General features: G+C 48.9%; 6 protein-coding genes across 12 annotated transcripts in view; 2 read left to right on the top strand and 4 right to left on the bottom strand.

The window, feature by feature from the left end:
* Positions 1–31,374: 31,374 nt before the first annotated feature.
* On the bottom strand, positions 31,375–40,786 carry SRRT (serrate, RNA effector molecule). The gene is made up of 20 exons (XM_072150035.1): positions 40,654–40,786; positions 38,126–38,247; positions 37,880–38,008; positions 37,658–37,804; positions 37,392–37,580; positions 35,120–35,289; positions 34,855–35,021; positions 34,673–34,777; positions 34,478–34,595; positions 34,250–34,398; positions 34,099–34,160; positions 33,939–34,017; positions 33,685–33,861; positions 33,430–33,603; positions 33,046–33,199; positions 32,777–32,970; positions 32,536–32,692; positions 31,928–32,017; positions 31,755–31,851; positions 31,375–31,679 (listed from the first exon to the last, which is right to left on the bottom strand). The coding sequence occupies exons 2-20, from the start codon at positions 38,242–38,244 to the stop codon at positions 31,604–31,606; spliced, it is 2,553 nt and encodes an 850-aa protein (XP_072006136.1). The 5' UTR covers positions 38,245–38,247; positions 40,654–40,786; the 3' UTR covers positions 31,375–31,603.
* NYAP1 (neuronal tyrosine phosphorylated phosphoinositide-3-kinase adaptor 1) lies at positions 40,603–180,495 on the top strand. 4 transcript variants are annotated; one of them, XM_072150042.1, is made up of 9 exons: positions 40,603–40,789; positions 117,201–117,254; positions 157,226–157,939; positions 167,697–167,858; positions 174,759–175,039; positions 175,219–176,301; positions 176,382–176,570; positions 177,065–177,144; positions 177,862–178,632. In XM_072150042.1, exons 4-9 carry the CDS (start codon positions 167,737–167,739, stop codon positions 178,102–178,104), a joined length of 1,998 nt encoding a protein of 665 aa, XP_072006143.1. In that variant the 5' UTR covers positions 40,603–40,789; positions 117,201–117,254; positions 157,226–157,939; positions 167,697–167,736; the 3' UTR covers positions 178,105–178,632. The 4 variants fall into 4 exon arrangements, 3 of the variants coding, with proteins under 3 accessions (XP_072006143.1, XP_072006141.1, XP_072006144.1); XR_011855137.1 differs by lacking the exons at positions 40,603–40,789; positions 117,201–117,254 and adding exons at positions 150,822–150,951; positions 180,009–180,495 and having other exon boundaries at positions 177,862–178,216; XM_072150040.1 differs by lacking the exons at positions 40,603–40,789; positions 117,201–117,254 and adding an exon at positions 150,822–150,951.
* Positions 45,618–101,101, bottom strand: LOC140128377 (TSC22 domain family protein 4-like). Its single transcript, XM_072150044.1, has 5 exons — positions 100,915–101,101; positions 79,495–79,923; positions 79,260–79,405; positions 78,991–79,039; positions 45,618–46,337 (listed from the first exon to the last, which is right to left on the bottom strand). The coding sequence occupies exons 2-5, from the start codon at positions 79,909–79,911 to the stop codon at positions 46,149–46,151; spliced, it is 801 nt and encodes a 266-aa protein (XP_072006145.1). The 5' UTR covers positions 79,912–79,923; positions 100,915–101,101; the 3' UTR covers positions 45,618–46,148.
* A 16,772-nt stretch (positions 180,496–197,267) lies between the features above and the next one.
* LOC140128374 (insulin receptor substrate 1-like) lies at positions 197,268–238,014 on the top strand. 4 transcript variants are annotated; one of them, XM_072150038.1, is made up of 5 exons: positions 197,268–197,285; positions 201,430–201,911; positions 225,272–225,564; positions 230,512–232,321; positions 236,465–238,014. In XM_072150038.1, exons 2-5 carry the CDS (start codon positions 201,587–201,589, stop codon positions 236,470–236,472), a joined length of 2,436 nt encoding a protein of 811 aa, XP_072006139.1. In that variant the 5' UTR covers positions 197,268–197,285; positions 201,430–201,586; the 3' UTR covers positions 236,473–238,014. The 4 variants fall into 4 exon arrangements, with proteins under 4 accessions (XP_072006139.1, XP_072006138.1, XP_072006140.1 ...); XM_072150037.1 differs by lacking the exon at positions 197,268–197,285 and adding an exon at positions 198,753–198,896; XM_072150039.1 differs by lacking the exon at positions 197,268–197,285 and having other exon boundaries at positions 201,255–201,911; positions 230,512–232,309.
* A 12,621-nt stretch (positions 238,015–250,635) lies between these two features.
* Positions 250,636–257,195, bottom strand: SAP25 (Sin3A associated protein 25). The gene is made up of 6 exons (XM_072144693.1): positions 257,076–257,195; positions 256,751–256,836; positions 256,605–256,669; positions 253,461–253,592; positions 252,309–252,403; positions 250,636–251,997 (listed from the first exon to the last, which is right to left on the bottom strand). The coding sequence occupies exons 1-6, from the start codon at positions 257,100–257,102 to the stop codon at positions 251,734–251,736; spliced, it is 669 nt and encodes a 222-aa protein (XP_072000794.1). The 5' UTR covers positions 257,103–257,195; the 3' UTR covers positions 250,636–251,733.
* A 2,404-nt stretch (positions 257,196–259,599) lies between these two features.
* LOC140128821 (leucine-rich repeat and calponin homology domain-containing protein 4-like) overlaps positions 259,600–263,157 on the bottom strand; it is a gene marked incomplete at its 5' end in the record, with an annotated part of 28,240 nt that continues 24,682 nt past the window's right edge. The window contains 1 exon segment of the mRNA XM_072150523.1: positions 259,600–259,707. Within this exon segment, the coding sequence (XP_072006624.1) occupies positions 259,600–259,707 (108 nt within the window).

The raw sequence follows: 263,157 nt of genomic DNA, 5'->3' as shown, positions 1-263,157 counted from the left end.
CTAGAGTCGCGGGAGAAGAGGAGTGTCGAAGGTGAGAGTACATTTTTTGTGGACCACTGCTCTAGTGTATCCTCCTTCTCCCATGTTCTCCTCTCCTCTAGTGTTTCCTCCTTCTCCCATGTTCTCCTCTTCTCTAGTGTATCCTCCTTCTCCCATGTTCTCCTCTCCTCTAGTGTATCCTCCTTCTCCCATGTTCTCCTCTCCTCTAGTGTATCCTCCTTCTCCTGTGTTCTCCTCTTCTCTAGTGTATCCTCCTTCTCCCATGTTCTCCTCTTCTCTAGTGTATCCTCCTTCTCCCATGTTCTCCTCTCATCTAGTGTATCCTCCTTCTCCCGTGTTCTCCTCTTTTCTAGTGTATCCTCCCTCTCCCATGTTATCCTCTCCTCTAGTGTATCCTCCTTCTCCCATGTTCTCCTCTCCTCTAGTTTATCCTCCTTCTCCCATGTTCTCCGCTCCTCTAGTGTATCCTCCTTCTCCCGTGTTCTCCTCTTTTCTAGTGTATCCTCCCTCTCCCATGTTCTCCTCTCCTCTAGTGTATCCTCCTTCTCCCATGTTCTCCTCTTCTCTAGTGTATCCTCCTTCTCCTGTGTTCTCCTCTAGTGTATCCTCCTTCTCCCATGTTCTCCTCTCCTCTAGTTTATCCTCCTTCTCCCATGTTCTCCTCTTCTCTAGTGTATCCTCCTTCTCCTGTGTTCTCCTCTCCTCTAGTGTATCCTCCTTCTCCCATGGTCTCCTCTCCTCTAGTGTATCCTCCTTCTCCCATGTTCTCCTCTTCTCTAGTGTATCCTCCTTCTCCCATGTTCTCCTCTCCTCTAGTGCATCCTCCTTCTCCCGTGTTCTCCTCTTCTCTAGTGTATCCTCCTTCTCCCATGTTCTACTCTCCTCTTGTGTATCCTCCTTCTCCTGTGTTCTCCTCTCCTCTAGTGTATCCTCCTTCTCCCGTGTTCTCCTCTCCTCTAGTGTATCCTCCTTCTCCCGTGTTCTCCTCTCCTCTAGTGTATCCTCCTTCTCCCGTGTTCTGCTCTTCTCTAGTGTATCCTCCTTCTCCCGTGTTCTCCTTTTCTCTAGTGTATCCTCCTTCTCCCGTGTTCTCCTCTTCTCTAGTGTATCCTCCTTCTCGCATGTTCTCCTCTCCTCTAGTGTATCCTCCTTCTCCCGTGTTCTCCTCTCCTCTAGTGTATCCTCCTTCTCCCGTGTTCTCCTCTCCTCTAGTGTATCCTCCTTCTCCCGTGTTCTCCTCTTCTCTAGTGTATCCTCCTTCTCCTGTGTTCTCCTCTTCTCTAGTGTATCCTCCTTCTCGCATGTTCTCCTCTCCTCTAGTGTATCCTCCTTCTCCCGTGTTCTCCTCTCCTCTAGTGTATCCTCCTTCTCCCGTGTTCTCCTCTTCTCTAGTGTATCCTCCTTCTCCTGTGTTCTCCTCTTCTCTAGTGTATCCTCCTCCTCCCATGTTCTCCTCTAGTGTATCCTCCTTCTTGCATGTTCTCCTCTCCTCTAGTGTATCCTCCTTCTCCCATGTTCTCCTCTTCTCTAGTGTATCCTCCTTCTCCCATGTTCTCCTCTCCTCTAGTGTATCCTCCTTCTCCTATGTTCTCCTCTCCTCTAGTGTATCCTCCTTCTCCCGTGTTCTCCTCTTTTCTAGTGTATCCTCCCTCTCCCATGTTCTCCTCTCCTCTAGTGTATCCTCCTTCTCCCGTGTTCTCCTCTCCTCTTGTTTATCCTCCTTCTCCCAGGTTCTCCTCTTCTCTAGTGTATCCTCCTTCTCCTGTGTTCTCCTCTTCTCTAATGTATCCTCCTTCTCCCGTGTTCTCCTCTCCTCTAGTTTATCCTCCTCCTCCCGTGTTCTCCTCTTCTCTAGTGTATCCTCCTTCTCGCATGTTCTCCTCTCCTCTATTGTATCCTCCTTCTCCCGTGTTCTCCTCTAGTGTATCCTCCTTCTCCCATGTTCTCCTCTTCTCTAGTGTATCCTCCTTCTCCCGTGTTCTCCTCTTCTCTAGTGTATCCTCCTTCTCCTGTGTTCTCCTCTTCTCTAGTATATCCTCCTCCTCCCATGTTCTCCTCTAGTGTATCCTCCTTCTCGCATGTTCTCCTCTCCTCTAGTGTATCCTCCTTCTCCCATGTTCTCCTCTTCTCTAGTGTATCCTCCTTCTCGCATGTTCTCCTCTCCTCTATTGTATCTTCCTTCTCCCGTGTTCTCCTTTTCTCTAGTGTATCCTCCTTCTCCCGTGTTCTTCTCTAGTGTATCCTCCTTCTCTCCTCTCCTCTAGTGTATCCTCCTTCTCCCATGTTCACCTCTTCTCTAGTGTATCCTCCTTCTCCAGTGTTCTCCTCTTCTCTAGTGTATCCTCTTCTCTAGTGTATCCTCCTTCTCCCGTGTTCTCCTCTTCTCTAGTGTATCCTCCTTCTCCCGTGTTCTCCTCTTCTCTAGTGTATCCTCCTTCTCCTGTGTTCTCCTCTTCTCTAGTATATCCTCCTCCTCCCATGTTCTCCTCTAGTGTATCCTCCCTCTCCCATGTTCTCCTCTCCTCTAGTGTATCCTCCTTCTCCCATGTTCTCCTCTCCTCTAGTTTATCCTCCTTCTCCCATGTTCTCCTCTCCTTTAGTGTATCCTCCTTCTCCCGTGTTCTCCTCTTTTCTAGTGTATCCTCCCTCTCCCATGTTCTCCTCTCCTCTAGTGTATCCTCCTTCTCCCATGTTCTCCTCTCCTCTTGTTAATCCTCCTTCTCCCATGTTCTCCTCTTCTCTACTGTATCCTCCTTCTCCTGTGTTCTCCTCTCCTCTAGTGTATCCTCCTTCTCCTGTGTTCTCCTCTTCTCTAGTGTATCCTCCTTCTCCCATGTTCTCCTCTCCTCTAGTGTATCCTTCTTCTACCATGTTCTCCTCTCCTCTAGTTTATCCTTCTTCTACCATGTTCTCCTCTCCTCTAGTTTATCCTCCTTCTCCCATGTTCTCCTCTTCTCTAGTGTATCCTCCTTCTCCTGTGTTCTCCTCTTCTCTAGTGTATCCTCCTTCTCCCATGTTCTCCTCTCCTCTAGTGTATTCTCCTTCTCCCGTGTTCTCCTCTTCTCTAGTGCATCCTCCTGCTCCCGTGTTCTCCTCTCCTCTAGTGTATCCTCCTTCTCCCGTGTTCTCCTCTCCTCTAGTGTATCCTCCTTCTCCCGTGTTCTCCTCTCCTCTAGTGTATACTCCTCCTCCCGTGTTCTCCTCTCCTCTAGTGTATCCTCCTTCTCCCGTGTTCTCCTCTTCTCTAGTGTATCCTCCTTCTCCCGTGTTCTCCTCTTCTCTAGTGTATCCTCCTTCTCCTCTAGTGTATCCTCCTTCTCCAAGTTCTCCTCTTCTCTAGTGTATCCTCCTTCTCCCGTGTTCTCCTCTTCTCTAGTGTATCCTCCTTCTCCCGTGTTCTCCTCTTCTCTAGTGTATCCTCCTTCTCGCATGTTCTCCTCTCCTCTAGTGTATCCTCCTTCTCCCGTGTTCTCCTCTCCTCTAGTGTATCCTCCTTCTCCCATGTTCTCCTCTCCTCTAGTGTATTCTCCTTCTCCCGTGTTCTCCTCTCCTCTAGTGTATCCTCCTTCTCCTGTGTTCTCCTCTTCTCTAGTGTATCCTCCTCCTCCCGTGTTCTCCTCTAGTGTATCCTCCTTCTCGCATGTTCTCCTCTCCTCTAGTGTATCTTCCTTCTCCCGTGCTCTCCTCTTCTCTAGTGTTTCCTCCTTCTCCCATGTTCTAGTCTTCTCTTGTGTATCCTCCTTCTCGCATGTTCTCCTCTCCTCTAGTGTTTCCTCCTTCTCCCATGTTCTCCTCTTCTCTAGTGTATCCTCCTTCTCGCATGTTCTCCTCTCCTCTAGTGTATCCTCCTTCTCCCGTGTTCTCCTCTTCTCTAGTGTATCCTCCTTCTCCCGTGTTCTCCTCTAGTGTATCCTCCTTCTCCCATGTTCTCCTCTTCTCTAGTGTATCCTCCTTCTCCCGTGTTCTCCTCTTCTCTAGTGTATCCTCCTTCTCCCGTGTTACCCTCTTTTCTAGTGTATCCTCCTTCTCCCATGTTCTCCTCTCCTCTAGTGTATTCTCCTTTTCCATAGCGTCCCCCATGACGGCCCCAACTGGAGGATGACCCTTGACCTCTGTAGGGACAGGAAGCAGAGAGGTTAAATACCCCACCCCGGCATCCGTACACCAGTGGCTTCCTGTCCCTACACAGGGCAGGTAGTAGAGAGAAGTCTCTCCTCATCCCCAGTAGTTGGGACGGTGAGGGGGGACCAAAGTGGCGCAGGGAATCGTCCCTTACCCTAAGGCGGTCTCGGCCTCGATCGGACTTCGGTCCTTTCCTCTGCCACAAGCAGAGACGCCATTTTCTCCGGCTCTGCCCGCAGCTCTGCGCAGCTAAGGACACCCGGAGCGTGTCCATCGCGGAAGTCACGTGGACCGGCCGCCGTCCGACTCTGGTGACGACTTCCGCCGGAAATGACGGGACCGGATGTGACGTCACGATGGCGCGACCCGGAAGCAGGAGCGTGGAGCGGTAAGATTCAAAAGCGAGATAGTCATGTTGATCTGAGGTCTAACAGTTGCTCGTATAGCCCTACTCAAGCATCGCTGAGATCGGACGCTATTCTAGGCATTTCCAGCCATTAAGGTCGGTTACATGCTGTATGGTTGCCTCATACGTGTCTAGTCAAAATCCAGGTCTATATACATGTGTGTATTTTTCTTAGGGACCTGTGCAGTATATCCCTCATTTGAAGATACCTCAGGTACTCCTTCATTTTGTATTCCACTTGGTTAAAAGCAGAATTTATCTCACCTTCTGTTAAAATGTTTAGGCTTATTCATACCAGTGGTCCCACAATTGGGAATATGGAGACGCATGGCATGGAGGCTTCGAGTCTGGATCTCTTATCCTTGAACCCTGTAAGTAGGGTTAATTAGGGATAGGGTGGTGGGTCACCCACATATCCCTGTATTTTCACATAGGGTCCGGTTAGGACTAATTACTTCTCCTTCTCCTTGGTAGGAACCCAGGGAAAAGGAGAAGGATAAAGGGAGAGCTAAGGATCAGTCGAGCGCCAAGAGAGTCGCTTCAAGGAAGTGCAATATGTGCTCAGAAAAGCTCCCTGCAGACTACAAAAAACCAGTCTGTAAAACTTGCGTGGATAACCTACTCAGGGAAGAGAGGTCTTCTTTCGTGGATGAGATGCGTAGTTTTATCAGGGATGAAGTTAAAACATCTATAGCTTCATCTATGACAGCCCTTATACCTCAAGAGCCTCCGCATAAAAGACAACGAGTTATAGAATCCATGTCAGACTCCGCATCGGACTCGGAAGGGACCAAGGAATCTATTGACATGGAGCCAGGACCATCCAATTCAGCATGTAAAATGGAATCTAGATATCTACTAGCTTCAGAAGATCTGGAACCACTTCTAAAGGCTATGAGGGATACCCTCAAGATTGAGGAGATAGAGGAAACTAAATCCATTCAAGATGAGTTATTTGGACTCCTTAAAGTTAAGAAGAGGCGAGTGTTTCCTATAAATAACACTCTTAAGGAGCTGATTCTTGAAGAATGGAGAGAACCGGAAAGTAGAATCTCCATTTCTAGAGAGTTTAAGAACCGTCTCTCCTTTGATGAGACAGAAGCAAAAATTTGGAACTCTACCCCCAAAGTTGATATTCAAGTCACCAAAATGACTAAAAAGACGGATCTTCCATTCGAGGATGCAATTCAGCTAAGGGATCCTCTGGATAGGAAGGCGGACAGCCTTCTAAAAAAGACATGGGAGTGTGCCATGTTGAATCTAAAATCTAATATTACTACGACATCTATGGCGCGCACTCTGTTTCATTGGATTACAGAATTGGAAGGTCACGTTAGAGACGGCACTCCAAGAGAAATGTTATTGGGCACATTCTCCACCTTAAAAGCAGCTACAGCCTTCATTGCAGATGCCTCAGCGGAAGGAGTAAGAATAAGTGCCAAGGAAGGGGCACTGTATAATTCAGTTAGAAGATCACTATGGCTTCGCCAATGGTCTGGTGATTTCAGGTCAAAATCAAAGTTATGTGGAATTCCATTCGAGGGGGAATATCTTTTTGGTTCAGAACTCGACACGCTTTTGGAGAAGGCGGCGGACAGAAAGAAGGGGTTCCCGGAGTCCAGAAGTAACCCCAGGAAACAGCCCTTTCGGGACTCTAAGGACAGGAAACAGCCCTTTAGAGGGAAAGGCAAGCAAGGAAGATGGAGCTACCCTAAAGGAGGGAAAGGAAGAGGCTTCCTACTCAGTGCCAGCAACTCTACCCCGGCTTATAGAAAGCAATGACGCCAGGGTGGGGGGAAGACTATTAAAATTCCACTCTCAATGGACTCAGATAACATCAAACCCCTGGATACTGAGTATTCTTCGGGAAGGTTACCATTTGGAATTAACCTCTCTTCCTCCCAGAAAATTTGTTCTGACCGAGCAGCCCTCGGAAAATCTCTCAAACTCATTATGGTTGGAGATACAAAAACTAATTCGACTGGACGTCATCATCCCTGTAGCTCAAAAACAGTTAAAAGAGGGACACTACTCTCCCCTCTTCTTAATAAAAAAACCGAACGGTGCCTTCAGAATGATTTGCAATCTGAAAAAATTAAACAGCTATATACTCTATCGAAAATTCAAGATGGAGACCGTGAGCTCGGCAGTCGTTCTGATACAACAAGGAGCGTTTATGTGTACAATAGACCTGAGAGATGCATATTACCATGTGCCGATACATCCAAAATCTCAGAAGTTCCTCAGATTTGCAGTTCGATCGCCTTGGGGAGAAGAAGTCCACTACCAGTACAAGGCACTGCCCTTTGGGATTTCTTCAGCCCCCAGGACATTCACAAAGATCATGGTCGAGGTAATAGCTTACCTGAGGCAGAAAGGGATACTAGTCATCCCCTACCTGGACGATCTGCTAGTGGTGGCCAGTTCAGAAAAGGAGCTAATACACCACCGAGATGTTACAAGGACAATCCTACAACAGTTAGGATGGATGATAAATTGGGAGAAATCCAGACTAGTCCCAAATACAAAAGTCGTGTTTCTAGGAACTTTGTTGGATTCGATCCAGCAGATGTCCTTTTTGCCACCAGAAAAAGTAGCAAGACTGAAACAACAGATTATGACGTTTCAAAAAAGAAATCATTGTACAATAAGGGAGGCCATGAGGATACTAGGACTTATGACATCCTCCATTCAAAGCGTACAGTGGAGTCAGAGTCACACCAGAGCCCTTCAAAACTGGGTTTTGACCTCCTGGGACAAAAATCCCCAACACTTGAATCAGAAAGTTCGGATATCGAGTGCAGTCAAGCAATCCCTGGAGTGGTGGACAAATACTTCAAACCTGGGAAGAGGAGTGTCATGGCATCCCTGGCCAGTGATAAACATCCAGACGGACGCAAGTCAGTCAGGTTGGGGAGCAGACATAGCAGGGCGACCCATTCAGGGGCTATGGCCATCGACAGTCAGATCCCGTTCCTCGAACTTTCGAGAATTAAGAGCTGTCCTGGAGACCTTGAGAGCCAGCGCTCAGAGCCTGAAGGACAGACATATAAGAATTTACTCAGACAACACCACCACAGTGGCGTATCTCCGTCATCAAGGGGGTACCAGGAATCCAGATCTCCTCAGTCTCTCAGACAGAATATTTGCTTGGGCAGAAGCCAACATCTGCTCTCTCTCGGCCACCCATCTAAAGGGAGAAAAGAACTTAATAGCAGACTATCTAAGTCGTCAGACTATAGACCACAACGAGTGGTGCTTGAACGAAAACATCTTTCTACATCTCACACAAAAATGGGGACAACCAGTGACAGATCTCTTTGCCTCCAGCAAGAATACAAAGGTTCCCCATTTCTTCTCTCTGGAACCAAATACTCCGTCTTGCCAGAGGGATGCCTTCAGTCAGACTTGGAGCGGTCCTCTAATGTACGCTTTTCCTCCTATACCTCTCATAGCGAGAGTGGTTCAAAAGATCAGAGAAGACCAAGCGAAGGTTATTCTCGTGGTTCCCTGGTGGCCAAAGAGGAACTGGTTTCCGTGGCTAGGGAAGATGGCATTAGAAGAACCTGTCATGCTGGAACCAGTAAACAATCTGTTATTCCAGGGTCCAGTTTACCATCCAAACCCACAGGCTCTCCAGCTCTCGGCGTGGATCCTGAAAGGAAGTTACTGATTGCCAAAGGACTGTCAAACAAGGTAATTTCTACACTTAAAGCAAGCCGCAAACCAGTCACCCACAAAATCTATGCAAGGATATGGGGAAAATTTGTATCCTTTTGTGGCAGGACTCCTCCTAACCAACTATCCCCTAATATTTCACAGGTGCTAGACTTCCTGCAGGCAGGATTCGACAAGGGCCTTAAGACGAGTTCCTTAAAGGTCCAGATTTCAGCCCTCAGCGCCTTTTTTGACACCTCATTAGCAGAAAACAGATGGATCCAAAGGTTTGTCAAAGCTACTGCTAGGCTAAGACCACATATTAAGCAAAATATCCCAAATTGGGATCTTTCATTAGTGCTAGACTACCTCACAAAAAGGCCGTTTGAACCTCTCGAGACGGTTAAACTCAGAGAATTGACGCTGAAAATTTCCTTTCTCATAGCCATAACAACAGCTAGGCGTGTAGGGGAAATCCAGAACTTATCAATTAAAGAACCATATCTTAGACTATGTGAGGATAAAATTGTGCTAATGTTAGATAAAACCTTCACACCTAAAGTAGCATCTTCTTTTCATCGTAATCAAGAGATTGTTCTACCTTCCTTCTGCCAGAACCCAAAGCATGCCAAAGAGCAGGAGTGGCATACACTGGATGTCAGAAGATACCTGCTACATTATCTCGAAGAGACCAAATCCTGGAGAAAGGACGACAACATTCTCCTACAATTTAGAGGAAAAAACAAAGGCAGAAAAGCTTCAAAAGCATCCATCGCCAGATGGATCAGAACGGTCATCAAAGAAGCTTATGACGCCAACAACCTGGACATCTCAGGGACTATTAGGGCCCACTCGACCAGAGGGGTGGCAGCCTCCTGGGCGGAGAAACGTGGGGCCTCACTAGAGGACATATGTAGAGCAGCTACCTGGTCTACTCACCTGACTTTTGCTAAACACTATAGGCTAGATGTCCAAAGTGCTAGAGACCAAACCTTCGGAAGGATGGTCTTACAAGCTGTTGTCCCCCCCTAATTATTTAATCTGGTACATCTCCAGTTGGGGCCGTCATGGGGGACGCTATGGAAAAAGAGAATTATTCTCACCGTTAATTCGGTTTCCATTAGTCCACCATGACGGCCCATATATATTTCCCACCCTGTATTTTGATTAAGTTAAATTGCCTATTGGTTATGTGTGAATTGATAACATACAATAAATGGGTTGCATCCAAGGCCGGTGTAGTTATTTGGTAGCCACTGGTGTACGGATGCCGGGGTGGGGTATTTAACCTCTCTGCTTCCTGTCCCTACAGAGGTCAAGGGTCATCCTCCAGTTGGGGCCGTCATGGTGGACTAATGGAAACCGAATTAACGGTGAGAATAATTCTCTTTTTCCCATGTTCTCCTCTCCTCTAGTTTATCCTCCTACTCCCATGTTCTCCTCTCCTTTAGTGTATCCTCCTTCTCCCGTGTTCTCCTCTTTTCTAGTTTATCCTCCCTCTCCCATGTTCTCCTTTCCTCTAGTGTATCCTCCTTCTCCCATGTTCTCCTCTCCTCTAGTTTATCCTCCTTCTCCCATGTTCTCCTTTTCTCTAGTGTATCCTCCTTCTCCTGTGTTCTCCTCTCCTCTAGTGTATCCTCCTTCTCCTGTGTTCTCCTCTTCTCTAGTGTATCCTCCACCTCCCATGTTCTCCTCTCCTCTAGTGTATCCTCCTTCTCCCATGTTCTCCTCTCCTCTAGTTTATCCTCCTTCTCCCATGTTCTCCTCTTCTCTAGTGTATCCTCCTTCTCCTGTGTTCTCCTCTTCTCTAGTGTATCCTCCTTCTCCCATGTTCTCCTCTCCTCTAGTGTATCCTCCTTCTCCCGTGTTCTCCTCTCCTCTAGTGTATCCTCCTTCTCCCGTGTTTTCCTCTCCTCTAGTGTATCCTCCTCCTCCCGTGTTCTCCTCTCCTCTAGTGTATCCTCCTTCTCCCGTGTTCTCCTCTTCTCTAGTGTATCCTCCTTCTCCCGTGTTCTCCTCTTCTCTGGTGTATCCTCCATCTCCCGTGTTCTCCTCTTCTCTAGTGTATCCTCCTTCTCGCATGTTCTCCTCTCCTTTAGTGTATCCTCCTTCTCCCGTGTTCTCCTCTCCTCTAGTGTATCCTCCTTCTCCCGTGTTCTCCTCTCCTCTAGTGTATCCTCCTTCTTCCGTGTTCTCCTCTTCTCTAGTGTATCCTCCTTCTCCTGTGTTCTCCTCTTCTCTAGTGTATCCTCCTCCTCCCATGTTCTCCTCTAGTGTATCCTCCTTCTCGCATGTTCTCCTCTCCTCTAGTGTATCCTCCTTCTCCCATGTTCTCCTCTCCTCTAGTGTATCCTCCTTATCCCATGTTCTCCTCTCCTCTAGTGTATCCTCCTTCTCCCGTGTTCTCCTCTTTTCTAGTGTATCCTCCCTCTCCCATGTTCTCCTCTCCTCTAGTATTTCCTCCTTCTCCCATGTTCTCCTCTCCTCTAGTTTATCCTCCTTCTCCCATGTTCTCCTCTTCTCTAGTGTATCCTCCTTCTCCTATGTTCTCCTCTCCTCTAGTGTATCCTCCTTCTCCTGTGTTCTCCTCTTCTCTAGTGTATCCTCCTTCTCCCATGTTCTCCTCTCCTCTAGTGCATCCTCCTTCTCCCGTGTTCTCCTCTCCTCTAGTGTATCCTCCTTCTCCCGGGTTCTCCTCTAATGTATCCTCCTTCTCGCATGTTCTCCTCTCCTCTAGTGTATCCTCCTTCTCTCATTTTCTCCTCTCCTCTAGTGTATCCTCCTTCTCCCATGTTCTCCTCTCCTCTAGTGTATCCTCCTTCTCCCGTGTTCTCCTCTTTTCTAGTGTATCCTCCCTCTCCCATGTTCTCCTCTCCTCTAGTGTTTCCTCCTTCTCCCATGTTCTCCTCTCCTCTAGTTTATCCTCCTTCTCCCATGTTCTCCTCTTCTCTAGTGTATCCTCCTTCTCCTATGTTTTCCTCTCCTCTAGTGTATCCTCCTTCTCCTGTGTTCTCCTCTTCTCTAGTGTATCCTCCTTCTCCCATGTTCTCCTCTCCTCTAGTGTATCCTCCTTCTCCTATGTTCTCCTCTCCTCTAGTGTATCCTCCTTCTCCTGTGTTCTCCTCTTCTCTAGTGTATCCTCCTTCTCCCATGTTCTCCTCTCCTCTAGTGCATCCTCCTTCTCCCGTGTTCTCCTCTCCTCTAGTGTATCCTCCTTCTTCCGTGTTCTCCTCTTCTCTAGTGTATCCTCCTTCTCCTGTGTTCTCCTCTTCTCTAGTGTATCCTCCTCCTCCCATGTTCTCCTCTAGTGTATCCTCCTTCTCGCATGTTCTCCTCTCCTCAAGTGTATCCTCCTTCTCCCATGTTCTCCTCTCCTCTAGTGTATCCTCCTTCTCCCATGTTCTCCTCTCCTCTAGTGTATCCTCCTTCTCCCGTGTTCTCCTCTTTTCTAGTGTATCCTCCCTCTCCCATGTTCTCCTCTCCTCTAGTGTTTCCTCCTTCTCCCATGTTCTCCTCTCCTCTAGTGTATCCTCCTTCTCCCATGTTCTCCTCTTCTCTAGTGTATCCTCCTTCTCCTATGTTCTCCTCTCCTCTAGTGTATCCTCCTTCTCCTGTGTTCTCCTCTTCTCTAGTGTATCCTCCTTCTCCCATGTTCTCCTCTCCTCTAGTGCATCCTCCTTCTCCCGTGTTCTCCTCTCCTCTAGTGTATCCTCCTTCTCCCGTGTTCTCCTCTCCTCTAGTGTATCCTCCTTCTCCCGTGTTCTCCTCTTCTCTAGTGTATCCTCCTTCTCCCGTGTTCTCCTCTTCTCTAGTGTATCCTCCTTCTCCCGTGTTCTCCTCTTCTCTAGTGTATCCTCCTTCTCGCATGTTCTCCTCTCCTCTAGTGTATCCTCCTTCTCCCGTGTTCTCCTCTTCTCTAGTGTATCCTCCTTCTCGCATGTTCTCCTCTCCTCTAGTGTATCCTCCTTCTCCCGTGTTCTCCTCTCCTCTAGTGTATCCTCCTTCTCCCGTGTTCTCCTTTTCTCTAGTGTATCCTCCTTCTCCCGTGTTCTCCTCTTCTCTAGTGTATCCTCCTCCTCCCATGTTCTCCTCTAGTGTATCCTCCTTCTCGCATGTTCTCCTCTCCTCTAGTGTATCCTCCTTCTCCCGTGTTCTCCTCTTCTCTATTGTATCCCCCTTCTCCCGTGTTCTCCTCTCCTCTACTGTATCCTCCTCCTCCTGCGTTCTCCTCTCCTCTAGTTTATCCTCCTTCTCCCGTGTTCTCCTCTTCTCTAGTGTATCCTCCTTCTCCCGTGTTCTCCTCTTCTCTAGTGTATCTTCCTTCTCGCATGTTCTCCTCTTCTCTAGTGTATCCTCCTTCTCGCATGTTCTCCTCTCCTCTAGTGTATCCTCCTTCTCCCGTGTTCTCCTCTCCTCTAGTGTTTGCTCCTTCTCCCATGTTCTCCTCTCCTCTAGTGTATCCTCCTTCTCCTGTGTTCTCCTCTTCTCTAGTGTATCCTCCTCCTCCCATGTTCTCCTCTAGTGTATCCTCCTTCTTTCCTGTTCTCCTTTCCTCTAGTGTATCCTCCTTCTCCCATGTTCTCCTCTTCTCTAGTGTATCCTCCTTCTCCCATGTTCTCCTCTCCTCTAGTGTATCCTCCTTCTCCCATGTTCTCCTTTCCTCTAGTGTATCCTCCTTCTCCCATGTTCTCCTCTCCTCTAGTTTATCCTCCTTCTCCCAGGTTCTCCTTTTCTCTAGTGTATCCTCCTTCTCCTGTGTTCTCCTCTCCTCTAGTGTATCCTCCTTCCCCTGTGTTCTCCTCTTCTCTAGTGTATCCTCCTTCTCCTCTCCTCTAGTGCATCCTCCTTCTCCCGTGTTCTCCTCTCCTCTAGTGTATCCTCCTTCTCCCATGTTCTCCTCTCCACTAGTGTATGCTCCTTCTCCCGTGTTCTCCTCTTCTCTAGTGTATTCTCCTCCTCCCGTGTTCTCTTCTCCTCTAGTGTATCCTCCTTCTCTCCTGTTCTCTTCTTTAGTGTATCCTCCTTCTCCCATGTTCTCCTCCTCTCTTGTGTATCCTCCTTCTCCCATGTTCTCCTCTTCTCTAGTGTATCCTCCTTCTCCTGTGTTCTCCTCTCCTCTAGTGTATCCTCCTCCTCCCATGTTCTCCTCTAGTGTATCCTCCTTCTCTCCTGTTCTCCTCTCCTCTAGTGTATCCTCCTTCTCCCATGTTCTCCTCTTCTCTAGTGTATCCTCCTTCTCCCATGTTCTCCTCTCCTCTAGTGTATCCTCCTTCTCCCATGTTCTCCTCTCCTCTAGTGTATCCTCCTTCTCCCGTGTTCTCCTCTCCTCTAGTGTATCCTCCTTCTCCCATGTTCTCCTCTCCTCTAGTGTATCCTCCTTCTCCCATGTTCTCCTCTCCTCTAGTTTATCCTCCTTCTCCCAGGTTCTCCTCTTCTCTAGTGTATCCTCCTTCTCCTGTGTTCTCCTCTCCTCTAGTGTATCCTCCTTCTCCTGTGTTCTCCTCTTCTCTAGTGTATCCTTCTTCTCCCATGTTCTCCTCTCCTCTAGTGCATCCTCCTTCTCCCGTGTTCTCCTCTCCTCTAGTGTATCCTCCTCCTCCCGTGTTCTCCTCTCCTCTAGTGTATCCTCCTCCTCCCTTGTTCTCCTCTTCTCTAGTGTATTCTCCTCCTCCCATGTTCTCCTCTCCTTTAGTGTATCCTCCTTCTCTCCTGTTCTCTTCTCTATTGTATCCTCCTTCTCCCATGTTCTCCTCTTCTCTAGTGTATCCTCCTTCTATCCTGTTCTCCTCTTCTCTAGTGTATCATTCTCTCCTGTTCTCCTCTTCTCTAGCGTATTCCCCTCTCTCCAGTTATGAGCCGTCCTCTACACCTAGAGGAGAGATGTTTCTACCATCACCATATACAGGGGGCATACCTACCCCTGAGGAGAGATGTTTCTACCATCACCATAGACAGGGGACATCCTCTACACCTAGAGGAGAGGAGGTTCTGCCATCACCATAGACAGGGGGCATGCTCTACACCTAGAGCAGAGGTGGATCTACCATCACCATAGACAGAGGCATCCTCTACACCTAGAGGAGAGGAGGTTCTACCATCACCATAGACAAGGGCATCCTCTACACCTAGAGAAGAGGTGGATTTACCATCACCATAGACAGAGGCATCCTGTACACTTAGAGGAGAGGAGGTTCTACCATCACCATAGACAGGGGGCATCCTCTACACCTAGAGGAGAGGAGGTTCTACCATCACCATAGACAGGGGACATCCTCTACACCTAGAGGAGAGGAGGTTCTACCATCACCATAGAAAGGGAGCATCCTCTACACCTAGAGGAGAGGAGGTTCTACCATCACCATAGACAGGGGGCATCCTCTACACCTAGAAGAGAGGAGGATCTACCATCACCATAGACAAGGGCATACTCTACACCTAGAGGAGAGGAGGTTCTATCATCACTATAGACAGGGGGCATCCTCTACACCTAGAGGAGAGGAGGTTCTATCATCACCATAGACAGGGGACATCCTCTACACCTAGAGGAGAGGAGGTTCTACCATCACCATAGACAGGGGGCATCCTCTACACCTAGAAGAGAGGAGGATCTACCATCACCATAGACAAGGGCATACTCTACACCTAGAGGAGAGGAGGTTCTACCATCACCATAGACAGGGGGCATCCTCTACACCTAGAGGAGAGGAGGTTCTACCATCACCATAGACAGGGAGCATCTTCTACACCTAGAGGAGAGGAGGTTCTACCATCACCATAGACAGGGGGCATCCTCTACACCTAGAGGAGAGGAGGTTCTACTATCACCATAGACAGGGGACATCCTCTACACATAGAGGAGAGGAGATTCTACCATCACCATAGACAGGGGGTATCCTCTACACCTAGAGGAGAGGAGGTTCTACTATCACCATAGACAGGGGACATCCTCTACACATAGAGGAGAGGAGGTTCTACCATTACCATAGACAGGGGACATCCTTTACACCTAGAAGAGAGGAGGTACTACCATCACCATAGACAGGGGGCATCCTCTACACCTAGAAGAGAGGAGGTTCTACCATCACCATAGACAGGGGACATCCTCTACACCTAGAGGAGAGGAGGTTCTACCATCACCATAGACAGGGAGCATCCTCTACACCTAGAGGAGAGGAGGTTCTACCATCACCATAGACAGGGGGCATCCTCAAACCAAGAGGAGAGGAGGTTCTACCATCACCATAGACAGGGGACATCCTCTACACCTAGAGGAGAGGAGGTTCTACCATCACCATAGACAGGGGGCATCCTCAAACCTAGAGGAGAGGAGGTTCTACCATCACCATAGACAGGGGACATCCTCTACACCTAGAAGAGAGGAGGTTCTACCATCACCATAGACAGGGGCATCCTCTACACCTAGAAGAGAGGAGGTTCTACCATCACCATAGACAGGGGACATCCTCTACACCTAGAGGAGAGGAGGTTCTACCATCACCATAGACAGGGGGCATCCTCTACACCTAGAGGAGAGGAGGTTCAAACATCACCATAGACAGGGGGCATCCTCTACACCTAGAGGAGAGGAGGTTCTACCATCACCATAGAAAGGAGGCATCCTCTACACCTAGAGGAGAGGAGGTTCTACCATCACCATAGACAGGAAGCATCCTCTACACCTAGAGGAGAGGAGGTTCTACCATCACCAGAGGCAGGGAGCATCCTGTACACCTAGAGGAGAGGAGGTTCTACATCACCATAGACAGGGGACATCCTCTACACATAGAGGAGAGGAGGTTCTACCATCACCATAGACAGGGGGCATCCTCTACACCTAGAGGAGAGGAGGTTCTGCCATCACCATAGACAGGGGGGATCCTCTACACCTAGAGGAGAGGATGTTCTACTATCACCATAGACAGGGGGTATCCTCTACACCTAGAGGAGTGGAGGTTCTACCATCACCATAGACAGGGGACATCCTCTACACCTAGAGGAGAGGAGGTTCTACCATCACCATAGACAGGGGACATCCTGTACACCTAGAGGATAGGAGGTTCTATCATCACCATAGACAGGGGGCATCCTCTACACCTAGAGGAGAGGAGGTTCTATCATCACCATAGACAGGGGACATCCTCTACACCTAGAGGAGAGGAGGTTCTTTCATCACCATAGACAAGGGGCATCCTCTACACCTAGAGGAGAGGAGGTTCTATCATCACCATAGACAAGGGGCATCCTCTACACTTAGAGGAGAGGAGGTTCTACCATCACCATAGACATGGGGCATCCTCTACACTTAGAGGAGAGGAGGTTCTACCATCACCATAGACAGGGGACATCCTCTACACCTAGAGGAGAGGGGGTTCTACCATCACCATAGACAGGGGACATCCTCTACACCTAGAGGAGAGGAGGTTCTATCATCACCATAGACAAGGGGCATCCTCTACACTTAGAGGAGAGGAGGTTCTACCATCACCATAGACAGGGGACATTCTCTACACCTAGAGGAGAGGAGGTTCTACCATCACCATAGACAGGGGGCATCCTCTACACCTAGAGGAGAGGAGGTTCTACCATCACCATAGACAGGGGACATCCTCTACACCTAGAGGAGAGGGGGTTCTACCATCACCATAGACAGGGGACATCCTCTACACCTAGAGGAGAGGAGGTTCTATCATCACCATAGACAAGGGGCATCCTCTACACTTAGAGGAGAGGAGGTTCTACCATCACCATAGACAGGGGACATTCTCTACACCTAGAGGAGAGGAGGTTCTATCATCACCATAGACAAGGGGCATCCTCTACACCTAGAGGAGAGGAGGTGCTACCATCACCATAGACAGGGGGCATCCTCTACACCTAGAGGAGTGGAGGTTCTATCATCACCACAGACAGGAGTCATCCTCTACACCTAGAGGAGAGGAGGTTTTACCATCACCATAGACAGAGGGGCATCCTGTACACCTAGAGGAGAGGAGGTTCTACCATCACCATAGACAGACGCATCCTCTACACCTAGAGGAGAGGAGGTTCTACCATCACCATAGACAGGGGGCATCCTCTACACCTAGAGGAGAGGAGGATCTACCATCACCATAGACAGGGGACATCCTCTACACCTAGAGGAGAGAAGGTTCTACCATCACCATAGACAGGGGGCATCCTCTACACCTAGAGGAGAGGAGGTTCTACCATCAGCATAGACAGGGGGCATCCTCTACACCTAGAGGAGAGGAGGTTCTACCATCACCATAGACAGGAGTCATCCTCTACACCTAGAGGAGAGGAGGTTCTACAATCACCATAGACAGGAGTCATCCTCTACACCTAGAGGAGAGGAGGTTTTACCATCACCATAGACAGGGGGGCATCCTGTACACCTAGAGGAGAGGAGGTTCTACCATCACCATAGACAGGGGCATCCTCTACACCTAGAGGAGAGGAGGTTCTACCATCACCATAGACAGGGGGCATCCTCTACACCTAGAGGAGATGAGGTTCTACCATCACCATAGACAGGGGCATCCTCTACACCTAGAGGAGATGAGGTTCTACCATCACCATAGACAGGGGCATCCTCTACACCTAGAGGAGAGGAGGTTCTACCATCACCATAGACAGGGGGCATCCTCTACACTTAGAGGAGAGGAGGATCTACCATCACCATAGACAGGGGACATCCTCTACACCTAGAGGAGAGGAGGTTCTACCATCACCATAGACAGGGGCATCCTCTACACCTAGAGGAGAGGAGGTTCTACCATCACCATAGACAGGGGGCATCCTCTACACTTAGAGGAGAGGAGGATCTACCATCACCATAGACAGGGGACATCCTCTACACCTAGAGGAGAGGAGGTTCTACCATCACCATAGACAGGGGGCATCCTCTACACCTAGAGGAGAGGAGGTTCTACCATGACCATAGACAGGGGCATCCTCTAGAGGAGAGGCGGTTCTACCATCCCCATAGACAGGGGGCATCCTCTACACCTAGAGGAGAGGAGGTTCTACCATCCCCATAGACAGGGGCATCCTCTACACCTAGAGGAGAGGTGGTTCTATCATCACCATAGACAGGGGACATCCTCTACACCTAGAGGAGAGGAGGTTCTACCATCACCATAGACAGGGGACATCCTCTTCAGCTAGAGGAGAGGCGGTTCTACCATCACCATAGACAGGGGGCATTCTCTACACCTAGAGGAGAGGAGGTTCTACCATCACCACAGACAGGGGGCATCCTCTACACCTAGAGGGGAGGCGGTTCTACCATCCCCATAGACAGGGGGCATCCTCTACACCTAGAGGAGAGGGGGTTCTACCATCACCATAGACAGGGGACATCCTCTACTCCTAGAGGAGAGGAGGCTCTACCATCACCATAGACAGGGGGCATCCTCTACACCTAGAGGAGAGGGGGTTCTACCAATGCCATAGACAGGGGACATCCTCTACACCTAGAGGAGAGGAGGTTCTACCATCACCATAGACAGGGGGCATCCTCTACACCTAGAGGAGAGGAGGTTCTACCATCAGCATAGACAGGGGGCATTCTCTACACCTAGAGGAGAGGAGATTCTACCATCACCATAGACAGGGGGCATCCTCTACACCTAGAGGAGAGGAGGTTCTACCATCACCATAGACAGGGGGCATCCTCTACACCTAGAGGAGAGGAGGTTCTATCATCACCATAGACCGGGGGCATCCTCTACACCTAGAGGAGAGGAGGTTCTACCATCACCATAGACAGGGGGCATCCTCTACACCTAGAGGAGAGGGGGTTCTACCATCACTTTAGACAGGGGGCATCCTCTACACCTAGAGGAGAGGAGGTTCTACCATCACCATAGACAGGGGGCATCCTCTACACCTAGAGGAGAGGGGGTTCAACCATCACCATAGACAGGGGGCATCCCCTACACCTAGAGGAGAGGAGGTTCTACCATCACCATAGACAGGGGCCTCCTCTACATCTAGAGAAGAGGGGGTTCTACCATCACCATAGACAGGGACATCCTCTACACCTAGAGGAGAGGAGGTTCTACCATCACCATAGACAGGGGGCATCCTCTACACCTAGAGGAGAGGAGGTTCTACCATCACCATAGACAGGGGGCATCCTCTACACCTAGAGGAGAGGAGGTTCTGCCATCACCATAGACAGGGGGCATCCTCTACACCTAGAGGAGAGGAGGTTCTACCATCACCATAGACAGGGGGCATCCTCTACACCTAGAGGAGAGGGGGTTCTACCATCACCATAGACAGGGGGCATCCTCTACACCTAGAGGAGAGGAGGTTCTGCCATCACCATAGACAGGGGGCATCCTCTACACCTAGAGGAGAGGAGGTTCTACCATCACCATAGACAGGGGGCATCCTCTACACCTAGAGGAGAGGAGGTTCTACCATCACCATAGACAGGGGCATCCTCTACACCTAGAGGAGAGGAGGTTCTATCATCACCATAGACAGGGGGCATCCTCTACACCTAGAGGAGAGGAGGTTCTGCCATCACCATAGACAGGGGGCATCCTCTACACCTAGAGGAGAGGAGGTTCAACCATCACCATAGACAGGGGCATCCTCTACACCTAGAGGAGAGGAGGTTCTACCATCACCATAGACAGGGGGCATCCTCTACACCTAGAGGAGAGGAGGTTCTACCATCACCATAGACAGGGGCATCCTCTACACCTAGAGGAGAGGAGGTTCTACCATCACCATAGACAGGGGCATCCTCTACACCTAGAGGAGAGGAGGTTCTACCATCACCATAGACAGGGGGCATCCTCTACACCTAGAGGAGAGGAGGTTCTACCATCACCATAGACAGGGGGCATCCTCTACACCTAGAGGAGAGGAGGTTCTACCATCACCATAGACAGGGGCATCCTCTACACCTAGAGGAGAGGAGGCTCTACCATCACCATAGACAGGGGACATCCTCTACACCTAGAGGAGAGGAGGCTCTACCATCACCATAGACAGGGGCATCCTCTACACCTAGAGGAGAGGGGGTTCTACCAATGGCATTTTCATGGATTCTTTACTGTAAAAGAAGTGAGATTATGGAACTCACTGCCGCAGGAGGTTGTGATGGCGTACATGTTCAATAGAGGCCTGGATGCCTTTCTGGAGAGCCAAAATATCAAATGTTATAGGAAAAACACATTTCTTAAGATGGATTTACGTCTTTTTCCAACCTTTTATACTATGATACTATGGGGAAAACATCTCGGCCAACTCCTGCACCCCCTTGACTACGTAGTACTGGTCATCCTCAAGGCAATACAAACCTGGCACAAGCAATGGCCTCAGACTCTGCCCAGTGCTGAAAGTGCAAGTAGATCTTAGGATTGTAATCTGTTAAGTTATGACACTTATTTGGGAAGCCAAGAACCGTTCTCCAGGAAAATAGTCTTGTTGTGCTGTTAAGATTTCGTGAGCTACAGTCACCTGGATAATGTGTATCTAGGAGTGGACAATAGGAACATAAAGGATTGCCATGACTGGAGTGATCGTCACCACCTCTTCCCTGTACGACCAGATCAATAAGCGGACAAGTGTGAGTCCTAGATCTAGAAAGTGACTATTCCTAGGAGTCAGAGTTACTAATGAGAACAAGATCCGTCTCCATCTTAAACCTGGAGAACATCATTACTCAATTACAGGAAGCTCCCAGAAAACATGAATTGCCAGCAAAGTGGATTCCCTGAACCACAACAGCAGCACCAGGGATCCATCCCCCAGGAGCAAATATAAAGGCCTCCTCCCCCACAGCCCCAGTGGTAACAGAGACTTGAAGAACATGTTTCGCTACTTTTTACATAAACCAACTTTTTTTGTCTGTTACAACCATCAACAGAAAACAAGAGCACCAGAGCGTGAACTACCAACATATCCCCGAACCCCCCCTTTACTTACCCACAATAATACTCAGACACAAGATGACTCTATGGTATGACACCAGGGGTCAGCCACAGCTCTAATGAATATATTTCCAACTATAACTTCTACTCATGGAGCAGTAACTGAAGAATGGAAGATACAACCTTGGCACCGGTATGGCAGCCTCGATAAAGGGCGTGTAGGACACAAGCCCAATAAAAAGACCGCAACGAAGGATGACATGTATTCCGAATTACATGGCACTCCAACCCCAGCCAAAAGTGACAAAACACCCTCATTTCCGTCCTGTAACCCGGACAAGAAGATGTAAACTATAGGGCTTATTTACCAAGGGTCCGAACGCCACACTTTCATCAGGTTTCCTGAATATTTCCGTTTTGTGCCAAATCGCCTTGGGATTTTGGCGCACGCGATCAGATAGTGAGGCATCGGCGTCAGCTTGCATGCGACAGAAATCGGGGGGCGTGGCCGTAGGACAACCCGACGCATTCAGATAAACCACGGAATTTAAAAAAAGAATTGTGTCGCAAGATCAGCACTCACATGCCCCAGGAAGAAGAAAGTGAACTCCGGCCGACCTCGGCACAGCAGAGACACATGCTGGAACTTGGGCGCACCATATTAGTGAATCGCGCCGGACCTGAATCAACTTCTGACAAAGCACCACGGGATCGCGACAGGACTGGGTAAGTAAATGTGCCCCATTGTCTGTGAGATAGACCCCCATCTAGAAGCAAAAAGCCCCTATTGTCACCCTCTAACTCCCTATGCCAGATAACCTTTTGTGCGCCCGATATCCTGCATGTGTCGCTTCCCCGCTCAGGTCCCCGGAGTTCACCTTCTTCCTGGTGCATGTAAGTGCATTGTCCGTGTATAATGCACTGTGCGGGGAGTCACTAAGATCCTGCACCTGATATCCTGCATGTGTCACTTCCCCGCTCAGGTCCCTGGAGTTCACCTTCTTCTTCCTGGTGCATGTAAGTGCATTGTCCGTGTATAATGCGCTGTGCAGGGAGTCACTAAGATCCTGCGCCCGATATCCTGTATGTGTCTCTTCCCCACTCAGGTCCCTGGAGTCCACCTTCTTCTTCCTGGTGCATGTAAGTGCATTGTCCGTGTATAATGCGCTGTGCGGGGAGTCACTAAGATCCTGCGCCCGATATCCTGCATGTGTTGCTTCCCCGCTCAGGTCCCCGGAGTTCACCTTCTTCTTCCTGGTGCATGTAAGTGCATTGTCCGTGTATAATGCGCTGTGCTGGGAGTCACTAAGATCATGCTCCCGATATCCTGCATGTGTCACTTCCCCGCTCAGGTCCCTGGAGTTCACCCTCTTCTTCCTGGTGCATGTAAGTGCATTGTCCGTGTATAATGCGCTGTGCGGGGAGTCACTAAGATCCTGCGCCCGATATCCTGCATGTGTTGCTTCCCCGCTCAGGTCCCCGGAGTTCACCTTCTTCTTCCTGGTGCATGTAAGTGCATTGTCCGTGTATAATGCGCTGTGCGGGGAGTCACTAAGATCCTGCACCCGATATCCTGCATGTGTCGCTTCCCCGCTCAGGTCCCCGGAGTTCACCTTCTTCTTCCTGGTGCATGTAAGTGCATTGTCCGTGTATAATGCGCTGTGCAGGGAGTCACTAAGATCCTGCACCCGATATCCTGCATGTGTCACTTCCCCGCTCAGGTCCCCGGAGTTCACCTTCTTCTTCCCGGTGCATGTAAGTGCATTGTCCGCGTATAATGCGCTGTGCGGGGAGTCACTAAGATCCTGCACCCGATATCCTGCATGTGTCGCTTCCCCGCTCAGGTCCCCGGAGTTCACCTTCTTCTTCCCGGTGCATGTAAGTGCATTGTCCGTGTATAATGCGCTGTGCGGGGAGTCACTAAGATCCTGCCTCCGATATATCCTGCATGTGTCTCTTCCCTGCTCAGGTCCCCGGAGTTCACCTTCTTCTTCCTGGTGCATGTAAGTGCATTGTCCGTGTATAATGTGCTGTGCGTGGAGTCACTAAGATCCTGTGCCCGATATCCTGCATGTGTCGCTTCCCCGCTCAGGTCCCTGGAGTTCATCTTCTTCTTCCTAGTGCATGTACGTGCCTTGTCTTGCGACACAATTTGTAAGTTAAATCCCGGGCTCAGTCCGAATCAGTCGTATCATCTGACGGCAGCTCCTGATTTGTGCCGCATGGAAGCCGGTGCAGCTGAGCCACAATCTGATCATGTGCGACACAATCCCAGTGCAGACGCCTGTTATACCTGTCACAGCCGTGCGATCGGCGACCCTTAGTAAATGAGCCCCATTATTTATCCACTTAATACACAACACGGAGCTTGGTTTGGTTTCTGTCTTCATGTATTTGTGTGTATATGTACATATCTATTGTTAAGCAGATCACACTGGTCGCGGACGTCATGTTGTGTACTTTCAGCCATTTTAAGGACTCAGCACTCATTTCACATAACTTTGTTTACTGAAAACTAAAATTTGGTCTGAAAAACAAAGTAAGGTAGAAGACTCAGCGCTCGCTAGCACCACCTAGGGGAAGGTATTCAGGGGGCACCGGGGCATTTTGTTTGTGTAAAGACAATGGTTCTACATTCCTTTGTGTGCTTACATCCAATAGTGTTGCATTTCTGGGGTCAATCCACCCAATAGTATCGCCCGCTTGTGTACTTGCACGCTCTATGCAGAGGGTCTCAGTGCCAAAAATGAAGCAGTCTGGAGCCAATCTTTAGTAAGGACAGCGCGTCTTTCTGTGTTACTCAATCCATTGCAGCGCTGAGAACAAAGACTCGAAAATTGGAAAATCACCTTGCAATGCTGATGGGGACGGCTAAAGCCTCGCGTATCCAAAGACCCTTATGGTCATCTTTAACACTATAAATATAATATACACACACACACGTTTCATTTACATATATTTTTTACCAGTGAAGTGGAGAGGCTGTAAAGACAAGAAAGCAGTTGTACTTGCCCGCTGTGGTGCTCCACTCCGGCGCTGTGCCCCCAGTCCCTGTATGTATACTGAGATGCAGCAGTGATGTCACAGCCACATTGTGCTGCCGCTGCACATGACCAGCGTAATCGCAGCCGCGTCCTGCGGCCTCTGCACGTGACCTGCTACAGATGCAGAGGGTGCATGTACTTCTGGAAAGTGAAAGTCCTTCCTGCAGCTGCTCCTATATTCTGCTGGATGAAGGGCCTAAGCTCCTGAACCCTGGCACCTAGACACACAATTCATGTTAATCAGGAGAGTTTAAGGAGTGTCTATAGATGCTTAACAGAACCAGAGATCCACAACAGGAAAATAAAAAAAAAAGAGATTTCTCACCGTTAATTCGGTTTCCATTAGTCCACCATGACGGCCCCAACTGGAGGATGACCCTTGACCTCTGTAGGGACAGGAAGCAGAGAGGTTAAAAATACCCCACCCCAGCATCTGTACTCCAGTGGCTACCAAATAACTACACCGACCTTGGATGCAACCCATTTATTGTATGTTACTATTACACACAGAAGAAATAGGCAAAACTTTCCTAAGATCAAATTGGTCAAAAATTAGGGTGGGAAATATATGGGCCGTCATGGTGGACTAATGGAAACCGAATTAACGGTGATAATAATTCTCTTTTTCCATAGCGTCCCCCATGACGGCCCGAACTGGAGATGTACCAGATAATATATTAGGGAGGGACAACAGCCTGTAAGACCTTCCTTCCGAAGGACTGGTCTCTAGCACTCTGAACATCTAGCCTATAGTGTTTGGCAAAAGTTAGCTGACTAGACCAGGTGGCTGCTCTACATATATCCTCTAGTGAGGCACCACGTTTCTCAGCCCAAGAGGCTGCCACTCCTCTGGTTGAATGGGCCCTAATAGTCCCTGGAATGTCCAAGTTGTTGGCATCATAAGCTTCTTTGATGACAGTCCAGATCCATCTGGCAATGGACGCCATTGAAGCTTTTTTGCCTTTGTTTCTTCCTTTGAACTGTAGGAGAATGTTGTCATCTTTTCTCCAGGACTTGGTAAATTCCATATAATGTAGAAGGTATCTTCTGACGTCCAACGTATGCCCCTCCGATTCTTTGGTGTTTCTCAGGTTCTGGCAAAAGGTAGGTAGAATAATTTCTTGGTTACGGTGAATGGATGAGGCCACTTTTGGTGTAAAGGTTTTATCTAATGTTAGCACGACCCTGTCCTCATACATCTTGAGATAGGGCTCTTTGATTGACAAGGCTTGAATTTCTCCCAGACGCCTCGCTGTTGTTATGGCTATAAGGAAGGAGAGTTTTAACGTCAGCTCTCTAATTTTGACCATCTCTAGGGGCTCAAATGGTACTTTCGTAAGGTGGTTCAGTACTAATGAGAGATCCCAATTGGGGATATTTTGTTTTACATGTGGCCTTAGTCTAGCGGTAGCTTTGACAAACCTTTGAATCCACCTGTTTTCTGCTAGTCAAGTGTCAAAGAATGCGCTGAGGGCTGAAACCTGGACTTTTAGAGAACTTGTCTTTAGGCCCTTGTCGAATCCTGCCTGCAGGAAGTCCAGCACCTGGGAAATGTTAGGGGACAATTGGTTATCTTCCCCCATATCCTAGAATAGATTTTGTGAGTAACTGGCTTACGGCTTGCTTTCAGCGTGGAAATTACCTCATTTGATAATCCCTTAGATGTCAACAACATCCTTTCAGGATCCATGCCGAGAGCCTGTGGCTTCGGATGGTATACTGGACCCTGGAACAGAAGGTCGTCTAGAGGTTCCAGTAGGATAGGTTCTTCCAACGCCATCTTAACCACGGAAACCAGTTTCTCTTTGGCCACCAAGGCGCGATGAGAATAATCTTTGCTTTGTCCTCTCTGATCTTCTTAATGACCCGTGCTATGAGAGGTATGGGAGGAAATGCATACATCAGAGGCCCGCTCCAGGATTGATTGAAGGCATCTCTTTGACCAACTGGAGTTTTTGGTTCTAGAGAGAAGAAATTAGGTACTTTCGCATTTTTGCTGGAGGCGAACAGATCTACTGAATGTCCCCATCTTTGCATGAGACCTGAAAAGATGTTCTCTTTCAGACACCATTCATTTTGGTCTATGACCTGACGACTGTCCGCTATCAGATTCTCCTCCCCCTTTAGATGGGTGGCTGAGAGAGAGCAGATGTTGAGATGTTGATTTTCGCCCACGTAAATATCTTCTTTGAAAGACTGAGGAGATCGGAGTTCTTGGTTCCCCCTTGATGACGAAGGTAAGCCACCATGGTGGTATTGTCTGAGTACACTCACTGGCCACTTTATTAGGTACACCTGTCCAACTGCTCGTTAACACTTAATTTCTAATCAGCCAATCACACGGCGGCAACTCAGTGCATTTAGGCATGTAGACATGGTCAAGACAATCTCCTGCAGTTCAAACCGAGTATCAGTATGGGGAAGAAAGGTGATTTGAGGCCTTTGAACGTGGCATGGTTGTTGGTGCCAGAAGGGCTGGTCTGAGTATTTCAGAAACTGCTGATCTACTGGGATTTTCACGCACAACCATCTCTAGGGTTTACAGAGAATGGTCCGAAAAAGAAAAAACATCCAGTGAGCGGCAGTTCTGTGGGCGGAAATGCCTTGTTGATGCCAGAGGAGAATGGGGCAGACTGGTTCGAGCTGATAGAAAGGCAACAGTGACTCAAATCACCACCCGTTACAACCAAGGTAGGCAGAAGAGCATCTCTGAACGCACAGTACATCCAACTTTGAGGCAGATGGGCTACAGCAGCAGAAGACCACACCGGGTGCCACTCCTTTCAGCTAAGAACAGGAAACTGAGGCTACAAGCTCATCGAAATTGGACAGTAGAAGATTGGAAAAACGTTGCCTGGTCTGACGAGTCTCGATTTCTGCTGCGACATTTGGATGGTAGGGTCAGAATTTGGCGTCAACAACATGAAAGCATGGATCCATCCTGCCTTGTATCAGCGGCTCAGGCTGGTGGTGGTGGTGTCATGGATCCATCCTGCCTTGTATCAGCGGCTCAGGCTGGTGGTGGTGTCATGGATCCATCCTGCCTTGTATCAGCGGGTCAGGCTGGTGGTGGTGGTGGTGTCATGGTGTCTTTGGGCCCCTTGGTAACGCCACAGCCTACCTGAGTATTGTTGCTGCCCATGTCCATCCCTTTATGAGCACAATGTACCCTGTAACATCTGATGGCTACTTTCAGCAGGATAATGCGCCATGTCATAAAGCTGGAATCATCTCAGACTGGTTTCTTGAACATGACAATGAGGTCACTGGACACAAATGGCTCCACAGTCACCAGATCTCAATCCAATAGAGCATCTTTGGGATGTGGTGGAACGGGAGATTCGCATCATGGATGTGCAGCCGACAAATCTGCGGCAACTGTGTGATGCCATCATGTCACTATGGAGCAAAATCTCTGAGGAGCTTCCAGCACCTTGTTGTATCTATGCCACGAAGAATTGAGGCAGTTCTGAAGGCAAAAGGGGGTCCAACCCGTTACTAGCATGGTGGACCTAATAAAGTGGCCGGTGAGTGTATATTCTGACATGCTTTCCTTTTAACTATAGAGTGCTGGCTCTTAAAGTCTCTAATACCGCTCTCAATTCTCGGTAATTCGAGGATCGGGATCTGATCGACCTTGGCCATTGTCCCTGTGTGGGGTGACCTGCTACGTCTGCTCCCCATCCTGATTGACTTACATCCGTCTGAATATTTATTACTGGCCAGGGATGCCATGATATTCCTCTTTCTAGGTTTGAAATGTTTTTCCACCAATCCATGGATCGCTTGACTACTTCCGGTATCACTATTTTTTGATTCAGGTGTCGGGGGTTTTTGTCCCAGGAGGCCAATAGCCAACTTTGAAGAGTTCTTGTGTGACTCTGACTCCACTGTACACACTGTATGCATGATGTCATAACCCCAAGGACTCTCATGGCTTCTCTTATAGAGCACTGACTTCTCTTCTGAAACGTTATTATCTGCTGTATCAGATTTGTTTTCTTCTCTGGTGGTAAGAAGGACATTTGCCGAACTGAATCCAACAGGGTTCCCAAAAAGATTACCTTCGTACTTGGAGTTAGTTTGGATTTCTCCAAATTGACTATCCATCCTAATTGTTGTAAGGTTATTATCGTGATATTCCTGTGATGAATTAGTTCCCGTCTTGAACTGGCCACCACTAATAAATCATCCAGATAAGGAATAACTAATATCCCTTCTCTCAGAAATGCTATCACTTCGACCATAAGTTTTGTGAACGTTCTTTGGGCTGAAGATATTCCAAAAGGCAGCGCCTTGTACTGAAAATGGACTTCTCCTCTGGGTGATATCGCGAACCTGAGGAATTTTTGTGAAGCAGGATATAATGGCACATGGTAGTACGCATCTCTTAGATCTATCGTACACATAAATCTCCCTGGTTGAATCAGGACAGCTGCCGAGTTTAGAGTTTCCATCTTGAATTTTTGGTAGCGTACATAAATTGTTCAGGTCTTTTAGGTTGCAAATCCTCCTGAATGTGCCACTTGGTTTTTTTTTTTATCAAGAAAGGGGGGGGGGGGGTGGTAGTGTCCTTGCCTTTGATATTCTTGAGCCACAAGAATGATCACGTCTAAGTGGATTAACTTTTGAACCTCTGACCATAGTAGGACTGAGAGACTTTGAGGGTTGTTCTGTCAAGACAAATGTTTTGGGAGGAAGAGCGGTTAGCTCTATTCGGTAACCTTCTTGGAGAATGTTTAATACCCAGGGATTCGATGTGACCTGATCCCACTGTGGATGGAATTTTAACAATCTTCCCCCCCCCCCCCCCCCCCCACTCTGGCGTCCTTGTTTCCTGTACACTGGGGCAGAGTTACTGGCGCTGAGGAGGAACCCTCTATCATTCCCACATTTAGGGTAGCTCCACCTGCCCTGTTTGCCTTTCCCTCTTTAAAACTGCTTCTTATCCTTAGGGTCCCGAAAGGGCTGTTTCTTTAGACTGCTTTAAGATTCTGGAAAGCCTTTCTTCCTATCCGCTGCTTTTTCTAGAAGCGTGTCTAATTCAGATCCGAATAAATATTCCCCTTGAAGGGGATACCACATAGTTCTGACTTAGATCTGAAGTCTCCAGTCCATTGGCGAAGCCAGAGTGACCTCCTGACTGAATTAGATAATGCACCTTCTTTAGCGCTAATTCTTACTCCTGCTGATGCGTCTGTGATGAAAGCTGTAGCCGCTCTTAGTGTGGGGAAGGTACTTTACAGCATTTCCCTAGGAGTGCCATCTCTGACATGATTCTCTAGTTCGGTTATCCAGTGAAAGAGGGTGCGAGCCATGGATGTTGTGGCGATATTAGACTTCAGATTTACCATGGCACACTCCCACGTCTTCTTTAGATAGAAAAGTGGACCGTCTTCTAAGGGATCCTTAAGTTGGATTGCATCTTCGAATGGTAGATCCGTTTTTTTGGTCATTTTTGCGGCCTGAACGTCTACTTTAGGTGTAGAATTCCAAAACTTTGGCTTCAGATTCATCAAATGAAAGTCGTTTTCTAAATTCTTTAGAAATGGAGATCCTGTTTTCTGGCTCCCTCCATTCTTCCACCCTCTTTTAGGGGGTTATTAATTGGGAACACACATCTCTTGACTTTAAGAAGTCCGAATAGCTCATCCTGAATGGTCTTGGTTTCTTCTACTTCCTCTATCCTGAGGGTATCTCTCATAGCTTTCAAAAGTGTTTCTAGATCTTCGGTTGCCAGTAGATATCTGGATTCCATCTTACTCGCTGAACTTGAAGGACCCGGATCCATATCTACAGATTCCCTAGTTCGTTCCCTCTGAATCTGATGCTGAATCCGACATGGATTCTATAATCCTTTGTCTCTTATGTGGAGGTTCTTGAGGGATTAATGCCGCTATAGATGATGTAACCTTCCTTTATGCAATTCACCTACAAATGAGGCTCTTTCCTCTCTGAGTAAGTTATCCACACAATTCTTGCAAACTGTTTTTTTGTAATCATTTGGGAGTTTTTCCAGACACATATTGCACTTTTTTGATGTATCTTTCTTTGTACTGCGCTGTTCTTTGTCCTTAGCTCTCCCTTTATCCTTCTCCTTTTCCCTGGGTTCCTACCAAAGAGAAGGAGGAGTAATTAGTACTTAATCACCCAAGTGATGTGATAATGTGTGGGATATGTGGGTGACCTACCAGCCTATCCCTGGATGATCCCACTTACAGGGTTTAAGGATATGAGGACCAGGCCCGAAGCCTCCATACCACAAGGCTCCAAGATCCCTATCGAGGAACTACAGGTATCAGCAATCCTAAACATTAATAGAAATGCACGATAGCTTCTGATAATAACTCAGTATGGTAGAAAAGTGGGAAAGTACCTCAGATCAACATGAACACCTCGCTTTTTAAATCTTGCCGCTCCGCGCTCCTGCTTCCGGGTTTTGACGTCACATCCGGCTCCGTTATTTCCGTCAGATGTCATCACGAGAGTCGGACGGCGGCCAGCTCACGTGACTTCCGCGTTCCGGGTGTCCTTAGCTTCACGGAGCTGCGGGCAGAGCCGGAGAAGCGCAGTCTCCTCTTGGCAGAGGAAAGGACCGGAGTCCGATCGAGGTAGAGACTGCTTGGGGTAAGGGGACAAGTCCCTGCGCCTGACTGCGATTCCCCCCTCACCGTCTTCCCTCTACTCCCTGCCCTGTGTAGGGACAGGAAGTACGGATGCCGGGGTGGGGTATTTAACCTCTCTGCTTCCTGTCCCTACAGAGGTCAAGGGTCATCCTCCAGCAGGGGCCGTCGTGGGGGACGCCATAGAAAAGCAGAATATAAAAACCTAAAATTTTTAGTACAACTTTAAGAATGATTTCTCTGGATTGTGTTTCTAGGTGCCAGGGTTCAGCAGATATAAATGTCCTTTCTGCATTAGGGTGTATTAAAATAATCTTTATACAGCACCAAATTCCGTAGCGCTTTACAAATTAAATTTTTTTTTAAAGATTAAAGTGAAATCAAACCTTAAAAAAAGCGCATTACCCCTTTTCCTTTCATCTGTGTACACGGGGCGCAGTACAATCTTCTCTCATACATGGAATACCCCCAGGATCCTCTCACCTCTTGTGTAGTATATAGTTCTTACATCACATGGTCAGAGGCATCTCCGCCTGTGCTGCCCCCTGCTGGCTCAGTGTGTAACCTCTACATCTCCCACAATGCACAGCGGCTGCACGTTGATAAATGATGAATCTCAGACAATTGGGTGGATACATTTACAGGTTTATTATAAAACAGGGAATGGCGATATTCCTGACCCTCCCCCCAACCACACAAGTCGTCAGCCGCTGTCAGGGAAGAGTTTTATTGGGCAGGCTGCACACAACGTTCAGGGCCACAAAAAAAAAATTAATTTAGGGGTAAATGACATTAGGAGGGCAGTGGAGCGGTGACTAGAGGTGATGGTGGGCGGGTCAGATATTATACGTGAAAGGGTTAAAAGAAATCCACGTCTTCCGGTGCGTCCAGGTCTCTGTACTCGATAATAGAGCGAGGGTCTCCTCTCATCATCCTGTGGAGGGGGGTAGGGGTTGTCAGCATAGGGTCAGTGCAGGGGAAGAGGAATAGATGGGCGACTACTACTCACCGATTGCGGGGCTTGCCCGGGTACATGCCCCCCTGGCCCCGGAACGCATCATATCCTCGCCCAGCGCCATAAGGATTGGGGGGGAACTGCGGTGCACCTAGAGGATGGAGACCATCAGCAAGACTGATACAACAGAAAGCCTCACAGACACCCAAACGCAGAACCAAACCTACCTCCATAACCCAGGACCGGGGGGCGGGGCTGACCATACGGCAGGAGAGCCTGGGGGCCCTGGTGAGGGTACAACAGCCCGGGGGCCAAGCCTGGAAAAGAAAGCCACCCAGTCAGACAGGAGGAGGAGCCATGAGCCAGCCCCTCCCATTGCACGGTGATAGAAGGAGCTATGGGTGTGCCCAAACCTCTGCAGGAATATACAGGAGGGGGGCCATGAGCCAGCCCCTCCCATTGCACGGTGATAGGAGGCGCTATGGGTGTGCCCATCCCTCTGCAGGGAGATACAGGAGGAGCCAAGAGCCAGCCCCTCCCATTGCAGGGTGATAGGAGTTATGGGTGTGCCCATCCCTCTGCAGGAATATACAGGAGGGGCCAAGAGCCAGCCCCTCCTCCTGCATGGTAATTGGAGGAGCTATTGGTGTGCCCATCCCTCTGCAGGAATATACAGGAGGAGGGGCCAAGAGCCAGCCCCTCCTCCTGCATGGTAATTGGAGGAGCTATTGGTGTGCCCATCCCTCTGTAGGGAGATACAGGAGGAGGAGCTATGAGCCAGCCCCTCCTCCTGCAGGGCGATACAGACCAGGGGCTATAAGAGGCGTGGACTTACCTTGTCCGGCCACAGGTGCCTGAATGGGCTTCACCTCGGGCAGTGCGGGGCGCTTACTGTCCATCAGGAAGTTATTGAAGAACGACACCTCCTTCTTGACCTCTTCGATCTTCTCGGCGTGTTTATTGAAGATGTGTTTCCGCACAAACTCCGGACCCTGAAGGTGAGAGGATGGGGGTGAGAGGGGTGGCCAGAGGTAAGTGCCCAGGCTGGGACCACCCCACACACAGTCCTTTTGTACCTTGAACTTCTTGCCGCTCAGCGGGCACAGCCACTTCTCCTTGCCCAGCTCCTGGGTGTTGGCGGTGACAAACTTCTCCACTTCCTGTTCCGGATCCTTCTTCCCAACCTTCAGCGCTTCCTCCTCGGAGAGCGTCTCCCGGACGGCAAAGAGCGGCGCCAGCTTCTCCTCAAACGTCTTCTGCCAGTCCGCCACTGAGGGGAGAGGGCAGAGTAAGGGCACGGCCAGGGGCACCAGAGACCTCTAGGAGGCGCTGCTGAGGACCTCACCTTCTCTGTGGGACACCCGGTTGGGTGGTACCGGCCCACGCACGTGCATGATCCCGCAGCGGGTCGGCATCTCGTCCTCGCTCGGGTAGTCGCAGTTGATGTAATAGTCGACAGAGTGAACGATGCGCAGATACAGGAGGAGCTTGTCCAGAACCTGCAGAGCAAAACGGACCCAATGAGACCGCACCCTGTACCCGACACCGAGCTGTAACCAGGGTGCACGATCGGCTAGTAATGCCTGATCCAACGGAGGCTCGAGTATACAACATCCACAGAACACGACCAATACCAGATCTAGGAGGATCCGGACCAGGACCACAGGTGGAGAATCCCTTGTGCCACTCAGTGCCCCCCACCAGTGCAGCCATATAGGGGGCCACTTACCTTCACCAGCTTCTCATCTCTCTCCACGCTGATCTCCGTGGGGTTCCCTTCTTTGGGGGGTTCTGTTCCAGCCGTCCTCCCGGCCCCCCACAGCAGATCCTCCTCTTCGGCGCTGACCTCATCGATGAGATAATCTGTGATATTCTTCAGGATGGGATTCTGAGCCGCGACCTCCTGCGGAGACAAGTCCTGTGAGTGGGGGGAACACGCTGGAGCAGCGGCGGCAGCGCTCCCGGGGGGACACGGGACCCTCACCTCTCCGTCCTGCGCCTCCCTCCACAGCTGCCCCCTCTCGTCCAGGGCGTGGATGAGCCGGGCCGCCAGCTTGATGTCGTTACGCAGGATGGGCCGGTGCTGTGTGATGCCGCTCACGTGCCGGATCCTCCAGGACAGCTCACGGTTCACCACCGGACTCAGCTCACACTCCCGGAGCTACAAATCACAGGAGAGGAATGAGGAAAAGCCGCACAGAACCCGTAATAAGGAGGACGTGGAGCCGGGAGCCTCACCCGAATATTCTGCAGGTTCCAGCAAATCTCCTTAATGTTAACCCCTCGCTCAAATGTCACATAACCCTTCCGCAGGAACCTGCAAGAGACAAGAAATCAGAAATATGGAGAGACCCCGAGCACCCGCACCCCAAGCCCAGGGGCAGCGAGCCAGACTTACCTTCTTTCAGGCTGGGGATCAGACAGCGCCACCCGCAGGAAACCAGGATATCTCTTACAGAGCTGAAAGGATGGGACAGACATTACAGGGGAAAGTCATGTATGTACAGTGACTGCAGAATAGTGAGTGCAGCTCTGGGGTACATCCTCACCGCTGTGATCTCGGCCTTGGAGATATTGGGGGCGACGTTGCGTATGAAGAGGGAGCAGGTCTTGTGCAGGGGTCGCGGCTTCACCACTTCCTCCTTGGGCTTCTCTTTGGGTTTTTCCTCTTCCTCCTCTTCTTTCTTGGGAGACTCTTCTGTCAGAGGACATAGACGTTACGATTGGCTGATAGGCCCCTCCGCATCACATGACCCAAGCTCCGCCCCGGGACTCACCTTGGCCGTTTTGCCCTGGATTCTCAGGTTTTGGGCTTCCGGGCTCGGAGACGGATCCAGACTCGGAGTCGCTGCCGTCGTCGCTGTCTCCGCTCCTCTTCCTTTTTCGTTTACTTGACTGGAGGAGAGAAAGGAAATATGAAACCCGGGAGCCGGGGGACGTGGGGGGCTGCAGGGCATGTGGAGACCCCTCACCTTCCTGCTCTCCCGCTCCGGCTCCTCCTTCTCCACCTTCCGCTCTTCTTCCTCCTCTGGTTTGGGAGGTTTCTCCTCCTCTTCCGGCTCCTTCTCTGGATCAGTCTGGAGAGGAGCACATGCATCACTTAGCGGAGCCCCACAGACCCCCCCATCCAGCAGTATACCGTCCCCCCACTCACCTTCACCACCGCTTCCTTCTCCTCCGGGGGCTTACTCTGCCCCTCGGGGGTCTTGGCCTCCTCCTTCTTGGCGGCTTCCTTCTTGGCGGCCTCACGTTTGGCCTGTTCCTCCTCCTCGTCCAGTATCTTCAGGTCGATCTCCGTCCCTCCTTCCATCTTTATGACGGCTGCAGAAGGTTCACACAAGGTCCGGTCACCTCACAGGGGCCCCATACCAGGGAACCGGGGCGGAGGTGCCCGGGCCATGCCCATGGGGGTCACTTACCTGCGTCCAGGATCTTAATGATGGCCGGCGCCTTCTCCATGTCCAGCTGGATCTCGTTTAACCATCCGCTCTCCATGAGGTAGAGGAAGGCGTTGAGCCGGTTGCGCAGCGCAGCCTGTGACTCCTGCCGGTGCCGACCCACTTCATCCGGGTGATACTTCGATCGGAACCTGAAGAGAGACCGCGACGACAAATGGCGGGAGAGAGAGATGGCGATGGGGAGAGAAGAGGAGACGTGAGACTCAGGAGGGGTCAGTCACAAAGTGCAGCTTTAACCCCTCACCTGCCAGCTGCCCCATGACTACGCCTCCAACTCCACCCACCTGTAGCAGGGGGCAGCACAGCATACATGTGTACCCCCCACTCACTATTCACCTACCACCTCCACAGAACCAAACCCAGGAAGAACTCATCTTACTCCAGTCACATCCAGAGCTGCACCCACAGATCTGCTGGAGCACAAAGCACCGCCCCCCCCCCCCTTCTAGGCGGCAGCTCTATGTGTGACTACTGTACTATTACCTTGTACTCTAGTTACGTCATGCAGTATTGTGGGTGCAGCTTTGATGGTGACTGGAGCACAGTACAGAAGCTCCTCCCACATCATAAGCCCCTCCCCACAAACAATACAGATATGATTGGATAACAGACAGTCCCCAGGCTCCACCCCCAGCGTTACCTGATCCGCACCGGGCAGAAGTTTCGGAATAAATTATTTACACTTTTCATGAAAATCCTGGAGATTTGTGATTATTTTAACCCCGCGCGGCCCTGGCTGACTAACCCTAAGACATTCAGAAGCTAAAGAAAACAAAAAAGCCTGACTGACTACAACCGGAAAAAGCGCGACCGGCGCCAGGAGGAGGGCGGCTGCACCTTCAGCGTCTTCAGAGAAGGAGAGAAGCGAGAAAACACCGAACATCAAATCACACATCATCATGTCATAACACAGCGGAGGAGCAGGGGGCAATGCGAGAGAGAAGGAGGAGGAGGAGGAGGAAGCAGGGGGCAATGCGAGAGAGAAGGAGGAGGAGGGGGCAATGCGAGAGAGAAGGAGGAGGAAGGAGGAAGCAGGGCGCAATGCGAGAGAGAAGGAGGAGGAAGGAGGAAGCAGGGCGCAATGCGAGAGAGAAGGAGGAGGAAGGAGGAAGCAGGGCGCAATGCGAGAGAGAAGGAGGAGGAAGGAGGAAGCAGGGCGCAATGCGAGAGAGAAGGAGGAGGAAGGAGGAAGCAGGGCGCAATGCGAGAGAGAAGGAGGAGGAAGGAGGAAGCAGGGCGCAATGCGAGAGAGAAGGAGGAGGAAGGAGGAAGCAGGGCGCAATGCGAGAGAGAAGGAGGAGGAAGGAGGAAGCAGGGCGCAATGCGAGAGAGAAGGAGGAGGAAGGAGGAAGCAGGGCGCAATGCGAGAGAGAAGGAGGAGGAAGGAGGAAGCAGGGGGCAATGCGAGAGAGAAGGAGGAGGAGGAAGCAGGGGGCAATGCGAGAGAGAAGGAGGAGGGAGGAAGCAGGGGGCAATGCGAGAGAGAAGGAGGAGGAGGAAGCAGGGGGCAATGCGAGAGAGAAGGAGGAGGAGGAAGCAGGGAGCAATGCGAGAGAGAAGGAGGAGGGAGGAAGCAGGGGGCAATGCGAGAGAGAAGGAGGAGGAGGAAGCAGGGAGCAGGGGGCAATGCGAGAGAGAAGGAGGAGGAGGAAGCAGGGGGCAATGCGAGAGAGAAGGAGGAGGGAGGAAGCAGGGGGCAATGCGAGAGAGAAGGAGGAGGAGGAAGCAGGGGGCAATGCGAGAGAGAAGGAGGAGGAGGAAGCAGGGAGCAATGCGAGAGAGAAGGAGGAGGGAGGAAGCAGGGGGCAATGCGAGAGAGAAGGAGGAGGGAGGAAGCAGGGGGCAATGCGAGAGAGAAGGAGGAGGGAGGAAGCAGGGGGCAATGCGAGAGAGAAGGAGGAAGCAGGGGGCAATGCGAGAGAGAAGGAGGAAGCAGGGGGCAATGCGAGAGAGAAGGAGGAGGAGGAGGGAGCAGGGGGCAATGCAAGAGAGAAGGAGGAGGAGGAAGCAGGGAGCAGGGGGCAATGCAAGAGAGGATGAGGAAGCAGGGGGCGCTGGCAGGAGGAAGCAGAGAGAAAGGAGGGATGAGAGTGTGGGGTCGGGATGGTAGGAGGCCGGGGATGATGATGGAGAAGGGTTGGGACACAAGGGAAGGGGGAGGATAATGCAGAGGCACACATGGACAGCAGGGGGAGCCACTGGAGAGCGGTGACAGGACACAGGGGTCACTTACCACTCCTCATCCTTATGTGCCAGGAAGAAGTCCTGCATCTGCTGACGCCTGAACTCCATCTTGTACTCATTGTAGCGGCGCACGGCCTCCGTCTCATCCACCGAGTCCTCCAGGGAAAGCAGGAACTCCTTGAACGTCTTCATGATGGGGGTTGGAGTCCCCAGGTCCACGTCCGCCAGGTTACCCAGCCTAGGGGAGACACAGAGATGTGATATGGGGCAGTGACCCGTCTGTACCCCACACATGGGCGGAGCCTCTGCTCGTACCTGGCCTGGATGGGGAGTCCATGATGCTGCATGACGTGCATGTCCGGGTGAGCCCAGGGCTGCGGGGGACCATAAGACGGGGCGCCGGACGAGCCCGAGTACTGCATGTCATAGCCGCTGTGATACGGGTCTGAGCTGTGATCATCCCTGAGAGAGAATGAAGTCATACATGAGGAGTCACCCTGCAGGGGGAGGGGCAGGATCCTGGCTCCTCCTTCTTACCAGTCTCTCCTCATGCGTTTCTGCGGCGGGCTCATCTCATGTCGCGGCGGGGAGAACCTCTCTCTGCGGCTGCGGTCGTAGTCCCTGTACTCTCCGCGGCTCCTCCTCTCTCGCCCCCGGTCCCATTCCCTAATGAAGCAGAGCAGAGGCCACATGAGGCCTGATGGTGGCGCTGTGCTATGGGAGCAGTGTGGGGCAGGAGACCCCTGGCTGCCCCCCCCCCCCCCCCGGGGGTCCGGAACTCACCTGTCACTCCAGTCGTCTCTGCGCCGCTCTTCTCTCTCCCGGGAGCGGTCATAGTCACTTCTCTCCCTCCGGAACTTGTCCCTCCGCCTGCGGTCATACTCATCATCACTGTCCCCCATGATCTGAGACATCGGGAAAGAAACGGCAAATCATACAGGACGCAAAGACGGCCAAGCCTCGGCTCCCCCCATTCATATTACATGGCATCTTCTATATCCCGCTGCTCTCCCCCCTGTACATGTCATTACATGGTATCTCCTATACCCCCTGCACTCCCCCCTGTACATGTTATTACATGGTATCTTCTATACCCGCTGCTCTCCCCCCTGTACTTATTACATGGTATCTTCTATATCCGCTGCTCTCCCCCCTGTACATGTCATTACATGGTATCTCCTATACCCCCTGCACTCCCCCCTGTACATGTTATTACATGGTATCTTCTATAGCCGCTGCACTCCCCCCTGTACATGTTATTACATGGTATCTTCTATACCCGCTGCTCTCCCCCTGTACATGTTATTACATGGTATCTTCTATAGCCGCTGCACTCCCCCCTGTACATGTTATTACATGGTATCTTCTATAGCCGCTGCACTCCCCCCTGTACATGTTACTACATGGTATCTTCTATATCCCGCTGCTCTCCCCCCTGTACATGTTACTACATGGTATCTTCTATATCCCGCTGCTCTCCCCCTGTACATGTTATTACATGGTATCTTCTATAGCCGCTGCTCTCCCCCCTGTACATGTTACTACATGGTATCTTCTATAGCCGCTGCTCTCCCCCCTGTACATGTTACTACATGGTATCTTCTATAGCCGCTGCACTCCCCCCTGTACATGTTACTACATGGTATCTTCTATATCCCGCTGCTCTCCCCCCTGTACATGTTACTACATGGTATCTTCTATATCCCGCTGCTCTCCCCCTGTACATGTTATTACATGGTATCTTCTATAGCCGCTGCACTCCCCCCTGTACATGTTACTACATGGTATCTTCTATATCCCGCTGCTCTCCCCCTGTACATGTTATTACATGGTATCTTCTATAGCCGCTGCTCTCCCCCTGTACATGTTATTACATGGTATCTTCTATAGCCGCTGCACTCCCCCCTGTACATGTTATTACATGGTATCTTCTATAGCCGCTGCTCTCCCCCTGTACATGTTATTACATGGTATCTTCTATACCCGCTGCTCTCCCCCTGTACATGTTATTACATGGTATCTTCTATACCCGGTGCACTCCCCCCTGTACATGTTACTACATGGTATCTTCTATAGCCGCTGCTCTCCCCCCTGTACATGTTATTACATGGTATCTTCTATAGCCGCTGCTCTCCCCCCTGTACATGTTATTACATGGTATCTTCTATAGCCGCTGCTCTCCCCCCTGTACATGTTATTACATGGTATCTTCTATAGCCGCTGCTCTCCCCCCTGTACATGTTATTACATGGTATCTTCTATAGCCGCTGCTCTCCCCCTGGACATGTTATTACATGGTATCTTCTATAGCCGCTGCTCTCCCCCTGTACATGTTATTACATGGTATCTTCTATAGCCGCTGCTCTCCCCCCTGTACATGTTATTACATGGTATCTTCTATAGCCGCTGCTCTCCCCCTGGACATGTTATTACATGGTATCTTCTATAGCCGCTGCACTCCCCCCTGTACATGTTATTACATGGTATCTTCTATAGCCGCTGCTCTCCCCCCTGTACATGTTATTACATGGTATCTTCTATAGCCGCTGCTCTCCCCCCTGTACATGTTATTACATGGTATCTTCTATAGCCGCTGCTCTCCCCCTGGACATGTTATTACATGGTATCTTCTATAGCCGCTGCACTCCCCCCCCTGTACATGTTATTACATGGTATCTTCTATAGCCGCTGCACTCCCCCCCCTGTACATGTTATTACATGGTATCTTCTATAGCCGCTGCTCTCCCCCCTGTACATGTTATTACATGGTATCTTCTATAGCCACTGCTCTCCCCCCTGTACATGTTATTACATGGTATCTTCTATAGCCGCTGCTCTCCCCCCTGTACATGTTATTACATGGTATCTTCTATAGCCGCTGCTCTCCCCCCTGTACATGTTATTACATGGTATCTTCTATAGCCGCTGCTCTCCCCCTGGACATGTTATTACATGGTATCTTCTATAGCCGCTGCACTCCCCCCCCTGTACATGTTATTACATGGTATCTTCTATAGCCGCTGCTCTCCCCCTGGACATGTTATTACATGGTATCTTCTATAGCCGCTGCTCTCCCCCTGGACATGTTATTACATGGTATCTTCTATATCCGCTGCTCTCCCCCCTGTACATGTTATTACATGGTATCTTCTATAGCCGCTGCTCTCCCCCTGGACATGTTATTACATGGTATCTTCTATAGCCGCTGCTCCCCCCTGTACATGTTATCTCTCCAAGTACCCGCGGTTCCCCCTTCCACTAGTCACACGGGGTCTCCAGAGCCCCTGCTCGCACGGATAACACCTTCTTACCGTTCGACTTGCTCCGACCGTGACTTTCGCAAAAGAAACAAAGATGGAGGCGGGAAGGTGAAATTTACGTCAGTTGCTGTCCTTACCGGAAGTACGTCACAGTGGGAGGAGCAACGGCAAAAGGCGGGAAGCAGAGGTATGGTCGCCATTTTATTTTAGGGCAAAACCACACTGGTTAAGAAAGTGTGACGTGTCGGATACAGGTCCCGGGGCCGGAGCAGCGGGAGCCCCGGGTATAAGATACGAGGAGGGTGTGCTGCCCCGGGAACGTAGGACGGGCTGAGAGTACTGGAGTAACGTGTGCCCTCAAGAAAGATGGCGGAGGAGGCGTCACCTGAGGAGAGGCGGAACAGGATATAGGACATAGGTGCGGGCCCTGAGGAGCATCAGTATATAATACACAATTACATTCATATATATATATATAGCAGGAGACTCACACCCGCTCTATAGCGTATATCCCCCATCAGTCATGCCGTATACACGATATATACACACACCCCCCATGTACACCCCCCATGTACACCCCCCATGTACACCCCCCATGTACACGATATATACACACCCCCCATGTACACGATATATACACACCCCCCATGTACACGATATATACACACACCCCATGTACACTATATATACACACACCCCATGTACACTATATATACACACACCCCATGTACACTATATATACACACACCCCATGTACACTATATATACACACACCCCATGTACACTATATATACACACACCCCATGTACACACCCCATGCACACCCCCCATGTACACACCCCATGTACACTATATACACACACACACATAGCAGAAACCTGGTCATGGACAGGCAAGAGTCAGGGATGTAGCGGGAGGTCACACACAGGCAGAAAGGAAATAAATAATAATTCTTTATATAGCGCACAGATTACGCATACATAAAGCTTGTCATATGGGTCTTAGAGGCCTAAAGCACATGGATCCTGCAGGGGACACAGGAGGGCGGTCGCCAGCGCCAATTAGGGTGATGCCACACGTGGCGTTTTGGTCCGTTTTTAAGCACCCTGTCAAAAACGGATGCGTTTTTTAACGGATTGCTTAAAAACGGACCAAAAACGGTTTCAAAACGCCACGTGTGGCATCACCCTAGTCGGTGCGCTGGTCCTTTAAATATTTAAAAGATGGCACGCACGTTCCCGAGTGTGGAGACTTCCGCTGGAGTGCAGAGCAGTAAGACGCGGGGCACAGGAGGGTACACCGGGGCGCCTGAGGTCCAGGGGGCACAGGAGGGTACGCGGGGGCGCCTGAGGTCCAGGGGGCACAGGAGGGTACACGGGGGCGCCTGAGGTCCAGGGGGCACAGGAGGGTACGCGGGGGCGCCTGTGGTCCAGGGGGCACAGGAGGGTACACGGGGGCGCCTGCGGTCCAGGGGGCACAGGAGGGTACACGGGGGCACAGAAGGGTACACGGGGGCGCCTGAGGTCCAGGGGGCACAGGAGGGTACACGGGGGCGCCTGCGGTCCAGGGGGCACAGAAGGGTACACGGGGGCGCCTGCGGTCCAGGGGGCACAGGAGGGTACACGGGGGCGCCTGCGGTCCAGGGGGCACAGGAGGGTACACGGGTGCGCCTGCGGTCCAGGGGGCACAGAAGGGTACACGGGTGCGCCTGCGGTCCAGGGGGCACAGGAGGGTACACGGGGGCGCCTGAGGTCCAGGGGGCACAGGAGGGTACACGGGACGCCTGAGGTCCAGGGGGCACAGGAGGGTACGCGGGTGCGCCTGAGGTCCAGGGGGCACAGGAGGGTACATGGGGCGCCTGCGGTCCAGGGGGCACAGGAGGGTACACGGGGCGCCTGAGGTCCAGGGGGCACAGGAGGGTACACGGGTGCGCCTGAGGTCCAGGGGGCACAGGAGGGTACACGGGTGCGCCTGCGGTCCAGGGGGCACAGGAGGGTACACGGTGCGCCTGTGGTCCAGGGGGCACAGGAGGGTACACGGGTGCGCCTGAGGTCCAGGGGGCACAGGAGGGTACACGGGTGCGCCTGCGGTCCAGGGGGCACAGGAGGGTACACGGTGCGCCTGTGGTCCAGGGGGCACAGGAGGGTACACGGGGGCGCCTGAGGTCCAGGGGGCACAGGAGGGTACACGGGTGCGCCTGAGGTCCAGGGGGCACAGGAGGGTACACGGGTGCGCCTGCGGTCCAGGGGGCACAGGAGGGTACACGTCATGTAGAGAAACCAAAGTGGTCATCTGAAAAGCCATTCCAAAGACTGAGCATAGTCTGGTCTCAGGCTCTTTCAAAGATTCGCAATGACATCGCAATTTCTCTTTCCTTGATTTGCACGTCTTTGATTCCGTTTACTTCCTGAGCGGTGTGATGCCTGGAGATTCACTTCTTGTTTGTACTTGTGTATAATTGTTTGTCTGATTTATAAAGACTTTCTCATGGTCTACACAAAGAGGCAGTGGGACACATTTACTTACCCGGCCGATGGAGTTACCAAAATACGGAGTGTCCGACGAGGATGCACTCCAGCACGTTGCACTAAGATTGTGCACCTGATATCCTGCATGTGTCACTTCCCCGCTCAGGTCCCCGGAGTTCACCTTCTTCTTCCTGGTGCATGTAAGTGCATTGTCCGTGTATAATGTGCTGTGCGGGGAGTCACTAAGATCCTGCCCCCGATATCCTGCATGTGTCACTTCCCCCTCAGGTCCCCGGAGTTCACCTTCTTCTTCCTGGTGCATTGTCCGTGTATAATGCGCTGTGCGGGGAATCACTTAGATCCTGCACCCGATATCCTGCATGTGTCGCTTCCCCGCTCAGGTCCCTGGAGTTCACCTTCTTCTTCCTGGTGCATGTAAGTGCATAGTCCGTGTATAATGCGCTGTGCGGGGAGTCACTAAGATCATGTACCCGATATCCTGCATGTGTCGCTTCCCCGCTCAGGTCCCCGGAGTTCACCTTCTTCTTCCTGGTGCATGTAAGTGCATTGTCCGTGTATAATGCGCTGTGCGGGGAGTCACTAAGATCCTGCACCCGATATCCTGCATGTGCTGCTTCCCCGCTCAGGTCCCCGGAGTTCACCTTCTTCTTCCTGGTGCATGTAAGTGCATTGTCCGTGTATAATGCGCTGTGCGGGGAGTCACTAAGATCCTGCGCCCGATATCCTGCATGTGTCGCTTCCCCGCTCAGGTCCCCGGAGTTTACCTTCTTCTTCCTGGTGCATGTAAGTGCATTGTCCGTGTATAATGTGCTGTGCGGGGAGTCACTAAGATCCTGCACCCGATATCCTGCATGTGTCGCTTCCCTGCTCAGGTCCCTGGAGTTCACCTTCTTCCTGGTGCATGTAAGTGCATTGTCTGTGTATAATGTGCTGTGCGGGGAGTCACTAAGATCCTGCACCCGATATCCTGCATGTGTCACTTCCCCGCTCAGGTCCCCGGAGTTCACCTTCTTCTTCCTGGTGCATGTAAGTGCATTGTCCGTGTATAATGCGCTGTGCGGGGAGTCACTAAGATACTGCACCCGATATCCTGCATGTGTCGCTTCCCCGCTCAGGTCCCCGGAGTTCACCTTCTTATTCCTGGTGCATGTAAGTGCATTGTCTGTGTATAATGCGCTGTGCAGGGAGTCACTAAGATCCTGCACCCGATATCCTGCATGTGTCGCTTCCCCGCTCAGGTCCCTGGAGTTCACCTTCTTCTTCCTGGTGCATGTGAGTGCATTGTCCGTGTATAATGCGCTGTGCTGGGAGTCACTAAGATCCTGCGCCCGATATCCTGCATGTGTCTCTTCCCCGCTCAGGTCCCTGGAGTTCACCTTCTTCTTCCTGGTGCATGTAATTGCATTGTCCGTGTATAATGCGCTGTGCAGGGAGTCACTAAGATCCTGCACCCGATATCCTGCATGTGTCGCTTCCCCGCTCAGGTCCCTGGAGTTCACCTTCTTCTTCCTGGTGCATGTGAGTGCATTGTCCGTGTATAATGCGCTGTGCGGGGAGTCACTAAGATCCTGCGACCGATATCCTGCATGTGTCGCTTCCCCGCTCAGGTCCCTGGAGTTCACCTTCTTCTTCCTGGTGCATGTAAGTGCATTGTCCGTGTATAATGCCCTGTGCTGGGAGTCACTAAGATCCTGCACCTGATATCATGCATGTGTCACTTCCCCGCTCAGGTCCCTGGAGTTCACCTTCTTCTTCCTGGTGCATGTAAGTGCATTGTCTGTGTATAATGCGCTGTGCGGGGAGTCACTAAGATCCTGCGACCGATATCCTGCATGTGTCGCTTCCCCGCTCAGGTCCCCGGAGTTCACCTTCTTCTTCCTGGTGCATGTAAGTGCATTGTCCGTGTATAATGCGCTGTGCGGGGAGTCACTAAGATCCTGCGCCCGATATCCTGCATGTGTCGCTTCCCCGCTCAGGTCCCTGGAGTTCACCTTCTTCTTCCTGGTGCATGTAAGTGCATTGTCCGTGTATAATGCGCTGTGCGGGGAGTCACTAAGATCCTGCACCCGATATCCTGCATGTGTCGCTTCCCCGCTCAGGTCCCCGGAGTTCACCTTCTTCTTCCTGGTGCATGTAACAACACAATTTAAAAGTTAAATCCCGCGCTCAGTTCGAATCAGTCGGATGGTCCAACAGCAGGCCCCCAGATTTCTGTCGCATGAAAGCCAGTGTATGAAAATCCGATCGCAAATCGCAAAATCCCCTTCTAAAAACCTGTTCCAGCCTTGCCCGTCATATGAGCTGCCCCCAATAGTTTGAAGGCAAAGTAATCTCAGTGTATGGAAACTTTTGACTTTGCAGAAAGTAATAAAAAGGCCTTAAAATTCTCTCTCATTATTCTGGCATAAGGTCTATGCTGATTTCAATTAATACATGTTTTCCTGTACAGGGGATGGGAACTTTTTGTCATAAATGAGGAACAGTAATCAGACAGTGAAGCGCAGACCTCTGAGACATCAGCCCCGATCAGTTTGACCCAATGGTCTCTGGTACAAAAATAGTTTTATTTATCAGTATAATTACATGACGTCACACATTGCGAGCGGCCGTGTAACCGGAGCAGTGTAAGCCAGCCCTCGCCATTAGTAAGTGTATTGTACCGTTACGTTTCCCTTTGTTCACCTGGATGCTGGTGACGCCACGCCCCACTGGCTTAGTCTGGAAACATGGTTAGTTCGTTAATCACATTCGTTAGGCGGTTAATGTGGTCCCTCCCCCTTTGCCCTGCAGGAAGACGTAGCACGCTGTCAGGCGCAGTGCGAGGGGGCACGTATATGGCAGCATTTATTCGGCAGTGTCTGCTGTTTTGCACAATTCATGGAGCAGCTATTTCCTCCGAGTGTAGAGACCGCAGAGTCGCAGCACGGAGATGGCGCTCCTCAGCCTCCGCCTCCTTATTCCCTTTCTTGCAGTCTCCTCCACTGACTCCTACTTCTTATCTTCACCCCTTAGGTTCCATAGCTCATGGCGCTGTCACAACGTGAGCCACACCGAGGTTCACAGCGGCTTCCTTGAAGTCTGGATCCGGACACTCAGTTCTGACAGCTGTTGCGGAGTGGCGAGTGTGCGCAGGAGGCTGTTCTCATGCTCCAGGGCGCTGTTACGCTCCGTCAGGTCCTTAATCTGTTCACGTAACGCCTCCACCTCCTCACGGACAGCAAAGAGAAGATGAGTCTTCACCAGGTCCTGAGAGCAAAGAGACACAAGAGTCACAAGACTAGGAATAGTATATACAGGACGGGGTGTAGTGTATATATAATGTACAGGAATAGTATATACAGGACGGGGTGTAGGGTATATATAATGTACAGGAATAGTATATACAGGACGGGGTGTAGTGTATATATAATGTACAGGAATAGTATATACAGGACCGGGTGTAGCGTATATATAATGTACAGGAATAGTATATACAGGACGGGGTGTAGTGTATATATAATGTACAGGAATAGTATATACAGGACGGGGTGTAGTGTATATATAATGTACAGGGATAGTATATACAGGACGGGGTGTAGTGTATATATAATGTACAGGAATAGTATATACAGGACGGGGTGTAGTGTATATATAATGTACAGGAATAGTATATACAGGACGGGGTGTAGTGTATATATAATGTACAGGAATAGTATATACAGGGCGGGGTGTAGCGTATATATAATGTACAGGAATAGTATATACAGGACGGGGTGTAGCGTATATATAGTGTACAGGAATAGTATATACAGGACGGGGTGTAGTGTATATATAATGTACAGGAATAGTATATACAGGGCGGGGTGTAGCGTATATATAATGTACAGGAATAGTATATACAGGACGGGGTGTAGTGTATATATAATGTACAGGAATAGTATATACAGGACGGGGTGTAGTGTATATATAATGTACAGGAATAGTATATACAGGACGGGGGTGTAGTGTATATATAATGTACAGGGATAGTATATACAGGACGGGGTGTAGCGTATATATAATGTACAGGAATAGTATATACAGGAGGGGGTGTAGTGTATATATAATGTACAGGAATAGTATATACAGGACAGGGGTGTAGCGTATATATAATGTACAGGAATAGTATATACAGGACGGGGTGTAGTGTATATATAATGTACAGGAATAGTATATACAGGACGGGGTGTAGCGTATATATAGTGTACAGGAATAGTATATACAGGACGGGGTGTAGTGTATATATAATGTACAGGAATAGTATATACAGGACGGGGTGTAGTGTATATATAATGTACAGGAATAGTATATACAGGACGGGGTGTAGTGTATATATAGTGTACAGGAATAGTATATACAGGACGGGGTGTAGTGTATATATAATGTACAGGTATAGTATATACAGGACGGGGTGTAGTGTATATAATGTACAGGAATAGTATATACAGGACGGGGTGTAGTGTATATATAGTGTACAGGAATAGTATATACAGGACGGGGTGTAGCGTATATATAATGTACAGGAATAGTATATACAGGACGGGGTGTAGGGTATATATAATGTACAGGAATAGTATATACAGGACGGGGTGTAGTGTATATATAATGTACAGGAATAGTATATATAGGACGGGGTGTAGTGTATATATAATGTACAGGAATAGTATATACAGGACGGGGTGTAGTGTATATATAGTGTACAGGAATAGTATATACAGGACGGGGTGTAGCGTATATATAATGTACAGGAATAGTATATACAGGACGCGGTGTAGTGTATATATAGTGTACAGGAATAGTATATACAGGACGGGGTGTAGTGTATATATAGTGTACAGGAATAGTATATACAGGACGGGGTGTAGTGTATATATAATGTACAGGAATAGTATATACAGGACGGGGTGTAGGGTATATATAATGTACAGGAATAGTATATACAGGACGCGGTGTAGGGTATATATAATGTACAGGAATAGTATATACAGGACGGGGTGTAGGGTATATATAATGTACAGGAATAGTATATATACAGGACGGGGTGTAGTGTATATATAATGTACAGGAATAGTATATACAGGACGGGGTGTAGCGTATATATAATGTACAGGAATAGTATATACAGGACGGGGTGTAGCGTATATATAGTGTACAGGAATAGTATATACAGGACGGGGTGTAGCGTATATATAATGTACAGGAATAGTATATACAGGACGGGGTGTAGCGTATATATAATGTACAGGAATAGTATATACAGGACGGGGTGTAGTGTATATATAATGTACAGGAATAGTATATATAGGACGGGGTGTAGTGTATATATAATGTACAGGAATAGTATATACAGGACGGGGTGTAGTGTATATATAATGTACAGGAATAGTATATATAGGACGGGGTGTAGTGTATATATAATGTACAGGAATAGTATATACAGGACGGGGTGCAGTGTATCTATAATGTACAGGAATAGTATATACAGGACGGGGTGTAGTGTATATATAATGTACAGGAATAGTATATACAGGACAGGGGTGTAGCGTATATATAATGTACAGGAATAGTATATACAGGACGGGGGGTAGTGTATATATAATGTACAGGAATAGTATATACAGGACGGGGTGTAGTGTATATATAATGTACAGGAATAGTATATACAGGAGGGGGTGTAGCGTATATATAATGTACAGGAATAGTATATACAGGACGGGGGTGTAGCGTATATATAATGTACAGGAATAGTATATACAGGACGGGGTGTAGTATATATATAATGTACAGGAATAGTATATACAGGACGGGGTGTAGCGTATATATAATGTACAGGAATAGTATATACAGGACGGGGTGTAGCGTATATATAATGTACAGGAATAGTATATACAGGACGGGGTGTAGTGTGTATATAATGTACAGGAATAGTATATACAGGACGGGGTGTAGCGTATATATAATGTACAGGAATAGTATATACAGGACGGGGTGTAGTGTATATATAATGTACAGGAATAGTATATATAGGACGGGGTGTAGTGTATATATAATGTACAGGAATAGTATATACAGGACGGGGTGTAGCGTATATATAATGTACAGGAATAGTATATACAGGACGGGGTGTAGTGTATATATAATGTACAGGAATAGTATATACAGGACGGGGTGTAGCGTATATATAATGTACAGGAATAGTATATACAGGACGGGGGGTAGTGTATATATAATGTACAGGAATAGTATATACAGGACGGGGGGTAGTGTATATATAGTGTACAGGAATAGTATATACAGGACGGGGTGTAGCGTATATATAATGTACAGGAATAGTATATACAGGACGGGTGTAGTGTATATATAATGTACAGGAATAGTATATACAGGACGGGGTGTAGCGTATATATAATGTACAGGAATAGTATATACAGGACGGGGTGTAGTGTATATATAATGTACAGGAATAGTATATACAGGACGGGGTGTAGTGTATATATAATGTACAGGAATAGTATATACAGGACGGGGTGTAGTGTATATATAATGTACAGGAATAGTATATACAGGACGGGGTGTAGTGTATATATAATGTACAGGGATAGTATATACAGGAGGGGGTGTAGTGTATCTATAATGTACAGGAATAGTATATACAGGACGGGGTGTAGCGTATATATAATGTACAGGAATAGTATATACAGGACGGGTGTAGTGTATATATAATGTACAGGAATAGTATATACAGGACGCGGTGTAGTGTATATAATGTACAGGAATAGTATATACAGGACGGGGTGTAGTGTATATATAATGTACAGGAATAGTATATACAGGACGGGGTGCAGTGTATATATAATGTACAGGAATAGTATATACAGGACGGGGTGTAGTGTATATATAGTGTACAGGAATAGTATATACAGGACGGGGTGTAGTATATATAGTGTACAGGAATAGTATATACAGGACGGGGTGTAGTATATATAATGTACAGGAATAGTATATACAGGACGGGGTGTAGCGTATATATAATGTACAGGAATAGTATATACAGGACGGGGTGTAGTGTATATATAGTGTACAGGAATAGTATATACAGGACGGGGTGTAGTGTATATATAATGTACAGGTATAGTATATACAGGACGGGGTGTAGTGTATATATAATGTACAGGAATAGTACATACAGGACGGGGTGTAGCGTATATATAATGTACAGGAATAGTATATACAGGACGGGGTGTAGTGTATATATAGTGTACAGGAATAGTATATACAGGACGGGGTGTAGTGTATATAATGTACAGGTATAGTATATACAGGACGGGGGTGTAGCGTATATATAATGTACAGGAATAGTATATACAGGACGGGGTGTAGCGTATATATAATGTACTGGAATAGTATATACAGGACGGGGTGTAGCGTATATATAATGTACAGGAATAGTATATACAGGACGGGGTGTAGCGTATATATAATGTACAGGAATAGTATATACAGGACGGGGTGTAGCGTATATACAATGTACAGGTATAGTATATACAGGACGGGGGTGTAGCGTATATAATGTACAGGTATAGTATATACAGGAGGGGGTGTAGTGTATATATAATGTACAGGAATAGTATATACAGGAGGGGGTGTAGTGTATATATAATGTACAGGAATAGTATATACAGGAGGGGGTGTAGTGTATATATAATGTACAGGAATAGTATATACAGGACGGGGTGTAGCGTATATACAATGTACAGGAATAGTATATACAGGACGGGTGTAGTATATATAATGTATAGGAATAGTATATACAGGACGGGGTGTAGTGTATATATAATGTACAGGAATAGTATATACAGGACGGGGTGTAGTGTATATATAATGTACAGGAATAGTATATACAGGACGGGGTGTAGTGTATATATAATGTACAGGAATAGTATATACAGGACGGGGTGTAGTGTATATATAATGTACAGGAATAGTATATACAGGACGGGGTGTAGCGTATATATAATGTACAGGTATAGTATATACAGGACGGGGTGTAGTGTATATATAATGTACAGGAATAGTACATACAGGACGGGGTGTAGCGTATATATAATGTACAGGAATAGTATATACAGGACGGGGTGTAGCGTATATATAATGTACAGGAATAGTATATATAGGACGGGGTGTAGTGTATATATAGTGTACAGGAATAGTATATACAGGACGGGGTGTAGTGTATATATAGTGTACAGGAATAGTATATACAGGACGGGGTATAGTGTATATAATGTACAGGTATAGTATATACAGGACGGGGGTGTAGCGTATATATAATGTACAGGAATAGTATATACAGGACGGGGTGTAGCGTATATATAATGTACTGGAATAGTATATACAGGACGGGGTGTAGCGTATATATAATGTACAGGAATAGTATATACAGGACGGGGTGTAGCGTATATATAATGTACAGGAATAGTATATACAGGACGGGGTGTAGCGTATATACAATGTACAGGTATAGTATATACAGGACGGGGGTGTAGCGTATATATAATGTACAGGAATAGTATATACAGGACGGGGTGTAGCGTATATATAATGTACAGGAATAGTATATACAGGACGGGGTGTAGCGTATATATAATGTACAGGAATAGTATATACAGGACGGGGTGTAGTGTATATATAATGTACAGGAATAGTATATACAGGACGGGGTGTAGTGTATATATAATGTACAGGAATAGTATATACAGGACGGGGTGTAGTGTATATATAATGTACAGGAATAGTATATACAGGACGGGGTGTAGTGTATATATAATGTACAGGAATAGTGTATACAGGACGGGGTGTAGTGTATATATAATGTACAGGAATAGTATATACAGGACGGGGTGTAGTGTATATATAATGTACAGGAATAGTATATACAGGACGGGGTGTAGTGTATATATAATGTACAGGAATAGTATATACAGGACGGGGTGTAGTGTATATATAATGTACAGGAATAGTATATACAGGACGGGGTGTAGTGTATATATATATAATGTACAGGAATAGTATATACAGGAGGGGGTGTAGTGTATATAATGTACAGGTATAGTATATACAGGACGGGGTGTAGTGTATATATAATGTACAGGAATAGTATATACAGGACGGGGTGTAGTGTATATATAATGTACAGGAATAGTATATACAGGACGGGGTGTAGTGTATATATAATGTACAGGAATAGTATATACAGGACGGGGTGTAGTGTATATATATATAATGTACAGGAATAGTATATACAGGAGGGGGTGTAGTGTATATAATGTACAGGTATAGTATATACAGGACGGGGTGTAGTGTATATAATGTACAGGAATAGTATATACAGGACGGGGTGTAGTGTATATATAATGTACAGGAATAGTATATACAGGACGGGGTGTAGCGTATATATAATGTACAGGAATAGTATATACAGGACGGGGTGTAGCGTATATAATGTACAGGAATAGTATATACAGGGCGGGGTGTAGCGTATATATAATGTACAGGAATAGTATATACAGGACGGGGTGTAGTGTATATATAATGTACAGGAATAGTATATACAGGACGGGGTGTAGTGTATATATAATGTACAGGAATAGTATATACAGGACGGGGTGTAGTGTATATATAATGTACAGGAATAGTATATACAGGACGGGGTGTAGCGTATATATAATGTACAGGAATAGTATATACAGGAGGGGGTGTAGTGTATATATAATGTACAGGTATAGTATATACAGGGCGGGGTGTAGTGTATATATAATGTACAGGAATAGTATATACAGGACGGGGTGTAGTGTATATATAGTGTACAGGAATAGTATATACAGGACGGGGTGTAGCGTATATATAGTGTACAGGAATAGTATATACAGGACGGGGTGTAGCGTATATATAATGTACAGGAATAGTATATACAGGACGGGGTGTAGTGTATATATATATATAATGTACAGGAATAGTATATACAGGACGGGGTGTAGTGTATATATAATGTACAGGGATAGTATATACAGGACGGGGTGTAGTGTATATATAATGTACAGGAATAGTATATACAGGACAGGGGTAGTGTATATATAATGTACAGGGATAGTATATACAGGAGGGGGTGTAGCGTATATATAATGTACAGGAATAGTATATACAGGACGGGGTGTAGCGTATATATAATGTACAGGGATAGTATATACAGGACGGGGTGTAGTGTATATATAATGTACTGGAATAGTATATACAGGACGGGGTGTAGTGTATATATAATGTACAGGAATAGTATATACAGGACGAGGTGTAGCGTATATATAATGTACAGGGATAGTATATACAGGACGGGGTGTAGCGTATATATAATGTACTGGAATAGTATATACAGGACGGGGTGTAGTGTATATATAATGTACTGGAATAGTATATACAGGACGGGGTGTAGCGTATATATAATGTACAGGAATAGTATATACAGGACGGGGTGTAGTGTATATATAATGTACAGGAATAGTATATACAGGACGGGGTGTAGTGTATATATAATGTACAGGAATAGTATATACAGGACGGGGTGTAGTGTATATATAATGTACAGGAATAGTATATACAGGACGGGGTGTAGCGTATATATAGTGTACAAGAATAGTGTATACAGGACGGGGGTGTAGCGTATATATAATGTACAGTAATAGTATATACAGGACGGGGTGTAGTGTATATATAATGTACAGGAATAGTATATACAGGACGGGGTGTAGTGTATATATAATGTACAGGAATAGTATATACAGGACGGGGTGTAGCGTATATATAATGTACAGGAATAGTATATACAGGACGGGGTGTAGTGTATATATAATGTACAGGAATAGTATATACAGGACGGGGTGTAGTGTATATATAATGTACAGGAATAGTATATACAGGACGGGGTGTAGCGTATATATAATGTACAGGAATAGTATATACAGGACGGGGTGTAGTGTATATATAATGTACAGGAATAGTATATACAGGAGGGGGTGTAGTGTATATAATGTACAGGAATAGTATATACAGGACGGGGTGTAGTGTATATATATATAATGTACAGGAATAGTATATACAGGACGGGGTGTAGCGTATATATAATGTACAGGAATAGTATATACAGGACGGGGTGTAGTGTATATATAATGTACAGGAATAGTATATACAGGACGGGGTGTAGTGTATATATAATGTACAGGTATAGTATATACAGGGCGGGGTGTAGTGTATATATAATGTACAGGAATAGTATATACAGGACGGGGTGTAGCGTATATATAATGTACAGGAATAGTATATACAGGACGGGGTGTAGCGTATATATAATGTACAGGAATAGTATATACAGGACGGGGTGTAGTGTATATATATAATGTACAGGAATAGTATATACAGGACGGGGTGTAGCGTATATATAATGTACAGGAATAGTATATACAGGACGGGGTGTAGCGTATATATAATGTACAGGAATAGTATATACAGGACGGGGTGTAGTGTATATATAATGTACAGGAATAGTATATACAGGACGGGGTGTAGTGTATATATAATGTACAGGAATAGTATATACAGGACGGGGTGTAGCGTATATATAATGTACAGGAATAGTATATACAGGACGGGGTGTAGTGTATATATAATGTACAGGGATAGTATATACAGGACGGGGTGTAGCGTATATATAATGTACAGGAATAGTATATACAGGACGGGGTGTAGTGTATATATAATGTACAGGAATAGTATATACAGGACGGGGTGTAGCGTATATATAATGTACAGGAATAGTATATACAGGACGGGGTGTAGTGTATATATAATGTACAGGGATAGTATATACAGGAGGGGGTGTAGCGTATATATAATGTACAGGAATAGTATATACAGGACGGGGTGTAGTGTATATATAATGTACAGGAATAGTATATACAGGACGGGGTGTAGTGTATATATAATGTACAGGAATAGTATATACAGGACGGGGTGTAGCGTATATATAATGTACAGGAATAGTATATACAGGACGGGGTGTAGTGTATATACAATGTACAGGAATAGTATATACAGGACGGGGTGTAGTGTATATATAATGTACAGGAATAGTATATACAGGACGGGGTGTAGCGTACATATAATGTACAGGAATAGTATATACAGGACGGGGTGTAGCGTATATATAATGTACAGGAATAGTATATACAGGACGGGGTGTAGTGTATATATAATGTACAGGAATAGTATATACAGGACGGGGTGTAGTGTATATATAATGTACAGGGATAGTATATACAGGACGGGGGGTAGTGTATATATAATGTACAGGAATAGTATATACAGGACGGGGTGTAGTGTATATATAATGTACAGGAATAGTATATACAGGACGGGGTGTAGCGTATATATAATGTACAGGAATAGTATATACAGGACGGGGTGTAGCGTATATATAATGTACAGGAATAGTATATACAGGACGGGGTGTAGCGTATATATAATGTACAGGAATAGTATATATAGGACGGGGTGTAGTGTATATATAATGTACAGGAATAGTATATACAGGACGGGGTGTAGTGTATATATAATGTACAGGAATAGTATATACAGGACGGGGTGTAGTGTATATATAATGTACAGGAATAGTATATACAGGACGGGGTGTAGTGTATATATAATGTACAGGAATAGTATATACAGGACGGGGTGTAGTGTATATATAATGTACAGGAATAGTATATACAGGACGGGGTGTAGCGTATATATAATGTACAGGAATAGTATATACAGGACGGGGTGTAGCGTATATATAATGTACAGGAATAGTATATACAGGACGGGGTGTAGCGTATATATAATGTACAGGAATAGTATATACAGGACGGGGTGTAGTGTATATATAATGTACAGGAATAGTATATACAGGACGGGGTGTAGTGTATATATAATGTACAGGAATAGTATATACAGGACGGGGTATAGTGTATATATAATGTACAGGAATAGTATATACAGGACGGGGTGTAGTGTATATATAATGTACAGGTATAGTATATACAGGACGGGGTGTAGTGTATATATAATGTACAGGAATAGTATATACAGGACGGGGTGTAGCGTATATATAATGTACTGGAATAGTATATACAGGACGGGGTGTAGCGTATATATAATGTACAGGAATAGTATATACAGGACGGGGTGTAGCGTATATATAATGTACAGGAATAGTATATACAGGACGGGGTGTAGCGTATATATAATGTACAGGAATAGTATATACAGGACGGGGTGTAGCGTATATATAATGTACAGGAATAGTATATACAGGACGGGGTTTAGTGTATATATAATGTACAGGAATAGTATATACAGGACGGGGTGTAGTGTATATATAATGTACAGGAATAGTATATACAGGACGGGGTGTAGTGTATATATAATGTACAGGAATAGTATATACAGGACGGGGTGTAGTGTATATATAATGTACAGGAATAGTATATACAGGACGGGGTGTAGTGTATATATAATGTACAGGAATAGTATATACAGGACGGGGGGTAGTGTATATATAATGTACAGGAATAGTATATACAGGACGGGGTGTAGCGTATATATAGTGTACAGGAATAGTATATACAGGACGGGGTGTAGTGTATATATAATGTACAGGAATAGTATATACAGGAGGGGGTGTAGCGTATCTATAATGTACAGGAATAGTATATACAGGACGGGGTGTAGCGTATATATAATGTACAGGAATAGTATATACAGGACGGGGTGTAGCGTATATATAATGTACAGGAATAGTATATACAGGACGGGGTGTAGTGTATATATAATGTACAGGAATAGTATATACAGGACGGGGTGTAGTGTATATATAATGTACAGGGATAGTATATACAGGACGGGGTATAGTGTATATATAATGTACAGGAATAGTATATACAGGACCGGGTGTAGTGTATATATAATGTACAGGAATAGTATATACAGGACGGGGTGTAGTGTATATATAATGTACAGGAATAGTATATACAGGACGGGGTGTAGTGTATATATAATGTACAGGAATAGTATATACAGGACGGGGTGTAGTGTATATATAATGTACAGGGATAGTATATACAGGACGGGGTATAGTGTATATATAATGTACAGGAATAGTATATACAGGACGGGGTATAGTGTATATATAATGTACAGGAATAGTATATACAGGACGGGGTGTAGCGTATATATAATGTACAGGAATAGTATATACAGGACGGGGGTGTAGCGTATATATAATGTACAGGAATAGTATATACAGGACGGGGGTGTAGCGTATATATAATGTACAGGAATAGTATATACAGGACGGGGGTGTAGTGTATATATAATGTACAGGAATAGTATATACAGGACGGGGTGTAGTGTATATATAATGTACAGGTATAGTATATACAGGACGGGGTGTAGTGTATATATAATGTACAGGAATAGTATATACAGGACGGGGTGTAGTGTATATATAGTGTACAGGAATAGTATATACAGGAGGGGGTGTAGTGTATATATAATGTACAGGAATAGTATATACAGGAGGGGGTGTAGTGTATATATAATGTACAGGAATAGTATATACAGGACCGGGTGTAGCGTATATATAATGTACAGGAATAGTATATACAGGACGGGGTGTAGTGTATATATAGTGTACAGGAATAGTATATACAGGACGGGGTGTAGTGTATATATAATGTACAGGAATAGTATATACAGGACGGGGTGTAGCGTATATATAATGTACAGGAATAGTATATACAGGACGGGGTGTAGTGTATATATAATGTACAGGAATAGTATATACAGGACGGGGTGTAGTGTATATATAATGTACAGGAATAGTATATACAGGACGGGGTGTAGCGTATATATAGTGTACAGGAATAGTATATACAGGACGGGGTGTAGTGTATATATAATGTACAGGAATAGTATATACAGGAGGGGGTGTAGTGTATATATAATGTACAGGAATAGTATATACAGGACGGGGGTGTAGCGTATATACAATGTACAGGAATAGTATATACAGGACGGGGTGTAGCGTATATATAATGTACAGGAATAGTATATATACAGGACGGGGTGTAGTGTATATATAGTGTACAGGAATAGTATATACAGGACGGGGTGTAGTGTATATATAATGTACAGGAATAGTATATACAGGAGGGGGTGTAGTGTATATATAATGTACAGGAATAGTATATACAGGACGGGGGTGTAGCGTATATACAATGTACAGGAATAGTATATACAGGACGGGGTGTAGCGTATATATAATGTACAGGAATAGTATATACAGGAGGGGTGTAGCGTATATATAATGTACAGGAATAGTATATACAGGAGGGGGTGTAGTGTATATATAATGTACAGGAATAGTATATACAGGAGGGGGTGTAGTGTATATATAATGTACAGGAATAGTATATACAGGACCGGGTGTAGTGTATATATAGTGTACAGGAATAGTATATACAGGACGGGGTGTAGCGTATATATAATGTACAGGAATAGTATATACAGGACGGGGTGTAGTGTATATATAATGTACAGGAATAGTATATACAGGACGGGGTGTAGTGTATATATAATGTACAGGAATAGTATATACAGGACGGGGTGTAGCGTATATATAATGTACAGGAATAGTATATACAGGACGGGGTGTAGTGTATATATATAATGTACAGGAATAGTATATACAGGACGGGGTGCAGTGTATATATAATGTACAGGAATAGTATATACAGGAGGGGGTGTAGTGTATATATAATGTACAGGAATAGTATATACAGGACGGGGTATAGTGTATATATAATGTACAGGAATAGTATATACAGGACGGGGTGTAGTGTATATATAATGTACAGGAATAGTATATACAGGACGGGGTGTAGTGTATATAATGTACAGGTATAGTATATACAGGAGGGGGTGTAGTGTATATATAATGTACAGGAATAGTATATACAGGACGGGGTGTAGCGTATATATAATGTACAGGAATAGTATATATAGGACGGGGTGTAGTGTATATATAATGTACAGGAATAGTATATATAGGACGGGGTGTAGTGTATATATAATGTACAGGAATAGTATATACAGGACGGGGTGTAGCGTATATATAATGTACAGGAATAGTATATACAGGACGGGGTGTAGCGTATATATAATGTACAGGAATAGTATATACAGGACGGGGTGTAGTGTATATATAATGTACAGGAATAGTATATACAGGACGGGGTGTAGCGTATATATAATGTACAGGAATAGTATATACAGGACGGGGTGTAGCGTATATATAATGTACAGGAATAGTATATACAGGACGGGGGTGTAGCGTATATATAATGTACAGGAATAGTATATACAGGACGGGGTGCAGCGTATATATAATGTACAGGAATAGTATATACAGGACGGGGTGTAGCGTATATATAATGTACAGGAATAGTATATACAGGACGGGGTGTAGCGTATATATAATGTACAGGAATAGTATATACAGGAGGGGGTGTAGCGTATATATAATGTACAGGAATAGTATATACAGGACGGGGTGTAGTGTATATATATATAATGTACAGGAATAGTATATACAGGAGGGGGTGTAGTGTATATAATGTACAGGTATAGTATATACAGGACGGGGGTGTAGCGTATATATAATGTACAGGAATAGTATATACAGGAGGGGGTGTAGTGTATATAATGTACAGGTATAGTATATACAGGACGGGGGTGTAGCGTATATATAATGTACAGGAATAGTATATACAGGACGGGGTGTAGCGTATATATAATGTACAGGAATAGTATATACAGGACGGGGTGCAGTGTATATATAATGTACAGGAATAGTATATACAGGACGGGGTGTAGTGTATATATAATGTACAGGAATAGTATATACAGGACGGGGTGTAGTATATATAATGTACAGGAATAGTATATACAGGACGGGGTGTAGCGTATATATAATGTACAGGAATAGTATATACAGGACGGGGTGCAGTGTATATATAATGTACAGGAATAGTATATACAGGACGGGGTGTAGTGTATATATAATGTACAGGAATAGTATATACAGGACGGGGTGTAGTATATATAATGTACAGGAATAGTATATACAGGACGGGGTGTAGCGTATATATAATGTACAGGAATAGTATATACAGGACGGGGTGTAGTGTATATATAATGTACAGGAATAGTATATACAGGACGGGGTGTAGTGTATATATAATGTACAGGAATAGTATATACAGGACGGGGTGTAGTGTATATATAATGTACAGGAATAGTATATACAGGACGGGGTGTAGCGTATATATAATGTACAGGAATAGTATATACAGGACGGGGTGTAGCGTATATATAATGTACAGGAATAGTATATACAGGACGGGGTGTAGTGTATATATAATGTACAGGAATAGTATATACAGGACGGGGTGTAGGGTATATATAATGTACAGGAATAGTATATACAGGACGGGGTGTAGTGTATATATAATGTACAGGGATAGTATATACAGGACCGGGTGTAGTGTATATATAATGTACAGGAATAGTATATACAGGACGGGGTGTAGCGTATATATAATGTACAGGAATAGTATATACAGGACCGGGTGTAGTGTATATATAATGTACAGGAATAGTATATACAGGACGGGGTGTAGCGTATATATAATGTACAGGAATAGTATATACAGGACGGGGTGTAGTGTATATATAATGTACTGGAATAGTATATACCGGACGGGGTGTAGTGTATATACAATGTACAGGAATAGTATATACAGGAGGGGGTGTAGTGTATATATAATGTACAGGAATAGTATATACAGGACGGGGTGTAGTGTATATATAATGTACAGGAATAGTATATACAGGACGGGGTGTAGTGTATATATAATGTACAGGAATAGTATATACAGGACGGGGTGTAGCGTATATATAGTGTACAGGAATAGTATATACAGGACGGGGTGTAGCGTATATATAATGTACAGGAATAGTATATACAGGACGGGGTGTAGTGTATATATAATGTACAGGGATAGTATATACAGGACGGGGTGTAGTGTATATATAATGTACAGGAATAGTATATACAGGAGGGGGTGTAGCGTATATATAATGTACAGGAATAGTATATACAGGACGGGGTGTAGTGTATATATAATGTACAGGAATAGTATATACAGGACGGGGTGTAGTGTATATATAATGTACAGGAATAGTATATACAGGACGGGGTGTAGTGTATATATAGTGTACAGGAATAGTATATACAGGACGGGGTGTAGTGTATATATAGTGTACAGGAATAGTATATACAGGACGGGGTGTAGTGTATATATAATGTACAGGAATAGTATATACAGGACGGGGTGTAGTGTATATATAATGTACAGGAATAGTATATACAGGACGGGGTGTAGTGTATATATAATGTACAGGAATAGTATATACAGGAGGGGGTGTAGCGTATATATAATGTACAGGAATAGTATATACAGGACGGGGTGTAGTGTATATATAATGTACAGGAATAGTATATACAGGACGGGGGTGTAGCGTATATATAATGTACAGGAATAGTATATACAGGACGGGGTGTAGTGTATATATAATGTACAGGAATAGTATATACAGGACCGGGTGTAGTGTATATAATGTACAGGAATAGTATATACAGGACGGGGTGTAGCGTATATATAGTGTACAGGAATAGTATATACAGGACGGGGTGTAGCGTATATATAATGTACAGGAATAGTATATACAGGACGGGGTGTAGTGTATATATATATAATGTACAGGAATAGTATATACAGGACGGGGTGTAGCGTATATATAATGTACAGGAATAGTATATACAGGACGGGGTGTAGTGTATATATAATGTACAGGAATAGTATATACAGGACGGGGTGTAGTGTATATATAATGTACAGGAATAGTATATACAGGACGGGGTGTAGTGTATATATAATGTACAGGAATAGTATATACAGGACGGGGTGTAGTGTATATATAATGTACAGGAATAGTATATACAGGACGGGGTGTAGCGTATATATAATGTACAGGAATAGTATATACAGGACGGGGTGTAGCGTATATACAATGTACAGGAATAGTATATACAGGACGGGGTGTAGTGTATATATAATGTACAGGAATAGTATATACAGGACGGGGTGTAGTGTATATATAATGTACAGGAATAGTATATACAGGAGGGGGTGTAGCGTATATATAATGTACAGGAATAGTATATACAGGACGGGGTGTAGCGTATATATAATGTACAGGAATAGTATATACAGGACGGGGTGTAGTGTATATATAATGTACAGGAATAGTATATACAGGACGGGGTGTAGCGTATATATAATGTACAGGAATAGTATATACAGGACGGGGTGTAGTGTATATATAATGTACAGGAATAGTATATACAGGACGGGGTGTAGTGTATATATAATGTACAGGAATAGTATATACAGGACGGGGTGTAGTGTATATATATATAATGTACAGGAATAGTATATACAGGACGGGGTGTAGTGTATATATATAATGTACAGGAATAGTATATACAGGACGGGGTGTAGTGTATATATATATAATGTACAGGAATAGTATATACAGGACGGGGTGTAGTGTATATATAATGTACAGGAATAGTATATACAGGACGGGGTGTAGCGTATATATAATGTACAGGAATAGTATATACAGGACGGGGTGTAGTGTATATATAATGTACAGGAATAGTATATACAGGACGGGGTGTAGCGTATATATAATGTACAGGAATAGTATATACAGGACGGGGTGTAGCGTATATATAATGTACAGGAATAGTATATACAGGACGGGGTGTAGTGTATATATATATAATGTACAGGAATAGTATATACAGGACGGGGTGTAGTGTATATATATAATGTACAGGAATAGTATATACAGGACGGGGTGTAGTGTATATATATATAATGTACAGGAATAGTATATACAGGACGGGGTGTAGTGTATATATAATGTACAGGAATAGTATATACAGGAGGGGGTGTAGCGTATATATAATGTACAGGAATAGTATATACAGGACGGGGTGTAGTGTATATATATATAATGTACAGGAATAGTATATACAGGACGGGGTGTAGTGTATATAATGTACAGGAATAGTATATACAGGAGGGGGTGTAGTGTATATAATGTACAGGAATAGTATATACAGGACGGGGTGTAGTGTATATATAATGTACAGGAATAGTATATACAGGACGGGGTGTAGCGTATATATAATGTACAGGAATAGTATATACAGGACGGGGTGTAGCGTATATATAATGTACAGGAATAGTATATACAGGACGGGGTGTAGTGTATATATAATGTACAGGAATAGTATATACAGGACGGGGTGTAGCGTATATATAATGTACAGGAATAGTATATACAGGACGGGGTGTAGCGTATATATAATGTACAGGAATAGTATATACAGGACGGGGTGTAGTGTATATATATATAATGTACAGGAATAGTATATACAGGACGGGGTGTAGTGTATATATATAATGTACAGGAATAGTATATACAGGACGGGGTGTAGTGTATATATATATAATGTACAGGAATAGTATATACAGGACGGGGTGTAGTGTATATATAATGTACAGGAATAGTATATACAGGAGGGGGTGTAGCGTATATATAATGTACAGGAATAGTATATACAGGACGGGGTGTAGTGTATATATATATAATGTACAGGAATAGTATATACAGGACGGGGTGTAGTGTATATAATGTACAGGAATAGTATATACAGGAGGGGGTGTAGTGTATATAATGTACAGGAATAGTATATACAGGACGGGGTGTAGTGTATATATAATGTACAGGAATAGTATATACAGGACGGGGTGTAGCGTATATATAATGTACAGGAATAGTATATACAGGACGGGGTGTAGCGTATATATAATGTACAGGAATAGTATATACAGGAGGGGGTGTAGTGTATATATAATGTACAGGAATAGTATATACAGGACGGGGTGTAGTGTATATATAATGTACAGGAATAGTATATACAGGAGGGGGTGTAGTGTATATAATGTACAGGAATAGTATATACAGGACGGGGTGTAGTGTATATATATATAATGTACAGGAATAGTATATACAGGACGGGGTGTAGCGTATATATAATGTACAGGAATAGTATATACAGGACGGGGTGTAGTGTATATATAATGTACAGGAATAGTATATACAGGACGGGGTGTAGTGTATATATAATGTACAGGAATAGTATATACAGGACGGGGTGTAGCGTATATATAATGTACAGGAATAGTATATACAGGACGGGCTGTAGCGTATATATAATGTACAAGAATAGTATATACAGGACGGGGTGTAGCGTATATATAATGTACAGGAATAGTATATACAGGACGGGGTGTAGTGTATATATAATGTACAGGAATAGTATATACAGGACGGGGTGTAGTGTATATATAATGTATAGGAATAGTATATACAGGACGGGGTGTAGCGTATATATAATGTACAGGTATAGTATATACAGGACGGGGTGTAGTGTATATATAATGTACAGGAATAGTATATACAGGACGGGGTGTAGCGTATATATAATGTACAGGGATAGTATATACAGGACGGGGTGTAGTGTATATATAATGTACAGGAATAGTATATACAGGACGGGGTGTAGTGTATATATAATGTACAGGAATAGTATATACAGGACGGGGTGTAGTGTATATATAATGTACAGGAATAGTATATACAGGACGGGGTGTAGTGTATATAATGTACAGGTATAGTATATACAGGACGGGGTGTAGTGTATATATAATGTACAGGAATAGTATATACAGGACGGGGTGCAGCGTATATATAATGTACAGGAATAGTATATACAGGACGGGGTGTAGTGTATATATAATGTACAGGAATAGTATATACAGGACGGGGTGTAGTGTATATATAATGTACAGGAATAGTATATACAGGACGGGGGTAGTGTATATATAATGTACAGGAATAGTATATACAGGACGGGGGGTAGTGTATATATAGTGTACAGGAATAGTATATACAGGACGGGGTGTAGCGTATATATAATGTACAGGAATAGTATATACAGGACGGGGTGTAGCGTATATATAATGTACAGGAATAGTATATACAGGACGGGGTGTAGTGTATATATAATGTACAGGAATAGTATATACAGGACGGGGTGCAGCGTATATATAATGTACAGGAATAGTATATACAGGACGGGGTGTAGTGTATATATAATGTACAGGAATAGTATATACAGGACGGGGTGTAGTGTATATATAATGTACAGGAATAGTATATACAGGACGGGGTGTAGTGTATATATAGTGTACAGGAATAGTATATACAGGAGGGGGTGTAGCGTATATATAATGTACAGGAGTAGTATATACAGGACGGGGTGTAGTGTATATATAATGTACAGGAATAGTATATACAGGACGGGGTGTAGCGTATATATAATGTACAGGAATAGTATATACAGGACGAGGTGTAGTGTATATATAATGTACAGGAATAGTATATACAGGACGGGGTGTAGCGTATATATAATGTACAGGAATAGTATATACAGGACGGGGGTGTAGCATATATATAATGTACAGGAATAGTATATACAGGACGGGGTGTAGTGTATATATAATGTACAGGGATAGTATATACAGGACGGGGTGTAGTGTATATATAATGTACAGGAATAGTATATACAGGACGGGGTGTAGTGTATATATAATGTACAGGAATAGTATATATAGGACGGGGTGTAGTGTATATATAATGTACAGGAATAGTATATACAGGAGGGGGTGTAGTGTATATATAATGTACAGGAATAGTATATACAGGACGGGGTGTAGTGTATATATAATGTACAGGAATAGTATATACAGGAGGGGGTGTAGTGTATATAATGTACAGGAATAGTATATACAGGACGGGGTGTAGCGTATATATAGTGTACAGGAATAGTATATACAGGACGGGGTGTAGCGTATATATAATGTACAGGAATAGTATATACAGGACGGGGTGTAGCGTATATATAATGTACAGGAATAGTATATACAGGACGGGGTGTAGTGTATATATAATGTACAGGAATAGTATATACAGGACGGGGTGTAGCGTATATATAGTGTACAGGAATAGTATATACAGGACGGGGTGTAGCGTATATATAATGTACAGGAATAGTATATACAGGACGGGGTGTAGTGTATATATAATGTACAGGAATAGTATATACAGGACGGGGTGTAGTGTATATATAATGTACAGGAATAGTATATACAGGACGGGGTGTAGTGTATATATAATGTACAGGAATAGTATATACAGGACGGGGTGTAGTGTATATATAATGTACAGGAATAGTATATACAGGACGGGGTGTAGCGTATATATAATGTACAGGAATAGTATATACAGGAGGGGGTGTAGCGTATATATAATGTACAGGAATAGTATATACAGGACGGGGTGTAGTGAATATATAATGTACAGGAATAGTATATACAGGACGGGGTGTAGCGTATATATAATGTACAGGAATAGTATATACAGGACGGGGTGTAGTGTATATATAATGTACAGGTATAGTATATACAGGACGGGGTGTAGTGTATATATAATGTACAGGAATAGTATATACAGGGCGGGGTGTAGCGTATATATAATGTACAGGAATAGTATATACAGGACGGGGGGTAGTGTATATATAATGTACAGGAATAGTATATACAGGACGGGGTGTAGCGTATATATAATGTACAGGAATAGTATATACAGGACGGGGTGTAGCGTATATATAATGTACAGGAATAGTATATACAGGACGGGGTGTAGTGTATATATAATGTACAGGAATAGTATATACAGGACGGGGTGTAGTGTATATATAATGTACAGGGATAGTATATACAGGACGGGGTGTAGTGTATATATAATGTACAGGAATAGTATATACAGGACGGGGTGTAGTGTATATATAATGTACAGGAATAGTATATACAGGAGGGGGTGTAGTGTATATATAATGTACAGGAATAGTATATACAGGGCGGGGTGTAGCGTATATATAATGTATAGGAATAGTATATACAGGACGGGGTGTAGCGTATATATAATGTACAGGGATAGTATATACAGGACGGGGTGTAGTGTATATATAATGTACAGGAATAGTATATACAGGACGGGGTGTAGTGTATATATAATGTACAGGAATAGTATATACAGGACGGGGTGTAGCGTATATATAATGTACAGGAATAGTATATACAGGACGGGGTGTAGTGTATATATAATGTACAGGAATAGTATATACAGGACGGGGTGTAGCGTATATATAATGTATAGGAATAGTATATACAGGACGGGGTGTAGTGTATATATAATGTACAGGAATAGTATATACAGGACGGGGTGTAGTGTATATATAATGTACAGGAATAGTATATACAGGACGGGGTGTAGTGTATATATAATGTACAGGAATAGTATATACAGGACGGGGTGTCGCGTATATATAATGTACAGGAATAGTATATACAGGACGGGGTGTAGCGTATATATAATGTACAGGAATAGTATATACAGGACGGGGTGTAGCGTATATATAATGTACAGGAATAGTATATACAGGACGGGGTGTAGTGTATATATAGTGTACAGGAATAGTATATACAGGACGGGGTGTAGCGTATATATAATGTACAGGAATAGTATATACAGGACGGGTGTAGTGTATATATAATGTACAGGAATAGTATATACAGGACGGGGTGTAGTGTATATATAATGTACAGGTATAGTATATACAGGACGGGGTGTAGTGTATATATAATGTACAGGAATAGTATATACAGGACGGGGTGTAGTGTATATATAATGTACAGGAATAGTATATACAGGACGGGGTGTAGTGTATATATATATATAATGTACAGGAATAGTATATACAGGACGGGGTGTAGTGTATCTATAATGTACAGGAATAGTATATACAGGACGGGGTGTAGTGTATATATAATGTACAGGGATAGTATATACAGGACGGGGTGTAGTGTATATATAATGTACAGGAATAGTATATACAGGACAGGGGTGTAGCGTATATATAATGTACAGGAATAGTATATACAGGACGGGGGGTAGTGTATATATAATGTACAGGTATAGTATATACAGGAGGGGGTGTAGTGTATCTATAATGTACAGGAATAGTATATACAGGACGGGGTGTAGTGTATATATAATGTACAGGGATAGTATATACAGGACGGGGTGTAGTGTATATATAATGTACAGGAATAGTATATACAGGACAGGGGTGTAGCGTATATATAATGTACAGGAATAGTATATACAGGACGGGGGTGTAGCGTATATATAATGTACAGGAATAGTATATACAGGACGGGGTGTAGTGTATATATATATTGTACAGGAATAGTATATACAGGACGGGGTGTAGCGTATATATAATGTACAGGAATAGTATATACAGGACGGGGTGTAGCGTATATATAATGTACAGGAATAGTATATACAGGACGGGGTGTAGTGTATATATAATGTACAGGAATAGTATATACAGGACGGGGTGTAGTGTATATATAATGTACAGGAATAGTATATACAGGACGGGGTGTAGCGTATATATAATGTACAGGAATAGTATATACAGGACGGGGTGTAGCGTATATATAATGTACAGGAATAGTATATACAGGACGGGGTGTAGTGTATATATATATAATGTACAGGAATAGTATATACAGGACGGGGTGTAGCGTATATATAATGTACAGGAATAGTATATACAGGACGGGGTGTAGCGTATATATAATGTACAGGAATAGTATATACAGGACGGGGTGTAGCGTATATATAATGTACAGGAATAGTATATACAGGACGGGGTGTAGCGTATATATAATGTACAGGAATAGTATATACAGGACGGGGTGTAGCGTATATATAATGTACAGGAATAGTATATACAGGACGGGGTGTAGCGTATATATAATGTACAGGAATAGTATATACAGGACGGGGTGTAGCGTATATATAATGTACAGGAATAGTATATACAGGACGGGGTGTAGCGTATATATAATGTACAGGAATAGTATATACAGGACGGGGTGTAGCGTATATATAATGTACAGGAATAGTATATATAGGACGGGGTGTAGTGTATATATAATGTACAGGAATAGTATATACAGGACGGGGTGTAGTGTATATATAATGTACAGGGATAGTATATACAGGACGGGGTGTAGTGTATATATAATGTACAGGAATAGTATATACAGGACGGGGTGTAGCGTATATATAATGTACAGGAATAGTATATACAGGACGGGGTGTAGCGTATATATAGTGTACAGGAATAGTATATACAGGACGGGGTGTAGTGTGTATATAATGTACAGGAATAGTGTATACAAGACGGGGTGTAGCGTATATATAATGTACAGGAATAGTATATACAGGACGGGGTGTAGCGTATATACAATGTACAGGAATAGTATATACAGGAGGGGGTGTAGTGTATATATAATGTATAGGAATAGTATATACAGGACGGGGTGTAGTGTATATATAATGTATAGGAATAGTATATACAGGACGGGGTGTAGCGTATATATAATGTACAGGGATAGTATATACAGGACGGGGTGTAGTGTATATATAATGTACAAGAATAGTATATACAGGACGGGGTGTAGTGTATATATAATGTACAGGAATAGTATATACAGGACGGGGTGTAGTGTATATATAATGTACAGGAATAGTATATACAGGACGGGGTGTAGTGTATATATAATGTACAGGGATGGTATATACAGGACGGGGTGTAGTGTATATATAATGTACAGGAATAGTATATACAGGACGGGGTGTAGTGTATATATAATGTACAGGAATAGTATATACAGGATAGGACGAGGTGTAGTGTATATATAATGTACAGGAATAGTATATACAGGAGGGGGTGTAGCGTATATATAATGTACAGGAATAGTATATACAGGACAGGGTGTAGCGTATATATAATGTACAGGAATAGTATATACAGGGCGGGGTGTAGCGTATATATAATGTATAGGAATAGTATATACAGGACGGGGTGTAGCGTATATATAATGTACAGGGATAGTATATACAGGACGGGGTGTAGCGTATATATAATGTACAGGAATAGTATATACAGGACGGGGTATAGTGTATATATAATGTACAGGAATAGTATATACAGGGCGGGGTGTAGCGTATATATAATGTATAGGAATAGTATATACAGGACGGGGTGTAGCGTATATATAATGTACAGGGATAGTATATACAGGACGGGGTGTAGTGTATATATAATGTACAGGAATAGTATATACAGGACGGGGTGTAGTGTATATATAATGTACAGGAATAGTATATACAGGACGGGGTGTAGTGTATATATAATGTACAGGAATAGTATATACAGGACGGGGTATAGTGTATATATAATGTACAGGAATAGTATATACAGGGCGGGGTGTAGCGTATATATAATGTACAGGGATGGTATATACAGGACGGGGTGTAGTATATATAATGTACAGGAATAGTATATACAGGACGGGGTGTAGCGTATATATAATGTACAGGAATAGTATATACAGGACGGGGTGTAGCGTATATATAATGTACAGGAATAGTATATACAGGACGGGGTGTAGTGTATATATAATGTACAGGAATAGTACATACAGGACGGGGTGTAGTGTATATATAATGTACAGGAATAGTATATACAGGACGGGGTGTAGTGTATATATAATGTACAGGAATAGTATATACAGGACGGGGTGTAGCGTATATATAATGTACAGGAATAGTATATACAGGACGGGGTGTAGTGTATATATAATGTACAGGAATAGTATATACAGGACGGGGGTGTAGCGTATATATAATGTACAGGAATAGTATATACAGGACGGGGTGTAGTGTATATATAATGTACAGGAATAGTATATACAGGACGGGGTGTAGCGTATATATAGTGTACAGGAATAGTATATACAGGACGGGGTGTAGTGTATATATAATGTACAGGAATAGTATATACAGGACGGGGTGTAGCGTATATATAATGTACAGGAATAGTATATACAGGACGGGGTGTAGTGTATATATAATGTACAGGAATAGTATATACAGGACGGGGTGTAGTGTATATATAATGTACAGGAATAGTATATACAGGACGGGGTGTAGTGTATATATAATGTACAGGAATAGTATATACAGGACGGGGTGTAGCGTATATATAATGTACAGGAATAGTATATACAGGACGGGGTGTAGTGTATATATAATGTACAGGAATAGTATATACAGGACGGGGTGTAGTGTATATATAGTGTACAGGAATAGTATATACAGGACGGGGTGTAGTGTATATATAGTGTACAGGAATAGTATATACAGGACGGGGTGTAGTGTATATATAATGTACAGGAATAGTATATACAGGACGGGGTATAGTGTATATATAATGTACAGGAATAGTATATACAGGACGGGGTGCAGTGTAGAGCTGTGTATAACGTATAGGAATAGTATATACAGGACGGGGGTGCAGTGTAGAGCTGTGTATAACGTATAGGAATAGTATATACAGGACGGGGGTGCAGTGTAGAGCTGTGTATAACGTATAGGAATAGTATATACAGGACGGAGGTGCAGTGTAGAGCTGTGTATAACGTGTAGGAATAGTATATACAGGACGGGGGTGCAGTGTAGAGCTGTGTATAACGTATAGGAATAGTATATACAGGACGGGGGTGCAGTGTAGAGCTGTGTATAACGTATAGGAATAGTATATACAGGACGGGGGTGCAGTGTAGAGCTGTGTATAACGTATAGGAATAGTATATACAGGACGGGGGTGCAGTGTAGAGCTGTGTATAACGTATAGGAATAGTATATACAGGACGGGGGTGCAGTGTAGAGCTGTGTATAACGTATAGGAATAGTATATACAGGACGGGGGTGCAGTGTAGAGCTGTGTATAACGTATAGGAATAGTATATACAGGACGGAGGTGCAGTGTAGAGCTGTGTATAACGTATAGGAATAGTATATACAGGACGGGGGTGCAGTGTAGAGCTGTGTATAACGTATAGGAATAGTATATACAGGACGGGGGTGCAGTGTAGAGCTGTGTATAATGTATAGGAATAGTATATACAGGACGGAGGTGCACTGTAGAGCTGTGTATAATGTATAGGAATAGTATATACAGGACGAGGTGTAGTGTATATATAATGTAAAGGAATAGTATATACAGGACGGGGGTGCAGTGTAGAGCTGTGTATAACGTATAGGAATAGTATATACAGGACGGGGGTGCAGTGTAGAGCTGTGTATAACGTATAGGAATAGTATATACAGGACGGGGGTGCAGTGTAGAGCTGTGTATAACGTATAGGAATAGTATATACAGGACGGGGGTGCAGTGTAGAGCTGTGTATAACGTATAGGAATAGTATATACAGGACGGGGGTGCAGTGTAGAGCTGTGTATAATGTATAGGAATAGTATACACAGGACGGGGGTGCAGTGTAGAGCTGTGTATAACGTATAGGAATAGTATATACAGGACGGGGGTGCAGTGTAGAGCTGTGTATAACGTATAGGAATAGTATATACAGGACGGGGGTGCAGTGTAGAGCTGTGTATAACGTATAGGAATAGTATATACAGGACGGGGGTGCAGTGTAGAGCTGTGTATAACGTATAGGAATAGTATATACAGGACGGGGGTGCAGTGTAGAGCTGTGTATAACGTATAGGAATAGTATATACAGGACGGGGGTGCAGTGTAGAGCTGTGTATAACGTATAGGAATAGTATATACAGGACGGAGGTGCAGTGTAGAGCTGTGTATAACGTATAGGAATAGTATATACAGGACGGGGGTGCAGTGTAGAGCTGTGTATAACGTATAGGAATAGTATATACAGGACGGGGGTGCAGTGTAGAGCTGTGTATAACGTATAGGAATAGTATATACAGGACGGGGGTGCAGTGTAGAGCCGTGTATAACGTATAGGAATAGTATATACAGGACGGAGGTGCAGTGTAGAGCTGTGTATAACGTATAGGAATAGTATATACAGGACGGGGGTGCAGTGTAGAGCTGTGTATAACGTATAGGAATAGTATATACAGGACGGGGGTGCAGTGTAGAGCTGTGTATAACGTATAGGAATAGTATATACAGGACGGGGGTGCAGTGTAGAGCTGTGTATAACGTATAGGAATAGTATATACAGGACGGGGGTGCAGTGTAGAGCTGTGTATAACGTATAGGAATAGTATATACAGGACGGGGGTGCAGTGTAGAGCTGTGTATAACGTATAGGAATAGTATATACAGGACGGGGGTGCAGTGTAGAGCTGTGTATAACGTATAGGAATAGTATATACAGGACGGGGGTGCAGTGTAGAGCTGTGTATAACGTATAGGAATAGTATATACAGGACGGGGGTGCAGTGTAGAGCTGTGTATAACGTATAGGAATAGTATATACAGGATGGAGGTGCAGTGTAGAGCTGTGTATAACGTATAGGAATAGTATATACAGGACGGGGGTGCAGTGTAGAGCTGTGTATAATGTATAGGAATAGTATATACAGGACGGAGGTGCAGTGTAGAGCTGTGTATAACGTATAGGAATAGTATATACAGGACGGGGGTGCAGTGTAGAGCTGTGTATAACGTATAGGAATAGTATATACAGGACGGGGGTGCAGTGTAGAGCTGTGTATAATGTATAGGAATAGTATATACAGGACGGGGGTGCAGTGTAGAGCTGTGTATAATGTATAGGAATAGTATATACAGGACGGGGGTGCAGTGTAGAGCTGTGTATAACATATAGGAATAGTATATACAGGACGGAGGTGCAGTGTAGAGCTGTGTATAACGTATAGGAATAGTATATACAGGACGGGGGTGCAGTGTAGAGCTGTGTATAACGTATAGGAATAGTATATACAGGACGGGGGTGCAGTGTAGAGCTGTGTATAACGTATAGGAATAGTATATACAGGACGGGGGTGCAGTGTAGAGCTGTGTATAACGTATAGGAATAGTATATACAGGACGGGGGTGCAGTGTAGAGCTGTGTATAATGTATAGGAATAGTATATACAGGACGGAGGTGCAGTGTAGAGCTGTGTATAACGTATAGGAATAGTATATACAGGACGGGGGTGCAGTGTAGAGCTGTGTATAATGTATAGGAATAGTATATACAGGACGGGGGTGCAGTGTAGAGCTGTGTATAACGTATAGGAATGGTATATACAGGACGGGGGTGCAGTGTAGAGCTGTGTATAACGTATAGGAATGGTATATACAGGACGGAGGTGCAGTGTAGAGCTGTGTATAACGTATAGGAATAGTATATACAGGACGGGGGTGCAGTGTAGAGCTGTGTATAACGTATAGGAATAGTATATACAGGACGGGGGTGCAGTGTAGAGCTGTGTATAACGTATAGGAATAGTATATACAGGACGGGGGTGCAGTGTAGAGCTGTGTATAACGTATAGGAATAGTATATACAGGACGGGGGTGCAGTGTAGAGCTGTGTATAATGTATAGGAATAGTATATACAGGACGGAGGTGCAGTGTAGAGCTGTGTATAACGTATAGGAATAGTATATACAGGACGGGGGTGCAGTGTAGAGCTGTGTATAATGTATAGGAATAGTATATACAGGACGGGGGTGCAGTGTAGAGCTGTGTATAACGTATAGGAATAGTATATACAGGACGGGGGTGCAGTGTAGAGCTGTGTATAACGTATAGGAATAGTATATACAGGACGGGAGTGCAGTGTAGAGCTGTGTATAACGTATAGGAATAGTATATACAGGACGGGGGTGCAGTGTATATATAATGTACAGGAATAGTATATACAGGACGGGGGTGCAGTGTAGAGCTGTGTATAACGTATAGGAATAGTATATAAAGGACGGGGGTGCAGTGTAGAGCTGTGTATAACGTATAGGAATAGTATATACAGGACGGGGGTGCAGTGTAGAGCTGTGTATAATGTATAGGAATAGTATATACAGGACGGAGGTGCAGTGTAGAGCTGTGTATAACGTATAGGAATAGTATATACAGGACGGGGGTGCAGTGTAGAGCTGTGTATAACGTATAGGAATAGTATATACAGGACGGGGGTGCAGTGTAGAGCTGTGTATAACGTATAGGAATAGTATATACAGGACGGAGGTGCAGTGTAGAGCTGTGTATAACGTATAGGAATAGTATATACAGGACGGGGGTGCAGTGTAGAGCTGTGTATAACGTATAGGAATAGTATATACAGGACGGGGGTGCAGTGTAGAGCTGTGTATAACATATAGGAATAGTATATACAGGATGGGGGTGCAGTGTAGAGCTGTGTATAACGTATAGGAATAGTATATACAGGACGGGGGTGCAGTGTAGAGCTGTGTATAATGTATAGGAATAGTATATACAGGACGGGGGTGCAGTGTATATATAATGTACAGGAATAGTATATACAGGACGGGGGTGCAGTGTAGAGCTGTGTATAACGTATAGGAATAGTATATACAGGACGGGGGTGCAGTGTAGAGCTGTGTATAACGTATAGGAATAGTATATACAGGACGGGGGTGCAGTGTAGAGCTGTGTATAACATATAGGAATAGTATATACAGGATGGGGGTGCAGTGTACAGCTGTGTATAACGTATAGGAATAGTATATACAGGACGGGGGTGCAGTGTAGAGCTGTGTATAATGTATAGGAATAGTATATACAGGACGGAGGTGCAGTGTAGAGCTGTGTATAACGTGTAGGAATAGTATATACAGGACGGGGGTGCAGTGTAGAGCTGTGTATAACGTATAGGAATAGTATATACAGGACGGGGGTGCAGTGTAGAGCCGTGTATAACGTATAGGAATAGTATATACAGGACGGGGGTGCAGTGTAGAGCGGTGTATAACGTATAGGAATAGTATATACAGGACGGGGGTGCAGTGTAGAGCGGTGTATAACGTATAGGAATAGTATATACAGGACGGGGGTGCAGTGTAGAGCTGTGTATAACGTATAGGAATAGTATATACAGGACGGGGGTGCAGTGTAGAGCTGTGTATAACGTATAGGAATAGTATATACAGGACGGAGGTGCAGTGTAGAGCTGTGTATAACGTATAGGAATAGTATATACAGGACGGGGGTGCAGTGTAGAGCTGTGTATAACGTATAGGAATAGTATATACAGGACGGGAGTGCAGTGTAGAGCTGTGTATAACGTATAGGAATAGTATATACAGGACGGGGGTGCAGTGTAGAGCTGTGTATAACGTATAGGAATAGTATATACAGGACGGGGGTGCAGTGTAGAGCTGTGTATAACGTATAGGAATAGTATATACAGGACGGAGGTGCAGTGTAGAGCTGTGTATAACGTATAGGAATAGTATATACAGGACGGGGGTGCAGTGTAGAGCTGTGTATAATGTATAGGAATAGTATATACAGGACGGAGGTGCAGTGTAGAGCTGTGTATAATGTATAGGAATAGTATATACAGGACGGGGGTGCAGTGTAGAGCTGTGTATAATGTATAGGAATAGTATATACAGGACGGGGGTGCAGTGTAGAGTTGTGTATAACGTATAGGAATAGTATATACAGGACGGGGGTGCAGTGTAGAGCTGTGTATAACGTATAGGAATAGTATATACAGGACGGGGGTGCAGTGTAGAGCTGTGTATAATGTATAGGAATAGTATATACAGGACGGAGGTGCAGTGTAGAGCTGTGTATAACGTATAGGAATAGTATATACAGGACGGGGGTGCAGTGTAGAGCTGTGTATAATGTATAGGAATAGTATATACAGGACGGGGGTGCAGTGTAGAGCTGTGTATAACGTATAGGAATAGTATATACAGGACGGGGGTGCAGTGTAGAGCTGTGTATAACGTATAGGAATAGTATACACAGGACGGGGGTGCAGTGTAGAGCTGTGTATAACGTATAGGAATAGTATATACAGGACGGGGGTGCAGTGTAGAGCTGTGTATAACGTATAGGAATAGTATATACAGGACGGAGGTGCAGTGTAGAGCTGTGTATAACGTATAGGAATAGTATACACAGGACGGGGGTGCAGTGTAGAGCTGTGTATAACGTATAGGAATAGTATATACAGGACGGAGGTGCAGTGTAGAGCTGTGTATAACGTATAGGAATAGTATATACAGGACGGGGGTGCAGTGTGGAGCTGTGTATAACGTATAGGAATAGTATATACAGGACGGGGGTGCAGTGTAGAGCTGTGTATAACGTATAGGAATAGTATATACAGGACGGGGGTGCAGTGTAGAGCTGTGTATAACGTATAGGAATAGTATATACAGGACGGGGGTGCAGTGTAGAGCTGTGTATAACGTATAGGAATAGTATATACAGGACGGGGGTGCAGTGTAGAGCTGTGTATAATGTATAGGAATAGTATATACAGGACGGGGGTGCAGTGTAGAGCTGTGTATAACGTATAGGAATAGTATATACAGGACGGGGGTGCAGTGTAGAGCTGTGTATAATGTATAGGAATAGTATATACAGGACGGGGGTGCAGTGTAGAGCTGTGTATAACGTATAGGAATAGTATATACAGGACGGGGGTGCAGTGTAGAGCTGTGTATAACGTATAGGAATAGTATATACAGGACGGGGGTGCAGTGTAGAGCTGTGTATAACGTATAGGAATAGTATATACAGGACGGGGGTGCAGTGTAGAGCTGTGTATAATGTATAGGAATAGTATATACAGGACAGGGGTGCAGTGTAGAGCTGTGTATAACGTATAGGAATAGTATATACAGGACGGGGGTGCAGTGTAGAGCTGTGTATAATGTATAGGAATAGTATATACAGGACGGGGGTGCAGTGTAGAGCTGTGTATAATGTATAGGAATAGTATATACAGGACAGGGGTGCAGTGTAGAGCTGTGTATAACGTATAGGAATAGTATATACAGGACGGGGGTGCAGTGTAGAGCTGTGTATAATGTATAGGAATAGTATATACAGGACGGGGGTGCAGTGTAGAGCTGTGTATAACGTATAGGAATAGTATATACAGGACGGGGGTGCAGTGTAGAGCTGTGTATAACGTATAGGAATAGTATATACAGGACGGGGGTGCAGTGTAGAGCTGTGTATAACGTATAGGAATAGTATATACAGGACGGAGGTGCAGTGTAGAGCTGTGTATAACGTATAGGAATAGTATATACAGGACGGGGGTGCAGTGTAGAGCTGTGTATAACGTATAGGAATAGTATATACAGGACGGGGGTGCAGTGTAGAGCTGTGTATAACGTATAGGAATAGTATATACAGGACGGGGGTGCAGTGTAGAGCTGTGTATAACGTATAGGAATAGTATATACAGGACGGGGGTGCAGTGTAGAGCTGTGTATAACGTATAGGAATAGTATATACAGGACGGGGGTGCAGTGTAAGGCTTAGGTACTCACCATGGCTTGTTCTATCTTGTTGTCTATGGCCCCCATGCTGTTGGAGGTGCTAGATGGGAGACATAGAGAGGGCTCAGTATGAGGCGCTAGGGTCACATTCCTCATGCTCTCCTTACTTCTTGGTTGCTTTCTCTATGGACCCTTTTCCTCTCTGATATCTCCCTGCCTCCTGTATCTCCTGTGTACACATGGCTGTAGGGGCGTTTGATGCATTTCCTTGCTCTGGGGCCTCTCATCACTTATAAGTAGGTTGAGTTGTGGCCACTTACCTGTCATTGTCATTCTCATCTCCTATACTGAACACAGATCGAGCTAGAAGCAGACGCTCATTGAAGACGTCAGAGACCGGTCGGCTTGGGCGTGCCTCATTCTGTACTGTGATTGGTGGTGACACTGGATGCAGGGGAGGAGCCGGCTGTGCAGGGGTGGGAGGAGTGAGAATATGATATAGTGAAACCGTTCAATGTATACAAATAGGTCACATGATATCATTGTACATCTCACCTTTGCAGGTGGCTCTTTGTCTGTCACCAGGGTAAATATGGGGGCTCCTTGTGACCGGGGAGCCTGCTGTCCCTTGGCTCCTGCCCCTGGAGAGAGCAGTAAGGGGCTCAGTGGGGTGGACCTGGGAAGGCCAGAGTCCAGCGAGTGACCGGCACCAGCTCTGTGCTGGGCACCCACCTCCAGGTTGTAGAAGTCCACACAGTTCCAGCGCCCCTTCTGATACTTGCGCCCACCACCCAGCGGACCCTGGTCTAACCGCACCAACCGAAAGCGGGAGGTGGGCGGAGACCGAGGACCATTGGGCGGTGATGGAGATGGAGAGCGCTCTATAGGTAGCGGGGAGACGGGAGAAGAGGGCTGGTAGTCACTGGTCACACTGGTAATCTGGAAACCGCTCCTCTTCTTCCCACCACTCATGGCTGACGGATCCTGCAGGAGAGAAATATCTAGTCACTACTGAGCAAGATATGACTGCACTACACAAGCCTACTACACTGCTACATCTGCACCCCACACTACTATAGCTATAAACCACCCTACTACATCCTTATCCTACACTACTATAGCTATAAACCACCCTACTACATCCTTATCCTATACTACTATAGCTATAAACCACCCTACTACATCCTTATCCCATACTACTATGTCACTACACCACCCTACTACATCCTTATCCTATACTACTATAGCTATAAACCACCCTACTACATCCTTATCCTATACTACTATAGCTATAAACCACCCTACTACATCCTTATCCTATACTACTATAGCTATAAACCACCCTACTACATCCTTATCCCATACTACTATGTCACTACACCACCCTACTACATCCTTATCCTATACTACTATAGCTATAAACCACCCTACTACATCCTTATCCTATACTACTATAGCTATAAACCACCCTACTACATCCTTATCCTACACTACTATAGCTATAAACCACCCTACTACATCCTTATCCTACACTACTATAGCTATAAACCACCCTACTACATCCTTATCCTACACTACTATAGCTATAAACCACCCTACTACATCCTTATCCTACACTACTATGTCACTACACCACCCTACTACATCCTTATCCCATACTACTATGTCACTACACCACCCTACTACATCCTTATCCTACACTACTATGTCACTACACCACCCTACTACATCCTTATCCTACACTACTATGTCACTACACCACCCTACTACATCCTTATACTATACTACTATGTCACTACACCACCCTACTACATCCTTATCCTATACTACTATGTCACTACACCACCCTACTACATCCTTATCCTATACTACTATGTCACTACACCACCCTACTACATCCTTATCCTATACTACTATGTCACTACACCACCCTACTACATCCTTATCCCATACTACTATGTCACTACACCACCCTACTACATCCTTATCCTATACTACTATGTCACTACACCACCCTACTACATCCTTATCCTATACTACTATGTCACTACACCACCCTACTACATCCTTATCCTATACTACTATGTCACTACACCACCCTACTACATCCTTATCCTATACTACTATGTCACTACACCACCTTACTACATCCTTATCCTATACTACTATGTCACTACACCACCCTACTACATCCTTATCCTACACTACTATGTCACTACACCACCCTACTACATCCTTATCCTATACTACTATGTCACTACACCACCCTACTACATCCTTATCCTGCACTACTATGTCACTACACCACCCTACTACATCCTTATCCTGCACTGCTATAGCTATAAACCACCCTACTACATCCTTATCCTATACTACTATGTCACTACACCACCTTACTACATCCTTATCCTATACTACTATGTCACTACACCACCCTACTACATCCTTATCCTACACTACTATGTCACTACACCACCCTACTACATCCTTATCCTATACTACTATGTCACTACACCACCCTACTACATCCTTATCCTATACTACTATGTCACTACACCACCCTACTACATCCTTATCCTATACTACTATGTCACTACACCACCCTGCTACATCCTTATCCTACACTACTATAGCTATAAACCACCCTACTACATCCTTATCCTATACTACTATGTCACTACACCACCCTACTACATCCTTATCCTATACTACTATGTCACTACACCACCCTACTACATCCTTATCCTACACTACTATGTCACTACACCACCCTACTACATCCTTATCCTATACTACTATGTCACTACACCACCTTACTACATCCTTATCCTATACTACTATGTCACTACACCACCCTACTACATCCTTATCCTACACTACTATGTCACTACACCACCCTACTACATCCTTATCCTATACTACTATGTCACTACACCACCTTACTACATCCTTATCCTGCACTACTATGTCACTACACCACCCTACTACATCCTTATCCTGCACTGCTATAGCTATAAACCACCCTACTACATCCTTATCCTATACTACTATAGCTATAAACCACCCTACTACATCCTTATCCTATACTACTATAGCTATAAACCACCCTACTACATCCTTATCCTATACTACTATGTCACTACACCATCCTACTACATCCTTATCCTACACTACTATGTCACTACACCACCCTACTACATCCTTATCCTATACTACTATGTCACTACACCACCCTACTACATCCTTATCCTATACTACTATGTCACTACACCACCCTACTACATCCTTATCCTACACTACTATAGCTATAAACCACCCTACTACATCCTTATCCTACACTACTATGTCACTACACCACCCTACTACATCCTTATCCTGCACTGCTATAGCTATAAACCACCCTACTACATCCTTATCCTACACTACTATAGCTATAAACCACCCTACTACATCCTTATCCTATACTACTATGTCACTACACCACCCTACTACATCCTTATCCTGCACTACTATGTCACTACACCACCCTACTACATCCTTATCCTACACTACTATGTCACTACACCACCCTACTACATCCTTATCCTATACTACTATGTCACTACACCATCCTACTACATCCTTATCCTACACTACTATGTCACTACACCACCCTACTACATCCTTATCCTATACTACTATGTCACTACACCACCTTACTACATCCTTATCCTATACTACTATGTCACTACACCACCCTACTACATCCTTATCCTATACTACTATGTCACTGCACCACCCTACTACATCCTTATCCTATACTACTATGTCACTACACCACCCTACTACATCCTTATCCTGCACTACTATAGCTATAAACCACCCTACTACATCCTTATCCTGCACTACTATGTCACTACACCACCCTACTACATCCTTATCCTGCACTACTATAGCTATAAACCACCCTACTACATCCTTATCCTATACTACTATAGCTATAAACCACCCTACTACATCCTTATCCTACACTACTATAGCTATAAACCACCCTACTACATCCTTATCCTACACTACTATGTCACTACACCACCCTACTACATCCTTATCCTACACTACTATGTCACTACACCACCCTACTACATCCTTATCCTACACTACTATGTCACTACACCACCCTACTACATCCTTATCCTATACTACTATGTCACTACACCACCCTAATACATCCTTATCCTATACTACTATGTCACTACACCACCCTACTACATCCTTATCCTATACTACTATGTCACTACACCACCCTACTACATCCTTATCCTACACTACTGTGTCACTACACCACCCTACTACATCCTTATCCTATACTACTATGTCACTACACCACCCTACTACATCCTTATCCTATACTACTATGTCACTACACCACCCTACTACATCCTTATCCTATACTACTATGTCACTACACCACCCTACTACATCCTTATCCTACACTACTATGTCACTACACCACCCTACTACATCCTTATCCTATACTACTATGTCACTACACCACCCTACTACATCCTTATCCTATACTACTATGTCACTACACCACCCTACTACATCCTTATCCTATACTACTATGTCACTACACCACCTTACTACATCCTTATACTATACTACTATGTCACTACACCACCCTACTACATCCTTATCCTATACTACTATGTCACTACACCACCCTACTACATCCTTATCCTATACTACTATGTCACTACACCACCCTACTACATCCTTATCCTATACTACTATGTCACTACACCACCCTACTACATCCTTATCCCATACTACTATGTCACTACACCACCCTACTACATCCTTATCCTACACTACTATGTCACTACACCACCCTACTACATCCTTATCCTATACTACTATGTCACTACACCACCCTACTACATCCTTATCCTACACTACTATGTCACTACACCACCCTACTACATCCTTATCCTATACTACTATGTCACTACACCACCCTACTACATCCTTATCCTGCACTACTATGTCACTACACCACCCTACTACATCCTTATCCTATACTACTATGTCACTACACCACCCTACTACATCCTTATCCTATACTACTATGTCACTACACCACCCTACTACATCCTTATCCCATACTACTATGTCACTACACCACCCTACTACATCCTTATCCTGCACTGCTATAGCTATAAACCACCCTACTACATCCTTATCCTGCACTACTATAGCTATAAACCACCCTACTACATCCTTATCCTACACTACTATGTCACTACACCACCCTACTACATCCTTATCCTATACTACTATGTCACTACACCACCTTACTACATCCTTATCCTATACTACTATGTCACTACACCACCCTACTACATCCTTATCCTACACTACTATGTCACTACACCACCCTACTACATCCTTATCCTATACTACTATGTCACTACACCACCCTACTACATCCTTATCCTACACTACTATGTCACTACACCACCCTACTACATCCTTATCCTATACTACTATGTCACTACACCACCCTACTACATCCTTATACTATACTACTATGTCACTACACCACCCTACTACATCCTTATACTATACTACTATGTCACTACACCACCCTACTACATCCTTATCCTATACTACTATGTCACTACACCACCCTACTACATCCTTATCCTACACTACTATAGCTATAAACCACCCTACTACATCCTTATCCTACACTACTATGTCACTACACCATCCTACTACATCCTTATCCTACACTACTATAGCTATAAACCACCCTACTACATCCTTATCCTGTACTACTATGTCACTACACCACCCTACTACATCCTTATCCTACACTACTATGTCACTACACCACCCTACTACATCCTTATCCTATACTACTATGTCACTACACCACCCTACTACATCCTTATCCTATACTACTATGTCACTACACCACCCTACTACATCCTTATACTATACTACTATGTCACTACACCACCCTACTACATCCTTATCCTACACTACTATGTCACTACACCACCCTACTACATCCTTATCCTATACTACTATGTCACTACACCACCCTACTACATCCTTATCCTACACTACTATGTCACTACACCACCCTACTACATCCTTATCCTATACTACTATGTCACTACACCACCCTACTACATCCTTATCCTATACTACTATGTCACTACACCACCCTACTACATCCTTATACTATACTACTATGTCACTACACCACCCTACTACATCCTTATCCTATACTACTATGTCACTACACCACCCTACTACATCCTTATCCTATACTACTATGTCACTACACCACCCTACTACATCCTTATCCCATACTACTATGTCACTACACCACCTTACTACATCCTTATCCTATACTACTATGTCACTACACCACCCTACTACATCCTTATCCTACACTACTATGTCACTACACCACCCTACTACATCCTTATCCTATACTACTATGTCACTACACCACCCTACTACATCCTTATCCTATACTACTATGTCACTACACCACCCTACTACATCCTTATCCTATACTACTATGTCACTACACCACCCTACTACATCCTTATCCTACACTACTATAGCTATAAACCACCCTACTACATCCTTATCCTGCACTACTATGTCACTACACCACCCTACTACATCCTTATCCTACACTACTATGTCACTACACCACCCTACTACATCCTTATCCCATACTACTATGTCACTACACCACCCTACTACATCCTTATCCTATACTACTATGTCACTACACCACCCTACTACATCCTTATCCTACACTACTATGTCACTACACCACCCTACTACATCCTTATCCTATACTACTATGTCACTACACCACCCTACTACATCCTTATCCTACACTACTATGTCACTACACCACCCTACTACATCCTTATCCTATACTACTATGTCACTACACCACCCTACTACATCCTTATCCTGCACTACTATGTCACTACACCACCCTACTACATCCTTATCCTACACTACTATGTCACTACACCACCCTACTACATCCTTATACTATACTACTATGTCACTACACCACCCTACTACATCCTTATCCTATACTACTATGTCACTACACCACCCTACTACATCCTTATCCTACACTACTATGTCACTACACCACACTACTACATCCTTATCCTATACTACTATGTCACTACACCACACTACTACATCCTTATCCTATACTACTATGTCACTACACCACACTACTACATCCTTATCCTATACTACTATGTCACTACACCACCCTACTACATCCTTATCCTACACTACTATGTCACTACACCACCCTACTACATCCTTATCCTACACTACTATGTCACTACACCACCCTACTACATCCTTATCCTATACTACTATGTCACTACACCACCCTACTACATCCTTACCCTATACTACTATGTCACTACACCACCCTACTACATCCTTATCCTGCACTACTATGTCACTGCACCACCCTACTACATCCTTATCCTATACTACTATGTCACTACACCACCCTACTACATCCTTATCCTATACTACTATGTCACTACACCACCCTACTACATCCTTATCCTACACTACTATGTCACTACACCACCCTACTACATCCTTATCCTACACTACTATGTCACTACACCACCCTACTACATCCTTATACTATACTACTATGTCACTACACCACCCTACTACATCCTTATCCTACACTACTATAGCTATAAACCACCCTACTACATCCTTATCCTATACTACTATGTCACTACACCCCCCTACTACATCCTTATCCTATACTACTATAGCTATAAACCACCCTACTACATCCTTATCCTACACTACTATAGCTATAAACCACCCTACTACATCCTTACCCTACACTACTATAGCTATAAACCACCCTACTACATCCTTATCCTATACTACTATGTCACTACACCACCCTACTACATCCTTATCCTATACTACTATGTCACTACACCACCCTACTACATCCTTACCCTATACTACTATGTCACTACACCACCCTACTACATCCTTATCCTACACTACTATGTCACTACACCACCCTACTACATCCTTATCCTATACTACTATGTCACTACACCACCCTACTACATCCTTATCCTACACTACTATGTCACTACACCACCCTACTACATCCTTATCCTATACTACTATGTCACTACACCACCCTACTACATCCTTATCCTATACTACTATGTCACTACACCACCCTACTACATCCTTATACTATACTACTATGTCACTACACCACCCTACTACATCCTTATCCTACACTACTATAGCTATAAACCACCCTACTACATCCTTATCCTATACTACTATGTCACTACACCCCCCTACTACATCCTTATCCTATACTACTATAGCTATAAACCACCCTACTACATCCTTATCCTACACTACTATAGCTATAAACCACCCTACTACATCCTTACCCTATACTACTATGTCACTACACCACCCTACTACATCCTTATCCTACACTACTATAGCTATAAACCACCCTACTACATCCTTATCCTACACTACTATAGCTATAAACCACCCTACTACATCCTTATCCTACACTACTATAGCTATAAACCACCCTACTACATCCTTACCCTATACTACTATAGCTATAAACCACCCTACTACATCCTTATCCCATACTACTATGTCACTACACCACCCTACTACATCCTTATCCTATACTACTATGTCACTACACCACCCTACTACATCCTTACCCTATACTACTATGTCACTACACCACCCTACTACATCCTTATCCTATACTACTATGTCACTACACCACCCTACTACATCCTTATCCTATACTACTGTGTCACTACACCACCCTACTACATCCTTATCCTACACTACTATGTCACTACACCACCCTACTACATCCTTATCCTATACTACTATGTCACTACACCACCCTACTACATCCTTATCCTATACTACTATGTCACTACACCACCCTACTACATCCTTATCCTATACTACTATGTCACTACACCACCCTACTACATCCTTATCCTACACTACTATGTCACTACACCACCCTACTACATCCTTATCCTATACTACTATGTCACTACACCACCCTACTACATCCTTATCCTATACTACTATGTCACTACACCACCCTACTACATCCTTATCCTACACTACTATAGCTATAAACCACCCTACTACATCCTTATCCTACACTACTATGTCACTACACCACCCTACTACATCCTTATCCTATACTACTATGTCACTACACCACCCTACTACATCCTTATCCTACACTACTATAGCTATAAACCACCCTACTACATCCTTATCCTATACTACTATGTCACTACACCACCCTACTACATCCTTATCCTATACTACTATGTCACTACACCACCCTACTATATCCTTATCCTACACTACTATAGCTATAAACCACCCTACTACATCCTTATCCTATACTACTATGTCACTACACCACCCTACTACATCCTTATCCTATACTACTATGTCACTACACCACCTTACTACATCCTTATCCTATACTACTATGTCACTACACCACCTTACTACATCCTTATCCTACACTACTGTGTCACTGCACCACCCTACTACATCCTTACCCTATACTACTATGTCACTACACCACCTTACTACATCCTTATCCTACACTACTATGTCACTACACCACCCTACTACATCCTTATCCTACATTACTATGTCACTACACCACCCTACTACATCCTTATCCTATACTACTATGTCACTGCACCACCCTACTACATCCTTACCCTATACTACTATGTCACTACACCACCCTACTACATCCTTATACTATACTACTATGTCACTACACCACCCTACTACATCCTTATCCTGCACTGCTATAGCTATAAACCACCCTACTACATCCTTATCCTACACTACTATGTCACTACACCACCCTAATACATCCTTATCCTACACTACTATGTCACTACACCACCCTACTACATCCTTATCCTACACTACTATGTCACTACACCACCCTACTACATCCTTACCCTATACTACTATGTCACTACACCACCCTACTACATCCTTATCCTATACTACTATGTCACTACACCACCCTACTACATCCTTATCCTATACTACTATGTCACTACACCACCCTACTACATCCTTATCCTATACTACTATGTCACTACACCACCCTACTACATCCTTATCCTATACTACTATGTCACTGCACCACCCTACTACATCCTTATCCTATACTACTATGTCACTACACCACCCTACTACATCCTTATCCTATACTACTATGTCACTACACCACCCTACTACATCCTTATCCTATACTACTATGTCACTACACCACCCTACTACATCCTTATCCTATACTACTATGTCACTACACCACCCTACTACATCCTTATCCTATACTACTATGTCACTACACCACCCTACTACATCCTTATCCTATACTACTATGTCACTACACCACCCTACTACATCCTTATCCTACACTACTATGTCACTACACCACCCTACTACATCCTTATCCCATACTACTATGTCACTACACCACCCTACTACATCCTTATCCTATACTACTATGTCACTACACCACCCTGCTACATCCTTATCCTATACTACTATGTCACTACACCACACTACTACATCCTTATCCTACACTACTATGTCACTACACCACCCTACTACATCCTTACCCTATACTACTATAGCTATAAACCACCCTACTACATCCTTATCCTATACTACTATGTCACTACACCACCCTACTACATCCTTAACCTATACTACTATGTCACTACACCACCCTACTACATCCTTATCCTACACTACTATGTCACTACACCACCCTACTACATCCTTATCCTATACTACTATGTCACTACACCACCCTACTACATCCTTATCCTATACTACTGTGTCACTGCACCACCCTACTACATCATTCGGCTATGTGTCGAATGTAGTGTTTGTTAATGTACTGTAAACGTAATGCATTCCATTTTACAATGTGTTAACAATGTGTTTACAGCATGTAAACATAGAGCAGAGCATCAGTATCAGGAAGGTATAGGACCAACACAAACTGACCAGGAGACGAGGAGAAACATACCATGAAGAATGAAGCTCCTGTCACCCAAATCCTAACTTCTGGGCAATCTCATGATGCAGCTGCTCCCCTACCATCATAGTAGAGGCCTAGTAGGCTTAGTTGGCGGTTTTCGTTGGAGCCCTGCTTAACCTTTGTGAGGGATCCAGGGAACATGGATAAGAGCTCCACTTCTGGACAACATGGAGTAGTAGTTGGATTTATGATTTTACAAACTAAAAATCTGCAACCTGAATATCATGAATCACATGCGCAACATCTGATACCCCAGCGACAATGCGTCTCTTGTAGCTGGCAACATATGAAAGACTTAGGAGTTAGGATTGGAGCCTTCTCCCACTCTAGAGAAGAAGACTTTGCCCAATTGCTCCTCCTCCTCCATCTCTAAGCAGATCTATCACACTCGCCAACTGCATGAAATTACAACTCTCTTTACTTACCCAATCTGTGTCCTCCCCCGGTCTGTTATCCAGCAAACACCAGATACCAAGCCCCGGGCGTCTCTGCAGTCCCACTGACTTTGGAATTTGTATATAAGATGCGGCTGATGACTGGTTCAAGCAGCGGCCTTATTATTTATTACATTATTTTATACTGTTCACTTATAAACAATGGCTGGACCATTATACAAGCTCCTTTACCTTTTGTGTCCCCCTCATAGACTGTAAGCTCTTGTGTCCCCCCTCATCCTCATAGACTGTAAGCTCTTGTGTCACCCCCTCATCCTCATAGACTGTAAGCTCTTGTGTCCTCCCCTCATCCTCATAGACTGTAAGCTCTTGTGTCACCCCTCATCCTCATAGACTGTAAGCTCTTGTGTCCCCCCCTCATCCTCATAGACTGTAAGCTCTTGTGTCCTCCCTCATCCTCATATACTGTAAGCTCTTGTGTCCCCCCCCTCATCCTCATAGACTGTAAGCTCTTGTGTCACCCTCTCATCCTCATAGACTGTAAGCTCTTGTATCACCCCCTCATCCTCATAGACTGTAGGTTTTTGTGTCCCCCCTCATCCTCATATACTGTAAGCTCTTGTGTCACCACCTCATCCTCATAGACTGTAAGCTCTTGTGTCACCCCCTCATCCTCATAGACTGTAAGCTCTTGTGTCCCCCATCCTCCTCATAGACTGTAAGCTCTTGTGTCACTCCCTCATCCTCATAGACTGTAAGCTCTTGTGTCACCCCCTCATCCTCATAGACTGTAAGCTCTTGTGTCCTCCCCTCATCCTCATAGACTGTAAGCTCTTGTGTCCCCCCTCATCCTCATAGACTGTAAGCTCTTGTGTCCCCCCCTCATCCTCATAGACTGTAAGCTCTTGTGTCCCCCCTCATCCTCATATACTGTAAGCTCTTGTGTCCCCCCCCTCATCCTCATAGACTGTAAGCTCTTGTGTCCCCCCTCATCCTCATAGACTGTAAGCACTTGTGTCCCCCCCTCATCCTCATAGACTGTAAGCTCTTGTGTCACCCCCTCATCCTCATAGACTGTAAGCTCTTGTGTCCCCCCCTCATCCTCATAGACTGTAAGCTCTTGTGTCCTCCCCTCACCCTCATAGACTGTAAGCTCTTGTGTCCCCCCCTCATCCTCATAGACTGTAAGCTCTTGTGTCCCCCCCCTCATCCTCATAGACTGTAAGCTCTTGTGTCCCCCCCTCATCCTCATAGACTGTAAGCTCTTGTGCCCCCCCCTCATCCTCATAGACTGTAAGCTCTTGTGTCCTCCCCTCATCCTCATAGACTGTAAGCTCTTGTGTCACCCCCTCATCCTCATAGACTGTAAGCTCTTGTGTCACCCCCTCATCCTCATAGATTGTAAGCTCTTGTGTCCCCCCCTCATCCTCATAGATTGTAAGCTCTTGTGTCCCCCCCTCATCCTCATAGACTGTAAGCTCTTGTGTCCCCCCCTCATCCTCATAGACTGTAAGGATCACGGGTAGTGGACTCACTGTGGAGTGTAATCTAAGTGGCACCTGGTTTTCACCAGAGGATACCACCAGGTCCATCCACAGGTGGGACTTGCTTGTGGTGGTGGCCAAGACGAAGTACAGAATCGTAGAGCAGTATCGCAGTCGGGGACAGGCAGCACAGGATTGTAGTCAGGGCTGGCAGCACAGGATTGTAGTCAGGGCTGGCAGCACAGGATTGTAGTCAGGGCTGGCAGCACAGGATTGTAGTCAGGGCTGGCAGCACAGCATTGTAGTCAGGGCTGGCAGCACAGCATTGTAGTCAGGGCTGGCAGCACAGCATTGTAGTCAGGGCTGGCAGCACAGGATCGTAGTCAGGGCTGGCAGCACAGGATCGTAGTCTCGGCTGGCAGCACAGGATCGTAGTCTCGGCTGGCAGCACAGGATCGTAGTCTCGGCTGGCAGCACAGGATTGTAGTCAGGGCTGGCAGCACAGGATCGTAGTCTGGGCTGGCAGCACAGGATCGTAGTCTCGGCTGGCAGCACAGGATTGTAGTCAGGGCTGGCAGCACAGGATCGTAGTCTGGGCTGGCAGCACAGGATTGTAGTCAGGGCTGGCAGCACAGGATCGTAGTCTGGGCTGGCAGCACAGGATCGTAGTCAGGGCTGGCAGCACAGGATCGTAGTCAGGGCTGGCAGCACAGGATCGTAGTCAGGGCTGGCAGCACAGGATCGTAGTCAGGGCTGGCAGCACAGGATTGTAGTCAGGGCTGGCAGCACAGGATCGTAGTCAGGGCTGGCAGCACAGGATCGTAGTCAGGGCTGGCAGCACAGGATTGTAGTCAGGGCTGGCAGCACAGCATTGTAGTCAGGGCTGGCAGCACAGGATTGTAGTCAGGGCTGGCAGCACAGGATTGTAGTCAGGGCTGGCAGCACAGGATTGTAGTCAGGGCTGGCAGCACAGCATTGTAGTCAGGGCTGGCAGCACAGGATTGTAGTCAGGGCTGGCAGCAGAGGAGTGGAGTCAGGAACGGAATCGGGGTCATAACGGAAATTCAGAATAAATGCACAGGGAACCAAAGAGAGCTTGTCACTAAGGCACGAGGCACAAAGATCCGGCATCGGTCACAGGAAGAGGCCGGCTATTTAATAGGTCAGCGCCAATGAGCAGCGCACTGGCCCTTTAAATTTTACAGAGCTGACGCATGCGCGCCCTAGGAGGTGGTTATGCACGCGGAGAGCTGCCAGAGACACCACTGGAGCGTGGAGGTAAGTGAGGCTGCAGCTGGCACAGAGGGGCACAAGGGTCACAGGGTCACCCGTAACAGTACCCCCCACTCTGTTCTCTCCCTCTCCTTGGCCTGAAGGAAACTCTGAAGACCACCACGGTCCAGAATGTTTTCTTTTGGCTCCCAATAAACTTCGGTGGAATCCGTCTCAGGAGCAGGAGCTGGCCCTTGCCAGGAGAAGCGGTTCAGGATGAAAGGTTTCAGAAGAGAGACATGGAAGGAGTTCAGGATGTGCATGGTGGGAGGAAGACGGAGCTTATAGGCCATGGGGTTGCTGCGCTTCAACACCTCAAATGGGCCCAGGAACCGAGGAGCAAGTTTGTAGCTGGGAATCTTCAGCCGGACGTATCTAGAAGACAACCATACTCTATCACCCGGAGAGAAGACTGGAAGAGGCGTTTCTTGTCAGCCTGGGTCTTGGTGCGGGTGGATGACAAACTCCTTCCAGAAGATAACGCCACTCCTTTAAAGCAAGCTTTATGGCCAGAAGCTCCGAACACCAATGGAGTAATTCCTCTCTGCGGCAGAAAAGGTGAGAACGGCTCCAGCACCAACTGAGGAGGCGTCAACCTCTAACGAGACTGGTTTCTGAGCATCAGATCGGGTGAGAATGGGAGCGGAGGCCAAGGCAGACTTCAGCTTGGAGAAAGCTTCTTCAGCCGTCGGAGACCAGAGTTTAGGATTAGTGTTCTTCTTGGTCAGCGCCACAATGGGAGATACGAGGGAGGAGAAGCGCAGTATGAACTGGCAGTGGTAATTAGTGAAGCCCAGGAATCTCTGGATAGCACCTACTGGGCGAGGCCACTGAAGTACCACAGACAATTTGGCAGAATCCATCTGTAGTCCCTTGTAGATGATGTATCCGAGGAAGGGAAGAGTCTTTTGGTGAAATTGGCAAATCTTTAGCTTAGCATATAGGCAATTGGCCCTTAGGCGCCTGAGAACTTGCCGTACACGTGTCCGATGGGACTCAAGGTCCATGGAGAACACCAGAATATCGATAGACCACAGCACAGGTATAAAGTAAATCTCTGAAAATGTCATTGACAAACTCCAGGAACACTGCCGGTGCATTACAGAGTCCAAACGGCATAACAAAGTACTTGAAGTGCCCATCTCCAGTATTGAAGGCGGTCTTCCATTCATCGCCTGCACGGATGGGGATGAGATTATATGCCCTCTGCAGATCTTGCTTGGTCAAAACCACATAGTCAATCAAAAAGTTCAGAGGTAGCGGTTATTCACCGTAACTTTATTAAGGGCGCGGTAGTCTATGCATGGACGGAGAGAGCCAACCTTCTTGGCCACGAAGAACAATTCGACAACCGCAGGAGAGGAGGACTTGCGTATTAACCCCTTCTGTGGATTCTATATCACATAGGCCGACATAGCCGCGCTTTCAGGTACAGATAGTGGATACACCCGACCAAGTGACAGAGACGTGGCCGGCATCAAGTCTATAGGGCAGTCATAGGGCCGGTGTGGTGGCAGAGTGTCCGCTTGCTGCTCGAAGAAGACATCTGCAAAGCCCATGTATGAAGCGGGGAGACCCACCAGTGGCTTGGTGGACACTGGAGAAGCCGTGGTGGATACAGGATGAGGTGCCACCAAACATTATTATCTATAGTGGCCATAGACCGATATCCAGGCAGAGAAGCCGCACTCCATAAGTTCAATTCTTTATTCACATGCGGACAAAAAGCAACGTTTCAGCTAACAATGTAGCCATTATCAAGCACGCCGACTTTCATACGACACAAATCGGGGGCAAGCCATGCCATGCACTCACATACACCGGGAAGAAGAAGGTGAACTCCGGGGAAGGGAAGCGACACGTGCAGGATATCGGGCGCACGATCTTAGTGACTCCCCGCACAGCGCATTATACATGGACAATGCACTCACATACACCGGGAAGAAGAAGGTGAACTCCGGGGAAGGGAAGCGACACATGCAGGATATCGGGCGCACGATCTTAGTGAATCGCGTCGGACAAGGCACCTCGGGAATCGCGACAGGAGCAGGTAAGTAAATGAGCCCCAATGTGCTGCTGACATGTTCAGCTACTGACATGCTGAGTTCAGTTGTGGCTGCTCAGTGTCTCGGCCGGAGTTCCTTGGTGAGACGGCAACAACGGCTGCAATCATAGAATAGAAGAAACACAAGATGATGTCCGTCTGTGGCTCCAAGATCTCACCTCATGGAGAAAGGTCAGGAATCAGAACTACACAGGAGGACCTGTCACTGACCTGAACAGAGCTGGCACCAAGCTAGTAACACGTCATGGATTATAAACCTGCAGGACCCACAAGGTCCCCTGCTCACACCACAACACGTGCAGACCCAATGACCCTCAGGGGGGTCCAGAGGAGGCCGGGGAGGAGGTCATGTGGTCACGTAGGACCAAAATAAAAGATTTTGGTATCAACTTCATTCACCATCATACAACCACAAGAAGATGTCCCAACCGTGAAGCCTGGGGGGGGAGGGGGGGGTGGACATCAGACTTTGGGGTCTTTCCTGCAAAGGGGAGAGGACAACTGCATTTTCCAATGGGAAATGATTAGAGGAGCCGAAAAGTAATGCTGAGACCTGGAGAGGATGTGCCTGGAGGAGCGGAGCAGGAGACTTCCTGGAACAGAGGGGAACGGACCAAATATTCGGTTCTGATACTTATCTGATGGGATCTCACAGGGGAGGAGACCTCGGATAATAATTCCAGACCCCTCCATTCCCGTGTCTCCCCGGCGCGTCGTGTTAGGGGATCCGCATGCCGCACGCTGCACCATATTCCTGCCTCAGTCGTTATTCATAGAAGAAGCTGTGGTGCTGCATGCAGCCACTAGGGGCAGTGCTGTGACAGCTGCCGAAGATGTAGGAGAGCAGCTACATGTCCTGTACTCAGTGCTGTGCGGGGCTGTCACACTGTATGTACTCGGTGCTGTGCAGGGCTGTCACACTGTATGTACTCGGTGCTGTGCAGGGCTGTCACACTGTATGTACTCGGTGCTGTGCAGGGCTGTCACACTGTATGTACTCGGTGCTGTGCAGGGCTGTCACACTGTATGTACTCGGTGCTGTGCGGGGCTGTCACACTGTATGTACTCTGTGCTGTGCGGGGCTGTTACACTGTATGTACTCGGTGCTGTGCAGGGCTGTCACACTGTATGTACTCTGTGCTGTGCAGGGCTGTCACACTGTATGTACTTGGCACTGTGCGGGGCTGTCACACTGTATGTACTCTGTGCTGTGCAGGGCTGTCACACTGTATGTACTCTGTGCTGTGCAGGGCTGTCACACTGTATGTACTCGGTGCTGTGCAGGGCTGTCACACTGTATGTACTCGGTGCTGTGCAGGGCTGTCACACTGTATGTACTCGGCACTGTGCAGGGCTGTCACACTGTATGTACTCGGTGCTGTGCAGGGCTGTCACACTGTATGTACTCAGTGCTGTGCAGGGCTGTCACACTGTATGTACTCGGTGCTGTGCGGGGCTGTCACACTGTATGTACTCTGTGCTGTGCAGGGCTGTCACACTGTATGTACTCGGTGCAGTGCAGGGCTGTCACACTGTATGTACTCGGTGCTGTGCAGGGCTGTCACACTGTATGTACTTGGCACTGTGCGGGGCTGTCACACTGTATGTAGTCGGTGCTGTGCAGGGCTGTCACACTGTATGTACTCGGTGCTGTGCAGGGCTGTCACACTGTATGTACTCGGTGCTGTGCAGGGCTGTCACACTGTATGTACTCTGTGCTGTGCAGGGCTGTCACACTGTATGTACTCGGTGCTGTGCGGGGCTGTCACACTGTATGTACTTGGCACTGTGCGGGGCTGTCACACTGTATGTACTCTGTGCTGTGCAGGGCTGTCACACTGTATGTACTCGGTGCTGTGCAGGGCTGTCACACTGTATGTACTCGGTGCTGTGCGGGGCTGTCACACTGTATGTACTCGGTGCTGTGCGGGGCTGTCACACTGTATGTACTCGGTGCTGTGCAGGGCTGTCACACTGTATGTACTCGGTGCTGTGCAGGGCTGTCACACTGTATGTACTCGGTGCTGTGCAGGGCTGTCACACTGTATGTATTCGGTGCTGTGCGGGGCTGTCACACTGTATGTACTCGGTGCTGTGCAGGGCTGTCACACTGTATGTACTCTGTGCTGTGCAGGGCTGTCACACTGTATGTACTCGGTGCTGTGCAGGGCTGTCACACTGTATGTACTCGGTGCTGTGCGGGGCTGTCACACTGTATGTAGTCGGTGCTGTGCAGGGCTGTCACACTGTATGTACTCGGTGCTGTGCAGGGCTGTCACACTGTATGTACTCTGTGCTGTGCAGGGCTGTCACACTGTATGTACTCTGTGCTGTGCAGGGCTGTCACACTGTATGTACTCAGTGCTGTGCAGGGCTGTCACACTGTATGTACTCGGTGCTGTGCAGGGCTGTCACACTGTATGTACTCTGTGCTGTGCAGGGCTGTCACACTGTATGTACTCTGTGCTGTGCAGGGCTGTCACACTGTATGTACTCTGTGCTGTGCGGGGCTGTCACACTGTATGTACTCGGTGCTGTGCGGGGCTGTCACACTGTATGTACCCTGTGCTGTGCAGAGCTGTCACACTGTATGTACTTGGCACTGTGCGGGGCTGTCACACTGTATGTAGTCGGTGCTGTGCGGGGCTGTTTCACTGTATGTACTCGGCACTGTGCAGGGCTGTCACACTGTATGTACTCGGCACTGTGCAGGGCTGTCACACTGTATGTACTCGGTGCTGTGCAGGGCTGTCACACTGTATGTACTCGGCGCTGTGCAGAGCTGTCACACTGTATGTACTCGGTGCTGTGCAGGGCTGTCACACTGTATGTACTCAGTGCTGTGCAGGGCTGTCACACTGTATGTACTCGGTGCTGTGCGGGGCTGTCACACTGTATGTACTCGGCACTGTGCAGGGCTGTCACACTGTATGTACTCGGTGCTGTGCAGGGCTGTCACACTGTATGTACTCGGTGCTGTGCAGGGCTGTCACACTGTATGTACTCGGCACTGTGCAGGGCTGTCACACTGTATGTACTCGGCACTGTGCGGGGCTGTCACACTGTATGTAGTCGGTGCTGTGCGGGGCTGTTACACTGTATGTACTCGGCACTGTGCAGGGCTGTCACACTGTATGTACTCGGCGCTGTGCAGAGCTGTCACACTGTATGTACTCGGCACTGTGCAGGGCTGTCACACTGTATGTACTCGGTGCTGTGCAGGGCTGTCACACTGTATGTACTCGGTGCTGTGCGGGGCTGTCACACTGTATGTACTCGGCACTGTGCAGGGCTGTCACACTGTATGTACTCGGTGCTGTGCGGGGCTGTCACACTGTATGTACTCGGTGCTGTGCAGGGCTGTCACACTGTATGTACTCGGCACTGTGCGGGGCTGTTACACTGTATGTACTCGGTGCTGTGCGGGGCTGTCACACTGTATATACTCAGTGCTGTGCAGGGCTGTTACACTGTATGTACTCGGTGCTGTGCGGGGCTGTCACACTGTATGTACTCGGTGCTCTGCAGGGCTGTCACACTGTATGTACTCGGTGCTGTGCGGGGCTGTTACACTGTATGTACTCGGTGCTGTGCGGGGCTGTCACACTGTATATACTCAGTGCTGTGCAGGGCTGTTACACTGTATGTACTCGGTGCTGTGCGGGGCTGTCACACTGTATGTACTCGGTGCTGTGCGGGGCTGTCACACTGTATATACTCAGTGCTGTGCAGGGCTGTCACACTGTATGTACTCGGTGCTGTGCGGGGCTGTCACACTGTATGTACTTGGCACTGTGCGGGGCTGTCACACTGTATGTACTCTGTGCTGTGCAGGGCTGTCACACTGTATGTACTCGGTGCTGTGCGGGGCTGTCACACTGTATGTACTCGGTGCTGTGCAGGGCTGTCACACTGTATGTACTCGGCACTGTGCAGGGCTGTCACACTGTATGTACTCGGTGCTGTGCGGGGCTGTCACACTGTATGTACTCGGTGCTGTGCAGGGCTGTCACACTGTATGTACTCGGTGCTGTGCAGGGCTGTCACACTGTATGTACTCGGTGCTGTGCGGGGCTGTCACACTGTATGTACTCGGTGCTGTGCAGGGCTGTCACACTGTATGTACTCGGTGCTGTGCGGGGCTGTCACACTGTATGTACTCGGCACTGTGCAGGGCTGTCACACTGTATGTACTCGGCGCTGTGCAGGGCTGTCACACTGTATGTACTCGGTGCTGTGCGGGGCTGTCACACTGTATGTACTCGGTGCTGTGCGGGGCTGTCACACTGTATGTACTCGGTGCTGTGCAGGGCTGTCACACTGTATGTACTCGGCACTGTGCAGGGCTGTCACACTGTATGTACTCGGTGCTGTGCGGGGCTGTCACACTGTATGTACTCGGCACTGTGCAGGGCTGTCACACTGTATGTACTCGGTGCTGTGCAGGGCTGTCACACTGTATGTACTCGGTGCTGTGCAGGGCTGTCACACTGTATGTACTCAGTGCTGTGCAGGGCTGTCACACTGTATGTACTCGGTGCTGTGCAGGGCTGTCACACTGTATGTACTCGGTGCTGTGCGGGGCTGTCACACTGTATGTACTCGGTGCTGTGCGGGGCTGTCACACTGTATGTACTCGGCACTGTGCGGGGCTGTCACACTGTATGTACTCGGTGCTGTGCGGGGCTGTCACACTGTATGTACTCGGTGCTGTGCGGGGCTGTCACACTGTATGTACTCTGTGCTGTGCGGGGCTGTTACACTGTATGTACTCGGTGCTGTGCGGGGCTGTCACACTGTATGTACTCGGCACTGTGCGGGGCTGTCACACTGTATGTACTCGGTGCTGTGCGGGGCTGTCACACTGTATGTACTCGGTGCTGTGCGGGGCTGTCACACTGTATGTACTCTGTGCTGTGCGGGGCTGTTACACTGTATGTACTCGGTGCTGTGCGGGGCTGTCACACTGTATGTACTCTGTGCTGTGCAGGGCTGTCACACTGTATGTACTCGGTGCTGTGCAGGGCTGTCACACTGTATGTACTCGGCACTGTGCAGGGCTGTCACACTGTATGTACTCGGTGCAGTGCGGGGCTGTCACACTGTATGTACTCGGCACTGTGCGGGGCTGTCACACTGTATGTACTCGGTGCTGTGCGGGGCTGTCACACTGTATGTACTCGGTGCTGTGCGGGGCTGTCACACTGTATGTACTCTGTGCTGTGCAGGGCTGTCACACTGTATGTACTCTGTGCTGTGCAGGGCTGTCACACTGTATGTACTCGGTGCTGTGCGGGGCTGTCACACTGTATGTACTCGGTGCTGTGCGGGGCTGTCACACTGTATGTACTCGGTGCTGTGCAGGGCTGTCACACTGTATGTACTCGGTGCTGTGCAGGGCTGTCACACTGTATGTACTCGGTGCTGTGCAGGGCTGTCACACTGTATGTACTCGGCGCTGTGCGGGGCTGTCACACTGTATGTACTCGGTGCTGTGCAGGGCTGTGAGTGATTACACAGTAGGTTATAGGCAGGTATGTGAGTACAGATATGAGGAGCACTTACCTGGAGATGAGTGACAGCTACTTCCGTATGGCAGGGAGTTCCCTCGGTAAAGTTTTGTGGGGTACCTCTCCTGCCCCCCTCATCCTCCGGGTCGCTCCCTTCTCACCCTGTTGACATCTCAGCTGTCAGGAAGTCCTGCCTCTCGTCTGTCCCCCAAGTGCTTCCTTCTCTCCTTCTCCTCCCTCACCCCCTCCTCCAGGGTGTCTCTTACACTCGCTCTCTGTCTACTTCCAGTCCTTACTTGTCTCTGTAATCTCAGCCCGTGATATCACCAGTTCCTGCTGTCCCGTCTCTCACCCCTCCATGTCTCCCAGGCGCTCTCTTACTGCACTCTCACTCCAACATTACTCTCCACCGTACTCCATATACCGTATCCTGCGCTCTCTCATCCTCTCATTTCTATCCTGCGCTCTCTCATCCTCTCATTTCTATCCTGCGCTCTCTTATCCTCTTATTTCTATCCTGCACTCTCTTATCCTCTTATTTCTATCTTGCGCTCTCTTATCCTCTTATTTCTATCTTGCGCTCTCTTATCCTCTTATTTCTATCTTGCGCTCTCTCATCCTCTTATTTCTATCTTGCGCTCTCTCATCCTCTTATTTCTATCTTGCGCTCTCTTATCCTCTTATTTCTATCTTGCGCTCTCTCATCCTCTTATTTCTATCTTGCGCTCTCTTACCCTCTCATTTCTATCTTGCGCTCTCTTATCCTCTTATTTCTATCCTGCACTCTCTTATCCTCTTATTTCTATCTTGCGCTCTCTTATCCTTTTATTTCTATTGCGCTCTCTTATCCTCTTATTTCTATCTTGCGCTCTCTTATCCTCTTATTTCTATCTTGCGCTCTCTTATCCTCTTATTTCTATTGCGCTCTCTTATCCTCTTATTTCTATCTTGCGCTCTCTTATCCTCTTATTTCTATTGCGCTCTCTTATTTCTATCCTGCGCTCTCTTATCCTCTTATTTCTATCTTGCGCTCTCTTATCCTCTTATTTCTATTGCGCTCTCTTGTCCTCTTATTTCTATCTTGCGCTCTCTCATCCTCTTATTTCTATCTTGCGCTCTCTTATTTCTATCCTGCGCTCTCTTATCCTCTTATTTCTATCCTGCACTCTCTTATCCTCTTATTTCTATCTTGCGCCCTCTTAGCCTCTTATTTCTATCTTGCGCTCTCTCATCCTCTTATTTCTATCTTGCGCTCTCTTACCCTCTCATTTCTATCTTGCGCTCTCTCATCCTCTTATTTCTATCCTGCACTCTCTTATCCTCTTATTTCTATCTTGCGCTCTCTTATCCTCTTATTTCTATTGCGCTCTCTTATCCTCTTATTTCTATCCTGCGCTCTCTTATCCTCTTATTTCTATCTTGCGCTCTCTTATCCTCTTATTTCTATCTTGCGCTCTCTTATCCTCTTATTTCTATTGCGCTCTCTTATCCTCTTATTTCTATCTTGCGCTCTCTTATCCTCTTATTTCTATTGCGCTCTCTTATTTCTATCCTGCGCTCTCTTATCCTCTTATTTCTATCTTGCGCTCTCTTATCCTCTTATTTCTATCTTGCGCTCTCTTATCCTCTTATTTCTATCTTGCGCTATCTTATCCTCTTATTTCTATCTTGCGCTCTCTCATCCTCTTATTTCTATCTTGCGCCCTCTTATCCTCTTATTTCTATCTTGCGCCCTCTTAGCCTCTTATTTCTATTGCGCTCTCTTATCCTCTTATTTCTATCTTGCGCTCTCTTACCCTCTTATTTCTATCTTGCGCTCTCTTATCCTCTTATTTCTATCTTGCGCTCTCTTAGCTTCTTATTTCTATCTTGCGCTCTCTTAGCTTCTTATTTCTATCTTGCGCTATCTTATCCTCTTATTTCTATCTTGCGCTCTCTTATCCTCTTATTTCTATCCTGCACTCTCTTATCCTCTTATTTCTATCTTGCGCTCTCTTATCCTCTTATTTCTATTGCGCTCTCTTATTTCTATCCTGCGCTCTCTTATCCTCTTATTTCTATCTTGCGCTCTCTTATCCTCTTATTTCTATCCTGCACTCTCTTATCCTCTTATTTCTATCTTGCGCTCTCTTATCCTCTTATTTCTATTGCGCTCTCTCGTCCTCTTATTTCTATCTTGCGATCTCTCATCCTCTTATTTCTATCTTGCGCTCTCTTATTTCTATCCTGCGCTCTCTTATCCTCTTATTTCTATCCTGCGCTCTCTTATCCTCTTATTTCTATCTTGCGCCCTCCTAGCCTCTTATTTCTATCTTGCGCTCTCTCATCCTCTTATTTCTATCTTGCGCTCTCTTACCCTCTCATTTCTATCTTGCGCTCTCTCATCCTCTTATTTCTATCCTGCACTCTCTTATCCTCTTATTTCTATCTTGCGCTCTCTTATCCTCTTATTTCTATTGCGCTCTCTTATCCTCTTATTTCTATCCTGCGCTCTCTTATCCTCTTATTTCTATCTTGCGCTCTCTTATCCTCTTATTTCTATCTTGCGCTCTCTTATCCTCTTATTTCTATTGCGCTCTCTTATCCTCTTATTTCTATCTTGCGCTCTCTTATCCTCTTATTTCTATCTTGCGCTCTCTTATCCTCTTATTTCTATCCTGCGCTCTCTTATCCTCTTATTTCTATCCTGCACTCTCTTATCCTCTTATTTCTATCTTGCGCTCTCTTATCCTCTTATTTCTATTGCGCTCTCTTATTTCTATCCTGCGCTCTCTTATCCTCTTATTTCTATCTTGCGCTCTCTTATCCTCTTATTTCTATCTTGCGCTCTCTTATCCTCTTATTTCTATCTTGCGCTATCTTATCCTCTTATTTCTATCTTGCGCTCTCTCATCCTCTTATTTCTATCTTGCGCCCTCTTATCCTCTTATTTCTATCTTGCGCCCTCTTAGCCTCTTATTTCTATTGCGCTCTCTTATCCTCTTATTTCTATCTTGCGCTCTCTTACCCTCTTATTTCTATCTTGCGCTCTCTTATCCTCTTATTTCTATCTTGCGCTCTCTTAGCTTCTTATTTTTATCTTGCGCTATCTTATCCTCTTATTTCTATCTTGCGCTCTCTTATCCTCTTATTTCTATCTTGCGCTCTCTTATCCTCTTATTTCTATTGCGCTCTCTTATTTCTATCCTGCGCTCTCTTATCCTCTTATTTCTATCTTGCGCTCTCTTATCCTCTTATTTCTATCTTGCGCTCTCTTATCCTCTTATTTCTATCTTGCGCTCTCTTATCCTCTTATTTCTATCTTGCGCCCTCTTAGCCTCTTATTTCTATTGCGCTCTCTTATCCTCTTATTTCTTTCTTGCGCTCTCTTATCCTCTTATTTCTATCTTGCACTCTCTTATCCTCTTATTTCTATCTTGCGCTCTCTTATCCTCTTATTTCTATCTTGCGCTCTCTTATCCTCTTATTTCTATCTTGCGCTCTCTTATCCTCTTATTTCTATCTTGCGCCCTCTTAGCCTCTTATTTCTATTGCGCTCTCTTATCCTCTTATTTCTATCTTGCGCTCTCTTATCCTCTTATTTCTATCTTGCGCTCTCTTATCCTCTTATTTCTATCTTGCGCTCTCTTATCCTCTTATTTCTATCTTGCGCTCTCTTATCCTCTTATTTCTATCTTGCGCTCTCTTATCCTCTTATTTCTATCTTGCGCTCTCTTATCCTCTTATTTCTATCTTGCGCTCTCTTAGCCTCTCATTTCTATCTTGCGCTCTCTTATCCTCTTATTTCTATCTTGCACTCTCTTATCCTCTTATTTCTATCTTGCGCTCTCTTAGCCTCTCATTTCTATCTTGCGCTCTCTTATCCTCTTATTTCTATCTTGCGCTCTCTTATCCTCTTATTTCTATCTTGCGCTCTCTTATTTCTATCCTGCGCTCTCTTATCCTCTTATTTCTATCTTGCGCTCTCTTATCCTCTTATTTCTATCTTGCGCTCTCTCATCCTCTTATTTCTATCTTGCGCTCTCTTATCCTCTTATTTCTATCCTGCGCTCTCTTATCCTCTTATTTCTATCTTGCGCTCTCTTATCCTCTTATTTCTATCTTGCGCTCTCTTATCCTCTTATTTCTATCTTGCGCTCTCTTAACCTCTCATTTCTATCTTGCGCTCTCTTAGCCTCTCATTTCTATCTTGCGCTCTCTCATCCTCTCATTTCTATCCTGCGCTCTCTTACCCTCTTATTTCTATCTTGCGCTCTCTTATGCTCTCCTTTCTATTGTGTGCTCTCTTATACTCTCTTTTCTATCTGGCGCTATAGTGTGACCCTCTAATAGTCACACCTTGTGTAGGCGCTGATTATCTCTTCTAATTATGACACAAGAGACTGTCTAACGTGTCTCTCCGCGTCTCCTTGTGATCCTCTGGGCTGGGGGATGTCTCTACAAGGTGTCACATTCCTGTCTGACATTGTGTGAGTGACTACTGTCTCTGGATGTCTCTCATTCCTCTCAGCTAGGAGCCGCTGTTTCTGGCAGTCCTGCTGTCTTTCTTCTCTTCCTCTCTGTCACGATGTCTCTCTGTATCGTGAGGAATTAAAGTATTTGCCCCCTTCCCGATTTCTTCATCTTCTGGACGTTTGTTGCATCTCAAATACAAATGTAACAGGTAATGCAGATTATGCATGAAGGGAAAAAGTCATAAAAACCTACAAGAGGAGGCCTCCCTGACGACTGCCAGACCTGCCCTCAGGTAGGGTGGCACTCACATTGGACCTACCTGTGAAGTGAAGTAGACCTCAGAAGCTTCACAACATGGCGAGGCCCAGAGACTTCAGGAACAAGTCCTGGAGATCTATCAGTATGGAGAAGGATCTCTGAAGTGTCAGGACTCTACAGAACCACAGTGAGATCCATGGTCCACAAATGGAGAAAACTGGGATGCAACGCAGACATAGAATATCATCCCAACAGTTGCACGTGGTGGTGGTGTGATGGTCTGGACCTGGACATGACATGTCTACTCGTGACCCAAAGCTCAAGGACTGGGGTTATACAGCTGGACAATCATCCTGGACGCGGCAGGAGGTCACCTCTGCATGGAGAGAAGAAAAGCAAAAAGTGAAGACTTTGGAGAGGCCTAGTGAAGGTCCTGACCTCAGAAACCTTCAATGTGGGTGAATTACAACAATTGTCTGATGATAAGTGTCCACAATCTCTGCAGACATTGTAACAGACTCATCGGGACATGTATCATACCCTGGCGCTCATTATAAAGGCCCAAACCCCCAAATTATGCAGAATAGCGCTAGAACGTTCAAAACTTCAGGCCTGAATTTTCTCAGGATGTAACAAGTCTGGGTTCCTGATTGTTCCTGATCAATTGTTCCTGATTGACAGGTCTCACTGCTAGGACATACTGCTATATGGAACATTGAGAGAGAGCTCTGTTACATCACTGGGCGTCATGTGACCAGGGTGATGTCATCTAAGGTCCTGTTACATCTGCAATGTTTACCCCATGCATGTATCTGATCACATGAAATCACAGCAGCCTCCATGGTCTCCTACTTCTCCTTATTCCTGCGTGGAGGCTGCTGTGATTTCATGTGATCAGATACATGCATGGGGTAAACATTGCAGATGTAACAGGACCTTAGATGACATCACCCTGGTCACATGACGCCCAGTGATGTAACAGAGCTCTCTCTCAATGTTCCATATAGCAGTATGTCCTAGCAGTGAGACCTGTCAATCAGGAACAATTGGAAGGGTAGTGCAGTAACGCATGAATATTCAGGACCTCAATGGACTCATATCAGGTGGAAAGGAACTATTTAAGGTGCAATCACACGTATCGCTAGCACTGCGGTTACAAAAGCAGCACCGGTGTACGGGGGCGGGCCTTGACCCGATTGCATATTTGTTTCTATACATGTGATCGGTAACCAGAACCTGGTGTCTTGCATTAAAACATTTACAAGACATGGGGTTCTGATTACTGATCGCATATGTGTTTCTATAGAAATGCATATGCGATCGGGTTGTAGCCCCTCCCCATGCACATTTGTAAACATAATGAAGTTTTTATTTTGGGTGGGTTAATTTCAATGGCAGGTTCTCTTTAACCTCTAAAGGACATCAAAAGGTTTAGGCTTTACAAAGATGGCTCACAGGCTGCGCCGCTCCATACGGGGTGTGTATCTGCTGTACTATCGGCGCTGGCAACAGTTGTGGCAATTACCTTGTTAGTTGCCATGGTCAAAGCTGAACATTTCCCAAAAACAGCATCTTCACATGGTCAGCCCCCCCAATCACAACATCATCAGGGGTTGCTGATTCTTTGCATGACAACTGTGAGAATGAACACTATCACTGCCTGCTGAAGGTGGGCTGTAATATAAGAACTGTATATTCAAAATATAGTAATAGTAATTGTTTATGTATATAGCACACACAAACTGCACAGAGCTGCACAGAGCTTGGCAAATCACTCCCTGTCCCCAATGGGGCTCACAATCTAATCACCTACCAGTATGTTTTGGAGTGTGAGAGAAAGCCGGAGGACCCATCTCTCTGTCTCCTGTGATGTCTCTCTGTATTCTGTGCCATCTCCTGTGCTGTCTCTCTGCCTGAAGTGCCATCTCTGTTTTCCAGGGCCATCTCTCTCTGTCTCCTGTGATGTCTCTCTGTATTCTGTGCCGTCTCCTGTGCTGTCTCTCTGTCTGAAGTGCCATCTCTGTTTTCCAGGGCCATCTCTCTCTGTCTCCTGTGCCGTCTCTTTCCCTCTGTTTCCTGTGCCGTCTCTCTCCCTGTCTCCTGTACTGTCTCTATCTCAAGTGCCATATCTCTTTGTCTCCTGGGGCCCAATGTTTTGGAGTGTGGGAGGAAACCGGAGTACCCATCTCTCTGTCTCCTGTGCTGTCTCCCTGTCTCCCGTGTCATCTCTCTGTCTCCTGCGCTGTCTCCCTGTCTCCTGTGCCGTCTCTCTGTCTTCTGTGCTGTCTCCCTGTCTCCTGTGCCGTCTCTCTGTCTCCTGTGCCATCTCTCTTTCTTTGATTCTTGTGGCGTCTTTCTGTCTCCTGTGCCGACTCTCTGTCTCCTGTGCCGACTCTCTGTCTCCTGTGCCGTCTCTCTGTTTCCTGTGCCGTCTCTCTGTCTCCTGTGCCGTCTCTCTGTCTCCTGTGCCGTCTCTCTCTCTTTCTGTCTCCTTAGCCGTCTCTCTTTGTCTCCTGTGCCATCTCTCTGTCTCCTGTGCCATCTCTCTCTCTTTCTGTCTCCTTAGCCGTCTCTCTCTCTGTCTCCTGTGCCATCTCTCTCTGTTTTTGTTTCCTGTGCTGTCTCCCTTACTCTGTCTCCTATGCAGTCTCTTTGTCTCCTGTGCTGTCTCTCTCCCTCTGTCTCTTGTGCTGTCTCTATCCCTCTGTCTCTTGTGCTGTCTCTATCCCTCTGTCTCTTGTGCCTTCTTTCTGTCTCCTCTGTCGTCTCTCCCTCTGTCTCTTGTGCCATCTCTCTGTCTCCTGTGCTGTCTCTTTGTCTCCTGTGCTGTCTCTCTCCCTCTGTCTCTTGTGCCATCTCTCTTTCTGTCTCCTGTACCATCTCTCTGTCTCTGTTGCCGTCTTTGAATCACCTGTGCCATCTCCCTGTCTCCTGTGCCGTCTCACTCTCTCCTGTGCCGACTCTCTCTCTCCTGTGAGGTCTCTCTCTCTCTCCTGTGCCATCTCTCTTTCTCCTGTGCCATCTCACTCTCTCCTGTGCCGTCTCACTCTCTCCTGTGCCATCTCTCCCCCTCCGTTACCTGTGATGCCGTTCTGTCTCCTGTGCCGTCTCTCTGTCTCCTGTGCCGTCTCTCTGTCTCCTGTGCCGTCTCTCTGTCTCCTGTGCCGTTTCCCTGTCTTCTGTGCCATCTCTCTCTCCTGTGCCATCTCTCTCTCTCCTGTGCCATCTCTCTCTCTCCTGTGCCATCTCTCTCTCTCCTGTGCCATCTGACTCTCTCTCCTGTGCCGTCTCTCTGTCTCCTGTGCCGTCTCTCTGTCTCCTGTGCCGTCTCTCTGTCTCCTGTGCCGTCTCTCTGTCTCCTGTGCCGTCTCTCTGTCTCCTGTGCCGTCTCACTCTCTCCTGTGCCGTCTCACTCTCTCCTGTGCCGTCTCACTCTCTCCTGTGCCGTCTCACTCTCTCCTGTGCCGTCTCACTCTCTCCTGTGCCATCTCTCCCCCTCCGTTACCTGTGATGCCGTTCTGTCTCCTGTGCCGTCTCTCTGTCTCCTGTGCCGTTTCCCTGTCTCCTGTGCCATCTCTCTCTCCTCTGCCATCTCTCTCTCTCCTGTGCCATCTCTCTCTCTCCTGTGCCATCTGACTCTCTCTCCCGTGCCATCTGACTCTCTCTCCCGTGCCGTCTCTCTGTCTCCTGTGCCGTCTCTCTGTCTCCTGTGCCGTCTCTCTGTCTCCTGTGCCATCTCTCTGTCTCCTGTGCCGTCTCCCTGTCTCCTGTGCCATTTCTCTCTCTCCTGTGCCGTCTGACTCTCTCTCCTGTGCCGTCTGACTCTCTCTCCTGTGCCGTCTGACTCTCTCTCCTGTGCCGTCTGACTCTCTCTCCTGTGCCGTCTGACTCTCTCTCCTGTGCCGTCTGACTCTCTCTCCCGTGCCGTCTCTCTCTCTCCCGTGCCGTCTCTCTCTCTCCTGTGCCGTTTCCCTGTCTCCTGTGCCGTTTCCCTGCCTCCTGTGCCGTTTCCCTGCCTCCTGTGCCGTTTCCCTGCCTCCTGTGCCGTTTCCCTATCTCCTGTGCCGTCTCACTCTCTCCTGTGCCATCTCTCTCTCTCCTGTGCCATCTGACTCTCTCTCCTGTGCCGTCTCCCTGTCTCCTGTGCTGTCTCTCTCCCTCTGTCTCCTGTGCTGTCTCTATCCCTCTGTCTCTTGTGCCTTCTTCCTGTCTCCTGTGCCGTCTCTCCCTTTGTCTCTTGTGCCATCTCTTTGTCTCCTGTGCTGTCTCTCTGTCTCCTGTGCCGTCTCTCTGTCTCCTGTGCCGTTTCCCTGTCTCCTGTGCCATCTCTCTCTCCTGTGCCATCTCTCTCTCTCCTGTGCCATCTCTCTCTCTCCTGTGCCATCTGACTCTCTCTCCTGTGCCGTCTCTCTGTCTCCTGTGCCGTCTCTCTGTCTCCTGTGCCGTCTCTCTGTCTCCTGTGCCGTCTCTCTGTCTCCTGTGCCGTCTCTCTGTCTCCTGTGCCGTCTCACTCTCTCCTGTGCCGTCTCACTCTCTCCTGTGCCATCTCTCCCCCTCCGTTACCTGTGATGCCGTTCTGTCTCCTGTGCCGTCTCTCTGTCTCCTGTGCCGTCTCTCTGTCTCCTGTGCCGTCTCTCTGTCTCCTGTGCCGTTTCCCTGTCTCCTGTGCCATTTCTCTCTCTCCTGTGCCGTCTGACTCTCTCTCCTGTGCCGTCTGACTCTCTCTCCTGTGCCATCTGACTCTCTCTCCTGTGCCATCTGACTCTCTCTCCCGTGCCGTCTCTCTGTCTCCTGTGCCGTCTCTCTGTCTCCTGTGCCATCTCTCTGTCTCCTGTGCCGTCTCCCTGTCTCCTGTGCCATTTCTCTCTCTCCTGTGCCGTCTGACTCTCTCTCCTGTGCCGTCTGACTCTCTCTCCTGTGCCGTCTGACTCTCTCTCCTGTGCCGTCTGACTCTCTCTCCTGTGCCGTCTGACTCTCTCTCCCGTGCCGTCTCTCTCTCCCGTGCCGTCTCTCTCTCTCCTGTGCCGTCTCCCTGTCTCCTGTGCTGTCTCTCTCCCTCTGTCTCCTGTGCTGTCTCTATCCCTCTGTCTCTTGTGCCTTCTTCCTGTCTCCTGTGCCGTCTCTCCCTTTGTCTCTTGTGCCATCTCTTTGTCTCTTGTGCCGTCTCTTTGTCTCCTGTGCTGTCTCTTTGTCTCCCGTGCCGTCTCTCTCTCTCCTGTGCCGTCTCTCTCTCTCCTGTGCCGTTTCCCTGTCTCTTGTGACGTCTCTCTCTCTTTCCTGTGCCGTCTCGCTCTTTCTCTGTCTCCTGTGCCACCTTTCTCTGTCTCCCGTGCCGTCTCTCTGTCTCCTGTGCCGTCTCTCTGTCTCCTGTGCCGTCTCTCTCTCTCCTGTGCCGTCTCTCTCTCTCCTGTGCCGTCTCTCTCTCTCCTGTGCCGTCTCTCTCTCTCCTGTGCCGTCTCTCTCTCTCCTGTGCCGTCTCTCTCTCTCCTGTGCCGTCTCTCTCTCTCCTGTGCCATGTCTCTCTCTCCTGTGCCATCTGACTCTCTCTCCCGTGCCACCTCTCTGCCTCCCGTGCCGTCTCTCTCTCTCCCGTGCCGTCTCTCTCTCTCCCGTGCCGTCTCTCTCTCTCCCGTGCCGTCTCTCTCTCTCCCGTGCCGTCTCTCTCTCTCCCGTGCCGTCTCTCTCTCTCCCGTGCCGTCTCTCTCTCTCCTGTGCCGTCTCTCTCTCTCCCGTGCCGTCTCTCTCTCTCCTGTGCCGTCTCTCTCTCTCCTGTGCCATGTCTCTCTCTCCTGTGTCATCTGACTCTCTCTCCTGTGCCACCTCTCTGTCTCCCGTGCCGTCTCCCTGTCTCCTCTGCCGTCTCTCTGTCTCCCATGCGGTCGTTCTCTGTCTCCCGTGCCGTCTCTATTTCCTGTGCCGTCTCGCTCTCTATCTATCTCCTGCGCCATCTTTCTCTGTCTCCTGTGCCGTCTCTCTCTTTCTGTCTCCTGTGCCGTTTCTCTCTCTGTCTCCTGTGCCATCTCTCTCTGTTTCTGTCTCCATAGCCATCTCTTTCTGTCTCCTGTGCCATTTGTCTCTTTGTCTCCTGTGCTGTCTCTATCCCTCTGTCTCCCATGCCGTCTCTCTGTCTCCCATGCCGTCTCTCTGTCTCCCGTGCTGTCTCTCTGTCTCCTGTGCTGTCTCTCTCTTTCCTGTGCTGTTTCTCTCTTTCCTGTGCTGTTTCTCTCTCTCCTGTGCTGTTTCCCTGTCTCCTGTGCCGTCTCACTCTCTCCTGTGCCATCTGACTCTCTCTCCCATGCCGTCTCCCTGTCTCCCGTGCCGTCTCCCTGTCTCCTGTGCCGTCTCTCTCTTTCTGTCTCCTGTGCCGTCTCTCTCTTTCTGTCTCCTGTGCCGTCTCTCTCTTTCTGTTTCCTGTGCCATCTCTCTCTCTTTCTGTTTCCTGTGCCATCTCTCTTTCTGTTTCCTGTGCCATCTCTCTCTGTCTCCTGTGCCACCTCTCTCTGTTTTTGTCTCCTGTGCTGTCTCTCTCCCTCTGTCTCCTATGTTGTCTCTTTGTCTCCTGTGCTGTCTCTATCCCTCTGTCTCTTGTGCCTTTTTTCTGTCTCTTGTGCCATCTCTCTGTCTCCTATGCTGTCTCTATGTCTCCTGTGCTGTCTCTATTCCTCTGTCTCTTGTGCCTTCTTTCTGTCTCCTGTGCCATCTCTCCCTCTGTCTCTTGTGCCATCTCTCTGTCTCCTGTGTTGTCTCTTTGTCTCCTGTGCTGTCTCTCCCCCTTTGTCTCTTGTGCCGTCTCTCTGTCTCCTGTACCATCTCTCTGTTGCCGTCTTTCCGTCACCTGTGCCCTTTCTCTCTCTCCTGTGCCATCTCCCTGTCTCCTGTGCCATCTTTCTGTCTCCTGTCCTGTCTCTCTCTTTCCTGTGCCGTCTCCCTGTCTCCTGTGCCGTCTCCCTGTCTGATTTGCTGTCTCCCTGTCTCCTGTGCCGTCTCTCTCTCTCCTGTGCCATCTCCCTCTCTCCTGTGCCATCTCCCCGTCTCCTGTGCCGTCTCCCTGTCTCCTGTGTCGTCTCCCTGTCTCTTGTGCCATCTATCTGTCTCCCGTACAGTCTCCCTGTCTCCCTTTGCTGTCTCCCTGTCTCCTGTGCCATCTCTCTATCTCTGTCTCCTGTGCCGTCTCTGTGTCTCCTGTGCCGTCTCCCTGTCTCCTGTGCCGTCTCCCTGTCTCCTGTGCCATCTCTCTGTCTCCTGTGCCGTCTCTCTGTCTCCTGTGCCGTCTCTCTCTCTCCTGTGCCGTCTCCCTGTCTCCTGTGCCGTCTCTCTCTCCTGTGCCGTCTCCCTGTCTCCTGTGCCGTCTCCCTGTCTCCTGTGCCGTCTCCCTGTCTCCTGTGCCGTCTCCCTGTCTCCTGTGCCGTCTCCCTGTCTCCTGTGCCGTCTCCCTGTCTCCTGTGCCGTCTCCCTGTCTCCTTTGCCGTCTCCCTGTCTCCTGTGCCGTCTCCCTGTGTCCTGTGCCATCTCCCTGTTTCCTGTGCCGTCTCTCTCTCTCTCTCTCTCTCTCTCTCTCCTGTACCGCCTCCCTGTCTCCTGTGCCGTCTCCCTGTCTCATGTGCCGTCTCCCTGTCTCATGTGCCGTCTCCCTGTCTCATGTGCCGTCTCCTTTGCTGTCTCCCTGTATCCTGTGCCGTCTCTCTCTCTCCTGTGCCGTCTTCCTCTCTCCTGTGCCGTCTCCCTGTCTCCTGTGCCATCTTTCTGTCTCCTGTGCCGTCTCTCCCTCTGTCTCTTGTACCATCTCTCTGTCTCCCGTGCAGTCTCCCTGTCTCCCTTTGCTGTCTCCTGTGCCATCTCTCTATCTCTCTCTCCTGTGCCGTCTCTCTGTCTCCTGTGCCATCTCTCTGTCTCCTGTGCCATCTCTCTTTCTCCTGTGCCGTCTCTCCCTCTCCTGTGCCGTCTCCCTGTCTCCTGTGCCGTCTCTCTCTCCTGTGCCATCTGAGTCTCTCTCCTGTGCCGTCTCTCTGTCTCCCGTGCCGTCTCCCTGTCTCCTGTGCCGTCTCTCTGTCTCCCGTGCCGTCTCCCTGTCTCCTGTGCCGTCTCCCTGTCTCCTGTGCCGTCTCCCTGTCTCCTGTGCCGTCTCCCTGTCTCCTGTGCCGTCTCCCTGTCTCCTGTGCCGTCTCCCTGTCTCCTGTGCCGTCTCTCTCTGTCTCCTGTGCCGTCTCTCTCTGTCTCCTGTGCCGTCTCTCTCTGTCTCCTGTGCCGTCTCTCTCTGTCTCCTGTGCCGTCTCTCTCTGTCTCCTGTGCCGTCTCTCTCTGTCTCCTGTGCCGTCTCTCTCTGTCTCCTGTGCCGTCTCTCTCTGTCTCCTGTGCCGTCTCTCTGTCTCCTGTGCCAACTCTCTGTCTCCTGTGCCATCTCTCTATCTCTCTCTCTATCCTGTGCCGTCTCTGTGTCTCCTGTGCCGTCTCACTCTCTCCTCTCCCCCCCCCCTGTCTCCTTTGAGGCCGTTCTGTCTCCTGTGCCGTCTCCCTGTCTCCTGTGCCGTCTCCCTGTCTCCTGTGCCGTCTCCCTGTCTCCTGTGCCGTCTCTCTGTCTCCTGTGCCGTCTTTCTGTCTCCTGTGCTGTCTCTATCCCTCTGTCTCTTGTGCCTTTGTTCTGTCTCCTGCGCCGTCTCTCCCTGTGTCTCTTGTACCATCTCTCTATCCTTGTTGCCGTCTTTCCGTCACCTGTGCCTTCTCCCTGTCTCCTGTGCCGTCTCCCTGTCTCCTGTGCCGTCTCCCTGTCTCCTGTGCCGTCTCACTCTCTCCTGTGCCGTCTCCCTGTCTCCTGTGCCGTCTCACTCTCTCCTGTGCCGTCTCCCTGTCTCCTGTGCCGTCTCCCTGTCTCCTGTGCCGTCTCCCTGTCTCCTGTGCCGTCTCCCTGTCTCCTGTGCCGTCTCCCTGTCTCCTGTGCCGTCTCTCTGTCTCCTGTCCTGTCTCTCTCTCTTTCCTGTGCCGTCTCCCTGTCTCCTGCTCTCTCTCTCTCTCTCCTGTACCGTCTCCTGTGCCGTCTCTCCCTCTGCCTCTTGTGCCATCTCTGTCTCCTATGCCGTCTCTCCCTCTGTCTCTTGTGCCATCTCCCTGTCTCCTTTGCTGTCTCCCTGCCTCCTTTGCTGTCTCCCTGTCTTCTGTGCCATCTCTCTGTCTCCTGTGCCGTCTCTCTGTCTCCTGTGCCGTCTCTCTGTCTCCTGTGCCGTCTCTCTGTCTCCTGTGCCGTCTCTCTGTCTCCTGTGCCGTCTCACTCTCTCTTGTGCCATCTCTCTCCTGTGCCGTCTCTCTGTCTCCCGTGCCGTCTCCCTGTCTCCTGTGCCGTCTCTCTGTCTCCTGTGCCGTCTCTCTGTCTCCTGTGCCGTCTCTCTGTCTCCTGTGCCGTCTCTCTGTCTCCTGTGCCGTCTCTCTGTCTCCTGTGCCGTCTCCCTGTCTCCTGTGCCGTCTCCCTGTCTCCTGTGCCGTCTCCCTGTCTCCTGTGCCATCTCTCTGTCTCCTGTCCTGTCTCTCTCTTTCCTGTGCCGTCTCCCTGTCTCCAAAGCCATCTCCCGTGCCATCTCCCTGTCTCCTTTGCTTTCTCTCTCTCTCCTGTGCCATCTCCCTGTCTCCTGTGCCATCTCCCTGTCTCCTGTGCCGTCTCAGTCTCTCTTTTGCCATTTCCCTCTCTCCTGTGCCGTCTCCCTGTCTCCTGTGCCATCTCTCTGTCTCCTGTCCTGTCTCTCTCTTTCCTGTGCCATCTCCCTGTCTCCCGTGCCGTCTCCTGTGCCATCTCCCTGTCTCCTTTGCTGTCTCCCTGTCTCCTGTGCCATCTCCCTGTTTCCTGTGCCGTCTCTCTCTCTCCTGTGCCGTCTCCCTGTCTCCTGTGCCGTCTCCCTGTCTCCTGTGCCATCTTTCTGTCTCCTGTGCCGTCTCTCTCTCTCCCGTGCCGTCTCCCTGTCTCCTGTGCCATCTCTCTCTTTCCTGTGCCGTCTCCCTGTCTCCCTGTCTTCTGTGCCATCTCTCTGTCTCCTGTGCCATCTCTCCCTCTGTCTCTTGTACCATCCCTCTGTCTCCTGTGCCATCTTTCTGTCTCCTGTGCCGTCTCTCCCTCTGTCTCTTGTGCCATCTTCCTGTCTCCTCTGCTGTCTCTCTGTCTCCTGTGCCATCTCTGTGTCTCCTGTGCCGTCTCTCTGTCTCCTGTGCCGTCTCTCTGTCTCCTGTGCCGTCTCCCTGTCTCCTGTGCCGTCTCTCTGTCTCCTGTGCCGTCTCTCTGTCTCCTGTGCCGTCTCTCTGTCTCCTGTGCCGTCTCTGTGTCTCCTGTGCCGTCTCTGTGTCTCCTGTGCCGTCTCTCTCTCTCTCCTGTGCCGTCTCTCTCTCTCTCCTGTGCCGTCTCTCTATTTCCTATGCCATTTCTCCCCCATTTCTTGCAGCCCCTGGTGTTGCATGTTAACCCCTTCCCTCCCAGTCCCTTCTCTCTGTGTTTTTGGGCCAGAGGAGGTGACCTGTAGGTCAGTTTAGTGACATGTAATAGGAGGACATGCTGGTGGCTGCTCCCTGCACACTGCTCATGTTATCTGGTGTTGACCTCTGCCCCGTGTTATAATCTGGTACAGGTGAGCGGTATCAGTAAGGTAAGTCACTACACCCACCCACAACTCCCCTCCCCCACTGCACACACCTGCACTCAAAGGCTGGTGCAACACGTAGCGCTTTGTCTGCGCTTGCAAATGCAAGCGCAGACAAAGCCGCGCCCACCGGGCCGGGCCTCGGCCCCATCGCATCGCATCTGTTGCGATCGGGCCAAGGCCGGCCCCAGTGGGCGCGGCTTTGTCTGCATTTGCGTTTGCAACGCAGACAAAGCGCTACGTGTGTCATCCCCCAAAGGGTTAAAATTAGAAACCCTGCACACGTAATGGAGCAGCTCCGTACAAGAAATGTCTGTAACGTGTTTCCCATGTTTTTGACCATTTTCAATCAAGATAATTGGTAAAACCTGTAGAAAAATGGAAGCGTTTTTTTAACGGACTGCTTAAAAACGGACCAAAAACGGGTTCAAAACGCCACGTGTGGCATCACCCTGCACACATGGCGTTTTGAACCCGTCTTTGGGCCATTTTTAAGCAGTCTGTTAAAAAACCGCATGTGTTTTTGACCCGTTTTAATTAAGATAATTGGTAAAACCGGTCAAAAATGGATGCGTCATTTTACACATTGCGCTTTGGTTGCGTTTTCACTGGGTTTAAAACGCATTGTAACAGCTGAGGAGATGTGATTTGCCTAATTAAATTACTATTTACATTTGTTATCACAATGTTATCGTGTTTGTTAACTGTGTGTTTACAATGTGTTTTGTAAACACAAATGTTAACAGTAATGTTATTAGGCAAATCACCTCTCCTCAGCTGCTGTAATGTGTTTTTTAAAAAGGGGCAGCTCCAACATTTCACATTGAGCATGCGATGTACAAACCCTGAACAAGCAGGACATGTCACATCCTGATAGCAGGACAATCTCTCACAATGAGTCCCAGATGAGTGAAGGATTTATGAAGTGACTATTATCTCTGTTCCTCATGTTGTCTCTGGTGCGGGCAGGTTCCTGTTCCTCTTCTCGTTACCTGTGTCTTTCTTCTCTTGCCAGTTCAGCAGTCTCCGCGCTGGGGATGAGCCTCATCATGTCCCGTGTTCCCAGAAGGTAATATTCTACCGTACAGAAAGTGACTCATCTTCTTAGAAGACACACATGTTACATGCGTGTACAGCCGTGAGCCGGGGCATCGCTCCGTGTCCACCACCTCAGCTGTATGTGACCCCCAGATCCCCATAGATCCCTACAATATCCCAGCCTCGCCTTCTCAGAAGACACACATGTTACATACGTGTACAGCCGGGGTATCGCTCCCTGTCTACCACCTCAGGTGTATGTGACCCCCAGATCCCCATAGACTCCCTACAATATCCCAGCCTCTCCTTCTCAGAAGACACACATGTTACATGCGTGTACAGCCGTGAGCCGGGGCATCGCTCCGTGTCCACCACCTCGGGTGTATGTGACCCCCAGATCCCCATAGACTCCCTACAATATCCCAGCCTCGCCTTGTCAGAAGACACACATGTCACATACGTGTACAGCCGTGAGCCGGGGTATCGCTCCGTGTCCACCACCTCGGGTGTATGTGACCCCCAGATCCCCATAGACTCCCTACAATATCCCAGCCTCTCCTTCTCAGAAGACACACATGTTACATGCGTGTACAGCCGTGAGCCGGGGCATCGCTCCATGTCCACCACCTCGGGTGTATGTGACCCCCAGATCCCCATAGACTCCCTACAATATCCCAGCCTCGCCTTGTCAGAAGACACACATGTCACATAGGTGTACAGCCGTGAGCCGGGGTATCGCTCCGTGTCCACCACCTCAGGTGTATGTGACCCCCAGATCCCCATAGACTCCCTACAATATCCCAGCCTCTCCTTCTCAGAAGACACACATGTTACATGCGTGTACAGCCGTGAGCCGGGGCATCGCTCCGTGTCCACCACCTCGGGTGTATGTGACCCCCAGATCCCCATAGACTCCCTACAATATCCCAGCCTCTCCTTCTCAGAAGACACACATGTTACATGCGTGTACAGCCGTGAGCCGGGGCATCGCTCCGTGTCCACCACCTCGGGTGTATGTGACCCCCAGATCCCCATACACTCCCTACAATATCCCAGCCTCTCCTTCTCAGAAGACACACATGTTACATGCGTGTACAGCCGTGAGCCGGGGTATCGCTCCATGTCCACCACCTCGGGTGTATGTGACCCCCAGATCCCCATAGACTCCCTACAATATCCCAGCCTCGCCTTCTCAGAAGACACACATGTTACATACGTGTAGAGCCGTGAGCCGGGGCATCGCTCCGTGTCCACCACCTCGGGTGTATGTGACCCCCAGATCCCCATAGACTCCCTACAATATCCCAGCCTCGTCTTGTCAGAAGACACACATGTCACATACGTGTACAGCCGTGAGCCGGGGTATCGCTCCGTGTCCACCACCTCAGCTGTATGTGAACCCCAGATCCCCATAGACTCCCTACAATATCCCAGCCTCTCCTTCTCAGAAGACACACATGTTACATGCGTGTACAGCCGTGAGCCGGGGCATCGCTCCGTGTCCACCACCTCAGGTGTATGTGACCCCCAGATCCCCATAGACTCCCTACAATATCCCAGCCTCGCCTTGTCAGAAGACACACATGTTACATACGTGTACAGCCGTGAGCCGGGGCATCGCTCCGTGTCCACCACCTCGGGTGTATGTGACCCACAGATCCCCATAGACTCCCTACAATATCCCAGCCTCGCCTGGTCAGAAGACACACATGTTACATACGTGTACAGCCGTGAGCCGGGGCATCGCTCCGTGTCCACCACCTCGGGTGTATGTGACCCCCAGATCCCCATAGACTCCCTACAATATCCCAGCCTCGCCTTGTCAGAAGACACACATGTCACATAGGTGTACAGCCGTGAGCCGGGGTATCGCTCCGTGTCCACCACCTCAGGTGTATGTGACCCCCAGATCCCCATAGACTCCCTACAATATCCCAGCCTCTCCTTCTCAGAAGACACACATGTTACATGCGTGTACAGCCGTGAGCCGGGGCATCGCTCCGTGTCCACCACCTCGGGTGTATGTAACCCCCAGATCCCCATAGACTCCCTACAATATCCCAGCCTCTCCTTCTCAGAAGACACACATGTTACATGCGTGTACAGCCGTGAGCCGGGGCATCGCTCCGTGTCCACCACCTCGGGTGTATGTAACCCCCAGATCCCCATAGACTCCCTACAATATCCCAGCCTCTCCTTCTCAGAAGACACACATGTTACATACGTGTACAGCCGTGAGCCGGGGCATCGCTCCGTGTCCACCACCTCGGGTGTATGTAACCCCCAGATCCCCATAGACTCCCTACAATATCCCAGCCTCGCCTTCTCAGAAGACACACATGTTACATACGTGTACAGCCGTGAGCCGGGGCATCGCTCCGTGTCCACCACCTCAGCTGTATGTGACCCCCAGATCCCCATAGATCCCTACAATATCCCAGCCTCTCCTTGTCAGAAGACACACATGTCACATACGTGTACAGCCGTGAGCCGGGGTATCGCTCCATGTCCACCACCTCAGGTGTATGTGACCCCCAGATCCCCATAGACTCCCTACAATATCCCAGCCTCTCCTTCTCAGAAGACACACATGTTACATACGTGTACAGCCGTGAGCCGGGGCATCGCTCCGTGTCCACCACCTCGGGTGTATGTGACCCCCAGATCCCCATAGACTCCCTACAATATCCCAGCCTTGCCTTGTCAGAAGACACACATGTCACATACGTGTACAGCCGTGAGCCGGGGTATCGCTCCGTGTCCACCACCTCAGGTGTATGTGACCCCCAGATCCCCATAGACTCCCTACAATATCCCAGCCTCTCCTTCTCAGAAGACACACATGTTACATACGTGTACAGCCGTGAGCCGGGGCATCGCTCCGTGTCCACCACCTCGGGTGTATGTGACCCCCAGATCCCCATAGACTCCCTACAATATCCCAGCCTTGCCTTGTCAGAAGACACACATGTTACATGCGTGTACAGCCGTGAGCCGGGGCATCGCTCCGTGTCCACCACCTCGGGTGTATGTGACCCCCAGATCCCCATAGACTCCCTACAATATCCCAGCCTCGCCTTGTCAGAAGACACACATGTTACATGCGTGTACAGCCGTGAGCCGGGGCATCGCTCCGTGTCCACCACCTCGGGTGTATGTGACCCCCAGATCCCCATAGACTCCCTACAATATCCCAGCCTCGTCTTGTCAGAAGACACACATGTCACATACGTGTACAGCCGTGAGCCGGGGCATCGCTCCGTGTCCACCACCTCGGGTGTATGTGACCCCCAGATCCCCATAGACTCCCTACAATATCCCAGCCTCGCCTTCTCAGAAGACACACATGTTACATACATGTACAGCCGTGAGCCGGGTCATCGCTCCGTGTCCACCACCTCGGGTGTATGTAACCCCCAGATCCCCATAGACTCCCTACAATATCCCAGCCTCTCCTTGTCAGAAGACACACATGTTACATACGTGTACAGCCGTGAGCCGGGGTATCGCTCCGTGTCCACCACCTCGGGTGTATGTGACCCCCAGATCCCCATAGACTCCCTACAATATCCCAGCCTCTCCTTCTCAGAAGACACACATGTTACATACGTGTACAGCCGTGAGCCGGGGCATCGCTCCATGTCCACCACCTCGGGTGTATGTGACCCCCAGATCCCCATAGACTCCCTACAATATCCCAGCCTCTCCTTCTCAGAAGACACACATGTTACATACATGTACAGCCGTGAGCCGGGGCATCGCTCCGTGTCCACCACCTCGGGTGTATGTAACCCCCAGATCCCCATAGACTCCCTACAATATCCCAGCCTCGCCTTGTCAGAAGACACACATGTTACATACGTGTACAGCCATGAGCCGGGGCATCGCTCCGTGTCCACCACCTCGGGTGTATGTGACCCCCAGATCCCCATAGACTCCCTACAATATCCCAGCCTCGCCTTGTCAGAAGACACACATGTTACATACGTGTACAGCCGTGAGCCGGGGTATCGCTCCGTGTCCACCACCTCAGGTGTATGTGAACCCCAGATCCCCATAGACTCCCTACAATATCCCAGCGTCGCCTTGTCAGAAGACACACATGTTACATACGTGTACAGCCGTGAGCCGGGGCATCGCTCCGTGTCCACCAACTCGGGTGTATGTAACCCCCAGATCCCCATAGACTCCCTACAATATCCCAGCCTCGTCTGGTCAGAAGACACACATGTTACATATACGAGTACAGCCGTGAGCCGGGGCATCGCTCCGTGTCCACCACCTCGGGTGTATGTGACCCCCAGATCCCCATAGACTCCTTATAATATCCCAGCCTCGCCTTGTCAGAAGACACACATGTTACATACGTGTACAGCCGTGAGCCGGGGCATCGCTCCGTGTCCACCACCTCGGGTGTATGTGACCCCCAGATCCCCATAGACTCCCTACAATATCCCAGCCTCGCCTTGTCAGAAGACACACATGTTACATACGTGTACAGCCGTGAGCCGGGGCATCGCTCCATGTCCACCACCTCAGGTGTATGTGACCCCCAGATCCCCATAGACTCCCTACAATATCCCAGCCTCGTCTTCTCAGAAGACACACATGTCACATACGTGTACAGCCGTGAGCCGGGGTATCGCTCCGTGTCCACCACCTCGGGTGTATGTAACCCCCAGATCCCCATAGACTCCCTACAATATCCCAGCCTCTCCTTCTCAGAAGACACACATGTTACATGCGTGTACAGCCGTGAGCTGGGGTATCGCTCCGTGTCCACCACCTAAGGTGTATGTGACCCCCAGATCCCCATAGACTCCCTACAATATCCCAGCCTCGCCTTGTCAGAAGACACACATGTTACATGCGTGTACAGCCGTGAGCCGGGGTATCGCTCCGTGTCCACCACCTCAGGTGTATGTGACCCCCAGATCCCCATAGACTCCCTACAATATCCCAGCCTCGCCTGGTCAGAAGACACACATGTTACATACGTGTACAGCCGTGAGCCGGGGCATCGCTCCATGTCCACCACCTCGGGTGTATGTGACCCACAGATCCCCATAGACTCCCTACAATATCCCAGCCTCGCCTTGTCAGAAGACACACATGTTACATACGTGTACAGCCGTGAGCCGGGGCATCGCTCCGTGTCCACCACCTCGGGTGTATGTGACCCACAGATCCCCATAGACTCCCTACAATATCCCAGCCTCGCCTGGTCAGAAGACACACATGTTACATACGTGTACAGCCGTGAGCCGGGGCATCGCTCCGTGTCCACCACCTCGGGTGTATGTGACCCCCAGATCCCCATAGACTCCCTACAATATCCCAGCCCCGCCTTCTCAGAAGACACACATGTTACATACGTGTACAGCCGTGAGCCGGGGCATCGCTCCGTGTCCACCACCTCGGGTGTATGTGACCCCCAGATCCCCATAGACTCCCTACAATATCCCAGCCTCGCCTTGTCAGAAGACACACATGTTACATACGTGTACAGCCGTGAGCCGGGGCATCGCTCCGTGTCCACCACCTCGGGTGTATGTGACCCCCAGATCCCCATAGACTCCCTACAATATCCCAGCCTCTCCTTCTCAGAAGACACACATGTTACATACGTGTACAGCCGTGAGCCGGGGCATCGCTCCGTGTCCACCACCTCGGGTGTATGTGACCCCCAGATCCCCATAGACTCCCTACAATATCCCAGCCTCGCCTGGTCAGAAGACACACATGTCACATACGTGTACAGCCGTGAGCCGGGGCATCGCTCCGTGTCCACCACCTCGGGTGTATGTGACCCCCAGATCCCCATAGACTCCTTACAATATCCCAGCCTCGCCTTGTCAGAAGACACACATGTTACATGCGTGTACAGCCGTGAGCCGGGGTATCGCTCCGTGTCCACCACCTCGGGTGTATGTGACCCCCAGATCCCCATAGACTCCCTACAATATCCCAGCCTCGCCTTGTCAGAAGACACACATGTTACATACGTGTACAGCCGTGAGCCGGGGCATCGCTCCGTGTCCACCACCTCGGGTGTATGTGACCCCCAGATCCCCATAGACTCCCTACAATATCCCAGCCTCGCCTTGTCAGAAGATACACATGTTACATGCGTGTACAGCCGTGAGCCGGGGCATCGCTCCGTGTCCACCACCTCGGGTGTATGTAACCCCCAGATCCCCATAGACTCCCTACAATATCCCAGCCTCGCCTTGTCAGAAGACACACATGTTACATGCGTGTACAGCCGTGAGCCGGGGCATCGCTCCGTGTCCACCACCTCGGGTGTATGTAACCTCCAGATCCCCATAGACTCCCTACAATATCCCAGCCTCGCCTTGTCAGAAGACACACATGTCACATACGTGTACAGCCGTGAGCCGGGGTATCGCTCCGTGTCCACCACCTCGGGTGTATGTGACCCCCAGATCCCCATAGACTCCCTACAATATCCCAGCCTCTCCTTCTCAGAAGACACACATGTTACATACGTGTACAGCCGTGAGCCGGGGCATCGCTCCGTGTCCACCACCTCGGGTGTATGTGACCCCCAGATCCCCATAGACTCCCTACAATATCCCAGCCTCTCCTTCTCAGAAGACACACATGTTACATACATGTACAGCCGTGAGCCGGGGCATCGCTCCGTGTCCACCACCTCAGCTGTATGTGACCCCCAGATCCCCATAGACTCCCTACAATATCCCAGCCTCTCCTTCTCAGAAGACACACATGTTACATACGTGTACAGCCGTGAGCCGGGGCATCGCTCCGTGTCCACCACCTCGGGTGTATGTGACCCCCAGATCCCCATAGACTCCTTACAATATCCCAGCCTCGCCTTGTCAGAAGACACACATGTTACATGCGTGTACAGCCGTGAGCCGGGGTATCGCTCCGTGTCCACCACCTCGGGTGTATGTGACCCCCAGATCCCCATAGACTCCCTACAATATCCCAGCCTCGCCTTGTCAGAAGACACACATGTTACATACGTGTACAGCCGTGAGCCGGGGCATCGCTCCGTGTCCACCACCTCGGGTGTATGTGACCCCCAGATCCCCATAGACTCCCTACAATATCCCAGCCTCGCCTTGTCAGAAGATACACATGTTACATGCGTGTACAGCCGTGAGCCGGGGCATCGCTCCGTGTCCACCACCTCGGGTGTATGTGACCCCCAGATCCCCATAGACTCCCTACAATATCCCAGCCTCGCCTTGTCAGAAGACACACATGTTACATACGTGTACAGCCGTGAGCCGGGGCATCGCTCCGTGTCCACCACCTCGGGTGTATGTAACCCCCAGATCCCCATAGACTCCCTACAATATCCCAGCCTCGCCTTGTCAGAAGACACACATGTTACATGCGTGTACAGCCGTGAGCCGGGGCATCGCTCCGTGTCCACCACCTCGGGTGTATGTGACCTCCAGATCCCCATAGACTCCCTACAATATCCCAGCCTCGCCTTGTCAGAAGACACACATGTCACATACGTGTACAGCCGTGAGCCGGGGCATCGCTCCGTGTCCACCACCTCGGGTGTATGTGACCTCCAGATCCCCATAGACTCCCTACAATATCCCAGCCTCGCCTTGTCAGAAGACACACATGTCACATACGTGTACAGCCGTGAGCCGGGGTATCGCTCCGTGTCCACCACCTCGGGTGTATGTGACCCCCAGATCCCCATAGACTCCCTACAATATCCCAGCCTCTCCTTCTCAGAAGACACACATGTTACATACGTGTACAGCCGTGAGCCGGGGCATCGCTCCGTGTCCACCACCTCGGGTGTATGTGACCCCCAGATCCCCATAGACTCCCTACAATATCCCAGCCTCGCCTTCTCAGAAGACACACATGTTACATACGTGTACAGCTGTGAGCCGGGGCATCGCTCCATGTCCACCACCCCGGGTGTATGTGACCCCCAGATCCCCATAGACTCCCTACAATATCCCAGCCTCTCCTTGTCAGAAGACACACATGTCACATACGTGTACAGCCGTGAGCCGGGGCATCGCTCCGTGTCCACCACCTCGGGTGTATGTGAACCCCAGATCCCCATAGACTCCCTACAATATCCCAGCCTCTCCTTGTCAGAAGACACACATGTCACATACGTGTACAGCCGTGAGCCGGGGCATCGCTCCGTGTCCACCACCTCGGGTGTATGTAACCCCCAGATCCCCATAGACTCCCTACAATATCCCAGCCTCGCCTTGTCAGAAGACACACATGTTACATGCGTGTACAGCCGTGAGCCGGGGTATCGCTCCGTGTCCACCACCTCGGGTGTATGTAACCCCCAGATCCCCATAGACTCCCTACAATATCCCAGCCTCGCCTTGTCAGAAGACACACATGTTACATGCGTGTACAGCCGTGAGCCGGGGCATCGCTCCGTGTCCACCACCTCGGGTGTATGTGACCCCCAGATCCCCATAGACTCCCTACAATATCCCAGCCTCTCCTTCTCAGAAGACACACATGTTACATACGTGTACAGCCGTGAGCCGGGGCATCGCTCCGTGTCCACCACCTCGGGTGTATGTGACCCCCAGATCCCCATAGACTCCCTACAATATCCCAGCCTCGCCTTCTCAGAAGACACACATGTTACATACGTGTACAGCCGTGGCACCACCTCTGAGGTTCTATAATCCTGGGATTGATGGGGATGCGATGATGTAGCACAGCCCAGACGTGCCAGAAATCACACACCGGCCTTCGCCTTTAAATAAACCCCAAGTGAAGACATCCGGATGAAACACAAGGAAAGCTGAGAGCGATGAGGACAGGTGCTGGGCCCGGGGAGAAGACCCCGCTCACGTCTCATATGTACCATACAAATGGCTGGGAAAGAGGCCGCAGGGACTGATAGGGCACAGTGAGAGTTATGGGGGTCCTCGGATTGTTATGGGGGACAGGGCTGGTTATGGAGTCACTGTGGTTGTTATAAGGCATAGTGAGGGGCTGGGGAGGAGTAAAATAATTCACCTCTGCCAGAAGAAGAGACATTGCTCACAGTCCTGGCAGGTGAGGGGTTGGAGGCAGCAGTGAGGCATAGCAGAGGGTCCTGGCAGGTGAGAGGTTGGAGGCAGCAGTGAGGCATGGCACAGGGTCCTGGCAGGTGAGGGGTTGGAGCCAGCAGTGAGGCATGGCACAGGGTCCTGGCAGGTGAGGGATTGGAGGCAGCAGTGAGGCATGGGAGATGGTCCTGGCAGGTGAGGGGTTGGAGGCAGCAGTGAGGCATGGCAGAGGGTCCTTTCAGTTGAGGGGTTGGAGGCAGGCAACAGTGAGGCATGGCAGAGGGTCCTGGCCGGTGAGGGGTTGGAGGCAGCAGTGAGGCATGGCTGAAGGTCCTGGCAGGTGAGCGGTTGGAGGGAGCAGTGAGGCATGGGAGATGATCCTGGCAGTGGAAGGGTTGGAGGCAGCAGTGAGGCATGGCAGAGGGTCCTGGCAGTGGAGGGGTTGGAGGCAGCAGTGAGGCATGGCAGAGGGTCCTTGCAGGTGAGGGGTTGGAGGCAGCAGTGAGGCATGGCTGAGGGTCCTGGCAGGTGAGCGGTTGGAGGCAGCAGTGAGGCATGGCAGATGGTCCTGGCAGTTGAGGGGTTGGAGGCAGCAGTGAGGAATGGGAGATGGTCCTGGCAGTTGATAGGTTGGAGGCAGCAGTGAGGCATGGCAGAGGCTCCTTGCAGGTGAGGGGTTGGAGGCAGCAGTGAGGCATGGCAGAGGGTCCTGGCCGGTGAGCGGTTAGAGGCAGCAGTGAGGCATGGCAGAGGGTCCTGGCAGGTGAGGGGTTGGAGGCAGCAGTGAGGCATGGCAGAGGGTCCTGGCCGGTGAGGGGTTGGAGGCAGCAGTGAGGCATGGCTGAAGGTCCTGGCAGCAGTGAGGCATGGCTGAAGGTCCTGGCAGGTGAGCGGTTGGAAGCAGCAGATGGTCCTGGCAGTTAAGGGGCTGGAGGCAGCAGTGAGGCATGGCAGAGGCTCCTTGCAGGTGAGGGGTTGGAGGCAGCAGTAAGGCATGGGAGAAGGTCCTGGCAGGTGAGGGGTTGGAGGCAGCAGTGAGGCATGGCAGAGGGTCCTGGCAGGTGAGGGGTTGGAGCCAGCAGTGAGGCATGGCACAGGGTCCTGGCCGGTGAGGGGTTGGAGGCAGCAATGAGGCATGGCTGAAGGTCCTGGCAGGTGAGCGGTTGGAGGCAGCAGTGAGGCATGGCTGAAGGTCCTGGCAGGTGAGCGGTTGGAGGCAGCAGTGAGGCATGGGAGATGATCCTGGCAGTAGAGGGGTTGGAGGCAGCAGTGAGGCATGGCAGAGGGTCCTGGCAGTTGAGGGGTTGGAGGCAGCAGTGAGGCATGGCAGAGGGTCCTGGCCGGTGAGGGGTTGGAGGCAGCAGTGAGGCATGGCTGAAGGTCCTGGCAGGTGAGCGGTTGGAGGCAGCAGTGAGGCATGGCTGAAGGTCCTGGCAGGTGAGCGGTTGGAGGCAGCAGTGAGGCATGGGAGATGATCCTGGCAGTGGAGGGGTTGGAGGCAGCAGTGAGGCATGGCAGAGGGTCCTGGCAGTTGAGGGGTTGGAGGCAGCAGTGAGGCATGGCAGAGGGTCCTTGCAGGTGAGGGGTTGGAGGCAGCAGTGAGGCATGGGAGATGGTCCTGGCAGTTGATAGGTTGGAAGCAGCAGTGAGGAATGGGAGAGGGTCCTGGCAGGTGAGGGGTTGGAGGCAGCAGTGAGGCATGGCAGAGGGTCCTGGCAGGTGAGGGGTTGGAGGCAGCAGTGAGGCATGGCAGATGGTCCTGGCAAGTGAGGGGTTGGAGGCAGCAGTGAGGCATGGCAGACGGTCCTGGCAGGTGAGGGGTTGGAGGCAGCAGTGAGGCATGCGAGATGGTCCTGGCAGTTGAAGGGTTGGAGGCAGCAGTGAGGCATGGCAGAGGGTCCTACCAGTTGAGGGGTTGGAGGCAGCAGTGAGGCATCGGAGATGGTCCTGGCAGTTGATAGGTTGGAGGCAGCTGTGAGGCATGGGAGAGGGTCCAGGCAGGTGAGGGGTTGGAGGCAGCAGTGAGGCATGGCAGAAGGTCCTACCAGTTGAGGGGTTGGAAGCAGCAGTGAGGCATGGGAGATGGTCCTGGCAGTTGATAGGTTGGAGGCAGCAGTGAGGCATGGGAGAGGGTCCAGGCAGGTGAGGGGTTGGAGGCAGCAGCGAGACATGGCAGAGGGTCCTACCAGTGGAGGGGTTGGAAGCAGCAGTGAGGCATGGCAGAGGGTCCTTGCAGGTGAGGGGTTGGAGGCAGCAGTGAGGCATTTGAGATGGTCCTGGCAGTTGAAGGGTTGGAGGCAGCAGTGAGGCATGGCAGATGGTCCTGGCAGGTGAGGGGTTGGAGGCAGCAGTGAGGCATGGCAGAGGTTCCTTGCAGGTGAGGGGTTGGAGGCAGCAGTGAGGCATGGGAGAAGGTCCTTGCAGATGAGGGGTTGGAGGCAGCAGTGAGGCATGGCAGAGGGTCCTGGCCGGTGAGGGGTTGGAGGCAGCAGTGAGGCATGGCTGAAGGTCCTGGCAGGTGAGGGGTTGGAGGCAGCAGTGAGGCATGGCTGAAGGTCCTGGCAGGTGAGCGGTTGGAGGCAGAAGTGAGGCATGGGAGATGATCCTGGCAGTGGAGGGGTTGGAGGCAGCAGTGAGGCATGGCAGAGGGTCCTGGCAGTTGAGGGGTTGGAGGCAGCAGTGAGGCATTGCAGAGGGTCCTTGCAGGTGAGGGGTTGGAGGCAGCAGTGAGGCATGGCAGAGGGTCCAACCAGTTGAGGGGTTGGAAGCAGCAGTGAGGCATGGGAGAGGGTCCTGGCAGGTGAGGGGTTGGAGGCAGCAGTGAGGCATGGCAGATGGTCCTGGCAGGTGAGGGGTTGGAGGCAGCAGTGAGGCATGGCAGAGTGTCCTGGCAGGTGAGGGGTTGGAGGCAGCAGTGAGGCATGCGAGATGGTCCTGGCAGTTGAAGGGTTGGAGGCAGCAGTGAGGAATGGGAGAGGGTCCAACCAGTTGAGGGGTTGAAAGCAGCAGTGAGGCATGGGAGTTGGTCCTGGCAGTTGATAGGTTTGAGGCAGCTGTGAGGCATGGGAGAGGGTCCAGGCAGGTGAGGGGTTGGAGGCAGAAGCGAGGCATGGCAGAGGGTCCTACCTGTGGATGGGTTGGAAGCAGCAGTGAGGCATGGCAGAGGGTCCTTGCAGGTGAGGGGTTGGAGGCAGCAGTGAGGCATTTGAGATGGTCCTGGCAGTTGAAGGGTTGGAGGCAGCAGTGAGGCATGGCAGATGGTCCTGGCAGGTGAGGGGTTGGAGGCAGCAGTGAGGCATGGCAGAGGGTCCTTGCAGGTGAGGGGTTGGAGACAGCATTGAAGCATGGCACAGGGTCCTACCAGTTGAGGGGTTGGAGGCAGCAGTGAGGTATGGGAGATGGTCCTACCAGTTGAGGGGTTGGAAGCAGCAGTGAGGCATGGAAGAGTGTCCTGGCAGGTGAGGGGTTGGAGGCAGCAGTGAGGCATGGCAGAGGGTCCTGGCAGGTGAGGGGTTGGAGGCAGCAGTGAGGCATGGCAGATGGTCCTGGCAGGTGAGGGGTTGGAGGCAGCAGTGAGGCATGGGAGATGGTCTTGGCAGTTGATAGGTTGGAGGCAGCTGTGAGGCATGGGAGAGGGTCCAGGCAGGTGAGGGGTTGGAAGCAGCAGTGAGGCATGGGAGATGGTCCTGGCAGTTGATAGGTTGAAGGCAGCTGTGAGGCATGGGAGAGGGTCCAGGCAGGTGAGGGGTTGGAGGCAGCAGTGAGGCATGGCAGAGGTTCGTGGCAGGTGAGGGGTCGGAGGCAGCAGTGAGGCATGGCAGAGGGTCCTGGCAGGTGAGGGTTTGGAGGCAGCAGTGAGGCATGGCAGAGGGTCCTGGCAGGTGAGGGGTTAGAGGCAGCAGTGAGGCATGGCAGAAGGTCCTGGCAGTTGAGGGGTTGGAAGCAGCAGGGAGGCATGGGAGAGGGTCCTGGCAGTTGATAGGTTGAAGGCAGCTGTGAGGCATGGGAGAGGGTCCAGGCAGGTGAGGGGTTGGAGGCAGCAGTGAGGCACAGTGAAGGGTCCTGGCAGGTGAGAGGTTGGAGGCAGCAGTGAGGCATGGCAGAGGGTCCTGGCAGGTGAGGGGTTGGAGGCAGCAGTGAGGCATGGCAGAGGGTCCTGGCCGGTGAGGGATTGGAGGCAGCAGTGAGGCATTTGAGATGGTCCTGGCAGTTTAAGGGTTGGAGGCAGCAGTGAGGCATGGCAGATGGTCCTGGCAGGTGAGGGGTTGGAGTCAGCAGTGAGGCATGGCAGAGGGTCCTGGCAGGTGAGGTGTTGGAGGCATCAGTGAGGCATTTGAGATGGTCCTGGCAGTTTAAGGGTTGGAGGCAGCAGTGAGGCATGGCAGATGGTCCTGGCAGGTGAGGGGTTGGAGTCAGCAGTGAGGCATGGCAGAGGGTCCTGGCAGGTGAGATGTTGGAAGCAGCAGTGAGGCATGGGAGAGGGTCCTGGCAGGCGAGGGGTTGGAGGCAGCAGTGAGGCACGGCAGAGGGTCCTGGCAGGTGAGGGGTTGGAGGCAGCAGTGAGGCATGGCAGAAGGTCATGGCAGGTGAGGGGTTGGAGGCAGCAGTGAGGCATGGCAGAGGGTCCTGGCAGGTGAGGGGTTGGAGGCAGCAATGAGGCATTTGAGATGGTCCTGGCAGTTGAAGGGTTGGAGGCAGCAGTGCGGCATGGCAGAGGGTCCTGGCAGGTGAGGGGTTGGAGGCAGCAGTGAGGCATGGCAGAGGGTCCTGTCAGGTGAGGGGTTGGAGGCAGCAGTGAGGCATGGCAGAGGGTCCTGACAGGTGAGGGGTTGGAGGCAGCAGTGAGGCATGGCTGAAGGTCCTGGCAGGTGAGCGGTTGGAGGCAGCAGTGAGGCATGGGAGATGATCCTGGCAGTGGAGGGGTTGGAGGCAGCAGTGAGGCATGGCAGAGGGTCCTGGCAGTTGAGGGGTTGGAGGCAGCAGTGAGGCATGGCAGAGGGTCCTTGCAGGTGAGGGGTTGGAGGCAACAGTGAGGCATGGCAGAGGGTCCTACCATTTGAGGGGTTGGAAGCAGCAGTGAGGCATGGGAGAGGGTCCTGGCAGGTGAGGGGTTGGAGGCAGCAGTGAGGCATGGCAGAGGGTCCTGGCAGGTGAGGGGTTGGAGGCAGCAGTGAGGCATGGCAGATGGTCCTGGCAGGTGAGGGCTTGGAGGCAGCAGTGAGGCATGGGAGATGGTCCTGGCAGTTGATAGCTTGGAGGCAGCTGTGAGGCATGGGAGAGGGTCCAGGCAGGTGAAAGGGTTGGAGGCAGCAGTGAGGCATGGCAGAAGGTCCTACCAGTTGAGGGGTTGGAAGCAGCAGTGAGGCATGGGAGATGGTCCTGGCAGTTGATAGGTTGAAGGCAGCTGTGAGGCATGGGAGAGGGTCCTTGCAGGTGAGGGGTTGGAGGCAGCAGTGAGGCATGGCAGAGGGTCCTGGCAGGTGAGGGGTTGGAGGCAGCAGTGAGGCATGGCAGAGGGTCCTGGCAGGTGAGGGGTTGGAGGCAGCAGTGAGGCATGGCAGATGGTCCTGGCAGGTGAGGGCTTGGAGGCAGCAGTGAGGCATGGGAGATGGTCCTGGCAGTTGATAGCTTGGAGGCAGCTGTGAGGCATGGGAGAGGGTCCAGGCAGGTGAAAGGGTTGGAGGCAGCAGTGAGGCATGGCAGAAGGTCCTACCAGTTGAGGGGTTGGAAGCAGCAGTGAGGCATGGGAGATGGTCCTGGCAGTTGATAGGTTGAAGGCAGCTGTGAGGCATGGGAGAGGATCCTTGCAGGTGAGGGGTTGGAGGCAGCAGTGAGGCATGGCAGAGGGTCCTGTCAGGTGAGGGGTTGGAGGCAGCGGTGAGGCATGGCAGAAGGTCTTACCAGTTGAGGGGTTGGAAGCAGCAGTGAGGCATGGGAGATGGTCCTGGCAGTTGAGGGGTTGGAGGCAGCTGTGAGGCATGGGAGAGGGTCAAGGCAGGTGAGGGTTTGGAGGCAGCAGTGAGGCATGGCAGAGGTTCCTGGCAGGTGAGGGGTTGGAGGCAGCAGTGAGGCATGGCAGAGAGTCCTGACAGGTTAGGAGTTGGAGGCAGCAGTGAGGCATTTGAGATGGTCCTGGCAGTTTAAGGGTTGGAGGCAGCAGTGAGGCATGGCAGATGGTCCTGGCAGGTGAGGGGTTGGAAGCAGCAGTGAGGCATGGCAGAGGGTCCTGGCAGGTGAGGGGTTGGAGGCAGCAGTGAGGCATGGCAGAGGGTCCTGGCAGGTGAGGGGTTGGAGGCAGCAGTGAGGCACGGCAGAGGGTCCTGGCAGGTGAGGGGTTGGAGGCAGCAGTGAGGCATGGCAGAGGGTCCTGGCAGGTGAGGGGTTGGAGGCAGCAGTGAGGCATTTGAGTTGGCCCTGGCAGTTGAAGGGTTGGAGGCAGCAGTGAGGCATGGCAGATGGTCCTGGCAGGTGAGGGGTTGGAGGCAGCAGTGAGGCATGGCAGAGGGTCCTGGCAGGTGAGGGGTTGGAGGCAGCAGTGAGGCATTTGAGTTGGCCCTGGCAGTTGAAGGGTTGGAGGCAGCAGTGAGGCATGGGAGATGGTCCTGACAGTTGATAGGTTGGAGGCAGCAATGAGGCATGGCAGATGGTCCTGGCAGGTGAGGGGTTGGAGGCAGCAGTGAGGCTTCGCAGAGAGTCCTGGCAGTTGAGGGGTTGGAGGCAGCAGTGAGGCATGGCAGATGGTCCTGACAGGTTAGGGGTAGAAGGCAGCAGTGAGGCATGGCAGAGGGTCCTGGCAGTTGAGGTGTTGGAGGCAGCTGTGAAGCATGGCAGATGGTCCTGGCAGGTGAGGGGTTGGAGGCAGCAGTGAAGCATGGGAGACCGTCTTGGCAGGTGAGGGGTTGGAGGCAGCAGTGAGGCATGGCAGAGGGTCCTGGCAGGTGAGGGTTTGGAGGCAGCTGTGAGGCATGGCAGAGGGTCCTGGCAGGTGAGGGGTTGGAAGCAGCAGTGAGGCATGGCAGAGGGTCCTGGCAGGTGAGGGTTTGGAGGCAGCAGTGAGGCATGGCAGAGGGTCCTGGCAGGTGAGGGGTTGGAGGCAGCAGTGAGGCATGGCAGAGAGTCCTGGCAGTTGAGGGGTTGGAGGCAGCAGTGAGGCATGGCAGAGGGTCCTGGCAGGTGAGGGGTTGGAGGCAGCAGTGAGGCATGGCAGATGGTCCTGGCAGGTGATGGGTTGGAGGCAGCAGTGAGGCATGGCAGATGGTCCTGGCAGTGGAGGGGTTGAAGGCAGCAGTGAGGCATGGCAGAGGGTCCTGGCAGGTAAGGGGTTGGAGGCAGCAGTGGGACATGGCAGAGGGTCCTGGCAGGTGAGGGGTTGGAGGCAGCAGTGAGGCATGGGAGAAGGTCCTGGCAGGTGAGGGGTTGGAAGCAGCAGTGAGGCATGGCACAGGGTCCTGGCAGGTGAGGGGTTGGAGGCAGCAGTGAGGCATGGGAGATTGTCCTGGCAGGTGAGGGGTTGGAGGCAGCAGTGAGGCATGGCAGAGGGTCCTGACAGGTGAGCAGTTAGAGGCAGCAGTGAGGCAGGGGAGATGATCCTGGCAGTGGACGGGTTGGAGGCAGCAGTGAGGCATGGCAGAGGGTCCTGGCAGTGGAGGGGTTGGAGGCAGCAGTGAGGCATGGGAGATGGTCCTTGCAGGTGAGCGGTTGGAAGCAGCAGATGGTCCTGGCAGTTGAGGGGCTGGAGGCAGCAGTGAGGCATGGCAGAGGCTTCTTGCAGGTGAGGGGTTGGAGGCAGCAGTGAGTCATGGGAGAAGGTCCTGGCAGGTGAGGGGTTGGAGGCAGCATTGAGGCATGGCAGAGGGTCCTGGCAGGTGAGGGGTTGGAGGCAGCAGTGAGGCATGGCAGAGGGTCCTGGCCGGTGAGGGGTTGGAGGCAGCAGTGAGGCATGGCTGAAGGTCCTGGCAGTGGAGGGGTTGGAGGCAGCAGTGAGGCATGGCAGAGGGTCCTGGCAGTGGAGGGGTTGGAGGCAGCAGTGAGGCATGGCAGACGGTCCTTGCAGGTGAGGGGTTGGAGGCAGCAGTGAGGCATGGGAGAAGGCCCTGGCAGGTGAGGGGTTGGAGGCAGCAGTGAGGCATAGGAGATGGTCCTGGCAGTTGATAGGTTGGAGGCAGCTGTGAGGCATGGGAGAGGGTCCTGGCAGGTGAGGGGTTGGAGGCAGCAGTGAGGCATGGCAGAGGGTCCTGGCAGGTGAGCGGTTAGAGGCAGCAGTGAGGCATGGGAGATGATCCTGGCAGTGGACTGGTTGGAGGCAGCAGTGAGGCATGGGAGATGATCCTGGCAGGTGAGGGGTTGGAGGCAGCAGTGAGGCATGGCAGAGGCTCCTTGCAGGTGAGGGGTTGGAGGCAGCAGTGAGGCATGGGAGAAGGTCCTGGCAGGTGATGGGTTGGAGGCAGCAGTGAGGCATGCAAGATGGTCCTGGAAGTTGAAGGGTTGGAGGCAGCAGTGAGGCATGGCAGAGGGTCCTACCAGTTGAGGGGTTGGAGGCAGCAGTGAGGCATGGCAGATGGTCCTGGCAGGTGACGGGTTGGAGGCAGCAGTGAGGCATGGCAGAGGGTCCTGGCAGGTGAGGGGTTGGAGGCAGCAGTGAGGCATGCGAGATGGTCCTAGCAGTTGAAGGGTTGGAGGCAGCAGTGAGGTATGGCACAGGGTCCTACAAGTTGAGGGGTTGGAGGCAGCAGTGAGGCATGGGAGATGGTCCTTGCAGTGTATAGGTTGGAGGCAGCTGTGAGGCATGGGAGAAGGTCCTACCAGTTGAGGGGTTGGAAGCAGCAGTGAGGCATGGGAGATGGTCCTGGCAGTTGATAGGTTGGAGGCAGCTGTGAGGCATGGGAGAGGGTCCAGGCAGGTGAGGGGTTGGAGGCCGCAGTGAGGCTTGGCAGAAGGCCCTACCAGTGGAGGGGTTGGAAGCAGCAGTGAGGCATGGGAGAGGGTCCAGACAGGTGAGGGGTTGGAGGCAGCAGTGAGGCATGGCAGAGGTTCCTGGCAGGTGAGGGGTTGGAGGCAGCAGTGAGGCATTTGAGATGGTCCTGGCAGTTTAAGGGTTGAAGGCAGCAGTGAGGCATGGCAGATGGTTCTGGCAGGTGAGGGGTTGGAGGCAGCAGTGAGGCATGGCAGAGGGTCCTGGCAGGTGAGGGGTTGAAGGCAGCAGTGAGGCATGGCAGAGGGTCCTGGCAGGTGAGGGGTTGGAGGCAGCAGTGAGGCACGTCAGAGGGTCCTGGCAGGTGAGGGGTTGGAGGCAGCAGTGAGGCATGCGAGATGGTCCTGGCAGTTGATAGGTTGGAAGCAGCTGTGAGGCATGGGAGAGGTTCCAGGGAGGTGAGGGGTTGGAGGCAGCAGTGAGGCATGGCAGAAGGTCCTACCAGTTGAGAGGTTGGAAGCAGCAGTGAGGCATGGGAGATGGTCCTGGCAGTTGGTAGGTTGGAGCAGCTGTGAGGCATGAGAGAGGGTCCAGGCAGGTGAGGGGTTAGAGGCAGCAGTGAAGCATGGCAGAAGGTCCTACCAGTTGAGGGGTTGGAAGCAGCAGTGAGGCATGGGAGAGGGTCCTGGCAGGTGAGGGGTTGGAGGCAGCACTGAGGCACGGCAGAGGGTCCTGGCAGGTGAGGGGTTGGAGGCAGCAGTGAGGCATGGGAGATGGTCCTGGCAGTTGAGGGGTTGGAGGCAGCAGTGAGGCATGGCAGATGGTCCTGACAGGTGAGGGGTATGAGGCAGCAGAGAGGCATGGCAGAGGTTCCTGGCAGTTGAGGTGTTGGAGGCAGCTGTGAAGCATGGCAGATGGTCCTGGCAGGTGAGGGGTTGGAGGCAGCTGTGAAGCATGGCAGATGGTCCTGGCAGGTCAGGGGTTGGAGGCAGCAGTGAGGCATGGCAGAGGGTCCTGGCAGGTGAGGGGTTGGAAGCAGCAGTGAGGCATGGCAGAGGGTCCTGGCAGGTGAGGGGTTGGAGGCAGCAGTGAGGCATGGCAGAGGGTCCTGGCAGGTGAGGGGTTGGAGGCAGCAGTGAGGCATGGCAGAGAGTCCTGGCAGGTGAGGGGTTGGAGGCAGCAGTGAGGCATGGCAGAGGGTCCTGGCAGGTGAGGGGTTGGAGGCAGCAGTGAGGCATGGCAGATGGTCCTGGCAGGTGAGGGGTTGGAGGCAGCAGTGAGGCATGGCAGAGGGTCCTGGCAGGTGAGGGGTTGGAAGCAGCAGTGAGGCATGGCAGAGGGCCCTTTCAGTTGAGGGGTTGGAGGCAGCAGTGAGGCATGGCAGAGGGTCCTGGCAGTTGAGTGGTTGCAGGCACAACAATCCCAAACATCCACCATCATTACAATCAGGGAGGACTGGAAGTGACTACTGGGACTACACGAAAAGAGAGGAAGATTACATTCAAGCCTCTATCTACATTAGGTCATTTATTCCAAGATGTCAGGAACAACCTCCCCGCTGAGTTCCTGCATTCACAGTAGATCATTGCTTACTCCTCCAAGATGTCAGGAACAACCTCCCTGCTGAGTTCCTGCATTCACAGTAGACCATTGCTTAGTCCTCCAAGATGTCAGGGACAACCTCCCCGCTGAGTTCCTGCATTCACAGTAGATCATTGCTTACTCCTCCAAGATGTCAGGAACAACCTCCCCGCTGAGTTCCTGCATTCACAGTAGATCATTGCTTACTCCCCCAAGATGTCAGCAACAACCTCCCCGCTGAGTTCCTGCATTCACAGTAGATCATTGCTTACTCCTCCAAGATGTCAGGAACAACCTCCCCGCTGAGTTCCTGCATTCACAGTAGATCATTGCTTACTCCTCCAAGATGTCAGGAACAACCTCCCCGCTTAGTTCCTGCATTCGCAGTAGATCAGGGCTTACTCCTCCAAGATGTCAGGAACAACCTCCCCGCTTAGTTCCTGCATTCGCAGTAGATCAGGGCTTAGTCACCCAAGATGTCAGGAACAACCTCCCCGCTGAGTTCCTGCATTCACAGTAGACCATTGCTTACTCCCCCAAGATGTCAGGAACAACCTCCCCGCTGAGTTCCTGCATTCACAGTAGATCATTGCTTACTCCTCCAAGATGTCAGGAACAACCTCCCCGCTGAGTTCCTGCATTCACAGTAGATCATTGCTTACTCCTCCAAGATGTCAGGAACAACCTCCCCGCTTAGTTCCTGCAATCGCAGTAGATCAGGGCTTACTCCTCCAAGATGTCAGGAACAACCTCCCCGCTTAGTTCCTGCATTCGCAGTAGATCAGGGCTTAGTCACCCAAGATGTCAGGAACAACCTCCCCGCTGAGTTCCTGCATTCACAGTAGACCATTGCTTACTCCCCCAAGATGTCAGGAACAACCTCCCCGCTGAGTTCCTGCATTCGCAGTAGATTAGGGCTTACTCCCCCAAGATGTCAGGACAACTTCCGAATTGCTTCAAAAACTCTCCACATGTGAACCTAGAAGAACTGATGAAGATCACAACAAATATTGAAAGAATTTATATGTCTCTTGATAAAAAATAACTATTAACCCTTCCATCCCTGGATTCATACCTGCCTAAAACCTTTTCACAGCAGTGCGCGCTGAGTGTACAGTGTATCTGAGGAGCCGGGTGCATCCCAGGAATACAGTGTATCTGAGGAGCCGGGTGCATCCCAGGAATACAGTGTATCTGCGGAGCCGGTGCATCCCAGGAATACAGTGTATCTGAGGAGCTGGGTGCATCCCAGGAATACAGTGTATCTGAGGAGCCGGGTGCATCCCAGGAATACAGTGTATCTGAGGAGCCGGGTGCATCCCAGGAATACAGTGTATCTGAGGAGCCGGGTGCATCCCAGGAATACAGTGTATCTGAGGAGCTGGGTGCATCCCAGGAATACAGTGTATCTGAGGAGCCGGGTGCATCCCAGGAATAGAGTGTATCTGAGGAGCCGGGTGCATCCCAGGAATAGAGTGTATCTGAGGAGCCGGTGCATCCCAGGAATACAGTGTATCTGAGGAGCCGGGTGCATCCCAGGAATACAGTGTATCTGCGGAGCCGGTGCATCCCAGGAATACAGTGTATCTGCGGAGCCGGTGCATCCCAGGAATACAGTGTATCTGAGGAGCTGGGTGCATCCCAGGAATACAGTGTATCTGAGGAGCCGGGTGCATCCCAGGAATACAGTGTATCTGCGGAGCCGGTGCATCCCAGGAATACAGTGTATCTGAGGAGCTGGGTGCATCCCAGGAATACAGTGTATCTGAGGAGCCGGGTGCATCCCAGGAATACAGTGTATCTGAGGAGCCGGGTGCATCCCAGGAATACAGTGTATCTGAGGAGCTGGGTGCATCCCAGGAATACAGTGTATCTGAGGAGCTGGGTGCATCCCAGGAATACAGTGTATCTGAGGAGCCGGGTGCATCCCAGGAATAGAGTGTATCTGAGGAGCCGGGTGCATCCCAGGAATACAGTGTATCTGAGGAGCCGGGTGCATCCCAGGAATACAGTGTATCTGAGGAGCTGGGTGCATCCCAGGAATACAGTGTATCTGAGGAGCCGGGTGCATCCCAGGAATAGAGTGTATCTGAGGAGCCGGGTGCATCCCAGGAATAGAGTGTATCTGAGGAGCCGGGTGCATCCCAGGAATAGAGTGTATCTGAGGAGCCGGTGCATCCCAGGAATACAGTGTATCTGAGGAGCCGGGTGTATGTGAGGAGCCGGGTTACTTTAGGATGCTCATAATGGATTGTAGCCAGCGACGCTCATGGAGATCCTGTGATGTATAATTATATGGAGCCGGCTCTCAGCACTTGGTGTTTGGGGGAGCCGGCTCCGTCAGTCCTTCCTCCACCCTTGACACCTCTGCTGTAATTCAGCTCAGGATTTGTGTCACCATAAAAAGTTTTCATGAGTTTCAGGAATGTGACTAAACCTGATCCTTGCCCGGAGGAGATGTAGTGCGGTATCTGCAGTACCGCTGCTGACCAGGAGGTGGCAGTGATCGCCCTCCGGTATTTGGTGCAGCACGTGGTCCCCGGGCTTCATGAGCTGCAGATGGTGTTGATCCACGCGGGTTACTGAGGAGCGTGAGGCCTGGTATCTGCACAGTGTGATCTGGAGATGCCACCAGCCGGGTGACACAAGAGTCATCGCCAACCAGGCCCAGGTGTACGGCCCCCAGGTGTACGGCCCCCAGGTGTACGGCCCCCAGGTGTACGGCCCCCAGGTGTACGGCCCCCCCAGGTGTACGGCCCCCCCAGGTGTACGGTCCCCAGGTGTACGGCCCCCCCAGGCGTACGGCCCCCCCAGGTGTACGGCCCCCAGCTGGGCACAGGTGCAGGTCACGGGTCCCGGGCACTGGTGCAGGGCACAGGTGCTCGTCGCAGGAGTTGGGCACAAGTGCAGGTCACGGGTCCGAAGCACTAGTGCAGGGCACAGGGGCAGGGCGCAGGAGCCAGTCACAGGTGCAGGGCAAAGGTGCAGGACACAGTAGCGGGTCACAACTGCAAGGCAGCGGTGCCAGGTACAGGGCACAACTGTTGGTCACAGGTGCTGTCACTGGTACAGGGCGCAGGTGCAATTACAGGTGCAGGTCACAGGAGCCGAGCACAGGTGCAAGCTCACAGGAGCCGGTCACAGATGCAAGGCACAGGAGCCAGGCACAGGTGCAGGCTGCAGGAGCCAGGTGCAGGTGCCGATCCAGGTGTGATATTACATAGGGAGGGGGGGGGGGGTGTATTACATGTGTGATATTACATGGGGGAGGGGTGTATTACATGTGTGATATTACATAGGGAGGGGGGGGGTGTATTACATGTGTGATATTACATGGGGGAGGGGGTGTATTACATGTGTGATATTACATGGGGGAGGGGGGTGTATTACATGTGTGATATTACATGGGGGGAGGAGTGTATTACATGTGTGATATTACATGGGGAGGGGGTGTATTACATGTGTGATATTACATGGGGGGAGGGGGTGTATTACATGTGTGATATTACATGGGGGGAGGGGGTGTATTACATGTGTGATATTACATGGGGGAGGGGTGTATTACATGTGTGATATTACATGGGGGAGGGGTGTATTACATGTGTGATATTACATGGGGGGAGGGGGTGTATTACATGTGTGATATTACATGGGGGAGGGGTGTATTACATGTGTGATATTACATGGGGGAGGGGGGTGTATTACATGTGTGATATTACATGGGGGAGGGGGTGTATTACATGTGTGATATTACATGGGGGAGGGGGGTGTATTACATGTGTGATATTACATGGGGGGAGGGGGTATTACATGTGTGATATTACATGGGGGAGAGGGGTGTATTACATGTGTGATATTACATGGGGGGAGGGGTGTATTACATGTGTGATATTACATGGGGGAGGGGTGTATTACATGTGTGATATTACATGGGGGAGGGGTGTATTACATGTGTGATATTACATGGGGGAGGGGGTGTATTACATGTGTGATATTACATGGGGGGAGGGGGTGTATTACATGTGTGATATTACATGGGGGAGGGGTGTATTACATGTGTGATATTACATGGGGGGAGGGGTGTATTACATGTGTGATATTACATGGGGGGGTGTATTACATGTGTGATATTACATGGGGGGAGGGGGTGTATTACATGTGTGATATTACATGGGGGGAGGGGGTGTATTACATGTGTGATATTACATGGGGGAGGGGATGTATTACATGTGTGATATTACATGGGGGAGGGGGTGTATTACATGTGTGATATTACATGGGGGGAGGGGTGTATTACATGTGTGATATTACATGGGGGGAGGGGTGTATTACATGTGTGATATTACATGGGGGGAGGGGTATATTACATGTGTGATATTACATGAGGGAGGGGTGTATTACATGTGTGATATTACATGGGGGAGGAGTGTATTACATGTGTGATATTACATGGTGGGAGGGGTATATTACATGTGTGATATTACATGGGGGGAGGGGGTGTATTACATGTGTGATATTACATGGGGGGAGGGGTGTATTACATGTGTGATAATACATGAGGGGAGGAGGTGTATTACATGTGTGATATTACATGTGTGATATTACATGGGGGGAGGGGGTGTATTACATGTGTGATATTACATGGGGGAGGGGGTGTATTACATGTGTGATATTACATGGGGGAGGGAGTGTATTACGTGTGTGATATTACATGGGGGAGGGAGTGTATTACGTGTGTGATATTACATGGGGGGAGGGGTGTATTACATGTGTGATATTACATGGGGGGAGGGGGTGTATTACATGTGTGATATTACATGGGGGGAGGGGGTGTATTACATGTGTGATATTACATGGGGGGAGGGGTGTATTACATGTGTGATATTACATGGGGGGAGGGGGTGTATTACATGTGTGATATTACATGGGGGAGGGGTGTATTACATGTGTGATATTACATGGGGGGAGGGGTGTATTACATGTGTGATATTACATGGGGGGAGGGGGTGTATTACATGTGTGATATTACATGGGGGGAGGGGTGTATTACATGTGTGATATTACATGGGGGGAGGGGGGTGTATTACATGTGTGATATTACATGGGGAAAGGGGTGTATTACATGTGTGATATTACATGGGGGGAGGGGGTGTATTACATGTGTGATATTACATGGGGGAGGGGGGTGTATTACATGTGTGATATTACATGGGGGAGGGGGTGTATTACATGTGTGATATTACATGGGGGAGGGAGGGGTGTATTACATGTGTGATATTACATGGGGGAGGGGGTGTATTACATGTGTGATATTACATGGGGGAGGGGGTGTATTACATGTGTGATATTACATGGGGGAGGGGGTGTATTACATGTGTGATATTACATGGGGGAGGGGTGTATTACATGTGTGATATTACATGGGGGAGGGGTGTATTACATGTGTGATATTACATGGGGGGAGGGTGGTGTATTACATGTGTGATATTACATAGGGGGAGGGGTGTATTACATGTGTGATATTACATGGGGGAGGGGTGTATTACATGTGTGATATTACATGGGGGAGGGGGTGTATTACATGTGTGATATTACATGGTGGAGGGGATGTATTACATGTGTGATATTACATGGGGGAGGGAGGGGTGTATTACATGTGTGATATTTCATGGGGGAGGGGGGTGTATTACATGTGTGATATTACATGGGGGGGTGTATTACATGTGTGATATTACATGGGGGGGTGTATTACATGTGTGATATTACATGGGGGAGGGGGTGTATTACATGTGTGATATTACATGGGGGAGGGGATGTATTACATGTGTGATGTTACATGGGGGGTGGGAGTGTATTACATGTGTGATATTACATGTGGGAGGGGTGTATTACATGTGTGATATTACATGGGGGGAGGGGTGTATTACATGTGTGATATTACATGGGGGGAGGGGTGTATTACATGTGTGATATTACATGGGGGGAGGGGGTGTATTACATGTGTGATATTACATGGGGGGAGGGGGTGTATTACATGTGTGATATTACATGGGGAGGGGTGTATTACATGTGTGATATTACATGGGGAGGGGGGTGTATTACATGTGTGATATTACATGGGGGAGGAGTGTATTACATGTGTGATATTACATGGGGGGAGGGGTGTATTACATGTGTGATATTACATGGGTGGAGGGGTGTATTACATGTGTGATATTACATGGGGGGAGGGGGTGTATTACATGTGGATATTACATGGGGGAGGGGGTGTATTACATGTGTAATATTACATGGGGGGAGGGGGGTGTATTACATGTGTGATATTACATGGGGGAGGGGGTGTATTACATGTGTGATATTACATGGGGGAGGGGGTGTATTACATGTGTGATATTACATGGGGGAGGGGGGTTTATTACATGTGTGATATTACATGGGTGGAGGGGTGTATTACATGTGTGATATTACATGGGGGAGGGGTGTATTACATGTGTGATATTACATGGGGGGAGGGGTGTATTACATGGGGGAGGGAGGGGTGTATTACATGTGTGGTATTACATGGGGGGAGGGGGTGTATTACATGTGTGATATTACATGGGGGAGGGGGTGTATTACATGTGTGATATTACATGGGGGAGGGGGTGTATTACATGTGTGATATTACATGGGGGAGGGGTGTATTACATGTTTGATATTACATGGGGGAGGGGTGTATTACATGTGTGATATTACATGGGGGAGGGGGTGTATTACATGTGTGATATTACATGGGGGGGTGTATTACATGTGTGATATTACATGGGGGAGGGAGGGGTGTATTACATGTGCGATATTACATAGGGGAGGGGGGTGTATTACATGTGTGATATTACATGGGGGGAGGGGGGTGTATTACATGTGTGATATTACATGGGGGGAGGGGGGTGTATTACATGTGTGATATTACATGGGGGAGGGGTGTATTACATGTGTGATATTACATGGGGGGAGGGGGTGTATTACATGTGTGATATTACATGGGGGGAGGGGTGTATTACATGTGTGATATTACATGGGGGAGGGGTGTATTACATGTGTGATATTACATGGGGGGAGGGGGGTGTATTACATGTGTGATATTACATGGGGGGAGGGGGTGTATTACATGTGTGATATTACATGGTGGAGGGGTGTATTACATGTGTGATATTACATGGGGGAGGGGGGTGTATTACATGTGTGATATTACATGGGGGAGGGGGTGTATTACATGTGTGATATTACATGGGGGAGGGAGGGGTGTATTACATGTGTGATATTACATGGGGGGGTGTATTACATGTGTGATATTACATGGGGGGTGTATTACATGTGTGATATTACATGGGGGGAGGGGGTGTATTACATGTGTGATATTACATGGGGGGAGGGGGTGTATTACATGTGTGATATTACATGATGGGAGGGGGTGTATTACATGTGTGATATTACATGGGGGGAGGGGGTGTATTACATGTGTGATATTACATGGGGGGAGGGGGTGTATTACATGTGTGATATTACATGATGGGAGGGGGTGTATTACATGTGTGATATTACATGGGGGGAGGGGGTGTATTACATGTGTGATATTACATGATGGGAGGGGGTGTATTACATGTGTGATATTACATGGGGGAGGGGGTGTATTACATGTGTGATATTACATGGGGGGAGGGGGTGTATTACATGTGTGATATTACATGGGGGGAGGAGTGTATTACATGTGTGATATTACATGGGGGGAGGGGGTGTATTAAATGTGTGATATTACATGGGGGGAGGGGTGTATTACATGTGTGATATTACATGGGGGGAGGGGTGTATTACATGTGTGATATTACATGGGGGAGGGGTGTATTACATGTGTGATATTACATGGGGGAGGGGTGTATTACATGTGTGATATTACATGGGGGGAGGGGGTGTATTACATGTGTGATATTACATGGGGGAGGGGTGTATTACATGTGTGATATTACATGGGGGAGGGGGTGTATTACATGTGTGATATTACATGGGGGAGGGGTGTATTACATGTGTGATATTACATGGGGAGGGGTGTATTACATGTGTGATATTACATGGGGGAGGGGTGTATTACATGTGTGATATTACATGGGGGAGGGGGTGTATTACATGTGTGATATTACATGGGGGAGGGAGGGGTGTATTACATGTGTGATATTACATGGGGGAGGGAGGGGTGTATTACATGTGTGATATTTCATGGGGGAGGGGGGTGTATTACATGTGTGATATTACATGGTGGAGGGGGTGTATTACATGTGTGATATTACATGGGGGAGGGAGGGGTGTATTACATGTGTGATATTTCATGGGGGAGGGGGGTGTATTACATGTGTGATATTACATGGGGGGAGGGGGGTGTATTACATGTGTGAAATTACATGGGGGGGGGGTGTATTACATGTGTGATATTACATGGGGGAGGGGGGTGTATTACATGTGTGATATTACATGGGGGGAGGGGGGTGTATTACATGTGTGATATTACATGGGGGAGGGGGTGTATTACATGTGTGATATTACATGGGGGGGTGTATTACATGTGTGATATTACATGGGGGAGGGGGTGTATTACATGTGTGATATTACATGGGGGAGGGGATGTATTACATGTGTGATGTTACATGAGGGGTGGGAGTGTATTACATGTGTGATATTACATGGGGGGAGGGGTGTATTACATGTGTGATATTACATGGGGGAGGGGGTGTATTACATGTGTGATATTACATGGGGAGGGGGTGTATTACATGTGTGATATTACATGTGGGAGGGGTGTATTACATGTGTGATATTACATGGGGGGAGGGGTGTATTACATGTGTGATATTACATGGGGGGAGGGGGTGTATTACATGTGTGATATTACATGGGGGGAGGGGTGTATTACATGTGTGATATTACATGGGGGAGGGGGGTGTATTACATGTGTGATATTACATGGGGGAGGGGGTGTATTACATGTGTGATATTACATGGGGGGAGGGGTGTATAACATGTGTGATATTACATGGGGGGTGTATTACATGTGTGATATTACATGGGGGAGGGGGGTGTATTACATGTGTGATATTACATGGGGGGGTGTATTACATGTGTGATATTACATGGGGGGAGGGGGTGTATTACATGTGGATATTACATGGGGGAGGGGGTGTATTACATGTGTAATATTACATGGGGGGAGGGGGGTGTATTACATGTGTGATATTACATGGGGGAGGGGGTGTATTACATGTGTGATATTACATGGGGGAGGGGGTGTATTACATGTGTGATATTACATGGGGGAGGGGGGTTTATTACATGTGTGATATTACATGGGTGGAGGGGTGTATTACATGTGTGATATTACATGGGGGAGGGGTGTATTACATGTGTGATATTACATGGGGGGAGGGGTGTATTACATGGGGGAGGGAGGGGTGTATTACATGTGTGATATTACATGGGGGGAGGGGGTGTATTACATGTGTGATATTACATGGGGGAGGGGGTGTATTACATGTGTGATATTACATGGGGGAGGGGGTGTATTACATGTGTGATATTACATGGGGGAGGGGGTGTATTACATGTGTGATATTACATGGGGGAGGGGGTGCATAACATGTGTGATATTACATGGGGGGGAGGGGTGTATTACATGTGTGATATTACATGGGGGAGGGGGTGTATTACATGTGTGATATTACATGGGGGAGGGGTGTATTACATGTGTGATATTACATGGGGGAGGGGGTGTATTACATGTGTGATATTACATGGGGGGGTGTATTACATGTGTGATATTACATGGGGGAGGGAGGGGTGTATTACATGTGCGATATTACATAGGGGAGGGGGGTGTATTACATGTGTGATATTACATGGGGGGAGGGGGGTGTATTACATGTGTGATATTACATGGGGGAGGGGTGTATTACATGTGTGATATTACATGGGGGGAGGGGGTGTATCACATGTGTGATATTACATGGGGGGAGGGGTGTATTACATGTGTGATATTACATGGGGGAGGGGTGTATTACATGTGTGATATTACATGGGGGGAGGGGGTGTATTACATGTGTGATATTACATGGGGGGATGGGTGTATTACATGTGTGATATTACATGGGGGAGGGGGTGTATTACATGTGTGATATTACATGGGGGAGGGAGGGGTGTATTACATGTGTGATATTACATGGGGGGGTGTATTACATGTGTGATATTACATGGGGGGGTGTATTACATGTGTGATATTACATGGGGGGTGTATTACATGTGTGATATTACATGGGGGGAGGGGGTGTATTACATGTGTGATATTACATGGGGGGAGGGGGTGTATTACATGTGTGATATTACATGGGGGGAGGGGGTGTATTACATGTGTGATATTACATGGGGGGAGGGGGTGTATTACATGTGTGATATTACATGGGGGGAGGAGTGTATTACATGTGTGATATTACATGGGGGGAGGGGGTGTATTACATGTGTGATATTACATGGGGGAGGGGTGTATTACATGTGTGATATTACATGGGGGGAGGGGTGTATTACATGTGTGATATTACATGGGGGAGGGGTGTATTACATGTGTGATATTACATGGGGGAGGGGTGTATTACATGTGTGATATTACATGGGGAGGGGGTGTATTACATGTGTGATATTACATGGGGGGGAGGGGGTGTATTACATGTGTGATATTACATGGGGGAGGGGTGTATTACATGTGTGATATTACATGGGGGAGGGGGTGTATTACATGTGTGATATTACATGGGGAGGGGTGTATTACATGTGTGATATTACATGGGGGAGGGGGTGTATTACATGTGTGATATTACATGGGGAGGGGGTGTATTACATGTGTGATATTACATGGGGGGGAGGGGGTGTATTACATGTGTGATATTACATGGGGGAGGGGTGCATTACATGTGTGATATTACATGGGGGAGGGGGTGTATTACATGTGTGATATTACATGGGGAGGGGGGTGTATTACATGTGTGATATTACATGGGGGGAGGGGGTGTATTACATGTGTGATATTACATGGGGGGAGGGGGTGTATTACATGTGTGATATTACATGGGGGAGGGGTGTATTACATGTGTGATATTACATGGGGGGAGGGGGTGTATTACATGTGTGATATTACATGGGGGAGGGGTGTATTACATGTGTGATATTACATGGGGGAGGGGTGTATTACATGTGTGATATTACATGGGGGGAGGGGGGTGTATTACATGTGTGATATTACATGGGGGGAGGGGGTGTATTACATGTGTGATATTACATGGGGGGAGGAGTGTATTACATGTGTGATATTACATGGGGGGAGGGGTGTATTACATGTGTGATATTACATGGGGGAGGGGGTGTATTACATGTGTGATATTACATGGGGGGAGGGGTGTATTACATGTGTGATATTACATGGGGGGAGGAGTGTATTACATGTGTGATATTACATGGGGGGAGGGGGGTGTATTACATGTGTGATATTACATGGGGGGAGGGGGGTATTACATGTGTGATATTACATGGGGGGAGGGGGTGTATTACATGTGTGATATTACATGGGGGGAGGGGGTGTATTACATGTGTGATATTACATGGGGGAAGGGGTGTATTACATGTGTGATATTACATGGGGGAGGGGGGTGTATTACATGTGTGATATTACATGGGGGAGGGGGTGTATTACATGTGTGATATTACATGGGGGAGGGGGTGTATTACATGTGTGATATTACAGGGGGGAGGGGGTGTATTACATGTGTGATATTACATGGGGGGAGGAGGTGTATTACATGTGTGATATTACATGGGGGGAGGGGTGTATTACATGTGTGATATTACATGGGGGAGGGGGTGTATTACATGTGTGATGTTACATGGGGAGGGGTGTATTACATGTGTGATATTACATGGGGGGAGGGGTGTATTACATGTGTGATATTACATGGTGGGAGGGGTGTATTACATGTGTGATATTACATGGGGAGGGGTGTATTACATGTGTGATATTACATGGGGGGAGGGTTGTATTACATGTGTGATATTACATGGGGGGAGGGGGGTGTATTACATATGTGATATTACATGGGGGAGGGGGTGTATTACATGTGTGATATTACATGGGGGGAGGGGTGTATTACATGTGTGATATTACATGGGGGGAGGGGGTGTATTACATGTGTGATATTACATGGGGGGAGGGGTGTATTACATGTGTGATATTACATGGGGGGAGGGGTGTATTACATGTGTGATATTACATGGTGCGAGGGGTGTATTACATGTGTGATATTACATGGGGGAGGGGGTGTATTACATGTGTGATATTACATGGGGGAGGTGTTTATTACATGTGTAATATTACATGGGGGAGGGGTGTATTACATGTGTGATATTGCATGGGGGAGGGGTGTATTACATGTGTGATATTACATGGGGGGAGGGGGGTGTATTACATGTGTGATATTACATGGGGGGAGGGGGTGTATTACATGTGTGATATTACATGGGGGGAGGAGGTGTATTACATGTGTGATATTACATGGGGAGGGGGTGTATTACATGTGTGATATTACAGGGGGGGAGGGGGTGTATTACATGTGTGATATTACATGGGGGGAGGAGGTGTATTACATGTGTGATATTACATGGGGGAGGGGGTGTATTACATGTGTGATATTACATGGGGGAGGTGTTTATTACATGTGTAATATTACATGGGGGAGGGGTGTATTACATGTGTGATATTGCATGGGGGAGGAGGTGTATTACATGTGTGATATTACATGGGGGAGGGGGTGTATTACATGTGTGATATTACATGGGGGGAGGGGTGTATTACATGTGTGATATTACATGGGGGGACATGTGGGTATTACATGTGTGATATTACATGGGGGAGGGGTGTATTACATGTGTGATATTACATGGGGGGAGGGGTGTATTACATGTGTGATATTACATGGGGGGAGGGGTGTATTACATGTGTGATATTACATGGGGGGACATGTGGGTATTACATGTGTGATATTACATGGGGGGAGGGGGTGTATTACATGTGTGATATTACATGGGGGGAGGGGGGTGTATTACATGTGTGATATTACATGGGGGGAGGGAATGTATTACATGTGTGATATTACATGGGGGGAGGGGATGTATTACATGTGTGATATTACATGGGGGGAGGGGTGTATTACATGTGTGATATTGCATGGTGGAGGGGGTGTATTACATGTGTGATATTACATGGGGGGAGGGGGGTGTATTACATGTGTGATATTACATGGGGGGAGGGGGTGTATTACATGTGTGATATTACATGGGGGGGTGTATTACATGTGTGATATTACATGGGGGGAGGGGTGTATTACATGTGTGATATTACATGGGGGAGGGGTGTATTACATGTGTGATATTACATGGGGGAGGGTGGTGTATTACATGTGTGATATTACATGGGGGGAGGGGTGTATTACATGTGTGATATTACATGTGGGAGGTGTGTATTACATGTGTGATATTACATGGGGGGAGGGGTGTATTACATGTGTGATATTACATGGGGGAGGGTGGTGTATTACATGTGTGATATTACATGGGGAGGGGGTGTATTACATGTGTGATATTACATGGGGGAGGGGTGTATTACATGTGTGATATTACATGGGGGGAGGGGGTGTATTACATGTGTGATATTACATGGGGGGAGGGGGTGTATTACATGTGTGATATTACATGGGGGGAGGGGGTGTATTACATGTGTGATATTACATGGGGGGAGGGGTGTATTACATGTGTGATATTACATGGGGGAGGGGGGTGTATTACATGTGTGATATTACATGGGGGAGGGGGTGTATTACATGTGTGGTATGACATGTGGGTGCTATATATGTGATATTACACGGGGTATGACACGTGTGATGCACCAGTTGGGTGCTGGGTGCTCTCACCCTCTGATGATGATGATGCTGGTGATGCTGATGCTGGTGACGGCCGCACCTGCACACGTCCGGGCTCGCGCAGGCGCACTGCGCTGTTGTCTCTCCTCCGCGCGCGGCCCTCGGCGCCGCTTCCATCCTTCTCCGCTGCCGGTACCGGAGGTAAGAGGGAGGGGACCCGACCCGGGGGATGTGACACAGGCAGGGCGGGGCGGAGGAGCGGCACCGGGAGCGGGGATCCTCAGTATACAGCGGCGCCAGGCCCGGGCATCACACGCCGTGTACATGGAGGTCATCACTACAGACATCATGTGCTGCGGTATCTACACCGGTGTGTACGAGGGATGCGGTATCTACAACTGTGTGTACGGGGGGATGCGGTATCAACACCTGTGTGTACGGGGGATGCGGTATCTACACCGGTGTGTACGGGGGATGCGGTATCTACACCGGTGTGTACGGGGGATGCGGTATCTACACCGGTATGTACGGGGGATGCGGTATCTACAACTGTATGTACGGGGGATGCGGTATCCACACCTGTGTGTACGGGGGGCTGCGGTATATACAACTGTATGTACGGGGGATGCGGTATCTACACCTGTGTGTACGGGGGGATGCGGTATTTATAGTATGGACTGTGCATGGATTACCGGTGTAATGTGTGACTGACTATAGGGCTCATACATGTACAATAACACCCACATCTATATACATCTATATACACACACCTATATACATCTATATACACACATCTATATACATCTATATACACTCATCTATATACATCTATATACACTCATCTATATATACATCTATATGCACACATCTATATACACACATCTATATACACACATCTATATACATCTATATACACACATCTATATACACATCTATATATATCTATATATACACATCTATATATATCTATATATACACATCTATATATATCTATATACACACATCTATATACATCTATATATACACATCTATATACATACATCTATATACATCTATATACACACATCTATATACACACATCTATATACACACATCTATATACATCTATATACACACATCTATATATATCTATATACACACATCTATATACACACATCTATATACATCTATATACACACACATCTATATACACACATCTATATACACACATCTATATACATCTATATACACACATCTATATACATCTATATACACACATCTATATACATCTATATACACACATCTATATACACATCTATATATATCTATATACACACATCTATATACATCTATATATACACATCTATATACACACATCTATATACATCTATATACACACATCTATATATATCTATATACACACATCTATATGCACACATCTATATACACACATCTTTATAGATCTATATACACACATCTATATACATCTATATACACACATCTATATACACACATCTATATACATCTATATACACACATCTATATACATCTATATACACACATCTATATATATCTATATACACACATCTATATGCACACATCTATATACACACATCTTTATAGATCTATATACACACATCTATATACATCTATATACACACATCTATATACACACATCTATATACATCTATATACACACATCTATATACACACATCTATATACACACATCTATTTACACACACATCTATATACACACACATCTATATACACACACATCTATATACACACACATCTATACATACACATCTATATACACACACATCTATACACACACATCTATACACACACATCTATACATACACATCTATATACACATCTTTATACACATCTATACATACATCTATATACACACACATATACACACACATCTATACATATCTATACACACACATCTATATACACACACATCTATATACACATCTATATATATCTATATACACACATCTATATACACATATATATATATATACACACATCTATATACATCTATATACATACATCTATATACACACATCTATATATACACATCTATATACACACATCTATATACATCTATATACACACATCTATATACATCTATATACACACATCTATATACATCTATATACACACATCTATATACATCTATATACACACATTTATATACATCTATACACACACATCTATACACACACATCTATACACACACATCTATACACACACATCTATACACACACATCTATATACACACACATCTATACATACACATCTATATACACATTTATACATACAATCTATATACACATCTTTATACACATCTATACATACATCTATATACACACACATATACACACACATCTATACATATCTATACACACACATCTATATACACACATCTATACACACATCTATATACATACACATATCAATACACACATGTATATACACACACATATATATATACATCTATATATACACATATATACATACACACATCTATACATACACATCTATATACACACATTTATACACACATCTATACATACACATCTATATACACACATTTATACACACATTTATACACACATCTATACACACACATCTATATGCAAATCTATAGACACACATCTATATACACACATCTATATACACACATCTATATATATACACACATGTATATATATACACACATGTATATATATACACACATGTATATATATACACACATGTATATATATACACACATGTATATATATACACACATGTATATATATATACACACATCTATATATACACACACATCTATATATACACACATCTATATATACACACATCTCTATATACACACATCTATATATACACACATCTCTATATATACACACATCTCTATATACACACACATCTATATACACACACATCTATATATATACACACATCTATATACACACACATCTATATACACACACATCTATATATACACACACATCTATATATACACACATCTATATATACACACATCTCTATATACACACATCTCTATATACACACATCTATATATACACACATCTATATATACACACATCTCTATATACACACACATCTATATATACACACATCTATATACACACACATCTATATACGCACACATCTATATATACACACACATCTATATATACACACACATCTATATATACACACATCTATATACACACACATCTATATACACACACATCTATATACGCACATCTATATACGCACATTTCTATACGCGCACATTTCTATACGCGCACATTTCTATACGCGCACATTTCTATACGCGCACATTTCTATACGCGCACATTTCTATACGCGCACATTTCTATACGCGCACATTTCTATACGCGCACATTTCTATACGCGCACATTTCTATACGCGCACATTTCTATACGCGCACATTTCTATACGCGCACATCTCTATACGCGCACATCTCTATACGCGCACATCTCTATACGCGCACATCTCTATACACGCACATCTCTATACACGCACATCTTTATACACGCACACCTCTATACACACACATCTCTATACACACACATCTCTATACACACACATCTCTATATACACACATCTATATATACACACATCTTCTCCGTCTCTGCCGCCTCTTCTCCGTCTCTTCTGCATCTTCTCCGTCTCTTCTCCCTCCCTGCTGCTTCTTATCCGCCTCTTCTCCGTCTCTGCTGCCTCTTCTTCACCTCTGCCACCTCTTCCCCGTCTCTGCCACCTCTTCCCTGTCTCTTCCGCCTCTTCTCCATCTCTTCCGCCTCTTCTCCACCTCTTCTCCCTCTCTGCCGCCTCTTCTCCTCCTCTTCTTCACCTCTGCCACCTCTTCCCCGTCTCTGCCGCCTCTTCCCCGTCTCTGCCACCTCTTCCCCGTCTCTGCCACCTCTTCCCCGTCTCTGCCACCTCTTCCCTGTCTCTTCCGCCTCTTCTCCATCTCTTCCGCCTCTTCTCCACCTCTTCTCCCTCTCTGCCGCCTCTTCTCCTCCTCTTCTTCATCTCTGCCGCCTCTTCTCCCTTTCTGCCGCCTCTTCTCCGTCTCTTCGGTCTCTTCTCCGTCTCTTCGGCCTCTTCTCCGCCTCTGCCGCCTCTTCTCCGCCTCTGCCGCCTCTTCTCCGCCTCTGCCGCCTCTTCTCCGCCTCTTCTGCCTCTCTTCCGCCTCTTCTCCGCCTCTTTTCCCTCTCTGCCGCCTCTTTTCCCTCTCTGCTTCCTCTTTTCCCTCTCTGCTTCCTCTTTTCCCTCTCTGCTTCCTCTTCTCCCTCTCTGCCTCCTCTTCTCTGCCTCTTCTTCGTCTCTTCTCCCTATTCTCCCCCTCTGCCGCCTCTTCTCCGTCTCTGCCGCCTCTTCTCCGTCTCTGCCGCCTCTTCTCCGTCTCTGCCCCCTCTTCTCCGTCTCTGCCGCCTCTTCTCCGTCTCTGCCGCCTCTTCTCCGTCTCTGCCGCCTCTTCTCCGTCTCTGCCGCCTCTTCTCCGTCTCTGCCGCCTCTTCTCCGCCTCTGCCGCCTCTTCTCCGCCTCTTCTGCCTCTCTTCCGCCTCTTCTGCCTCTCTGCCGCCTCTTCTCCGCCTCTTTTCCCTCTCTGCCGCCTCTTTTCCCTCTCTGCCGCCTCTTTTCCCTCTCTGCTTCCTCTTTTCCCTCTCTGCTTCCTCTTTTCCCTCTCTGCTTCCTCTTCTCCCTCTCTGCCTCCTCTTCTCTGCCTCTTCTTCGTCTCTTCTCCCTATTCTCCCCCTCTGCCGCCTCTTCTCAGTCTCTGCCGCCTCTTCTCCGTCTCTGCCGCCTCTTCTCCGTCTCTGCCGCCTCTTCTCCGTCTCTTCCTCCTCTTCTCTGTCTCTTCCGCCTCTTCTACCTCTCTGCTGCCTCTTCTCCCTCTCTGCCGCCTCTTCTCAGTCTCTGCCGCCTCTTCTCAGTCTCTGCCGCCTCTTCTCAGTCTCTGCCGCCTCTTCTCCGTCTCTGCCGCCTCTTCTCCGTCTCTGCCGCCTCTTCTCCGTCTCTGCCGCCTCTTCTCCGTCTCTGCCGCCTCTTCTCCGTCTCTGCCGCCTCTTCTCCGTCTCTGCCGCCTCTTCTCCATCTCTGCCGCCTCTTCTCCCTTTCTGCCGCCTCTTCTCCATCTCTTCGCCGCCTCTTCTCCATCTCTTCGCCGCCTCTTCTCCCTCTCTGCCGCCTCTTCTCCATCTCTGCCGCCTCTTCTCCCTTTCTGCCGCCTCTTCTCCATCTCTTCGCCGCCTCTTCTCCGTCTCTGCCGCCTCTTCTGCCTCTCTGCCGCCTCTTCTCCGCCTATTTTCCCTCTCTGCCGCCTCTTTTGCCTCTCTGCTTCCTCTTCTCTGCCTCTTCTTCGTCTCTTCTCCCTATTCTCCCCCTCTGCCGCCTCTTCTCCCTCGCTGCCGCCTCTTCTCCGTCTCTGCCACCTCTTCTCCGTCTCTGCCACCTCTTCTCCGTCTCTGCCGCCTCTTCTCCGTCTCTGCCACCTCTTCTCCGTCTCTGCCGCCTCTTCTCCGCCTCTTTTCCCTCTCTGCTTCCTCTTCTCTGCCTCTTCTTCGTCTCTTCTCCCTATTCTCCCCCTCTGCCGCCTCTTCTCCCCCTCTGCCGCCTCTTCTCCCTCTCTGCCGCCTCTTCTCCGTCTCTGCCGCCCCTTTCCCGTCTCTACCGCCTCTTCCCCGTCTCTTCCGCCTCTTCTCCGTCACTTCCACCTCTTCTCCACCTCTTCTCCCTTTTTGCCGCCTCTTCTCCGCCTTTTCTCCCTCTCTGCCGCCTCTTCTCCCTCTCTGCCGTCTCTTCTCCCTCTCTGCCGTCTCTTCTCCCTCTCTGCCGCCTCTTCTCCCTCTCTGCCACCTCTTCTCCCTCTCTGCCGCCTCTGCCGCCTCTTCTCCGCCTCTGCCGCCTCTTCTCCGCCTCTGCCGCCTCTTCTCCGCCTCTGCCCCGCCTCTGCCCCGCCTCTTCCCCGCCTCTTCCCCGCCTCTTCCCCGCCTCTTCTCCGTCTCTTCCGCCTCTTCTCCGCCTCTGCCGCCTCTTCCCCACCTCTTCCACCTCTTCTCCGTCTCTGCCGCCTCTTCTCCGCCTCTTCCCCGTCCCTTCTGCCTCTTCTCCGTCTCTTCCGCCTCTTCTCCCTCTCTGCCGCCTCTTCTCCGCCTCTTCCCCGTCCCTTCTGCCTCTTCTCTGCCTCTTCGCCACCTCTGCCGCCTCTTCTCCGCCTCTGCCGCCTCTTCTCCGCCTCTGCCGCCTCTTCTCCGTCTCTTCCGCCTCTTCTCCCTCTCTGCCGCCTCTTCTCTGCCTCTTCCCCGTCTCTTCCACCTCTTTTCCGTCTCTTCCACCTCTTTTCCGTCTCTTCCACCTCTTTTCCGTCTCTTCTCCGCCTTATCCGGTTATACTAATTTCACTTTTAACAATGTTGTCACCTCTTGGCCTTGTTTTCTTGTAGACACCGGCCTCTGATGATGTCTTCCAGACTCTTGTGACTCCGTTTCCTATGGACAAGTTACAACTGAGTCTTTATGAAGCCCTTACTATGGGAAAGCAAGAGAAGAGGCGCCTTCCGATGTAGTGCGCCTTATCCGGAAGCGGTCTGTATCACCTACCTGTGTTCCTCTGACCTGATCCTGAGATCTTCCTAATCCTGGGACATTCCCTGACCTGATGAGATTTATGTCTTCTCCATAGTCATGTGGTTGTCCACGTGCACCATCGCCCTCTAATCCTTCATGTGGTCGTATGACACCAGACATTTTGTAGATGACTTTGTCTGATGGACCATCTTCCAGGATTGATAATTCTGGGATTCAGAGAAGAATTTCTATTGTTGGACTAAAAGTTTTGGCTGACAAATAGCGTCTTCACATGGTCATGGTTGTACTCGGTCATTGTGAAGCTGGTGACGTCTCCATTGAAGGAGGAGGAGGAGGAGAAAGAAGAAGCTTCTCTTTGGGACTGTGAAATGTAGGAAGGAGGTCCAGAAGCTTTTGTCAAGAGGCTTGCAGGACGACTTTATGGATTGAATCCTGACCGGGGACAGGAACGAGATCCTGCATGAACGTCTCACTATAAGGAAGGGGAGGTCAGTTTATTCAACTCGACCCACATGCAGGATCGGGAAACATGGCTGTCGGATGAACTAACTGGAGTGAGACACCCCAAGGTATCGTATAGAAAGCACGTGATATATTATTCTATGTGGATATCTTGGATCCTTAGCAAGTTTACCTAAAGTTCTGTAATAACAGGAATCTTTCTATGCCACAATCATATTCCATAGATTTACAGATACAAATAAAACAAGACATTACAGAGTAATAACAGTCTATGAGGATAAGTGGGGACAAAAGAGCTGGTATAAGGGAATAGAATCAAAATATTTTAATAAATAAAACTGTTGTAGCTTGAACCAGTCATCAGCCTCCCTTATCTACAGAGTCCAAAATCTGTGGGACTGCAGCGAAGCATTTTCCGGATAACAGGAGGAGTAAAAGAGTTAAAGTTGCATGCAGTAAGCGAGTGCCGAAATAAATGAGTTTTAAGAGAAGGTTTGTAGCTTTGGGAGTTAGTCTGAGAGTCTGGGGTTGTACATTCCAGAGAATTGGTGCAGCTCTGGAGAAGTCCTGGAGACGTGCAGGAGAGGTTCGAATTAAGGAAAAGAATAATCTTAGATAAGTGGCAGATCAGACAGTAGGTGTTCTCCTTAAGGAGAGATTGCTAATTAAGGCCACCTTAAAGGCGTGTGGAGACTTAAAGCCATAGATGCTCCACTAGAGAATTCTGGGAAGAATGCAAATAGGTTTTCCAAGGCGTTAAATGGAAAACCCCGCCTCCTTTACCTACCTTGGAAGGCAGCCCCCTTAACACCAAGTATGACCTACAAGAAGCCTAATAACATGGTGCGGGATTAAGCCAAACCGGTCTATCTATTCCATAAGGAACAGACTCCCAACTGTAGACAGCGATCTACGACCTGGTTGGGTCTCCTCAGTACAGCGTACTGACCCTAGTCACAAGCCTCTCACACAGCCAAACCAGGTCCCTACACTGTACTGAGGAGACCCAACCAGGTCGTAGATCACTGTCTACAGTTGGGAGTCTGTTCCTTATGGAATAGATAGACCGGTTTGGCTTAATCCCACACCATGTTATTAGGCTTCTTGTAGGTCATACTTGGTGTTAAGGGGGACGACCTTACAAGGTAGGTAAAGGAGGCGGGGTTTTCAATTTAACGCCTTGAAAAACCTATTTGCATTCTTCCCATAAGTGGCAGATGGAAGAGCACGGGAAGGGCGATAGACTGAGATGAGAGAAGAGATAGGGAGGTGCAGCATTATGCAGAGCTTTGTGGATGAGGGTTAGTAGGGAGTTACAGGAGTCTAGACGAGAGTGAATCAGAGCAACAATTAGTATTTTAGAAGTTTCAATTGCAAGAAATGGTCGGATTATAGAAATGTTTTTAAGGAGGGTGTCATCAGCAGAGAGATGATACTGGAAACCAAATCTGCTGATGGTTTGCCCAATGTGAGCAGTATAGAGGGAGAAGAGTAGAGGACCTAGGACTGAGCCCTGAGGAACCCAACACTGAGAGGACAGGACCTACGACTGAGCCCTGAGGACCCCGACACTGAGAGGAAGAGGACCTAGGACTGAGCCCTGAGGACCCCGACACTGAGAGGAAGAGGAGAAGAGAAAGATCCAGAGAAGGAGACACTGAAAGTGCGGTCAGAGAGATGGGAAGAAAACCAGGAGAGCGCAGGGTCCTTCAGGCCAACGGAGCGAAGCCCCTGAGGAGGAGCTGGTGGTCCACAGTATCAGACGCTGCCGAGAGATCCAGGAGAATGAGGAGAGAAGAGTCACCTCTGGATTTAGCAGTGAGGAGATTGTTGGAGACTTAAGAAAACAGAGTTTTAGTGGAGAACAAAGAGCGGAAACCAGATTGTAGGTAATCGAGAAGGGTAGCTGAGAAATATCAGGGTAGTCGAGAATAGACCAGACGTTCCAGGGGTTTGGAGATGGAGAGAGATTAGAGGTTGGAAGTTAGCAGCACTGGATGGGTCCAAGGAAGGTTTCTTTAGTAATGGGGTAACCACTGCATACTTCAAGAAAGGGGGATAGACACCAGAAGAGAGAGAGGTTGGAGATTTTAGTGAGGTGAGAAGTGTCTGCTGGAGATAGAGACTATACGAGATGGGAGGGGATGGGGTTATTAGTGCCGGTGGTTGGGCGAGGGCCTGGTCTGACTGCCCTGTGGAGAGGAACCTGGACACTTCATCCTCTGAGACTGGCTCAAAGGAAGAGGGTGAACTGGGTGAAGGAGCGGAGGGAAGGGTATATTATGTCCTGGTGAATGCAGTCAGTTTTATCTTTGAATTAGGTGGCCAGATCTTCAGCCCTAAGGTTTGTAACAGGTGGCCTAGCCGTTGGCGTTAGTAAGGAATGGAGAGTATTGAAGAGCCTTTTAGGGCTGTTAGAGAGAAATGATATTAGATTAGTGAAACAGACCTGTTTAGCGAGGTGAAGGGCAGAGTTATAGGTTTTGAGCATAAATTTGAAGTGCAGAAAGTGCAGAGGAGCGCTATTTTCTCCACAGACGTTGGACACTCCCAGAGCACTGAGTTTGGACTGAGGGAGGTGCCACCTCATCCAGGGCACTTTTGAGGTTGTGATTATAATGGTTATATATGGTGATATAAAGTTTCTGTGAGACGGTTATTATCGATGGCACGTGGGTTCCAGTAAGTGCAATAGGTGGGCAGGTACTGAAAAGGAGAGGAACTATTAACAGTAAGAGAAGTTGTGGTCTGAAAGTGGAAAGGCAGTGTTGGTGAAGTCAGAGACTGAAGAGGGGTGAGCAAAGACCAGGTCTAGGATGTTTCCCTCCTGGTGAGTAGTAAGTGATAAAAGTTGAGAGGCTGAAGGGGAGATGGGGGTAGTAATATGAATGTTAAAGTCTCCCATGATAAGCTTTGGAATATCACAGGATAAAAAATGAGGAAGCCAATAAGCAAAGTGGTCAAGAAACTGGTAGGGCGAGCCAGGAGGACAATTTATTACAGCCATACGAAGGGGGAATTGGCGGAGTGTGTGGACCTCAAAAGAAGGGTACCGAGGGCCTGGTCTGGCTGCGCTGTGGACTGGTCACATGGAATGAGAGCTCCGCTTAGTTCTGTGCTCCAAAGAGGGGATCCCTGCCAATTGATGGGGAAATTGGGCACCAGAAGGCTGACCAGAAGCCCCAAGAGGCACATACCGACGGAGGTACCGATCTCTAACTTCTTTGCCCCACTACACGACCGGGTGCAATCAGATGACCAAAGCAAAGGGCCGCCATCTCCTGTATCGTTGTCACGGGTGCTCTTGCGACCCATGTTTCGGGTTGCAGGCACACCCATGTGCCTCCGTGTGCCCCTCTTGCCGGCAGCCTCACTTACCTAGCCGCGGTCAAGCAACGGTCTCCTCGCTTCAGCGTGCACTTCTCCGCCTCCTAGGGAGCGTGTGTCGGCAGTCTGAAATTTAGCACTGTTAATTGGCACTGGCCACCTGACCTATAAACGTTCAACCTCTTCCTGTAACCCCTGCCGGATCTTTGTGCTTCTATGCCTAAAAGAAAGCTGTGTTCCAACCACTATGCGATTATCCTGATTTCCCGTTGTGACCTCAATTCCGTGCTGCCTTTTCTGACCTATCGCTATGTCCCCAACTCTGATCCTCTGCTGCCTGTCTCCATCTCCTCCTCTGTACTACGCTGGACAAAGTTGCGCCTGTGGAACGGCCTCGTGGTACCACGCCGCAATAAGTCCAACCTGCTTTGCGTCGGGCTATGGTGAAAACTGGGTACCACTTAGACTCCGGTCCCAGGTGTTGGCTTACGTCATCATCTGGAGTGGTACAGAGGATCCACTACCACTGACAATCGCTACAGCCTTCCGCAGCCACGTGGCAGACCACGCTCTCATTCGGAAGCCAGCGCACCACAGGTCAATCTGCCCAACAGCATAAAAATAAGACACAGCCACCACAATGCACCAGGACTGAATTGGATTCAAAACTGACAGTGCTCAGGTCCCCGGACTGTAGCTGCAAAGCTCCTTCCCTACCCCAGATCTGGGAGCCCCCCAATAAGAGACCACTGCTCGCTACTGTATGTGGGGGATCCCTTGCAGGGCAGGAATATTCCTCGGATGAGCAATAATAGGCCCTCCCAGGGATCAGACAGCACCCTGACTTCCTTAAAGGGACATTGCACAATATCTGCACGGATGCTGCATGGCCATCCTGAGTTGCAGGCGCTATTGGCTAACTCCCTTCTGAGCATGATCTGAAAAGAGCGTGGTGACAGGACCTGAAGAGGGTTAAGAATGATGTATCAGATCTCCAGAGGCGAGTCCCCAACTTAAGAGGCTTTCCATGATTCAGCAAGGGCTGCAGGAGGCATCCGCTCATTCGGAACAGGCACACGGTCCCCTTGTGAGTCAACTGGATAATCTTGAAAATAGGAACTGACAAAATAATATACGTATCAAGAGCCTCCCAAAGCTTCTCCGGATCTCCTGCCTACAGTGACGGGTATATATAATCACGCTTTGGAATCGTCCGCCTGAGGCATGTGTAGAAATTGATCGCATGCACAGGGCACTGGGAGCCCGCTCCTACGACCCTTATATCCTGCGAGATGTCATATGTCACATACACTATTATACTTTAAAATAGGACATTATGCAATAAGTGAAGCAAGTGACATAGACTTTGACGGAGCCAAGCTCTCCATCTTCCCGGATCTGTCTAGGTGCACTCTCAGTGGCCTTTAACCCTTTGCTGTCAGAGCTGGAAGCATGCAACATTGCCTATAGATGGAGATTCCCATTTGCCCTAAATGCAAAAGTGGGAAACCAGCAGCCCCGCTGTCACATCCACATGGTCTCTCGGCATTCCTGACGGCTTTGGATCTACCGCCTGCTCTTCAGCTTTCAACTACTTCTGGCCAAGCTGACTCCTCATGGGATCTCGGAACTTCATGATGCAAGGCTTCCCCAAAATCTCAACGCCAGAGATCTCGATCTTATGTCTCCAGGCAGCTGATTGGGTGAAGAAGATGGGTCTTGCTGCTTTGATAGCTGGGACCGCGGTGATGTATAAATGGCTTTATGTGCCCCATTATTTGTGCCTGGAAATGGTTGCCCTTGTGTAACCTATTAAGTTACTGCTGGTGATAACTCTGCATATTGTTATGTGCTATTGTAAAGTGACATGTATACAGCTAGACCAACATTGAGTTGTACGCCCAAAATTACACTGGTTACCCCCGCGTTTGATAGCAGTCTGTCTTCACCTAGGGATCCCCTCCCCTGGATGTCTTTTTGTTTTTTGGAACTAGCTTTTGGCAGAAGGTACAACTATACGGGCAATTTTTGTCACTGTGTAGTGTTATCTTTTTCTCTTTTGTCCCTTCTTTTGGACCTTTATCATCATATATCTGTGATTTACACAGTCTATTGAGCTATTTGCTCAGTTCTTTATGCCAAGGGCCTTAATTTACCCACAAAACGCACCCAAATTCTTTACTCTTTACACACACAGAAGGCTCATGTGGTTTGTATTCAGAAGACCCCCTTTCACTCCTCCAGCTTTAACGACTTTAAGAACAGGTTTTTTCCTCATCACTTCCAGGCCTCTAACCCCCAAAGTAAGACTAAAGGGGTTATGACCTTTGTACATAAATCTGTCCCGTTTAAGACTGTATGCTCCCAACTCTGGATGAACGGATTTCCTTATCAGGACTCTACATTTGCTATTATCCTTTTCGCAAGGCAATAATTTGTGGGGACCTCAATTTCCCTATGAACCCGGTTATAGACGCCTCGTCAGGCAGGCTATCCATTGCGTATTTGTGCATTAATAGAATGCGCTGCAGGCGATGCAATTATGCGACACGTAGCGTATAACTAATCCGCACACCCCGCGATTCCACATTCTACTCCCCCTCTGCATGTATACAGTAGGATAGACAAAGCCTTTTACCTGATATCTCGGACCACGCCCGTCTTCATCACATTTCGTACCTTCCATGATGCACGCTGTGAACCCACGTAACGCCTTATTGAGTGGCTATTGCAGGATGCCCTGTGCTCTGCTCAGCTTCGAAGTGTCGTCTCACATTCTTTACAGATCGTAGGACTGATGGATCCGCCCCAAATGTGCTTTGGGAAACCCTGAAAGGCTCCCTACATGGTGCGCTTATGAAGCACGTATCAAAACTGAACAGAGAAAAGGGCCATAAGATTAGTGCCCGCTTTTCTCACATGCACAAGCGCACGCTCCAGCTGTCCATTCTCGAGGAGCTGACCGCAACGCTGCAGGGTCTCAAACGTTTACTAGATGACAATCAGAAGATGCTGCTTCCACTTTGCCCCAAGTCTCTATATGTTTGGCGGGACAAACCCAGTTCTCATCTTGCTAGAAACCTGAGCCGCGCTATATATCCCATCCCTCAAGACACTATCAGGTATGAAAATATATATATATATATAACAAAAGGCATGAGTTTTATGCAAAACTTTATGACCTTCCCCATCCCTCATTATCTAGTGCCCCACTCTCGCCTCCTGGAAGCCTAGAGGATTTTCTGACTAGGGACTGTCTCCCACGTTTGTCTGTCGAGGCGAGGGAGGAAATGGAAGCGCCTTTCACCACCCAGAAAATAACACTTGCTATCCTCTTGCTCTCTCCGATACTTACTGACACTTTTAACGCAGTTTCTCCAACAAAAGAGTTCTCCTCTGCCCTTCTCCAGCCCCATATCACGGTGCTGCCATGGGAACAATGTGCAAGTTATAGGACAATTTCCTTACTCAACCTGGATTCAAAATTGTTCACTAAGTTATTGGCCAATAGACTGGCTTAGCATCTGGAGACCCTAGTCCACCCTGGACAGGAAGGCTTTATCCCCACGTGAGGGCAGGGAGAATACGCTGAAGACCTTCTCATTACTGCATCATGTGCGGAGATCTGGAGGTCCCCTAGTTCTGCTCTTTGGATGCTGTGAAGGTGTTTGACAGGGTGGACTGGGGTTTCTTACAGGGAGCTCTGAGTAACTATGGCATTGGTAGCACACGCTGATGCGCATCCAAGCGCTGTACCGTGATCCGTGGGACAGAGTTAGGTTAAACAGGTACCTGTCACCCGCCTTACCCATTAAAAATGGAACACGACAGGCCGTCGCTCCCATTCTCTATTCTCTAGGCATGGAACATCTTCATGCTTCCATTAGGCGGGACCAAGCCATACGCGGGGTCCATGTCGGCTCCCATCAATACAAATGCTCAGCCAATGCTGATGACGTACTTTTATACATCTCGGATCCCCTCACATCCCTGCAGTTCTCATGGGAGTCTTAGATACCTCTAGCTATTTCAGGATTTATAAAGTTAATGTATCAAAGCGCGTGATGATGGGGGTCGGCCTGGACACGGGGTTGACTAAAAGACCACAGTTCCTTTCTCATGGGAGACGAGATCTGTTAAGTATTTAGGCATTCGCGCCCCGGCACATTTGAAGGACATCTTCTCAGTAGACTGCACCCCCCTTATTGCTCTCAATAAAGATGGATTGAGCTGCAGGTTTCTTGGCTGGGACACATAGATGCCATGAAGATGAATGTTCTGCCTGGGCTTTTATACTCGTCCAGAATATCCCTGACAATTCACCTGCATCTTTCTTCTGCGAAGTCTCAACCCTTATAGGGAAATGTATGGACCTCCTCTACAGCTAGAGTTACAAGGGCAGTGCTGATAAGTCGGAAACCCAATGGAGGATTGTCCCTTACAGGCTGGAGGGCAAACTATGGAGACGGCGCTGCAGTTAGAATCTTGGACTGTTTCCACTCGTCGAGAGCTAGACTATGGCTACAGCTGGAATCTGACCTTTCTCCATGGCCTCTATCGACTCTCCCCGATCCCCTGCACCGGCCGTCCAAATGCTGATATTGCCCTTTGTTATATCCCCCACTCTCACCGAACTACTCTGAGAAACAGGACAATCGGCTCTCTAGATGGTCCTCTAGTTCCCGTTACAGGCAATTCTGATTTTCTACCTGGTATAAGGTACTTTCTTGGGAAGAACCAGAGAAGATCCGGATCTGACATTTAGAGATGTCCTGTCCACTAATGGGATCAAACCGGTGGATGTCCTGCTGCCTGACCAGCGACGCTTCAGTAGGACACTACCGGAGTACCCACAACTCTTACAGTGCCCAAAAAGAGCGTTGGTGCTTGCACAGGGACCTCACCCCTTCTGAAGACCTGTGTGCACCTCCAGCCTTGCTGAAGGGTAGAGTGTCCATAGTCCATGGTCTGATTATCTCCTCCCATTCCTCGTCCCTCCCGCTCTTTGTCCAGAGTTGGGAACACAAACTTGGCAAAACGTTTTCATCTGAAGCCTGAAGCAGATCTTTAGAGCTGAGCCATGAATTCCCAAAGTCTTACAAGGCTCAGGAGACCAAATATAGAATCCTGTCCCGGTGATATATGGTCCCGGTCAAGTGGCACTTTATTTTCCCGGCTACATCAGATACGTGTTGGTTTTGTTCATCAGATAGAGCGACTATGACACATAACTGGTGGGAATGTCCTCATTAACAAGCTGATGGTGGTCACCTTGGCCAACGAATCTTCTATCCCTTCTTGTGTATCCTATTCACGACCCCTCCCGCTGATTGCTCGGCCACCTCTGAACAGTTCTCCCTAGGCTGTGGAAGAGCGCTAGACCGCCCACAATCTCGGTGGTTTGAGGAAATTGCCCGCATTTAGAGGATGGAAGACCTCTGACCCCTGACCTCAACAATGCTGTCCCTCAGTACTACAAGTGTTGGGCCCTGTGGCTTGATTTTTGTGGCTCTCGTGTAAACCATACATTCTCATAAACTTACTCACTATCACATAGCAAACGTGTAGCCAGGCCCCGCCCACCCCCACCGGCATCTTCCTCTTCGCCTCTTTCCTTAGCCTGTCTCCCTCCTCTCTGCTTTCTTATATGCACGTTTGGTGCGTACCCGAACCACCTGACTAGTCTTTATTTTTGTTCTCCTTAATCATAAGGAAATAATTTTGTATTATGCACGCTTGGTAAATCTTTCTCACTATGCAATGTGCTGCTCATGGACATTTTATATTACGGTTCATCTTGTATTTTCATTAATGATGTAAAAAAGAAGGGTGCAGGAGGAATGACCAGGAAGGTGCACGGTGGGGAGAGAAGTCTGGAGGAGTGAGAGAATTGCAGGCCACTAGAGCACAGAGCAGCGGGGGAGGCAGTGTCGTCCTGCTGGATCCATGTTTCAGTGATGGCCAGGAGGTCAAACGACCTGGAAAGAAGCAGATCATGAATGGATACAAGTTTATTGCACACAGAGCGGGCGTTGCAGAGGGACATCTGAAAGGATATATAAGAGGATGAGAGATAGACCAGTGATGCACTGGATATGGACGAGGTTTGCAGGACTTCTATGAGTAGTGGAAAGTTTGGAGTAGGACCAGGGTTAGGAGAGACCTCCCCTGCCGCTAGTAGGAGGAGAATAGAAGGAGATGGTGAAGGGATAGGGGGTGAGATAAAGCATAAAAAGCGTGAGAGGAGGAGAGTGGTGAAGGAGGGATGGAAGAGCTGATGTGCATAGAGGTCACCCAGGGGGTAGAGGTCACCCAGGGAGTAGAGGGACGGAGTACAATAATATCAGCAAAAATGATAGATAAGGGGGGAGAGGATCTTCCCTTTCTGATTACCATTTTCTAATAACACTCGGGACCATCAGTAGGAACATCCTAAAGTATGAGAGATCCGGGGTTCATACCCCAATGGAGCCCCGGGACAACCTCCACTATGAGCTGCTCTTCTTATTGTCTGCGGTTCTTCTTTGTTGCCCCCAGTCTCCACCCTCGGCTGGGTCTGAAGGTCTGTTCCCAGAAGATGACCCCCAGCTCCTCTGACACTGTGACATTTCTCGGGACAGAAAAGGCTGGAGCCATGAACCTGCTCTACAGGAAGAGCCGGGTGGAGTGGAGACAGAAGGAGGAGGAGCCCAAGAAAAGGTAAAGAGATGAGGATGAGGGGAGGACACAAGAGCTTACAGTCTATGAGGATGAGGGAGTGACACAAGAGCTTACAGTCTATGAGGATGAGGGAGTGACACAAGAGCTTACAGTCTATGAGGATGAGGGGGGGACACAAGAGCTTACAGTCTATGAGGATGAGGGGGTGACACAAGAGCTTACAGTCTATGAGGATGAGGGGGTGACACAAGAGCTTACAGTCTATGAGGATGAGGGGGTGACACAAGAGCTTACAGTCTATGAGGATGAGGGGTGACACAAGAGCTTACAGTCTATGAGGATGAGGGGTGACACAAGAGCTTACTGTCTATAAGGATGAGGGGGTGACACAAGAGCTTACAGTCTATGAGGATGAGCGGGTGACACAAGAGCTTACAGTCTATGAGGATGAGGGGGACACAAGAGCTTACAGTCTATGAGGATGAGGGGGGGGGCACAAGAGCTTACAGTCTATGAGGATGAGGGAGTGACACAAGAGCTTACAGTCTATGAGGATGAGGGGGTGACACAAGAGCTTACAGTCTATGAGGATGAGGGGGTGACACAAGAGCTTACAGTCTATGAGGATGAGGGGGGACACAAGAGCTTACAGTCTATGATGATGAGGGGGTGACACAAGAGCTTACAGTCTATGAGGATGAGGGGGTGACACAAGAGCTTACAGTATATGAGGATGAGGGGGTGACACAAGAGCTTACAGTCTATGAGGATGAGGGGGTGACACAAGAGCGTACAGTCTATGAGGATGAGGGGCTGACACGAGCTTACAGTCTATGAGGATGAGGGGAGGACACAAGAGCTTACAGTCTATGAGGATGAGGGGAGGGACACAAGAGCTTACAGTCTATGAGGATGAGGGGGGACACAAGAGCTTACAGTCTATGAGGATGAGGGGGACACAAGAGCTTACAGTCTATGAGGATGAGGGGGTGACACAAGAGCTTACAGTCTATGAGGATGAGGGGTTGACACAAGAGCTTACAGTCTATGAGGATGAGGGGAGGGACACAAGAGCTTACAGTCTATGAGGATGAGGAGACACAAGAGCTTACAGTCTATGAGGATGAGGGGGTGACACAAGAGCTTACAGTCTATGAGGATGAGGGGGGAGACATAAGAGCTTACAGTCTATGAGGATAAGGGGTGACACAAGAGCTTACAGTCTATGAGGATGAGGGGGTGACACAAGAGCTTACAGTCTATGAGGATGAGGAGGTGACACAAGAGCTTACAGTCTATGAGGATGACAAGGGTTGACACAAGAGCTTACAGTCTATGAGGATGACAAGGGTTGACACAAGAGATTACAGTCTATGAGGATGAGGGGGTGACACAAGAGCTTACAGTATATGAGGATGAGGGGGTGACAAAAGAGCTTACAGTCTATGAGGATGAGGGGGTGACACAAGAGCTTACAGTCTATGAGGATGAGGGGGGACACAAGAGCTTACAGTCTGAGGATGAGGGAGTGACACAAGAGCTTACAGTCTATGAGAATGAGGGGAGGACACAAGAGCTTACAGTCTATGAGGATGAGGGCTGACACGAGCTTACAGTCTATGAGGATGAGGGGAGGACACAAGAGCTTACAGTCTATGAGGATGAGGGGAGGGACACAAGAGCTTACAGTCTATGAGGATGAGGGGGGACACAAGAGCTTACAGTCTATGAGGATGAGGGGGACACAAGAGCTTACAGTCTATGAGGATGAGGGGGTGACACAAGAGCTTACAGTCTATGAGGATGAGGGGTTGACACAAGAGCTTACAGTCTATGAGGATGAGGGGAGGGACACAAGAGCTTACAGTCTATGAGGATGAGGAGGTGACACAAGAGCTTACAGTCTATATGGATGAGGAGACACAAGAGCTTACAGTCTATGAGGATGAGGGGGTGACACAAGAGCTTACAGTCTATGAGGATAAGGGGTGACACAAGAGCTTACAGTCTATGAGGATGAGGGGGTGACACAAGAGCTTACAGTATATGAGGATGAGGGGGTGACACAAGAGCTTACAGTCTATGAGGATGAGGAGGTGACACAAGAGCTTACAGTCTATGAGGATGACAAGGGTTGACACAAGAGCTTACAGTCTATGAGGATGACAAGGGTTGACACAAGAGATTACAGTCTATGAGGATGAGGGGGTGACACAAGAGCTTACAGTCTATGAGAATGAGGGGAGGACACAAGAGCTTACAGTCTATGAGGATGAGGGGGTGACACAAGAGCTTACAGTCTATGAGGATGAGGGGGTGACACAAGAGCTTACAGTATATGAGGATGAGGGGGTGACACAAGAGCTTACAGTCCATGAGGATGAGGGGGGGACACAAGAGCTTACAGTCTATGAGGATGAGGGATGACACAAGAGCTTACAGTCTATGAGGATGAGGGATGACACAAGAGCTTACATTCTATGAGGATGAGGAGGTGACACAAGAGCTTACAGTCTATGAGGATGAGGGATGACACAAGAGCTTACAGTCTATGAGGATGAGGAGGTGACACAAGAGCTTACAGTCTATGAGGATGAGGGATGACACAAGAGCTTACAGTCTATGAGGATGAGGGGGGACACAAGAGCTTACATTCTATGAGGATGAGGAGGTGACACAAGAGCTTACAGTCTATGAGGATGAGGGATGACACAAGAGCTTACAGTCTATGAGGATGAGGAGGTGACACAAGAGCTTACAGTCTATGAGGATGAGGGATGACACAAGAGCTTACAGTCTATGAGGATGAGGGGGGACACAAGAGCTTACAGTCTATGAGGATGAGGGGGTGACACAAGAGCTTACAGTCTATGAGGATGAGGGGGTGACACAAGAGCTTACAGTATATGAGGATGAGGGGGTGACACAAGAGCTTACAGTCCATGAGGATGAGGGGGGGACACAAGAGCTTACAGTCTATGAGGATGAGGGATGACACAAGAGCTTACAGTCTATGAGGATAAGGGGTGACACAAGAGCTTACAGTCTATGAGGATGAGGAGGTGACACAAGAGCTTACAGTCTATGAGGATGAGGGGGTGACACAAGAGCTTACAGTCTATGAGAATGAGGGGAGGACACAAGAGCTTACAGTCTATGAGGATGAGGGGGTGACACAAGAGCTTACAGTCTATGAGGATGAGGGATGACACAAGAGCTTACAGTCTATGAGGATGAGGGATGACACAAGAGCTTACAGTCTATGAGGATGAGGGGGGACACAAGAGCTTACAGTCTATGAGGATGAGGGAGGACACAAGAGCTTACAGTCTATGAGGATGAGGAGGTGACACAAGAGCTTACAGTCTATGAGGATGAGGGATGACACAAGAGCTTACAGTCTATGAGGATGAGGGGGGACACAAGAGCTTACAGTCTATGAGGATGAGGAGGTGACACAAGAGCTTACAGTCTATGAGGATGAGGGGGTGACACAAGAGCTTACAGTCTATGAGGATGAGGGAGGACACAAGAGCTTACAGTCTATGAGGATGAGGGGGGACACAAGAGCTTACAGTCTATGAGGATGAGGGGGAGACACAAGAGCTTACAGTCTATGAGGATGAGGGGGTGACACAAGAGCTTACAGTCTATGAGGATGAGGGGGTGACACAAGAGCTTACAGTCTATGAGGATGAGGGAGGACACAAGAGCTTACAGTCTATGAGGATGAGGGGGGACACAAGAGCTTACAGTCTATGAGGATGAGGGGGGACACAAGAGCTTACAGTCTATGAGAATGAGGGGGGGACACAAGAGCTTACAGTCTATGAGAATGAGGGGGAGACATAAGAGCTTACAGTCTATGAGGATGAGGGGGGAGACACAAGAGCTTACAGTCTATGAGGATGAGGGGGTGACACAAGAGCTTACAGTCTATGAGGATGAGGGGGGAGACACAAGAGCTTACAGTCTATGAGGATGAGGGGGGAGACACAAGAGCTTACAGTCTATGAGGATGAGGGGGTGACACAAGAGCTTACAGTCTATGAGAATGAGGGGGAGACATAAGAGCTTACAGTCTATGAGGATGAGGGGAGGACACAAGAGCTTACAGTCTATGAGGATGAGGGGGACGCAAGAGCTTACAGTCTATGAGGATGAGGGGGTGACACAAGAGCTTACAGTCTATGAGGATGAGGGGGTGACACAAGAGCTTACAGTCTATGAGGATTAGTGGTGACACAAGAGCTTACAGTCTATGAGGATGAGGGGGGAGACATAAGAGCTTACAGTCTATGAGGATGAGGGGGTGACACAAGAGCTTACAGTCTATGAGGATGAGGGAGGACACAAGAGCTTACAGTCTATGAGGATGAGGGGGGGACACAAGAGCTTACAGTCTATGAGGATGAGGGGGGGACACAAGAGCTTACAGTCTATGAGGATGAGGGGGGGACACAAGAGCTTACAGTCTATGAGGATGAGGGGGAGACACAAGAGCTTACAGTCTATGAGGATGAGGGGGGAGACACAAGAGCTTACAGTCTATGAGGATGAGGGGGGAGACACAAGAGCTTACAGTCTATGAGGATGAGGGGGGACACAAGAGCTTACAGTCTATGAGAATGAGGGGGAGACATAAGAGCTTACAGTCTATGAGGATGAGGGGGGAGACACAAGAGCTTACAGTCTATGAGGATGAGGGGGGAGACACAAGAGCTTACAGTCTATGAGGATGAGGGGGGAGACACAAGAGCTTACAGTCTATGAGGATGAGGGGGTGACACAAGAGCTTACAGTCTATGAGGATGAGGGGAGGACACAAGAGCTTACAGTCTATGAGGATGAGGGGGACGCAAGAGCTTACAGTCTATGAGGATGAGGGGGAGACACAACAGCTTACAGTCTATGAGGATGAGGGGGTGACACAAGAGCTTACAGTCTATGAGGATGAGGGGAGGACACAAGAGCTTACAGTCTATGAGGATGAGGGGTGACACAAGAGCTTACAGTCTATGAGGATGAGGGGGGGGACACAAGAGCTTACAGTCTATGAGGATGAGGGGGGACACAAGAGATTACAGTCTGAGGATGAGGAGGGACACGAGCTTACAGTCTATGAGGATGAGGGGGTGACACAAGAGCTTACAGTCTATGAGGATGAGGGGGGGGACACAAGAGCTTACAGTCTATGAGGATGAGGGGTGACACAAGAGCTTACAGTCTATGAGGATTAGGGGATGACACAAGAGCTTACAGTCTATGAGGATGAGGGGGTGACACAAGAGCTTACAGTCTATGAGGATGAGGGGGTGACACAAGAGCTTACAGTCTATGAGGATGAGGGGGTGACACAAGAGCTTACAGTCTATGAGGATGAGGGGGTGACACAAGAGCTTACAGTCTATGAGGATGAGGAGGAACACAAGAGCTTACAATCTATGAGGATGAGGGGGTGACACAAGAGCTTACAGTCTATGAGGATGAGGGGAGGACACAAGAGCTTACAGTCTATGAGGATGAGGGGTGACACAAGAGCTTACAGTCTATGAGGATGAGGGGGGGGACACAAGAGCTTACAGTCTATGAGGATGAGGGGGGACACAAGAGCTTACAGTCTATGAGGATGAGGGGGGACACAAGAGATTACAGTCTGAGGATGAGGAGGGACACGAGCTTACAGTCTATGAGGATGAGGGGGTGACACAAGAGCTTACAGTCTATGAGGATGAGGGAGGACACAAGAGCTTACAATCTATGAGGATGAGGGGGTGACACAAGAGCTTACAGTCTATGAGGATGAGGGGGTGACACAAGAGCTTACAGTCTATGAGGATGAGGAGGAACACAAGAGCTTACAATCTATGAGGATGAGGGGGTGACACAAGAGCTTACAGTCTATGAGGATGAGGGGGTGACACAAGAGCTTACAGTCTATGAGGATGAGGGGGGACACAAGAGCTTACAGTCTATGAGGATGAGGGAGGACACAAGAGCTTACAATCTATGAGGATGAGGGGGTGACACAAGAGCTTACAGTCTATGAGGATGAGTGGGTGACACGAGAGCTTACAGTCTATGAGGATGAGGGGGTGACACGAGAGCTTACAGTCTATGAGGATGAGGGGGAGACACAAGAGATTACAGTCTATGAGGATGAGGGGGAGACACAAGAGCTTACAGTCTATGAGGATGAGGGGTAGACACAAGAGATTACAGTATATGAGGATGAGGGGGTGACACAAGAGCTTACAGTCTATGAGGATGAGGGGGTGACACAAGAGCTTACAGTCTATGAGGATGAGGGGGGACACAAGAGCTTACAGTCTATGAGGATGAGGGGGGACACAAGAGCTTACAGTCTATGAGGATGAGGGAGGACACAAGAGCTTACAATCTATGAGGATGAGGGGGTGACACAAGAGCTTACAGTCTATGAGGATGAGGGGGTGACACAAGAGCTTACAGTCTATGAGGATGAGGGGGTGACACAAGAGCTTACAGTCTATGAGGATGAGGGGGAGACACAAGAGATTACAGTATATGAGGATGAGGGGGTGACACAAGAGCTTACAGTCTATGAGGATGAGGGGGTGACACAAGAGCTTACAGTCTATGAGGATTAGTGGTGACACAAGAGCTTACAGTCTATGAGGATGAGGGGTGACACAAGAGATTACAGTCTATGAGGATGAGGGGGAGACACAAGAGATTACAGTCTATGAGGATGAGGGGGAGACACAAGAGATATAAGAGCTTGTATAATGTTCCAGTGATTCTTTATAAGGGAACAGAATAATATAATTTAAGATTTTTCTGCTGGAACCAGTCATCAGCCGCTGCCATTACCGCACACACTGGTGAATAAACATCCTGCCACCATACGGCCTCAGTGATGATCCTAAGTAGTAACTATTGTGCTTTGTGTTTGTGTAGCTCGGTAAAGGTTCGGGACATGGCTTCATTTCGTCGCCATTTCCGTATGGGCTTCATGACAATGCCAGCCTCTCAGGAGCGCGCCCCTCTCCCGTGTGCCAGTGCCATGGCCCCACGGTCTCTCTCCTGTCACTCAGTGGGCAGCGCACCAGAAGACAGTGGAAATGAAGGTGGTCCCCCAGGGAGGAGACCCCCTGCTAAACCTAAGAGAAACCCCAGCACAAAACTCAGCCTTGGTGGAGAGGGAAGGACAGCAGAGGAACGTAGGATCAGAAAAGAAGGTAAGATGAAAATACTGAGGCAGGATTACAATATGGGTGGTTCGGGCAGTGACTTAGCTCCCAGGACTGGTGGGGGCCCGGGGCCACCCACCAAAAGTTTGATACTGAGGATCTAGTTGGAGGCAAAACTCGTCTGAACTTTCAGTGTTCCTAATGACCTGACTATTTTTTTCTTATAGGATCCCTAAAAAGTGCCTCTGAAACCCGCCGGATGCCCCCACAGAAGCCACAGCGCAGCCCCCATACACATCTCTCTGCCTCCTTTGACGAGACTTACGTAAACCGACCTGCCTCAACATCTGCCATTCTTATGTCTAGCACCCGCGCCGCTTCACCCTCCCCAGATGAACCCGTGTACATTGAGATGGTAGGAAATGCGTCTCGAAGACCTCCTCCCCCCCCAACCACCCCAGCACCACCAGAAGAGGAGTCAGATGGTGAAGAAGAAGCGATCTATGAGGAAATGAAATACCCACTCCACGAAGAGCAGCCATCTCATCTGCGACATCCTCAACATCGAAGACTTCCACCACCCAGAACTCCCGAGGTGGACATCCCACCACCTTTTCCCAACTTACTACAGCATCGGCCTCCTCTTCTTGGAGCACCATCTGGAAAGGGACACAAAGTCACAAAGTCTTCACAGCCGGCCTCATCGTCTAAACTACCGGTTCCTCACAAAGAGATGACAACTTCCTTATCATCTGTCCATCTGCCTCCGTCTGGTCGCGCTCGCAGTCACTCTACACCATTGCCCCCACAGACCTCTGCCCAGAGAAGACCAGAGTCAGAAACCCCAAGAGGGTCAACGTCCTCACAGGAAAAGGGGGCATCAATGTTACCCATTCCCCATGGACATAATCGGGACAAAGCTCTTTCTTATACCATGGTGTATTCTTCCGTCAAGGTGACGCACTCTCTCTTACCAGCCTCACAGGTTGAGGAGAAAACAGAGCGAGAGATCTCCGTCTTGGCCGGACTCATCTGTCCAGCATCCCGAGTGGCTGGCACACAACCCCCGAGTCGACCTCCTTCAGCAAACCTCCAAGGGGAGCCGGCTTCTCCTGCCGTCTGGACATACCCAACAGGCAAGAGACCACCAGCATATGAGAGCAGCGTGAAGGGCTCACGAACACCCGTCATTCAGGCCCCCGAGACTCGAGCAGGTGTTGGAGCGGGTGCAGCAGATGAGGAAAGGCCCGGCTCCATGTGGGAGCTTCAGAGAAGGATGTCCTGTGGGCGACGGAGTCAACTTGGTGAACGTAAGTCAGTTCACTCAGCTGGGTGTTATGGGTGCTGGGGCAGAGGCACCCTATAATGGTAATGGTCTGTCTCTTCCCAGCATTGACTGATGTCCCCCGCGCTTGGAATGGGAATCCAGCAAGACCGGAGAAGACCGCTCACGCTACGACCATGTCCGGGATCCCTGTGCGGAGCCAACAAAGCCTGGACAGCGCAATTGCTCGTGGGGCGGCGAGGACCGGTCTTCCAGTGCCATGCCAAACTTTCCCAGCATGCCACAGGAGTGCAGGTAATAACTGGCACCTTGTCACTATGGGGCTCATTTACTTAGGGTCCAAATCATGTATTTCTCGACGATTTCCAATTTGCGCCGAATTGCCCCAGAATTTTGGCACACGCGATCTGATTTTGGCGCATCGGTGCCGTCTTTCATGCGACAGAAATGGGGGGGGGGGCGTGGCCGTCGGACAACCCGACGGATTCGGAAAAAATGCAGAATTTAAAAAATAATTTGTGACGCAAGATCAGCACTTACATGCACCAGGAAGAAGAAGGTGAACTCCGTCCGACCTTGGCGCAGCAGCGACACATGCAGGATATCGGGTGCACGATCTTAGTGAATCCCGGCAGAACCGAATCCTCGTCGGAGAACGCGCCGCTGGATCATGACTGGACCGGGTAATTAAATGAGCCCCTATGTGTACAGTGTACTGCCTGGCGATGCCCCCTGCTGGTGAGTGAGTGCACGGCTGCTGACCATATGTTCCTGTCTCCTTCCTGCAGATTTTGGAGGTGGATATCGCCTGGGCCGCTCAGCCTCCACCTCTGGGGTGCGCCAGACAACCGCCCACAGGCAAAGTCAGGTACTGTGCATGTTACCCTCCGACCTCTGCAGAGCATTACTTCCGCATGCAGCTCACTCTCCTTTGTGCAGAGCATTGCTACTACATGCAGATATGACCGCTGCGCAATAACTCATCACATCATTTTACCATTCTCTCTCTCTGCAGAACATTTTTCCCCAATGGAGTTCACTCATCTCTCTGCAGAGCATTACTGCTGCATTGTGACCATCTCCTTTCTCCGCAGAGCAATTCGCCTTCATGCTGATTACCTTATGCCGTTTTCTGACCTCATTTCCTTTAAGATCCTCTTACTCCCTGCAGCCTTGCCGGTTATCTCCCTTACCTGAGTGCAGACTATCGCGACTGTCTGTAGAGCATGACCCTTGCATGCTCATAGTCTGCGATCTCCCTGCAGAAGATTTCTCCACTCTTTACAGATGCATGCAGACTGTCTCAGACCCCTGCAGAGTATCTCTCCTGGCCTTTTATCCCCCCCCCCTCCCCCCCGCAGAGTATTACTGCACCTATCTCTGCTGCTGTAATCTGAAGTCGTTACTTCTCCATGCAGATCAGCCAAAAACCGTGCAGAGCGTTATTCCCCAACCTGATGTAGACCATTCCTATTGAATGCATATCACCTGGCCACCCTGCAGAGCATTACTCCTGCATGCAAACAGCTCGCTGGTCCCTGTTCCAAGATATTGTCTCTTGACCTTCTCTCTCTCTTTCCACCAGGCCCCCACCCCAACACTGCCCCCTGGTGGCCGGGAACGTGATGGGAAATTACAGGAAGTGATTGAGAGGAAGAGATTTCTGTGCCACGAGATCAAGTCACGGCAGCCCAGGGCGGAGAGGGGGCTCTGCAAGCAGGAAAGCCTGCCCATTCTGCCCAGCTGGAGGCGGGGGTCCGAAGTTCGGAAGGGTGGGACTCCACCTTGCCATCGGCAACAGGCTGTGCTGTGGGATACTGCCATCTGAGATCCTCACCCCCTCTTTGTACCCAGGGGCGCTGGCCGAAACCCTGCGGTAGAGGTGGGCAAGAGAGGAGGTCTGCGGGGGCAATAGTCTGCAGATACAGAGATGGCAGAGTGTGAGTGAGCACCTAGTATCTTACAATGGATGAAGGGGTGGGACAAGGGAAGATGAGGGTGATACTCCATCTCGTTTAAGTTGTGGCACCCCTCCCCCAAAGGCATTGGGGCCTGGGGGTCACTCGGCAGCAAGGTCAAGGGCTAACCGGGCAGAACCACGTGGAGGCATCCACACAGCCAGGGGGCTCCACCAGCAGTGGGCAAATCCATGCAACTAGTCAGCTGCGCTCCTATAGGCTGTATATAGGCCTATAGGCCCTATAACTTATAGGATTACTCCAGGGGTGGCCCTCACTAGTCATCTAGTACTAGCGCTACCACCAGAGAGGTTACTCCAGGGGTGGCCCTCACTAGTCATCTAGTACTAGCGCTACCACCAGAGAGGTTACTCCAGGGGTGGCCCTCACTAGTCATCTAGTACTAGCGCTACCACCAGAGAGGTTACTCCAGGGGTGGCCCTCACTAGTCATCTAGTACTAGCGCTACCACCAGAGAGGTTACTCCAGGGGTGGCCCTCACTAGTCATCTAGTACTAGCGCTACCACCAGAGAGGTTACTCCAGGGGTGGCCCTCACTAGTCATCTAGTACTAGCGCTACCACCAGAGAGGTTACTCCAGGGGGCAAACACAGCCGCTCTCACGAGAAGATGTCCCATGGAGTTTCCCTTTAAGTGTTCTTTGTACTTGGTGCTGTTGATTGATTGGTGGCCGCTAGGAGTATTGGGAAACGCCAATGAAGTCCTAGGAAATCTGGCGGCGCTGCCTCTAGCCGGCCATACACATTAGATGACTGGAGGCCAAACCCTACTAGTCTGACTCCTCTTACCTCAGAGGATCTAAGTAGAGATGACAAGTGTCCACTCCACCACCCGAATTGAAGATTCTCCCCTCCTCCCCCTTTCCAGGTCTTCCTTGTTGTAATGTGGAGGTCGTGATGTCACTTCCTGTCGTGATGTCTCCAAAGAGGTGTGTGATGGAGACATCTGGTGACTCACTAGTAGACCTCCCCCACAAACAATAATGGGATCTTCCAAAAGGAATCTAATGTGTATGGCCGGCTGATCCCATAGGTCACTGGTGGCGAACCTATGGCACGGGTGCCAGAGGTGGCATCGGAGCCCTTCAGGCCATCACCGCAGGGCAGATTTCACCAAATGGGACAAATCCACCGAATCTTCCGGCAGTCCCAGGCAACTTGTGAGATGTTGCTCTTGCGATATTTTAAAGCGACACTTCATTGGCTGATTGGAACTGCGGGAAAATTGAGAAGGTGTGGACGGGGCTGCAGTATCTTTGGAGGTCCTCCTGCTGGACCCACCATTCCTCCTCTACAGAGAGACCCGAGAGAGAAGCTACAATGAGAGTCTGAATTTGCCTCCTTCTTTCAGCTGTATCGGTGACCTTGGGCTGCCGATACGATTGTAAGACGTGGAAGAACGAGTAGTTACTGCTTAAAATGCCACATTGGCACGTCACAGTACATAAGTGGATTTTGGTTGTAGTTTGGACGCTGGGTCTCTAATAGGTTCTCCATCACTGCCCCAGGTGGTCGGGAGGGGGCTCTTCTCTATGGGTGTGTGGAGTAACCCCTCGCGCCCCAGCCTCTTCCCGCCGAGCAGCTGACTACTTTCTAAAAAATGCAGGAGGAAATCAACCCCACGTTTTTACTAAAAAAAATTGCAAACACAAAAATCTCCACCCGATCCCGAGGGCGTTGACTTTCTAGGGTGGTTTTTCTGAACTCAATAATAAAGTATTTATTCGTGTATATAAACTTGTTTTTGTACATAGGAGGACAAGGCAAGGCAGACGAGATCGTAACGATTGTAGCTTCGTGTCATTCATGTATCGGACGCTTCCATCTCTTATTTCTTCACTTTATTCCTATTTATTTTACACAAAGAGGAAAGAAAATGAATCAAGTGCATTATGGGAGGGGCCTGCGGTTATTATCACGTCTTATATTTATCACTTTGTATTTCATTGTATTTGTTTTCATTTATTTATTTTTTATCTGTTCTAAGAGGTGAAGTAAATTAATTTATTATCTCTGTACAGATGATGTTATTTAATATTGGTCTTTATTGTATGAAAAAGATAAGTTTTTTATATTTCACATTATATCATATCCCGTGATTTCAAATTGGAAACATTTTCGTGTAAAATTATTATTATTACTTTGAATTATTTTTTATTTTTTTTATTAATTTATTGAATTGTTTATTGTTTATTCTTTCATTTTGCTTATTTATATACTGGTTATTTTTTCCCATTCAAATTTTTATTATTACATATTTATTTTACTAATTCTATCATTATTTTGCACGTACAGTTTTCTTATTTTATTTATATCATATTTTGTATTTTTATTTATGATACATTTATTTAATTGTGTATTTTATTAATTTTTTTTGTGTATTTTTATTTCAATTTTTTTAATTATACATGTATTGCATTGTTTATTTTATTATTTCATTTTGCATATTTGTATATTGATTATTTTTTTCACATTCAAATTTTTATTATTACATATTTATTTTACTAATTCTATCATTACTTTGCCCGTACAGTTTTCTTATTTTATTTATATTATATTTTGTATTTTTATGCATGATACATTTATTTAATTGTGTGTTCTATTTTTTTGTGTGTATTTTTATTGCAATTAATTTTTATTGAAATTATTTTTTTAATTTTTGCGTTGTTAATTTTATTATTTCCTTTTGCATATTTTTATATTGATTATTTTTTAATCTAATTTTTATTTTTATTGCATATTTCTTTTACCAATTATTTTGTATTTATAATTTTTTTTATTGTATTTTGTATTTTTATTTATGATAAACTTCTGTTATTGTGTCTTTTATTATTTAATTTTGTATATTTTTATTTCAATTATTATCATTTTGTATACCTTTATTTGACATACTACACATTTTTATGCATCGCTCATTTCTATTCTGTTTATTATTTTTTCAAATTTACCAAATTATTAGAAAACATTTTTTTTAGGATTTATCTTCTGTTTAACCAATTGGCAAAAATATCAAAATTTTTCTCATTTAAAAAAAAAAAAATTTCTGACAATATCTTTTTAATTACTTTCTTACTTTTTAAAATTGATTTGATATTTAGAGAATTCGAGGTAATTTCCATGATTCCGTGAATCGATGATTCATTTTTAGGTATTTTATTGTTGTAAAATGTTATTTTTGATAAAATTTGTGCAGATATAATTTTCTTTGTTTATTTCTTCAATCTTTTGTTGTTGTAATTTTCTCCTTTATTGAATGTATTTATGGTTAAGCACCTTGGATTAATGCAGAAAATCCTGAATTCTGAATGTATTTGGAAAATTTTTTCACAATTTTTTTTTTTTTGTAACATTTTCATCGCCCACGGCTATTTTTCACATACATTTTGTGTTTTTTTGACTTTTTCTATTCTTATAGCTGAATATATCTATATTTGTGTCTGTGGTAAATGACTCTGTTGGTAACTTTAACAGAAATATTTTTGTTCCTGAGTTTTTTTTTTGTTTGTTTTTTTGTTTTAGTATTTTTTTTTCCTCTTCATGAACTTTTGTTTCTCTAGAAGGAAATTTAACTGTAAAGAGAATAAAAAAAACCTGAAGAATGTGACCGAAACAAAGAATAAAATCCACTTTTACAAATATAATTCTGGCTCATCTGGTATTTACTGTCACAGCTCTAGTAGTTGTAGGAAGGGATGTGTCCGTCGGTCGGCAGGGGCGTGGCAGGATAGGCGGAGTCTAGGGGTGGGGTCTAGTAGGAGAGTAACCGGCCCCTCCCCCTCCTCTATAGACCCCTCTGTCTCCTAGAATCCTATATCCCAAACAATTTCCTCTCTTCCCATAATATCCCTTGGTCTCCCACTATCTGCTCTTCCCTCCTACCCAAGAATCCCCCTATCCCATTCAAAGAAACTTTATTGACAGGACCAAGTTAGCATTGCCAAAGCATTTACAAAATATGGGGTTGTGGGGGATGGGGAACAGGATAATGGAGGGGGGGGGGGGGTTTGTAGTCTATGGGATCAAATACGTCTCAGTCCCTAGCATCACATGGCAGGCAGTGACATAATGGGGCACATTTACTTGCCCGGTCCCGTCGCGATCCCGCAGTGCGTTGTCCGATGAGGATTCGGGTCTGCCGCGATTCACTAAGGTTGTGCGAAGTATGCGTCGCTTCTGCGCTGAGATCCGCCGGAGTTCACCTTCTTCTTCCCGATGCCTGTAAGTGCGTGTCTTGCGACACAATTCTAAATCCTGCACGTTGTCTGACGGCCCCCCCATTTCTGTTCTGTGCAAGCCGGTGCCAATGTGCCAAGATCCAATCGTGTGCACCAACATCCCAGGGCAATTCGGCGCAAAATGGACCCTTAGTAAGTGAGCCCCATTGTGCGGCTATGGCCATTGTGGTCTCCTCCTCCCCAAGCAGGATGGATCTTCTCTTCCTCCTCCATGTAGCTGAAGCCGGGAGGAGATGTGAGAGTCAGTGTAGCAGAAGGTGGGCCTCATCCTTGGTGGCCTCCTGGTCCTGGCACTGTTGGCATAGTCTCCGTGTAGCTGAAGCCGGGACTGTAGTCCCACCTTGGTCAGTCTGGGAATGTGTGTGGACCGCAGGAGAGGGGATATGATGCAGTCAAAAACCTTTTGTCCAGACTGTCACCTGTCGGTCTGTACAATCGTCTTCTGATTGCATGGTACGTTCTGCAGGCCTTGTCTCCAGGCACCAGTGTGACTTTCTTGAAGCTTCCCGATTGGAGAATTTCCAGGCCCGGTGGGTGTACCTGTCAGTCACAGGGCCTCCTTGGCTGCAGCCAGCTCATTTATGTAGATGTTGAAGAGCGTTGGACTTCTGGATTTTCCCACCTATTCCATTTTCCAGCAGATTTGGGTGCGAGGAGTCAATGGCCTTTTTAAAGTCCACAAACCAGGTGTAAATCCTTCCCTGCTTTGCCTTGTGGACGTGGTCCTGGATGAGTTTGGCTGTTGCGGCTCGTATTTTGGGAGCACTGTATCTTATCTCTGATAGGATGCCATCGGGGCCACCATCTTATGGAGGAGATGCTCTCTGTTACTTCCTGTAGGGTTATTGGGGCAGCTAGAGGGGTTTTTTTTACCTTCAGGGTTCTAGTTTTGTTTGCTTTCTTTCTGTTCTTGGTTTTGCTCCTCTGTTGCAATATCTTTGCAGAGATCCTTAAAGTCTTGGAGCCAGATGTTGCCATTCTGGATATGGAGGACACTGTCCTTCCACTCACTTCCCATGTGGTCTCCATCTTGGAGCCGGGTGAGCTTGGTGGAGATGTGGTTGTATTTATTGTCCCGGAGTTTGGAGTTGTATTGATGTTGTAAGCTTTCCTCGGGCTGCCATTGTTTTGGTCTCTGTGTTTCTTGCTGGAGGCCACTCGGAGGACCTTCTAAAGGGCTTTGCATTATTTGTCGTACCAGCTGTTCAGGCGTTTGCCTTTTGAACCTCTTGCGGTTGTGTCTTCTTACATTAGACATTTCTGCCATTATGTACAGAACATGGTTGAGGTCTGTCAAGGCTCGGTCTACCCTCTGTGGGTTTATCTTGTACAAGTTTGTGTGGAAGTTGTGGAGTGTTTCCTTGGCTTCTGGGCTTTTTGTTGTGTCTTTATATCCTGAAACCGGTGTTTTCGACCATTTGAAAGATGGTGGGAGGCAGAAGAGGCCGGTCTGCCAAGGTTTTTGTGTGGATGGTTTGTTGGTAGACCTGATGTGTAGAAGCAGCCGGTTGTGATATGAGAGATGTGTTTGCGGGGTGACTATGAAGACACCAATGTTTGCTCATTAATGGTTAAGTCCACCAAACTGCTGCCTACGTGAGAGCTCATTGTGCACTTCTCTGAGTCTCCATTTGAGTGGCCATTATATATATGGAGGCCTCTGAATATGTTAAGCAGTTGTTTGCCGCTCCTTTTAACTTTGAAGTCGTAGCTGTTTCTGTCTGTGTGTATGGGGCTACTACAGCCAGTCTCTGCTCCAATGATGTAGATGTTTCCATCCATGGTCGGGAAGTCCTTCTCTCTCCCATTTCTGGCATTGACTTTGCCCATAGCCTGGTAATGAGCGGCTTCCCTCGCTAGAGTATTGGAGCAGCCTGGGTTGAAGTAGGGGGACTCTGGGGGTGCAATGTAGGTAGAGGTCACACTGCGAGCTGAGGATGGAGCGGCCTATTCTTATCCAGATGTATCTGTCTCCTCTTTTCACTGGTATCATCTGCCCGTGGAGCTCATCTTTGTACCATATTAATATTCCTCCTCAGCTTTGGCCCTTCTTATTTTTCAGGGCAGAAACAGAGATTTCCCTGTATCCAGAGGGCACCAGGGATTCATCCTCTTGGTCTAGGAGTATTTGTATGTCTATGTTCTTTAGTCATTTCTTGAAATCTGAGTCTAGCATTGTGTCCTGGCCTTGGCTCTCTATCCTCCAGGTCCACCTCCACCCCCCCTCTATCCTCAGATCCCACTGTCCTCATCCAGATCCTTCTCCAGATCTATCTCCAGAACCCACTATCCATTGCCCACACCCATCCTCAGACCCCATTATCCTCATCCAGATCCTCCTCCAGATCTATCTCAAGAACCCAGGACCCATTGCCCACACCCATCCTCAGACCCCATTATCCTCATCCAGATCCTCCTCCAGATCTATCTCCAGAACCCAGTACCCATTGCCCACACCCATCCTCAGACCCCATTATCCTCATCCAGATCCTCCTCCAGATCCATCTCCAGAACCCACTATCCATTGCCCACACCCATCCTCAGACCCCATTATCCTCATCCAGATCCTCCTCCAGATCTATCTCCAGAACCCAGTACCCATTGCCCACACCCATCCTCAGACCCCATTATCCTCATCCAGATCCTCCTCCAGATCTATCTCCAGAAACCACTATCCATTGCCCACACCCATCCTCAGACCCCATTATCCTCATCCAGATCCTCCTCCAGATCTATCTCCAGAACCCAGTACCCATTGCCCACACCCATCCTCAGACCCCATTATCCTCATCCAGATCCTCCTCCAGATCTATCTCCAGAACCCACTATCCATTGCCCACACCCATCCTCAGACCCCATTATCCTCATCCAGATCCTTCTCCAGATCTATCTCCAGAACCCAGTACCCATTGCCCACACCCATGATGATTATCCTCAGCATCTACAAGTGAACCTGTGTGGGGTCCAGTGTTGGTCCATATCGGTGACCACCAGTGCCCGGCTCACAGCCCTGTGCCTTCATGACATCCTCTGCAGCACATCGCACACCTGGAATGTCAGCTATGCCTCTCGTGCCGAGGGCCGTCCACCCTCCACTGTTTACACACCACACGTTGTATCATCATTGCTTAGTGTGTAAACATGGAAACCATTCAAGGCATCAGATAAATGGAGAAAACACAGCCTCCGGTCACGCCGGTTACCTCGATCGTGTCAGCGCCCTCCACTACTTTGCACGACACCTGGATGTGGACTTTCCAGTTCTGATCAGCTGATGATTACTAAAATGGACCCAATTCAGCTCCATATGCAAAAGTGTGTAAGAGGATGAGGCAAGAGAACGGGGAAGATGGTCACAAGCTGTAGGTTACTGTTCAAGAACGTGTGCGGCCCGTCAGAACTGAACTGTATGGGAGTCCCATCCCGAGGACTGCACACGTTGTACAGGACGTGAGTCCTTGCATCATACAGAATTATGATGCAGGGAATCCCTGACTGCTGGCCTATTCTGCATTATGGCGTGATGTCGGCAGTGTTACAGTGCGGTGGTGTGACGTTGGCGGTGTTACGGTGCGGTGCAATCACAACATAGATAGAGAAGCCGGTCACACATGCTCCCTGCCATATATTGCCCCTATCCTGTTGTCAGCCTATATAAGGAATGGACATTATAACACTAACCTATAGCCCCAACACCCCTATAATGTCCCATTGTCTATGGCCTTTTCTCTATGAGGTACAAAAATGTAAATGCTTATATACCCGAGTATGAGCCGAGGCATCTCAATTTACCACCAAAAAAAACTTGCCTGTCCACAGCAGAGCCCCTTCAGTAAAATGTCCACAGCAGAGCCCCCCTTCAATAAAATGTCCACAGCAGAGCCCCCCTTCAATGAAAGATCCAGGGAAGAGCACCCCTTATTAAAAAAAATTACAACTCTATACTTACCATTGGCTTCTCCCCACGGCTCGGTCTTCTTCTCTTCTTGGCCGCCCTGCAGTCGCACGCAGGGCCGCATATGCCATGAGGCGAGACGAGAATATTGCCTCAGGCGGCAGATGTCAGAGCCCTAAGAGAGCGGCAAATAGGTGTTCACCTTTTTGCACTGTTGTAAGTGCTGCTGTCGGGTCCCTGGCAGTGCTGCCGGCTGCCAGATAGCGGTACTGCCCTAACTGCACCCGTTCGCGCCTATGCAGGATCGCCTGCACCCATCCGCACTTCCTGTCTGCTGTGGAAGTGGTGTGGAGGGGAGCCGAAAAGAGAGGACCGGAAGGGTGTGGAACAGTTAGAAGCGGTCCGGGCGGAGCAGAGAGGAATGGGAAAGAGCAGAAATGAGTAGTGTAGAGAGGAGCAGGGGAGAGCCGCGCGGAGCCGACCCATGCAGAGAGGAGCCGAGCTGATAGAACCAGAGCCAAACAGAGAGGAGCAAGTCATCAGTGGGATCAGGTACTTCAGCACAGCCCACTTATCTATACCCCAATATACTTTTCTGAGGGCCCCAGGCAACGTATCAGACACAGTGCACCAACAAGTGAGCAATGAAGCCCTGGATTTTAACCACAGATTGAACCAAATCACTTGCCGCAGCCAGTGCTGAAGCTTCTCTTCTAATCATTTTATCCACAAGCCTGGGTGTCTGGCTGTATACACTATCTATGGGTGGTGGTCTGGCTGTTTATACTATCTAGGCGGATGTTTTCACTGTATATAGTATCTATGGGTGGTGGTCTGGCTGTATATAGTATGTATGGAGGGTTCTGGCTGTATATGCTATCTACTGCAGAGTACTGGCTGTATATACTATCTACTGCAGAGTACTGGCTGTATATACTATCTACTGCGGGGTACTGGCTGTACATACTATATACTGCAGGGTCCTGGCTGTATATATTATCTACTGCAGTGTGTTGGCTGTATATACTATCTACTGGGGATTACTGGCTGTATATACTATCTACTGCTGAGTACTTGCTGTATATACTATCTACTGCGGAGAACTGGCTGTATATACTATCTACTGCGGGGTACTGGCTGTACATACTATCTACTGTGGGTACTGGCTGTATATACTATCTACTGGGGGGTACTGGCTGTATTTACTATCTACTGGGGGGTACTGGCTGTATATACTATCTACTGCGGATTACTGGCTGTATATACTATCTACTGCGGATTACTGGCTGTATATACTATCTACTGCGGATTACTGGCTGTATATATAATCTACTGCGGATTACTGGCTGTATATACTTTCTACTGCGGGGTACTGGCTGTATATACTATCTACTGCGGGGTACTGGCTGTATATACTATCTACTGGGGGTACTGGCTGTATATACTATCTACTGGGGGTACTGGCTGTATTTACTATCTACTGCGGGGTACTGGCTGTATATACTATCTATGGGGGTACTGGCTGTATATACTATCTATGGGGGTACTGGCTGTATTTACTATCTACTGCGGGGTACTGGCTGTATATACTATCTATGGGGGTACTGGCTGTATATTCTATCTACTGCGGGGTACTGGCTGTATATACTATCTACTGGGGGTACTGGCTGTATATACTATCTACTGCGGAATACTGGCTGTATATACTATCTACTGCGGGGTACTGGCTGTATTTACTATCTACTGCGAGATACTGGCTGTATTTACTATCTACTGCGGGATACTGGCTGTATATACAATCTACTGCGGGGTACTGGCTTTATATACTGTCTACTGCGGGGTATAGTATCTACTGCGGAGAACTGGCTGTATATACTATCTACTGCGGGGTACTGGCTGTACATACTATCTACTGTGGGTACTGGCTGTATATACTATCTACTGGGGGGTACTGGCTGTATTTACTATCTACTGGGGGGTACTGGCTGTATATACTATCTACTGCGGATTACTGGCTGTATATACTATCTACTGCGGATTACTGGCTGTATATACTATCTACTGCGGATTACTGGCTGTATATATAATCTACTGCGGATTACTGGCTGTATATACTTTCTACTGCGGGGTACTGGCTGTATATACTATCTACTGCGGGGTACTGGCTGTATATACTATCTACTGGGGGTACTGGCTGTATATACTATCTACTGGGGGTACTGGCTGTATTTACTATCTACTGCGGGGTACTGGCTGTATATACTATCTATGGGGGTACTGGCTGTATATACTATCTACTGGGGGTACTGGCTGTATATACTATCTATGGGGGTACTGGCTGTATTTACTATCTACTGCGGGGTACTGGCTGTATATACTATCTATGGGGGTACTGGCTGTATATTCTATCTACTGCGGGGTACTGGCTGTATATACTATCTACTGGGGGTACTGGCTGTATATACTATCTACTGCGGAATACTGGCTGTATATACTATCTACTGCGGGGTACTGGCTGTATTTACTATCTACTGCGAGATACTGGCTGTATTTACTATCTACTGCGGGATACTGGCTGTATATACTATCTACTGCGGGATACTGGCTGTATATACTATCTACTGCGGAATACTGGCTGTATATACTATCTACTGCGGGGTACTGGCTGTATATACTATCTACTGCGGGGTACTGGCTGTATATACTATCTACTGCGGGGTACTGGCTGTATATACTATCTACTGCGGGTACTGGCTGTATATACTATCTACAGCGGGGTACTGGCTGTATATACTATCCACTGGGGGGTACTAGCTGTATATAGTATCTACTGCGGGGTACTGACTGTATATACTATTTACTGCGGGTACTGGCTGTATATACTATCCACTGGGGGGTACTAGCTGTAAATAGTATCTACTGCGGGGTACTGACTGTATAAAGTATCTACTGGGGGGTACTGGCTGTATTTACTATCTACAGGGGGGTACTGGCTGTATATACTATCTACAGGGGGGTACTGGCTGTATATACCATGTACTGCGAGGAAGTGGCTGTATATACTATCTATGGGTGGGGGTCTGGATGTTTATAGTATATATGGAGGGTTCTGGCTGTATATACTGTCTACTGCGTGGTGCTGGCTGTACATAATATATATTGACGAGTATTGGCTGTACATACTATATACTGCGGAATACTGGCTGTATATACTACCTACTGCGGGGTATTTGCTGTATATAATATCTACTGCAGAGTACTGGCTGTATATACTATCTACTGCTGGGTACTGGCTGTATATACAATCTACTGCGGGGTACTGGCTTTATATACTGTCTACTGCGGGGTATAGTATCTACTGTGGGGTACTGGCTGTATATAGTATCTACTGGGGGGTACTGGCTGTATATACTATCCACTGGGGGGTACTAGCTGTATATAGTATCTAATGCGGGAGTTACTGACTGTATATAGTATCGACTGGGGGGTCCTGGCTGTATATACTATCTACTGTGGGGTAGTGGCTGTATATGCTATCTACCGGGGGTACTGGCTGTATATACTATCTACTGCGGGGTATAGTATCTACTGCGGGTACTGGCTGTATATACTGTCTACTGTGGAGTACTGGCTGTATATACTATCTACTGCGGAGTACTGGCTGTATATACTATCTACTGCGGAGTACTGGCTGTATATACTATCTACTGCGGAGTACTGGCTGTATATACTATCTACTGGGGGGTACTGGCTGTATGTTATATCTAATGCGAGGTACTGGCTGTATATACTATCTACTGGGGGGTACTGGCTGTATATACTATGTACTGCGGGGTACTGGCTGTATATACTATCTACTGCAGAGTACTGGCTGTATATACTATCTACTGGGGGGTACTGGCTGTATATACTATCTACTGGGGGGTACTGGCTGTATATACTATCTACTGCAGAGTACTGGCTGTATATACTATGTACTGCGGGGTACTGGCTGTATATACTATCTACTGCGGAGTACTGGCTGTATGTAGTATCTAATGCGAGGTACTGGCTGTATATACTATCTACTGCAGAGTACTGGCTGTATATACTATGTACTGCGGGGTACTGGCTGTATATACTATCTACTGCGGAGTACTGGCTGTATATACTATCTACTGGGGGGTACTGGCTGTATGTAGTATCTAATGCAAGGTACTGGCTGTATATACTATCTACTGTGGAGTACTGGCTGTATATAGTATCTATGGGTGGTGGTCTGGCTGTATATAGTATATATGACGGGTTCTGGCTGTATATACTGTCTACTGCATGGTACTGGCTGTACATAATATATATTGCCGAGTACTGGCTGTATATACTACCTACTGCGGGGTATTTGCTGTATATAATATCTACTGCTGGGTACTGCCTGTATATACTATCTACTGCGGGATAGTGGCTGTATATACTGTCTACTGCGGGGTGTAGTATCTACTGTGGGGTACTGGCTGTATATAGTAACTACCGGGGGGTACTGGCTGTATATAATATCTACTGCGGGGTACTGGCTGTATATACTATCTACTGCGGGGTACTGGCTGTATATACTATCCACTGGGGGGTACTAGCTGTATATAGTATCTACTGCGGGGTACTGACTGTATATACTATCTACTGGGGGGTCCTGGCTGTATATACTATCTACTGCGGGGTACTGGCTGTATATACACTATCTACTGGGGGGTACTGGCTGTATATACTCTATCTACTGGGGGGTACTGGCTGTATATACTATCTACTGGGGGGTACTGGCTGTATATACTATCTACTGGGGGGTACTGGCTGTATATACTATCTACTGCGGGGTATAGTATCTACTGCGGGTACTGGCTGTATATACTATCTACTGTGGAGTACTGGCTGTATATACTATCTACTGTGGAGTACTGGCTGTATATACTATCTACTGTGGAGAACTGGCTGTATATAGTATCTACGGCGAGGTACTGGCTGTATATACTATCTACTGGGGGGTACTGGCTGTATATACTATCTACTGGGGGGTACTGGCTGTATGTAGTATCTAATGCGAGGTACTGGCTGTATATACTATCTACTGCGGGGTGTAGAATCTACTGCGGGGTACTGGCTGTATATAGTATCTACTGCGGGGTGTAGAATCTACTGCGGGGTACTGGCTGTATATAGTATCTACTGCGGGGTACTGGCTGTATATACTATCTACTGCGGGGTACTGGCTGTATATACTATCTACTGCGGGGTGTAGAATCTACTGCGGGGTACTGGCTGTATATAGTATCTACTGCGGGGTACTGGCTGTATATACTATCTACTGTGGAGTACTGGCTGTATATACTATCTACTGCGAGGAACTGGCTGTATATACTATCTACTGCGAGGTAATGGCTGTATATACTATCTACTGCGGGGTACTGGCTGTATATACTATCTACTGCTGAGTACTGGCTGTATATACTATCTACTGCTGAGTACTGGCTGATAGTACTGGCTGTACATAATATATATTGCCGAGTACTGGCTGTATATACTACCTACTGCGGGGTATTTGCTGTATATAATATCTACTGCTGGGTACTGCCTGTATATACTATCTACTGCGGGATAGTGGCTGTATATACTGTCTACTGCGGGGTGTAGTATCTACTGTGGGGTACTGGCTGTATATAGTAACTACCGGGGGGTACTGGCTGTATATAATATCTACTGCGGGGTACTGGCTGTATATACTATCTACTGCGGGGTACTGGCTGTATATACTATCCACTGGGGGGTACTAGCTGTATATAGTATCTACTGCGGGGTACTGACTGTATATACTATCTACTGGGGGGTCCTGGCTGTATATACTATCTACTGCGGGGTACTGGCTGTATATACACTATCTACTGGGGGGTACTGGCTGTATATACTCTATCTACTGGGGGGTACTGGCTGTATATACTATCTACTGGGGGGTACTGGCTGTATATACTATCTACTGGGGGGTACTGGCTGTATATACTATCTACTGCGGGGTATAGTATCTACTGCGGGTACTGGCTGTATATACTATCTACTGTGGAGTACTGGCTGTATATACTATCTACTGTGGAGAACTGGCTGTATATAGTATCTACGGCGAGGTACTGGCTGTATATACTATCTACTGGGGGGTACTGGCTGTATATACTATCTACTGGGGGGTACTGGCTGTATGTAGTATCTAATGCGAGGTACTGGCTGTATATAGTATCTACTGCGGGGTGTAGAATCTACTGCGGGGTACTGGCTGTATATAGTATCTACTGCGGGGTACTGGCTGTATATACTATCTACTGCGGGGTACTGGCTGTATATACTATCTACTGCGGGGTGTAGAATCTACTGCGGGGTACTGGCTGTATATAGTATCTACTGCGGGGTACTGGCTGTATATACTATCTACTGTGGAGTACTGGCTGTATATACTATCTACTGCGAGGAACTGGCTGTATATACTATCTACTGCGGGGTACTGGCTGTATATACTATCTACTGCTGAGTACTGGCTGTATATACTATCTACTGCTGAGTACTGGCTGTATATACTATCTACTGCTGAGTACTGGCTGTATATACTATCTACTGCTGAGTACTGGCTGTATATACTATCTACTGCGGAGAACTGGCTGTATATACTATCTACTGCGGGGTACTGGCTGTATATACTATCTACTGCGGGGTACTGGCTGTATATACTATCTACTGCGGATTACTGGCTGTATATATAATCTACTGGGGGTACTGGCTGTATATTCTATCTACTGCTGAGTACTGGCTGTATATACTTTCTACTGCGGTGTAGCGGTGTGAGGTTGGTGATGTTACGGTGTAGCAGTGTGATATTACGGTGTAGCAGTGTGAGGCGGGTGATGTTACAGTGTAGCAGGGTGATGTTACAGTGTAGCAGTGTGATGTTACGGTGTAGCAGTGTGATGTTACGGTGTAGCAGTGTGAGGTCGGTGATGTTACGGTGTAGCAGTGTGATGTTACGGTGCAGCAGTGTGAGGTCGGTGATGTTACAGTGTAGCAGTGTGGGGTTACGGTGTAGCAGTGTGAGGTTACGCTGTAGCAGTGTGAGGCGGGTGTTATTACGGTGTAGCGGTGTAAGGTCGGTGATGTTACGGTGTAGCAGTGTGAGGTTACGGTGTAGCAGTGTGAGGTCGGTGATGTTACGGTGTAGCAGTGTGAGGTTACGGTGTAGCAGTGTGAGGTTACGGTATAGCAGTGTGAGGTTACGATGTAGCAGTGTGAGGTTACGGTGTAGCAGTGTGAGGTTACGGTGTAGCAGTGTGAGGTTGGTGATGTTACGGTGTAGCAGTGTGAGGTTACGGTGTAGCAGTGTGAGGTTACGGTGTAGCAGTGTGAGGTTACGGTGTAGCAGTGTGAGGTTACGGTGTAGCAGTGTGAGGTTGGTGATGTTACGGTGTAGCAGTGTGAGGTTACGGTGTAGCAGTGTGAGGTTACGGTGTAGCAGTGTGAGGCGGGTGATGTTACAGTGTAACAGTGTGATGTTACGGTGTAGCATTGTGAGGTCGGTGATGTTACGGTGTAGCAGTGTGAGGTTACGCTGTAGCAGTGTGAGGTCGGTAATGTTACAGTGTAGCAGTGTGAGGTTACGGTGTAGCAGTGTGAGGTTACGGTGTAGCAGTGTGAGGTTACGGTGTAGCAGTGTGAGGTCGGTGATGTTACGGTGTAGCAGTGTGAGGTTACGGTGTAGCAGTGTGAGGTTACGGTGTAGCAGTGTGAGGTTACGGTGTAGCAGTGTGAGGTTACGGTGTAGCGGTGTGAGGTCGGTGATGTTACGGTGTAGCAGTGTGAGGTCGGTGATGTTACGGTGTAGCAGTGTGAGGTTACGGTGTAGCAGTGTGAGGTTACGGTGTAGCAGTGTGAGGCGGGTGATGTTACGGTGTAGCAGTGTGAGGTCGGTGATGTTACGGTGTAGCAGTGTGAGGTTACGGTGTAGCAGTGTGAGGTTACGGTGTAGCAGTGTGAGGCGGGTGATGTTACAGTGTAGCAGTGTGAGGTCGGTGATGTTACGGTGTAGCAGTGTGAGGTTACGGTGTAGCATTGTGAGGTCGGTGATGTTACGGTGTAGCAGTGTGAGGTTACGCTGTAGCAGTGTGAGGCGGGTGATATTACGGTGTAGCGGTGTGAGGTCGGTGATGTTACAGTGTAGCAGTGTGAGGTTACGGTGTAGCAGTGTGATGTTACAGTGTAGCAGTGTGAGGTTACGGTGTAGCAGTGTGAGGTTACGGTGTAGCAGTGTGAAGTTACGGTGTAGCAGTGTGAGGTTACTGTGTAGCAGTGTGAGGCGGGTGATATTACGGTGTAGCGGTGTGAGGTCGGTGATGTTACAGTGTAGCAGTATGAGGTTACGGTGTAGCAGTGTGAGGTTACGGTGTAGCAGTGTGAGGTCGGTGATGTTACGGTGTAGCAGTATGAGGTTACGGTGTAGCAGTGTGAGGTTACGGTATAGCAGTGTGAGGTTACGGTGTAGCAGTGTGAGGTTGGTGATGTTACGGTGTAGCAGTGTGAGGTTACGGTGTAGCAGTGTGAGGTTACGGTGTAGCAGTGTGAGGTTACGGTGTAGCAGTGTGAGGTTGGTGATGTTACGGTGTAGCAGTGTGAGGTTACGGTGTAGCAGTGTGAGGTTACGGTATAGCAGTGTGAGGTTACGGTGTAGCAGTGTGAGGTTACGGTGTAGCAGTGTGAGGTTGGTGATGTTACGGTGTAGCAGTGTGAGGTTACGGTGTAGCAGTGTGAGGTTGGTGATGTTACGGTGTAGCAGTGTGAGGTTACGGTGTAGCAGTGTGAGGTTACGGTGTAGCAGTGTGAGGTTACGGTGTAGCAGTGTGAGGTTACGGTGTAGCAGTGTGAGGTTGGTGATGTTACGGTGTAGCAGTGTGAGGTTACGGTGTAGCAGTGTGAGGTTACGGTGTAGCAGTGTGAGGCGGGTGATGTTACAGTGTAACAGTGTGATGTTACGGTGTAGCAGTGTGAGGTTACGGTGTAGCAGTGTGAGGTTATGGTGTAGCAGTGTGAGGTCGGTGAGGTTACGGTGTAGCAGTGTGAGGTTACGGTGTAGCAGTGTGAGGTGACGGTGTAGCAGTGTGAGGTCGGTGATATTACGGTGTGGCAGTGTGAGGTCGGTGATGTTACGGTGTAGCAGTGTGAGGTTACGGTGTAGCAGTGTGAGGTTACGGTGTAGCAGTGTGAGGTCGGTGAGGTTACGGTGTAGCAGTGTGAGGTTACGGTGTAGCAGTGTGAGGTTACGGTGTAGCAGTGTGAGGTGACGGTGTAGCAGTGTGAGGTCGGTGATATTACGGTGTGGCAGTGTGAGGTCGGTGATGTTACGGTGTAGCAGTGTGAGGTTACGGTGTAGCAGAGCTGTGGCAGTACTACAGGTTGTGATGCTTGTGTGTTGTCTGCTGGATTGGAGCGTTGTACAGTCCTGTGTAGATAAGGAGGGTGTGAGGAACATCTCCTGTTATCTGTCTGCAGCAAACAATGTGAACACTAATTTGGAAGGTTAATAGAAGCAGAAGCTCTCCTATAGTCAGTGGTCACCAGCGCTACATGACCCCAGATTATAGGACAGGATTATACAGTGACCCCAGATTATAGGACAGGATTATACAGTGACCCCAGATTATAGGACAGGATTATACAGTGACCCCAGATTATAGGACAGGATTATACAGTGACCCCAGATTATAGGACAGGATTATACAGTGACCCCAGATTATAGGACAGGATTATACAGTGACCCCAGATTATAGGACAGGATTATACAGTGACCCCAGATTATAGGACAGGGTTATACAGTGACTTCGGGTTATAGGACAGGATTATACAGTGACCTTGGGTTATAGGACAGGATTATATACTGTCCAATAATCTGGGGTCACTGTATATAAACCCCAGCACTGTATAATCCTGTCCTATAATCTGGGGTCACTGTATATATACCTTCAATATTGTATAATCCCATCCTATAATCTGGGGTCACTGTATAATTTATTTTTATAATCTGGGGTCACAGTATAGTCCTATCCTATAATCTGGGGTTACTGTATAATCCTGTTTTATAATCTGGGGTCACTGTATAATCCTGTGCTATAATCTGGGGTCACTGTATAATCCTGTGCTATAATCTGGGGTCACTGTATAATCCTGTCCTATAATCTGGGGTCACTGTATAATCCTGTGCTATAATCTGGGGTCACTGTATAATCCTGTCCTATAATCTGGGGTCACTGTATATATACCCTCAATATTGTATAATCCCATCCTATAATCTGGGGTCACTGTATAATTTATTTTTATAATCTGGGGTCACAGTATAGTCCTATCCTATAATCTGGGGTCACTGTATAATCCTGTGCTATAATCTGGGGTCACTGTATAATCCTGTCCTATAATCTGGGGTCACTGTATAATCCTGTCCTATAATCTGGGGTCACTGTATAATCCTGTCCTATAATCTGGGGTCACAGTATAGTCCTATCCTATAATCTGGGGTCACTGTATAATCCTGTGCTATAATCTGGGGTCACTGTATAATCCTGTGCTATAATCTGGGGTCACTGTATAATCCTATGCTATAATCTGTGGTCACTGTATAATCCTCAGCATGCTGTGATGTATCGGTGGTTGGGGGAGGGGGTTTTGTGTTATCTATAAATATTTTGTGTTTTCTTTCTTTATCTGTTTCTTAGGATTTTCCTATTTGTAAAACAACATAAACAGAGAGAGGCCCCGGCCGAAGGAGAAACCACCTGAAACTGAGAAAGTATGTGCCCCGTATGCCGAGAGTGAGTGCAGTGTCTGGGGCGTGCGGTGGGTGTAGCAGCAAGGTGAGTGCAGTCTTTGGGGTGTGTGCGGGGGGTGAGAGCAGTGTCTGGGGCATGTGGAGGGTGTAGTAGCAGGGTGAGTGCAGTCTTTGGGGTGTGTGGTGGGTGTAGCAGCAGGGTGAGTGCAGTCTTTGGGGTGTGTGGTGGGTGTAGCAGCAGGGTGAGTGCAGTGGGGTGAGTGCGGTGGGTGTAGCAGCAGGGTGAGTGCAGTGGGGTGAGTGCAGTGGGTGTAGCAGCAGGGTGAGTGCGGGCTCTGGGGCGTGCGGTGGGAGTAGCAGCAGGGTTAGTGCAGTGGGTGTAGCAGCAGGGTTAGTGCAGTGGGGTGAGTGCGGTGGGTGTAGCAGCAGGGTGAGTGCTGTCTTTGGGGTGTGCGGTGGGTGTAGCAGCAGGGTGAGTGCTGTCTTTGGGGTGTGTGGTGGGTGTAGCAGCAGGGTGAGTGCAGTGGGGTGAGTGCAGTGGGTGTATCAGCAGGGTGGTGCGGGCTCCAGGGTGTGCGGTGGGTGTAGCAGCAGGGTTAGTGCAGTGGGGTGAGTGCAGTCTTTGGGGCGTGCGGTGGGAGTAGCAGCAGGGTGAGTGCAGTGGGGTGAGTGCAGTCTTTGGGGTGTGTGGTGGGTGTAGCAGCAGGGTGAGTGCAGTGGGGTGAGTGCGGTGGGTGTAGCAGCAGGGTGAGTGCGGTCTCTGGGGCGTGCAGTGGGAGTAGCAGCAGGGTTAGTGCAGGGGGGTGAGTGCAGTGGGAGTAGCAGCAGGGTGAGTGCAGTCTCTGGGGTGTGCAGTGGGTGTAGCAGCAGGGTTAGTGCAGTGGGGTGAGTGCGGTGGGAGTAGCAGCAGGGTGAGTGCAGTCTCTGGGGTGTGCAGTGGGTGTAGCAGCAGGGTTAGTGCAGTGGGGTGAGTGCGGTGGGAGTAGTAGCAGGGTGAGTGCAGTCTCTGGGGCGTGCAGTGGGTGTAGCAGCAGGGTTAGTGCAGTAGCAGGGTTAGTGCAGTGGGGTGAGTGCGGTGGGTGTAGCAGCAGGGTGAGTGCGGTGGGTGTAGCAGCAGGGTGAGTGCGGTGGGTGTAGCAGCAGGGTGAGTGCGGTGGGTGTAGCAGCAGGGTGGGTGTAGCAGCAGGGTGAGTGCGGTGGGTGTAGCAGCAGGGTTAGTGCAGTAGCAGGGTGAGTGCAGTGGGGTGAGTGCGGTGGGTGTAGCAGCAGGGTGAGTGCGGTGGGTGTAGCAGCAGTGTGAGTACAGTGTGAGTGCAGTGGGGTGAGTGCGGTGGGTGTAGCAGCAGGGTTAGTGCGGTGGGTGTAGCAGCAGGGTTAGTGCAGTAGCAGGGTTAGTGCAGTGGGGTGAGTGCGGTGGGTGTAGCAGCAGGGTGAGTGCGGTGGGTGTAGCAGCAGGGTGAGTGCGGTGGGTGTAGCAGCAGGGTGAGTGCGGTGGGTGTAGCAGCAGGGTGGTGCGGGCTCTAGGACCCTGCGCCTCCTGTCTTGCAGCCGCTCTCTGACCATGGGTGGAGACTGCAGACAAGTTGAGCTGCTGCGGCTGAGCTGCCCCCGTGCTGCCCCTGACTGCTGCTGAGCCTGACGCCCCCCGGAGCCCCCGGCATGAGGACTGAGCCCCTGCATGTGCTGCCCGGATCAGGTAGTATGGAGGCCCCCGGGGGTGCAGGAGCTGCCGCCTGACACACTGTGACGCCCCTCCTGCTCTCTGCATTATTTTTCCTTGGGAAACTTGAATGTGACTTTCCAGAGACTGATTATTTCTTGCGTCTCGCGTGGATTTTCAGTGTTTTTTTGTGTTTTTGCTGCATTTTTTCTCAGGTTTTTGGTGATTTAGCTGCGGCAGACGGGGGGTTAATGCTGAAACTGCAATTTATTTAAAGTGACAGCTACGTGTTTTTTTGTTTTTTTTTCCCTTCAGGTGTCATCCTATTGCGCCAATTATTTTAGGATTTCCAAATTTTCTCCCCCTTGAATGTTTTTTTCCACAGCGGAGGCGACAGCTGCTGCCCCTCCCCCCCGCGCCTCACGTTTGTGCCTTCCGTCAATCATTAACCATCTCCGACACCTTTTACCTTTTCCTTTAGTTTTTCGCTTCGTTATTTGCACATTTTTTACTTCTCCGGAATATTATAAGAAAACGTTCCTGCACTATTATTATTATTATTATTTGCTGGGCTTCGCGGAGGATTTTTTTATTTTTTGGAAGTTGCTTGAATGTAGACATCGATTTTCCTGGAGACTTCGGGGCAGAGACAATGTTGCGTCTGTTCCTTTCCCATTGAATAAATCACTTTTTCTTGGAACAGATGTTAAAGGGAAGAAAAAAAAAACCTTGGGAATTAAAGTGTCGGTTGTCTAGAGCGCCCCCTTCATCGCCCCCGGGGGAGGACGCGGCTGATCTGGGCCCGGGGCTCGTATCGTCTCTTCTCACATGACTTTTTTCTGATTTTCTGTAAACTTCTTGTTAAAAAAAAACCCAATATATTATTAAAGTTTAAATAAATTTTGCTAAACTTTAGGTTCAAAAAAGAAAGCAGGGCGCAGGGTGTGTAGCGGGTGGCAGAGGGGGCGCAGGGTGTGTAGCGGGTGGCAGAGGGGGCGCAGGGTGTGTAGCGGGTGGCAGAGGGGGCACAGGGTGTGTAGCGGGTGGCAGAGGGGGCGCAGGGTGTGTAGCGGGTGGCAGAGGGGGCGCAGGGTGTGTAGCGGGTGGCAGAGGGGGCGCAGGGTGTGTAGCGGGTGGCAGAGGGGGCGCAGGGTGTGTAGCGGGTGTCTAGAGGGGGCGCAGGGTGTGTAGCGGGTGTCTAGAGGGGGCGCAGGGTGTCTAGACGGGGCGCAGGGTGTCTAGACGGGGCGCAGCGTGTCTAGACGGGGCGCAGGGTGTCTAGACGGGGCGCAGGGTGTCTAGACGGGGCACAGGGTGTGTAGCGGGTGGCATAGGGGGCGCAGAGTGGGTAGCGGGTGGCAGAGCAGGGCGCAGGGTGTGCAGAGGGGGAGCAGGGTGTCTAGTGGGGGCACAGGGTGTGTAGCGGGTGGCAGAGGGGGCACAGGGTGTGTAGCGGGAGGCAGAGGGGGCACAGGGTGTGTAGCGGGTGGCAGAGGGGGCGCAGGGTGTGTAGCGGGTGGCAGAGGGGGCACAGGGTGTGTAGCGGGTGGCAGAAGGGGTGCAGGGTGTCTCGAGGGGGCACATGGTGAGTAGCGGGTGGAAGAGGGGGCACAGGGTGTGTAGCGGGTGTCTAGAGGGGGCGCAGGGTGTCTAGAGGGGGCACAGGGTGTGTAGCGGGAGGCAGAGGGGGCACAGGGTGTGTAGCGGGAGGCAGAGGGGGCACAGGGTGTGTAGCGGGAGGCAGAGGGGGCACAGGGTGTGTAGCGGGAGGCAGAGGGGGCACAGGGTGTGTAGCGGGTGGTACCGGGGAGAGCAGGGGCAGGCTGTGTAGCGGGTGGTACCGGGGAGAGCAGGGGCAGGCCGTGTAGCGGGGAGAGCAGGGGCAGGCCGTGTAGCGGGTGGTACCGGGGAGAGCAGGAGCAGGCCGTGTAGCGGGTGGTACCGGGGAGAGCGGGGGCAGGCTGTGTAGTGGGTGGTACCGGGGAGAGCGGGGGCAGGTTGTGTAGTGGGTGATACCGGGGAGAGCAGGGGCAGGCTGTGTAGTGGGTGGTACCGGGGAGAGCAGGGGCAGGCTGTGTAGTGGGTGGTACCGGGGAGAGCAGGGGCAGGCTGTGTAGTGGGTGATACCGGGGAGAGCGGGGCAGGCTGTGTAGTGGGTGGTACCGGGGAGAGCAGGGGCAGGCTGTGTAGTGGGTGGTGCCGGGGAAAGCAGAGGCAGGCTGTGTAGTGGGTGGTCCCAGGGAGGGCAGAGGCAGGCAGTGTAGTGGGTGGTACCTGGGAGAGGAGGGGCAGGCTGTGTAGTGGGTGGTACCGGGTAGAGCCGGGCGGGCTGGGTAGTGGGTGGTACCAGGTAGAGCGGGGGCGGGCTGTGTAGTGGGTGGTACCGGGTAGAGCGGGGGCGGGCTGTGTAGTGGGTGGTATCGGGGAGAGCGGGGGCGGGCTGTGTAGTGGGTAGTACTTGGACATCAGGGCTGCAGAGTCTTCAGGGATGGTCGAGGACTTGAGCTCCTCAGATTATGTAGCAGATTTTACAGAAAATAAGTGACTATTTTTTTACATTTTCTTAAAGAAAAAAACTAAATATTGGGAGTCTGGAGGATAAACAGAACCGGTGCTTTCTACCAGGACATTGGAGCAAACTCTAAGGATTCTGGATTTTTTTTTGTCTGTTTGTGAATTGATTTTTGACAAGATAATGAAAATTTAATAATCCAAAACCGGAGACTATGGAGGACGTGAAGAAGTGCGGCTACCTCCGCAAGCAGAAGTCAATGCGCAGGAGGTTCTTTGTTCTACGAGGCGCCGGACCTCGGGGGCCGGCCCGTCTAGAGTACTATGACAATGAGAAGAAGTTCCGGATGGCAGATGGCTCCGGGGGGCCAAGGGGAAGCGTCACCCTGGAGGAGGCGTTTGGGGTCAACAAGAGAGCGGATGCCAAGAGGCGACACCTCCTGGTGCTATATACCCCAGACGGGGGCCTGAGTGTGTCTGCCGAGGGAGAAGAGGAGCAGGACGCCTGGTACCAAGCCATACAGGAACTACAAGCCCAAGGTAATGACACCGACACCAGAACCACAACTTACACGTGGGAGAATCCCACCAACAAACATGAAGAGTACAGCCAATATATATACAGGTTATGGGGTAGTAGTAGTGTCTGGGCTGTGTGTATATATACAGGTTATGGGGTAGTAGTAGTGTCTGGGCTGTGTGTATATACAGGTTATGGGGTAGTAGTAGTGTCTGGGCTGTGTATATATACAGGTTATGGGGTAGTAGTAGTGTCTGGGCTGTGTATATACAGGTTATGGGGTAGTAGTAGTGTCTGGGCTGTGTATATATACAGGTTATGGGGTAGTAGTAGTGTCTGGGCTGTGTGTATATATACAGGTTATGGGGTAGTAGTAGTGTCTGGGCTGTGTGTATATATACAGGTTATGGGGTAGTAGTAGTGTCTGGCCTGTGTATATATACAGGTTATGGGGTAGTAGTAGTGTCTGGGCTGTGTGTATATATACAGGTTATGGGGTAGTAGTAGTGTCTGGGCTGTGTATATATACAGGTTATGGGGTAGTAGTAGTGTCTGGGCTGTGTGTATATATACAGGTTATGGGGTAGTAGTAGTGTCTGGGCTGTGTATATATATACAGGTTATGGGGTAGTAGTAGTGTCTGGGCTGTGTGTATATATACAGGTTATGGGGTAGTAGTAGTGTCTGGGCTGTGTATATATACAGGTTATGGGGTAGTAGTAGTGTCTGGGCTGTGTATATATACAGGTTATGGGGTAGTAGTAGTGTCTGGGCTGTGTGTATATACAGGTTATGGGGTAGTAGTAGTGTCTGGGCTGTGTATATATACAGGTTATGGGGTAGTAGTAGTGTCTGGGCTGTGTATATATACAGGTTATGGGGTAGTAGTAGTGTCTGGGCTGTGTGTGTATATATACAGGTTATGGGGTAGTAGTAGTGTCTGGGCTGTGTGTATATATACAGGTTATGGGGTAGTAGTAGTGTCTGGGCTGTGTGTGTATATACAGGTTATGGGGTAGTAGTAGTGTCTGGGCTGTGTGTATATACAGGTTATGGGGTAGTAGTAGTGTCTGGGCTGTGTATATATATACAGGTTATGGGGTAGTAGTAGTGTCTGGGCTGTGTGTGTATATACAGGTTATGGGGTAGTAGTAGTGTCTGGGCTGTGTGTATATACAGGTTATGGGGTAGTAGTAGTGTCTGGGCTGTGTATATATACAGGTTATGGGGTAGTAGTAGTGTCTGGGCTGTGTATATACAGGTTATGGGGTAGTAGTAGTGTCTGGGCTGTGTATATATACAGGTTATGGGGTAGTAGTAGTGTCTGGGCTGTGTGTATATATACAGGTTATGGGGTAGTAGTAGTGTCTGGGCTGTGTATATATACAGGTTATGGGGTAGTAGTAGTGTCTGGGCTGTGTATATATATACAGGTTATGGGGTAGTAGTAGTGTCTGGGCTGTGTATATATACAGGTTATGGGGTAGTAGTAGTGTCTGGGCTGTGTATATATATACAGGTTATGGGGTAGTAGTAGTGTCTGGGCTGTGTATATATACAGGTTATGGGGTAGTAGTAGTGTCTGGGCTGTGTGTATATACAGGTTATGGGGTAGTAGTAGTGTCTGGCCTGTGTATATATACAGGTTATGGGGTAGTAGTAGTGTCTGGGCTGTGTGTATATACAGGTTATGGGGTAGTAGTAGTGTCTGGGCTGTGTGTATATATACAGGTTATGGGGTAGTAGTAGTGTCTGGGCTGTGTGTATATACAGGTTATGGGGTAGTAGTAGTGTCTGGGCTGTATATATATACAGGTTATGGGGTAGTAGTAGTGTCTGGGCTGTGTGTATATATACAGGTTATGGGGTAGTAGTAGTGTCTGGGCTGTGTATATATACAGGTTATGGGGTAGTAGTAGTGTCTGGGCTGTGTATATATACAGGTTATGGGGTAGTAGTAGTGTCTGGGCTGTATATATATACAGGTTATGGGGTAGTAGTAGTGTCTGGGCTGTGTGTATATATACAGGTTATGGGGTAGTAGTAGTGTCTGGGCTGTGTATATATACAGGTTATGGGGTAGTAGTAGTGTCTGGGCTGTGTATATATACAGGTTATGGGGTAGTAGTAGTGTCTGGGCTGTGTATATATATACAGGTTATGGGGTAGTAGTAGTGTCTGGGCTGTGTATATATACAGGTTATGGGGTAGTAGTAGTGTCTGGGCTGTGTATATATACAGGTTATGGGGTAGTAGTAGTGTCTGGGCTGTGTATATATACAGGTTATGGGGTAGTAGTAGTGTCTGGGCTGTGTGTATATACAGGTTATGGGGTAGTAGTAGTGTCTGGGCTGTGTATATATATACAGGTTATGGGGTAGTAGTAGTGTCTGGGCTGTGTATATATACAGGTTATGGGGTAGTAGTAGTGTCTGGGCTGTGTGTATATATACAGGTTATGGGGTAGTAGTAGTGTCTGGGCTGTGTATATACAGGTTATGGGGTAGTAGTAGTGTCTGGGCTGTGTGTATATACAGGTTATGGGGTAGTAGTAGTGTCTGGGCTGTGTATATATACAGGTTATGGGGTAGTAGTAGTGTCTGGGCTGTGTGTATATACAGGTTATGGGGTAGTAGTAGTGTCTGGGCTGTGTGTATATACAGGTTATGGGGTAGTAGTAGTGTCTGGGCTGTGTATATATACAGGTTATGGGGTAGTAGTAGTGTCTGGGCTGTGTGTATATATACAGGTTATGGGGTAGTAGTAGTGTCTGGGCTGTGTATATATATATACAGGTTATGGGGTAGTAGTAGTGTCTGGGCTGTGTATATATATATATACAGGTTATGGGGTAGTAGTAGTGTCTGGGCTGTGTATATACAGGTTATGGGGTAGTAGTAGTGTCTGGGCTGTGTATATACAGGTTATGGGGTAGTAGTAGTGTCTGGGCTGTGTATATATACAGGTTATGGGGTAGTAGTAGTGTCTGGGCTGTGTGTATATACAGGTTATGGGGTAGTAGTAGTGTCTGGGCTGTGTATATATATACAGGTTATGGGGTAGTAGTAGTGTCTGGGCTGTGTGTATATATATACAGGTTATGGGGTAGTAGTAGTGTCTGGGCTGTGTGTATATACAGGTTATGGGGTAGTAGTAGTGTCTGGGCTGTGTGTATATATACAGGTTATGGGGTAGTAGTAGTGTCTGAGCTGTGTATATATACAGGTTATGGGGTAGTAGTAGTGTCTGGGCTGTGTGTATATATACAGGTTATGGGGTAGTAGTAGTGTCTGGGCTGTGTATATATACAGGTTATGGGGTAGTAGTAGTGTCTGGGCTGTGTGTATATATACAGGTTATGGGGTAGTAGTAGTGTCTGGGCTGTGTATATATACAGGTTATGGGGTAGTAGTAGTGTCTGGGCTGTGTGTATATATACAGGTTATGGGGTAGTAGTAGTGTCTGGGCTGTGTGTATATATACAGGTTATGGGGTAGTAGTAGTGTCTGGGCTGTGTATATATATATACAGGTTATGGGGTAGTAGTAGTGTCTGGGCTGTGTGTATATATACAGGTTATGGGGTAGTAGTAGTGTCTGGGCTGTGTATATATATACAGGTTATGGGGTAGTAGTAGTGTCTGGGCTGTGTATATATACAGGTTATGGGGTAGTAGTAGTGTCTGGGCTGTGTATATACAGGTTATGGGGTAGTAGTAGTGTCTGGGCTGTGTATATATACAGGTTATGGGGTAGTAGTAGTGTCTGGGCTGTGTGTATATATACAGGTTATGGGGTAGTAGTAGTGTCTGGGCTGTGTGTATATATACAGGTTATGGGGTAGTAGTAGTGTCTGGGCTGTGTGTATATATACAGGTTATGGGGTAGTAGTAGTGTCTGGGCTGTGTGTATATATACAGGTTATGGGGTAGTAGTAGTGTCTGGGCTGTGTATATATACAGGTTATGGGGTAGTAGTAGTGTCTGGGCTGTGTGTATATATACAGGTTATGGGGTAGTAGTAGTGTCTGGGCTGTGTATATACAGGTTATGGGGTAGTAGTAGTGTCTGGGCTGTGTATATATACAGGTTATGGGGTAGTAGTAGTGTCTGGGCTGTGTATATATACAGGTTATGGGGTAGTAGTAGTGTCTGGGCTGTGTATATACAGGTTATGGGGTAGTAGTAGTGTCTGGGCTGTGTATATATACAGGTTATGGGGTAGTAGTAGTGTCTGGGCTGTGTATATACAGGTTATGGGGTAGTAGTAGTGTCTGGGCTGTGTATATATACAGGTTATGGGGTAGTAGTAGTGTCTGGGCTGTGTGTATATATACAGGTTATGGGGTAGTAGTAGTGTCTGGGCTGTGTATATATACAGGTTATGGGGTAGTAGTAGTGTCTGGGCTGTGTATATATATACAGGTTATGGGGTAGTAGTAGTGTCTGGGCTGTGTATATATACAGGTTATGGGGTAGTAGTAGTGTCTGGGCTGTGTATATATATACAGGTTATGGGGTAGTAGTAGTGTCTGGCCTGTGTATATATACAGGTTATGGGGTAGTAGTAGTGTCTGGGCTGTGTGTATATACAGGTTATGGGGTAGTAGTAGTGTCTGGGCTGTGTATATATACAGGTTATGGGGTAGTAGTAGTGTCTGGGCTGTGTATATATACAGGTTATGGGGTAGTAGTAGTGTCTGGGCTGTGTATATATATACAGGTTATGGGGTAGTAGTAGTGTCTGGGCTGTGTGTATATATACAGGTTATGGGGTAGTAGTAGTGTCTGGCCTGTGTATATATATACAGGTTATGGGGTAGTAGTAGTGTCTGGGCTGTGTATATATACAGGTTATGGGGTAGTAGTAGTGTCTGGGCTGTGTATATATACAGGTTATGGGGTAGTAGTAGTGTCTGGGCTGTGTATATATACAGGTTATGGGGTAGTAGTAGTGTCTGGGCTGTGTATATATACAGGTTATGGGGTAGTAGTAGTGTCTGGGCTGTGTATATATATACAGGTTATGGGGTAGTAGTAGTGTCTGGGCTGTGTGTATATACAGGTTATGGGGTAGTAGTAGTGTCTGGGCTGTGTATATATATACAGGTTATGGGGTAGTAGTAGTGTCTGGGCTGTGTGTATATATACAGGTTATGGGGTAGTAGTAGTGTCTGGGCTGTGTGTATATATACAGGTTATGGGGTAGTAGTAGTGTCTGGGCTGTGTATATATACAGGTTATGGGGTAGTAGTAGTGTCTGGGCTGTGTATATATACAGGTTATGGGGTAGTAGTAGTGTCTGGGCTGTGTGTATATATATACAGGTTATGGGGTAGTAGTAGTGTCTGGGCTGTGTGTATATATACAGGTTATGGGGTAGTAGTGTCTGGGCTGTGTATATATACAGGTTATGGGGTAGTAGTAGTGTCTGGGCTGTGTGTATATATACAGGTTATGGGGTAGTAGTAGTGTCTGGGCTGTGTATATATACAGGTTATGGGGTAGTAGTAGTGTCTGGGCTGTGTGTATATACAGGTTATGGGGTAGTAGTAGTGTCTGGGCTGTGTATATATACAGGTTATGGGGTAGTAGTAGTGTCTGGGCTGTATATATATACAGGTTATGGGGTAGTAGTAGTGTCTGGGCTGTGTATATATACAGGTTATGGGGTAGTAGTAGTGTCTGGGCTGTGTGTATATATATACAGGTTATGGGGTAGTAGTAGTGTCTGGGCTGTGTGTATATATATACAGGTTATGGGGTAGTAGTAGTGTCTGGGCTGTGTATATATATACAGGTTATGGGGTAGTAGTAGTGTCTGGGCTGTGTGTATATATACAGGTTATGGGGTAGTAGTAGTGTCTGGGCTGTGTGTATATACAGGTTATGGGGTAGTAGTAGTGTCTGGGCTGTGTGTATATATACAGGTTATGGGGTAGTAGTAGTGTCTGGGCTGTGTATATATACAGGTTATGGGGTAGTAGTAGTGTCTGGGCTGTGTGTATATACAGGTTATGGGGTAGTAGTAGTGTCTGGGCTGTGTATATATATACAGGTTATGGGGTAGTAGTAGTGTCTGGGCTGTGTGTATATATACAGGTTATGGGGTAGTAGTAGTGTCTGGGCTGTGTATATATACAGGTTATGGGGTAGTAGTAGTGTCTGGGCTGTGTGTATATACAGGTTATGGGGTAGTAGTAGTGTCTGGGCTGTGTGTATATATACAGGTTATGGGGTAGTAGTAGTGTCTGGGCTGTGTATATATATACAGGTTATGGGGTAGTAGTAGTGTCTGGGCTGTGTATATACAGGTTATGGGGTAGTAGTAGTGTCTGGGCTGTGTATATATACAGGTTATGGGGTAGTAGTAGTGTCTGGGCTGTGTGTATATATACAGGTTATGGGGTAGTAGTAGTGTCTGGGCTGTGTATATATACAGGTTATGGGGTAGTAGTAGTGTCTGGGCTGTGTATATATACAGGTTATGGGGTAGTAGTAGTGTCTGGGCTGTGTGTATATATACAGGTTATGGGGTAGTAGTAGTGTCTGGGCTGTGTATATACAGGTTATGGGGTAGTAGTAGTGTCTGGGCTGTGTATATATATACAGGTTATGGGGTAGTAGTAGTGTCTGGGCTGTGTATATATACAGGTTATGGGGTAGTAGTAGTGTCTGGGCTGTGTGTATATATACAGGTTATGGGGTAGTAGTAGTGTCTGGGCTGTGTGTGTATATACAGGTTATGGGGTAGTAGTAGTGTCTGGGCTGTGTATATATACAGGTTATGGGGTAGTAGTAGTGTCTGGGCTGTGTGTATATATACAGGTTATGGGGTAGTAGTAGTGTCTGGGCTGTGTATATATACAGGTTATGGGGTAGTAGTAGTGTCTGGGCTGTGTATATATACAGGTTATGGGGTAGTAGTAGTGTCTGGGCTGTGTATATATACAGGTTATGGGGTAGTAGTAGTAGTGTCTGGGCTGTGTATATATACAGGTTATGGGGTAGTAGTAGTAGTGTCTGGGCTGTGTATATATACAGGTTATGGGGTAGTAGTAGTAGTGTCTGGGCTGTGTATATATATATACAGGTTATGGGGTAGTAGTAGTGTCTGGGCTGTGTGTATATATACAGGTTATGGGGTAGTAGTAGTGTCTGGGCTGTGTATATATACAGGTTATGGGGTAGTAGTAGTGTCTGGGCTGTGTATATATACAGGTTATGGGGTAGTAGTAGTGTCTGGGCTGTGTATATATACAGGTTATGGGGTAGTAGTAGTGTCTGGGCTGTGTATATATATACAGGTTATGGGGTAGTAGTAGTGTCTGGGCTGTGTATATATACAGGTTATGGGGTAGTAGTAGTGTCTGGGCTGTGTGTATATATACAGGTTATGGGGTAGTAGTAGTGTCTGGGCTGTGTGTATATATACAGGTTATGGGGTAGTAGTAGTGTCTGGGCTGTGTATATATACAGGTTATGGGGTAGTAGTAGTGTCTGGGCTGTGTATATACAGGTTATGGGGTAGTAGTAGTGTCTGGGCTGTGTATATATATACAGGTTATGGGGTAGTAGTAGTGTCTGGGCTGTGTATATATACAGGTTATGGGGTAGTAGTAGTGTCTGGGCTGTGTATATATACAGGTTATGGGGTAGTAGTAGTGTCTGGGCTGTGTGTATATATACAGGTTATGGGGTAGTAGTAGTGTCTGGGCTGTGTATATATACAGGTTATGGGGTAGTAGTAGTGTCTGGGCTGTATATATACAGGTTATGGGGTAGTAGTAGTGTCTGGGCTGTGTATATATACAGGTTATGGGGTAGTAGTAGTGTCTGGGCTGTGTGTATATATACAGGTTATGGGGTAGTAGTAGTGTCTGGGCTGTGTGTATATATACAGGTTATGGGGTAGTAGTAGTGTCTGGGCTGTGTATATACAGGTTATGGGGTAGTAGTAGTGTCTGGGCTGTGTATATATATACAGGTTATGGGGTAGTAGTAGTGTCTGGGCTGTGTATATACAGGTTATGGGGTAGTAGTAGTGTCTGGGCTGTGTATATATACAGGTTATGGGGTAGTAGTAGTGTCTGGGCTGTGTGTATATATACAGGTTATGGGGTAGTAGTAGTGTCTGGGCTGTGTATATATACAGGTTATGGGGTAGTAGTAGTGTCTGGGCTGTGTATATATACAGGTTATGGGGTAGTAGTAGTGTCTGGGCTGTGTGTATATATACAGGTTATGGGGTAGTAGTAGTGTCTGGGCTGTGTGTATATACAGGTTATGGGGTAGTAGTAGTGTCTGGGCTGTGTATATATACAGGTTATGGGGTAGTAGTAGTGTCTGGGCTGTGTATATACAGGTTATGGGGTAGTAGTAGTGTCTGGGCTGTGTATATATACAGGTTATGGGGTAGTAGTAGTGTCTGGGCTGTGTGTATATATACAGGTTATGGGGTAGTAGTAGTGTCTGGGCTGTGTGTATATATACAGGTTATGGGGTAGTAGTAGTGTCTGGGCTGTGTGTATATATACAGGTTATGGGGTAGTAGTAGTGTCTGGGCTGTGTATATATACAGGTTATGGGGTAGTAGTAGTGTCTGGGCTGTGTATATATATACAGGTTATGGGGTAGTAGTAGTGTCTGGGCTGTGTGTATATATATACAGGTTATGGGGTAGTAGTAGTGTCTGGGCTGTGTGTATATATACAGGTTATGGGGTAGTAGTAGTGTCTGGGCTGTGTGTATATACAGGTTATGGGGTAGTAGTAGTGTCTGGGCTGTGTATATATACAGGTTATGGGGTAGTAGTAGTGTCTGGGCTGTGTATATATACAGGTTATGGGGTAGTAGTAGTGTCTGGGCTGTGTATATATACAGGTTATGGGGTAGTAGTAGTGTCTGGGCTGTGTGTATATATACAGGTTATGGGGTAGTAGTAGTGTCTGGGCTGTGTGTATATATACAGGTTATGGGGTAGTAGTAGTGTCTGGGCTGTGTGTATATACAGGTTATGGGGTAGTAGTAGTGTCTGGGCTGTGTATATACAGGTTATGGGGTAGTAGTAGTGTCTGGGCTGTGTGTATATATACAGGTTATGGGGTAGTAGTAGTGTCTGGGCTGTGTATATATACAGGTTATGGGGTAGTAGTAGTGTCTGGGCTGTGTATATATACAGGTTATGGGGTAGTAGTAGTGTCTGGGCTGTGTATATATACAGGTTATGGGGTAGTAGTAGTGTCTGGGCTGTGTATATATATACAGGTTATGGGGTAGTAGTAGTGTCTGGGCTGTGTATATATACAGGTTATGGGGTAGTAGTAGTGTCTGGGCTGTGTATATACAGGTTATGGGGTAGTAGTAGTGTCTGGGCTGTGTATATATACAGGTTATGGGGTAGTAGTAGTGTCTGGGCTGTGTATATATATACAGGTTATGGGGTAGTAGTAGTGTCTGGGCTGTGTATATATACAGGTTATGGGGTAGTAGTAGTGTCTGGGCTGTGTATATACAGGTTATGGGGTAGTAGTAGTGTCTGGGCTGTATATATACAGGTTATGGGGTAGTAGTAGTGTCTGGGCTGTGTATATATACAGGTTATGGGGTAGTAGTAGTGTCTGGGCTGTGTATATATATACAGGTTATGGGGTAGTAGTAGTGTCTGGGCTGTGTATATATACAGGTTATGGGGTAGTAGTAGTGTCTGGGCTGTGTATATACAGGTTATGGGGTAGTAGTAGTGTCTGGGCTGTGTGTATATATACAGGTTATGGGGTAGTAGTAGTGTCTGGGCTGTGTGTATATATACAGGTTATGGGGTAGTAGTAGTGTCTGGGCTGTGTATATATACAGGTTATGGGGTAGTAGTAGTGTCTGGGCTGTATATATACAGGTTATGGGGTAGTAGTAGTGTCTGGGCTGTGTGTATATACAGGTTATGGGGTAGTAGTAGTGTCTGGGCTGTGTATATACAGGTTATGGGGTAGTAGTAGTGTCTGGGCTGTGTATATATACAGGTTATGGGGTAGTAGTAGTGTCTGGGCTGTGTATATACAGGTTATGGGGTAGTAGTAGTGTCTGGGCTGTGTATATATACAGGTTATGGGGTAGTAGTAGTGTCTGGGCTGTGTATATATACAGGTTATGGGGTAGTAGTAGTGTCTGGGCTGTGTATATATACAGGTTATGGGGTAGTAGTAGTGTCTGGGCTGTGTATATATACAGGTTATGGGGTAGTAGTAGTGTCTGGGCTGTGTATATATACAGGTTATGGGGTAGTAGTAGTGTCTGGGCTGTGTGTATATATACAGGTTATGGGGTAGTAGTAGTGTCTGGGCTGTGTATATACAGGTTATGGGGTAGTAGTAGTGTCTGGGCTGTGTGTGTATATACAGGTTATGGGGTAGTAGTAGTGTCTGGGCTGTATATATACAGGTTATGGGGTAGTAGTAGTGTCTGGGCTGTGTATATATACAGGTTATGGGGTAGTAGTAGTGTCTGGGCTGTGTGTATATATACAGGTTATGGGGTAGTAGTAGTGTCTGGGCTGTGTATATACAGGTTATGGGGTAGTAGTAGTGTCTGGGCTGTGTATATATATACAGGTTATGGGGTAGTAGTAGTGTCTGGGCTGTGTGTATATATACAGGTTATGGGGTAGTAGTAGTGTCTGGGCTGTGTGTATATATACAGGTTATGGGGTAGTAGTAGTGTCTGGGCTGTGTGTATATATACAGGTTATGGGGTAGTAGTAGTGTCTGGGCTGTGTGTATATATACAGGTTATGGGGTAGTAGTAGTGTCTGGGCTGTGTGTATATATACAGGTTATGGGGTAGTAGTAGTGTCTGGGCTGTGTATATATACAGGTTATGGGGTAGTAGTAGTGTCTGGGCTGTGTGTGTATATACAGGTTATCAGGTAGTAGTAGTGTCTGGGCTGTGTATATATTCAGGTTATGGGGTAGTAGTAGTGTCTGGGCTGTGTGTATATATACAGGTTATGGGGTAGTAGTAGTGTCTGGGCTGTGTATATATACAGGTTATGGGGTAGTAGTAGTGTCTGGGCTGTGTATATATACAGGTTATGGGGTAGTAGTAGTGTCTGGGCTGTGTGTATATACAGGTTATGGGGTAGTAGTAGTGTCTGGGCTGTGTATATATATACAGGTTATGGGGTAGTAGTAGTGTCTGGGCTGTGTGTATATACAGGTTATGGGGTAGTAGTAGTGTCTGGGCTGTGTGTATATACAGGTTATGGGGTAGTAGTAGTGTCTGGGCTGTGTGTATATATACAGGTTATGGGGTAGTAGTAGTGTCTGGGCTGTGTATATATACAGGTTATGGGGTAGTAGTAGTGTCTGGGCTGTGTGTATATATACAGGTTATGGGGTAGTAGTAGTGTCTGGGCTGTGTATATACAGGTTATGGGGTAGTAGTAGTGTCTGGGCTGTGTGTATATACAGGTTATGGGGTAGTAGTAGTGTCTGGGCTGTGTGTATATATACAGGTTATGGGGTAGTAGTAGTGTCTGGGCTGTGTGTATATATACAGGTTATGGGGTAGTAGTAGTGTCTGGGCTGTGTGTATATATACAGGTTATGGGGTAGTAGTAGTGTCTGGGCTGTGTGTATATATACAGGTTATGGGGTAGTAGTAGTGTCTGGGCTGTATATATACAGGTTATGGGGTAGTAGTAGGTGTCAGGTGGGGTAGTAGTAGGTGTCAGGTGGGGTAGTAGTAGGTGTCAGGTGGGGGTAGTAGTAGTGTCTGGCTGGGTGTAAGTGTCAGGTGGGGGTAGTAGGTGTCAGGTGGGGGTAGTAGGTGTCAGGTGGGGGTAGTAGTAGTGTCTGGCTGGGTGTAGGTGTCAGGTGGGGGTAGTAGTAGTGTCTTGCTGGGTGTAGGTGTCAGGTGGGGGTAGTAGTAGTTCTCTCGCTGGGTGTAGGTGTCAGGTGGGGGTAGTAGTAGTGTCTGGCTGGGTGTAGGTGTCAGGTGGGGGTAGTAGTAGGTGTCAGGTGGGGGAAGTAGTAGTGTCTCAATGGGTGTAGGTGTCAGGTGGGGGTAGTAGTATTTCTCTCGCTGGGTGTAGGTGTCAGCTGGGGGTAGTAGTAGTGTCTCAATGGGTGTAGGTGTCAGGTGGGGGTAGTAGTAGTTCTCTCGCTGGGTGTAGGTGTCAGGTGGGGGTAGTAGTAGTGTCTGGCTGGGTGTAGGTGTCAGGTGGGGGTAGTAGTAGTTCTCTCGCTGGGTGTAGGTGTCAGGTGGGGGTAGTAGTAGTGTCTGGCTGGGTGTAGGTGTCAGGTGGGGGTAGTAGTAGTGTCTCAATGGGTGTAGGTGTCAGGTGGGGGTAGTAGTAGTTCTCTCGCTGGGTGTAGGTGTCAGTTGGGGGTAGTAGTAGTGTCTCAATGGGTGTAGGTGTCAGGTGGGGGTAGTAGTAGTGTCTCGGGTGTAGGTGCCAGGTGGGGTAGTAGTAGTGTCTCGGGTGTAGGTGCCAGGTGGGGTAGTAGTAGGTGCCAGGTGGGGTAGTAGTAGGTGTCAGGTGGGGTAGTAGTAGGTGTCAGGTGGGGTAGTAGTAGTGTCTCGGGTGTAGGTGCCAGGTGGGGTAGTAGTAGTGTCTCGGGTGTAGGTGCCAGGTGGGGTAGTAGTAGGTGTCAGGTGGGGTAGTAGTAGGTGTCAGGTGGGGTAGTAGTAGGTGTCAGGTGGGGTAGTAGTAGGTGTCAGGTGGGGTAGTAGTAGGTGTCAGGTGGGGTAGTAGTAGGTGTCAGGTGGGGTAGTAGTAGTGTCTGGCTGGGTGTAGGTGTCAGATGGGGTAGTAGTAGTGTCTGGCTGGGTGTAGGTGTCAGGTGGGGTAGTAGTAGGTGTCAGGTGGGGTAGTAGTAGGTGTCAGGTGGGGGTAGTAGTAGTGTCTGGCTGGGTGTAGGTGTCAGGTGGGGGTAGTAGGTGTCAGGTGGGGGTAGTAGTAGTGTCTTGCTGGGTGTAGGTGTCAGGTGGGGGTAGTAGTAGTTCTCTCGCTGGGTGTAGGTGTCAGGTGGGGTAGTAGTAGTGTCTGGCTGGGTGTAGGTGTCAGGTGGGGGTAGTAGTAGGTGTCAGGTGGGGGAAGTAGTAGTTCTCTCGCTGGGTGTAGGTGTCAGGTGGGGGTAGTAGTAGTTCTCTCGCTGGGTGTAGGTGTCAGGTGGGGGTAGTAGTAGTGTCTCAATGGGTGTAGGTGTCAGGTGGGGGTAGTAGTAGGTGTCAGGTGGGGGTAGTAGTAGTGTCTCAATGGATGTAGGTGTCAGGTGGCGGTAGTAGTAGTTCTCTCGCTGGGTGTAGGTGTCAGGTGGGGGTAGTAGTAGTGTCTGGCTGGGTGTAGGTGTCAGGTGGGGGTAGTAGTAGTGTCTGGCTGGGTGTAGGTGTCAGGTGGGGGTAGTAGTAGTGTCTGGCTGGGTGTAGGTGTCAGGTGGGGGTAGTAGGTGTCAGGTGGGGGTAGTAGTAGTGTCTGGCTGGGTGTAGGTGTCAGGTGGGGGTAGTATTAGTTCTCTCGCTGGGTGTAGGTGTCAGGTGGGGGTAGTAGTAGTGTCTGGCTGGGTGTAGGTGTCAGATGGGGGTAGTAGTAGTGTCTGGCTGGGTGTAGGTGTCAGGTGGGGGTAGTAGTAGTGTCTGGCTGGGTGTAGGTGTCAGGTGGGGGTAGTAGGTGTCAGGTGGGGGTAGTAGTAGTGTCTGGCTGGGTGTAGGTGTCAGGTGGGGGTAGTAGTAGTTCTCTCCCTGGGTGTAGGTGTCAGGTGGGGGTAGTAGTAGTGTCTGGCTGGGTGTAGGTGTCAGGTGGGGGTAGTAGTAGTGTCTGGCTGGGTGTAGGTGTCAGGTGGGGGTAGTAGTAGTGTCTGGCTGGGTGTAGGTGTCAGGTGGGGGTAGTAGTAGTTCTCTCGCTGGGTGTAGGTGTCAGGTGGGGGTAGTAGTAGTGTCTCAATGGATGTAGGTGTCAGGTGGGGGTAGTAGTAGTTCTCTCGCTGGGTGTAGGTGTCAGGTGGGGGTAGTAGTAGTGTCTCAATGGGTGTAGGTGTCAGGTGGGGGTAGTAGTAGTGTCTCGGGTGTAGGTGCCAGGTGGGGTAGTAGTAGTGTCTCGGGTGTAGGTGCCAGGTGGGGTAGTAGTAGTGTCTCGGGTGTAGGTGCCAGGTGGGGTAGTAGTAGGTGCCAGGTGGGGTAGTAGTAGGTGTCAGGTGGGGTAGTAGTAGGTGTCAGGTGGGGTAGTAGTAGGTGTCAGGTGGGGGTAGTAGTGGTGTCTCGGGTGTAGGTGCCAGGTGGGGTAGTAGTAGGTGTCAGGTGGGGTAGTAGTAGGTGTCAGGTGGGGTAGTAGTAGTGTCTCGGGTGTAGGTGCCAGGTGGGGTAGTAGTAGGTGTCAGGTGGGGTAGTAGTAGGTGCCAGGTGGGGTAGTAGTAGGTGTCAGGTGGGGTAGTAGTGGTGTCTCGGGTGTAGGTGCCAGGTGGGGTAGTAGTAGGTGCCAGGTGGGGTAGTAGTAGGTGCCAGGTGGGGTAGTAGTAGGTGTCAGGTGGGGGTAGTAGTAGGTGTCAGGTGGGGGTAGTAGTGGTGTCTCGGGTGTAGGTGCCAGGTGGGGTAGTAGTAGGTGTCAGGTGGGGGTAGTAGTGGTGTCTCGGGTGTAGGTGCCAGGTGGGGTAGTAGTAGGTGTCAGGTGGGGTAGTAGTAGGTGTCAGGTGGGGTAGTAGTAGTGTCTCGGGTGTAGGTGCCAGGTGGGGTAGTAGTAGGTGTCAGGTGGGGTAGTAGTAGGTGCCAGGTGGGGTAGTAGTAGGTGCCAGGTGGGGTAGTAGTAGGTGCCAGGTGGGGTAGTAGTAGGTGTCAGGTGGGGTAGTAGTAGGTGTCAGGTGGGGTAGTAGTAGGTGCCAGGTGGGGTAGTAGTAGGTGCCAGGTGGGGTAGTAGTAGTGTCTGGCTGGGTGTAGGTGTCAGATGGGGGTAGTAGTAGTGTCTGGCTGGGTGTAGGTGTCAGGTGGGGGTAGTAGTAGTGTCTGGCTGGGTGTAGGTGTCAGGTGGGGGTAGTAGGTGTCAGGTGGGGGTAGTAGTAGTGTCTGGCTGGGTGTAGGTGTCAGGTGGGGGTAGTAGTAGTTCTCTCCCTGGGTGTAGGTGTCAGGTGGGGGTAGTAGTAGTGTCTGGCTGGGTGTAGGTGTCAGATGGGGGTAGTAGTAGTGTCTCAATGGGTGTAGGTGTCAGGTGGGGGTAGTAGTAGTTCTCTCGCTGGGTGTAGGTGTCAGGTGGGGGTAGTAGTAGTGTCTCAATGGATGTAGGTGTCAGGTGGGGGTAGTAGTAGTTCTCTCGCTGGGTGTAGGTGTCAGGTGGGGGTAGTAGTAGTGTCTCAATGGATGTAGGTGTCAGGTGGGGGTAGTAGTAGTTCTCTCGCTGGGTGTAGGTGTCAGGTGGGGGTAGTAGTAGTGTCTCAATGGGTGTAGGTGTCAGGTGGGGGTAGTAGTAGTGTCTCGGGTGTAGGTGCCAGGTGGGGTAGTAGTAGTGTCTCGGGTGTAGGTGCCAGGTGGGGTAGTAGTAGTGTCTCGGGTGTAGGTGCCAGGTGGGGTAGTAGTAGGTGCCAGGTGGGGTAGTAGTAGGTGTCAGGTGGGGTAGTAGTAGGTGTCAGGTGGGGGTAGTAGTGGTGTCTCGGGTGTAGGTGCCAGGTGGGGTAGTAGTAGGTGTCAGGTGGGGTAGTAGTAGGTGTCAGGTGGGGTAGTAGTAGTGTCTCGGGTGTAGGTGCCAGGTGGGGTAGTAGTAGGTGTCAGGTGGGGTAGTAGTGGTGTCTCGGGTGTAGGTGCCAGGTGGGGTAGTAGTAGGTGCCAGGTGGGGTAGTAGTAGGTGCCAGGTGGGGTAGTAGTAGGTGTCAGGTGGGGGTAGTAGTAGGTGTCAGGTGGGGGTAGTAGTGGTGTCTCGGGTGTAGGTGCCAGGTGGGGTAGTAGTAGGTGCCAGGTGGGGTAGTAGTAGGTGTCAGGTGGGGTAGTAGTAGGTGTCAGGTGGGGGTAGTAGTAGTGTCTCGGGTGTAGGTGCCAGGTGGGGTAGTAGTAGGTGTCAGGTGGGGGTAGTAGTGGTGTCTCGGGTGTAGGTGCCAGGTGGGGTAGTAGTAGGTGTCAGGTGGGGTAGTAGTAGGTGTCAGGTGGGGTAGTAGTAGGTGTCAGGTGGGGTAGTAGTAGTGTCTCGGGTGTAGGTGCCAGGTGGGGTAGTAGTAGGTGTCAGGTGGGGTAGTAGTAGGTGTCAGGTGGGGTAGTAGTAGGTGTCAGGTGGGGTAGTAGTAGGTGCCAGGTGGGGTAGTAGTAGGTGCCAGGTGGGGTAGTAGTAGGTGCCAGGTTGGGTAGTAGTAGGTGCCAGGTGGGGTAGTAGTAGGTGTCAGGTGGAGTAGTAGTAGGTGCCAGGTGGGGTAGTAGTAGGTGCCAGGTGGGGTAGTAGTAGGTGCCAGGTGGGGTAGTAGTAGGTGTCAGGTGGGGGTAGTAGTAGGTGTCAGGTGGGGGTAGTAGTAGGTGTCAGGTAGGGGTAGTAGTAGGTGTCAGGTGGGGGTAGTAGTGGTGTTTCGGGTGTAGGTGCCAGGTGGGGTAGTAGTAGGTGTCAGGTGGGGTAGTAGTAGTGTCTGGCTGGGTGTAGGTGTCAGGTGGGGGTAGTAGTAGTTCTCTCGCTGGGTGTAGGTGTCAGGTGGGGGTAGTAGTAGTGTCTCAATGGATGTAGGTGTCAGGTGGGGGTAGTAGTAGTTCTCTCGCTGGGTGTAGGTGTCAGGTGGGGGTAGTAGTAGTGTCTCAATGGGTGTAGGTGTCAGGTGGGGGTAGTAGTAGTGTCTCGGGTGTAGGTGCCAGGTGGGGTAGTAGTAGTGTCTCGGGTGTAGGTGCCAGGTGGGGTAGTAGTAGTGTCTCGGGTGTAGGTGCCAGGTGGGGTAGTAGTAGGTGCCAGGTGGGGTAGTAGTAGGTGCCAGGTGGGGTAGTAGTAGGTGTCAGGTGGGGTAGTAGTAGGTGTCAGGTGGGGTAGTAGTAGGTGTCAGGTGGGGGTAGTAGTGGTGTCTCGGGTGTAGGTGCCAGGTGGGGTAGTAGTAGGTGTCAGGTGGGGTAGTAGTAGGTGTCAGGTGGGGTAGTAGTAGTGTCTCGGGTGTAGGTGCCAGGTGGGGTAGTAGTAGGTGCCAGGTGGGGTAGTAGTAGGTGTCAGGTGGGGTAGTAGTGGTGTCTCGGGTGTAGGTGCCAGGTGGGGTAGTAGTAGGTGCCAGGTGGGGTAGTAGTAGGTGCCAGGTGGGGTAGTAGTAGGTGTCAGGTGGGGGTAGTAGTAGGTGTCAGGTGGGGGTAGTAGTGGTGTCTCGGGTGTAGGTGCCAGGTGGGGTAGTAGTAGGTGCCAGGTGGGGTAGTAGTAGGTGTCAGGTGGGGTAGTAGTAGGTGTCAGGTGGGGGTAGTAGTGGTGTCTCGGGTGTAGGTGCCAGGTGGGGTAGTAGTAGGTGTCAGGTGGGGTAGTAGTAGGTGTCAGGTGGGGTAGTAGTAGTGTCTCGGGTGTAGGTGCCAGGTGGGGTAGTAGTAGGTGCCAGGTGGGGTAGTAGTAGGTGCCAGGTGGGGTAGTAGTAGGTGCCAGGTGGGGTAGTAGTAGGTGCCAGGTGGGGTAGTAGTAGGTGCCAGGTGGGGTAGTAGTAGGTGTCAGGTGGGGTAGTAGTAGGTGTCAGGTGGGGTAGTAGTAGGTGCCAGGTGGGGTAGTAGTAGGTGCCAGGTGGGGTAGTAGTAGTGTCTGGCTGGGTGTAGGTGTCAGATGGGGGTAGTAGTAGTGTCTGGCTGGGTGTAGGTGTCAGGTGGGGGTAGTAGTAGTGTCTGGCTGGGTGTAGGTGTCAGGTGGGGGTAGTAGGTGTCAGGTGGGGGTAGTAGTAGTGTCTGGCTGGGTGTAGGTGTCAGGTGGGGGTAGTAGTAGTTCTCTCCCTGGGTGTAGGTGTCAGGTGGGGGTAGTAGTAGTGTCTGGCTGGGTGTAGGTGTCAGATGGGGGTAGTAGTAGTGTCTCAATGGGTGTAGGTGTCAGGTGGGGGTAGTAGTAGTTCTCTCGCTGGGTGTAGGTGTCAGGTGGGGGTAGTAGTAGTGTCTCAATGGATGTAGGTGTCAGGTGGGGGTAGTAGTAGTTCTCTCGCTGGGTGTAGGTGTCAGGTGGGGGTAGTAGTAGTGTCTCAATGGGTGTAGGTGTCAGGTGGGGGTAGTAGTAGTGTCTCGGGTGTAGGTGCCAGGTGGGGTAGTAGTAGTGTCTCGGGTGTAGGTGCCAGGTGGGGTAGTAGTAGTGTCTCGGGTGTAGGTGCCAGGTGGGGTAGTAGTAGGTGCCAGGTGGGGTAGTAGTAGGTGCCAGGTGGGGTAGTAGTAGGTGTCAGGTGGGGTAGTAGTAGGTGTCAGGTGGGGGTAGTAGTGGTGTCTCGGGTGTAGGTGCCAGGTGGGGTAGTAGTAGGTGTCAGGTGGGGTAGTAGTAGGTGTCAGGTGGGGTAGTAGTAGTGTCTCGGGTGTAGGTGCCAGGTGGGGTAGTAGTAGGTGTCAGGTGGGGTAGTAGTGGTGTCTCGGGTGTAGGTGCCAGGTGGGGTAGTAGTAGGTGCCAGGTGGGGTAGTAGTAGGTGCCAGGTGGGGTAGTAGTAGGTGTCAGGTGGGGGTAGTAGTAGGTGTCAGGTGGGGGTAGTAGTGGTGTCTCGGGTGTAGGTGCCAGGTGGGGTAGTAGTAGGTGCCAGGTGGGGTAGTAGTAGGTGTCAGGTGGGGTAGTAGTAGGTGTCAGGTGGGGGTAGTAGTAGTGTCTCGGGTGTAGGTGCCAGGTGGGGTAGTAGTAGGTGTCAGGTGGGGGTAGTAGTGGTGTCTCGGGTGTAGGTGCCAGGTGGGGTAGTAGTAGGTGTCAGGTGGGGTAGTAGTAGGTGTCAGGTGGGGTAGTAGTAGGTGTCAGGTGGGGTAGTAGTAGTGTCTCGGGTGTAGGTGCCAGGTGGGGTAGTAGTAGGTGTCAGGTGGGGTAGTAGTAGGTGTCAGGTGGGGTAGTAGTAGGTGTCAGGTGGGGTAGTAGTAGGTGTCAGGTGGGGTAGTAGTAGGTGCCAGGTGGGGTAGTAGTAGGTGCCAGGTGGGGTAGTAGTAGGTGCCAGGTTGGGTAGTAGTAGGTGCCAGGTGGGGTAGTAGTAGGTGTCAGGTGGAGTAGTAGTAGGTGCCAGGTGGGGTAGTAGTAGGTGCCAGGTGGGGTAGTAGTAGGTGCCAGGTGGGGTAGTAGTAGGTGTCAGGTGGGGGTAGTAGTAGGTGTCAGGTGGGGGTAGTAGTAGGTGTCAGGTAGGGGTAGTAGTAGGTGTCAGGTGGGGGTAGTAGTGGTGTTTCGGGTGTAGGTGCCAGGTGGGGTAGTAGTAGGTGTCAGGTGGGGTAGTAGTAGGTGTCAGGTGGGGGTAGTAGTGGTGTCTCGGGTGTAGGTGCCAGGTGGGGTAGTAGTAGGTGTCAGGTGGGGGTAGTAGTAGGTGTCAGGTGGGGGTAGTAGTGGTGTCTCGGGTGTAGGTGCCAGGTGGGGTAGTAGTAGGTGCCAGGTGGGGTAGTAGTAGGTGTCAGGTGGGGTAGTAGTAGGTGTCAGGTAGGGGTAGTAGTAGGTGTCAGGTAGGGGTAGTAGTAGGTGTCAGGTAGGGGTAGTAGTAGGTGTCAGGTAGGGGTAGTAGTAGGTGTCAGGTAGGGGTAGTAGTAGGTGTCAGGTAGGGGTAGTAGTAGGTGTCAGGTAGGGGTAGTAGTAGGTGTCAGGTAGGTGACCTCCTCCTGTCTGTGTGTTGCACTCGCTGTCCTGAGAAGCTGACAATCTATGGGCCTAGTGGTTGTCATGGTTACGTGTCTCCATGGCGATCATGGCGTCAGAACGCTTTTTCCTGCAGACTATTGCAGCCGTTTCCCATAATTCTCTGCTCTGCTTGGATTTCCCCACTAAACGTAGAAGGGCAATGATCTGCAGATCTCCTGGTAATTATCTGGATGTGCAGCCAATCAGAGCGCAGCTGTAATGCCCCCAGAGGTGACAGATCCATAGCAGCCAATCAGAGCACAGCTGTAATGCCCCAGAGGTGACAGATCCATAGCAGCCAATCAGAGCGCAGCTGTAATGCCCCCAGAGGTGACAGATCCATAGCAGCCAATCAGAGCGCAGCTGTAATGCCCCCAGGGGTGACAGATCCATAACAGCCAATCAGAGCGCAGCTGTAATGCCCCCAGAGGTGACAGATCCATAGCAGCCAATCAGAGCACAGCTGTAATGCCCCCAGAGGTGACAGATCCATAGCAGCCAATCAGAGCACAGCTGTAATGCCCCCAGAGGTGACAGATCCATAGCAGCCAATCAGAGCACAGCTGTAATGCCCCCAGAGGTGACAGATCCATAGCAGCCAATCAGAGCACAGCTGTAATGCCCCCAGAGGTGATAGATCCATAGCAGCCAGAGCGCAGCTGTAATGCCCCCAGAGGTGACAGATCCATAGCAGCCAATCAGAGCACAGCTGTAATGCCCCAAAGGTGACAGATCCATAGCGGCCAATCAGAGCACAGCTGTAATGCCCCCAGAGGTGACAGATCCATAGCGGCCAATCAGAGCACAGCTGTAATGCCCCAATAGGTGACAGATCCATAGCAGCCAATCAGAGCACAGCTATAATGCCCCAATAGGTAACAGATCCATAGCAGCCAATCAGAGCACAGCTGTAATGCCCCAATAGGTGACAGATCCATAGCGGCCAATCAGAGCACAGCTGTAATGCCCCCAGAGGTGACAGATCCATAGCGGCCAATCAGAGCACAGCTATAATGCCCCAATAGGTGATAGATCCATAGCTGCCAATCAGAGCACAGCTGTAATGCCCCCAGAGGTGACAGATCCATAGCAGCCAATCAGAGCACAGCTGTAATGCCCCCAGAGGTGATAGATCCATAGCAGCCAATCAGAGCACAGCTGTAATGCCCCCAGAGGTGATAGATCCATAGCAGCCAATCAGAGCACAGCTGTAATGCCCCCAGAGGTGACATCCATAGCAGCCAATCAGAGCACAGCTGTAATGCCCCCAAAGGTGACAGAAATCCATAGCAGCCAATCAAAGCGCAGCTGTAATGCCCCCAGAGGTGATAGATCCATAGCAGCCAATCAGAGCACAGCTGTAATGCCCCCAGAGGTGATAGATCCATAGCAGCCAATCAGAGCACAGCTGTAATGCCCCCAGAGGTGACATCCATAGCAGCCAATCAGAGCACAGCTGTAATGCCCCCAGAGGTGACAGGAATCCATAACAGCCAATCAGAGCACAGCTGTAATGCCCCCAGAGGTGATAGATCCATAGTAGCCAATCAGAGCACAGCTGTAATGCCCCCAGAGGTCACAGATCCATAGTAGCCAATCAGAGCGCAGCTGTAATGCCCCAGAGGTGACAGATCTATAGCAGCCAATCAGAGCACAGCTGTAATGCCCCCAGAGGTGACAGTGCTCCATAACAGCCAATCAGAGCACAGCTGTAATGCCCCAGAGGTGACAGATCTGTCTGCCCTGTCTAGTCTGGGGGGGGGGGGTTGCCCTGTCTAGTCTGGGGGGGGGTGTAATGGCAGCTGTAATGCCCCCAGAGGTGACAGATCCATAGCGGCCAATCAGAGCACAGCTGTAATGCGCCCAGAGGGGACAGATCCATAACAGCCAATCAGAGCACAGCTGTAATGCCCCCAGAGGTGACAGATACATAACAGCCAATCGGAGCACAGCTGTAATGCCCCCAGAGGTGACAGATCCATAGCAGCCAATCAGAGCAAAGCTGTAATGCCCCCAGAGGTGACAGATCCATAGCAGCCAATCAGAGCACAGCTGTAATGCCCCCAGAGGTGACAGTGCTCCATAACAGCCAATCAGAGCACAGCTGTAATGCCCCCAGAGGTGACAGTGCTCCATAACAGCCAAACAGAGCACAGCTGTAATGCCCCCAGAGGTGACAATGCTACATAGCAGCCAATCAGAGCGCAGCTGTAATGCCCCCAGAGGTGACAATGCTACATAGCAGCCAATCAGAGCGCAGCTGTAATGCCCCCAGAGGTGACAATGCTACATAGCAGCCAATCAGAGCACAGCTGTAATGCCCCCAGAGGTGACAATGCTCCATAACAGCCAATCAGAGCACAGCTGTAATGCCCCCAGAGGTGACAGATCCATAGCAGCCAATCAGAGTGCAGCTGTAATGCCCCCAGAGGTCACAGATACATAGCAGCCAATCAGAGCACAGCTGTAATGCCCCCAGAGGTGACAGTGCTCCATAACAGCCAATCAGAGCACAGCTGTAATGCCCCCAGAGGTGACAGATCCATAGCAGCCAATCAGAGCGCAGCTGTAATGCCCCCAGAGGTGACAATGCTACATAGCAGCCAATCAGAGCACAGCTGTAATGCCCCCAGAGGTGACAATGCTACATAGCAGCCAATCAGAGCGCAGCTGTAATGCCCCCAGAGGTCACAGATACATAGCAGCCAATCAGAGCGCAGCTGTAATGCCCCCAGAGGTCACAGATACATAGCAGCCAATCAGAGCACAGCTGCAATGCCCCCAGAGGTGACAATGCTACATAGCGGCCAATCAGAGCACAGCTGTAATGCCCCAGAGGTGACAGATCTGTCTGCCCTGTCTAGTCTGGGGGGGGGGTTGCCCTGTCTAGTCTGGGGGGGGGGGGTTGCCCTGTCTAGTCTGGGGGGGGGGGTTGCCCTGTCTAGTCTGGGGGGGGGGCTGCCCTGTCTAGTCTGGGGGGGGGGCTGCCCTGTCTTGTCTGGGGGGGGGGCTGCCCTGTCTTGTCTGGGGGGGGGCTGCCCTGTCTAGTCTGGGGGAGGGGGCTGCCCCGTCTAGTCTGGGGGGGCTGCCCTGTCTAGTCTGGGGGGGGGGTGCTGGTCTGGGGGGTGGGGGAGGTTGCCCTGTCTAGTCCGGGGGGATGCCCTGTCTAGTCTGGGGGTGGGGGTTGCCCCGTCTAGTCTGGGGGAGGGGGCTGCCCCGTCTAGTCTGGGGGGGGCTGCCCTGTCTAGTCTGGGGGGGGGGTGCTGGTCTGGGGGGTGGGGGAGGTTGCCCTGTCTAGTCCGGGGGGATGCCCGGTCTAGTCGGGGTGGGGGCTGCCCTGTCTATTCTGGGTGGGGGTTGCCCTGTCTAGTCCAGGAGGGTGTGCCCTGTCTAGTCTGGGAGAGCGGGGTTACCCGGTCTAGTCTGGGGGGGGGGGGTTGCCCTGTCTAGTCGGGGGGGAAGGGGGGTTGCTCGGTGTAGTCGGGAGGGGGGGGGGGGGGTTGCCTGGTGTAGTCTGGGGGCTGCCCTGACTAGTCTGAGGGGTTTGCCCTGTCCAGTGGCAGGTGTCCTCTTATAACCCTGTGTGTGATATAAGTACCCTGTGATACCCTGTGAGTTGCCCTCTATAATTCTCCGTGTTTTCTCCGCAGCCCGCGCCCTCTCCTCCCCCGCAGAAGATGGGGCCACTTGGCCGGGTCCGCCCTTCCGCGAGGTCTGGCAGGTGAACCTACGCCCCCGGGGCCTGGGTCAGAGCCGTAACCTGTGCGGGGTGTACCGGCTGTGTCTGACGGAGCGCACCCTGAGCCTCCTCCGCCTGCGATCTGACACCCCGTCTGTCACCCTGCAGCTCATGAACGTCCGGCGCTGCGGCCATTCGGACAACTACTTCTTTGTGGAGGTGGGAAGGTCCGCGGTCACCGGCCCAGGAGAACTGTGGATGCAGGTGAGAGGGAGGGGCTAGATCCATTATGTGCCACCATTACTGAGGGAGAAGCTAGAGCCCTCATGGGAGGCCATTATTGTGGGAGGGGCTGGATCCATCACGTGCCGCCATTACTGAGGGAGGGGCAAGAGCCGTCATAGGAAGTGCTGGATCCATCATGTGCCGCCATTATTGTGGGAGGGGCTAGAGCCATCATGGGAGGGGCTAGATCCAGCATGTGCCACCATACCTGAGGGCAAGGCTAGAGCCATCATATGGCGCCATTACTGAGGGAGGGGCTAGAACCATCTTGGGCCACCATTACTCTGGGCGGGGCTAGAAGGCTCCATCATGTGGTGCTAGAAGGCTCCTTTATGGGCCACCATTACTGTGGGAGGAGCTAGAAGGCTCCATCATGGGCCAACATTACTGTGGGAGGAGCTAGAAGGCTCCATCATGGGCCGCCATTACTGTGGGAGGAGCTAGAAGGCTCCATCATGAGCCGCCATTACTGTGGGAGGAGCTAGAAGGCTCCATCATGGGTCGCCTTTACTGTGCGAGGGGATAGAAGGCTCCATCATAAGCCGCCATTACTGTGCGAGAGGCTAGAAAGCTCGATCATGGGCCTAAATTACTGGGGGAGGGGTTCGAAGGATCCATCATGGGCCGCCATTACTGTGGGAGGGGATAGAAGGATCCATCATGGGCCACCATTACTGTGGAAAGGGCTCGAAGGCTCCATCCTGGGCATCATTACTGTGGGAGGGGCTCAAAGGCTCCATCATGGGCCGCCATTACTGGGGGAGGGGCTAGAATGCTCCATCATGGGCCGGCATTACTGTGGGAGGGGCTAGAAGGCTCCATCATGGGCCACCATTCCTGGGTAGAGGCACGAAAGCTCCAGCATGAGCTGCCATTCATGTGGTAGGGGCTAGAAGGCTCCATCATGGGCCACCATTACTGTGGGAGGGGTTGGAAGGCTCCATCATGGTCCACCATTACTGTGGGAGGGGTTGGAAGGCTCCATCATGGGCCGCCATTACTGTGGGAGGGGATAGAGGGCTACCCCATGGGCCACCATTACTGCGGGAGGAGCTAGAAGGCTCCATCATGGTTCGCCATTACTATGGTAGGGGCTTGAAGGCTCCATTGTGGGCCACCATTCCTGGGAAGGCTCCAGCATGAGCCGCGATTCCTGTGGGAGGGGCTAGAAGGCTCCATCATGGGCTACCATTACTGTGGGAGGGGTTAGAAGGCTCCATCCTGGGCCGCCATTACTGTGGGAGGGGGTAGATGGCTCCATCATGGGCCGCTATTCCTGGGTAAGGGCTCGAAGGCTCCATCATGGGCCGCCATTACTGTGGGAGGGGTTCAAAGGCTCCATCATGGGCTGCCATTACTGTAAGAGGGGATAGAGGGCTACATCATGGGCCTCCATTACTGTGGGAGGGGATAGAAGGCTCCATCATGGTCCACCATTACTGTGGGAGGGGTTGGAAGGCTCCATCGTGGGCCGCCATTACTGTGGGAGGGGATAGATGGCTCCATCATGGGCCGCTATTCCTGGGTAGGGGCTCAAAGGCTCCATCATGGGCCGCCATTACTGTGGGAGGAGTTACAAGGCTCGATCATGGGCCTAAATTACTGGGGGAGGGGTTCAAAGGCTCCATTATGGGCTGCCATTATTGTAAGAGGGGATAGAGGGCTACATCATGGGCCTCCATTACTGTGGGAAGGGATAGAAGGCTCCATCATGGGTCGCCATTACTGTGTGAGAGGCTCGAAGGCTCCATCATGGGCCACCATTACTGCGGGAGGAGCTAGAAGGCTCCATCATGGTTCGCCATTACTATGGTAGGGGCTTGAAGGCTCCATTGTGGGCCACCATTCCTGGGAAGGCTCCAGCATGAGCCGCGATTCCTGTGGGAGGGGCTAGAAGGCTCCATCATGGGCTACCATTACTGTGGGAGGGGTTAGAAGGCTCCATCCTGGGCCGCCATTACTGTGGGAGGGGGTAGATGGCTCCATCATGGGCCGCTATTCCTGGGTAAGGGCTCGAAGGCTCCATCATGGGCCGCCATTACTGTGGGAGGGGTTCAAAGGGTCCATCATGGGCTGCCATTACTGTAAGAGGGGATAGAGGGCTACATCATGGGCCTCCATTACTGTGGGAGGGGATAGAAGGCTCCATCATGGTCCACCATTACTGTGGGAGGGGTTGGAAGGCTCCATCGTGGGCCGCCATTACTGTGGGAGGGGATAGATGGCTCCATCATGGGCCGCTATTCCTGGGTAGGGGCTCAAAGGCTCCATCATGGGCCGCCATTACTGTGGGAGGAGTTACAAGGCTCGATCATGGGCCTAAATTACTGGGGGAGGGGTTCAAAGGCTCCATTATGGGCTGCCATTATTGTAAGAGGGGATAGAGGGCTACATCATGGGCCTCCATTACTGTGGGAAGGGATAGAAGGCTCCATCATGGGTCGCCATTACTGTGTGAGAGGCTCGAAGGCTCCATCATGGGCCGCCATTACTGTGGGAGGGGATAGAAGGCTCCATCATGGGTCGCCATTACTATGTGAGAGGCTCGAAGGCTCCATCATGGGCCACCATGGCTGTGGGAGGGGATAGAGAGCTACATCGTGGGCCACCATTACTGTGGGAGGGGATAGAGAGCTACATCATGGGCCACCATTACTGTGGGAGGGGCTAGAAGGCTCCATCATGGGCTGCCATTACTGTGGTAGGAGCTAGAAGGCTCCACCATGGGCCGCCATTACTGTGGGAGGGAATAGAGAGCTACATCATGGGCCACCATTACTGTGGGAGGGGCTAGAAGGCTCCATCATGGGCCGCCATTACTGTGGGAAGGGATAGAAGGCTCCATCATGGGCCTCCATTACTGTGGGAGGGGCTAGAAGGTTCCATCATGGGCCACCATTACTATGGTAGGGGATAGAAGGATCCATCATGGGCCACCATTACTGTGGAAAGGGCTCGAAGGCTCCATCCTGGGCATCATTACTGTGGGAGGGGCTCAAAGGCTCCATCATGGGCCGCCATTACTTGGGGAGGGGCTAGAATGCTCCATCATGGGCCGGCATTATGTGGGAGGAGCTAGAAGGCTCCATCATGGGCCACCATTCCTGGGTAGAGGCACGAAGGCTCCAGCATGAGCCGCCATTCATGTGGTAGGGGCTAGAAGGCTCCATCAGCCACCATTACTGTGGGAGGGGTTGGAAGGCTCCATCATGGTCCACCATTACTGTGGGAGGGGTTGGAAGGCTCCATCATGGGCCGCCATTACTGTGGGAGGGGATAGAGGGCTACCCCATGGGCCGCCATTACTGTTGGAGGGGGTAGATGGCTCCATCATGGGCCGCTATTCCTGGGTAGGGGCTCGAAGGCTCCATCATGGGCCGCCATTACTGTGGGAGAAGTTACAAGGCTCGATCATGGGCCTAAATTACTGGGGGGAGGGGTTCAAAGGCTCCATCATGGGCTGCCATTACTGTAAGAGGGGATAGAGGGCTACATCATGGGCCTCCATTACTGTGGGAGGGGATAGAAGGCTCCATCATGGGTCGCCATTACTGTGTGAGAGGCTCGAAGGCTCCATCATGGGCCACCATGACTGTGGGAGGGGATAGAGAGCTACATCATGGGCCACCATTACTGTGGGAGGGGATAGAGAGCTACATCATGGGCCACCATTACTGTGGGAGGGGCTAGAAGGCTCCATCATGGGCTGCCATTACTGTGGTAGGAGCTAGAAGGCTCCATCATGGGCCGCCATTACTGTGGGAAGGGATAGAAGGCTCCATCATGGGCCTCCATTACTGTGGGAGGGGATAGAAGGCTCCATCATGGGCCGCCATTACTGTGGTAGGAGCTAGAAGGCTCCATCATGGGCCGCCATTACTGTGGGAGGGGATAGAAGGCTCCATCATGGGCCGCCATTACTGTGTGAGAGGCTAGAAGGCTCCATCATGGGTCACCATTAATGTGGGAGGGAATAGGAGGCTCCATCATGGGCCGCCATTACTATGGTAGGGGCTAGAAGGTTCCATCATGGGCCACCATTACTATGGTAGGGGCTCAAAGGCTCCATCATGGGCCGCCATTACTGTGGGAGGGGATAGAAGGCTCCATCATGGGCCGCCATTACTGTGTGAGAGGCTAGAAGGCTACATCATGGGCCGCCATTACTGTGGGAAGGGATAGAAGGCTCCATCATGGGCCACCATTACTGTGGGAGGGGCTAGAAGGCTCCAACGTGGGCCGCCAATTACTGTGGGAGGGGCTAGAAGGCTCCATCATGAGTCGCCATTACTGTGGGAGGGGATAGAAGGATCCATCATGGGCCACCATTACTGTGGGAGGGGCTCGAAGGCTCCATCAATGGCTGCCATTACTGGGGGAGGGGCTAGAAGGCTCCATCATGAGTCGCCATTACTGTGGGAGGGGCTAGAACGCTCCATCATGGGCCACCATTACTGTGGGAGGGGCTAGAACGCTCCATCATGGGTCGCCATTACTATGATAGGGGCTAGAAGGCTCCATCATGGGCCACCATTCCTGGGTAGAGGCTCGAAGGCTCCAGCATGAGCTGCCATTCCTGTGGGAGGGGCTAGAAGGCTCCATCATGGGCCACCATTCCTGGGTAGAGGCTCGAAGGCTCCAGCATGAGCTGCCATTCCTGTGGGAGGGCCTAGACGGCTCCATTATGGGCCAACATTACTGTGGGAGGGGTTAGAAGGCTCCATCATGGGCCACCATTACTGTGGGAGGGGCTAGAACGCTCCATCATGGGCCACCATTACTGTGGGAGGGGCTAGAAGGCTCCATCATGGGCCGCCATTCCCGGGTAGGGGCATTTCTGACTATAAGAGTCACATTGGGGGAGGGGGTTTTCATTCCTCCATTACTGACTAGAGCATTGGGGTAACTGCTCTTGTCACTTTGCAGGTGGATGACTCTGTGGTGGCGCAGAACATGCACGAGACCATCCTGGAAGCCATGAAATCTCTGAGTGAAGAGTTTCGTCCTAGGACAAAGAGTCAGTCATTGTCGTCCACCCCCATCACTGTCCCCTCCCGCCGCCACCTACCCAATCCCCCTCCGCCCAGCCAGGTGGGTCTGTCCCGTAAATCCAGGACAGAGGCCCCGGTGGACAGCCCTCCGGTTCCTAAACCCCGGGAACAAAGCCCGCTTTCTCCAGAAGAGGAAGAGGAGAAGTGCTCCCGGGGAGAGCCCAGCCATCCACCTACCGATTACGGCTCTGCCTCCTCCGATGAGTACGGCTCCAGCCCAGGATTTGAGCCAAACTTTTTGCCACCTTCACCGATGACTGAAGCTAATTACATCTCCATGGGGCAACTGAGAAGAAGACCCCAAACTCTGGACCTGGTGTCTGCACCATCAAGCGAGGAAAATGGTGGACGACCAACTAAGACTGAGGACGACTATGCAATGATGGGCAAATTCGAACTACGCCAAGAAGCCGGCTACATGCCAATGCTGCCAGGCAGCAGATCATCCCAGGATTACATGCCCATGACCCCCAATAGCATTTCTCCCCCGGCCCCTATAGAAATGGACGGTTACGTCATGATGTCGCCTCTCGGGAGCTGCTCCTCAGAGCGGTTGAGTTGGCCTCCTTCTGGGGACTTGTCCATTGGTAGCGCTGACAGTCAAGCGTCGGATTACATGAACATGTGGCCACTGAGCCGTTCCGCCTCTAATACTCCTCCACCATCACAAGATACCTCTTCTCACCAGACCACCAGGATCCCAACCTCCTACCGATCACTGCCTCGATCATACAAGATGGACTCTGTCTCTTCTTCTCATCACTCTTCCTCTTCTGACAGTTTGGAGGAAGTGACTGGCAGCAAGAACCGTAGACCTCTCAGTATGTCCGTGGACGCCTGGCGGGCCAGCACCCTGCCTGTAGCCTACCGGAGCCCACCCAGTCCTGGGGAGTATGTCAGCATCCATTACAGGTGTAAACCAGAGAAGATAAGCAGGAAGGACAACCCTCATCAGGTGGAGTACATCACCATGGACACTCAGAGTAACCACAACATGCCAAATGGGGACTACACCCGCATGACATTCGAGTCAGAAAGCTTACACTCACATGTGAGGATGGTGACCGTAAAGGAACCCTCTGCCGAGAAAGTGACGGGGAGTATGTCCAAGCCCCTGGTGGAACAGATGCCGTGGCCACAGCCGGTCGTGGAGAAATCCTCTGCCACAACCTCCATAGAGAAGAACTACTGGCCGCCTGGCCCCAGTGAGAAGACATTCCGCCCCATCGACCGTGCAGATGTCGGGGTCAGGGTGTCGGGGGTGTCCAACACAGACCGAGTGGAGAAGACAGCCCAGTCCTGTTCAGAGGACAATGCCCTAAGGGGGCTGCTCACAGGTATATCTGCCTGTCACCTCTACAAGGGCCCAGAGCGTCTGGTGTTCCCCAAGGCGGAGCCTCCACTCAGGGCCCGACACTGCTCCGATGGCGGGGCGTCTCTCACACCGCTCAACGGGGGTCGTCCTGGGGTGGAAGAGTCTGGACTCAACTACATAGACCTGGACCTAGCAAAGGATATGGGCGCTACGGCGCCCCCTACTGTGCTATCAGGAACCAATGTACTGCCCCCCATAAAGACGGGGAGCCTAACTGCAAGTCCGTGCATCAACACCTACGCCAGCATCGACTTCCAGATGTCCGGGGAACTGAGGAGAGGAAGCAGAGACGAGACAGGTACCGGGGAAGGTGTGTATATATAGTGTACAGGAATAGTATATACAGGACGGGGGGTAGCGTATATATAGTGTACAGGAATAGTATATACAGGACGGGGGGTAGCGTATATATAGTGTACAGGAATAGTATATACAGGACGGGGGGTAGCGTATATATAGTGTACAAGAATAGTATATACAGGACGGGGTGTAGCGTATATATAATGTACAGGAATAGTATATACAGGACGGGGTGTAGCGTATATATAATGTACAGGAATAGTATATACAGGACGGGGTGTAGCGTATATATAATGTACAGGAATAGTATATACAGGACGGGGTGTAGCGTATATATAATGTACAGGAATAGTATATACAGGACGGGGTGTAGCGTATATATAATGTACAGGAATAGTATATACAGGACGGGGTGTAGCGTATATATAATGTACAGGAATAGTATATACAGGACGGGGGTGTAGCGTATATATAATGTACAGGAATAGTATATACAGGACGGGGGTGTAGCGTATATATAATGTACAGGAATAGTATATACAGGACGGGGGTGTAGCGTATATATAATGTACAGGAATAGTATATACAGGACGGGGTGTAGCGTATATATAATGTACAGGAATAGTATATACAGGACGGGGTGTAGCGTATATATAATGTACAGGAATAGTATATACAGGACGGGGTGTAGCGTATATATAATGTACAGGAATAGTATATACAGGACGGGGTGTAGTGTATATATAATGTACAGGAATAGTATATACAGGAGGGGTGTAGTGTATATATAATGTACAGGAATAGTATATACAGGAGGGGTGTAGCGTATATATAGTGTACAGGAATAGTATATACAGGACGGGGTGTAGCGTATATATAATGTACAGGAATAGTATATACAGGACGGGGTGTAGCGTATATATAGTGTACAGGAATAGTATATACAGGACGGGGTGTAGCGTATATATAATGTACAGGAATAGTATATACAGGACGGGGTGTAGCATATATATAATGTACAGGGATAGTATATACAGGACGGGGTGTAGCGTATATATAATGTACAGGAATAGTATATACAGGACGGGGTGTAGCGTATATATAATGTACAGGAATAGTATATACAGGACGGGGGTGTAGCATATATATAATGTACAGGAATAGTATATACAGGACGGGGTGTAGCGTATATATAATGTACAGGAATAGTATATACAGGACGGGGTGTAGCGTATATATAATGTACAGGAATAGTATATACAGGACGGGGTGTAGCGTATATATAATGTACAGGAATAGTATATACAGGACGGGGTGTAGCGTATATATAATGTACAGGAATAGTATATACAGGACGGGGTGTAGCGTATATATAATGTACAGGAATAGTATATACAGGACGGGGGTGTAGCGTATATATAATGTACAGGAATAGTATATACAGGACGGGGTGTAGCGTATATATAATGTACAGGAATAGTATATACAGGACGGGGTGTAGCGTATATATAATGTACAGGAATAGTATATACAGGACAGGGGTGTAGCGTATATATAATGTACAGGAATAGTATATACAGGACGGGGGTGTAGCGTATATATAATGTACAGGAATAGTATATACAGGACGGGGTGTAGCGTATATATAATGTACAGGAATAGTATATACAGGACGGGGTGTAGCGTATATATAATGTACAGGAATAGTATATACAGGACGGGGTGTAGCGTATATATAATGTACAGGAATAGTATATACAGGACGGGGTGTAGCGTATATATAATGTACAGGAATAGTATATACAGGACGGGGTGTAGCGTATATATAATGTACAGGAATAGTATATACAGGACGGGGTGTAGCGTATATATAATGTACAGGAATAGTATATACAGGACGGGGTGTAGCGTATATATAATGTACAGGAATAGTATATACAGGACGGGGTGCAGTGTATATATAATGTACAGGAATAGTATATACAGGACGGGGTGTAGTGTATATATAATGTACAGGAATAGTATATACAGGAGGGGTGTAGTGTATATATAATGTACAGGAATAGTATATACAGGACGGGGTGTAGTGTATATATAATGTACAGGAATAGTATATACAGGACGGGGTGTAGCGTATATATAATGTACAGGAATAGTATATACAGGACGGGGGTGTAGCATATATATAATGTACAGGAATAGTATATACAGGACGGGGTGTAGCGTATATATAATGTACAGGAATAGTATATACAGGACGGGGGTGTAGCGTATATATAATATACAGGAATAGTATATACAGGACGGGGTGTAGTGTATATATAATGTACAGGAATAGTATATACAGGACGGGGTGTAGGGTATATATAATGTACAGGGATAGTATATACAGGACGGGGTGTAGCGTATATATAATGTACAGGAATAGTATATACAGGACGGGGTGTAGCGTATATATAGTGTACAGGAATAGTATATACAGGACGGGGTGTAGCGTATATATAATGTACAGGAATAGTATATACAGGACGGGGTGTAGCGTATATATAATGTACAGGGATAGTATATACAGGACGGGGTGTAGCGTATATATAATGTACAGGAATAGTATATACAGGACGGGGTGTAGCGTATATATAATGTACAGGAATAGTATATACAGGACGGGGGTGTAGCATATATATAATGTACAGGAATAGTATATACAGGACGGGGTGTAGCGTATATATAATGTACAGGAATAGTATATACAGGACGGGGTGTAGCGTATATATAATGTACAGGAATAGTATATACAGGACGGGGTGTAGCGTATATATAATGTACAGGAATAGTATATACAGGACGGGGTGTAGCGTATATATAATGTACAGGAATAGTATATACAGGACGGGGTGTAGCGTATATATAATGTACAGGAATAGTATATACAGGACGGGGGTGTAGCGTATATATAATGTACAGGAATAGTATATACAGGACGGGGTGTAGCGTATATATAATGTACAGGAATAGTATATACAGGACGGGGTGTAGCGTATATATAATGTACAGGAATAGTATATACAGGACGGGGTGTAGCGTATATATAATGTACAGGAATAGTATATACAGGACGGGGGTGTAGCGTATATATAATGTACAGGAATAGTATATACAGGACGGGGGTGTAGCGTATATATAATGTACAGGAATAGTATATACAGGACGGGGTGTAGCGTATATATAATGTACAGGAATAGTATATACAGGACAGGGGTGTAGCGTATATATAATGTACAGGAATAGTATATACAGGACCGGGTGTAGTGTATATATAATGTACAGGAATAGTATATACAGGACGGGGTGTAGCGTATATATAATGTACAGGAATAGTATATACAGGACGGGGTGTAGTGTATATATAATGTACAGGAATAGTATATACAGGACGGGGTGTAGTGTATATAATGTACAGGAATAGTATATACAGGACGGGGTGTAGTGTATATATATATAATGTACAGGAATAGTATATACAGGACGGGGTGTAGTGTATATAATGTACAGGAATAGTATATACAGGACGGGGTGTAGTGTATATATAATGTACTGGAATAGTATATACAGGAGGGGGTGTAGCGTATATATAATGTACAGGAATAGTATATACAGGACGGGGTGTAGTGTATATATAATGTACAGGAATAGTATATACAGGACGGGGTGTAGTGTATATATAATGTACAGGAATAGTATATACAGGACGGGGTGTAGTGTATATATAATGTACAGGAATAGTATATACAGGACGGGGTGTAGCGTATATATAATGTACAGGAATAGTATATACAGGACGGGGTGTAGCGTATATATAATGTACAGGAATAGTATATACAGGACGGGGTGTAGCGTATATATAATGTACAGGAATAGTATATACAGGACAGGGGTGTAGCGTATATATAATGTACAGGAATAGTATATACAGGACGGGGGTGTAGCGTATATATAATGTACAGGAATAGTATATACAGGACGGGGTGTAGTGTATATATAATGTACAGGAATAGTATATACAGGACGGGGTGTAGTGTAGAATGGGGGGTCCCTTCTCTTTGGGTGGGGGTCTGTATTATTCCCCCTGTGATGTGCTGTTGTGTCTCCGCAGAATGTTGAGGACGATGTCGCCGCCGCACGATCTCCGTTATTATTTGCACTTTGTCCACATTTCACAAGTGACGCAAAATATCAGGACTGGGATAAACAATCCCTCAGTATTGTGCCTTTCCCCCGCAACGCGGGAATATCGGATGCCTAACGCTGAACTGTCGCCATAGCAACGGGACGTCGTGGATGAGGACTAATCAGCATCAAGGTCACAGACGTTCCGGAGAACATTAACCCTGACATTGCTGGGGGGAGACGCTCCATGATACAACATGGCGTCCTGTGCCGGGCCCCAGCAGGTACCATGTAGCTGGAGACAAGATGGCGTCTTGTGCCGGGCCCAGCAGGTACCATGTAGCTGGAGACAAGATGGCGGCCAGTGCAGGGCCAGCAGGTACCATGTAGCTGGAGACAAGATGGCGTCCTGTGCCGGGCCCCAGCAGGTACCATGTAGCTGGAGACAAGATGGGGGCCAGTGCCGGGCCCAGCAGGTACCATGTAGCTGGAGACAAGATGGCGTCCAGTGCAGGACCAGCAGGTACCATGTAGCTGGAGACAAGATGGCGGCCAGTGCAGGACCAGCAGGTACCATGTAGCTGGAGACAAGATGGCGGCCAGTGCAGGACCAGCAGGTACCATGTAGCTGGAGACAAGATGGCGGCCAGTGCAGGACCAGCAGGTACCATGTAGCTGGAGACAAGATGGCGGCCAGTGCAGGACCAGCAGGTACCATGTAGCTGGAGACAAGAAGGCGTCCTGTGCCGGGCCCCAGCAGGTACCATGTAGCTGGAGACAAGATGGCGGCCAGCGCAGGGCGCCAGCAGGTACCATGTAGCTGGAGACAAGATGGCGGCCAGCGCAGGGCGCCAGCAGGTACCATGTAGCTGGAGACAAGATGGCGTCCTGTGCCGGGCCCCAGCAGGTACCATGTAGCTGGAGACAAGATGGCGTCTCCTCCGCAGTCAGAGGAATCCAGGCGGATTTTACAGTGTTTTTACCTAAAGCCAAAATCTGAGAAACCAAATGTTGTGTGTGGGGCCTCCCAGAGGCGGCCATTTTGTGGGTGGAAACCACCTGCTGCTTTATGAGGTAACGATAACCTTGAGGTACGAGGCACCAGGAACGGGACCTGGCGCCATCTTCATCCACAAAATGGCCGCCTGTAGCGAGTCCGTGTCCTATGTTTTACATGAAGTGTGAGAATTTGTGGGAAAATAAATGAAATCTATGAATAGAAGTTTATGGAGATGACAGATTATATTGTAGATTATAAGCAGAGTATTATATACAGAGTCCTCTCTATACAAGGTCAATTATATAAGCTGCTCCCCCCACCCCCCTAATACAATGTGTAAATGGAACATTCCGTGTGCGACAAGAATCTGAGCCAATCAGAACGCTCGCTTGCCATAAGCTTGTCCTGTGTTTGGTGTGCAGAGAATCCCTATGGCAACGCCTAAGCTCCGCCTTCCATGGTGGGTTTAGTAACATGGCCGCCGCAGGGACCTGCACTGTATAAGCTACGTCTCATCAATAAAGTATCTGAACCAACGCCGTGTCCAGAGTCTTCACTGCTCCATGAGACACGCCGTGATGTATATATACTGTATCACTACACCATGAGATATATATACACTGTATCACTACACCATGAGATATATGCAACATCCCCAGAATCCTGGAGTGGCTGGTGGTTGCGGGGACTGGAGGACTGTCCTACAGCCTGGCAGGTCTCCAGCAGGTGGTGTGTGCAAGAAATATGGGAGAGGCTGATGTCTGTAGGATATGTCCCAGTGTAATGGATGGGGAGCCCGTGGTGGTAACAGCTGTATCCAGGGATCAGACTGAGGCAATGTTGTGCAAATCAAATCACGGTTCTTTACTGAACAACAGCAGGCAATGGCCAAACAATAACAGCAGATTCTCAATCTGGAAGAGTCATGGAGAGCCACAGGAAGGTTACATTCAGCCTGGTAGCTTCAGGCTGGGCTGGTAGAGAAGGAGCTGAGTCCTGGTGATGGTCTCCGGACTTGCCCTGGGTGGCCTTAGGCACCTGTGGTTCCTGGTATTAGGACACTGGTTGTGGCAGCACTGACATGTGCTGCTCACTCGTACTGGACTCTGCAGACTAAGACCATGTGCTTCCGCCCAGCAGGGGTTTATATACTCCCCTGGTCAGGTGGTAGCACTTCTCCAATCACCTTCCAGCTCGCTTTACAAGAACATCATTGGACAATAGCATTAAGTATCATTAGCTGTTGCCTTACCAGGCAGTGGCTACAGCTGCAATCACTAAGTTCTCCAGTGCTTAGAGACCTCCTAAAGAGGTGATCAGTCTCCCTAACAGCTCCTGACATGGAGAGGGCGCTATTCGCAACTACCACCTTGCCCATGCATTGGCAGGGGTGTTGCATACCCCTTTGGTAATTGAATGAGTCGCCCACGGCTTGGCTATGGACCGATTGGGAGTTTTGGCTGGAGATGGCTCGCACTAAACAGCCTCCAGATGGTCCACGCACAACAGACAGGCGCCAAAAATAAAGTGCACTTTGGGTGAAGTGCTTGGCTATGTGCAGTGTAGGGGAGACAAACCGCCCACGGTCCTGGCTATAGGAGTCCATTCTCTGGGCACATTCCTTGAAGAAGGGGAAAAAGGTAAAAAGGAAGCAAAGCATCTCCTCTTAATATGAGGGACACAATCCTTTATGGAAGAAGTAGTTCTGCGCTCAGCAGAGAGGGGTGCTTTCAAAGCACAACTAGGGAGAAGTCCAGCAATGTCTCTGGCTTTATGGCAAGGGGATTATGGGCTCCGCCCAACTGGGAGAAAAAAATTAAAAGTTATATTTACACAAAGTACCTTATTATGGGCTCCAGACCATCAGGGGATTACTCATTATCTGCGTCTTCAACTGGAGTTAGAACCTCAGGGTCAGAGAAATGTACCTGTTTAAGGTTACGACCCTTGCGCTGGGAAAGCTGGTACTCCTGCAGGTATGCAGGAGCATTTCTTTTGGTTTACCTTGAGATTTACGGAGGGCCTGCTGGGAGAAGATCACCGTCTCCTAGTCATCATCCTCGATGTCAGGAACTAGAATCGGGGATGCAGGTGCCTCGGGTATGATAGGGGCAACAGGCTCAGGAACGGGGTCATCCTCCAGGAGCAGCAGTATTGGTGACTGCTGCAGGGATGGTGTCCTCTCCGGTCTAGATCTCACTGTCGTGGAAACAAGCACACAGAACTGAGGCACAGTTAGAAGGTAAACAAAATTGGGGGTTGGTGAACAAAGAGGGTGTCTTGGACTGGAAGCTGGGGTCAGAGGTCTTGGCAGAGGGGTGAAGGATCGTAGGCATCTCTTAACCCGGTTCCTGTGTACCCCGAGTATCGGACAATATTCTCTTGAAATCTCGTACACTTCAGGGGAGAGACTGTCCCTAACTAGGTATGGCTCACGCTCCCATCTAACTTACTGGTGGGGTGGTTGTTCCGTAGCCACACTTGTTTCCCAGGGGTAAGAGGGTCTGCACAGACATGGCAGTCAAAGTCTCTCTTCTGTTTATCTCTGGCCTCTTCCACCCGTAGATCCACAATTTTTCTGGCATCGGCCAGGCGCCTCTGGTGTTCCTGGATCCAATCAGTCTGGGGAAGCAGAGATTAGTAGTCAGGGGCTTCCATGTCCATATCTACTATATCTGTGGGGCGATGGCCATGTCTCCCGAACATTAAGTAATAGGGAATGTATCCAGTGAAGCAGTGAGTGGTGTTGTTATACAGATACACCAATTCAGGTAGGACCTTCGGACAGTCAGCCCTTTTTGCAGGAGGCAGAGTCCTCAGCATATTGACGAGGGTCTGGTTCATTTTTTCGCAAAGTCCATTTCCCTGCGGGTGGTATGCCAGGGTCCTCAACTTCTTGCAGCCATAGAGGGTACACAACTCTTGGAGCACTTGGGATTCGAATACTGTCCCTTGGTCCATATGGATTTTATCCAGCCGTAGGGTAGGATGAAACTTTTCTATAGGGCCACTGCAGTGGTTCTAGTGGACAGATCTTCGTATAATGGTCAATGATAGTCATCGCGTATACATGACCGGACCTGCTAGGCTCCAACTTCACATAGTCTAGGGTCACAATCTCCAGAAGGCGCTGACTCACAATGGGGTGTAGAGGAGCCCTTTGATTATGTTGCTCTCCCCAAGCGATGGCACAGGCTGGGCCCTTCCGGCACCAGGCTTCAATGTCGGGTTTCATGTTCACCCAGTAGAAACGCTTCCAGAGGGTAGCCTCAGTCTTCTGAGTGCCAAAGTGTCTGTACTGGTTGTGGTACATATCCAGCACTATCTTGGAATCCCTCCTGGGGATCACGATCTGATACAGTTGGTCGTAGGTAATGGGATCCAGAGTTCTCCTTTTTGCATACCTAGAGTCTTCCTCTAGCGCCACAGTTGGGACAATTTTCCATCAGCTCGGTGCTGACAGATCCTTTCAAGCACTTGCCCACTGGAGAGATAGTCCATTAGTTCTCCTATGGTGCGGCTATCAGCCTGGAGACTCAACCAGAGGTCCTTCCCTGTGGATGGCACAGACTCTTCTTGTTGCGGAACAGGTGCTGCTTCAGAGGGCAAGGAGTACACTCTCCGAGCATCTTCTCACACGAAGCGGGCACAGAGTGCATGCATCTCAACGTCTTCCCACTGAGCATCCATGGAGGGTCCGGTCTACTGGTCAGGGAGACGGTACAAAGCGTCGGCATTGTCATTGGTTTTGTGGGCCCAGTACTTGAAGGGGAGGTCGAAATTGGCTAGCCTGGAGGCCCACCGCAGCTCCAGTGCCGCAAGCTGGGCAGTATTCAAATGTGGGGTTGTTGTTGTTGAGGACTGTGAAGGAGGCCGCCAGATAGTCCTTGAACTTTTCGGTCACTGCCCAGACTAACGTCAAGAACTCCAACTTGAACGAACTGTAATTCTGGTCTTTATGTTCTGGTTCTCCGAGGGAACGGCTGGCGTAGGCTATGGCCCTTTCAGTACCGTTCTGGGGCTGGGATAGTACAGCACCTAGATCCTGTTTGCTGCCATCGGTGTAGAGTATAAAGGGCAGATTGTAATCTGAATATCTTAACACCAGAGAATGTCAGCCTTTGCAGCTTCTCGTTCTGCTGTCCAGTTGATGGGCGATCGAGACAGTTGGCCTTCTTTAGGAAGTCCCCTTAGGAGTTCTTGCATGGGTGCCGCCAGCTGGGCAAAATTCAAGATATACCACCGGTAGTAGCTACCAGATCCCAGGAAGCTCTTGACATCCCCAATGGTAGACAGGGTAGGCCAGTCACCGACCTACTACAGATCTGGCTCAATTCCATCAGCACTCACCACATGTCCTAGGTATTTTACACTAGGCTGTAACAGATGGCACCGGGTCAGGATTTGGAAGACTTCAGCCAGATGTTGGAGGTGATCCTAATAGGTCTTTGAGTAGATGATGATATCGTCCAAATACAGTAGGATGGTTTTGAAGTTTCTGTGTCCCAAACATCTCTCCATTAACTGATGAAATGTGCCTGGGGCATTGCACAAGTCGAAGGGCATGTTGTTGAACTCAAATAGGCCCATTGGGGTGAAGGCCGTCCTCTCCCTATCATCAGTTGCCATGGTCACTTGCCAGTAGCCATTGGTCAGATCAAGGGTGGAGAAGAAGGCAGCCTAAGGCTGCAAGGGATTCTTCGATTCGAGGCAGCACATAAGTGTCCTTGTGGGTGATATTGTTCATCTTTCTATAGTCAACGCAGAAGCGAAGAGTTCCATCCTTTTTTTTTTACAAGGACCAGAGGGGCATATTGTCATCTCCAATATTGAGCTCAAGCCACCGGAATTGCTCAGCAGGGTCATCCTCAGCACTTTGGTTGACCTCCAACTGTTGGTAGGCAGACAGGGAGGTTTCCACTAAATCCTCAGGGTGGACGCTGAAGAGAGTGGCCATTACTTGATATCTTCTCAGATCTACTGGGGAGTTTCCCACATTTAGCAGTCTGATGGGTACTTGTCCTCAATACAGTGACTAGACTCCTGGCTACCAAAATGGCTAGGTCTTTATCGGCTGGTAGAGCTTCTACCATGGCCTGGTAGTCTTGACCTTGGGCACCCATGCAGACTTGGCACCATACTAACGTCTCTGTCCAGGTTGAAGGCCGACAGGTTGAGGATCTTTGATCCGGACTCTGCAAATTTCACGTCAGGGCCAGCAAACTTCTGTTGCACCGCCAGGACTTGCATGGTCTCTTGAATCACCTTCCTAGAGTCACTGGGCATCGATGGTAGGGAAGGCCGACAGGTTGAGGAACTTTGATCAGGACTCTGCTGTCCCTAACGAGAAATTTGTAAACTTCTGTTGCACCGCCAGGAGTTGCATGGTCTCTTGAATCACCTTCCTAGAGTCACTGGGCATTGATGGTAGGGAGTTCTGGAGAGCCTTCAGCACTTCTGGGTAGCAGTGGCGGTGGACACTGGTACCCAACACCAGAGAGAAGTTACCATCTTCCGGCACTTGCATTACCACTACGCCTTGTCTGGATAAGTCGGTATCTTTGATGATTAGTGTGGGCTCCCTGTAACCGTGTATGGGTACAGTTTTCCAATTAGTAGCAATGATATTCAAAGAGCCTTTGGAGGCTGTAACAGGGAAGCTCCTCTTTGGCATTTCTTAAAGGTAGCACTGCGGATGGTGGTCACTTGAGGGCCTGTAGGGTTACTCCATTTATGGTCACAGGAACCATGGGGTAATTTCTCACAAACCTTGGCATCCAGGTGGAACTTTGGGGACTTAGAGGTTCTTCCCTTGAAGGTTGTCCCATAGCTTCAAGGGTTTGTCGTTTAACTGACAGCACTTGTTTTCTTCATGTCCGTATCTGTGGCAGTAGCCACACTGCAGTCTCGGTTTTTTTCAGCTCCAAGTGTTCAGGGACCTTGCTGAAGTTGGACACTGTTTGGCCCAGGAGTCACAAGGGGCGGCTGGCTTTAAGGAAACATCAGGGTTTTTTTTTCCTCTTTGAGGGGTGCTAGTTGCTCTAGCATTTTGGTCATCGCATCTGCCAGGAAACCGGAGGCGGTTTTGCAAGCTGCTCTGAAGAAGAGGCTAGAACGGCATCTTCCAGATCCACAGGCTCAGGATCCTCATGGGGCTCAGCAGGTAAGTGTTCTCCAAGGATGTCGATGTCAATCTCCTTGAACTCAAGAAAAGAAGCCTGGGAGTGTTGAAGAGACAGCATTTTTAATTGCCATTTATGATGCTTATCCAGAAGCCCAATAATAAATTGTTCCCGTAGAGTTTGGTCGGAATTCTCAGCCTCTTTAGGGTCAAGGCCGATGATAGCCTTCCATGTCTCCTGCAGGGAAAGGTCTAAGTCTCTAAGAGATTCTTGGGGCTTCTGTCTTTTCCCAAAGAATTTCTGTTTCAGCTCAGAGGCAGTACAACTCTCAAAGATGGTGCGCAGCCTATTGAGGATCTGGGCCACATTTTGGCATTCCGCCGGGGCCAAGAGTTGACCTCCTGGAGAACAGGTCCCTTTAACTGACTGGTTAGGATGCTCACTTTCTTCTCTTCCATGAGAGGCTAACAGGGTGAAGGTACCTAGCATCTTAGCTCTAAATTCGGAGAGACAGTGTTACTTCCCTTCATAGTGGGGTAACCAGGGGGTCACATAATAGTAGGGCATAGTCATGGGCATAACAATGGTGGCAATGGTTGTAGTGGACTAGGCGGGCTACCTGGAGTGTTTGGCAGACTTCGATGCCCTGATGAGGATTCTGGTGACAGGAGTCGCTCCAGCACAAACGTGATGACAGGACAGCTCCGGTGCACGATGATCCCTTTTCCAGACGTCCGGCAGGCAGAAGGTGCTCAGTGGGGATCAACGATACTCCTTTCTGGACACTTTCGTCTGCACTTCGGCGGCTGCGCACGTGGTCGGCAGGCACCTCAGCAGCGTGGGCCAGAATCCTGATTAACCCTCTTCCTTGCTGGGCCCAACCGCTCCAGCTCCTCCTCCTTCAAGGTACTTTGCTCCACACGTGCAGGGGGCGGAGCTTAGCGAGCAGCCTGGGTTTCCTGCCAGTGGATTTTGGTGTGCTAGAACTCCTTGCTGCGCAGCATGGTCTTTGCAGAGGTCAACGCTTTCAGCGCCGCAGCAACAGATGTAGTGGAGCCGACGCAGTTATTTTGCAACACCCCTGCCAATACATAGGCAGGCTGGTAGTTGCGAATAGAGCCCTTTCCAGGTTAGGAGCTGACGGAGGGAGTCATGAACCTTCTGAAGGTTCTAGAACCTGATCATTATGTAATAGCAGCTGTAGCCTCTGCCAGAACAGGCAATGGTTAAGTGGGTGTAAGTTATTGACCAATGAGTTGGCTGTATTGTAAGCTGGAGTGTGATTGGAGAGGTGCTACCACCTGACCAGGAGAATAAAACCCCTAGGCAGGAGGGGAGGACAAGGTCCAGATCACATGGTCTGTCTGCAGAGACAGAGTGAGCAGAGTTTGGGCCCGTTGCCTGCTGTTCAATAAAGAACTGTGAGTCAATTTGCACAACGTTGCCTCCGTCTGAACCCTGGATACGGCTGTCTACCACCATGGGCTTCCCATCCATTACCTAGGGACCTATCTTACAGATACTCAGACGTTGCTCCAGGGAGAAACCAGTACATCAGCCTCTCCCTCCATATTTCTTGCACACACCACCTGCTGAACTGCCAGGCTGCCTCCGGTCCCCATACCAAGCACCGTGACATCAGCACGCCCTACACCACAACCGCCAGCCACTCCGGTATTCTGGGCCCTGGCTGCCTCCAGGCCCCAAGAAAAGGTCAGGCCCTGGTGGGGGATGTTGCAAGTGGCGTCACGAACAGGGTATTTACTTCTGTGCCTTTTACTGGTACTATATACTGTCCTTTTTCTAAAAGACTCTGCTGCCTAACCCTGCTGCCATCCGGGTTAAGGCCCAAGTGATTGTGTTCTACACCATAAACTGTTTTATTGCATCGCCACGTGCTTTACAGCGCTGCTCCAGCACCCAGGAGGTTAATCCCTGCTAAGGAACTTTGTCAACTCTGCTACACTCTGCGTTAACATCTGGAAGGCGGGAAACCTAGGCGACTCGCTAAACTCCGCCCCCTGCACGCGTGGCGTGAAGTACCTTGGAGGAGGAGCCAGAGCGGCCGCGGGCCAGCAACAAAGAGCGTTAATCGTCTATCTTGGATTTAGCCGCAGGCCGCGACCGGGCCTGCTGACCGCATACGCATCTTCTGGAGTGCCGATGCACTCTGAGCCTGTGGATCTGGAAGATGCTGCTCTAGCCTTTCCTCCAGTGCAACTGGCCACACCGCCTCCAAGGTCCGCAGAAGTTGCTGTCCTAGCAGAGCAGTTGGAAGTAGCTGCCCCATCCAAGAGGAAAAAACCTGATGTTTCCTTACAGCCAGCAGCTCCCCGTGACTCCCGGGCCAAACAGAGTCTGACTACGGCAAAATTTCTGAACACCTGGAGTTGAAGAGAATCAAGGCGATGCAGCTACTGCCAAAGATACGGGCATGAAGAGAATGAATGTCGTTGGTTAAACAACAAACCCTTGGAGCTATGGGACGACCTCCAATGGAAGAACTTCTGAATCCCCAAGATTCCACCTGGATGCCAAGGTTCGTGAGGACTCACCTCATGGTTCGTTTGATCATAAATGGAGTAACCCTACCGGCCTTAATCAATACCAGCTCTCAGGTGACCACCATCCGCAATGCTACCTTAGAGAAATGCCAAAGAGGAACATCCCAGTCACAGCCTCCCAAGGCTTATTTGAACATTATTGCTACTAATGGGAAAACTGTACCCATCCGCAGCTACAGGGAACCCACACTAACCATTGAGGATACTGAGTTAACCAGACAGGGCGTAGTGGTAACACAAGTGCCTGAGGACAGTAATTTCTCCCTGGTGTTGGGTACTAATATCCTCCGCTAATGCTACCCTGAAGAGCTGAAGGCTTTCTAGAACTCCCTACCAACAATGCCCGGTGATTCTCGGAAGGTGATTCAAGAGACCATGCAAGTCCTGGCGGCGCAACAGAAGTTTGCTGGCCCCAACGGAGAAATTTGCAGTCTGGATCAAAGATCCTCAGCCTGTTGTCCTTCAACCTGGGACTGAGGCGTGAGTATGGTGCCGAGCCTGTATGGGCGTTCAAGGTCAAGACTACCAGGCTATGAAGCTGATGAAGACCTACCCCTTCTGGCAACCAGGAGCCTAGTCACAGTATCTCTAGGACAAGTACCCATCAGACTGCCAATAGATCTGAGAAGATACCAAGCAGTAGCCACTCTCTTCAGCGTCCACCCTGAAGATCTAGTGGAAACCCCCCCTGTCTGATTCACCTCCAACTGTTGGGAGGCAAAGTGCTGAAGGTGAGCCTGTCGAGCAATCCTGGTGGCTTGAGCTCAATATTGGAGACGACGATATCACTCCTGCAGACCAAGTACAATGTGTACTGGAAGTCGTCATGCAGCACCACCAGGCCTTCAGCAAACACCTGCTGGATTTTGGGCAGACTACCCTGATTCAACATACCATCCCTACTGGCTCTCATCCTCCTATCAAGGAGAGGTATCGGACGATTCCTCCAGCCCGTTACCAAGAGGTGAAGAAATTGGTGCAAGAGATGAAGACAGTCAATGTTATCCAGGAGAGTCACAGCCCATGGGCTGCCCCTCTGGTCCTTGTGAAAAAGAAGGATGGAACCCTTCGCTTCTGTGTTAACTATAGGAAGATCAACAATATCACTCACAAGGATGCCTATCCGCTGCCTCAAATCGAGGAATACTTTGCAGCCTTAGGGTCGGCTGCCTTCTTCTCCACCCTTGATCTGACCAGTGGCTACTGGCAAGTGGTCATGGCGCCTGAAGATGGGGAGAAGACGGCCTTCACCACCCCAATGGGCCTATTTGAGTTCAAAAACATGCCCCTCGGCCTATGCAATGACCCTGGCACGTTCCAGTGCCAGGGTCATTGTAATGGAGTAATGGAGAGATGTTTGGGACATTGAAACTTCGAGACATCTTACCATACTTAAACGATATCATCCTCTACTCCAAGACCTATGAAGATCACCTCCAACATCTGGCTGAATTTTTCCAAATCCTGGCCCAGCATGGGTTGAAGGTCAAGCCGTCCAAGTGCCATCTGTTACAGACTAGCATAAAGTACCTAGAGCATGTGGTGAGCGCCGATGGAATCAAGCCAGAACCAGATATTGTTGCAGCTGTCCACGACTGGCCTACCCCATCTACCATGCGGGACATCAAAAGCTTCCTGGGATTTGCCAGCTACTACAGGCGGTTTATCCCAAAGTGGGCTTCCTAAATGGACAGCAGAATGTGAAGCTGTGTTCCAAATGCTGAAGCAAAGGCTGACTGAGCCTCCAGTGCTAGGATAGCCAGATTATAATCTGCCATTTACACACTACACCAATGCCAGCAATTAGGGACTCGGGGCTCCAGAATGAAACTGAAAGGGTCATAGCCTAAAGCTTATTCAAGTTGGAGTTTCCTGGCATTAGTCTGTGCTGTGACAGAAAAGTTCAAAGACTATCTGGATGCATCCTTCTTCACCGTCTTCACAGACAACAACCCTTTGGCATATCTGAACACCATCGAGCTTGGAGCACTGGAGCAGCGTGGGCCTCCAGACTAGCCAACTTTAACTTCACCATCAAGTACCGGGCTGGCAAGACCAATGACAACGCCGATACTCTGTCCCATCTCCCTGACCATTGGGAGGGACCCTCCATGGATGCTGAATTCCAGTTAAGTGTCATGGGCCCCTTTAAAGAAGGGAAAGAAAATGCTGCCTGTAATATTCGGGCGTGATAGCATATTGTGCCGGCAGTGCCCGCTTAACTTCATCATGGTCCAATCGCTCTTCTGAGACAGCACAAAATGTAGAACTCGCTCTACCTGTAAGTTTCTCGGCCAATAAACAGGTCCAGTCCACCTCTGCGATCCTGTAGGACATGATCTCAAATAGGCATCAATGTTCTCTCCTTCCTTCTGAAGCTTGAGAAGATCCCAGGCACGACCATCACTGGTGACTTCCTGGAGTTGGGCTGTCTCCATTTTGATAACTCCTCAGGACTTCTTCATGGACCATCTTTAGCAGCTCCAGCCTCTCTCTGTTGCTCAATTCTCCACTGAACATCTTTAGCCTTCTTTGAAACAGTTCTTCCACACGGTCAATATCAGACCTCTCCATGGAGACTGATGGTTCTGGACGCCGGGTACTGACCTTTACAGGAGAGGAGTCCAACGCAGCATCTTGTTCCTGGCTGAGATGTGGTATCAGGAGGGCAATGAGCTCCGCTTTCTTCTTACCCTCTGGCACAATCCCACGATTCCTGCACCACTTCCTCAGGGTAGCCACGGTCAGCTCCTCCAGCTCTCGTCTCCGCATTCTGTTAAAAGGCTGCTGGTTGGATAACCTCCAAGCTCCCCACCCAGGGGTGGATAACTCCCTGGTGGCTGAAGAGTTCCAGTTCTTCTTCTGTTGGAGGATTGAGGACATGTGTCTGTGGCACGGCGCCCTGACACACTTGGCCTGTCTGGAGACAAGGCCCCAAGCAGACGTCCACCTTCTGGAGTCTGCCTCATCCTGCTGGAGAAGCAGCCAACTATCCTCTCCAGCCTGAAGCATCTCTGGTGGAATGATATCCACCCAGCCATCTCAACCAAGTTTATGTCACTGCTGTTGTGACCATTGCCAAGGTCCAACAGAAGAACTTCCAATGTAAGTTGAATACTTTACAAATTCTGCCTCTGAGTGATCCCTGTGCAAGACTGTTACCACCAAGGGCGCCCCATTCACCACCACCAGGGATCTTCAACCTCTCCCTGTTCCCTGGTACCCAGCACAGTGACCACCGATGAGGCCACACTCAGCCAGCCACTCAGGGACCTAGGGCCCCCGCTGTCCCCAAGCCACAAAATGGCTGGGCCCCAGTGGGGGATGTTACACAAACATTATTTGGTAACAAAGTAATGGGTCATATAGATCCTACAACATATTTATTTGAGCAAAACAGGACACAAATGTTTCTGATTATTTTAATAATATATAATATTATACCACTCACCTCTTACCCTAAGTACACGTTCCTATTCTGTATCTGGGGGTGGACTCCTTAGACCCTGTGTGACAGGGGACATTGTCCTGCAGGAAAATTACTGCTGATTGAGTGATAAACGCAAGGAACCACATGGTATATAAGAAGGTTCTGATACTTGTATTCATACAGGCAGGGGGCGGGGCTGTGACTACCTCTCACACAGGATATACAGGCAGGGGGCGGGGCTGTGACCACCTCTCATACAGGATATACAGGCAGGGGGCGGGGCGGTGACTACCCCTCACACAGGATATACAGGCAGGGGGCGGGGCTGTGACTACCTCTCACACAGGATATACAGGCAGGGGGGCGGGGCTGTGACTACTTCTCACACAGGATATACAGGCAGGGGGGCGGGGCTGTGACTACCTCTCACACAGGATATACAGGCAGGGGGGCGGGGCTGTGATTACCTCTCACACAGGATATACAGGCAGGGCCGGGGCTGTGACTACCTATCACACAGGATATACAGGCAGGGGGCGAGGCTGTGACTACCTATCACACAGGATATACAGGCAGGGGGCGAGGCTGTGACTACCTATCACACAGGATATACAGGCAGGGCCGAGGCTGTGACTACCTATCACACAGGATATACAGGCAGGGGGCGAGGCTGTGACTACCTCTCACACGGGATATACAGGCAGGGGGCGAGGCTGTGACTACCTCTCACACGGGATATACAGGCAGGGGGCGGGGCTGTGACTACCTCTCACACAGGATATACAGGCAGGGCCGGGGCTGTGACTACCTATCACACAGGATATACAGGCAGGGGGCGGGGCTGTGACCACCTCTCACACAGGATATACAGGCAGGGGGCGGGGACGTGACCACCTCTCACACAGGATATACAGGCAGGGGGCGGGGCTATGACTACCTCTTACACAGGATATACAGGTGAGGAAGGGATAGAAGAAGATCCAGTGAAGCCGGGACAATCCCAGACATCGATGTTGCTATATATTAAAACAATAAACCCGTTTTATTCATAATTAAACAAAAAATGTAACTTCTGAAGACAGAAAAAATGAGTGGCTGCTGCAGAAAGGAAAGGCTACTGCGAGCACAGTGGTGGTGGTGGGGGCTTTTGTGGGCACAGTGGTGATGGTGGGGGGGCTTTTGTGGGCACAGTGGTGGTGGTGGGGGGCTGCTGAGGGCTCAATGGTGGTGGGGAGGGAGGCTACTGAAGGCACAGTGCTAGTGGTGGGGGAGGCTGCTGAAGGCACAGTGGTGGGGTTTGAGGCTACTGTGGGCACACTGCTGGATCAGGCTGTGGAAACAGTGGTTTTGGAGGCTACTGTGGGCACAGTGGTGGTGGTGGGGGAGGCTACTGTGGGCACAGTAGTGGTTGTGGGGAGGCTACTGTGGGCACAGTAGTGGGGGGGGGAGGGCTACTGTGGGCACAGTAGTGGGGGGGGGAGGGCTACTGTGGGCACAGTAGTGGGGGGGGAGGGCTACTGTGGGCACAGTGGTGGTGGTGGGGGAGGCTACTGTGGGCACAGTGGTGGTGGTGGGGGAGGCTACTGTGGGCACAGTGGTGGTGGTGGGGGTGGCTACTGTGGGCACAGTGGTGGTGGTGGGGGAGGCTACTGTGGGCAAAGTAGTGGTGGTGGGGGAGGCTACTGTGGGCACAGTGGTGGTGTGGGGGGAGGCTACTGTGGGCACAGTGGTGGTGGTGGTGGGGGGAGGCTACTGCGGGCACAGTGGTGGTGGGGGAGGCTACTGCGAGCACAGTGGTGGTGGGGGAGGCTACTGCGAGCACAGTGGTGGTGGGGGAGGCTACTGCGGGCACAGTGTTGGTGGGGGAGGCTACTGCGGGCACAGTGTTGGTGGGGGAGGCTACTGCGGGCACAGTGTTGGTGGGGGAGGCTACTGCGGGCACAGCGTTGGTGGGGGAGGCTACTGCGGGCACAGCGTTGGTGGGGGAGGCTACTGCGGGCACATTGTTGGTGGGGGAGGCTACTGCGGGCACAGTGTTGGTGGGCGAGGCTACTGCGGGCACAGTGTTGGTGGGCGAGGCTACTGCGGGCACAGTGGTGGTGGGCGAGGCTACTGCGGGCACAGTGGTGGTGGGCGAGGCTACTGCGGGCACAGTGGGGGGCAACCCATGGATAAACACAAGAGAGCGTTCACTGCCTCCAGTTCCGATGCTGTGTACAGGCTGGGGGAGGGTTCAAGGACTGAGGGGAAGAGATCAGGGGCCACGTCCATATGTCCCCCATTATCTGCAGGTTCCTCCAGAACTTCATCATCATCATCCATAGGATTGTCCTCATAGATGGAAGGAAATACACAGGAAGACATGATGGGAGGTGGAGCCTGGAGACGGAAACAGCCAAATACCTACAACAGAATGACATCATCAGAATAAATCAAACAGAATGAGGAGCTTGGCCCACCCCTGAAGAGTGATAGACAGGAGGAGGGGCTATGAACCTGCCCCACCCCTGCAGAGGGATACAGACAGGAGAAAGGGCTATGAATCTGCCCCGCCCTGCAAGGTGATACAGACAGGAGGAGGGGCTATGAAACTGCCCCTCCCTGCAGGATGATACAGACAGGAGGAGGGGCTATGAGCCTTCCACTCCCCCTGCAGAGTGATAAACAGGATGAGGGGCTATGAATGTGCCCCGCCCCTGCAGGGTGACACTTACATGCAGACTTGATGGTGACAGGAAGTTGTAGACTCGTTGTCCAGGTGACAATAGGGGGTCAACATAGAAATATTCTCCAGGGTTTGCAGTGAATCCTGAGTAGAAAGAGGATGGTGGTTGTAGTACAGGTCATGTGGTTATGAGATAATAGTGGAGCTGCTTCCCATGATGTTACACATCTAACGAGCCATGCTACACACCTCCCAGAGAGAGAGGCGGCCACGCTACACACCTCCCAGAGAGAGAGGCGGCCATGCTACACACCTCCCAGAGAGAGAGGCGGCCATGCTACACACCTCCCAGAGAGAGAGGCGGCCATGCTACACACCTCCCAGAGAGAGAGGCGGCCATGCTACACACCTCCCAGAGAGACAGGCGGCCAGGCTACACACATCCCAGAGAGACAGGCGGCCATGATATACACATCCCAGAGAGAGAGGCGGCCATGCTACACACATCCCAGAGAGAGAGGCGGCCATGCTACACACATCCCAGAGAGAGAGGCGGCCATGCTACACACATCCCAGAGAGAGAGGCGGCCATGCTACACACATCCCAGAGAGACGGGCGGCCATGCTACACACCTCCCAGAGAGACGGGCGGCCATGCTACACACCTCCCAGAGAGACGGGCGGCCATGCTACACACCTCCCAGAGAGACGGGCGGCCATGCTACACACCTCCCAGAGAGACGGGCGGCCACGCTATACACCTCCCAGAGAGAAAGGCGGCCATGATATACTTAGTGTTAGGAGATATATACGTGTATGGATATGTTTGCTGCCATCTACAGGCTACTTTGATATCGCAGTTGTTAACCTTGTTATGTTGTATGTATCTTAATAAAGTTATTGTTGAAATTTCCTCCATGACTTCTGGAAGCACTTGGTGAAGAAGTTCCGGATATTAAAAATAAATTATCAGTTTCCATCATTTTTCTTATATCGTTTTCCCATAAATGTCTCCCAGGTGCCAAACAATCACTTCCATGTCAGCCGGGGGTCACACGATGGGTCACATGACACAGGCCTGAGCCGTACCACTCCACGGCATAGGGGTCAGCTCTGACTGTCTGATACACAGATATGTATTATCACATGGCTCACAGCCCAATGGGTGGGGTATTAGAGCGGCAGCTCTGCTGCTGGTTACCTTCATGCCTCCTCTGCCTCATCTCCGTAGTCTCCAGGTTATGATGAATGGCAGCCGCGGTGTAGTGGGCCTCAAACGTGGGGTGAAGGAGGACACGAGACGTGAGATGGTGCTGGGGGGTCACCTCCACCTCTACAGGGAAACAGAAATCAAAACCATTATAACCCAGAGGTCAGAGAACTCGACACCATCAACGGCCCGAGATAAGGGGCAATGCTCGTCTACAACCTGCTCCTGCGGCTGTAGCTCCATGTGTGGCCGCGTGCTGCGGCTGTAGCTCCATGTGTGGCCGCGTGCTGCGGCTGTAGCTCCATGTGTGGCCGTGTGCTGCGGCTGTAGCTCCATGTGTGGCCGTGTGCTGCGGCTGTAGCTCCATGTGTGGCCGTGTGCTGCGGCTGTAGCTCCATGTGTGGCCGTGTGCTGCGGCTGTAGCTCCATGTGTGGCCGTGTGCTGCGGCTGTAGCCCCATGTGTGGCCGGGTACTGCGGCTGTAGCTCCATGTCTGGCCGGGTACTGCGGCTGTAGCTCCATGTATGGCTGTGTACTGTGGCTGTAGCTGGCTGTGTACTGCGGCTGTAGCTCCATGTATGGCTGTGTGCTGCGGCTGTAGCTCCATGTTTGGCTGTGTACTGCGGCTGTAGCTCCATGTTTGGCTGTGTACTGCGGCTGTAGCTCCATGTATGGCTGTGTACTGCTCCTGTAGTTCCATGTATGGCTGTGTACTGTGGCTGTAGCTCCATGTATGGCTGTGTGCTGCGGCTGTAGCTCCATGTTTGGCTGTGTACTGCGGCTGTAGCTCCATGTTTGGCTGTGTACTGCGGCTGTAGCTCCATGTATGGCTGTGTACTGCTCCTGTAGTTCCATGTATGGCTGTGTACTGTGGCTGTAGCTCCATGTATGGCTGTGTACTGCGGCTGTAGCTCCATGTATGGCTGTGTACTGCGGCTGTAGCTCCATGTATGGCTGTGTACTGCTCCTATATTTCCATGTATGGCTGTGTACTGGTGCTGTAGCTCCATGTATGGCTGTGTACTGCGGCTGTAGCTCCATGTATGGCTGTGTACTGCGGCTGTAGCTCCATGTATGGCTGTGTACTGTGGCTGTAGCTCCATGTATGGCTGTGTACTGCGGCTGTAGCTCCATGTTTGGCTGTGTACTGCGGCTGTAGCTCCATGTATGGCTGTGTACTGCTCCTATATTTCCATGTATGGCTGTGTACTGGTGCTGTAGCTCCATGTATGGCTGTGTACTGCGGCTGTAGCTCCATGTATGGCTGTGTACTGCGGCTGTAGCTCCATGTATGGCTGTGTACTGCGGCTGTAGCTCCATGTATGGCTGTGTACTGCGGCTGTAGCTCCATGTATGGCTGTGTACTGCGGCTGTAGCTCCATGTATGGCTGTGTACTGCGGCTGTAGCTCCATGTATGGCTGTGTACTGCGGCTGTAGCTCCATGTATGGCTGTGTACTGCGGCTGTAGCTCCATGTATGGCTGTGTACTGCGGCTGTAGCTCCATGTATGGCTGTGTACTGCGGCTGTAGCTCCATGTATGGCTGTGTACTGCGGCTGTAGCTCCATGTATGGCTGTGTACTGCGGCTGTAGCTCCATGTATGGCTGTGTACTGCTGCTGTAGCTCCATGTATGGCTGTGTACTGCTGCTTTAGCTCCATGTATGGCTGTGTACTGCTGCTTTAGCTCCATGTATGGCTGTGTACTGCTGCTGTAGCTCCATGTCTGGCTGTGTGGCTGTGTACTGCGGCTGTAGCTCCAGATCTGGCTGTGTACTGCGGCTGTAGCTCCATGTCTGGCTGTGTACTGCGGCTGTAGCTCCATGTATGGCTGTAGCTCCATGAATGGCTGTAGCTCCATGAATGGCTGTAGCTCCATGAATGGCTGTAGCTCCATGAATGGCTGTAGCTCCATGAATGGCTGTAGCTCCATGAATGGCTGTGTACTGCGGCTGTAGCTCCATGTATGGCTGTGTACTGCTCCTGTAGCCCCATGTATGGCTGTGTACTGCGGCTGTAGCTCCATGTATGGCTGTGTACTGCGGCTGTAGCTCCATGTATGGCTGTGTACTGGTGCTGTAGCTCCATGTATGGCTGTGTACTGCGGCTGTAGCTCCATGTTTGGCTGTGTACTGCGGCTGTAGCTCCAATTATGGCTGTGTACTGCTCCTATAGTTCCATGTATGGCTGTGTACTGGTGCTGTAGCTCCATGTATGGCTGTGTGCTGCGGCTGTAGCTCCATGTTTGGCTGTGTGCTGCGGCTGTAGCTCCATGTATGGCTGTGTACTGCGGCTGTAGCTCCATGTATGGCTGTGTACTGCTCCTGTAGCCCCATGTATGGCTGTGTATTGCGGCTGTAGCTCCATGTATGGCTGTGTACTGCTGCTGTAGCTCCATGTATGGCTGTGTACTGCTGCTGTAGCTCCATGTATGGCTGTGTACTGCTGCTGTAGCTCCATGTATGGCTGTGTACTGCGGCTGTAGCTCCATGTATGGCTGTGTACTGCGGCTGTAGCTCCATGTATGGCTGTGTACTGCGGCTGTAGCTGGCTGTGTACTGCGGCTGTAGCTCCATGTATGGCTGTGTACTGCGGCTGTAGCTCCATGTATGGCTGTGTACTGCTCCTGTAGCTCCATGTATGGCTGTGTACTGCTCCTGTAGCCCCATGTACGGCTGTGTACTGCGGCTGTAGCTCCATGTATGGCTGTGTACTGCGGCTGTAGCTCCATGTATGGCTGTGTACTGCGGCTGTAGCTCCATGTATGGCTGTGTACTGCTCCTGTAGCCCCATGTACGGCTGTGTACTGCGGCTGTAGCTCCATGTATGGCTGTGTACTGCTCCTGTAGCTCCATGTATGGCTGTGTACTGCTCCTGTAGCCCCATGTACGGCTGTGTACTGCGGCTGTAGCTCCATGTATGGCTGTGTGCTGCGGCTGTAGCTCCATGTTTGGCTGTGTACTGCGGCTGTAGCTCCATGTATGGCTGTGTACTGCGGCTGTAGCTCCATGTACGGCTGTGTACTGCGGCTGTAGCTCCATGTATGGCTGTGTACTGCGGCTGTAGCTCCATGTATGGCTGTGTACTGCTCCTATAGCTCCATGTATGGCTGACTGCAGTATGTTGAGATACTTACCTGATCGCAGGCAGTAGAGGGGGGGTGCGTTACACTGTGTCTGGGTTTCGGTTTCATCACTTGACCTGGGGACACATTATTGATGCAGAATTAGAGGTTCAGCTGCAGAAATTGGGGTCCACACCCGCGGTCATGTGACGTCTCACCTGAGGTCGTCATCTCCAGAGAAGTCGCCCTCCTCCTCCTCATCGCTGTCTTCTATGGACTCGCAGTCGGTGTGGTCACAGGACATCTACAAAGAGACGCCCCCTGGAGGTCACAGAAGAAAGGGGCGACCCCCAACCTGCAGCTCCTGAAATCCTCTGTGCTGCTGTGACCTGCTCACCGGGATCCTAAATCCACCTACTGATATCATACTGACCCTCCTGAAGTGCTCTGCGCCTGTAGCCCATCACAGCAGGGGGGCACTTCCACTCTCTGCTCTACTCCAGATCATCCTCCAATATGAGGCCCCTCTGAGTGAGCACTTACCTGGGTCAGTGCACCTGCCTCTTCCATGCTTTCCCCATCACTAACTTTAGCAAGACCTGCAGTTCCCGGCACGGACACCAGGGGGCAGAGGACAAGGAACGTCTCTCCTGTGCACAGCGCCACCTGGCGGCTCCAGGAACATAACAGAGAATCCGAGACAGCGCCACCTGCTGCAGGACGTGGCTACTTGTAGATATATATATATATGTACAGCCGGTATAACCTGGGGATCTCCTGTATATAGTGATATATGTACAGCCGGTATAACCTGGGGATCTCCTGTATATAATGATATATGTACAGCCGGTATAACCTGGGGATCTCCTGTATATAGTGATATATGTACAGCCGGTATAACCTGGGGATCTCCTGTATATAATGATATATGTACAGCCGGTATAACCTGGGGATCTCCTGTATATAATGATATATGTACAGCCGGTATAACCTGGGGATCTCCTGTATATAATGATATATGTACAGCCGGTATAACCTGGGGATCTCCTGTATATAATGATATATGTACAGCCGGTATAACCTGGGGATCTCCTGTATATAATGATATATGTACAGCCGGTATAACCTGGGGATCTCCTGTATATAATGATATATGTACAGCCGGTATAACCTGGGGATCTCCTGTATATAATGATATATGTACAGCCGGTATAACCTGGGGATCTCCTGTATATAATGATATATGTACAGCCGGTATAACCTGGGGATCTCCTGTATATAATGATATATGTACAGCCGGTATAACCTGGGGATCTCCTGTATATAATGATATATGTACAGCCGGTATAACCTGGGGATCTCCTGTATATAATGATATATGTACAGCCGGTATAACCTGGAGATCTCCTGTATATAATGATATATGTACAGCCGGTATAACCTGGGGATCTCCTGTATATAGTGATATATGTACAGCCGGTATAACCTGGGGATCTCCTTTATATAATGATATATGTACAGCCGGTATAACATGGGGATCTCCTGTATATAATGATATATGTACAGCTGGTATAACCAGGGGATCTCCTGTATATAATGATATATGTACAGCCGGTATAACCTGGGGATCTCCTGTATATAATGATATATGTACAGCCGGTATAACCTGGGGATCTCCTGTATATAATGATATATGTACAGCCGGTATAACCTGGGGATGTCCTGTATATAGTGATATATGTACAGCCGGTATAACCTGGGGATCTCCTGTGTATAATGATATATGTACAGCCGGTATAACCTGGGGATCTCCTGTATATAATGATATATGTACAGCCGGTATAACCTGGGGATCTCCTGTATATAATGATATATGTACAGCCGGTATAACCTGGGCATCTCCTGTATATAATGATATATGTACAGCCGGTATAACCTGGGGATCTCCTGTATATAATGATATATGTACAGCCCGTATAACCTGGAGATCTCCTGTATATAATGATATATGTACAGCCGGTATAACCTGGGGATCTCCTGTATATAATGATATATGTACAGCCGGTATAACCTGGGGAGCTCCTGTATATAATGATATATGTACAGCCGGTATAACCTGGGGATCTCCTGTATATAATGATATATGTACAGCCGGTATAACCTGGGGATCTCCTGTATATAATGATATATGTACAGCCGGTATAACCTGGGGATCTCCTGTATATAATGATATATGTACAGCCGGTATAACCTGGGGGTGTCCTGTATATAATGATATATGTACAGCCGGTATAACCTGGGGATCTCCTGTATATAGTGATATATGTACAGCCGGTATAACCTGGGGATCTCCTGTATATAGTGATATATGTACAGCCGGTATAACCTGGGGATCTCCTGTATATTATGATATATGTACAGCCGGTATAACCTGGGGATCTCCTGTATATAATGATATATGTACAGCCGGTATAACCTGGGGATCTCCTGTATATAATGATATATGTACAGCCGGTATAACCTGGGGGTCTCTTGTATATAATGATATATGTACAGCCGGTATAACCTGGGGATCTCCTGTATATAATGATATATGTACAGCCGGTATAACCTGGGGATATACTGAGCAGACTATTATATTGCAGCACATTTCACTCGTTTTACTTTGTATTCGTCATGAGATTTTATTATTTACATGTAGGTAAAGTGAAGATCTTTATAGAACACTGAATATACTGGGGGGGGGGGGATTACTTGTAGAATCTCTGTGGGATCTTGTCTATGACCTGAGTGCTTGGTGTATTATTCACCTCTTTATATCTTTGGAGATGGGCGCGGTTAGTAGTTATGGTCGTCTCCAAGAGGGAAAAAGTCATTGATGTCCTCTTGATAACAAGGTCTAGGCGGTCACGTGATCACAACAGGACCTGATAATGGCGCTATCTTGGTGCTGACCACCGCAGACTAGAAACAAGACCAACTGCAACATTGTAGATATATAAAGGAGCTGAACGTATGAAGACTCCTGGACGGTTCTTGCTTTGGTCACCAACTCCTGGAAGACAAGTCACGGTTTGGAGGATTTCACGCTGTTCTGGAATAGCGACTGCACCGTGATGAACATCCGGCTCAAAGCTTCACCTTCCAAGATGTCGTGAGGAGAGCAGAGGTTGTCCTGGGAGAGGGAAGGAAGAGAAGACGCAGGACACGTAGTGTCAGGTGAGGACAACGTAACATGGGGTTAGAACAGGACCAGGATGTTTAGAATGAAGATGGAGGTCAGTGAGGAGGACACAATGTGGTTAGGACAGGGTATGGGGGGAAGAAGAAGGAAGGAGGAGGTCAGTGAGGAGGACACAATGTGGTTAGGACAGGGTATGGGGGGAAGAAGAAGGAAGGAGGAGGTCAGTGAGGAGGACACAATGTGGTTAGGACAAGGTATGGGGGGGAAGAAGAAGGAAGGTGGAGGTCAGTGAGGAGGACACAATGTGGTTGGGACAGGGTATGGTGGACAGAAGAAGGAAGGTGGAGGTCAGTGAGGAGGACACAATGTGGTTAGGACAGGGTATGGGGGAAGAAGAAGGAAGGAGGAGGTCAGTGAGGAGGACACAATGTGGTTAGGACAAGGTATGGGGGGGAAGAAGAAGGAAGGTGGAGGTCAGTGAGGAGGACACAATGTGGTTGGGACAGGGTATGGTGGACAGAAGGAGGAAGGTGGAGGACAGTGAGGAGGACACAGTGTGGTTAGGACAGGGTATGGGGGGAAGAAGAAGGAAGGTGGAGGACAGTGAGGAGGACACAATGTGGTTGGGACAGGGTATGGTGGACAGAAGAAGGAAGGTGGAGGTCAGTGAGGAGGACACAATGTGGTTAGGACAGGGTATGGTGGACAGAAGAAGGAAGATGGAGGGCAGTGAGGAGGACACAATGTGGTTAGGACAGGGTATGGTGGGCAGAAGGAGGAAGGTGGAGGTTAGTGAGGAGGACACAATGTGGTTGGGACAGGGTATGGTGGACAGAAGAAAGAAGGTGGAGGTCAGTGAGGAGGACACAATGTGGTTGGGACAGGGTATGGTGGGCAGAAGGAAGGTGGAGGTCAGTGAGGAGGACACAATGTGGTTAGGACAGGGTATGGTGGACAGAAGAAGGAAGGTGGAGGTCAGTGAGGAGGACACAATGTGGTTAGGACAGGGTATGGTGGAGAGAAGGAAGATGGAGGTCAGTGAGGAGGACACAATGTGGTTAGGACAGGGTATGGAGGACAGAAGAAGGAAGGTGGAGGTCAGTGAGGAGGACACAATGTGGTTAGGACAGGGTATGGTGGACAGAAGGAGGAAGGTGGAGGTCAGTGAGGAGGACACAATGTGGTTAGGACAGGGTATGGTGGGCAGAAGGAGGAAGGTGGAGGTCAGTGAGGAGGACACAATGTGGTTAGGACAGGGTATGGGGGGAAGAAGAAGGAAGGTGGAGGTCAGTGAGGAGGACACAGTGTGGTTGGGACAGGGTATGGTGGACAGAAGAAGGAAGGTGGAGGTCAGTGAGGAGGACACAATGTGGTTGGGACAGGGTATGGTGGACAGAAGAAGGAAGGTGGAGGTCAGTGAGGAGGACACAATGGTTAGGACAGGGTATGGTGGGCAGAAGAAGGAAGGTGGAGGTCAGTGAGGAGGACACAATGTGGTTAGGACAGGGTATGGTGGACAGAAGAAGGAAGGTGGAGGTCAGTGAGGAGGACACAATGTGTTTAGGACAGGGTATGGTGGACAGAAGAAGGAAGGTGGAGGTCAGTGAGGAGGACACAATGGTTAGGACAGGGTATGGTGGGCAGAAGAAGGAAGGTGGAGGTCAGTGAGGAGGACACAATGTGGTTAGGACAGGGTATGGTGGACAGAAGAAGGAAGGTGGAGGTCAGTGAGGAGGACACAATGTGGTTAGGACAGGGTATGGTGGGCAGAAGGAAGGTGGAGGTCAGTGAGGAGGACACAATGTGGTTGGGACAGGGTATGGTGGACAGAAGAAGGAAGGTGGAGGTCAGTGAGGAGGACACAATGTGGTTGGGACAGGGTATGGTGGACAGAAGAAGGAAGGTGAGGTCAGTGAGGAGGACACAATGTGGTTGGGACAGGGTATGGTGGACAGAAGAAGGAAGGTGGAGGTCAGTGAGGAGGACACAATGGTTAGGACAGGGTATGGTGGGCAGAAGAAGGAAGGTGGAGGTCAGTGAGGAGGACACAATGTGGTTAGGACAGGGTATGGTGGACAGAAGAAGGAAGGTGGAGGTCAGTGAGGAGGACACAATGTGGTTAGGACAGGGTATGGTGGGCAGAAGGAAGGTGGAGGTCAGTGAGGAGGACACAATGTGGTTGGGACAGGGTATGGTGGACAGAAGAAGGAAGGTGGAGGTCAGTGAGGAGGACACAATGTGGTTGGGACAGGGTATGGTGGACAGAAGAAGGAAGGTGGAGGTCAGTGAGGAGGACACAATGTGGTTAGGACAGGGTATGGTGGGCAGAAGAAGGAAGGTGGAGGTCAGTGAGGAGGACACAATGTGGTTAGGACAGGGTATGGTGGACAGAAGGAAGGTGGAGGTCAGTGAGGAGGACACAATGTGGTTAGGACAGGGTATGGTGGGCAGAAGGAGGAAGGTGGAGGTCAGTGAGGAGGACACAATGTGGTTAGGACAGGGTATGGTGGGCAGAAGGAGGAAGGTGGAGGTCAGTGAGGAGGACACAATGTGGTTAGGACAGGGTATGGTGGGCAGAAGGAGGAAGGTGGAGGTCAGTGAGGAGGACACAATGTGGTTAGGACAGGGTATGGTGGACAGAAGGAGGAAGATGGAGGTCAGTGAGGAGGACACAATGTGGTTAGGACAGGGTATGGTGGGCAGAAGGAGGAAGGTGGAGGTCAGTGAGGAGGACACAATGTGGTTAGGACAGGGTATGGTGGACAGAAGGAAGGTGGAGGTCAGTGAGGAGGACACAATGTGGTTAGGACAGGGTATGGTGGGCAGAAGGAGGAAGGTGGAGGTCAGTGAGGAGGACACAATGTGGTTAGGACAGGGTATGGTGGGCAGAAGGAGGAAGGTGGAGGTCAGTGAGGAGGACACAATGTGGTTAGGACAGGGTATGGTGGGCAGAAGGAGGAAGGTGGAGGTCAGTGAGGAGGACACAATGTGGTTAGGACAGGGTATGGTGGGCAGAAGGAGGAAGGTGGAGGTCAGTGAGGAGGACACAATGTGGTTAGGACAGGGTATGGGGGGAAGAAGAAGGAAGGTGGAGGTCAGTGAGGAGGACACAGTGTGGTTGGGACAGGGTATGGTGGACAGAAGAAGGAAGGTGGAGGTCAGTGAGGAGGACACAATGTGGTTGGGACAGGGTATGGTGGACAGAAGGAGGAAGATGGAGGTCAGTGAGGAGGACACAATGTGGTTAGGACAGGGTATGGAGGACAGAAGAAGGAAGGTGGAGGTCAGTGAGGAGGACACAATGTGGTTAGGACAGAGTATGGTGGGCAGAAGGAGGAAGGTGGAGGTCAGTGAGGAGGACACAATGTGGTTAGGACAGGGTATGGTGGACAGAAGAAGGAAGGTGGAGGTCAGTGAGGAGGACACAATGTGGTTAGGACA

Source organism: Engystomops pustulosus, chromosome 4, assembly GCF_040894005.1.
Source record: "Engystomops pustulosus chromosome 4, aEngPut4.maternal, whole genome shotgun sequence".
NCBI lineage: Eukaryota > Metazoa > Chordata > Amphibia > Anura > Leptodactylidae > Engystomops > Engystomops pustulosus.
The sequence above is the reverse complement of the archived record's forward strand: the minus strand, read 5'-3'. Positions and strand labels throughout refer to the sequence as shown.

Excerpts from the sequence above, each read along its gene's own strand:
- SRRT (XM_072150035.1), bottom strand. The coding sequence starts at position 38,244 with ATGGGGGACAGTGATGATGAGTATGACCGCAGGCGGAGGGACAAGTTC. Across the intron at positions 35,290-37,391 it reads GCACATAAGGATGAGGAGTG|GTTCCGATCGAAGTATCACC; the intron begins GTAAGTGACCCC and ends GTCTCTCTTCAG. Across the intron at positions 34,399-34,477 it reads TCCAGGGCAAAACGGCCAAG|AAGAGTCTCCCAAGAAAGAA; the intron begins GTGAGTCCCGGG and ends GTCCTCTGACAG.
- LOC140128377 (XM_072150044.1), bottom strand. The coding sequence starts at position 79,911 with ATGAGTGGTGGGAAGAAGAGGAGCGGTTTCCAGATTACCAGTGTGACC. Across the intron at positions 79,406-79,494 it reads ACAAAGAGCCACCTGCAAAG|CCGGCTCCTCCCCTGCATCC; the intron begins GTGAGATGTACA and ends ACCCCTGCACAG. Across the intron at positions 79,040-79,259 it reads GATGAGAATGACAATGACAG|CACCTCCAACAGCATGGGGG; the intron begins GTAAGTGGCCAC and ends TCTCCCATCTAG.
- NYAP1 (XM_072150042.1), top strand. The coding sequence starts at position 167,737 with ATGACCCCCAGCTCCTCTGACACTGTGACATTTCTCGGGACAGAAAAG. Across the intron at positions 176,302-176,381 it reads ACGGAGTCAACTTGGTGAAC|CATTGACTGATGTCCCCCGC; the intron begins GTAAGTCAGTTC and ends GTCTCTTCCCAG. Across the intron at positions 176,571-177,064 it reads AGCATGCCACAGGAGTGCAG|ATTTTGGAGGTGGATATCGC; the intron begins GTAATAACTGGC and ends TCCTTCCTGCAG.
- LOC140128374 (XM_072150038.1), top strand. The coding sequence starts at position 201,587 with ATGGAGGACGTGAAGAAGTGCGGCTACCTCCGCAAGCAGAAGTCAATG. Across the intron at positions 201,912-225,271 it reads ACAGGAACTACAAGCCCAAG|CCCGCGCCCTCTCCTCCCCC; the intron begins GTAATGACACCG and ends TTTTCTCCGCAG. Across the intron at positions 225,565-230,511 it reads CAGGAGAACTGTGGATGCAG|GTGGATGACTCTGTGGTGGC; the intron begins GTGAGAGGGAGG and ends GTCACTTTGCAG.
- SAP25 (XM_072144693.1), bottom strand. The coding sequence starts at position 257,102 with ATGGAAGAGGCAGGTGCACTGACCCAG. Across the intron at positions 256,670-256,750 it reads TCTGGAGATGACGACCTCAG|GTCAAGTGATGAAACCGAAA; the intron begins GTGAGACGTCAC and ends ATGTGTCCCCAG. Across the intron at positions 251,998-252,308 it reads TGTCACCATCAAGTCTGCAT|GTATTTGGCTGTTTCCGTCT; the intron begins GTAAGTGTCACC and ends ATTCTGTTGTAG.